Source organism: Gallinula chloropus, assembly GCF_964237585.1.
Source record: "Gallinula chloropus genome assembly, chromosome: 14".
In the NCBI taxonomy this organism is placed as follows: Eukaryota; Metazoa; Chordata; class Aves; order Gruiformes; family Rallidae; genus Gallinula; species Gallinula chloropus.
Genome location: NC_140099.1, coordinates 15,456,649 through 15,745,006, shown reverse-complemented (window position 1 = coordinate 15,745,006; position 288,358 = coordinate 15,456,649). Strand labels below are relative to the sequence as shown.

General features: G+C 45.0%; 1 protein-coding gene across 1 annotated transcript; it reads left to right on the top strand.

Moving 5' to 3' along the window:
• Positions 1 to 95,310: 95,310 nt before the first annotated feature.
• Positions 95,311 to 225,892, top strand: FOXN3 (forkhead box N3). The gene is made up of 7 exons (XM_084270619.1): positions 95,311 to 95,510; positions 98,363 to 98,919; positions 126,089 to 126,225; positions 156,333 to 156,397; positions 202,504 to 202,569; positions 213,395 to 213,503; positions 224,637 to 225,892. Exons 2-7 carry the CDS (start codon positions 98,377 to 98,379, stop codon positions 225,184 to 225,186), a joined length of 1,470 nt encoding a protein of 489 aa, XP_084126745.1. The 5' UTR covers positions 95,311 to 95,510; positions 98,363 to 98,376; the 3' UTR covers positions 225,187 to 225,892.
• The last annotated feature ends 62,466 nt before the right edge of the window (positions 225,893 to 288,358 follow it).

Below are 288,358 nucleotides of genomic sequence, written 5' to 3'. Positions count from 1 at the left end.
TGGACCACTGGTGTCTGAGCTGCAGTTTACGTGTTCCAAGCATTTTGTGATTACGTGTGTCTAGGAAGGGATACTATGGATAGGTACCCTTATTGCTCTCTAAAATTTGTATATGTAGGTGAATTGGTTTCCAAACCTGACAGCCTGTCTTGTTGCCTCTCAGTTGGAGCAGAGATACTAGGGACAAATGAAAGGAAGTTACTCCTGTGTTATGTATGGCTGGAACTGACCAGTCAGCCACAAACTGAGCTTCAAAGTTGTTCCAGTTGCTTTCTGGTTCCCCAGAAGCTGCTCCACAGAGGTGTGTGTTCAGACCAATACAGCGTGTTGTCACTGCTGAAGAGGGAGGCAGGGCTGGGTGTGCTGCCCCTGCTCTTCTTGGCATCCTGGTGGCGTGGTTGTTCCTGCAGTAATGTGTGCTGGAAAGCTTAAATAAGCCTTTCAGGAGCACAGGTCATGACACAGTCTTGGGGCAGTGGGGACATGACCCATGTAAGGGAGGGTAACCTGGGCTGAAAAGATGACTCTTGCATCTTTCACTGAAATAATTCCTCAATCAAGTTTAGCACAAGTGAGGGAAAAAAAGAGCGTGCTGTGCAAGATCACCTGAAGTAACTGCATCTTGCAGAGCAAAAAGTAACTCCTTGATATCCTGATGGCACATCAGGACAGCAATCCTTTAATACTTACAGAGTGTTTTTTATCTTCACAGCTTCACGAGCATTAGCTAATTAATCCTCCCGAAGCCTGAGGGAGTTACATATGTATTGTTACAAGCCACGGGCCAACAAAGGACTTCCCAGTTGCCACCATGCCTCATGCCGTGGCTACTGCTGGCATCAGCCAGGGCAGAAATTAAGATCTTACTAAAAAGCACTCTCCAGCAAGTGGCAGCTCAACGAGACTCTTCACAGTGATGTAGAAACTTGGATTCAAAATTAAGCTGGGCTACTTCTATCCATCACAGTGTAATACAGCCAGTCACAGCTAATGCCTTTTACCCAGCAGGCTGCAAGCTACAGCCCAGGGAACTGGGGCATTAGAGCCTCCAGCAATGTTGCATGGTCAAAGTCCCACCAAGCCAGTGCCAGCTCTTCCACTGCTGGAGCCAGGCTACAACCTTAAAGTTTCATTTTCACACCTCAGGGAGATGCAGAAGTAGATTCCATAGTAAAAACACACAGAAACCGAGCAGAGTTGTGTTAGCTCCGCAGAACCTGCAGCTCTGTCCTGCCTTTCGTGCTGCAGCTTCCAGAGCCATGATACTGGGGTGAAGCAACAGCCTCAGAGCATCTTGCTGCTGTGATAGAAAAAATCCTGCTCCTTCTTAGTGTAGATAAGGGCCATCTGTGCATGGCTGAAATGAGATAATATTTAGGAGCCTCCCAGGATAAAAAGGCTGCACTTTCTTTGACATCTTGTGCTGTTGAAGCTCGTGGCAGTGCTCCCTTTGAACTCGCTGTGTTTTGCAGTTTTTCCCCCTTGCATAAATTGAAGTACAATGCTGTGGTTCATAGAAACACGGCCCGTGGGGGCACCTGTAACAGTATATGTGCTGATATGAGCCAGCTGATGCTTGGACACCACAAGTCTCTGCACAGCATACCAGGAGCTTTGGCACCTATACTGCTATGTCCATCAGTCCATAAACCCCATGCTGCCCACCTTTAGAGGGTGAGTTACAGGTGGAGAACTCTTATCTCTGCAGTTACCACCACTGAGACAGAGCCTTGGGATTGTGGGGACCTGTGTGGAAAGTCCCCACAGCTGTGGTAGACATGGCTTATGGAACACAGCTAGGTGTGGCTGCAAGGCATCCGTTTTCTGCTTCACTGAAAGCCAGGCTGTGCACCCTGAAGGATGTTTGCTTTAGCCTTTTGTTAAAGACCTTCTTTAATGGTGATTCTGCTGCCACCTCAGTGAATCTCTTCTAGTGCACCTCTATCCTGTTTATGGTTTTCCTACTATCTAACCTAAATCTCTCAAATTGTCACTGCTGCAATTACATTCTCATCTGTTACTTCTCCACAATTACTTCCTGCCTAATCTATCATTTGGCATGGAAATTAATTTTTTTCCTGTGTTCAACAGCCTGGTTGTACTTAAAGGATGCCATTGTGTCCCTGTTTGGACTTTGAGTGCGTTTGAACTCCCTGGCTCGTTCAGCCTGTGCTTGCAGACTGATTTCTAGACAAACAATCTCTTCTGATCCTCCCATCTGGTATGGCCCAGTGGTTCCACATCCTCCATGGGCCTTACTGGAGATGTGACCCCGACAGTGCTGAACCAACATGCACAATTACCTGGTGTTTTAAGGTTACCCAGAGAGACATCTCTGCCTTTTGGGTGTGTCAGTGTTTACTGGGGCCCTGGGATGGGCACAGACCCATGTGTCAAGGAGGGAGAATGTTTTCCAGTGGTCCAGAAAACATTTCAATTATATGTTTACTATTGTATTTTCAATTCTTCCCTTTTCTGTTTTATCAAGTGTAGCAGTAAAGGAGACTTACCTCTATTAAAAAATCTCATCTGGTTTATTTTCCAAATTTAGGAATGCTAAAATGCAGCAGCACCAGTGATGATATCACAGCTGTAGTCAAATTTGTTCAAAAATTAACCAAGACTCCACCAAGTGAACCAAACTACTACTGTGATTCATGATAAACAGCAGAAAAGGGAATGCAGGATATTTAGTAGAAAGACCAAAGGTCACATAGAAGTCAGTATAAGACTAAATTATGTTATAACATCTTAACTTTTGCTCTTTCAGAGAGTAAATTGTAATTCAAATTGAAAGGGAAATTTTTATTATATCCTTGCTTTGGTCTGGCTGTTACCAAAGCACAAAACTTCTGCTGGAGAACCTTACTGCATTTCTGGTAGAATGTCATTGCATAGTAACTGGTCTTCATGGAAACACACTCTTCAGCTTTTATAGCTCAATCTCTGACAGTTGCATCCTTGGTAATCCACATTGGATATTCTTTTAAGCCTTGCCTTCTTGTTTCTTATTGCACTTTGACACACAGGCATTTCTGTTCACATCTCAGATAAATCTTAATATATATGTCACAAATGTCTACATAGGTGATAGATAGCCTGAAGCCAGGACCTTGTAACTTGAAAGATGTTTCTCCAGAGTCACAGAAGCTCCTAACCCACCAGAGACTGACAGATGGAGAACAGCCTGATGCATCCCAAAGATACCTCTCATCCACCCCAGTGAGGAGAGGATCATTGCTGCCAGTGCAGTTGCTGTTGGTCTCATAACTGGATCATACTGGATATGAAAGGCATATGTTTATTACATATAGGTAAAACAAGGGCCAAAAATGTAGGTTGCCAACTGTGAAAGCTGTCACTAAAGAAAAGAGCTGTAAGAGAAAAAAGGAATTCTGTGTTATCAGTGAAGATATTCCTAAACTGTTTCACCTTTTCCTAGCTCAGGAGATTTGCTTCCTCACCATCCCACCCAGTCCCAGGGCGGTGCATTGTGGGGCTTTCTTAGGGCCTCAGCTTTCCCCTTCTTGCTGCTGAGGAATCCTTACCTTGAGGGTAAAGATGAAGAGTCATTCCTCCCTTCTCTTCCTGTGAGCTAGGCTGCTTTGTGTGGTTCCTCCTGTCTGCTGGGCTTCTTGCATTAACCATGCGGTGGGAAAACTTTATAGATTGCAGCCCTTGGGAAAACTGGCATTTTACAGTCACTTTATTAGAGCTGCACTATTCATCCCACACTAAGATTTTCTTAAAGATCAGAAATGATGTGGCTGCTAGGTTAAGCCTCCATCTCTGTGTACCCACATAGTTAAATTTAGGGTGGCACTCTTAGCGAGGTCCATCAGGAGATAAAGGATAGTACACTGTTAAAGTTTCAATTACTGCATTAGGTCCATATACCAGCTGTTACAACCTTGCTAAAAAGGGGGCAGGAATCCAGCAAATTATTTTCTTAGAGTTTTATATAGCTACTTGTAACAGTGAAATTAAATGAATGCATGTGTATGTGTGTACAGTGAGATTTATTGACTCTCCTTAAAATGTATGTGCTTCAGGTCCTGCTGAAGTAGCACAGAAACAGAAGCCAGGTTTGTTTCCTCTGCATGGCTGGCTTCAGCTCTCGTGTGTTAGGATAGGTTTGGAGTACTGGCGTCAACAGGAATGAAGTGCCTTGTTCAGCTACCATTCAAGCTGCTGGATTCAAGCTACCTGGAAGTATGCACAGTAAGCAATGTAATTTATAAATACACCAAACTTCATTACCTGGGGTGGTGGAGAGGGAAGTTAAAATTTGAGCCAGTGTCCAGTCTGGCCCATGTCCACAGTGGGCAGGCACGGCAAAAACATTTCTGTCTCCAGCAGACCCTATACTGGGTTCCTGCAAGGGCTGGTGAGCTCTGGCTCGGCACTGCCGCCTCTGTGCCACATGTCACCTCCCAGTGTCACTGCATCTGCACTGACACCCTTTCGGAGAGGGCTGCAATCCTGTGATGGCTCTGCACACCTACCCTGTGGGATGTGAGATCTGTTTGGGCTCAGTGAGACTGGCAGCAGAGTCCTGCTCTGAAGGACTTTTCCCCAATGCCAATCCCACCGCCTTACAGAATCTGGATGGCTTTGCCTCCAGCATTGCCACATGCATGATTTATTTGCTTTAATATGACCAGTTCTTGCTCCTTCATATTGCACTTTACCATGTCCACTCCTCCCAGCCTTGCCTATATCTGGGCAGAGCAGTCCCAGCTCCTCTAGATTCCCCATACAGGACAGGACCTTTGGGTCTGGGAGAAGTCCTTCCCCATCTGTTCCAGCCTGAATTCCTCTTTGTTACCTGCTAGCTGAATGGTACAGAGATCAGCAGAGGCCACTCCCCAGCAGCTGCAATGGCATGGATGCTTCTCCAAGGATGAGCAATAACACTTCTGAGTTAATTTACCACAGTCTCAGAGTGCATGTGATCATCTTTTAGAAGTTTTCACCCTGCAGCTGAGTACCCTGTGATTTTATCTTCTTTAATTAATTTTTAGCTTTCCATCTTACCATGACAGTTTTGTTACCAGCCTTTGCTTTTCCAGATAAATTCAGCCTGTTTCTGTTATTCAAAGTCATCTAGGTCTTTCTGCGTGATATTCCAACCCTTTGCTTCCCTGGCAATACTTCCTAAATTTCTGCCATCAGAACATTCTATTAATAGAAACATGTCATATTTAACTATTCTATATCAATGTAACTTTCTTTCTGTAAATGCCTCTGAAGATATTGTACAAGAGCAGTCCCTGGGCAATATTTTTGGCCCTTCCTTGCACAGAAACTTCTGCCAGCGCAGTCTGTCCTTCGGTAAAGCCTGGGGTCCTGTTGCACTGGCCAGATCTCTGCCGGATGCATGGCTGTGCTGTGCATTGCATATCCTGATTTAAAAGGCAATTTCCCACATAACGCTTTTGAAAATGCTTTGTGAAAGTCCAGGTAGTTATAAAAGTGTGTTTTTCCCTCCAGAAGAATGTATTATCCAGTAAGCCCAGGTTACATTTTAATCCATTTACTTTCATGTCCTCAATTTTGATTTTATTCAGAAATTGTCTTAACAAATTGCACAGAATTGATCTCAAGCAAAAAGATGTGGGATCGTCCAAATTATTTCTCATTTTCTTTCCACAGGTGCCACCAGTGCTGTTGTCCAGGGAGCCGGTGCCCCTCAACGCTGTCATTTGGTGTCCTGGTTACTGAGCTGCATTTCTCAGAACTGGGGAGGGACACAGCCTCCTCTGATTCCTTCCTTCCCTGCCTGCACACACCACCTTACACTGACAGGTAAGGACCTTCACTTCTACTGCCCAGCCCACTTTCTCCTATTAAATTCATTGTCACTGTAATTACAGAAAACCACAGTAAATTACCCATTACCTTTAATCTTCACATCATTGCCATACCAGAGAAGTTCTGGTTTTTCCTTATTCTCCTATTATTTATATAGTTGGGAAGCAATTTGTTATTTTTACTTCCTTTCCAGTGCTTTACTCTCAGCAGTTGCCACAGTATTTCTACACTCTCTGACCTCCAAGTCAGTTTTTGTTACTGATCTCTCTCTTTTTCCATGTCTGGTAACTGTTTTGATTACTTAGTGATTAACTTTGCTTTGTTTGAAAGGGACGTGGGGCTTGTGCCAAGAGGCATGCCCTTTGTGTTGGGGTGCATGACCTGGTGGGGGGCTGTGGTTGTCCCCATCTTTTTGTCACAATGGTATTTGGAACAGGGTTGTTCTTGCTGCCTGGGGTCACAGAGAAAATCCAGAGCTCAGTACTGTCTCAGACATTTTTGAAGAACATATGTAGGACAATCCCTGCGTTTTGGGATGGTTCTGGCAACTGGGGATGTCTGATCTCCCTATAAGTAACAGCCATTTTGAAGGGATTATTCATCCTCTTAGATCTGAAGCATTTCAGAAGAAGTTGTTGTTCCCCCCCCTTAACTTACTTGAAAGTTTCTTTGATCTAAATGTCAAGCCCTTCCTAAATTGAAGTCCTTGTGTTATTTGTTCAACTTATTTTCACTAGCTGTTCCCTGGTAGTTAGTTTAATAAATAGTAGCAGGTCTATTTTTGTTTATTGTTTGATTTAAATTTAACTGAGCCAGCCCATGCCCACTCACTGCAGAATTCTTGTCTATGATTAGCTCTTGCATGATGCATACCCTGCTCACCAAAACCAGGTCTTAACCACTGCTGTGAATATAGATTCAGTGGCTCTTTGATGAAGAAATCTGAGTCTCCTGATTCACAAGCATTTAGGCTGCAATATTGCTGGCAGTGTGTGTCCTGCATTCGAGGCACGGGGCGTGATATTCCTGTGGCAGCTTCACGGAGGATGATAACCTTTCTTGATGCTGTTCCTGGGGCCATTACAGAGGCAGTAGAACCAGCCTTTACTGTCCTTCCTCCAACCTGTCTTAGCCTGAACAGATTGCCTCCCATCCATGCTGCCTTTCCTCTTTCCATTATGAACTCGTGCATCATGGCACTACAACAGTGATCTGCCACGATAATCCCTATTTCCATCTTTCCTGAACAGCATGTACCTTCCAAGGGTTTGTGAAAGACAAGCAAATGGAGAAATTTTTAGGATAGTGTTTTCCTTAGGCCTTTTGAGTACTTTAATCTACACTAGTCAAGACTAAGTAGTTCTTTAACTTTTCTTAACCTTATCTCCTGCCTTAGGCCGACAGAAATAGAGGCACATACTTTCATCTGTGCATGGAATCATGCAGAGTTTGTTACACCTTTTCTTCTTCTTGCACTGAAGTTTACTGTGAGATCCCAACAAAAATAACAATGGTAACCCTTCCTCTCTCTTTTCTTTAAAGTTTGGATTCCAGTTTAAAAGAAAAAAAAAAAGCAGTAAAGTTTTCAGTTGGAAACCTGTTTGCCTTGTATGAGGAACAGGTATTTCAGGGTCTTTATTGGGAATATATGAGCTGTACAAATACTATGCTAATGTTCACCACCCCTCTGGAGGAAAGGAGTGCTCTTAGCAGGTTTACCACATATCAACCCTGCCTGAGGCATGCCAGAGACACCAGACTCCTTGGTTTTTCTTTATCACTGTGTACTCCACTACCCCATCTATTATGAGTCACTCGTACACCTAACCTAACCTAATCATGACAAATATGTGAAGAACTAATTTGCAGTTCATAAGATGAAGTGGATTGAATAATGAAGGCACTGATGCCACTAACTTGTTTTGATTTGTATGTGTTTAGACACATTTTGAAGTCAACAGGGAAGTATATGCACCTTGCTGAGCTCAAATATTACCTGGTTATTATCTTCCTTTTTCTAATAATCAAATTCATTTGCAAGTAACCACAACCAAGCAACCCAATAACAAAAGATTTATGCCATGTCGGCAGTTGAAACAGTCATTTGATTTCCAATGGGTGTTGGTTGCCAGGTAAATCTCAACAGTGTTTCTCATCTTCAGATCTACCTCTTTCTGCAATCCTTATGATTTACCATGTCACAGAGAAGAGCCCATTACAGTTTCTGTAAGCTAGATGCTGCATTAGATAACCAAGTTTCCTAGGCCTATTAGCCATATATATTCCAGATAAATTGTTTTCCTTGTGTTATGAAGTCAAAGTAAACCTGCTAAAACAATAACACTGTATATCAATATCCTAAATTTCCTATTAAGCTCCATCTCCCTGCAGCTCCTCCAGTCGTGGGGAGACCGGGTGGAACAGCTCAAGGAAGTAATGTTTCCAACAACCTAATGCAAAACAGCACAGGGCCATATTGCAGGAATGAAGCTCATGTGTCAGGAAAGTAATGTTTTAATGAATTGAGAACTTGATGTCAGTCGTGCATTTTGGTTGCAAAAGCCTGTTGTTTATTGCAGAAGCACGTTTTGTGTAAGTTCCTTCCTGACTGAAGATGATTCCCATTGATAGACTCCTAGTCTTTGACACTGCCATCACAAATGATAATTTATAACAGCTTCAGCTCTGCTTTTTCAGTGCTGGTTTTCAAGGACTACAGCCAAAAGTAAATCTGGGACGAAGTTCACTTACTATGAATATTAATTGATGTTTATATACTGTGGTTTATTTTGTTAAGCAGTGATTTAATTCAGAACATTCAAAATGGTGCTCTATGGGTGAAAAGAAACAGCAGCCATGTGCTCAATTCATTTCAGAGATAAACCTGGTTTCATTCATTTTCTTTTATGGTGTAACCTGAAACCAAGCTCTAGTAAATGTGGCAGAACAGAGAGCCCGTGAGCCAGTGACAAGTGGTGCTTCTCTGTTCTCTGTAATTATGTAATAAAGAAAAGATGTTCAGCTTCACCTTCACGTCCTTCTCCTGCATCACTCCTCCCATGCAGTGGAGTGAACCTCTTCACTTTGCCACTTTCTTTTTATTCAGACTAATCATCTCCTTGCGGAAATACTAGTGGAAGTGAGGGTATAGCATCATCTTGATGCTGAAGAGCATTCATGGAAGATGAGTGCGTGACTCCCCAGCAGAATGAGAGGAGAATACACAGCAGAACCATATTTTAATTTCTCTGTAAGAAACCCAAGAATGGCCAAATCATTACAGAGCACTGCCTTGCTTATATTTTTCATGTTTTAGCATAAAAAGGTGCTCTCTTTTTTTCATATTTTTTAAATACAAACCCTTTTGTTTTATCAGGTTATGCTCTCAAAAGCGCTCACATCAGTTCATGGTATAAGTGATGACCCTGTGGTAGAGAGGTAGCTCAAGCAAGTCTTTTTCCTGGCACCAGCTCTTACCTCCCTGAAAACATAACCCCAAAGGCCAGTACTCCTCATTGAAGTGGGCTGAGTGTGTGTGGGAGATGCTGCTACCCCCTGCACCTGCTGCCTGTGCCGCCTTTGCAGATGGGTTGTGCTCCCCAAACAACACAGCTGGTGCTTTCCTAGCATTCACCATGGAGTGGTGTGGCAAGGGTGCTGCATAGCTGCTCTCTCCGCTGCTGGTCTCTTGTGTACTCCCAGGTGTGGCTGGCTCTCCCTCTCCTCAGCCTGCTCCACAAAGCCACCTCCTTGCTGGATCAGCAAAAAAAAAATGTTGTGTTCACACAACACAGTCTAACCACTGTCCTCCCTCCCAAGCCAAACCAAAGTGCAGCTGTCTGTCCAGCACTGCACAGGGTTCCCAAGGCATGCCAGTCAGCAGAGCCTGTTGGGTCCAGGTTTCTTCACAAGAGGGTGGAGCAGCTGCAGTCCCTGATAGCTGGTGCCCACTGAGCTGGGATGCCCCCATGCAGAGCACAGCCACTCCCTGGCCAGCCCTTTACGCCTGGCTTTTCAAAGGGGCTCTTGCTTGCTGCTGCTCTGCAGAGCCTGTGCTGCTGGCTGCCCCTACCCAGTGGGCACACCAGCCTAGTGAGACCTTTCCTTGCAATTTCCACGCATGGTATATGCTAGATAAGCCTTAAATAGATTGTACCTGCTTCAGGAAGTAGCTCAAAAGTGTAGCATACCACAGCAATGAAGAAATCCCTGGAAATCCCTGTATTCTGTTATATTAGATGGTAGGCATAATGTGAGCTGCATTCCTCCTTCGTCTTCACCCAGATTTCCTCACTGAAGTCAACTGCACCTGGACCTTTATGATTAAGAAAATAATTTGACCCAGTTAGGTGTCACAGAACAGACTTCAGTGTATTGCACAGACTCAAGAGAGAGCAGAATGTTGCCCATTGTATTTACTATCATCATGTTTGTTTTGGGAGCTAAATTATTCCTCCTAATTCTGCTAGCAGTGTAATACACTGTCTCGGTAATGGAAAGCATATGAAAGCAAGCAGATGGTGAAAGCAGAAAAAAACCCCAAGCATGTCCTGATAATGTAGTAAGCAAGTTCATTTTTTTGGCATTAGGCTTTCATAACCAAGGCATGGTGATAACAAGTACAGACACATTTTTAGAGCGCAGTTCATCAAAAAATATAGCCAGTTTCATTGCAGGGCAATGGAAGATTACTTTTTGAGACTTCTATATAGATAAAAGCTAGATGTGAATGTTGTTGAATTAGACCCATCATTTATTATTGCTAGCAGATGAGTGACAGAACAGATACCAGTCAGAGTGATTCCATCACGGCTCCTGTGATCTCTCATATCATTACAAATGTGGAGCCTTTCACCCATTGATTTGCAAATATGCAGCCATCCTGCATCTCAGAAATACCACAGGCACTTTGATATAGGTTGTTATCACAGTGGGCAGTATTGGAAATTCAAAATATTTTATTTTGCTTTATAAGGATGGAGCCTCCAGTTTGAAATTTTGAAGTTTGGGGCTGGGGGTGTGTGTTTGTGTGTGGGTTTTGGGTACTCAGGTTTGTGCATGTGTGTGTATCTGCAGTACATGAAGCTCTCAGCCTGATTCCAGCAGCTTTTTGCTTCTACCCATGTCCTCCATCCTTTCAGGGCAGAAGGCAGAACAGCCTCAGTGGGAAACACTTTTGCATAGCAGGCCTGAGAAAACTGATCCAGCCTTGACTCCCTGGCTGAGCAAAGTCCCTGACATATTTGGGGGAGGACACTATCCAGCCTGATGGCCTCCAAACTATATTTTCAAGTCTCCCAGGACAAAACATGGGCAGAAACAAGGCCAGATTTACCACTTATTGTTTAAGATTCTTCAAAGAATGAATAAATTAATCTTTGTTCTTATTTCCATTTGAGGCAATAAAGCCACATCTTCATCTAGCTGTAACACAGACCTTCCTTCAACTTCTATAAGTTTTGGGTTTAGATGGAGAAATGGAGGAGGAGCCACAAAAGGCACTACTGCAGCCATGAGAGTAAATGTCAGTGTACAATTGAGGGAATAAACTCAGATCTGAGCATGCCAATCTCTTCTGTGGGGAAAAGGGGTGAGGGGAGACAGCCCTATGTCTCATTAACATTTATAATAGGTCACAATGCTTTTTTTTTAATGATACAGTAATGCAGAATATGAAGTCATGCAAGGGTTTAGGGTTTTTTTTAAATATTTCATATGCATCTGGTTCATTTCTGACTTGAAGAAACAAAGGCAGAAGAGTCTTTTTGATTGCTTGATCCCTCTGAGGACCCTGTGCTTGCTGCTTCCTGAGGAAAGTTGTCTCCCTTTATCTTTTTTACTAATGGCTTGCTGATTTAACCTCCCAGGAGATAATGTTTTTTCTTCTGGATTGCTTTTAGTATCCCTGGGAGGTGGTGTGTGGCATTGTTCAGATTTCTTTGATGTCCCTGTGTCCTTTCATTACCCAGGAGGGACTTGGAGTAGGGAGGAAATGGGATTGACATTATGTCCCAGGTCCCAGCTGTTTTCCTGCTCCTCTCCCTGTGCCACCATCCTTTCCCCATGTCACTGCCCCTTGCCTGGTCTTGAGGACATGGCACAGCAGTCAGGAGACCCAAGACCACCTTTGCCATTGGCAGCCTGGGATAGGGCAAATCCTGAGCACTTCTGACACATCCTTGGGCAAAGACCAAACTGGTCAGCCAGGGAAAGACCCCAAAATGCCCAGCTCAGATCCACAAGCTGGGCTGGAGCAAGGTGGCAATGGGTTTGGCTGAAATACCTGGCAGGGAGCTGTCAGTATGTCACTTTGCTGTGTTGCCTTTCTGTAATCCGTGAATCTCTTTCAGGCCAAGAGCCTGAGGTCTCTCCTGCAGTGAAATAAAACCTTGATCCCAAAGTGTTTAGACTGAGGTCAGCAAGCCTGTTCTCAAAGCAAAGCCCTGCTCTCTGTGGGTAAATCTCACTCTTAATTTTTGCTTGATAATCCCCTGGCAAATGGCTTTAGATAGTGTCTGTATGTGACTGCTCTTTTTGGTGTGCTTCCCAGAGTGAGCCAGAACACGTGTCGTGCCCGTACACACCTCAGCACAACGCTGTGCAAGCATTAGGAGGTTCTTCTAACAACCAGGGAATGTGCTGCTTTTCACAGCTCTCCCAGGCACTCCTGGCTCATAAGCCTGGCTGCAGAGGGATGTTATCCGCTGTTCTAGGATCAGAGGAAAAGCGGGGGGAAAAAAAGGTGGGAGGCATATCTGGATATTTTAAACAGCTAATTCTGATGGAAGCAAGTCATGCAGAGGATGCTTCTCAGGTGGAAAGGCCTGAGGAGGTGTTTTTGTGGAGCCATAACACTGTTCAGAGGAGGAAGTTCAGTGAGAAGTGCAGAGAGACCCAAACATTTTGCTCCTTCCCCTCTTTGCACATCCTTGACTAATGTGTTCGGTTTCTGTGTCTGGCAAGCACAACACCAGTATATCCATAGCAATGGCCTGACAGTGTAACTCACAGTAACCAAATTAAACAGCAGCATTGTGTGTCCCTTGCACCTGCATATAACCCAGTGCAGGAGCAGTATTTGTCCCAGTGATGTCCCATCCTCGTTAGGGATGTGCAGTATGTGCATGGTGAAGAGCTGTTACTCTCCACAACAGTCAGTGCCTCCAGAGCTGGGCAGCCAGGGTACTATCGCTCAGACAGAGTGCTCACATGCTCCTGAGCCACCCTGCCAGAAGTTACCTAGTCCTGGGGCTCAGAAACGTTTTTCCAGAGAATGAGATTTTTGCCATGTTTCTGGCTTTTTACCTGAATCAACCCAGCCTGCACTAGCTAACAGGCATTTTTCAGAAGGGTCTTTAGGCTGAGTCCCTCGTGTTTTGATAAGAATGTTGCTCTTATTCAAAACATTGCTTTTTCCAGAAATAGGTATTTCCAGGCAAATATAGCTGGATGCTTTTGCCTAGAGGTACTGCTTCCATCCTTGGTTACAGTCACGAGCACAGATGTTGCTGTAGTCTGTCCTCCCAGCAAGCGAATCATAGAATGGTCGGGGTTGGCAGGGACCCCAAGGATCATAGAGCTCCAACCCCCTGCCACAGGCAGGGCCCAGCCTCCAGGAATGATCTAGACAAGGTGGCCCAGGGCCCCATCCAATCTGGCCTTGAACACGTCCAGGGACAGGGCATCCACCACCTCTCTGGGCAGCCTGTTCCAGCCCCTCACCACTCTCTCTGTAAAGAACTTCCCCCTAATATCTAATCTAAACCTTCCTTCCTTTAGCTTTAATCCATTCCCCCCTTGCCCTGCCATTGTCTACCCTTTTGAAAAGTTGATTCCCCTCCTGTTTGTATGCTCCCTTCAGGTACTGGGAGGCTGCAATGAGGTCCCCCCACAGCCTTCTCTTCTCCAGGCTGAACAAGCCCAGCTCCTTCAACCTCTCTTCGTACGGAAGGTGCTCCAGCCCTCTGATCATCTTCATGGCTCCTCTGACCCCTGACAACCACTTTTTCTGAAGGAGAAGCAAGAAGGGAAGCAGTGCCAGGTGATGGAGGATTGCATGGCTGGGAAACATGCTTGCAGGCAACAGATAATGTGCATCTTGGTTGAAAGATCATGTAAGTCTAATTCCAACTTCAGCAGGCACACAACAGTCCCACTGATTTACATCAAACCCCCTCTTGTCCCTGATGTTAGCACCAGCTCCACAGCCCTGCCCCGCTGCACCAAGCTACACTCTGCAGAGACCTTTTCTGCACCACAGTCAGGAAATTCCCAGTTACAGTTCCCACAACAACTTGTAGACCAGGTATACTGAATGAATAGCGTAAATTGCAGCTCTGAAGTTATGTCCACAGGTATTTCTTAGCAGGTGTGTGAGGGCCCCCACTGTCGAGGTGGTTGGGAGGTGCTGCCTGCAGCCTCCTGCTCCTGCAAAACCCAGGCACGGCTGAAGGGTGGGCTTTGGGGGTAAAACCTTTTGGCGGCTGGTGCCAGGCATCGGGTGTTCCAGGGTAGCTGTGGAGTTTCTGGTGACCTGAGGCTATAATTCTGTGATGACCCACACTGTAGCTAGAGCTGGTGAGCAGCGGGTGTCTGCTGAACACCGCAGCATCGCGGGCTAATTGGCATCCTCGCACAACGCTGTATCTTCTGCTCTATTTACCACACTTAACTGGCCTTCGTTGCTGCAGTAGCTGAGGGCTTCTCACTTGTTAACGTGTTTATCTGTGCAGTGGCTCTGTGAAGTAGGGAAGAACTGTTACTCCACTTCATAGGGAGGGATTGGAACAATGAGAAACCAAGCATCCACCCCAAGGTCTCAGAGAGTCTGCAGCAGAGTCTGGGCCTTCCAAGTCTAAGGTTCCTAACCTCATTTTCTGGTAGCAACAGAACAGGTTACAGAATCAAAATTTCACAGGTAAAAAAATGCCAGTACCTGCTGGCTGATATCCACAGGCTGTGACCTCACATTACTGCCAGCATATGTATTTTTCTCTGTTATTTCAAATATTTTATGATAGCATTGTCTTGTCTGGGCTAAACAACAGTCACACTTCTTCTTGAGAGTCATACTCAGCACGGGAAAACATTGCCACATTTTACTATTCCCAGTGTTTGGGCCCAGATGCAGAGGTGTGGATGCTCTGCAGTCAGGGACACCTCTGTCCTTCTGCCACCCCAGCCTGTGCTCTTTGTGTGCTTCATCCCCCAGCTCTGTGGTGTGGAAGAGCTGTGTGGCCTCACTGGCATATATCAATTGAAGAAAAGAGAAAAAAAAGGCCCCATGTTCCATGCTGACCCACTGTAAGGATCCAAGCTGCAATGCTCCTGCTTCTGGATATGCCATTTCTTAAAGCAAGCAGCAGTTCAGATCTCCAGTTCTGTTTTGGTCCTGTTCCTTTGACATCTGTCATCAAACTTAGAAGTTAACCATGGCTCTGTATTACAATGGTGCCATAATTAAGAATGATTGTAGATAGTTGCTAGGTGATTGCTAAGAAAAGGATCAAAGGGAATTGTTTAAAGGAACACCTATAAGCAAACTGTCCTGGAGCACTAAGAACACCTAATGCGCACAGAGCCAGTTTGGCAGTGAAAACTCAAAGTCCAGGCATCCATGACTGGACTGTCATCATGATAATACTAGAAACCACACCCACAGGTCAAGAAAACCCTTCCCCATGCAGGCACAGGCGAGGAAGATGACCCAGCAGTTACTGTAATTACATGTAAATTGCAAGCCATTGTACCTGGGAGTGTATTACCTGGTAACATTTGTGTATAAATACAATTAAAGTGCTGGCTTTGGGTGTGCTTGATTTGTGGAAATCCACCAAGCACCAGGCCTGGATAACAGCAATACCTCCCCCTGAATACCTTTACAGAAACCCAGGTCTTACTGAAAGAACTCTCCATTCAGGTTTTGGCACATGAAGAATGTGGCATTGGCCTCACAGCCCTAAAAGGAACAAATCTCTCTTTACCTTGATGGTCACTTAGAAATGAAAAGCAGTGGCCACATCAGTTACTTGAGAGAGGCTAAAAGACATTCTGCTCCACACCCTGTACCAATCAGCCAGGTAGTGTCAAAGCCCTTACCGGTTCCAGGCGGCTGTTCGGGCACATTTGTAAAGAGCTTTGGGAACTCTGCAGGGAGAGACATTTAGGTATCAGGTATCTGTAGCAGCATGTCACGTTGAATTCAGCTGGGGAAGAGCTGGCTCTGTTTTTGCAGCATTGGTTGAGTATTCAACTCCCAGATATATTAAGACTCCATGTGTGATCGGGTCTCTTTGTGCCTTCATGCCTCACCTGTAAAATGGAGACAATAATCTTTCTCTGAGTGCATAAATGTTGAGAGGTAGGACATTATTGGTGCTGAGACCATCACCATGCAAGTAACCTGCAGCTTGTAATTCTGCAATAGCCATGGATGTTCATTTGTGTTTGTATTTGGCAGAATATTGAATTAACCAGATCAACACCTTGATTCTAGAGGAAAATGCCTGGAGACTCAGACCAGACCCAGACAGCCAGGTGTTGCTGCACTTCATGGGGTGCAGTGTCCGAGTCTGGGCTCAAATGTATATTGCACAGGTAATCCCAGCTTAATTTATAAAAGCCCAAACCTCAACATGAACTCCAACACTGACTTACTTGAAACCTGAATCTGGATTTGGCTGCCCTTTTTTGTAGCTTGGTATTTTTTTTGTCTCAAAATCACTCTGTTGTCTGCTCCAGCCTACTCCCAAGCTAGAGATTTATTTCTACAGGAGGCAGGGAAACATATTATGCTGCCAAACTACTTCTCATTTTTTCCAGAATTACAAATCAGGGGATGGTCAGTAGGTCTTGAGATTTCCATCCTACAATCTAAACCAGATGGGCTGCCCTTGCAGCATAAATGCTTAAACAACGGAAGAAAAAATGGCAGAAAAAGTTCTGTTTTCTCATTAACTGCATCATTATGACTTAGGGTTTTTAATGAGATGCACATAAAGCTAGTTTGCAAGATAATTGATCTCTGTCGTTGCTTCATCCCATTAAAATGTGGGAGTTTGGTATTCTCAGGTGCAAGAAGGTGCCCATGGAATAATACAGAGGCTGCACTTAATAGAAACAGGAAGCTCTCTGCCTGCAGAAGGAGAGGCTCTCTCAGCAAAGCTCATGGTAAATGAATCCAAACATACAAACAATTAAACATGATCCAGCAAAGCCATGCTGCTGCTATCAGCCCAGGTGACATTAATAGGTCAGAACACACATTTCGGCAAATGAGAGGGAGATTTTGAGGAAATCTGTTGCCAGGTTTCTCCATTCCTGTCATGGCAGAACAGACAAAAGTTTCCTGTCTTCTCACCATACAACACTCCAGTCCTACTGCTTGTGTCGGGTTTGGGAGCTCATACCTGTGAGGTTTCCTTCTTGAGAAAGACAAGGTGGAGTTACAAAGCCCAACAGCTCTCTTCAACATAACGGGGCTGTGAAGGGAGCCCATGGACCCTGGGGCATGAGTGCAATGGAAGTTGTCACACACAGTGAGAGAGCATTTAACCAGAATCAAATCTGCAGACAAAAATGATGACCCCACAAGCCCTATGCTGTACTTTTTTGTCTGTTGCCACCATACTGTTTACGTGCACTTCATTTTGATACAGGTATCAGGGTTTTTTTTAATGCCTGAGAATATCAAACGTGTAGCTGTCATACTGGACTAACAGGATAGTAGTAAAAATCTCTCCTGTTCGTTTACTCTTTACATACATGAAAGACAAGACATTGTCAGAAGCAGAGGAAAAAAGAGACCCAAAGAATCAGGTGCCATTCATCTCTAAACTCGAAAGCTGGTGAAATAACTAAAATGCTGGAGAAAAGTATCTGCTATAATTAAAATGTCTGATTGGTGAAAGCTCCAGGGAAGACTAGTATATAATCTGTTGGGAGTCTTGCTAGAAACATTGCTGGAAAGAGCCAGATCTGGGAAATGCAAAACCACCAGATGAAGTTACTTGGGAATTTCAAAATGCAGGCTTGCAGGACAAGCACTTAGCTTCAGCAGCACACAGCAAGTTAGCACAACACCAGAGCAGACCCAGAGCTGCTTCTCTGCGGCTCTGGGCACCAGGAGAGCTAACATTACCATTGTTTGCCCAAGCTGGGTCTTGGGAAGCTGCCAGGCACAGCTGTCACACCAGGTATAGCCCCAAATTTTGACAAATACCAAAGTAACAGAGATAAAGAGATTAATGGTCTGAATTCTGTAAAGCCTTTGACACTGTTCTCCACAGCATCCTCCTGGAGAAACTAGCCACTCATGGATTAGATGGGTACACTCTTCACTGGGTTAAAAACTGGCTGGATGGCCAGGCCCAAAGAGTTGGGATGAATGGAGTTAAAATCCAGCTGGCAGCAGGTCACAAGTGGTGTTCCCCAGGGCTCAGTGCTGGGGCTAGTCCTCTTTAACATCTTTATTTATGATCCAAGTGCACCCTTGGTAAGTTTGCGGATGACACCGAATTATGTGGGAGTGTGGATCTGCTGGAAGGCAGGAAGGCTCTGCAGAGGGACCTGGACAGGCTGGATTGATGGGCAGAGGCCAACTTTATGGGGTTCAACAAGGCCAAGTGCTGGGTCGTGCACTTTGGTCACAATAACCCCAGGCATTGTTACTGGCTTGGGGAAGAGTGGCTGGAGAGCTGCCTGGAGGAAAAGGACCTGGGGGTGTTAGTGGATAGCCATCTGAACATGAGCAGGCAGTGTGCCCAGGTAGTCAAGAAGGCCAACAGCATCCTGGCCTGTATCAGGAATGATGTGACCAGCAGGAGTAGGGAAGTGATTGTTCCATTGTACTCAGCTCTGGTGAGGCTGCACCTTGAGTACTGTGTCCAGTTTTGGGCCCCTCACTACAAGAAGGACGTTGAGATGCTGGAGCGTGTCCAGAGAAGGGCAAGGAAGCTGGGGAAGGGTTTGGAGCACAAGTCCTGTGAGGAACAGCTGAGGGAACTGGGGCTTTTTAGTCTTAAGAAAAGGAGGCTGAGGTGAGACCTTATTGCTCTTTACAACTTCCTGCAAGGAGGGTGTAGAGAGGTGGGGGTTGGTCTCTTCTCTTAGGTAACAAGCAATGGGAGGAGAAGAAATGGTTTCAATTTGCACCAAGGGAGATTTAGCTTAGATATCAGGAAGAATTTCTTTACTGAAAGGGTAGTCAGGTATTGGAACAGGCTGCCAGGGAAGTGGTGGAGTCACCATCCCTGGAGGTATTTAAAAGGCGTGTAGATGTTGTGCTTGGGGACATGGTCTAGAGGTGAATTAGGCAGGGTTAGGCTGTGGTTGGACTCTGTGATCTTAAAGGTCTCTTCCAACCTAAGTGATATTCTACGATTTTCACTCTTTTAACTTTATGCATGTGCTGCTCTACCCAGGTTGCTGGAGCCCAAAGCCTCTGTGGTGGGTTTGGGCATGGGCCATCTGGATTCACTGAGCTGGCAAAGAGCTCTGGGAGATCTGTCAGGGCAGCTGCAGGAGCCACTTGCAGCAGCATGGCAGCAGGTTCCATGTTCTCCTCAGCCACAGCAAACTGGGATGCTCTACATGGTTAATCCATTTCTACGTTACATAAAGTAGCTTTGCTCAAGCCACATAAGAAGGTGGTCTGGGAGAAGCTGGGTTATCTTTTGCTGGAGGGGACTGGTGCTGTGACACAGGGTGTGATGGTTGCTCAGCAGTGTCATTTTGAGGGGGGCAAAGAGTTACACTGGAGAACAAAGTCCTAACCCCCCCACCACCAACTAGGTGCAGGAAAGGGCATCTGCCTGTGCTTGGCAGCATGGTGGGATGGCAGCCTGTAGAAGGGATGGGAAGAAGTAGGAGAGCAAGGGGCATGGTAGGGAAAGGCCTGGGCAGGTGGTGATGTGAATGAGGAGGCAGAGTGAATATCCCTTACTCTCAGGCTAGACCCAGAATAGCCAGAGAAACTGACTGAATGTTAGTGGTTGCAACCAAAGTAACACCTGTAACTACTGTGTAAATTCCAGGATAATTGATCAAAGAAATGACAAGAAAAGGAAAACTAGATTTACAAAACCCACACGGCTTCACTAGGGGCAAATGGTGCCTGACAAATCTGGTAGCATTCTATGATGGGGTTACAGCACTGGTGGGCAAGGGAAGAGTGACTGATGTCATCTACCTGGACTTGTGCAAAGCATTTGACACTGTCCTGCATGACATCCTTATAGCAGCCACCTAATTCCTAAAGTGGGCTTACAGGAAAGCTGAGGAGGAACCCTTTACAAGGGCATGTAGCGACAGGATAAGGGGTAATGGGTTTGGACTAAAGGAAGGTAGATGAGAGATAAGGAAGAAATTCTTCACTACAGGGGTGGTGAGGCACTGGAGAAGCTGCGGACATCCCCTCTCTGGAAGTATTCAAGGCCAGGTTGGATGAGGCTTTGGGCAATTTGGTCTAGTGGAGGGTGTCCCTGCCCCATGGCAGGGGGGGTTGTATGTGCATGATCTTTGAGCTCCTTTCCAACCTAAACCGTTCTGTGATTCTCTGAAATACCTCTGACTGCCATACTTCCCAGTGATTCACCCCCTCAGACAGACAGGTAGGACTGAGTTTCACAGTACCAGAACAGCTTCATAAACATTTTTTGGTCGTTTTACATTATTCTACAATCTGTCTCTGAATAGCCATCAGACTCTTTTCCACTGGCCATAAAGCATATGCTGTCTTGGATCCTAGTTGCATGAGTTTAACAGATAACCTTCTTCTTATTTTCTGCATTCAGTCTTTCAGCATTTCTGCCACTGACGATCCTCTTCTGCAGCTTGAAGTCGAAAAATCTTTGTGGCAGATTTGGCATTGCCTGTAATAATTTATGAATGTGATGTGTTGACATGTTTACTGTGTGCATACATTGAGCTACTTCAATAGCTGGATTGTCAAGATGTGTGCCCAGGAGAGTGAAGATGGATCCAGGCATACATTTTTGAGGAAACACTTGGGAAACAAAGCAAGCGCCCTTCGCTGTGATGTTTTGGCTGGCCCCTCATAGGCTCACTGGAGAAATTTCCTTGGAAAGCAAGACATGAAAAATCCCTGAGTATTTAGAGAGGACCATTTAAAGAGGTCCTTGAGAGCAAGACTCCAAAAGGGGTCAAAGTGCTCAGATCTGGAGATGTTTAATTTAGTAGACATTGGCAAGCCTGCAAGATAAAGTGGGTATGAAATATTTTTAAACCAAAAATCATTCTGACAGTTAAATGGCTTGTCTGTCTTAAAAATGCTCTTTGGGTAACTCAGGAAAGCGGAAGGTCTCTGTTATCATCCACATGTGTGAGCTTGGAGAAAGCTTAGAACACTGGAGCATGTTCTAAGTGTGTGAGAATTAGCTTATCCCATCCTTGAGCTAAAACCTCAAGGCCTGACATAAGCAAAGGGTACAAAGACCACTAACAGCCAGAGATACAGCAGTAACCATAACAACACCATCATCTTTCTTTTAAGTCCTCACACGTAATTCTACTAATGACTTTTATTAAACATTTAAGCCTTAGCATTCAAGTGATTCATATTTGTTACAAAAAAACCATCCCATTAACACAAAGTACAAGCTGAAACAAAGTTAATGAGCCCTAATACTTGCAGGATAATTCAAAGTTGATGGGTGATATTAACAAAAATAAAATAAGGAAGAGTGGAAAAAATCCAGTTTCATTGTCCACCGGAGATCCTGAGTTTTATCCTTTTGGTTCATAAAACCAAATCTATTGCTCAAGTGACTCTTACACTGTTATTAGAGTAGTACAGGAACACATATATGTGCATAATTAAGTACCCCTGCGTGACCATAAAGGGTCTGCCTGGCTGTCCGTGGGGAATGCGAGTGGGACTGGATTCATAGCACAGAAGAGGGAATGTCGTTTCCATAATCCCCCTGCATTTCACTGCTTTGTCTGGGGCTCAGCCCTGCGTGGGGCAGTGGTTGGCTGTACACACAGCCCCGGGAGCAGGAGTGTTTTGGAGCCGTGTGCCCTCTACATCTGTCAGGCAACTGACCTGCATAGGTGAGTATTCACTCTCTGAAAAATCTTAAGCCTGACTCAAGTCAGGCACACAAGGAGCTGAGGCAGTAGGCACATTAGGTATATCTGAAAAGGTAGATGGCTGTTTTCTTTAAATTTGCCTTCTGGTTTTGCGCTGTCAGATACGAATGGCAAATCTGTAAGTGGAAAAGAGTCACTGCTACCTTCCTGCCCTTAGAACGTGTGATCTGGCTCAAAGCACTGGCATCTTTGCCTTTGTGTTCAAACGAGGAGGCAAAGCATGTTCAAGAAACAAAAAGGGTAAACAGCACAGCTATGAAATGCCTTTTTGGACATGATGAGTGGGCATTTGTACGGTGACCAGTTTCCTTCCAATGTTATAATCATTTTACGTGGATCCTGTGCCTGCCCTGGGAGCTCCCCAGCCATCCCAGTCTCTCATTAAATGCTCTTGGAAGTGAAGAAAGGGAATGGGTAACAACACAGCAAGACTTGTGGACGAGGGCACACTCAGGAGCACTGTGCACATCCCCTGCAACACCTCCTAACTCCACTCCTAGGTAAATAATCACATGGTGCTACAACAAGTCCTTGAAGAGACATGAGAGGGGTTATTATAGCAGGACCTACAGCTGCCCTGGAGATACAGTCAAGGTCCTTTTGAGCTGCCTCACCCGTGGGGCTGGAGCTGTTCCCAAGAGGGATGGATCCCTGTGGCAAAGTGCCTTATCATCTGTCTGTCCCTGGAGCAAGCACCACGTTGTGTCAGCAGTAAGGAGGAGGTGGCAGCTAGTTTTTTTCTTGAGGTAGGAGAAGAGTCACTTGTGTCCTGGGGCTGCTCCAGGGGCTGAAAACTCTGGCCAAGAGGCCCAGAAATAACCCAGGAGCCGCCAGCTGGAAAGGCCGGAATGACAGACTCTCAAAGAAAGCAAGGCTTAACGTAAAAACCTGAAGGAAAACTAGACAAAATGGACTGATGTGGACATGTGAAAACATTTCACAGCATAAATTCTGCCCCCTTTGGAGAGAGGTAAGAATTTCGTCTCCATTTATTTCATCCGGCAGATGCGGATAAGGAAGCAGCCCTCTCCATGGGAGAGTTAACATTGCTAAGATTGATACAGAGAGACAAGGTGCACTTGGAGACACAGGAAAAATGCATCTCTCAGAAAGTTCCCACTATTAATATTTTTCCCTTGCGTATGTGGGTCTTCTAAAACACTCTTTTCTTTAGGAAAGATCTAAATGAGGAAGAGGTGGGAAGTAGAGCTACAAAGCATGTAAGAAAGCCTAAAATACATGAGTGGGAGGAAGAAGGAAGAAATGAAAGACTAATGCAGCTTGCATCACTGGGAGCAAACAACAGAAGAAGGGAAATGCACGTACTTGTGGCTAAATTTTGCAGGAACTTAGGCTGAGGTTTAAAACTGCTGCGGTTAGCACAGAGCAGGCACAGAGTGATTCAGATGACCTGATCAAAGGACAAAGAAATGTTACCACTGATTCATTAGGAAAATTACCTGACTTAGAGTTAATGGGCAAGCAGAGGAAAAAATGCCTTCTTTATGGTGTTGATATGGAGTAACACTACAAAGGGCAATCAGCAACCATAGTGTCTACTGTGACGATGCAATTTGGGGATTCCTTCAGTGGGGCCAGGATTTGGCCCTTTGTGGAGACCCCTGTTGGCACGTGTGAGGTTTCCTTGTGTGGCGAAGCTGCCAACAGATATTTCCATTTTTAAAAGCAATTAATAGATGTGCTCAGGGTCCCCAGATCTAGCTGCATTGATAAGTTGAGACCAAAGGCTCAGTTACTATTGGGGTGTTTTCATTAAAACCAAATCAGATGTTTCCACTTCAAGAGCATCTCCAGTGGCTGCCGCTCCAATGGCTACCCATCTGAACTAGAAAACAAGCCTAGGAAAGGATCCCTGTGTTGGATTTATTCCACACCACCTATTTTTTTTGTCAGGACTTTGCTGTCAAGGCATTCAGCAGGCAGTGCTGACCTCTCCTGCAGCAGTCTTAGGCGTATTGCAGAGTGGTCAGTAGAAAACTTTCAACCAAACTGAACAAGGGACCCAAGTGTATTACACAAAGAACCCTGTGAGATGGGAATGCCTCCGTCTCCATGTCACCAAGGCCACCTATAAATGGAAAACTGTAACTTTGCTCAGGAAACCCCAGGGTTTTATATTCACATTGGAATGAACTGAGCCCATCCATCCAGTGAAGATGTGAGCATCAGGGAATCAACAGGAGGTTATGGCCATCTGCACAGACGAGCGGTGCCCAGGGATACAGCTAGGACCAAGGTGGGGGCGGGGAGAAGTTTCATGCCAGCAATTTTTACGAATGAAAGGACCGAGCTGCTACTTCAACCTATACTGGCTTTTCAAAATCCATCCTGAGACAGCAAGAAAAAAGGGCAGAGCAGCGTTTCCATTCCCTTCTAACCAGTAAGGCTGTAGTTGATACAGATACAGATAAACAAGCTGTTTTATTTTTCCCAAATCTTCCCATGAAGATACAGAGTTGCTACTTTATATATACTGTTGACCTCCGAAGGCTGCAATACCCTGATGCACAATCTGGGTTTCTCGGTGTCATTCCCACATCAAAGTGCATTGGGTCCGGGGTTGGGAGCCCTGTGCAGCTGAGCTGTGGAGCTCGGGCAGACAGGAAAAAGGGTTGGCAGGACACAGCTCTCATTCTGCCTTCTGCCCAGACTCAGTGTCAAGGAAGGGATGTATCCCCCTGGGGTGAAAAAAAAAAATCATCTCATCCCATCCCAGACCTGTCATTCCCACATTATGGCAAAATAAATCTAAAGGGATAAATCTAGGCTTTGCCTATAATCACTGTAGCTATCGTGTGCAGCTTGAGTTGTCACTCTATAGGGTTGGTTGGAGAAAGGTAAATTTACAGTGAGTAATTAAATGCCCTTTACAGGCCCGACAGTTCCCCAGGCGTGTGGCAGTGCTGATGGCACCAGCTCCGACTCCCTACCAGCCCTTGTGCTCACAGATGGGTCCCAGTTCAGTCCAGCCCAGAGCACCCTCTGACCTGCTTCCACGGGAGCAAGGCAGGAGAGGCAGCAGGAGGTGGTTGGGATGAGGGTTGCCAAGGGGTAAAGGAGCGGGGCGGAGGAGCACCCTTGGCACTGCAAGCTGGCCTGGAATAGGGGCAGTTTTCTTGCTCTGTTTTCAGCTGTGAAGAATAAGGAGATGCCAAGCCTCGGCTGGAGCTGCCGGCCAGTAGGACAGTAACAAAAATAACAGTTTTAGTTCTGCTTGTCTCAGTTTTCGGTATGCAGAAGTCCGGCTCCAGCAGCACGAAGGTGATGGCCAGGGAAGGCAGCCAACGGCGTGCAGGCTGTCACCAGGGGGTCGTGTCCCTCCCGGGCGGCGGGACGCCGGGAGAGCCGGGCAGGGTGGGCGCCCCTGTGAGAGGGAGGGCCCGAGAGGGGCTTCCCCTGCGGGGCAGGGAAAGGGAAAGGAAAAGGGAAAGGTAGGACCTGCCATCCGCCGCCTTCCCTCGGCCCCGGGGCAGAAGCGTCCCCACGCACCCGCGGGAGAGCACCCCCCACCCCGGGGAGCAGCGCCCCTCATTCCGCCCCCCCGCTCCCGAAGTTTCCTTCGGGAAGGCCTCGCCCGGCCGCCCGCCGCCAGCTCCGGGGGGCGGCCCGGCGGGGCGGGGCGGGGCGGCGGGCGGCGCTAGGGCCCGGCGGGGCGCGGCGCCGCCGCCGGGGGTGGGGGGGCGGCAGGCGGCGGCGCGGGCTGCGGCTGCCTCCCGCCGCGGGGCGCGGAGCGGGGCCGGCCGCGGGGAGCAGCCACCCCCGCGGCGGCGGCGGGAGCTGAGAGCCGCGGACAGGAGGTAACGGCCGCGGCGGTGGCGTTTCGCGGTGTCATTGGGAGCGTGTGCGGGCGGGCGGGTACCGGCCAGCCAGTCCCCGCGGCGGTCGGCACCCCGTCCCTGCCGGGGCAGGGAGCCCCGGCCAAACTTTTGGGGCCCGCCGGCCGCCGCGGGCTGACAGCGGCGCCGCCCCGGGGGCCGTGGCGGGGAGTTAGTCGGGGTTGCCCCGCGCCGGCCGCCCTCGTCCTGCCGCCGAGCCCCGCCGGGCGCGCAGCCCCGCCGCGCTGGGGACGCGGAGGGCGGCGTGGAGGCGGCATGCGGGGGCGGCCGGCGGGGAAGGGCCGCCTGGGGCGCGCAGGGGAAGCGTGCGGGGCGGCCGCCGGGCCGCATCCAGGGCGCGCTTTGCCCTAACAGCGCCGGCTCCGCGGGGGCTCCTGTACGTGGCCGCGGCGGGAGGGAGGGCGGGCGGGACGCGGCGGCTGCAGCCCCGGCCGGGCCCCGGCGGGCGCTGGCGGGGCAGCGGCTCAGGCGGCGGAGGGGAGGGGGTGTGGGGGCAGTCACCCCCCAGTCTGTCTTTTGTTCCTGCGTGCCGCTGGCTGTGAGATCCGTGCCCGGGAAGGAGCCGCTCGGTACTTCCCGGGCTCCGCGTGTCTGCACGCCCGCCTGAAGGGCATCCTTTGGTAGGGCTGGTCTTGTCGGAGCCGCCGGGAAAAGGTATTGCCTGTTTCCACCTCAGCTCCCCTTTGCTTGCGGTTGGCCAGCGCCGACTCCCAACTTACCGGGACTCGGGGTGCATTAATCTCTTCCCCGTGCGTGCGCTGCCCCTGCACCCCGAGAAGGGCTCCCCCGTGCACCTGCCAGCTGCGCCGCGGGCCGTTCTCATCTCTGCCGCCGGAGATGTGTCCGCGGAAGCCCATTTGCGCGGCAACTGCTCTCACAGCCCAGTTCTCTGAAACTTTAATTGCGGCAGGCGGTGTTCTGCTGGGCAGCCGCTTACGTCAGAGCAGACCGTTACTCCGGTGGGATAACGGCGGCTCTCAGGCGATGATGGTTCGTCAGGCAGGGAGGGCTTGCGCTGTTTCACGGGATGAATCAGGCAAACAGAAACGAGCCAACAATGAAAGTGAGTTTGTGTGGTTTTTAAAAAAATCCGACGTGGTGACGTCTGGTGGGGGCAGCGAACCCCCGGCTCTCTCCGGCGTAGCCCACGTAGCAGCCGGTAAACAACATGGACTGTGACCGCCGAAAATGTAAGGCCTTGCAGCCCTGGCTGCCGAAGCGTTACGTGTCATTAAAGTAGCTCTTGGAGGAGAGGGACTGTCCCAGGAGCTGTAAAATCTATAAACACTTTTCTGATTGGTTTAAAAATTTAGACACAGGAAGCGGATGGTATCTAATAACAGACAAGTGGAGACACTGTTGTCATGGAAACTGAGAAGACTACCCCCCCCCCCCCAGTTATTTAAAAAAAAAGGAAGAAAAAGAAAAAGAAAAAAAAGTCTGCATATCATCAGAAATGCTTGCAGACCGCCCTGGCTGCTGCTGCCTTTCCCACAGCATCTGTTGAAATCTGAGAACGTGCCTGTCAAATCAAGGTCATTTTACAATAAAACCCCACACCGCTGCCTCCCGTCTTTCCTCTCTGGATGTTGTCCTGCACTTTCCACCCAAGGAGGAGTTTGGGAGATGCAGCCCTCCTGCCCCGTGCCCGATGGGCTGCCCTCCCTGCGGCCGGCATGCTGCCCCGGCCGGGGACAGGTGGCTGGTGTGGGGAGGAAAGGCCCCAACCAGAAGGGCCAAGCGGTGTCAATAAACCCACAAACAGTAGTGAGGGGTGACTTTAACCCTCCCACCCCCAAAAAAACCCCAACCCCCCCACCAAAAATATATATCAAATGCCCAGGACATGTTTCTTTCAATGGGAGTCTACAGACCTAGGAGAGAAACCCGTGACTGGTTAGATCTCCCACTGTTCCTCCTCGTTAAAACATTATATTAAAATGGAATGATTTGGACTTGAATATTAAGGCCGATTCACAGCTCTGCCTCACCTGCAAACCCCCCCCCAAAAAAAAAAAAACACCAGGCAAATGAATCTGGGAAACCCTGTGCAATTGCTTTTAATAATAATAAAAAAAAAATCACCATTTGGTTAGAGTGTGCTGTTTGAGGACAAAAGCAGAGATATGAGAATAAAATATACTTCATTACTGATGAATGCAGTGTGAGAAAATCAGACTATTATTGTGGGAAATTGAAGTTTTACTTTGCTGGACTATTGGAAGTTTATTGTGTGTGAAAGGAGAGTGCTATTTTGCTTTTGGAGCAGGAGAGAAGTATTTCACAGCAAACTCAGGAGAAAGCTTTTAATGGTTTTGCCTGTTTTCTTGGGCAGCAGCTGTTGATTTCAGATGTTTGTGGTGAAGATGTCTTGAGTATTCGCCGTATTTCCTCTGAAGCATTTAATTTTGCTTTTCCCTGTAATCTTCATTTTGCAATTGTCCTGGTTTTGGCTGGGATAGAGTTAATTTTTTTGCTAGTAGGGGTGTAGTGCTGTGTTTTAGATTTAGTATGAGAGTGATGTTGATAACACACTGATGTTTTGGTTGTTGCTAGGCAATGTTTATACTAAGTCAAGGACTTTTCAGCCTCTCATACTGCCCTGCCATCAAAGAGGCATGAGCCTTCTGCAGGAGATGCACAAGGGAGAGGGCACAGCCAGCACAGCTGACCCCAACTGGCCAAAGGGATATTCCATAGCATATGATGTCATGCCCAGTATATACTTGGCGGGAGCTGGCTGGGGGTTTAGATTGTGGCTTGGAAACCATATGGGCATCAGCGGTGTGCAGGTGATGAACAATTCAGTGATGCTCCACTTGGTTTGTATATTTATTAATATCATTACTGTTTTCCTTTTCTGTAATATTAAACTGCCTTTATCTCCACCCAGGACTTTTATCCATTTTTTTCACCCCTCTTCCCCCATCCCACTGGGAGGGAGGAGCGAGTGAATGGCTGTGTGGTTGGTTTAGCTGCAGCCGGGTTATGTCACAACATCAGTGACCAAGCTGAGAATAAGAACTTGAGTGCTTCCTCCACTGCATAAATCATCACTTTGAAACCTTAAATGACCAGTTTGACCTCTGGGACTCATGGCTTGTGTATTTTGCTTTTTGCATTATTATTTCTTAAGAAAACCAGAGATTGGGAACAGGTAAATCCTGCTGGGTGCTGAGGTAGAAGTGCTCAGCGCCCTCTCCACCCACACCTTTGGATCTTGCCATCTGAAAAACTCGAGGCCTGGCTTTAAAATCTGGCTGTGGGCTGAGCAGCCTAAAGGATGTGAAAGAGAGAGAGGCTGTTTCTTCCACTCAAGGGGTCCCAGTCAGCTGCAGGGCTGGGATGGCACTGGAATGCAGGAGCTGGGACCCCCTTTCTGCTGTGAGCGGGCAGGCAGCAGGGAAAGGAGTCGGGCAGTTGTGTGATTAGCTTGTGCCTAATTAGCCAGATGCTCCCTTTACTTGCTGTGGAGTTCAAATGGAGAAAGTTGGGCTTGGTAGCGAAAGTGTGCTTGCTTCTAGAAGGGAATTTCCTGTTGTCGGGAGCACCCTTATCTGCAGGAAGGTTCACTGGCAGGAAGTGTGTCAGTTACTTGTTTTTACACGGTGAAGGAAATGAGCTGGATTAGGTAGTTTCTAGATTTACCCTTCATCATCCTCCTGTATGTGCTACTGGATTTATTTCTAATGGGTTTATTTTTGTAAAAGTTTTGTGATGTCAGTCATTCCCAAGAGAAATGCAAGAAGTTAAATGTTTGTGTTGTCTTGCCATTTTTTGCTGTTATTTAATAAATAAGTGAATGAATCCACCTACCGACCTCTCTGGGCCACATCTGAAAACTATGCTGTTTGCAATTAATATCTTTTGAGCCTCATTAATGATTTGAATATTCAGTGTGGATATTCAGGCTTTTTTTCTTCCTCCCACCCCCCTCAGAATGAAAGATCAAAAAATGCACCAGTTATTTTACTAATAGTCCTTACACTTCTGAGCTGCCTTTCATCACGGATCATAAATCACTTTACAGAAATTCATTCTTTAATAGCCATAGCAATATGAGCATAGGGAGGCAAAACCCAGCGTTTCACATGGGCCGCCCAAAGTTGTGAGGCCAATTAGGAAGAGACCTGGGAGTCAAATTCGTTGGCCCTTAATTAGCAATTGCTAATGGAGTAAAACTTTGGAAATGCCTCTGCCTTTCCTGAGAATCTCATGCCAACACGCAGATGCAGTGTGTGTGTATATGGGATGTAGGGTTGGGGGTGAGAATATAAGCATCGGTTCCAGAACGTGCCAGTTGTTTCCTGGTCCCCATCCAGCCTGGCGTGGGTGGGATGCCAGGTTGGAGGTCTGTAAGGTTAGATACAGCTTTGGACAAAGGTCCAGACTAAAGGCAAGGGCTGGGGTTTAGGTCACTAGCGAGCAGGGAAGTTCAGGGAAGTGAACATTATTTCTCAGATGTTGGCTTACCACGTAGTATTTATGGTGTTGAGTTGAACTTTCACAGAGGGTTTTGAGGAGGAAACGTGGAAAAGTTACATAAACTTGTAAGAAGCTGCCTGGCATGCCGAGCGGCTTCAAGGAGTGAGTTTTGGCGTAGGAGATGTCTTGGTGTTAAGGGCCAGTCCTGGCATGAGAGGCTGCCAGGGCTGTCCAGCTGGGCTGGAATGGGACTGTCTGGGCTGGTATTGGAATTTGCCAGTTCATGACTTCAGACATAACACAGTGCAGTACAACTTTGGCCATGATTTTGAAATATTTCTAATGAAACCGCATTTGGCTTGTTACCTGCTCTCGTGGCCAAGCCAAAGTAGAACTGTAACAAGAATAGGGGAAAAAAAAATCTCCAGCAAAACAGCATTTCATTTCAATGTAAAAATTACGACTTGTGTTTTTTCAGAAGTTATCAGCTGTTTCTGGGAAACCAGCTTGAAGCTGTGGAAGGCGAGGCAGCTTTTGGGAAGTGACTCTCTTCTGGTCTTTGGAAATCCCACTCCATTTAAGGTGCCCCATGTTCAGTTGCTAAGCATCAGGACAACTCAAACCCGCTGTAACTTCACTGTAACACTTTTTAGGTGCCTTTATCAGACTTTGGACTTGGTCTGGGCTGAAGCTGGCTGTCTAGTCCAAAGTTTGCACCTTGGCTGCCTGTGTAGCCTAGGAAGCAGTGAGGCTCCCTGTGCCCTAGTTGTCCCACCGTGGGGACAGGCACAAATCGGTGGGATAGCCCTGCTCTAGAGGCAGCTTGTGGGAGTGATCTGGGGAATGGCTACAACTAGCCACAGGCTGGGCACACAACTTCCAGCTGCTTCAAGTTGTGCAGGACCACTCTCACGTTAGCCCAGGCACTGGTAGCTGCTTGCTTGCTGGCAGTCAGTTTTTCCTCACCTCTCTTGGGATGGAACAGACATAACACGTTATGCTCTTTCAGAACTCCCCTTAAACTCATCTATTCCATGTCTGTAGAAATTGGCCAGTGGTGGGAGTGGGGAAAGATCTGGTGAGCTGTTTGATTCCATAGTTTTTTCCAGCATTAGCAGGGATTTGCATCAATGCTAGCCAGTATAATCAAGTTTCCAACGTTGGATGTTTTTACCTTTTACTGAAAATAGGGTGAAACCAAATAAGAATGGGTATCATTTGAGAACCAGGGTGGTTTTGGTCCTCACTGGCTTCTCCCTTTGCCCACTTCCCACATGCCAAGCTGTGGTGGGACCCTGCCTGTGAACTCCGCTTGCTCCGGCTGAGTGTGAGGGTTCCCCAGGGGGAGCCTGGTTGCGAAGCGCTTACCTACCACCTACTTGCTGATGCAGCCCACTCACGACGTCTGGGCATACTTATTGTTGTTGCAAGGAGAATACACCAGACTTGCTAACAGACGGGGCTTTACAGACACGGCAACTCAAGCTAGATTCTGGAAAGCGTTTCTGAGAGTGGCAGCTTTATTGGAAATTGCTTGTTAATGCAGCACGGCAAAGCTGTTGCTCTTTTTAGTGTCGCTCTCTGCAAGCCCTGTGCCCGCCCTGCTGAACTGAGCAGCAGGCTGGCGTATCCTGTGACCCTCTCTCCTGTCTCAGGCTTGCCAGGCCCCCAGCTCCAGCTCCCAGCAGCTCTGTGGCTCCCTGGTACAGAGCTGCTTTTTGTTTTTCCTCTTGGGCTTTGTAGAGGGACCAACCTTTTTGCTGGATGAAGTTGGCCTCCATCACAGCAAGCAGATGCAAACGCTGCAGTGCAACGCGTCCATGGAGAGCTGTGCTTGGGGTTACTCCCCTCCCTAAAATCTCTTTGGCCCGGCTTGCTGTGAAAAGGAGCCAGAGGCATTAGAGGGGTTATGAGAGGTTGTTAGAGATGGGAGGAAACTGAAGGCCTGACCCATCCATATTTAACTGAATTAAATCTCATTTTACCCCCAACTCTAGCTTGTTTTGATCTGGGTTTTACAGTAGATCATTTGTAGAAGCTATCCAATTAATATGTTAATTTTAACACCAGATTTTGTAAAGCTTTTTTTGTTAGAGGTGGAGAAGGGATCCAAATGTTTTGATCCTATTTTTATCGTTATCTTCACTGAGTTTTTCTCACTCTGTGCTTTGCGGAGAGGAGTGAAATTTTAATAATTCACTAATATACTTTCACTTCATTAACATTTTATCATTCTGGCACTGTGCATATGGTGAACTCCTTAGTACTCTCATTAAGGGCCTGATCCTGCCCTCACACTCTCACATCCCTCCAGGTGTGGAAAACCCTAAACATAGGTGCTATTCTGCCTCTTGGAAAGAGCTTTTCTCTTTTTCCAGTAGACAGTAAACCGAACAAAACATGGGAGTTTTTGTTGTGTGTTCTTTTACAAAAGGAGATGTTTGTACAAATATAGCAGGGTTGGTGAGGTCAGACCCAAGAACTCCACAGCCATTACAGGACTTAACAGTGTTGTCTAGAGAGTGTGAAGACACAAGGTGTTATTGTGGTATCATTTGCATCATTTTACACTGTGGCATGTTTGGTTTAACCAGAGATTTATACTGGTATTAAAATGGTTATGAAACTTTCAGCCCCCTTCCCTGGGATAGTGCAGTACTTAGTATTAGGATGGCACAAATAACAGGTAACACCTCATATAATCTTGGTGATTAAGTATATAAGTTTGCAGGTGTGTGCCCATGTTGTATTAAACAGTGTCTTTTTAATTGTGTCCTCATCTGAAATTGGGTGTTGAACTTCATGATGACTCTCCCATCCTTTTTTTTTTTTTCAAAGCATAAAATAAGCCTCTGAGTTAGTGTGTGATTTGTTACTGCTAATTACATACTGTTAGCACAGCAATCATGTCAGATGTATTCAGAAGGCATAGGAAGCCAGGCACAGCCAAGGGGTAGACAGTGAGTGGGTTCAGGAGGCTTGAGCGTGGAAAGGAAACTTCTGGATTGTGGGCGGCAAAGAACTAAGGGAGAGGTAAGAATTTCTGGAGGTCATGTGTGTTGAAAAGAGTGTGGCTGTTGGGAGACTGGAGGACAAGAGATCATGGTTATAAATACAGGAGATGTTGAGGGACCTGGCTGAGGGTTTTTACTTGTCAAATAGAATGTATTTGCTTTTAGAGGCACCAGGACAGAAACTCATCTCTTCTAAATTGGTATAATGCCATTGGAGTTAGTGGAATTACACTGATTTTCACCAGCTGATGGTCTGTCCAGTGGTATTACCAGAAGAGCGAAGATGTGAAGGATGGGGGAACTGGAAGAGGTTATAGGCCTGAGCAACAGGGAGGGTGGAAGCTTGTTCAGAAGTGATAGAGAGGCTGGGCAAGTGAAGAAGGATCAAAAGGTCCATTGCAGCTATATTGAATTTGATTTGATGACGAAATCCCCACCAAGGGATGTTAGCAAGGCAGGCTGAGAGATGGGCTTGGTTGGAGAGCAGAGTTGGCAACAGAAAGTATGTTTCCCATTGTCATGGTAGCAACTGGTGTGCAAATGAGTAAGATCATGCATGGGGTGAAAAAAAAAACCCCGAGACTGAGGCCACAGGAGGAGCTGGGGGAGAGGATGTGGAAGTGCAGAGCTGGACCAGGACAGGGAGGGTCAGACGACAGTGTCTTGTGAAACCAAGGTGGGACAACTTCAGTCTGGCAGGAGGAATAGAAAAAACTTACCAAATATTATGTAAGGTTGAAAAGGGGAGTGATACTGACTTCTTTAGAGACATGAGCTGTGAATAATCTCTACTACAATTAGTAAACTCTGAAAAGCTGAGCTATAAATACGGTACATCTTAACTGGTATGTCTGATGGTTTTTCTCCTTCTGTCTTCTGTTTTTGCAAAGTAGTCTTGTGTAGTGGTGCAGCAGACCTTCCTGTCCTGGGGGTGGCTATGGCAGCATCCCTGGTTGACACCGTGCTGCATGGTGCTGCCGTGGCTGCTCTGTTCAGAGCTCTGTGCCTCGCTTTTCCGGGGAGTGGGGTGGCCATGTCAGCCCCTCTTAACCCTGGGGACCTCCAGCTAGGTGATGTGCCCACTGCAGTCAGGGTCCCAGGGGAGACCTTGCAGTGAGGTTATTGCTCAGGAAATTTGGACAAGTACCTGAAAGTTACAGGGTTTTGATTAAATATACAGGTATTGTAGGTGTGGTTCTCATACCCTAATTACTGGGCCCCATGTTGGGGATTGGGAACCACCGTGGATGGTCTCCCCTCTGATCTGTGACATCTGATGGGGGCAGGGCTGGGGTGTGATGAAGAAGGTCTGGGGAAAATATTGCAGCTTCGGTTTGTTTTGTGAAAAATGAGGTACAACATAGAAATTGGGCATGTGTGTCAGGATGGTGTGCCCTTGTTCACAAGCAGGTCTCATTACTGGAGCACCTGCAGCCCATTTACAGTCTTGGGGCACGCTGCAGCAGCTGGAAATGGCCTGACTAGAACTGAGAGTGGCTTAATTGTGCTTAGACAAGAAAAAAGAAAACAAAACACACACACACACACACACACACCCAACATCCAAAGGGTGTTCTAAAAATTCTTCTGACTCTGTGAGCTAGCATGCCATTTCTGATGGGTGGGGACATTCCTGTTCCTCACTGGTGTCTGATGATCTCTCTGTCCAGCACCTTGAGGCAGCCAGTCTGGGTTGGAAAGTCACTGTCTTTATAAACAGAAAACAGTTTGGCTTTCCAAGTGGAATGATTTCTTTTTTTACAAGGGGCTTGTGTCCCCTCTGGGTCCCATGCAGCTTTTGGGACATGAGGGCCTGCATGAGGCCAGGTGACAGCCTTGCTCTGGTTCTTCATGGGCCAGCATTGAGGCCATGCATCCTCGGAAGTCACCCTCACTGATGAAGAGTGTGGCTGTAGGATCGGGCTGCCTACTCGTTCATCCCCCTACCATCAGGTTGGACAGTTGTACAGAGGCATTGAAGAGATGCAGTGGATGAGGAAAGGGCCAGCCATGCATATATAGGCCTTGAGACCCTTATTGAGGTGATAATTCCACAGTGCCATTAGCAAAGGCTTTTTTATCCACCCTCTCCCCCCATGTTATCTGCAAGAAACAGCAGCCCAATGATAAGAATAGTGTCAGTCTTGCCTACTTGTCCCCTCTGCCTGAGAGGGTCAGGTCCCAGGCCTGTGGATGCTGCCTGCTCCCTGCGTGATCTGTGCTCAGTTAATTTGAATCATGCTGCCTCCCTTCTTGCTTTTCTTGTGCAAAGTGTTTTCTGTTCAAATGAGGATGCCTGTTCACCGTGTCACGGGGACAGTTCAGGAATTGCTTTGAAATCTGGAGCAGGATTATTTTCTTTTTGCCTTGTAGTAATTTTCATTCTGAGTTTGTGGTCAATCTCTTACTACTATTAGCTACTGCTAATTGTGGGGGCCTAAGAGGTGGGACCACAGAGCCGGATGTGTTCCCAAGCACCCTGCTCTGTCATAGTGTGGAAAAAAGATTTTCTTCCTGACCCCAAAAACCTACAGTCAAAATAAGGTATTTGGAGCAAAAATTACTCCAGTATAGAAGTGCCTACACCAATAGAATTATTGATCCTGCTTTCATACTTCACATGCTTTATTTAAGTTCCTGTCACCTGCTAATAAAACATGAACATTGGGGAAATTTGGAGGGTATGCACAGTATTAATGGCGTTTCTTGAGCAGCTGCTGCTGGCCTGCTTACCTTCAGTGGATTTCTTACTGTCAAAACCACTTTTAGCACATGAATGAATGGTCAGGAAACCACCTAAATATTGATTAATACAGACAGAAACTGCCCTCCCATTTCTTGCTTATTCCGAATAACAATGACGAAGTCAGGCAGCAGGATTCAGCCCATGGGCTGTTGGGAAGAGCTTGTTTTATGTCAAAAGGAGAGCTTTGTTTTGATGTAGGCTGGCCAGTAGCAGTGCCGGGAATGAAACTTCTGTTTCCAGATGTAAGAGACAGGAGGTTCAGCCCAGGAACAGCATTCGTAGGCGAGGAAGGGCCTTGACTTCTACAAGTATTGAAGCAGTGTGGCCTGTTGGAAAATCTAGCCAGTTGTTTCTTCTGGTGCCAACACGGGCACAAACAGTGGCAAAAATTGACGCTTATCCTTTTTCGTGCCAAAATCTATCGACTCTGATTGTCTTAGCTGACATCAGTGAAGATTTTGCCTGAGCAAAACAGCTTGGTATTTGATCACTTCAATGGCTGATGTTTAAACATCGCCTTCGTGTATTCGTGAGGGGCTCTCATGGGACATAGTGGTGGTTGCATCTGATTTTATGGATGTGGGATTTGATGTTCCATTTCCATAATTGATACACTGATGGTCATTATTAATTTGTATTCCAGTGGTAGGTAAACAGTGTTAATACTTGGGTCTTCCCCAGACATCCTTGCTCTTCATTGACGCCAAAGGTGATTTATGTGAGTATTCCCACTTTGGCAGTGTGAGTGATGCACATACATCTCTTTGAAGCCAGCAGATGAGAAGACCTCTTTATACACAGATATGCTGCAACATAGATTTATGTTGCTGTAACTGGTAAATCTGTATCTTGTTATGATCAACATGCAATCCATTACTTGTTTGCACAAAATTCAGCACTTGACCAACCAATGAAGCAAGGAGCGGAGAGCTTAACAGCCCCCTGGGCACAATGTGTTGGCTTTTTCTGACTTGCAGACCCTCAGGCTGATCTCAAAGTCTTCTGACTATGGGAGCAAGTGAAGATGGGCTGTCAATGCCTGATGTCTGATGACTGAGCCCAGTTAGCAGCTTTTCCCTGGGTTAGTGTACTCATTGTGTCTCTTTCTTGGGCACTTTACAGAACTGCAAGAAGCCAGTTGTTTTAAAATTTGAGTTTAATTGGGCAAACTTATTAAGGGGGTGACAGACAGATAGATGTGGACAGCAGGATGACTGAAACCTTCTTTAATAGTCAGTAAAGCTAACCTTCTACAATGCCTAAGTAGCAGCCTAAAGAACTGCTTTGCCTGCAACCTGCAGGTGGGAAACATAGTTAGATTACAGAAATGCATGTAATGAGTTTATTACAATGTGTTAATTACCACTGCTAATAGTTATCCTTCGTTTTTAAAGCAACTTCCTGCAAAATAAAAAAAAAAAGAAACATACATTTTCACCATCTTTGTCAGTCAGAAGTCCTGTTGCACTTCTATGTTGTGGTATAAAGTCAGGCAACTCCACTGAAGTCAGAGGTGGGTAGCTGGGGAGAAGTGAGATGCTTTTTTTTACTAGAGAGCTTTAATGCAACATTGTTTTATTTCTGCACATTAAAGTTAATAAGACAGCAAGTGTATTTTGAAGTTAGGTCTTTCTAGGATCTCTATGTTAAATAACTGCAAACAAACTTTATAGTCACTCTATAGGCCCTTATGATATATCATTTTGAGCTGCCTTCTATCTATTACGTTTTATCTGCCTGCAAAATCCATTTCTAATTCTGGCCATATCTCCTTTGCGATCACTTGCCAGAAATCTATTCCCAGGATTCTCCTTATTTTAGTGAAATATCTCTGCTTCAGCACCTTTCCCAAGGTGGCTGATCTAATCACAGCACTATCAGTTATCACTTCTCATTTCCTTTACTAGCTCTGTCAAATGCAATGCACAGCCTAACAAAGTGACATTCAAATACTACCAGTGACCAGAGCTATTTCCCTCTCTTTTACTCTGCAAAACTGGAATTGTATGTGGGTTCTTAAACACGTGCCCTTTGCTCCAGGAACGTGGCTTGTGAAGCACACTCTGAGAAGAGTTAATATTAAGCAGATGAAATAGCTACCTCTTTATTTGTCACAGGTAAGTTCCTTTATAATGACCATCTGGATGTTGAACACCCCATCCATGACCTCTTTTTCTCAGGTAGAGGAGAGCGAAGCTTCCTTCCTGCCTACTGGCAGGAGAGCCCTACCTTGCTGTCAAAGAAATTAAATTTGTCACCTTGCTGTTCCTAGCCTCCATTCCTGTCTGTTTATATGCACATGTTTCTCTGTTAAACGTGAGTGTGACTGCATGCAAAGGTCCGTGTGTACCAACCAGGGTGCTTGTGTTTCTCAAGGAAGGAGTCACCTGTGTAGTGGGATCCTCTGTTAAGGTTAAATGTGGTTTCTATGGACACAGGTCCAGCAATAGCATCTTTTTTCCTTGGGTGACAAACCTCTTAGTGTTATCTTAGATTGCTATCACAGACTAATACTTGTTTTAATAAGTCTGTGGCTGACTACTCCATCCGCTCTGGAAGATAAAGTTATCCACGTGTGTCCTCGCAGCCCTTCCTGCTTTGCACCATTTAACACATGCTGTCACGAGCCCTGCTTTGCAGCAGTCTCATTTCTCTGTTGGCTTTTGCAAGGGCTGAAGTCTAAATCTTGATTATTTTTTCTTGGAGAAAGCAGGGAGTAGGCTCTCACCAGACTGGCCAGGAGCTTGGGGAGAGCCCTCACCATGCACCTGTCCTGGCTCCAGAGCACCCTGAAGCACAGCACTTGCATGGTGCTGGGAGTTTGCTGTGAGCAGCACAGTTCTGGATTTCTTCAGAAGTCCTACAACCTGTTTTTTCTTGTGTTTTGTTTTTTCTTTTCCCCATTCTTTGAATCAAATAAACCTGTCTTGCACTCTACAGCAGATCAACAAGCAGACTTTCTCTGTAGCCTGTTATAGAAGGCTGCAGAATTGAGTTTGTTTCAGACAGTGAGAGGAAAAATTAGGAAAACAGGTTCTAAGCTGACAAAAAGAACTAGTCTGGTTTGTTGATTATGGCCCACGGTACAATGCAAGCCAGGTGCTCTGCATTTCAGTTCCTTGGCACATATTTCAATGAGCCTTGTCACAGCCTGGCAGCTTCCAGGGCAAGGTGTTGGCGGTCCCTCACAGCTGTCCCTCGGACGCTGTTCTCTGGTTGGCTGCGGAGGTGCAGACTGGGGAACATCTGCCCTGACAGGGGATGGCAGACTGAGATTCCCCCTGTCCTTAAATGGTAATTTCCAGTACAGCAAACTAATGAGGATGGTGTCAAAAGGCTTAAAATACTCCTCATTGCTGCATTCTTTTCTAGCTGTTTCTTCGCTGTAGGAAGGTAGAAAAATCTGTGTTAAAATAATAATTAAATGCTGACAGTACTAAATTTCCACCCAGCATGAGCTGGCAGCAGTTGCAAACCAAAATATTAGGTCTTTAAAGGAAAAAAAAAAACCCCAACCTGATTAAATACCTCTGTATGTTTTTCTGATTAGCTATTCTTAAAAAGAGCATGTGGCTGTAATAGAAGGGTGTACTTGACAGCAGCAATTGCTTTTTTGGGGAAAGGTAAAATACTCAAGTTGTAATGTGTATATGTGTGTGTTTGAAAGGATTTCTTGCTGATCTTAGCTATGGGGATTTATATCTTACTAATCAAGCGTTTTTAAACGCCACCATGAAATCTCCCTGCCAGGAAATATGAGAAATCCCCTCAATAGTACATTTCTGGAAAGAACAGTTAACAGTGACTAATGTGCTCGGGGTTTTGTTTTGGTCTCTTTTTTCCTCTTCTCTGGCTAGACAGAGCTGATCTCGCACTCGAGAGTTGAGCAGCCATGGTGGACCTTGCTGTAGCAATGATGATGGGGGGGTGGTCTGCAGTGTATGTCTCGCAGATGTGCAGTTAAAAGGGTCTCTGCCCCAAAGAGCTTGCTGTGGTGGGGAGGACCTTAAGCAGGGGGAGAGGGAGTGGTGTGGGGAACAAAGACCCCTGTTCTCCCCATGCCCACTCATGGCCAGTGCTCCCTGCTCTCAGAGGCAGGCTGACACTGGCTCTGTTGACTGTATTTTATTAAAGCACTGTTGGCTGAGGAGACTGCAAAGTAAAAACTGTCATAAGGTGCACTTACAGGCTGCCACGTTTTACTACCTGTTTCTTCCTTTGATGTGCTGTACCATATATTTGCTCCAGTGTGCTCCATAGCAGTGTTTTAGGGTCTGATGCCTACAGCATGAATATGCCTGGAGCAGGTTGTCTTTTAGACATGTTGCTGTAGCGAGGAGGGGAAGAGCTGATGCTGGTGGGGACTTGAGCCACTGCAGGAGGGTTGTGGTTGCCACTGGCCCCATAGGAAGCCCAGGAGTTTAAGAGGGTTCAGTGGGCTAACGAGCATTCCCTCTCTGAGAGCCGGGAGTGTCTCTGAACGCTGTGTGACCTCTGTGGCCAGAACATACTTCCCAAGCCTGTGCTGAGTATGGAAGGACGTATCAGGGCAACTGATGGTTTGTGGTGTATTATGGGACCAGCCCTGCAAGCCACCACAGGGTTGTCCTTCTCTCTCCTCCTTCTGGCCCTTCCTTCCACACTTACATTTGAGAAACCAAGGAAGCAGAGGGGTTATGAGAGAGGTTTTGTAAATTAGTTCGAACTATTTTGTTTGAAGATTTGGTGTAGGGTAATGCAAACTTTTGTTTTGTTAATATACTCCTGTCTGCACCCAAAAGTGTCTCATGAACAGTGATCTCATAAACATCATTTCTGCTTCCTGAAAGACATAGGGAAGGGTTCATCTGAAGGGATTTGCAGGAGGCTCAGCATCACGTGCTTACAAATTCACTCAGCACTTTTACTGGACTCTGTTAAGGGTGACTGGGATATTCAGCTTTTCCCTGGGAGCTGTGTAAGTTACATAAATTTTTTTTTCTGCACTATGGATTCCAGAAAGCAATTTCTTAGGAAGAGTGGTTCCAGTTTAATCTCCAGATTATCTGCTGTTTCTTTTTCCCCTCAAGATAAAGCAGCTGAATAATGAGCTAACCCTAAATCAGGCAGAGCAGGGAATGGAGTCTGGGCATATGTATAGGGAGCCAGATTGAGGAGTACTGCTTTAGGTTGCAGCGTTTCAGCTCTAGAGTCTGAGTACATCAGTTGGAGGTAAGTGCAGCTGCTCCAGTGAGCCTGGTCATGGCCCAGGAGTTGGATTCTGAGACCCCCTGGAAACACCCCAGGCTTGGAAAGCAGAGAAAAAGGCATGTTTCTGCAACTGTTCAGTGGTGATCTTTTTTTCCCCAATTAAATGCAATGACCAAGAGAAAATTTTGGCCTGTATTTCTCTCTTGTACAAAGATGTGCCAAGCAAAGAAGAGATGGCGTCAGGGGTCTGCCTGTGGTTGTCTGAGTCTCTGCCTGTGTCCATCCTGGCCCTGTTCGGAGGCAGTGACCTGCTCTTGCTGATGGCTGCTGGCTTGGCTGCCCTGTCACAGTGCCGCAGGGTGGGTCCCCATGCCATATGCCCTGGCCAGTACATCCCTCTACAGTGTCCCATGGGGGAGCTCAAGTCCCTCAGCATGGGGACCCTTCTGCTAAGCCTCCGTGGCAGAAAGTGGCTCTGAGAGCCTGGCCCTCCTATCTCCAAGTCCATTGGGTCCTTATAGTACAAGTACTGGGTTGAGACAAATGATTTCTCCGCTGACATTTCTGTACTTGACCCTATAAAGTGCAAGTTAGCCAAGCCGTTCCAGGCCATTAATCTCCAATTGCACTTGTCAGGTATTATATTCATTAATCCAGGGCCAAACAGTGGTTTAGTTGTCAGCATAGACCATGGTAAAATTCTTTTCTTGGCTCCTGGTTTGTGCCGGGTCAGTATCTGGGTAGTGGTGTTTGCAGTCACATAGACAGATGGCCTTGATTTCGCCAGTGGCTGCCCCAAAGCTGGGGCTCAGCATTAGTTCATCCAGAAGACGTGATTTCAGAACCACCCCCTCTTCCTGTGCTCGGGTGGCTGGTTTGGTGAGAGCTGGCTGCTGCTCACGTACCTGCAAGGGGGGCTGCCCGCTATTAGGTCTCCTGTGTTGTTCACCATGTAGCCCAGGATACCTAATGTGCTGGTCACAGAGGGCTCTTGACCAGCCAGGCTGCTTTTTCACCCCGTGACCTCTGTGGGCATGGTTGGGATGGAGGTGGGTTGTGTTATTTCAGTACGCGTTCACACACTGAGTTTATTGCCTCCTCTTGCAGAGGAGGAACACTCCAGGCATCCTGTGGCAGAAATTCCCCTTATTCTTGGACACTGCCCAAGGGTTACTCATCACAACAATAATTGCTAAAAAATAACGATGCCGAGTACCGAGACGTGCCGTGCTTTGATATGCCAAGCTGTGATGATTGTGTGTAGAGGGGCATCCTTTTGTGGCTTGAATTGCTATAAAAGGCTTCAGTAGCCTTTCCCTGGCAAACTGCTGGTACCCATAGTTGGGGGTTTGTCTGAGCAGGTTTTGCAAGCTCTGTGCCGCTGTACACATATCGATCTGACGCTGCTCCTGAGGTGAAAACTGTTTATGTTTTAATACATTAAGTTCTGCTCGCACTGTTCTGTATGGAAGTCTTGTTTTGAAAGTATAAGAAAAACAAGAAGGAAGAATGTTGAGATGTTTTAACACAGCAGAAAGCATTTTCTTCCTACACAGTGCCATTTCAGAGAGGGAACAGCTTCTCCTCCAGTTCTGTTTTGGTTTAGGTCTCTCTCTTCTGAGATTTAAACATATGCTTCTATGGGTTCCTCAGCTGGTGTGTGTGTGTTGACACAGTATAGCTCCTGACATCATGCGCTTTCTGCGTTTGCACCTGATGTTTTTGCTGTGTGTCTCTAAGCTTAGCAGGCTCCTCAGGTCCTTTAACAAAACTGAAACATGGGGGATTTGGGGTTTGGGTTTTTTTCTGAGAAAAACATTACATAATTGCCAGCAGGGAAAAGAAAATATGAGGAAGTTGCTTTTTATCCTGACATCTATGGGATTTCTTACTACCCATGGATGATTGCCCTTGTGCAGCAGATGGGGACTGTGATGCTCCAGGTGGCTGCATATCACCTGGCAGTCTGTGGCACACCTGGAGCATAATCCAGATGTGCTGGGTGTCTATGGAGTGTTGTCACTGCAAGGCTTGCCCTTCTCTTGGGAAGCTGCTGGAGGCAGTCCACACTGGTGATGTGAGCAGCATGCTCTGGCTTTGTAGCTGGTGCTGCTTCAGATCTGGGACAAAGCAGGCGTTTCCAGAAGTGGGTGGGTAAAGCTGGAGCACGTATCTATTGAAGATTTGTCTGTCCATGTAAGCAGCTGTGATCACTCGCAAACCATCCCTCTCCTCAGCAGAAACAGAAGGGAACATGTTTTGGAGCTGTTGGGGCTGCTGTGCCTGGCCATAGGAGATTTTGCTTTCAGATTTGATTTGTTGGTAGGATTTTGTCCTAGCTGAAATAGCATTTGAGGAGATACAGTAGCAACTTTAACCTCTGTTCAGGCCATCTTCAGAGTTGATGTTGATTATCAGAGGCTGGGATAAAATCTTGGTTCTATTGAAAGATCTCAGTGACTCTAGGATTCTGAGATCATCTATGGTAGGTTGACCTCATCACCTCTGCTAGATACTCCAAAAGAGACTCTGGAAGGCCACAGGAACATAGTTCTCTAATTTTTGTTTTCTTAATTGCTCCTGTTTTCTTTTTTGCTTTCCCCCAAATCAAGCATTATTATGTTTTCATCCTATGTCTCACGCCTGCATTCTTCAGCTAATGAAGGAAAGGAAATGGTCACGCTCTGATTTTGGTCTTTAAAAAGCAAAAGCATCTTGATTTTATTATGTTTTTGGACAGGCTGTAAGGGATAAAGTCAAATTTGTCTGAGGATAAATGTATACTGTCATACTGAGTGCAGAGTGATTTGGAAGTAAGTTTTGGGGTTTTCCTGTAAAAAGTGAAGGCCCCAAATGAGCTGAAGTAATTTTTAATGCTGTGCTTGAGACTTTTTTCCCCTCAGTTCTTCAGTTCTGTGCAGAAGATCCAGTTTGTGAAACTGTTGAATAATGCCTCAATTGTATAGTCTGGGTGTAAGACTTGAGCTGCTGCTAGGACCACTCTCAAACTTAAGTCCTTTAGGCTGATGTAGGTGACTTCCTGCCATAAACACCACCCAGTTTATATTTTATGTGGCTTGACTTCATTACAAAACTCCCAGTCATTCACCTGCCTGCCTGTGATTTGTGTGTGCATTGTTCAAAGGAACATCCATCGCCCCTTTTTTGCCGGCCTACACCACACCAACTTGGCGCTCAAGACCTGCCCTCCTGCCGCAGCTGTTCCCACTGTTAGGGTGAGGCAGTCGCAGGGGATTCCCATCCCCGGGATCCTCCATGACTGGGATGTGAGGGCTGCTGCTGGCTTTGGGTTTGGCAGCTCATTGTAAAGCTGGAGGTGCCAGTTTCGCTTTCCACAGGGATATTCCTTTTCTTTTTGCTTCTCCCAGGCAAGCTAAGCAAAAATTGTTGGAGCCTGCTCCTATCTGTGGCTCCTATCTGTCGTCATGCTGAGGGCAGACATCCTCCCCTCTTCCGAAATACGGGAGATTTCCAGTTAATTGTCTGGAAATGGGGGAGGGGGCAGGATTTTTTCCTGCGGCCTTCTTGTTACTCTCTCATCTGCAGCTGCTTATTGTTTTCCGTTAACTGTTCATACTTGAAGTCTTCTAAGCCTTGAAGATTTCTGAGAAATGGATTGATACTGTGAACCCTTGAAGAATGAGATTAGACGAGGTGGAGCTGGCTTTGACTGCCACTTTGGTCTGTGATGCTATCTGGGCTCTCTTCACCGCAGCACAGATGAAAGCCTATGTTTATTCCCAAAATAAACAATAACCTGATGCTCACCTGAGCTTAGCTATTTACTTGAAGGAAGAATGTTTCCTTAGAAAGTAGAAGGCTATTAGAAAATTTGTGTTGGGCACTTTAATTGCAGCATGTGATGAATCCTTTGAAGTTTCATTACCTATTATATACTTGATTCAAAAGTTGCCTTTTGTAATAGCTGGAGGTTTTTTATTTGCCTGAGAATATTAACATTTCTGTTTCAAGCTTTGAAAGAGCAAACTTTCTGAGCATGATTATGAACATTAGGTTAATGCATAATCCCCACTCAGAGGTTCTCCTAGATTTCCATGTGTTTGTTTAGAGGCTGTTCAAAGGTGCTTAACTTTAATTGCCATTATGTGAGCACACAGAAATAAGGACCCAAGAGTCTTATCAATTATTCTGTTCACAAATTCATTTTTAGATCTTCTAAGTTGGATTTACATTGAGGTTACTGGGAGGTGTAAAAGTTTTCATCTTAAATGGGGAGGAGGTTCTGTTGCCTCTCTATTTGAATGGTCAGTGGTTATGCCTTTTTTTCTCTTTATGTCTGAGGATTAATTTGTTTTCTGTGACATTGTTTCTTGCAGGTATTTTACCTGCCTTGCATGTGCACATGCAAACTTTTAGCTGCTGACATGGAAATCATAATAGAGGTCTGCTTAGAAATGGCATGAATGACTGAGGTTCTGTGGCTTTTAGTGAGCTATAAGATCTTAAATACCTGAGTTGGAATGGAAAAAGGACTTCACCTTTTAGCAGGCTTTGGAAAAAATTGCTTAGAGGGCTAGAACCGGGACAGCATAACTGAGAGATAACTGGACCTGCATCTTCCACCATCTGAGAGAGAACTTTTGGTAGCTACAGTTTCTGCTTCAGCATCTTATCTAAAGATTCATGAAGTCTACAGGGGAATTTAGAGTGAGTAATTGTTGAGTAAGAAACTGGAAATGTGTTTCTAGAATGCAGGAAAGAACTGGTGTGTGGGGAAGAGCTCTCCAGTGCAACCTGCCCAATACCAGAAGGTCACAATAAGATTGAGAGGAAAAAAAACCCTACTTTGTGCATTACACTGCCAAGCAGCACAGAACATATATTTTTATGTGGTTGTATTGTAGAATCAAGAATTGATTTCTAGAGATGATAGAGAAATACCCTGTAGTTAATCCTATGTGTAACCCAAATTCTGAACAGCGTGGTGTGGTTATCCTCATCAGCTTCCTTCGCCTGCCTTGTCGGCCTGAGTGTCTTGTCCTTGAAGTTACCAGGTTCTGCCCAGCTCCTTGCCGGTACCTGCCCAGAGCCTTGTGCTTTCTGCTCGGCACAGTGTTCACCCCACTGGCACAGTTGATAATCTCCAATCCCAGTCAGCCTTCAGGTCATTCTCCACTTTGGCTTTTCTTTTTAGTTTTTCCCATCCTTTTTTAAATAACGTTTTTAAATTCAGGGGTAATTCAAATGTTTTACATTTCAGTGGGGGTTTTTACATTCAATATTTTTAGTTGAAATTCTCCCCCTTTCTAACAAAACACCTGGTGTGTGTTTGGTGGAAGAAGGTTGGTTTTCAGTACGAAATTTCAGTTAGAATAAAACTTCTCATTTGCAAAAAACTGGATGATCTGGTTTCTGGGTTGCAAGCCCCGTGTGCCTTTCCAGGGTATCATGAAAAACAGTCACCACCAGATTTTCAGAGTTCTCCGGGAAAAGCAAGCGCAGTTTGTCGTGAATCCTGGTTAATTTATTCCCCATTCCACAAACGTTATCCCCTACCAGTCCAAAGGCTGTCATTAGGCTGCTGTCATTAACCATCTGTTTAGCATGTAAAACTCCTCGGGGCAGGGATCCTATCTTTGCTTTGTACTGTGTAAAGCTGAGCCTGTAGCTGACACTTGAGAAACAATTAATGATAATGCAGCTCAGTAGGATACTCGGATACCAAGCTAATAAGAGTGGTATAAATGCCTGGCTGGATGGGATTAGAGGGAACTTCAGTGTCCCAGTGGTGCGTCTCCAGCAGGTGAAGGGAAATAGTCTTAAAACATCATCTGACAAGGAGCAGTGAAAAAATACATGGCGTTTCTGAAAGGTGGGAAGGAGTCAGCGATGCAGGAGAACCCCAGTTTCAGCATGTATCTGTGTTTGGCTTTATTATAATTATTAATATTTTTCTCTACCATAGACTAAGGGATAATTTCAGAGCATTAATCTCATTAGTGCCTGCGTTTTCCTTTGCATGGTCTTCTGCACGCATTACCAGTTGACGCTGTATGGTATTTTCCTTTGTGTCTTAATGATCCCTGTGTGTTGGGGTGGGGGTGGGGGGGGGGGAGAGAGGGAGAGGAGCGCAGTAGATTTTCATCTTATGTTAATCCATCAAAATCAAGTTAGTTGCGAGTGATGGAGGAGGCGCGTGTGCGCACAGACGTCAGCGCCCAGCCGAAAGCTTGCCAGTTGCCCAGCAACCTTCCCGGAGGAAGATGGATGTCCTGCCACCCGCTCCGCTTTTAGCTGAGCCACAATATATTCCCGGTACCGCATCCTCTGCACACGCAGGGGATGGGCGTGTGGGCTCAGCCGGTGGGGAATGCCGAGTCCCTCAGTAGTTGGCTCTTGTGCCAGGGCAGGATAAAACGCGTTTCACACCGTCCTCAATAAAACTGTTAATTCGGTTGACTTCATCACGTAGGTTTGGGAGCCGGCATTGAGAGCTCCTTCACATCACTGGCATTGCTCTACCCCCTCCCTCGGGCTCTTAAAGCCACATTCCCAGCATCATTTCTCCTTCCTTTTTAGAAAGGCCCTTATCTGTAATAACATATAAAACGGTCGGCTGTAGGAGCTCAGCAGATGCTGTGCGTGTCACTGACCTGTCACTCTTTGATGCTTTCTTTAGTTGGGGAATTAGGCTCAGCCAGGGCAGGGTCTGATCTCTGCTTGGGCTGTACTCCCCTGTCCCGTGGTTGCCCGGCATTTGGGCTCCTGGTCGCACACACAGTGGGGCAGGCACCATCGGGATGCAACCTGGGAAGCCTCTGGAGAAATGAAAGAGCCATTTCTGTCAGAGAGTGTTGTGTAATGCCAACATTTTGAAGCTAAACAGGACCTGACAGTGTCTCTTTAAATTTATGGATTATTTAATTACTCTAGGATACAGTTATTCACTATTTGGATTTCTTTAGGAGATGTGCCAATCTTGCACTCTAGAATGACTATAAAATTCTTGCACATTTACAATTGTTGGAACTAAATCATGCTGAGAAGTCCACACAAAATCCTACCTGTGTAATCACAGATATCTTTAATGGCCTGGCTCTGGTGCCTTTATTTATGTTGACAAGCTCTTTAGTGAGGGTTTGATTCAGGAAAGCAGCTATGAATGTACTTGACTTTAAATCTTTTAATAGTCCCATAGAAGCTAATGAACCTCTTGGCAGGTTGAAACCTGGCTGTGAGCTTTGCTGGATCTGGACCTGTGTGAGTGGCATCATTGGGCCAGCAGGACCTGGGAGCCTGGGGGAGAAAGCAGTGGCCACGTTAGCTCAGGTGCCATCAGATTGGGTTCCTTGATGACTGCAAATTAGGGTGCAGAAACACAAAAGAAATATCAGGGGAAGAACCAGCTATCCTAAAGGGAAAAAAAAACATGCAGCCACACAGTGCAGCCCCTTAAGCTGAGATAAATCTGCCCCAACCCAAGAAACATTGCTCCAGTTTCATTTGTGTTCCTCCCTCCATCACCCCAGCAGGAACAGCTGTTTGTGGGCACGCAGCTGCTCTAAAGCTCTTCCTCCCATCCCTGTCCTGGAGTGACTCCATCCGTGTGCTTGTGATGGTCTCAGCGCGATGATATTTGTGTTAGCAAGCAAGGGAAACCTGCAGCAGCAGTGAGCTGCATGTGGAACGGTTCAGCATGGCTCTTGCTTACGCTGTGCTTATGTATATGGCAGTTACGTGCCATTTCAAATGTGCTTTCTGGTGGCAAGCTATTTATCGGCTGACTATTGAACTTGATACGTCCTAAAGCATATGGTGTGTCCTGACTGAAAAGCTGCTGTTCTGTCTCCTTGTTCTTCCACTTTACACAGATTCTTTACTATTTTTGTTGAAATCCTTCAGTGGTAGAATGATACCTTCCATCGCCTGAACGGCGGAGGTTTGTGGAGTGACAGTGCTGTTGGTTGTACCTGGGACAGCGGAGGTTTGTGGAGTGACAGTGCTGTTGGTTGTACCTGGGCTGGTCCTGAAATGGCCGTACTGGGGGTGGCAGAGAAAAGTACCTGGAAGCAGAGCATCAGATGCCTGAAATTTACAAGGAGGAATGTGTCCAGAATGTAGGTGTGTTTATTTCTTGGGAAACAAGGAAGGAGGATGAAAAATTAACACTAGGACTACCAGTTGGGTAACAGCAAAAGGCTACTACTACATAGTAAGGTTTTAATTGAATGAGTTATGGGTTATTAGTGAGAAACATTACTTACAACAGAAAGTTTATCAAAGAACAAGTGGTCTCGCTCCTGTCCCAGTCTGAGCACCGCTCTTGCTGTATGCACCCTTTATTATGGGAGTCTGGCATCTGGTTCTCCCTTCAGCTGACCCCAGCAAGGGCGGGTCCCTTTCCTTTTGACAGAGATAGTGGTTTGCTGCTCGTGGGTTCCCATTTCAGGCAAAGGTCAAAGAAAGACTTCCCTTCCCATGGTTAGATTAACTTTCTTCCCTCCCTCCTTCACTGAGGAGTCAGGTGGAAATGTGCTGTAAGCCGCATACAGTAAAGAGTGTCAGTTGGGGTCTGCTCCTCTGGCATTGTAAGGCCTCCTGATGAGCCTGCTTCTGACCTACGAGCCTGCCGTTACTTCGTGCTGTACAGACACAAACAATAAAGGATTTTTTCCCACCTTAAAGGGCTTATGTTCTAAGAAAATACCCCGTAGGATGTGCAGGTTAACTGTTAGGAGTGTCCATTATGGATGGAGGAAGTGTTTCAGCCCTGCCCCTGTGTGGCGGGGCTCACCTGGCCAGCATGGTGCTGATGTCCTATGTGCTGCAGGCACCCCTCCTCCGTGGCCAGCAGAGAGAAATGAGTGCTCTGGGTGTGAATCACCCCTGACCAAGGTATGCTTCTGATCTGGGCCGGGTGATTGTCTCCATGAATGCCACTCCATCACTCTTCTGGAGCTCCGATGACCAGTGTGGATGTAGGCAGAGGTCAGCACTTCACAGCATCCTAGACTATGTGATACAGGTGACAGATGTAACGCCCAACCAGGCCCAAAGAGTGGCTTCACTTAACTGGCATATCTAGAGCTTGATCACTGCTTTCCCTTAGGATGAGGAGGAATCAAGGTCACCCAGTGCCATCCAGGGTGGTGTCCTAGAGAAGCATGGAGGAAGGGTAGGGAAGCCAGGTACTCGATCACAAAGAGCTACTAAAGCAGCAACAAGAATATCTTCTCGTATTTGAGACCATTTAATCTTTTTGAATGACTAATATAATATTTATAATATTATAGTAGCTGTAATAACTTGCTTAAAAATTAAAAATAGTTAATGGGTGAAGTGGAATGAGCGTGTTTAATGCTTCTCACTGAATTGCTGCTGTACCTCCTGCTAGAAAAGTTTTATTTAAATGCATAGTTTTCTTCCATTTTGAGAACACTGATGGGAGCAAGCACACTAGCTCTGTATCCCCTTCTGGATGCACACCAGGCTGAGAGCATTTATAAGCTCCCTGTCTGGTACGTGTCCTGGCGAGCTGGAGCACCACCTCCTACCATCAGATGAACTGTCCTTAGGCAGAGGAGGGCATTTCAGCAAAATGTATTGATCTGGCTGGTGCCTTTTTGTGGTGCAATACTTGGTCTTTTGTAGTAGGTGAATTTTATGTATTATTTTATGTATTATTGGATAAGATTCCCTTAATTCCTGGGAAGTTGGCCCCAGGCTCAGACCAGCTCCCAGCAGGGTGCAGTTTCCTGCAGTGCTTTCCCCATGCGGTTGAAAGCTCTGCTGTGGGTAAGACCCAAACTGCCAAACACAGCCCTTGGTTGGGCACTGTTGGAGATACTGTAGAGAGCTTGGACCTGTCTCATGGGGAACTTGATCAGGACACAATGCTGGTTTGGATTTGATGTAGTTGGGTAGTATATAACTTACCAGACAGCCACATCTCGCAGAGGTGTACCCCAAGGCATTTTGTGTAAACAGTGGTTGTCTTCATAGCACTGAAGGTTTTGTGCCTGGGTGGGTTGCAGGGATGTTAATTGGGAGGTGATAAAGCATGAGTAAAGCAGCAAGGTCATCATCTACACGGATGAGGTGGAGACGCCTAACAGGAATTGGTAGTGTTTTGCCACTCATAAACTTTGCTGTGGGATGGTTTAGTCTTGGTGTGAACTGAAGCCTGACTACGAGATGGGTTGACTGATGGAGATGGGGTAGGGAGCAAGGGAGGGAATATATTAAAAATAAGGGACGTGCTCAGAGGCAGCAGACTCCTCAGTGTGCTGTCCTTTTCCTGCTGAACTCAGCTTTGCCTTCTTGTATCTTTGGCCTGTTGGTCTTTGTCAGTGGACAAACCCCACTGCACGTGGTGAAGGGAGGTGGAGTTGTGTGTCGGCACTTCAGTCCGTCAGCACGGTGAAGCGAGGTGCCTTGTAACATTTTCTGATGACTGGGGCTGGCCAACTTTTAGTCAAAAATCCTAAAAGGGGTTGATGCAGAAGATGTTTTGTCTGCTTCTGTTCACTCCTTACAACTCCTGGAAATTCACAATGAGTGAGCGTGCAGGAGAGGAAGATCCCAGGTAACTGCAGGCAGCTTAGCCTGGCATCAATCCCGGGCAAAAGAATAGAGGAACTGAGAGAGGATTTAGAGAATTAAAGGTAGGGAATATAATTAATGCCATTCAACATTCTTTTTTGGAGGATATGTCTTGTCAAACAAACTTGATTTATCTGATGAGATTGCAAGTTTGGGGGATAACTGTGTAGATATAATATACTGAAACTTCTGTAAGGCGTTTGATTTTATTCCACATGACATTATGATTAAAATATTAGTACCATATACTTGCACTGAAGCACATGTTAAATGTATTAAGAAGCAGGTAACTGACAGATTTCAAAAAGTAGTTGTCAATAGGGAATCATCACTGAATGGGAACATTTTTAATGTAACTCTGCAGGGATCAGTCAGAGCCCCCATGCTATTCATCATTTTTGGCAGTGATCTAGAAGTAAATATAAAATTATTTCTGATAAAATTTGTGGGTGGCACAAAGATTGATGAAGTGAGAACGAGGGCAGTAGGATACAGTGCTCTCAGTCAGTTGGTTAATTGTCCCTACTGAAACAAAATTCCTTCAAATTTAATTAAACAAGAAAGTTTTCATGCATCTGGAGAGGAGTGCAGCGCTGAGCTGTTGCCCAGCCTGGAAAGCAGGTGGTTTATGAGAACCCTCTCAGTCTGCTGGCCTCTCTGGTCATTTCTGGCAGCCTGCTGTTAGACTTTAAAAAGGCAGATATGAAAGAAAAAAATGGCTTAATTGCTGTGAAACTTTACTTTTCACACTGGCATCCCAGCATGTGTATTTTAAAATCTGTAGAGGGAAAAGTGGGGATCAGTCAGACCCAAGCAAGGTGAGCACTGGGGCGAACCAACCAGCAGCAACGTGTCTCACAGAGAAGTCCATCTCAGAGTCAGCTATGGCTCAGCCAGCCATCTGGGACCCTCAGCTGCACAGCTACTATGCAGCTGAGATGGTGAAGGTAGAATTGCCCACAATGAGACTGATGAGAGCTTCAGGTCCAAACAATGAAGAGCATCAGGCCATGGTCTGCCCTTCCATGTACGGCACTGCTGCTTAGTGTGTGCACGCACACCGTTTCTCCAGCAGCATTTGCAGAATGGGGAGCCATTCATAAACACACCAGCTTACAGTGTCGCTTTCCAGCCAGAAGGTTTCCCTAAGCTCAAAGAAAACAGTGTATCTTACTAAATAAATGATTAGACGTCAATGATTTTCTGCCTTCTAGAGCAGAGTTATTTGGAAGCATGAAAGGAAATTGCTGCGGCAGTATAAAACCACTGCCCTTTGCACTTGCGTCTTTCCCACAGAGTAATCCTTCATTCATTGTTTACTTAATGAGAAAAGAAAGAGGTTAATTTATAAAACCAAATAAAAAACAGACAGAAGACTTTATTTGTGGAAGAAAAAACTGAATTAAGTGAGTAGTCTATCCATTAACACTGCTAATTGTGCCGTGCTCCACCGAGGAAAGCAAGCAGGTCTGCTAGCGTTTGGCTCCTGATGGCGTCATCCACAGCCCCTCTCCTGCACTCAGTGGCAAGTTTCCCAAAAAGTTTTCTTACTTGGTGAATTAATTTCTGTTCCCAGTTTGTGACAGGCTCAGCCTCTCAAGGGTTTCTTAAATTTAATAGATAGATAGATATAGGAATAATTGGCAGAGCTGATCTTGCTGGTGAATGCTGCTGTTGGAATCGTTTTCAAATTCTCATGCACATCCGCAGAGAGTTGCTGCAAGGAAGAGAAAGAGGGACTCCTTAATTCATTTTCCCTGCTCCAGAGAAGTCTATCGTGCCCTCGTTACAGTTTCGTGGTTTCTAGGCTATTTCTGTTGACTAAAGGATTTGGCAGAGGCTGGAATGAAACCCAAGCCGGGGGGAAAGTTTTGCATTTCACCCAAGTCTCCCATGGTAGCTGCTCAGCTTTGCTAGTCAGTGCAAGTCTGAAATCCCCACCATCCTGATGGAGTAGAGAAGGTTAATGGGGAGGGGAGCATGGTAGCTGTGCTGTGGTCTAGATGAGAGAGGGTTACCTCTGCATGGATTATGGCTACTTGATGCTGAGGCTGGCTGCTGTATCTCCCTCTTTCTTGAGACAGGCTATGGAGAAGCAAGGCAGGGGGCCTGGGCAAGTGTGGATCATGGCTTGGAGGGGGTAGTTAGTTCATAAAGACATCTTAAGAGTAGTTCTTAAAGACACCTAAGAATAGCATTTTATTCTCTTTGGGAAGCTGAGGATTACTGTGAAGTGTAGATAAGGAAAAACATATCTAGGAGGAAGCAAACAGAATTGTTTTGCTGGAATTCCCTACGATGGTTTACGAGATCTTGTGCTGGAAAAAACGCTTTCTTCTGGGCTGTGACTAAAGGAAGTACATAAACAAAAGTTCATCTGTTCACTGTGCATTACCGGTTTCCCAGTGAATTCTGAGGCTTCATGGTCTGTTTTTACCTGGTGGGGCATGAGGGCTTTGAAGTCCCAGCTGCTGCCCTGCTGAAGAGACCTAGGGAGAGGGTTTTTTCCTCACTAACTTAACAACTTTGTCAGCCAGTCCTAAACCTTGGGTTTTGGATTGTCATAGCAAGAATTAAATGCTAATTGAGAAAACAGTTGGTAAAAATTTAATCCAAACTAGTACCACAGAGCATGCACAGATTTTAATGTGAAACACCTTCCCCCCAACCCAACCTGGATCTAAAGACTGGTTTTCCCGTCCTTGTATCAGACACATTTATCGCTCTTGAATTTGAATTGTAATTATTTTAATTTCTGACATGATAAAATCGAACTTCTTACCTTTAAAGACTAGTTGTTTCTATATTTATGTATTTTATGTTGTATATATGCCTTGGTTTAACCCCAGCCAGCAGCAGCATGCTCACTTTCTCCTGGTGGGATGAGGGAGAATAGGAAGAGTGAAAGTGAGAGGACTTGTGGGCTGAGATAAAGACAGTTTAATAAGTAAAACAAAAGCTGCATAACAAAAGAGCAAAGTAAGACAAGGAATTCATTCCTTGTCATGCTAACCATGATGCCATATGGTCTGGGATACCCCTTTGCTCAGTCGGGGTCAGCCATCCTGGCTGTGTCCCCTCCCAGCTCCTCGTGCACCCCCAGCCTCCTTGCTGTGAGGCGGGGTGAGAGGCAGCCAAGGCCTTGGCTCCCTGTAAGCACTGCTGAGCAGCAACGAAAACATCCCGGTGTTATCAGTGGTGTTTGGGTCACAACCCCAAAACACAGCCCCATACTGGCTACTATGAAGAAAATGAACTATATCCCAGTCAAGACCAACACACTCTATATTATATATGTGTCTTTATGAATCTAAACTAATATATGTGTATTATGACTACATATATATATGAGAGGGTATGCAGTGGTCCTCTGACAGCTTATGGCTCGCAGCGTTGTGCGCAGTCGTTGGAAAATGGATTTCTTGCAATGCAGTTGGCTCTCTGTTAAGTATTCAAAGAACATTATGATTATTGCCCTGAGTGAGTATCTTTTAAATGCTCAGTGGAAGAAGTTGCAGACGTGTTTGTTAGGACATGTATTTGTCTGTAACCTGTTCAATACATCACCTATTTGTGTGCCAGCTGGCCTCCCTTCCAAAGTGTGCTATTGAGGAGATTTGTATTTTTTAATCATTGTGATATATTTTTATGATGTTGTCACACTTTAATGTAGATCCTGCCTTTCCATAATATCTTCTGGAAATATTTTGGAAACATAAGGCTATGCTTTTTCTGGATATATTGGCAAAATTGTTCTTGGCTTCAGTTTGGGCATGCAAGTGATCTTTGTTCCCAGTTCAGAGTTACGTAGTCGTGCTTGCCAACAGTTACATCAACACAGCAGTGTTCCTTTTGTCTGAAGGTACCTAAACTGTAATGTCTTCATGTCTGAAGTGGGTTTAGGTCCCGGACTGCTGGGCAGATGGGAGTCTGCAGCTGGAGGCAGCTTGCAGAGTGAGTGCTGGGTTTGAGGAGGTGAATCCAAGGTCCCTGTGTTTGCTGGCTTCCTTTTGTCCTCCCATGGAGCAGCCTACGGCTGGGGTTCTTCGTCTGATGATGCTGCAAGCTGCTTGCACTCCTCTTGAGGTGCAGGACGTATTGTTTACAGTGTTCGTGCTTAAACATGGGGCTGCAAGTTGGGAGGGAGGAGTCATTTTACAATATAGCCAACCTCTGTGCGTGAACATCATTTTGAAGGAGGTTTTCTGGAGCTGAACCCTCTCCTGGTCAGTGGCAGCCTCAGCTCTTGGGGGCTTCCTTCCTGCCTGCGTAGGCCTTTCCTGCTGGGGCATGGGCCACCGCTTGAGGTGGCTGGGTGAGACCTTCTGGTGAAGTCCAAATCAATGTTAGGATCTGTAAGTAATCTCCACTGGTTCCCCAGCCTGTGGGCTCAGCTGCTTTCTCCACTTGGTTTTGGTTTTCAGCTTTTCCAGCTCATTTCTGAGCGCAAAGGTGATGCATTTTTAAGTGGAAGCTGAGATTCTTGTCTGTATTGTAGTCCTGCAGAAGTCCTCCAGGACTGGGCCTTCCAGAACCAGAAGACATTTGGCTAGTAGCTGCCCCCCTTTTTCAGGTTTTCCCTTCTCACTGGAAAAGTGAAACTGGCACCTCTTGGAAAAACATCTTTTCCATCTTAAAAAGACATAACTGTGCTTTTGTGCTCATGTCCTTCAGAGCAATCTCGAAACAGGGATGAGGAACCTACCGCTGCGGTGGGCTCAGGCAAGTCCCTTCTCTTCCTTAGGCTTTTCCTGGACTCTCCTCTCCCGTGATCTTGATGGGGAAGCTGTGATGTTTGTAGATGCATTTAAAAGCAGTGCTGGTTTTCTCTTTTTTTCTTTTTTTTTTTTTGGTTTTGTTTTGTTATGCTTTTCCACTTAAATCTGGGAGAAGACCGTAGTAGGTTGGGATAGCTAAAATTGCCTGTCTGTAGTGAGTGTGGCAGGGGCTGTGGGCAGGATATCCTCGGCCCCCGCCGGCAGGGCTTGCGTCATCCTGCCACAGTGAGCAGCCGGAGCAAGAAGAGAAACCCGAGATGCACAACATGTAAATACTCCATAAATACTAGGAATTTGGCAAGGAGGCAGCAGCGGCTTCCTCTCTCCCTGAAGATACTGCCATATGCCCAGAGATGAATCCGGTTATTTCAGCAGTGTTGGCAAAACTCGATTTTGACTCCCCGCTGCTCTTGGGCTGGCGTGAGTGCTGGCCCTGTCTTCCCAGGGCTGGGGGGTGCAGGGCAGGGGGTGACACTATGGAGAGCAGGGAGAAGCACCCCATGGGACTACCAGGACCTCTGGTGATGGCAGTCAGAGCCAAGGTAGTGCACAAGCATCTGGCTCAAGAAGAAGGCAGTGCTTCCTCATGCATGCCACCCTCAAAGCTGGTTTTGGGATGCAGGGTTGGGGTCAATGCAGGGAGGTGAACATGGGAGGCAGGATGAGCTCATGCTCTCACCCCCCACCTCCTCCTTTCTGTTTTGAGATCTGATAGGATGGTGGCACAAGGTGGAATAGCCGTAGGCAAATCACTGTTATGACAGATATATTACTGCAATAAAATTATAAATTTATGGCAGTCAGAGATCTAGGCTTGTGCCTGTAACTTTTCCTCACCTCTGTGTATTGTCCTGGTCAGGTGGCATATGCACTAAACTGAGCTGTAGGAGAAAGAGATGACATTGGGTTTGCTGTGCCCTCCTGCTTAGTGCCATGGGCCTTGTCACCCCGCCCCAGTGCCTGGTGCCATGAGGGGTGCTGGAGCCCCGAAACACAACGGGGGCTTTTGGGCAGGTTTGGACAGTAAGAAACAAGCTGCTGCTACAGCACCTCCTCTGAAAGACATTATTGATCAGCCTGTGGCAAAGCCCAGGCTCATGATCTTCAATGGCAGCGCTCTTCTAGCCCCACATTACTGCGACAGATGGAAGGTGCAAACTGGGTTTTAGGTTTGGGGCTTTTTTCAGGGGTTTAATTTTTTTTTTAAAATTTCTACTCTGCAAGGAGAGGACATATTTCAGAGGGTGGAAATGTCAGGGGCAAAAATTTGCGTCCAGCTCTTGGCTCCACTCTTCTGTACATGGCTCTTCTCTCTCCATACCATCTGTCTGTTGAAATTAATGCTTTAATAACCTCTGCAGGGTAGCACTGCTATTTATTTATTCCAATGTTTAAATTCCTTTTCGACTTTCAGGATTAAGCTGGAGTACCCAGGCATCCTCATGGACTGTGAAAATCCCCAAGCTGGAGTGTCACAGGCTCTTGAAGGGAAGGAAAATGTAGGAGAAGCTGATTTCTCCTGCCTTTCCTTTGGCTTGTTTTTCTAACTAGGGCTCCCAGGGCAGCGGAGGGGGCTAAGGCCCTAGTCCCCGTAGTGTGGCCCAAAGCAGAGGCATATTTGGTGTGCAGTGGGTCCTGATGGATCTCACTTTGCTGCTCCTCTGCTCCTGGCAACCCTTCCCCACCTGCCGTGCTCTGAAGTTCAAGTGCAGTCTCCTTAGAGTAACCCTGGAGCTGCAAGTCTTCTGACTTACACAGGGTTGGTTTTTACCTTCAGAGGCAGCCAGGACCTGAGACCACCTCAGAGCAACCTTCTTGAACAGAAGGAAAACTAGTACTGTAACCCAAATAGCAACAAGCTCTGCCACTGGAAGCATCTCCTGGTTTGAGCTCAGCATTGTCTAGATCCCACCTATACCAGCAGCATGTCCTGGGAAGCCTCTCCCTTTCCTTTAGCTTCTTGGTTGTGTTCTGTTTTCTGTCTGTGTGTGGGGTTTGTTTGGGCTTTTTTGGCTCCACTCTGGTGTGTGATGCAGCATTGCTGCGTGTTTCGTTCCGCTGCGAGCCGCTGCATCTCAAACCTCCTGGCACTTCCAGCTGATACCACCAAAGTCTCTCACCCTAAATCCGTGGCTGCAGTCTTCCTACGAGCTAGCACCCTCCTTCCCCACGTAGGCCTTCCTTTGGCCCTGCCAGCTCATGGTGGATACCACGTTTATCTGGAGACAGGCACGCTTGTTAGCCAGTAATCATCACATTAATCGCTTTGTGATAACTACTAGGTATCAAGCAGGGTTCCCGTGGATTCCCTGCTTATCCCACCGTTTGTCTGCCCTGGCACCCTGTGGGGGTCCATTTGCTGGGGAGCTCACCTCCTGCAGTCAGTTTGCATACCTGGAGATGATGCTTTCTTTCCCGTGTGTCCAGATAGAGTACATCCTTTTTATTTTGCATCCTGGAGCTTTTAATTACTCTCAACAAGTCCCTTTCACACTTTGAAAATCCTGTAGCAATTTCAATTTGAATTGCTTTCTCTGAGGCTTCTGTTTAGATGAGTGCACCTGCTCTGCGGTCCCGGTGGTAATTGGGCTGTAATAGTTATGATCCTTTAAATGCACTTAAGGTACCACGAGCTTTAAGAATTGATAACGATGCAATCTGGCATCTCAGCACCAGTTTTGTCTTGTCTCCGAGCTGAGCATTTTGGGTTTAATTGTATTGTTTTGCCACTTGTGGAGATTACAAATATTTGCACGTTGCAGAACTTGGACATATTTAATTAAACGCTGCCCTGCGCTCACATGCCCGTCCCACAGGTCTGGGTCCTGGGCTGCTCCTCAGTTCCCTTTCTGCCAAACCCCGCTGAGTTCAGCGGGAGTTTTGCCAGAACAAAGCTCTAAAAAATAAGCCTGGATCATTTGAATGGCCATGCTCATTTGTGCACCAACCCAGGGTCACATTAAAAGGATATTAGGCAAAAAATATTAAAAAAGCCTACTTCTCTTGTCCTTGCCCAGAGCAAACCTTTATCCTGGGACTGGTCCAGCAGGTCAAAGATGGAGTTTCCTCTGGTTCCTGTGTTACCTAGGTTTTAGTGTTGTGGATACCAAGACTAGATTAAAGCTTTTAATGTTCTCTGCTGCCCTAATTCCCCTCTAAGGAGAGCGGGCAGAGAAAGAAAAGAGAAAGATGTCTCTCTCAGGCGTGTCTCAGTACAGTAGCAAGAGGTGTGCAGCCTGTAGTCCGCTGCTGCACTCAGAATATAAAATTTCCAAAATTACAAGTTGCGAGTGTGATAATGAACTGAAAGTAAATACGGTTCAGTTTGCTGTGAATCATTCTTCGGGGGTTTAATTGGGCTCGGATGAGCTGGCATTGTTGCAGGGCAAGAACAGAGTTGTTTGAGAATTAGACAGACATCGTTGCTCGACAGGCTAGGGCTGCAGCATCCGAGTGGCTCTGGGGAACCTTGTGCTCAAAGATGCTTCCCAGGACGGATCAAGGTAAGTCTTGGGGTGGGGAAGGAGCCAGCAGATCCCACAAGCCCCTGAGATCTGAGAATTCACCTGCTGGTACTGGAGACCATCTGCGCAGTTTGAATCGCAATTAGATGAACACCATGAGGTGAGGTTGCTGCTGTGAGATGGAAGGCTTTTCTTTACCCTCACAGCCCTCCAGGCCCTTCTGGCAGGGAAAAGGGGCCATGAAACGATAGTAGTGGGAACCATTACAATGGGATGTTATGGCAAATGAAAACAAGCCTTTTGTGTTCCTCTTTCTAGGAGGAATTTAAGATCCCAAAGCAGGACCAATGGCTCAGATAACTCATTACATCCAGGCAAGGACAGTACTTTCCTGAGGAGTTTGGTGCACTGTGGGATGGAGAGCTGGGATGGTACCCTAGCTAGGATAGCACTGGGGAGTGTACAGAGGACTCGAATGTATGAACTGTCCTGTAATGGGCAGAGAGAGTAGTTGCCTGTCGCCCTTTTTAAAGCCACGATCGTGATTATGGGATGAGATTCTTAACCTGCTTCAAGGAGATTTATGTAAGCAATTCCCACTAATACCAGTGGGAATTACTCAGAGCTATACAAGTGCATCACGATAAGAAATGTGCTTTGGCAGTTCACTGTTAATATTTGAGATGTCTTCTCCAAGTCAAGTGGGCAGAAACTAGTGATATTTTATTTTGAGAAAAAAATAATCTGTTGCTTTGATCTTTTGAGGGCTTATAGGAGGGTGAAACATTCCCCCTTGCAGGTCTCAGAAATAAGGAATTTCTTAATGATAACTGTTAACTGGCATGTTACCTGTAGTCATGATCATGACTGTAGATGGTTAGCTGCTGTCTGTTGGTTACTGATGGGCCTAGCTCTATTTTTGGGTGCTGCTGACCCTCTCCATCCCAGGGCTTGAGTCCCATCTGTCTGTCACCATGGGACCGGAAAGGTTGGTCTCAGTCTGCTTGTAGTTACATCCTGTAATAAAATGGGATGGGGAGACTGCATGCAGAAAAAGAAAAGCATAACCAAAATCAGAACTTGTGATTTCAGTCTAGCAAAATGTCTCAAAGAGCTTGCTGCTTTTGAAGTGGCCATTGAAGTGGGTAGAAAGGACTGTGTATTTGTGTGAGGTACAGGGAGAGGCAGACGTTGACCTCTGTTTGATGTTTCTGAGTTGGTTGTTACTCCTCTGTTCGGTTTGTGTCAGTAACAAGCTTTCAAGTTGGTTTCTTCAAATTTTGGCTTTCTCTTTTTTTTTTTTTTTGGCTAAAGTTGGCATGAAGTTTGACTCTTAAAATCTGTGTCCCAGCAGCAAGTGTTATTTTGGATACGGGCCCTGTCCTGTATGGTACCGTATACCAAATACATCCACTCAGCCTTCATCCCTGGTTCACCTTCCTGTGGGCAGCAGGGCTCGGGCTGGGCCTGTTGGCAGTGCGCTGCTGCAGCGCTTGCCCAGTCCCCCCCTAACACCTCTGGCTAATTGCTGCCACACTGTTTCAACTGATTTTCTTGACTATTCTTAGCATTACTTACATTTTTTTAAATGGAAGCCCGTTTCATTTAAATGCAAGTAAGTAACACTTGCTGTTCCTGACAGCTGTTGACAGTTCAGCAGCAATGCAGGACGTGGTGATGGTATCCTAGCAGTGCCACTGTTGGCCCAAAAGTGGGGTCAGTACCTGGTGTGCAGGATGCTAACACACACACAGAGCAGAGGGATTTGATTTATTCCGTGCCTGCGCAGAGATGGGTGCAGACCTAGCCCGCTACACATAGAATTTACAACATACTTATCTTGCTGCAGGATTAGAAAAACCCACCTAAATTTACCATAGTTGCTTAGTAATTACTGCATCACCTAGTATTGGTCAAGCAGATTCAGATTAGCACACGTGCTCCTTGAAGGTGTGGAGAGGTCATTTGCATTGTCCTTTAATTGTGTGGGCGGTCTCAATCTCCTCCTGCCACCTTTACCTTCCCCCATTTTTTGTTGCTGTCAGGCCTCTCTGGCAGCACCCCAGCTGCTGGGGCAGGATGTCTCCTCTTTATCAGCCTTTCAGCTTTTCTTCAAGGATGCAAGCAAAGCAAGCTTCTTACCAGTCCTCCTTCAAAAGCAGGGTTGTTAGGAAAGCAAGTTAGTACATTCAGCCCTAAACTAAACAGTGTCTAAGCACTAACCCCAAAGCATTTTTGTCCCTGTGAAAATTCTACTTTATCACCACTGGCTTGAAAGAAACCTCACCAAAGCAGATCTTGAGTCTTGCCTGTCTTATTGCAGACGAGAAATGCCCAAACTAACCTTTATAACAGCACATTGTGGCTGACAGTCTGTCTCAAAGCCCAAGGTCCCCCACTGGGAAGGTCCTTGTTTGTGGCTATGCAAGTTGAACTTCATCAGTTTTCACAATAAACTGATGAGGTAGAAGTTGGTGCTATGGGTGGCTTGGTGCAAACCTTGAAATGTGAAGGGCCTTAGAGATCATCAGCTGTTACAGGAAAGATGCTGAGGATGGTGGTGTGTGCCCTCAGAGTACACTCCAAGTTGTGAGTGTAGTGGGGAGCTAGAGGACAGTCATGGTGTGTATTTCAGTTTTTCCTGTCCCAGTGCATATATATGTCTTACCACCCCTGTGCGGGGCAGGTACTCTGGTAAGAGGGTTTGGCATTACAATGGTATGTGCTGTTTTTAACACTTAACAGGGAGAACAGAGTACCTGATAAGGATTTCATCCTGCTACCTCTGTAGGCAGATACCAAACAGGATTTATATTTCGCTGTCTGAGGATTACATCCTTTCTTTCACTTTCTTTTGCATTGCAACTCAGAGTGTTTTAACCGCATAGAAATTACTGTAAGGAGCTAAAGAACATAGTCATGTAGTAGTTGCAGAGTAAGATCAGCAGATAATAAGATATTGGGAACCATGGACCTAGGAAGGTCTGGTTACCTGCTTAATACAAATATGGTACTGGACATTAAAAAGTAGAAATTCTTGAGTGTTCACTGCTTTCCTGATGTTAAAAAGCAGTTAGACAAACATGAAACCATGTGAGGGTACATGTCTCCCCTGTCCTGCTACGCAGCAACAGTTACACAGTATTGTACCAAAAATTCCCCAAACACCCTACCACTGTTACCATCTCTGCTGCTTGACAGCTACTGGCACCAGCTGGGAGCACCAGGCTACTAAGGCCAGCCCAGCTTTTAGGCTGCTGTTGTGGTTACACTGACCAATGCTGAGCCCGGCTGCAGGATGGGTAGGGCCGCAGAAGCCTGCCTGAAGCACAGCTCCCTCCTCAGTGCAGGTGTGGGTGGAGGTGGAAGCTGGGGACAGCTGTGAGCACTGGGAAGCGAATCCAGGGGTGGGCAGCCAGGTCGTTCAAAAGGGAAAAAGATATTTTTGTTCCAGCAGCTAAAACCCTTTTATATTTTGGTTTCTCTTAGCAGCTATTTATCCAAAACATTTGGGAGAAAAGCTGTCTCTTTATTAAATATTTAACACCCTTGCGTTCAGCTGTGGGCTGAGAAAGCTCCCAATCCACATGTGAGTCACCAAGAACTCCTCTGACAAAACCAGAGGAAGTCCAGATTGGAGACCACTACAGGAAGAAAAAAAAGATGCGTTTTTCTGCTTTGGAAAAAGCCCAGAATGGTTCATATCTCTCATATATCATAAAACAGGCACAGCAGCCACTGCCATGTACGTAGATGAGGACTTGTGGAGCCCCAGGCTTGAAGTGGAAGAGATCTCAGTGTGCTAAGTAGCATGTAACATGTGCCCTGTAGCGGGTCTGTTACTCAACACTGTTTGGACATGTATACGGCCGTGTCGGGGATGACAAGACATAGATTACCATTTCCCATAGTAGTTTGTTCCATTGTTCATTAGTAAATCATTGCTATTTTGAATCTCAGTCTGCTTAGTTTTCATCTCCAGCCATTGGCTGACACCGATCTCTTTCTGCAGAGCAAGGAGGTCTGTGTTTTGAAGGTGCCCCGCTCTCTCAAGACGACAGCCTGGGACTCATCTTCAGAGAGTGGGAATGCAGGCCCCTGCAAAAACAGCATATGGTAGCAAATCAAGTAATAAACCAGAGAACAAAAAGGGTATGGCTGAAGTTCAAGCTATTCCAGCACTGCTGGTGGTGACTAGTATTGTGCATCGTGTATTTCTACTGAAATGATAGGAACTGAGTGAGGAAAATTAAGATGAAACTTTTTTGGTGCATTTCTCCCTTTGACCAAATGATTTTTCAACATCCAAATGAGTTATCTGCTGCAGAGAGAGTGGTAATCTCTGTCCCTTAGCCAGTTACAAAGACATCTCCAGCAGTGGTTTTGCACCTCTTAGCACTGTGGACAACTTAAAAATATTTCCTGGTGATGTGGGCTCCTTGTATAGCAAACATACACCTACTGAGAAGAGGATTACTGCTCCTTATTGCTATTTGCAGATACTTTAAATGTGGTTTGCAGTATTTTTGCGGGTAAGAAAACACTGGTCTGTGATGCAGGTAGTTTCTGTGCCTTCTGAGATCACTTCTACAGGGAAGACATAGATGTAAACCACTTTTTAAGGCTATGTATGTGTTCTAAGTACTTTTAAGCACCTTACTGTAGCTGATGGGCTGTATATCAGCTTGTGGTAATGTGAAAGTAAGATCCCTTTTTTCCCAGATGTTGAGCTTAGAAATACAAGGCCACTTTTTTTCTGGAGCTGGCCTGTGCCATCCTCCTCTTTCTGGGAGATGAGAATGAGAGTGTCGAAAGTAAGTTTGAACGCAGAAGACTGAAAGCAGTCAGTCTGCCCCCCACTTTGAGGGGCGTTCTGCAGATACCCAGAGGTGAGAAGGTCAGGTGACAGTTTGTACCAGCACCATGGAAAATGTTACAGCTCCTTGTTGCAGCATGCTTGCTGCTCAAATGTGCTGCAACATGTTACCTGGATGAATGTGTGTGTAAGGACTCTGTACCACGAGGAGCTGGTGTGGCCATCCATCCCCTTGCTCCTGAGCTGGCTGGCGGAGCTGGCAACCTCATTCCCTATCCATTGCTCACATTGCCTACCACCACAATTGCCAGCCTCTTTGATGAAAGGCAGGATCGTGTATCGGACTGTTGAGCATTAGGGATAAGGGATTAGATTTGCAGTGTAATCTTGCAGTAACATTCCTCTTGATCCAGAGGCGGTGCTTTCGGAAAGAGCTCTTTTCTCTCTGACATGGTGGTGGCCTGCTAAGGGACGACTATATTCCACCTTCATTTGGAGACAGTAAGGCTGCCACTGACCTGATGTTTGTGAAGGTCACAGCTGCACCAGGCAAAATTAGTTCTGTGCAGGACAGTTAAGTAGATTGGATTTTCTCAGTTGTAGCTGATTTGCTTTCATCTGGGTCCCTCTTGCAAAGCCATTTAAAGTCCATTCTCCCCTGCCCCCCCACAGCCCGGCTATGGGAAAAGACTGAAAAGGGGAGATTTCTGCCTGGGCTCTGATTCTGCTTGAAGACTTATTCTCACATCTTTCCAGGAAAGTGTTCAAGGCTGAGGCAGGCTTCACAGTTGCTCTGGAGTCTCAGACTCTATTTCACCCCATCACAAACATTGTTGGGCCTGTAGGGATGGTCATCTCCTGTGCCAGTTGATGGTAGCTTTAGATCAGGGACCCTGTGGGGACCATTCTGCAGAGTCCTGGTAATAGCAGTGCAGATCTGGCTGAGCCCCTTTCCAGTCCAGTTCTTTTGGGGTTTTTTTTCCTTCTTGTGATTAAATGTCCCTGCACATTTTGGAGCCTGATGGAGCCAGGTAATTTGGGTCAAAAGCAGGCAAAACCCAAAGCAAAAATCAGAAAGAAGACTTCTGCTGAAGTCAGTTGAGTATCACGTTTGGCCAGTTAAGTCTGACCACTAGGAAACATGTCAGGTACCCATCTGCCCTGGCAAAACACGGCATATGATGTATGATTGTGTGTGAGAAGTCTGTTCATTGTGAGCATGGTGAAACACGAGGCAAAGTGATGTCTACTCGAATGCAATTTACTTCAGTGACTTTGCCAGGGGGTTGTAATTAGGGTAGAGCTTTCCCTGCTGCCCCAGGTTGTAAAGCAGTGACTGATGGAAAAAGCCTCTTGTTTTCCATGTGTCCTGCAAAGCAGGGAAGGTCCCTTTCATTGTATGTTGTGGTGAAACCTGAAGTCTGCGGCAGTCACTGCCTGGTGAGTTTGGGAAGCAGTACTGGAGGCTGTGGCTGAGAACTGATGTGGGCAGCTATGGGACACCAGTGATGGACTGTGTGATCCCAGTTCAGCTCTGTGGCACAAACAGGGAAAATTCATAGGGAGACTTGCTCAAGGGCCTGGGTGTGTGGCTTGGGAAGCAAATATTTCCTTCTTTGCAAAGTCACCTTCAGCCTTTATGAAAAATCCATGCTGCCTGGGACTATGTGGAAAAAGTGGAGATGGCTGTGATTGAGGTAGAGGAGAGCTGCTGTGTGCTATGTTCCCTCCTTCCCAAAACGTGCCTAGGGGAGCAGAGAGCAGGTCTGTCCCCAGGTCCCCTTGTGCCAAGCAGGTCCTCTTCACTTGGTGGCACTGGTCAGCTGTATTAACACCCAACCCAACTGGCTCTGGGATCTGGCATGCTGCAGGCTGTCCCATGACCGATGCTGCCATGTGTAGTGTTGCAAAGGAGAAGCACCAGGTTATATATGCAGCCAAATCAAGACTTGTGGATTCTTTTCTAAAAGCTTTGGTAACTATCATTTTCCCATACCACACTGAAAACACACAATAACCCTGGTTTATCTTTGGCATTTTCTATTGCTTTTTATTGGCATCTCCCTTAATGTTATGATAGTGTGCCCTATACTGGATTACAGGTGTAAATACTGGGCTTTTAGTCAGAATGCGTTTGGGAGAGGTGTTAGTGACTGTCAAGGGGTCAGTGTATGGCATGTGAGCATGCAGTTGTTGGAAATGTCAGCATCCTTTGTGTCTCCGCTCCATGAGGGTTTTAGGTTTTTCATTTAGACAGTATTATATTAGGGATATGAAGTATTTGACAGTTCTTTTATGTTTACTCTTTTAATGTCAAAATGTGTCACATCTGGTATTAATTGGTGGAAAATTATGGCTCTAATTTGCCAATTTGATTGTCTGGGAAAATTGAAAAGAGGGTAACATAATAAATGAATGCCTATTAATCTTTTAAATTTGTCTGTTTACCACCAGCTACTATCTGCTAAAATGGCTTGTTACGTGCTGCTGTAAACAGCTTTTTGGAAGTACTGGTGTTCATGGAGAGGAATTCCTACCTGGGAGGGCTGTGGCAGATGTGCTTTGGACTTCCTAAGGGGAGGATGTGGCCTGGAGAAGTCCTGGGGCCTGTGATGGCTGAGACACCCACCTCTGAGACAGTGCCTCCTCCAGGCTGTCCTCTCCTCCGGGGGTGGGAGGAGGCTGGTGTTATGTAGTAACCCCAAGGTGTTGATGGCACATTGTCCCTGTTCCCAAGTTCCTGTCCTCTGCTGTGCTGGATGCAGGGATGGAGGAGCAGCCTGCTGGGAACACGGCCTTTGCTCTCCTCCTTCCCTTCACCTGCGGCTGTCTTCTCCACATGGGTTTCTTTCCTAGTCCAGGGCATAGGCTACTGCTTTGTGGCTCTCCAACATAAATATTTGTCCACTGTAATTGTTTTAATCATTATTAATGAACATCAGTTACTTCCAAACAGGACTCTCCAAAACCCCTGTTTTTTTCAGGCTTGCCAACAGAGGAGCACAGGCAAAAGAAATCAGGTTGTTCTTCCTGAGGTTGCAAATGAAAAAGTTTGTCTCTCAGGCAGCATGTGGATCAAACCCAGATCTGCCGATGCGCTCTGGTGAGGCACTGTCACTCCATCCTGACAGCCCCAGCTCTAATGAGACAGGTCGCCGCTGCCTTCCCCACCAGCACGCGGGCGAAGCAAAGGAAGCCGGTGGCGGTACACTTACTTGGGTAGCGTATGTGCGTGGTGACAAGCCTGGTAGCTTTTCTATCAAAAGACACCCGTGTGTTTGTGAAAGTAGATGTTTGGAGGATCAAATACCAGGTGCTTATTTTAGTAGCAGAAAGCCCTGAAACATGCCAAGTCTGGAATAAGCTGATTCTAAAATCTGACATACTCTGTGTGATTATTCCAGTATGCGCCATCTGTCAGTAGCATATCCAAATATTTATGTATTTTGATTATTGTAACTGTTACAAGGATACTGAAGCTCATAAATAATTTCATTTTCACCGATGGCTTTATTACACTTTCATGTTTTGATAATGGTGTTTCACGTGTGCCCATTGAGGCTGTGACAGAAGGAACAGAGTCCCAGCGTGGCTATGAAGTGACACCCTTCACACAAAAAGCTTGTGGCTGGGGGATGCTTGAGCCTGTGTTCCCTCCAAGCCTGCACCAGCTCCCACTCACTTCATCTCCTTGGGCTTCAGACTGCGCTGCACTTTCATTCAACTCCAGCCCGCCTTGTCAAGTGACTGCGCTTAGATTGGCAAATGATATAATGTGACTAATTATGTTTAATGCAGATAATGTCTTATAATCAAAATAAAGAGTGGATTGCAAACAGATCCTTAAAGGGCACCAGGCACAAAATTGAAACCGTATTTATTACCAATAACATCACTGAAGTGCTAACAGCTGCTCAGCTCCGGCAAGTGCAGCCCCTTTGCAGAGTTTTCCAGAAGAAGGGCTAAGTGCATCGGAAGCGCATTATTGCTGATAATAGTAATTAGTTCAGTAGAGCTCAAAATGTTTTGTAAAATATTATTATCCCAATTTTGCAACTCTGCAAACCCCAGCTCAGAGAAACAGCTTCTTCAGCTTGGAGGAGTTGCTGCCGGCAGTGGGGGTGGGTGGCCCTGGCCCCGCAGCGCAGAGCCGCTGCCCCTCTTGTTGGACCACATTGCTCTCTCCAGCTGACTCCAAAGCAGAAGGGATGTCCCCTCTGTATCTGCCTTGGTTTTCACCAGCGTTAGCGAAGAGGCTTCGGTAGACGGGGAAGTGCACTGATGTGAGAGCAGATTTGGGTGTTGCATTTTTGAAACACCATTGTTAAGCTAAAAAAGGAAACCGCAAACTGTAAATGTTGATGAAGCTCCTCTGGAAGGGACTCTTATTTTGCTGCGTACATTTGTTTTCTCGTGCTTACTAAAGGGATAAAGTGCAATCTAGGTTTCAGAGAGAGATGGCTGATTAATCTGTCTGCCAGGTACATATGGAAATAAATTAGCAAATGGTGCATCTGGGATTAAACTACTGCAGAGATGATAAATTATTGCCATCTTCCATGGCTGTATTACTGAAGCTTCACTGGGTTCCCAGTACTCAGTTACTTGCTATTCACACGGTATCACCATGGCTGTGGAATGGAAAGCTTCTGCATTTGAAGCAATTTTCTATGATATGCTAGTTTGAGAACAGATCTGGTCAGACCTATAAAGATATGCAGTATACTCAGATTAAGTATAAATGAAGAGATTTGATTGAGTCCTTCTGCCCTGCATGAATTTTTGTTGGTTTCTGAGGGCAGGAGTGCTTGGTAAGGGGAAAGGCAAGGACCGGCAAGAGCTTTTTCCATTATCAGCAGTCACCCCCAAACCCTTATCCCAAATAGCAGGGAGTTATCTGTGCTAGCACAAGTTGTGAGGGCTCGGAAGTGAGCATCCTCGAGCCTGACCCTCTCCCACACCCTCGGCTTGACTCAGATGTGGCTCCAGATTGCACAACAGCAGTTTATCTCCAAGATCAAGACTTAAGATGAAACACTGCTGGGGCAGGTGGCATTTGCATCGGATGCTGATGCAGGCTTCTCAGCCATGTCTCTGTTTCTGCTGCATTTTTCATGTCTGTTTAAAGGGATGTGTAGCTGATGGCTGCCAGACATACTGACAATGCCTACAACATGCAAGCGGGGTAAGTGTAGCAGCAGACATGTGATATGCCACGATTCTGGAGAAGGGAAGAGCCACGTAGAAGTTCTCACTGAGAACTTCAGCATTATGATATTTAGCAAGATTATGTCTGTGCCCACAGAGCTTGTTGGGAGCTCTCTGTGGATTGTCCACTTTCATTTTCTTTCCCATCGATGTACTTGGGTTTCATTTCAAAAGAAACGGGCAGCTGCACACGTGGTAGGAAAAGCGGTAGCTGTACGTGCCTGGGCTACACAAAGGTGATCTGTGATAACAGTGCAGAGTAACAAAAGTTCTTGTTCTGGTTTCCTTATTTCCTGAGGCCTTTACTTGGGCTCTTAACACTTGCTCTGGGGTCGCCCTTCCCTAGAAGGGAGTTGAGGGAATAAAGCAACTCTGAGAATGGTCACGGAGAAGTTGAGGAGGAGACAAGTGGGAGCAGCATTTGGCACAGAGATGAATCAAAGATCAAGTTTTGTTTAACATGCCCTGTGTTGAAAAGCTTGTATTTTAGCTTGAGAGCATATTGAAGGAGGAGCTCGGCTTGTCCTACAGCAGGTCTGCAGCGTGTAGCAGCTGTGGTGCAGAGGGGCCGGATCCCGTGGCTCACTGGCAAGCTGTGGGAGTGGGGCACCATTGCTGGAAGAGCTCTAGCCGGGCATGGAGAGCCAACATCTCCACATCTACCCCCTGGCCCTGCCTGGCCCTGCCAGGTCTCTTGAAATAGGTTTCTGTGCAGGAATCTCTGCTGGGGACGGTTCCTGCAGAGTGGCCCTGGGGTGCTGGGTGAAGAGGTGTGGGATAGGATGCTTGTAGAGCTGGGACCTGCTGGCACTGGTTGTCCTTCAGCTTCCAGGGGTGTCACTGGCGAGCGGATGCGGTCCTGTCACCAGGCACAGCCAGCCATGGGACGGGTCACTGTGTGTTCAAGGCTTGGCAAGCAGTGAGATCTGGGCTAGAGGGACAGTTACTGGGTGACTGTGCCCTCTGGTTTTATTCTCTTGAGTCACTCGTTGCGGTCCATGAGTCAAGCACAATTAGGATGTATGCATTTGTAATTGAATAATGCAAACGAGAACAACACGTTCCATTACATGGGTGGGTGTGGGGCTCTAAGTCTGAGCTAGCAAGGATTAGCTCTGTTCCATTAATCCAAACAGAAATATTTACTAGAAATAGATCTATCTTCCAATGGCTTTATTTGCAGATTTTGGGTACCAACAACAGTTTGCTGGTAATACAGTCACGTCAAGCAGCAAGTGGGACTTACTGTTGTTCTTGGCCTTTCCTACCAAGTGTTTGGAGCAGAATGTGGAGTGAGTCAAAGGAAGCACCGGCTGATGGATGAACAGATTGAGGCACAGTCATCTATTCTACTGCACACTTCCAGGGAAAGCCCTGCAAATTAGATGCTTGGTTTTTAAATGTACAGAGAAAACTAAAGAAATTACATTACAAATGAAAAATTAGATGGAAGTGCCTATTCCTGTCTCATAAACAGTTCAGAAATAACTCCCTCTAAAATATTCTGCTTTAAGCACGCATTTAATTTGTGCTCTGGGAGCAAAATAAAGTTGCTAAGATAAAACATTCTAATAGTGATTTATGTAAATTTATTTGAACAAAGCTATGATGTAGTTGCCTATAGCAAATTGTTTGGAATGTGAAATGGTATTTACGAGCTGCCTCTCTCTATATGAATACAATAGATGATAGGAGATGCTTCATAAAGAAAACATAATTGTACATTCAAAATGGACTCTGATGCCATGTTTAGTAAGCAGGGAAGCCAGTTGAACAGATTGCTGAGTGTCTGATAAAATAATCTCCAGCTCGATTCTTCCTGGGCTATTTATAGCGTGTGTTTAATTTAAATTTTAGCTGTGTGCCACAGATGACCGAAACAATCCTACCACGGCCACGTATGAGTTGTGTGCCTCACGTTGCGCACACGCAACAATCTCAGGTTGCTTTGCAGGCAGAAAAGCAGGCTCTGTATCCTCAAAATCCGGAGGGAAAGAGGAAAGCAATTGTAGTCCCCAGCTGCTATGGGCATATGGGGCCAAATGTATCCTGCCTGTTGAAGGTTATGGAGTTCCGCCAGGGATGACTTTGATCCTGTATGTCTAGCAAAGTGGAACCAATATGTCAATATAAGACATCCTGCTACTTCTGATGTTCTCCCAATAAAACAACATCATTCAAAGTGGCTCGAATTTCCCAAGCGTGCGAGTCACAAACCTGAGCAAGGGGGATGTTTCAGGAGTGTTCTGGTTCTGGCTACATTGATGCTGAAGCGGTGAACCACAAAGTGGCTCTTTCCTCAATGAGGGCTTGAGCCTGGGAGTCGCTGGTATGAGCGAGACTGCGTCAGCCCTGGGTACGCAAGACCAAGGGCCATTTGAAGCATGTTAAGAAGACACTGCAGGACAAAGCACTGTTTCTGCATTCAGGTAATGCAAAGCGTGTTTCACTTGGAAAGCTTTTTTCAGACCAGGAATGAGAATGCCGCATAGAAATCATAGGGTCATTTACTGTATTTTCTTTGGCATACTAAGGCATCTCTAGATACCTGGTGATGGGATGAGTCACAAAGTTTTCATTCAGCTCCAGCCATTTACAAGTTTAAGAGACATCTGAATCCCTTGCTTTGAACAGGGCTGATTTTCTAGTCTGCTACTCTCTTGGGGACATAAGGCACTTGTAAAGGAAATTCAGGTGAGCGCCGTGTGAAGAAACGCGCAACTGGCTGTTGTACAAGAGCTGAAAAGCCTTTGTGTGCAAAATTGTGCCTGTGGGAATCCTAGAGGGATTGAAGTGAAAGAGTGCTCTGTCATCTGATGAGGGTTCCAGCGATGCTTGTGCAGTTAGTTCCTCGTGGTTTATTCTGGACTGGCACTAAGTGCCCGGAGTTGAATAGCTATGGCTGCTGCTCAGGACTTCACTGGTGGCGACATGAGGCTCTGTCCAGCTCTGGACCAGCGTGTTAAAGGCAATAATGAACAGAAAGTGACTCGTGTCTGCCTCATGCTTAAAGGCTGTTCCTTCAGGCCCTTGGTGTTTATCTGGGTGAGGATAGGAAAATCGTAGAGTGTCCATGTGACCAACCTGCAAGTGAGAATCTCTGACCGCACTGCTGTTCGTTTCCAGTGTGAAAGGCAGAGCTTGGTATGCTGCTCCATAGCATAGCTGACAAGATCTTACAGAAAATGATCCCGGGAGCTGATTGCAGAGTTTAAAATTTAACCACAGGCATTTATAATCAAATGACTTTGTGCCCGGTCAGTAAGTAGTGCCTTACAGAGAGGATTTGGAATGGCTGTGGACAGATCCACTCCAGTCTTTATAGAGCGTGTAGGCACTGTTATTCCAGAATGAAGAGGTAGAAGGATACAGTAGACCTGCCACACAAGCAGCAACTGGAAGATCATCTATTTTGCTCTATTTATTCCTTTGTGACCACTCTCTTCTGCCCGGGGCTTTCTCATCCGTACACTGCATTACTTGTGGACTGCCAGGCCAAATCTCCAAAGACATCTGAGAAAGCCTGACAGGTTCACTTTTGAATCTTGATCAATGCTGCTCTGCCCTCCACGTCAGAGTTAGCTGCACAGGCAGTACCCCTGGGAGGATGGGGTGAAGCCACATGTGCCTTTAGTTTTGCTCTGTGGGAAGCCATTCCTTTGCCACGGCAGATCATACCCAGGGAGATGACCAAGATGGCACATCTTCCTTTGGGACCGTCAGGACTTGGTTAATTTAAACAGCTCACCTATTTAAGGTGCTGGGCTGTAGCTAACCTGGTCTATTATGTGTAATGAACTAAACTGGGACATGTTGATCACTTGAGGGTGCTACAGCTGCAAACAGGGTTTCAGAGGAAGCTCTTGATGTGCCAGTGGTGAGCGTAGCTCAGGCATCTTCAAGCTGAGATAAAAGCTTTGTTTGCTTAACAGGATCGAATTTTCCTCAAAGAAATAATTGAAACAATAGGAGAATTACCCAAACCTGTGCTGAGCATTAGCAGATGAGCTGTTTTGAAATCGATCCATTTGGAAAGGAAATAATGTGCAGATTGGTCAAGGTAATGATGGTATTGGATGATAAAGTAGACGCAGGGGTGGAGAAAGCTTGTGAGGGATATAGTGTCACCTAAAAGCTTTGCAGAAGTGCTTTTATTACCCTGAATCAGCTTGGCTTTGCACTGACACTTAGCTGTTTGCAAAAGAATTATACCTGCTTCTGAGATAAATACATCTGACAGGGAACTTTTAACCCCTCCTTCGCAGGCCCCTTCTGGGTAGTAGCCATGGAGAACAAGATGCCTTCAATTTTTCTGAATACAGAGTTAGACAAAATGGGGTGCAAAACTATGGTACATAATTTTCTAGCGAGCAGAACGCTTCAGGAAAATTACAGTCATTATTGAATGTAATGAAACCTGACAAATGAGAGTTTCATAGGCCCTCCTTGAGATTAGCGTGATCCATTAAACATGCTCTCTGACTGCTAAATGGCATTGTCCCATTTCACCATAAGAACTTGAGAAATTCTGAGGTAACTCTGGCTAACAGCTGATTGAAAGCACCCAATCAAGAGCTCTTTAAAGTAAGAGGAGGAATTATCCTGATTAACATTATTTCCAAGAAGGTATTCTCTGAGTAGGCTGTAAATTGTGTTAGAAGCATTTGGGTATTGCAGGGAGGACCAAATTTGACACTGAAGTGGCCACAAAGTAATGTACGGAGTGGAGTGATCAAGGGAAGAACATTTTGTTGATTGTGGTGGGAAAATTGAATTACTTTCAGTTGCACAGCTTTTCAGAACATGCACATTAAAGTGAGTGATACCCTTTTTAAAAGAAGAGCAAGCAAATATGAAGAGCAGTGAAGCCCCCTTCCCAACTCCTTTTTGCCTCATGATTTACATCTCCAGAGTGTTTTCACAGGGAACAGCATGGTGCTCTGCTCATGAATACCTTATCCATTATGTTAAGACATCCCAGTGATGCAAACTAAATCAATACAATAGTATTCCTTAAAATGATTGCTTTTACCTTGACTGATTGTGCATTAAAAGCAACCTTTAAATGATGGCCATTAGCACCTGAGACCTGGTCACTGGTGCTGAGGGAGCTGACGGGAGATAATTGGCGAAGGATCCGTGTGCTAGTGAAGAGTTGGTGCAATCCTTCTGACTTTCACAACAGAGCCTTCAAACAGGGAGTCACTGGTAGGGGGCAGAGGGTCTTTATCCTACAGAACAGGTAACACATGGATATACTCCAGTGCCTCTGGTCCTTCAGGGCGCTAAGACCACCTTACACAAATTTTGTAGGCATATATAAGTGAAGGAGAGAGCGCTGTGGCTGTAGGTAAGAATAGTGGCATTCTAGCAACTGAGCTTCTCCCTTAGTAAACTGTCTAAAACTCCAAATCCCACATCTAAAAATGGTGTGTAGCCTATGTGCACCGGATTGATGCAACTGCAATTTAGTTCTGCTCATTCCATGTCTTGGTCTCACCCATCTCCTGTCCCATGTCCCAGTTCGGGAGGTGCTGTACCCTGCTAGGCACAGGCTGCAGTGTCTTTGTGAAGCTTCCAGTGCAACGATGCACATCACTGAAATGCAATAAAAATTAAAATCTGGAATAATGGCAGGCATTAATAGATATTTCTGTAGTTCCAAGGCAAAGATTTACATGAAATTCTAAATGTTAAATTAGAAGGACCACATGACTGCAGTTTAATGGTGGGAGCTGTCTAGTCTGTCATCTCATCTCCTGAGATCCTCAATGACTAAAGCTGATGCAGCAGATTGATTTGGGGTATTTTTCTAGGATCACTTCTTTAAAAATGTCTCAGTTCATGGTGCTGTTGGTGGTGTTTCAGACAGAGCAGTGGGCACTGGTATAGTGGTAGAGTGCCATCAGGGCATATAAAGAAGAGCTGAAGCAAAAAGCATTGAAAGGTTGGAAAAGAAAACAAGCACTTTAAATACAAATGAGATTCCCATAATCTTACCTCTACATGGAAGAAGGGGTCTGTCAGCATGGCTGACGTGCTGCACAGCAGACCGTGGTGGACATGAACATAGCCCCAAAGAAGTGAAGTTTATTTCCCCACAGTCCATCTGCTTGTAAGCTTTTATGGTGCCCATCCTTGGCATACCTGAGCTGTATTTGACATTGCTCAGGGCTGGCAGCTCATGCCTGCTATCAAGAGCAGATCTTTAAGGAAGATCTCTGTATGTTATGATGTAGCGTATACATAAAAATATTTACAGCAGCTGCTTACATCTATCCTCTTCTGAAAGATAAAGCCCTTGAGTGCACACTGAATGCCTGTTACCTTCTCATCTCCCTGACATTCATTATAAACCAAGAAGCCAAGTTTTTTAAAAGCTATTTAGATGTTTTGTGCTGTAACTTTCTCTAATAGATATATTCCTATTGATTGCAACGAAGCACACAGAGTAGAACAGAACAGATCAATTGAAAAGTAAAGTTAAGACAGCAAGTACACTTCTTTTCCACTTACCTTAATGGAAACAGTTACGGCTGGATCTATCCCAGGTGTAATGCTGCTGAAGTCAATGGAGTTGTACTGGCGATGAATTTGGCTCCTAGTGTTTTGTTTTGACCTTTTCAGAAGGTTGCTCTGCAGGAGTGAAACTATTAAACACAGCCAGTGATACCTTGAGTCGAAATATAGAAAAGGCAAAGCTAGAGCCCTGAGCACCTTCTTCAATACGGAGGAAGCCTGACTTTTATAGAGTGGGGCTGAAAGAATTGATTCCAGATAAGCGCTAAACTTAGTTTCAGGTTTCCCTGGTGAATAAGAATCCCAGGTTGGCCTGAGATTTGGACACCTTGGCATTCATGCACATCTCTCTGGATGGAGCTGTGTCATCTTTCTGTGCATCTGTGCATCAGGACAGCTCTGAGTTGGGCGTCAGGTACACTATTCATACACAGAAACCAACTGAACATACTAACCGTTGAAGCATCTAGAAATTGGTTGGCAGTGCTCTGTGTGATGATCTTTGTTAGCAGGTCATTTCTGATTTCAGTAGATGATACAGGTTCTTCATGTAGGCAGGGAACAGCACTCTTTTTCCACAGCCAGGCCACCCCTGCCCTTTCCTTCATGAGTCCCTTCCCTTCTCCTGTTCTTCCTCCCCAGGAAAGCTCATCCCTAGATGTGTTTAAGAAATTGTTGGCACCAAAGTGACATTTGCAGTCTGCCAGTCTGCTCATCCAGTGTTCTGCTGTCCTCATCCCTCATGTCCTCAGCACCAGCAAGCTCTCTGGGGGCAAAGTCAGATCCCACATTGTCTGGCTCAAACCGACCAGGGCCTCCCCTTCTCCTTATCTACTTGTATAGTAAATACAGTGACTTACAACAATTACTGATTCTTCTGGTGGGAGAGAGAGGACAAGTACATCTAAAAGATTGCCTGAGTCACTTGCACCTACTTATTATCCTGCATGTGTAGGTGAGGTGAGAGGATTTCAACACTGACGACTCAGAATAAGAATGTTCACATTAAAAAAGTTTGGTTTGTACTGTTGCTCACTGTTTTCCTTGCTGAATTTTGTTGAGGTTCTTTAAAGTCAAGTACAACCTGAGATTCCTTGTTTGCCTTTATCCTTGCAGCTTTAATTGCTCTACTGAGTGAGGCTGAAGTCCCTGTCCCAACAGAGGTCTCAGGGCTGGAGGCCGTGGAGCAGTCTCCGGCAGCAAGAGCTTGCTTGCTTTTGTAGAGCCTGCTGCACTATGTTTACTAGTTTCTTCTGAAGTGTTATCATAAATAATTAAAGCTAAACTGTGCTTGTTAAATAAATGAGGAATGCACATGTTCAGATGCATTATCTATGCTTTAATTGCACTCATTTGTTGAGGCCGTCCTCCAGTGAGGAGGCAGGAGCCTTCTGCCTGGGTGGAGGGCTGCAGGAGCTGCAGGACCTGGGCTGAAGTCCTGGCGCTCACTCGTTTGCCCAAGAATTTTTAAACAAGCACAGTGGTGAATGTCACCCGTTGAGGTGAGATGATGTTGCAGGAGGGATCTGTGCACTATGAGCTGGGGAGCTGCTTTGCTAGGGGGGTTGGACCCCATGAGCTCTCGAGGTCCCTTCCAACCCCTGTGATTCTATGAGGCAGGTGCTGTCCTTTCACGACAGGCTTTAAGACCGTGAAGAAACTATTTCATGGGGTGAAACCTCTGCAGAGAGAGTTTCTTAGAGCCGGGCGGATGTTCAGCATGTGCAGGACAGCCAGGTGAAGCCTGGTGTCTCCCATGTTCGTGCTGACGGCTTTGCAGAGCACGCAGCCCCCGTTAGCACCCCCTGGGCTGGGCTGTGGGGCTCCCCAATGTGCCTCCTGTGCTGCTCCCTGCACGTGGATCTCTGCGCGTCTAAATTTCTCCTGCAGTCTTCTCTCCCCTGCAGCTGTAGGGACACGGGGCCCCTTGGGCTTCACCAATCTGGAGGCCCTAGCATCCCTTTCAGAAAGTGAACCGACTTCATCTTAAAACTGGTTTTAAAACTAATTGCTGCACAGAGTCTCAGAGCCATCCTGATTAGTGATTTAAAACTTCTGGACTCAGTAACTCTATCTTCATTAGGAAGATCTGTTTTTATAATAATTGACTCTAAAGAGGACCTGGGGGATTATTACGAGATGGCATTCATTATCAGTAAAAATACCATGAAGAAATTTCCTAGACAAATATTGATGTTCTGGATGATGTTAATTTTTTTTTTCCACAAGGAAACAGAATTTTATTTAAAAAGCATAATTATCTTAATAATTATCTTGAAAGCTAAATTGGATTTTAAGGCTTACTCTGTGATTTAAGGCTTGGTCAGTGATTTCTAGGTGGTTGATACCTGCAGAGCTGAGCAGCTGGGAGAGGCTAAGGCTGGTTATTTGGGGGGCAGGGGGGGAACCAAACCAAACCAAAAACAACAGAAAAATAAAAAAAAGGATGAAAAGGAAGTAAAGTAGCTTCACTCGTAACAAAAGGCTTCAGTAGGATGCGACTCAGTGGTGGCAGGAGCAGGGTTGGTAGGTGAAGGTGTAGTAAGGCTGCCCTGGCTCAGGGAGAGATGGATGGGGCAAGATGATGAGCAAGAGGAACTGCTGGCTGCTACCTTTCTGGAGGTTTTCTGACTTTACAGAAACCAGATTTGATGCAGATCAAAAGCAAGAACAATACACTGATACAAGGCAGCTGTAAGATCAGAGCCAGGTGTCCGTCTCTACGGTCACCAAAGGAACAGAGGTATCCCTAGATACTTCTCTCGGCATCTAAAATTGTTTTTATTCAAAGACTTTTGTCTTTATAGAAGATGTGATTATAGAGCAAGAGGGAATTAACAGATTTGCTTTTTTTCTGTACTTCAGCTTTGCCTTCTTGATGTTGATTTTGGTTATTGTGGCTTCTGAGGCTGTTTTTATTTAATGTTTATTTCTTGACAGTGCCTGTGAATGGTCTGGAATCTCATGTCCGAGGCCACAGAAAATAATGTTTCAGTGAAAAGGAGTGGGAGAGTGAATTTTCTCAGAGGAGATAAGTTTCGGAATGGTTGTTTGTTTCTGCATCTAGAAGAAAGGAAATGAATATTCCTTATGGCAGCTGAGAGAGGGTCATGAGGAAAAGGAAGCCATTATTAATTAATCATCAATTATTATTTTAATATTTATGTAGCACTGTGTGACTGGTGCCCCACAGGGAAAGAGGATCATCTCTCTGCTTGAGGAGCCTACGTTCTAAATTTAACCATGGCGAGGGCTGCTCATGGCAGATGATGTGTTTTCATCATTCCCTGCTCTGCCTCAGCTTTTCAGCGGAATCCCATTTTAATTCCCCATCCCCAACAGAGGGGAGCCTGCACTGAGCAGGAATGGCAAGATCAGATGCTATAAGAGCACAATCAATGCAGTAAACAGAGCGGCAGGATTACAGGTCTGATCTTGGAGTTAGATCTTGCAACCCTTACCCAGAATTGCAGTAATGTAAATAAAACTTTCCCAAGAACAATGAGTGTGGGATTTGGTGCCAGTTTGGAAAGACCTGCCTTTCCTGGGCCCTCAGACTGGCATCCAAGTGAAGTTGGTATGGGGGTTGTTGGGTTTTTTTGTTCCAGGTCTTTAAATTGACACACTTAAAGATGAGACCCGGCCTGCATGGGACCGGTGGCAGCAATCCTGGGATGTTCCTCTTTTGGATGCTTGCCCTGACCTTACCTCTCGCTGAGGTCCCACTCCTGTTTCTGTGCTTTGAAGCAGTTGTTTCTAGATGCTGTGCCTGTAGCTGGTGCTACGCTGAGCTGGCAGCAGTCAGCAGGGTAACAAACTCTGATGGATGTCTTCTGTTAGAACCCATATATATTTAGTTCCTGGTAATTAGCTGATACATCACAAGGGGTGTGTTGTAAGGAGGTGGTTCCACAAAACGTCAGCTCTTCGATTCGGAGAATACGTGTATGTGTCAGCCCACTTCAAGGGGAGAGGGTTTAAAAGGGCAACTGAAAATACGTAATACTGAGAGAAACCAACGTTGATGTAAAGTACCGAGCACTGTCAAAGCATGGTGTAGTGGCTAGAACAGAAAATGGGAGTCAAAACAGTCTAGGGTCTATTTTTGGCTCCAGCATATCTGTACCAAAGTCAAATTAATTGGAGCTAAATACAGAAATCTCTCCCTATATAGCATTTTTGATCCACTTTCAGAACTCTCTATCAGGGATGTGCTATTCTGTTTTTCTAGAGAATGATCTAAAAGCATGGAAGGAAGTCTCTATTTTGTATTAATGTATGCAGGATTTTTTCATAAGCATCTGAGTTAGCATCAGGTATACGGTTTCTGTGCTGTGAGGGATGAATCTGTGGAAATCTACAGCTATTGCTGGATGCCAGTCTTGATCAGAAATCTGTGGCCTTTACTGAAATTTTGGATAGATGTTTTCCCCTGTCAGATGACCTATTTAAATAGAAGAAATGCTGTGTAACAGTCTTAGAGAAGTGTCTGGGCAGAGAATCCCTCTTCTGCAGCCTAGAGCCTGGGATAAAACTGACGATTTTTCATTTATTAGTACATTTTCCTTGATTTAAACAAAAAATATTTTGAATGTGACTTCTGTTTGTTGAAAAGGATTCTTTAAAAATTCAAACCCATCTGTTGTCTCCAGGGGCATGCCTGTGCAGCTCCCTGGTGCTCTCTGAAGGTATCCCAGTGAACTCCAGAGGAGCTCTTGAAGTTCAGTCACCCGGACTGAGTTTATCTTGGTGCTGGTGTGGGGACATTGCTTACAGGTCATGCTGTAGTTTGGCTGGCCCTACAATGGGCTGTGCAGGGGAGAGCAGATACGTCCTTAGAGATTACCACAGGAGAGGATGTTGTGATTGCCCTTGGTTTTAACTAGCTGCAGATCTAGATGCTTACTTATCCGTGCTCCCAAAGAGTGGAGGCTTGCTAATAGTTGTCGAGAAGAGATGATCTAAGCATGTGGGAAGTGGACTCTGCAGAGATGGGATCTGGCAGCAGTTTCATCCTCTGGACTGTCTCAGGCCTCCATCGTGTTGAGTGTGCTCTCAGTCTGCACAGAGCTGGGCACATCCCTTTTGGGGACTGGTGCCTCCTAGGAGTAGGACCTAACCAGGACTTGCAAGCTGCAGTCCTGAAATAATTCACAAAAGAAGCTCTGTAATAGGGTACGTTACCATCTGGGTTAGTTAAAAATTCAAAGTTGAGCTATCAGAGGAGAGGGAGACACCAATTTGGTTGTCTGTGTTGCCATCTTCCCCCAGCCATGGAGCAGGATGGGTGCAGGACTAACAGCAGCCACAGATGGTGTGTCCATACTGGTTTGTGTCATGGTTGATGGCCAGATATACCCAGGATCATGCTCATTTCTCTGCAGGATGTTACCTGCAGGCAAGACAGGTATTTTCTAAGATGAATATCCTGGTATAACTACCCTCCCCTCTCAGGTGTGCTGTGTGGATGGGCAGAGGCAGGCAAGGCTTTCTGATGACACATTTGAAAGTACCTGAAGGCGGTAGCAATGCTAACTTCACTGAAAGTCAATTAAAAGTCAGTGAGACTTGGGGTCTTAAATCTTTCCAGCGCTTTTCTTACAAGTTACCATCAGCACTTGAAAATCTAATCTATTGGCTGTGCCTCCACTGCACCATCCATCCGAGGATCTCTAATCAAAGCTGTAAATATCTATATACCTGTAATACCTTATATTGACTGGAGTTTTGGGATGCTTACTGTATGAGTATATTGATTTAGGTTAATGAGAAAAATAACCCAGTCAGTAATAAGAGCTGGTGGTAAAGCTCTTCTCCAGGAGCGTGATTCGGCCGGGTGACAGGGGGTGTGACATCCTGCGGGCAGGGGCCAGCAGGTTGGCGCCAGTGGCTTGTGTGGCCAGTGGCTTGTGTGGCCAGTGGCTTGTGTGGCCAGCCCTTCCCTTGCTGCGTCCAGAGGGAGTCCAAGGGAGGCTCTCTGAGGGGACAGCAAAGTCTCCTCAGAAGCTTGTAAGTGAGCTGAAGCCATGTTACTGTCGGGTGACACCAGACACACGACTTTGCTCTTCTTTATCTGGCTGTGAGGCAACAACTTGGATTTAAAGGGGCTGTTGTTACTGCTGTCACAAGCCTCCGACAGAACTCTGTCAGAGTCCTCGCAGTTTGTTGGATAAACAGGGCTCGTGCTCAGGGTGCTGCCTCATGGGGCTGCCTCCCATGGTGGGACCAGCCAGGGACTGTGCCCTGGGAAGGGGAGCAGTGCCTCACACCCGAGGAGGGTGCAATGAGAACAGCAGAGGCGTTGCTAACTGCAGCATGCTCCGCCTGTGTCCCGTGCTCATGGAGAAAAACATCCGTAGGTTATCCCCATCCAGCAGCTGGCAGGGATCTGTACCATTCTGCCTGAAGCCATTCTGTAGACTGCAGGGAAAAATATTAGTGATCCACAGGATAAGCCAGGCTCACTGACATGGATGTGACGTTAGCCTTGGCTGCAAGACTGGGAGCAGCAGAATTTGTAACCGGAGTATGTTTTTCCTGGTCAAGCTCCTTGGGATATTAACTCACTTTTTTTTAACTCAGTCTCTTGTCCTTCTGGTTTATAAAGCAAAGGAGGTTTTTTGCCCAGTTAATTTCCTGAAGCACAGTGTCTTGCTTTCTTGTTTTACATAAAGCTCCTGCTCTATTTTTGAATAACATAATGAGTGAAAAATGGCTTTATCCATCCTGGTGGCAGGACAGCAATTTGTTACGCTGCCAGCTGGAGGACCTGCATCAGAAACAAATTTGGGTTCCCAGGCTCTGTGCCAGAAGAGCCGAGACATATTTTTGAGGTGAGGTACTTGGAGTCCAGGGGGAAATTGTTGACTGAACTGAGCTGCTTTCAAAAACATCCTGCCAGCTGAGCCACAAACACTGCTGTCTTTGCCTCAACATGGACAGGTCCCCTGCCCTGCACTGTGCGTGGCAGTCAGGAAGTGCTCCCAGGAGCCAGAAGTGCAGGTGAGGAATTCAAGATACTGGGAGCAGAAACTTAAGTTCCTGCATGTATGTTCACCCTTTTTTATCAGGGGTTATTACTGCATTGATCCAGGCACCAGGAGGTCATGTGTAACGATTAGCACAGGTTGTTGGAGGGGGACTTTGCCCTTTTCACATGGAGCCAGAGCTGAAACTTGAGTTGAAGATGCTGCAAGGCCATTGCTTCCCACATCACCGTCCTGGACTCGGTCTAGCCCCGTGCACTCCTAGAAAGCACTCTCTCTCTGTCCCTTCCCTATAGCCATTCCCGCCATGCTTCATGGTCCTTCCTCATCTCCCAGACCATTCCCATCTTGGCCATGCTCCTGCTGTCTTAGGCGAGTGCCAGGCGTAAGCCGGAGGCTGTGACTTGTACTGGAGCACCCCCAAGAAGTTTAACTCTGAAGCTGCAGCTTTTTAAAAGGGCTGAACCTGTACGGAGCCAGATCCGTTACAGCTTGTGTCTGTGTGAGGCGGCATCTTCCAGCTGCTGTTCCCTCCATGGATAAAGATATCGTCAGCTGGAATGATCTGCTTCCACATTTTGTATGGACATATTAAGTGCTTGGAAAAGCTCCAGGTACTTCAAGTGAGACTATAAAGGGAAAACTACAGAGTGAGACTACAAGGGAAAGCATGCTGTTAGGACCATTTTATTGAGAAATAACACCCTTTTCTCTTAGCTGGGAGGACACAGGATTGATAATTAAGACTGTATGATTAGATGGTCATTGATAGGTGTGTTTACGTATTAAGTTTTATTGGTTATGTTTACCTGTAGTCACTTCTGTGAATGAAAGATGGAATTAAGTGCATTACTAGCACTGTCTGAGCAGTAAAAAGGCACTGTAAAATCAAGAGAAGCCTACAAAGACATGAGTCACGTGTCCTAGATATACAATAATTATCATAATACAAGAAATAGGGGTTGCAGTAAAGCTACCCAGTGACAGGTTTAAAGCAAAGGAGGACATTTTTTCACATCGTTAGTAGTTGAAGCGTGGAACTCCTTGCTACAGGCTGTTGTTGATGCTGAAGCTTACATGAACCTATTTTAGACAAGTTGATGGAAGAAAAGCATCTTGGGCTTATAGCATAACAGCATCTAATTGCATCTTTAGCCAAAGCTTTTGGGCAGCAGGTCTCTGTAAACATGGAAGAATGCTGTGGAGCATCACTGTGCATTTGCCCTGCTCCTCAGGACGTGGGCATGAGGAGCTTTGGTCTATCCATCTTCTTCAACTCTTCCAGTAAAGGCTAAATGGAATTATGTGACAGGGACTTAAAAGAAGAAGTAAAGGCAGAGGGTTGGATGTTGATTTAGTTACCACTGGAGTAAATCCAAGGGTGCAATCAAATAGCCCATGAGAGACAGAGTGCACTGGGGTACCTGGGAGCAGCTTCAGCTCACCTCCCTCAGGGCTCTGCAGGCACCAGTGCTGGACTTCCCACTCAACAGGGCAAGCCCAGGCATAAATTTCCATCTGGCCACTTTCAAGATCTTATTCCATCTGCCTGACCTATGAAAGAAGAAACCCTGCTCAACTAGAACCTGTTAACCTCAGAAGGGACCCCTTCTGGGTACCTAACAATTGAAATCCCAGTCTTGAAGAGACCTGAGCACGTACTTCCATGGTGTGCATGTGCACACACACATCCCTGCATGCAGGTGCTTGCTCACTCACGGAGATCGGGTGCTTGACAGTGGCTATTCTGCAAGTCCAGATAAGTTAGTAGATGCCAAGTCAGAGTGTACATGTGTGCTAGGAGAATCATGCAGAAAATCCAGTATAAGTATGCAGTTCTCCTCCAAATCCAGTGGTGCACACCTAAGTGACCAATTTTGCCTAAATGTCCCCCTTTCCTTGTTGTCTCTTGAACTTTGCTGATAAGCATTTGAGGTGGATTGACCCAGGCTGGATGCCAGGTGCCCAAAGCTGCTTTATCACTCCCCTCAGCTGGAAGGGGGAGACAAAATATAACAAAAGGCTCATGGGTCGAGATAAGGGCAGGGAGAGATCACTCACCAATTAGTCATATGGGCAAAACAGACTCAACTTGAGTAAATTAATTTAATTTATTATCAATAAAATCCAAGTAGGGTAATGAGAAATAAACCCCAAATCCTAAAACACCTTGCCCTCACTCCTTCCTTCTTCCCATACTCAAATTTACTCCAAATTTCTCTCCCTCATTCCTTCAGCAGCACAGTGGGATGGGGAATGGGGATGCGGTCAGTTCATCACACGTTGTCTCTGCCAGTCCTTCCTCCTTGGGGTGAGGTCTCCTGCTCCAGCATGGGGTCACTCCCACAGGAGAGAGTCTTCCATGGACTTCTCCAACATGAGTCCTTCCCACAGAGTGCAGACCTTCAGGACAGGACTGCTCCAGTGTGGGTCCCTCACAGGGTCTCAAGTCCTCCCAGCAAGCCTGATCCAGTGTGGTCCCCTCTCTCCACAGGCTGCAGGTCCTGCCAAGAGCCTTCTCCAGCACAGGCTTCCCACAGAGTTACAGCTGCCTTTGGGCATCCACCTGTTGCACTGAGGGGTCCTCCATGAGCTGCAGGTGCAGGGTGGACAATGCTACTCATGGCACCCTCAAACAGATTAGTGGCATCGACCAACCAGCCAAGAGATTCACCGTGGGTCGCAGCTAAGGGTTGGCTTTGTTGCACGTAGCTGAAAGCCGTCAGCTTGTTTGCTCTTCCTCCCCCAGATTTGGCATTCCTCTGATTTTGCAGCCAACTGTAGGCTGGCTTTATTTGGACCAAATCATGCCTTGGGGCAAAACTGACATCACTGCTGGGCCTCATTAGGGAAATGAGGAGCAGGGTGTGGGGAGCCCGCTGCAGGAAGCGCCTCCGTTCAGTTTCCCACCGCTGAACTGGGAGGTGAACTCCGCTCACCAGACAGGTTAGTGGGGTCCACCTGTGATGGGTTTCAAAGCAGCCCTTTGTCAACACCCTTCAGCTACAAGGCTCAGGAATCTCGTCAGGTGGAGAGCTTTTGATAAGTTAAGACTTGCATGCTGTGTGGTGTAGGCTGCTCTGTTGCCGTCTTGTGTTTGTTGGGGGATTTGTGGGTTGTTTTTTTTTTAAATCCTCATTTTGAGGAGCGGTGGTAACAGGGTAACAGGGTTCCTCTGTGTTTCTGGAAATGCAGATTCATGGATGTAAATAAATGAAGACTAATCACAAAGTTTTTGATAGGTGGTAAAGTTCTTTTCTTACAAGTAGTGCAGAAGTTCCTACTCTGCCCAGTGACAGAGCTTCCAGCTTGGAGGAAAGAGAGTGATGAGTGGAAATTGCAGTGATTATTTCATTTGCTGACTTCCTTTGCTAGTGTCATCGCCCCCCCTCCCCTTTTTTCCTTGCGTTTAGATATTGGTATGATGTTGCCTGATGTCTCCCATGCTTTACCTTGTTTTATACCTTACACAGCAACTGGACTTTAGCTGTGCAATGCCTGGTTTTCCCTTTTATCAAGTTGTTCCCGACCTTTGGAGTCGGGTTGTGTAACCAGAGGTGCGAGTAACGTTTCTCCACTGAAGACCAGACACATGCCATTTCAGACAGCGCCTTTAACGTCACTTTGTTGTTGCTGGTTCAACGTGCAACCAGTTTCTAAAGTTAACTGGTAAATATTGCCAGGGGTTTATCTTCCAGAGGAAAGTACTGTTTGGAGAGAGGCAGTGCTTGCTCCTCCCACCCCAGCAGCAGACACCACCGCTCGCGCCACTACCGTTGAACTATAACCTGACTCTTGTTTCAGGCTAAACAGGCTCACAGTGGTGTTCTTAGAAGTGAGCTGTTTCTAGAGTCTCTGAAGCTTCTTTGCTGCAGCACCCAGAAAAATTATAGTGTGTTTTTTAAGGAAGTCCTCTGTTTTCATTTGGGCACGAGTCGTAGGTGTTCACAGAAGTACTGATGAGCACTGGCTCTGGAAAGGAGCTGCTTCTCATTAAACATGCATGTGCCGTTGTCTTCTTACTTCTTTAGACCTGGCCTTCATTTTGAGGTCAGACTTTAATTTCTGAAGAATATAATTTAAAGCTATTTATAGCACTTTGTGATTACCTGCAGCTACTAATGAAAAAGACTTGGCGATGGAGAAGTAAATACGTAGCAGCTGCTTTAACTCTACTAGAGGTAGTAAAAAAGGTGGCCTAAACGTTGGAGCAAGTTTAACAAGGGGGCAGAAGCGCCTGTTTGATTGCAGAAAGTTTTACAGGAGGCTCCGCATCCATCCCTGTATTTAAAGTTTACTTTGCCATTTGTTGTGAGTGGGGTCAGTGCTGTAGTGAATAATTTATAGGCAGCATGAATGAGCTCATTAGTCACCTTTTCAGAGCTTAAGTGAGTTTTGTGGTTGTCATTACATGGGCCTTCTGTTCAGCGGCAGGGCTAAAGGACGGCTTGGCAGCTGTCTGGCTTGTGGCAGGACAGCCTGTCTCCTTCCAGCCTCCACTGCCCTTTTCTTCCACTGACCCCCCACCTCTGCTGCCCAGTGCAGGCCCAGATGTTTGATTTGATACTGTGTTGTTTGCATGTTGTATTTATTTCTTCCACTACGGACAAAAATAGAGAAGGCTGTGTGACAAGTGGTGTGGAGTAAGCAAGCCCCCCTACCTGCGAAAAGCGACCAAAGTGGCTTTTCTCCTTAAACATACTTCAGAATTTCGTTACAGCCATAGCAAGGTTTTGTCCTTGAAGTGCTTATGGAAGCTCTAAGCTGTGCTAGAAATAGCTGGACACCGGAAGGAGGCATGACTACCAGTGTTTACAGGACTTCAGATGTAAAGAAAACAACATTCCCAAGGGCATTTCGGAGTGCTGTGTGACACCAAGGCCCACTCCGTCCATGTGAGAAACCTGTGGAATGAGAAATTTGCCTGCAAGACAGCTGTGAGGTGTCAGATGCACTGTACTTCCCAGATCACTTTTAACTGGTTACCTGTTGCCAAAGACTGGAGCAGTGCCAGAAGACCTGTCATAAATCAATGCCCTAATGGGTAAGTCAGCCCATGGTCATAACAAACTTTTGTCACCATGGAGAAGTCAAAAGCCACCTCACAGTACATGAATGTGGCAGCCTGGAGGGGGTTCTCTGGCCATAGCTGGCAACAGAAGTTGCTGCTGGGACGTGGGTAAATTAGTTGTGCTTTTTTTCTGTGCCAGCTTTCCTCCTTCCATCCCAAATCTCACTTACCCACTCTGCCTGGTGGCTGCTCTCTGGTTCAGCCATGAAGCCCTCCTCACCTCTGGCTGTGGAGGGGAGCACAGGACAGCGCAGAAGCTTTCTGCAGATGCTACTGACTCTTTGTAGTCTTTCCATTGCAGTTTTTCATTGCTTTCCATTCCTTGCTCCCTGATGTGTTTGGTAGGCTGGTATGTAGTGCTAAAGCCACACCAAGGATGAAAATCGGCTTAATCATTTTATGATGTTTCACTTGTTTCCCCAAACCTGCAGTCCACTTGGCATCCCTTCACAGACACACTTGTAGGTCAGTTGTCTCATGCTTCATTGCTGCATCACCTCACACAGGCTGTCATAGCTGTCCCTGTTGCCTCGGGCTGGGAATCAGGACCCACGTCTCACCGGATTTCCTCCAGGAGCAGCGTTCAAGGAACGCACCGGAAGAGTAGCGCGGAGTGGTGAGCAAAAGAAAGCATCCTGCGGAATATCCTGTGCTGCAAAGGGCTGGAAAGCCAGCTGGGACCTCAGTACAGTTGTGCCTTGCGAATCCACCTGGCACAAGCAGAATGGTCAGAGGAGAAACACTGTCTACTCACAAGCCTAGTGACAGCAAATGGTCTGTAGTGTCAGGTCTCCTCGAGAGTCTCACTCGATGAGATGTGAGCACTGACTTTGCTACCTGTGAGGTCCTGTTGCAACTTAATTTTGTGTGCGAAACAAACAGCTTGTATTCAGGAAAGGTGAGGCAGGATTTGAGATGTTGTCCAGAAAGAACGCGGTCTTGGGTTTAGAAGCTGAATTTGGCAAATACAGTTTGGGAACCTCATAAAAAGAGCTTGGCTCTTCGTTATCATTTTCCCCTAAACTTGTGATCTTCTGTGAAGTGTTTGCTGCTGCTTTTCCTCCACCTTGCTTTTAAGAATACAGTTGATTTCTGGTTCTGCTGATTACTCCTAAGTTTGACTGCAGCTGCCAAATGGCAAATACTAATGCTGAGATAACTCCAGGCCACATTTTGTGGTATTACACCTGTACAACAGATAGAGGAGTCCATGTACCAAAGCCTACAAAGCAGTTCTTTTTTCTTAGTCTCTTCAAAAACTGCAGCAGCACCTGAAATACTGGTTTGTACTGCAGTTGATGTACTGGCTGTGTTAGGTTCAGTGTGATTTCAGACCAGTACAGCCATCACAGCAGAAGACTCCAGTAAAGGTATGTTTATCCAGGCAACATTTTGCTTCCCACTGGCTGGGCTACTAAAATAAGCTACACTGGCAGAAGCTGCCCTTTTACCAGTATAAGCTAGGTTTGTGCTTGGGTGCTCATATGTTGGTATTACACCTGTACAACAGATAGAGGAGTACACTGGGAGAGCCTCTCTCACGTGGACCTGTTAATAAATGTATGTAGGACAAAGTAGCGTGCATGATACTCTCCTCCCACCATGCTCCTGTACGGAAACACACTTGCTGGTAGCTTGTCAGCTGTATATAATTTTAGTGCTAAGTATACTCATTTTCTTAGAAGCAGCAAGAAAGTGTTACTACAATAACATTGTAAATGTGCATGCATTATTTTATAATGGAACTATTTCATGAAAACTCTGGATTTTATCACAAGAAATTAATTATATTTTAGTCCGTGGAACTGAAATGCTGTAGGTACCTTTGTTTGTTGGCACTTGTGACAAAGCTTCACATTGGTGCTCCTTCTCTCACCAATTCTGTTCTGTTTCTGTTGGGTTTTGCCAGCAAATGAGGACTTAAAGAATAATTAAATGAAAGGTTGGGGAAATGCTTTGTAAATCTGATTCCATGGTCTCAAGTGAACAAGCAAAAGATAGATCTCCTGTCAGTAAGCTGGGGTGAGCCGGGCCTTCACTGCGTGCGCAGCTTGTATCTTCAGCTGGTGCTTAGTGTGGGAGAAGGATGCTGGTAGAAGACACGGGGCAGGAAGGGAGGGCACGACTGGGCACAGGGCAGCTGTGGGGCAAGAGCTGCTCTTTGTCACGGGAGGGAGGCACTGCTGGTCAGCCGGTTCAGCTCGCTGTGTTACCTCTGTTCGAGGCAGAGCCGCTGGCTGTTGGGGGGGAAATTCAGATATGGCTTTTTCCCTGCCCCAAAAGTGGGCATAGTGCAAACAGCACAACCCGGCCAGTCTGCTGTGGTTAAAAGCAAAGAAGCGTTGATGCTGCAGGTTCTGTATGAGGGACTGGAGAAGAACACTGGGAACAGGGGTTGCAATAGAGGGAATGAGCAACACGTACTGTATTCACGATTTAGTTTTCAGTAGTGCCTGAATGTGTTCGGCATGCTTCTGCTCTGTACAAGATGAAATCCATTGCCTCAGAGAAAACAAGTTTAGAAATGGCAAGACTGATGGGGGACGTCAGTCATTCTTCATGGGGGAAGAATGGGAACAAACTGAGATGGCCAGTGCACAGCGTTAGAGCCTGAGGTGTGTCCCACTGTGAAAGTCTGGTCACTGATCACAGGGGGCAGCAGCCCTGTCCGCTTTGGTCTTTGCAAGGTGCCTGGCACATCAGGACCCTTTCAGAACCGGGATGCGTTTGACAGAACTTGGGGTACAGCTGCATCTTCAATTATTAATCCTAATGGGCAAGTTTAGTTGACAAACTTGCAGCAGACCCCAGGGAAGAAATGTGACTCTGATGTGTAGAGAGAATAAACACTGACAAGGATGCCAGTCAATGAGGACATTATAATTGGAGATCAGGTTAGGAACAGGGGCCTCAAGGTGAGGATAAGAAGTCCAGGTCTGTGTAATGGCGGGACTGGTGGGGTAAATATTTAGCAAGGTCATGTGGCATGGTCGTAATACTAGCAAACTAAGATGTCCCCAGCAAAGATGGAGATGGGAGGGGGAAGATGAGAGTTGGAGGGCTGATAAAGAGCCCGTGACCCTTGTTGTGCTCGTTTTGCAATAAGGGCTTGTGGGAGGTTATCGGGGATTCCAAGCTAGAGAAGGATAAGAGATAAAGGAGTATAGGGAGATGGCTGGAAATCCTCATTAAATAAGATACTGCAACATCTGCAGTTGGTATTCTGAAATCTGAGCGGAAAGATTAGACTGTTGTATATTAGCCCACAAGGCTAAAGTGCAGCTCTGCACTGTTGGTACTTCTGATTGCCCTTCGGGAGGGCAAATACTTCGCTCTTGGTGTACAGTTTTCATCTGTCAGTGTTGCAGATCTTTTGCTAAAGAAGTTAACTGTGGAATCGTAGAATTAGTGTTATTCCTGTCTTAGAAACAGGGAAATTGACACCCTAATAAATTTGGTGGCTTGCATAAGATTACAGTGAGTTACTTCATAGCCATAGGTCGGATATTCTGATACTGCTCAAGTCTCTAAGCCAGCTGTTAATGATCTCTCAGTGGTGCTGTATGAGACTATATTCTCCTTTCTTGTAAGTTGTATTAAGTGTTCCAGCAGCGAGGCAGAAGCAGCTGGGGACAGTCTTCCCAAGGAGCAAGGTACCAGTGTTCACCTCCACCGCTGGTGTTCCTCTGCTCTGCAGGTCAGCAGCTGCAGTTGCTGCTGAGCTCCAGGGTGAGCGGAAGCCAGCGAGAGGCTGCCCAGCACTGCCGCCCCTTGCGGGGTGTCTCGGTGGGCAGCCCTGTCTGACCCACCGTGCAGCCTGTACTCTGCTCTCCTGGGCCTCTGCATCACCCACTGCTGGCCCTTGCACTCCGTCACGATGGCGTTTTCCACCTACATGGCAAACGTCTCCCAGAGGCCCTTCGCTGTAATCCACAGTGTGTGCTCCAGGGAAATGCCTACCCACCAGGGAGAAGGTATAAATCTCTGGAACTCATTCCACCAATATCAGTGGGGGATTTTGCCACTAATTTTGAACAGAAGTGAGCTGTGTACCTGAAGAGGGAGGATGCCTACATAATGTATTCCAGGCGTAATATTCTTTGCGTGCAACCCTATATCTCACGAGGCTTCCCCCTCCTCACTTCAGAAATACTTCTCCTTAGCTGAATTCTTCTTGGTGTTCCTTCTAAGACACTTGACTTTTACAAGTGGTGATAAATGGGATAGATCTCCTTGCTTGTTGATTCACTCAGAAAAATGTCTGAAGCATTTGGACTAAATTCAGGTGGGTGGAGTTTTGACTTGGTAATTTACTTTGGGTTTGAAACCCAAGGGCCATGAGATAAGAACTGTGTAAACTAATGGTCTGCTGATTGTTGGAGTGTTAGGGCTGGTGGAGACACAGGGCAGCAGGGCTGGTTACCACCAGTTAAGGATGATACTTGCTGCCTGATAGGTATTCTTCCCATTCTTCCTGAAAACATGTAAGAATGTGAAACAGCGCTTCACTGGGCAGGGGAGGGAGAGCTGTCGGCAAAAGGAGGTCTTAGCGAGTTATGACAGGAATTTCTAGTTAGAATCAACGAAACCCTTTTCAGCCCTGCACTTTGAGAATAAGCCAGTTGCCACTCTTGCCTAAAAAGTGTCAGAGAGATTGAGAGGTAGCCTGTGCCTTGGGAAATGACCAGGTACTGCCGCAGACATGCAGGAGATAGTGTGATGAACCTGGTCCAGGGGGATAATATTGTCTGTGTGGGCCAGCACAGAATTCCTGCAAGGTCCTGAGACAGCTGTCCTAACTTTCCTAAGTAAAACGGCTAAAATGCTTTTCTTCTTGGCTTAGGGATAATTTCTGTGTCTGGGTTTGCATTGGAAAGGATCTACCAACAAACACACTTGTATTTCTAACTCCGGTTGCTTGTAAATTTCTGCAGCAGACCTTTTCTATACTGGAAGGAAAATGAATTTTGAAGTATGCTAGAACTGCAAGCCTTGTTTAGCCAGAGTGGAAAATCCTTTATTTTTGTGGATCAGCTACGAGACAATGCCACAGAATCACAGATTCACAGAACTGTAGGGGTTGGAAGGAACCTCCAGAGCTCATCTGGTCCAACCCCCTGCCAAAGCAGCTCCCTAGGACAGGTCGCACAGGTCGGCGTCCAGACGGGTCTCAGAGATGGAGACTCCACCACTTCCCTGGGCAGCCTGTCCCAGGGCTCCCTCACCCTCACTGGGGAAAAGTTCTTCCCCATGTTGGTGCAGAACTTCCTGTGCTCCAACTTGAGGCCATTGCCCCTTAACTATCCCGCACTGGTTTTGCAGGTGGACAGCCATACCTTGATTCTGTGCTGCGAATCACTGAACCTGCTTGAGATGAAGCACACAGCGTACAGGAGAGACTGTACGTCCAACTAGCCTTGTCTAGACTGGGAACATTCTTGTTTTTAAATCAAGTTAACTCCCTCTGGCTAAGTTAGCTGATGGTTAAGTTGTTTGGGGTTTTTTTTACTCAAGTTAATACTAGTTATGTCAGAGTATGGTAGCAGGGGAGAAAACGGACCATGCCTCCTAATTAAACCAGGCTGTATTTTAATGCGGATTTCCTTAGAGTGAAGAAATTAACCGGGTGGGTTTTTTTGGTGGGGTTTTTTTTTCGCCTCGGTAGTCATTGCAGGTGTCTGCAACACGGTTCTTCACTGCACGGTGTGAAGACGGACCCTCAGCAGAGGCCGTATGTTCGGGACGCACCGAGCCAGCCGCAGAGCCCCCCTGCAGTATCCCCCTTGCCGCTGCCCACAGCTCCCCTGCCCGGCCCGGCGCGCTGCAGGACCTGGCTCCTGCACACACCGGGAGGATGGGGGGGTTTGAAACTGCCTGACAGACTCTGTAATACCGGGGGCTCTGCTCCGAGCGGTGCGCCGGCGCTGGGCTTGCAGGTTTCGCCCTGCTCGGCCGGAGTTAATTGCCTGCTGAGAGGCGTGCGGGCCGGAGCCTGGTGTGCCGGTGTTGGGAACGTGTCCCCCCGCCCCGTTCCTCCTTGGGGGAAGGGGAGGCCGGAGCAAGGCTCTGGTGTCCTGATCTTGGGACCTTTGGTGTCCTGATCTTGGGACCTCTGGTGCGCGGCGGTGCCGCCGGCGCCGACCGCGCGGTTGGCTGTAGCTCAGCCGGGGTCGGTCCGGCCGGGCCTCCTGTCACCAGCGGCCGTCGCGCCATGGGCAGGGGCAGAGACTCGTACAAGTGGGAGCGGCGCTGCCGCCGGTGAGGACCGGCAGCGCCGCCAGCTCTCTCCACGCCGGGGACTTCTCCCCGGGCGCTTCCCGCCTCCCTCCCGACCCCGAACACCCGCCCACCCCAGGCAAACGCCGCCGGCCCGGCGCGACCCCGACGCCGCTAGGCCCGCGGCGCCGGCCCGCCTCCGAGGCGACCCCGCGCCACGCCGCCGGGCGGGGGCCGGCGGGCCGGGGCGGGCGCCCCCGCGGGAGGCCGCGGCCGGCGGCGGCGAGGGCCCCTGGAGGGTCCCCGCGGCCTGCCGCGAGGAGCGCCGCCCGCGCCGCCGCCCTCCCCCACCGCCGGCGGCCCTCCCTTCCGCGGCTTCTCCCGTCTCGGCTGGCCCAGCCCACGTTTTCCCTCTCTCCCCTCCCTCCCTGGTCATGTGTCGCCTTTTTTGTTTGCAGTGGAAACAATTTCTCGCTCTTCGGCTCGCACCGAGGCGGACCGCTGCCCGTCGGGAGCGCGGGGCGGGCGGGGGGCGGGCGGCGGCCGGGCCCCATGCTGGCGGAGGTGCCCCCTGCGCCGGGACCCCCGCGGCACCCTCGGGGCTCGGGCTGAGGCGGGGGGCGCGCGATGCCCGGCTCCGTCAGATGAAAGTTTGCGCCGCAGCCATGAGGGGACGGCGGTGAAACCACCGCGCCCCCCGCCCCCCCGCCAGGTAAGTTGTTGGTTGTTGTTGTTGTTGTTGTTCGCGGGGGGGTTGCGCAAGGCGCTGGCGGGCCCGCCCGGGGGGCGGCGCGGTCCCGCCCGGCCCGGCCCGGCCCGACTCCGCGCCGCAACTTGGCCGGGAGTTGGTGCGCGGCCGCGCCGCGCGCGCCGCCGCGTCCTCGCCGAGCCCGGCCGGCCGACCGAGCCGCGGGGCCGCCCCCGGCCCGAGGGGGTCCCGCCGGGGGCTTCCGGGAACCGCTCGGGCAGGGACTTCGGGACGGGCTCCCGCGCGCACGTATGCACAGCGAGGAGGCTCGGAGAGGCGCCGCGCGGCGGGCCGCGAGCGGCGGGGCGGGAGCGGGGAGAAGTTGCCTTCCCGGCGCGGCGGGGCCAGCGAGGGCCGTGACATCTGGCCGGCATTGGAGGTATGCGCGCCGCCGGCCGCCCGCGCCCGCCCAGCCGGAGCAGTCCCAGTCTCCTAGCAACGCCATTGATTGGCTGCGGCGGCGGCCAATGGGCGCCCGGCCCCCGCCTTCCCTGTGGCCCCCCCCCCCGCCGCCCCCCCCCCGTGCGACAAGTACGGTGGGATGGCTGCGCCGGGGGGCCGGCCCGGTGCGCCTCCCTCCGCCGGGCGCTCCCTCCCGCCGCGGGTGCGGCGGCGCACGGCGCGGAGTTGCCCCCTCGGGCGGGCGGCTGCGTAGCTCTCCGGTGGGGCACCGGCAGTTGGCGGCGGATTAAAAATGTTCGCCCAACTGCGGGCTCTCATGTGACCGGCGCTCCTTTGTCTGGCGGCGGGGCGCCGCGGCAGCCGCCGAGGGCCTCCTCACCCCCCCCCCCCACCCCACTCCCCCCGGGTACTGCCAGGGCCGGGCCCCGCCGCCGGAGGAAGGGGGCAGCCCCCGGCACCCCTCCCGCCCGCGGCGGCCCCGCTGGGAACCGCTCTCCAGCCGGGCTCCGCCGGTTCTCTCTGCAGGCGCCGGTGGCCGGTCGGAGTGGACTCCCCGGGGCCCGCGGTCGCCCCCGGCACCCGTGAGAACCGCTGCGGGGAGAGGGGGGGGGGGAAAGGAAAGGCAGAGAAGGGTGGTATGATACAGCCCTTTGGGAGGATGCTGGCAAATAAGCAAATTAAACAGAAAGAGAGCAGCGTGTTGTCATAGCAACAGCGCAATTAAATTACTTTACTGTCAGCCATCATACAATTTTCCTGTTTGGAAGCTCATGGGACGTAACTTCCATTTGGAGTCGGAGTTGGGCGTGCGGTGTAGGCAGGCGACGCCGGTGCCCCTGGACGCCGGCGGTGCTTGTGTCTGATACTCGTGTTTACCTTCTGGCTGTGCTGGATGCCGCTTTGAAAGCTAGGAAGTGGGACCTACGTAAGTTTGGCCTCCTGGTGTTTGTATCTGCCTCGGTATTTTTTCCTCTTCCAGACGCTTGTGTCAAACCACACACGGTTGCTGTGCGTGTGGGGTGATGGTGCCTGTCAACGGGCTTCTGCGCAGGAAAGTTCCGTGTGCCGCTTTCCGTAGCGGCTGCCTTGGTGTAAAGTGTTCACAGGAAGAGCCAAGGAGCTTTCTCACCTTTGTCCTTTTGTAACAGATTAAAATACTGTCTACCCTTTTCCAGAATGGCTATCTTGCTCTTTTTTTTCTTCTTTCCCCTGCAGACACATGGTTTATCCTGCTGTTACCTGTAGGCTTTTTTCCTTTTGTTTTCACTATCGACTGTGTGACTTCAGGGGACTGCTGAGGGTACATTTTAGATGCAGGGAATTATTTTGCTCTTCAGCATTCCTGTAAGAAGTTTTGTCGGTTTTAAATCACTTCATTATTCTTTCTAGTTTTTATTTCACTGCTGTTCACACATCGAGACCTAAATCCTGGCAGCTTTTTGCTGTATGGAGAAGCTGAGGGACTCTGTCTCCTTCTGAAGTAAAGTGATCAGGCTCTTGTTTGCTACTCTTGAGTTGAGCGGGAGTCCAACCTCACCCAGCTGCTGAAGGGCTCTGGTCCTCCCAAATATTAAGGCTCACAGGTATCCCTACCCCAGGGCCTGCTGGTGCAACACCCTCGGCAGTTCATCCCTCCTCTCCCAGGCCACTGTTGAGCATCATGACAGTCTGTCTGACTGTTCTCTGCCATGTTTGAAATACAGTTCAGCTTATGTTAAAATCTCCTCTGTTTACATACATTTTTTAAGTGCTCTATTCCTCTGGAGGTTGTTTCCCCATGTCTTGGCTCTGGTCCCAAAACTACCGTGCGTCGCTTTCCCTCCTCCCTTCTCCCACCCTTGCTGGTTTTGAAGTTCTCCTGTCATTTCTGAGTTCTGTTGCAGCTGTGACTGTAGTCAGATTGGATGCTTGTCTGCCTCAGCCTTTAACCAGAGTGATTTTAATCACGGTGCTGTTGTATTGTCCTCAAAACTGAAACAGCTGAACTTAATCTGAAGCAACTGGCCATAAGCCCTTCTATTTTTTAAAGATTTTTTATTTTCTAATTTTTTTTCTTTAGTTTGCATGCTTATTAAAGTGATACAATGGGAGTATTCAAGGGTTTGGTACACACAGTCATTGTTAAAGGGACATGTCTTTGGGGTTTCCTGTGTGGGGCTTCACATTCATGCAGAACTGAGGTGTGTCACGACTACTGTCTATCGGCTGAAATTTCTTCCCTTGTCCTGACTTGAGATGATTTTCCTCAACAGTTGTTGGGGGGTGTTTATGGGAATCTGACACTTTTTATACAGATGGCAAAAGGCCGAATGATCAGTTAGCGCATAAGGTTTTGACAGCTTTTCCCTATCTTTTTATGAGCTAACTTTTCTCTCTTGTTTCTTTCTCCCCTTCCTTTGGATTTGCTCTCCCAGGAGTCGCTGTCTAAATGGGTCCAGTCATGCCTCCCAGTAAGAAGCCAGAGGGCTCAGGAATTAGTGTTCCCAGCGGATTGAGCCAACGTTACCAAGATAGCGATTTATCAAAGGCACTTCACGATGACGAGGACCTAGATTTCTCTTTGCCTGCCATCAGATTAGATAAAGGGGCCATGGAAGATGAAGAACTAACAAATTTGAACTGGTTACACGAGAGCAAGAACTTGCTGAAGAGCTTTGGGGACTCGGTGTTGCGGAGCGTTAGCCCCGTTCAGGACATTGGTGATGACACGCCGCCGTCTCCTGCCCACTCTGACATGCCCTACGATGCCAAGCAGAACCCCAACTGCAAACCTCCTTACTCTTTTAGCTGCCTCATATTTATGGCCATCGAGGACTCGCCAACCAAAAGACTGCCTGTAAAGGATATATACAACTGGATCTTGGAACACTTTCCGTATTTTGCAAACGCACCCACTGGATGGAAAAATTCTGTGAGACATAATCTATCCTTGAATAAGTGTTTTAAGAAAGTGGACAAAGACAGAAGTCAGGTAAGTTTGGAACTGTGGAAACCCATCTGGCTCTGAAAATATTCACCTGCTAATCCCAGAACAACGTGTCTGTGGCAGTGAAGTGCTGCATATGCAGTGCTGTCCCTGGTAACATGCATAGTTCATTACATTCAGAGACGGCATTTCTTTAGCATGGCTCATTCTGATTTTATTAAATTCATTGTCTAGACATCTGTAAAAGTACTTGGGGTGTGTATGTGTTTTTTCTTTTTTCCCCCAGCTGGTGTCTTCATGCATAGTGGTTAAATATTGTTTTTAGTTATCATGCTGTGGTAATGGTTTCCAGCTATACTAGATGAATGTAATCATGTTATAAATAGGCTGCTTGCTGTTCTTGGTTTATACAAATGTATAGTGAGAGGGTATGCCTTCTGTAAGAGTCCATTGCTTTTTTCCCAGTCTGTGTTGTAATCTGAAAGAAACCCAAAAAACAAACCTTTCCTTTCTTTTAAACAAACAAATAGTTCTGAATTTTTGGTCAGGAAGCTTCACTCCATTCCAAGCAGGTTTTTGAGAAAGTCTACCAAGAGAGAGTAGATAGGGCTAGCACCAGCGGTGAAAGTTACCATTCACCGACATCTCAGTCCTCCTCTCCCTGGGCTTGTGCAGCTCCTGCAACCAGCACAGCAGCAGAAGCCCAGGGAGCACGTTTTTGGTTTTGTATCTGTTGCTGTCATCTGGTTTCACTGCTGAATCCTCAGCGGCGTCTGCGGGAAGAGGCTGTGTGCGAGGGAATGGGGAAGCGAGGCGGGCGGCGGGGGCCGTCCTTCGCACAGCCTTCTCCTGCGTCAGCCTGCCTGGGAGCAGGGATCAGTTTCCCAGGGGGACTGACTCGAGACGCAGCGGTCTCCATGAATCTTTGGCAAAGTACGAGCACGCTGATAAAAATATCAGCTTGCAGAGTAATTTCTCAGGCCTTCTGTGAAATAAATAGCAGGTAAAAGCCACATCACTCACCGTCTGTCCCCAGAATTGGCTGAAGATCAGAAAGTGGACACTTTCATCTGGCAGAAACAATAGATGCACACAGCTTTTGTGTTTCAGTGAAGTAAATGCTGTAATTGTCTCGTAACTGGTTACCCTGAAACTAGACTTCTGTTGGTGGTGCTGTTCTCCCTATTTTGGGCGCGATTTAACTTTAAATGCCTTGGAATAGGAGCTCAAGTAACTCTTTAAAAGAGTTGTACATTACCCTAAAATAGCAATTTTTCAGTTTAGATTCCTTTCTTTGGAGCTTTCTTTTTTTAAACAATGGACTCTCTTATTCTATCTCTCACCCCCACCCCCTTTATCTTTTTTAAAAAGTCATTCCCCAGAATCCACTGTCCTCATACTGGTGGTCACTCACTATATATTGGATTATAAGTATAATGACAAATTATAAACTAGTTGCTGTGAATGATGCTATATGAGATTAAAAAACCTGTTTCTCAACTGGATCTTGTTTTGTGTAAACCACAGTCTTAAATTCTTGTTTGGAAGTGAGACTATAGTAACCCATACCACGCCAGGCTTTTATGATCCTGTCCCAGACCACAGAAGCCTTCACACAGTACACTTTAAGAACCCCACGGAACACTGTAACCAGCAAGGCATGTGTTTAACATTGCCATTTGTGTTTTGTTCCGTCTTTCTTCCTCTGTTTACCAGTAGACTATTTAAATTACAGCTTCCTTCCTATGAGGAACTTGTCTTCATGTCTTTCTGTCAGATATCCGGCAGTCTGCTGAGCACGTTATGAACAATATACCACGATGTGCTGCATCCACATGGGGAAGTGGCAGAGCACAATGCATGAGTAGTCACCTACATCTCCAATCCATGATTGGAGCCATGGTTACATAGCTAGACAACAAGGTGTGGTGGGAGGCCTTGCCTGTGTGAATAATGAGGTGGGGCTTTATTCGTTCTTGGAAAAACCCAGGTTATGAGAGACTTTCTGCCATTTCCTGGAGATGCTAGTAACTGCAGGGTAGCTGGCATTAAGGTGAATGAGATGAGACTCTCAGACACAAAATGCACCAAGGCAGGTCATTTAAATCCCCTGCTGGGTTTGTCTCCTGTCCTGGCCAAGGGGCAGACAGAGTCCCCAGCACAGAATTGGCGCTTGGTCAGGTTGCTGAATCAGGTGCTTTGACAGCTAATTGTGGACTTGGAAAGCAGTAAACTTCAGCTGCTGGCTTTGGAAATACCTTTGTGTGTGTGCACATGCACACTCCGTTGATACAAGTACCTTGCAGCCAGCCTCTGTTCAGAAGGGAAGTATCCATCAAAAGGGTCGTCCGATTTTGGGCTGGGGCCTGGGGAAGGAGGGACTCCCCTCTATAAGGACCCATTTTATGCCATGTCTTCCTCTGTGCAGCTGGATTCTGCAAATTGCAGGTTTGGAGTCTGCCTATCTTACTGCTTTTATGTGTGTGGGAAAAAAAAGCATTTAGCAAACGACATGTTAGAAAATGCTAACAAGATATGCTCCAAAACATGTGCAGTGTGGGGGGAAGGAGTTAATCAGTGCTGGGAATTGCAGGCATTTGCTGGCTGATGTGCGTTGACACATTGTGAAAAGCTAGAAGCTTTTCCTCTCATAGTTGTGCTTTCCAGTGTTTGTGCAGCCTTTTCAGTAATCGCTTTTCTAAAAAAAGTTCTGCTGAACACTTAATTCTTTTTTGAATTCCCTCTGCATAGTAGTTTCCTCAATCTTGGGTTCCACTGATTTATATTCATGGGGCTAAATATGTATTTAATAGTATGCAGCTTTTTCTGCCTGCATATGAATGCTTGCATTTCCTGATGAGAGATCCTTGCAACAGAGTTTTTTGAGAAAAAGACAGACTTCCAGGCTGCATCCCTTTAGTTTTTGACTTGCCCTGTCCTGGTGCTTTCAGGTCTGGCGTGTAATGCCAGGAAAAGGCATTTTTCCCCTCGGATTTGTTTGTGCACTGCTGCTATTCCACTTGAGCTGCAGTGCCACCAGGCTTACCTGGCAGGCCCACAGAGTGACTATTCCTATCGCTTCGCGATGAGACCGATCCCCTGGATTGAGACAGAGAGCCGGGCTGAAGAAGGGAAAGTGCTGAGCCCTTGATTGTACAAACCTCTCTGCATTGAGCTCAGCAGTTTAATAATAGTTGGCCAGAGTATGAAGTGTCACATGATGGGGGCAGATGAGGAGTTCCCTGGCTTTGTTTATACTGCTGGACCTGTGAATTCAGTCATTCAGATTAATCCTATTGTGAACATACAGATCTAAATGTCCTCTGGTGTGTGTCCCATTTAGTACAGCCCGTTAGCCCATGACTTCCCTGACTTCCCTACCATCTGGTCCTTGGCTATAGAGAGGAATTTTTCTTGTATATGTGTCTCCATAGCAACGAGTTTGCAGTTGATATGGAAAGTAAGCAGTTGCCCTAGCAACGGAGTTACTGATGTGGCAGCTTCTCTGCTCGCAGGGAAAAGGGCTAAGCTAGTTCAGATGCATTATGTAGGTTTGCTGTAATTATAGCTGTGCCCACTAGTGCTGCTCTAGCTAAGGGTCTGCTCAAAAATTTTGTTACAAGCTTCTGGGTTTCTTGTTGTTGTTTTGTTTTTCCCCTTGAAGATTTATTTTACTCGTGTTGGGATTCCTGCGTTGAACAAAGGTCGGTAGGATTGTATTTTCAGGGCATGCCATATGTCTGTGCCTTTTATGAATGCAAACTTTCTCAATCGTGATTATCAAACGAGTGGATGAGGGGAAAGGATGTTTGACCTCCTTGGCTTCTCTGCAATTTTTTTGTCTCAGTGAACAGCCCACAGCTGTGGAAGCTGGGGCTCTCGTCCTGGGTTTCTTTCTGTTACTCTGCCGCCTTTTCCTTGGTTTGTGCTTCTTTGGGCATCCATCCTATCAAGAGGGTTCCTCTTTGTGTCTGCTCTGTGTTGTCTGAGATAGGGAAACACACACGTGCTCCTGGCTGTGTGCACGCTGAAGATACTCAAGTCTCTTAAAGGTTTGTTTGGCACTGGTGCTGAGGGATGTCTTAATAAAAATGTAACGAGGGTAAGGGATCTGTTTATGGGGACAGGAGAAGAAAATGCTCCTCGCTTGATGTGGAAGTTATTCTTAGAAGTACGTGGTCCATAACTGGGTCATGGAGATCCAGCCAGGCTCCTCCTCCGTCTGGAGCGGGCTCTGAGATCTGAGGGCTCCCGAGTGGTCCTTGAGCTCTGCGAGAGCCAGCGTCTCACTTGTCCTCATCTAATGAACTGCCTCTCTCTGCCAGGGCACCTGAGGAGCTGAGGGGGAGCCTTTAGGCACAGCAGACTTTTTAGGAGTCCTTTCTGCCCACGTCTTTCCTCTGATGTGATAATGTCTGGGCTTTTGACAGGTAAAACCCTGCAGAAGGATAAGCACTAGCTGCTGTGAGAGGAAAAGGAGCCTGCTTGTTCTTCCTTAGAATTTCCTAATCCAATCTGCATATAGACAAAGGCAGGGAACCAGGGATCTTGTCCTCCTGCTTTTAACGTTATTATTCTAGATCTCCTGTGAAAGCTCAGTGGCACTCCGGGGATAGAAATGATCTCCTCCATTTTTAGTATTGTTACCACCTGGACTGACCCAAATAAGGCAGGCATCAGAAATTCATTGTGTTTATAACATCTGGTGGAGCTAAACAGTAAAAAACAAAACCAAACATCACTTCCCACCCCACCCCCCCACCAAAAAAAACCCCTCAGATTCATATTAAAGACTTCAGATGATGTTGACTCTGTGAATAATAAAATGTCCTAAATAAGCAGGTCCAAATGTTAATTTCCCAAATTGATAAACGGAGATGTTGTGTGTTTAAACTGGAATTCATTTGGGTTTACTTGAAATCTATTTTTATACCCCAGACTGTCATACAGAAAAGCTCTCTAGTATCAGAAGTTTTCTCCTCAAATTGGTATTTAGAGAAATGACAGAAGAGTTGTAAAAGCCTCTGGAACCATACAGTAATATGGGGTTTCCAGATATCAGACGAATTATGGAGAGCTTTTCTTGAACTCTCAGTTCTGTTTTTGAAGTGCAAACCCAAGAAATTATACAGAATATTTAAATAATAGATTTCCTAAAGCTGTGCATGGAAGTAACATGCTTCCATTTCACCAGCTTCCAGCTGGTTGACTTCATCAGAGCTCACTCTGCAGTGGAGTCTGCCTGTATTAACTGGTTTAGAGCTGTACAAAGCATGATCAGTTCTTTTTCAAGTAATGAAGGAGATCATTGCTGGCAGTATCTGAGAGTCCTCTGAACCTTATATCTAAGGTATTTTATGTTATCTAGCTCTTGGTTAAGATAGCCCATGGGCAGGCGTCCTGCTGAGTAACTGCTGTGTTAGTTGCACATTGACAGGCTATTGACCTACCAGAGGGGATGGGCTGCTCAGGTTAAATAAACTGGTGTAACTGGCCGTGGCTGTGCTCCTGACCCAAACAAACCTGGTACAAACCGTGTTAAGCAACACTGAAGGAGCCCAGACAGGAGATGAGCGAGCTGCTCTCTACCCATCGGGCTTGGGCTGTGGTGGGGTAGATGAGTGTGTTTTTCAGCACCTCCCTTGCTCTTGGTTGGCTGCTCCAGTGCTTTCCTGGCACATGAGGCTTTGCATTTCTGTTTCTGGTCAGAGATCTGATGTGGCTGGGTTTTTATCTTTCCCTCTTTTTTTTTTTAGTTCTTGAGCTGCTCCTCAGCTTAACTCCCTGATAGAGGTCACAACGCAGGCCAACACACAGCTGTGCCAACGAGACAGAGGGAGTAGAGATGCTGGGAAGGCTGGGTGGTACCTCTTGTTGGGGATGCCTAGGAGGCAAAGCATTCCTGGTGGAAGAAGGGCCTGAGAATGGCTGTCAGCTGCAGGGAGGGTCTGTGCAGTACTGCTTGGTGGGATAATAGATGTGGTCCCTAACCAGAGGTAAAGGCTAGGGTGACAAAAGGGATGTAAACACAGTGGGAGACTTTCTTCTGGAGACATTGTTTTTGTTGTCCCCCAGGAGATTTCATTCAGTTTCCCCCTAGGAGCAGGACTCTGCCGTTTGTTGTTCAAATGGCCTGTGCTAGCAAGTCTTTGTGGTGTTTCACTGCTGATGCAAAGTGATCAAAGTCTGGGTTGCCACCAACAGGCATGGTCCCTGCCCAGTCTGGCTGCCTGTCCCTTTTGCTGGGAGGATTAAGCTGAATCCCGGGCTACCCTGCCAGCCCCTCTCCAGCGTATCCTGGCACGCCTGTTGCCCTGCAGAGTGGGCTGAAAACTACTGGTGTTTGTTTTCATTTGGGTCATTTTTCAGTGGGCTAATTTAGTTGTATTCATTTTCAGCTCCCTGCCTGGCTCATGGTCACTGTGGTCAGAGGAGCACCAGAGCAGCACTGGCCGTGGGCTCTGCTCTGTTTAATCTGGCATGAAACCATCCCCACAGCGCTCAGCCAGCTCAGAGCTGAACCATCGGCCCTAGGAGAAGACGGGGAAGGGAAGGGACAAGGGATGCCCTTACCTTTGAGAGTACAGGCTGCACCTAAATGACAGGGGCTGCTTGTATGTTCAGTCAGACATGTGCTGGATGTTGGGTTGGGCCCGTGTAACATGGGTGAGATGGTCCCAAGGAAACCACACAGGTGTGTATGTGCACACGTGTGTGTTTTCTCATCTTCTCAAGGTTTGTTTCTTTCTGTTGCCCAAAGGTCTTAATATTGCCAGTAGAGGTGGCTCTGGGTGGAGCTGTGCTGTGGATACTCTGAAAAGCTGTTATGGAAGAAGGGATGATGTCCATAAAATAATTTGTCAAGCTTCTTTGTACTGCTGTCTTTACCACCATCAGTTTCTTCCTGATTGTCAGATTGTTAACAGTGTTACTGCCAGCAAAGTAACACGGGTCCTGGGCATGCACTCTGATTTGAGCACAGGAGGCCCAAATGATGGGGCTGGAGTGTGTATGTGCACAGGGACGCTTTATGTGTCTGTTACTGAGCGCTGGCCCCAGGGGGATCACCATGAAACTCCTGTGGGGGTAGGCAAGACGTGCACCCGAGCACCGGGCTCTCGATGGCAGCTGTGCTACCTCTGGCTGTGGCTCAGCATCGGAGACGGACTGGGCTTGCTGGTCTGGCCAAACATGCACTCTTCTGTCTTGCACTTAAGTTCTTCAACAAAAGTCAAATAATTTGTCTTAATTGCAAAATATGAGTCCCTTAGACATCCTCCTTCCTTTCCTAAAGGACAAGTGAAGTGTTCTACGTACTGAAAGAGCACAGTAAGTTGTGCTGTGCATCTTCTTTTCCTGGGTGAAGACCTTGTGAAAAAGCATTTAAAAGACTTGATTGTAATTCAGCACTGAAAATAATTGAGGAGTTGAAAATACTCTTCAGGCAGCTTGAAGTAACGTTTGAGTTGCTGGAGCAGCTTCCTCTTCTTCCTCTGGTTTCAGGCAGCTGTGGTGTCCCACTCGCTGGCCCAGGCAGCTGGAACCGTGGCTCGTTCATGCCACAGCTCCTTGTTTCGGGTAAAGCCATTGGAATGACCGGCCCGGTGGGGCCCGAGAAGGAATCTCCCTGCTGCTCATACCTGCTCCTTCTGTGCTAATTTGTACTAACTGCTGTATCTTCATCATAAATCTGGTGAAAACAAGGAAACGGTCCAGGGTGACACAGGTTGGAATCCTTATGAAAGGGAGACCAGGTGTGATTCTTCATTTTTAGTTTGTTGGTATTTGTGTGGTCAGCAAAGTCCAGTGTAGAAGTACTTGACTTATGTCATTTCAAGACTGGGCAGACCATTGCTAGATGAGGTGGTGGCACCAGCACTGTATGTAGCTGTAGCAAGGCAGTAAGTTAGGATGCAGTTAGTCTTGTGAACACAGATATGCTTAAAAAAAGACCCAAACCAAACACATGGCTGCCTCTGGTTAAGTTTTGGTTGGTAAGAATCTAAGGAAGGACTGTGCTGCTTGCTTACATGTATTTTTTAAGCTAATAAATTTTTTTATCTCTTAAGTATTCACTTGTGTATTTTGATTCATAATTTGGTATTTTGAACCAGTACAAGTGTCGTATTTAACCTGGCAAGCAGCTAAAACAACCACACAGTTGTTCTCATTCCCTGACCTTCCCGTCCCCAGTGGGATGGGGAAAGGAATTGAAAAGATAAAAGGCATAACTCCTGGGTTGAGATAAAGACAGTTTCATAGGACAGAAGAGAGTAGTTGTGGTGGTGATGGTGATGATGATAAAAGCCTATACAAAACAAGCGATGCACAGCACAGTTGAGTAGTAGCACCTGGCTTGATGTGATTCAGCATTTTAAGTTTTGGGTTCAAGGAAAAAAATCTCTTTAATTTGGTACCTGACATCTGTGACTTGATCTCATTCCCAGTTAGTTTCAGTCCCTCGCTCAGCCATTCCCTACCTGCTGTGGTGTCCCAGAGCTGGCCTGAACTGGAAAATTATTGCAGGTAGACTGGAGGAGGGAAGAGATGCCAGAATTGTCAGGCAGTGCTTCATTAACAAGCAGCAGAGAAACCTCCATTCAGGTGCACTTATGAGTCCCTCTCCTTGGCACTTGTGCTCTGACACCTTTAAAGGTAAAATGGATCCTGTACTTCTGCTTGAATGCTTATACCAGTCTTGTATCTTAGCTTTTCTGACTTAATTCCTGTGTGAGTTTTGTGTGGTTTGGAGGAATTCAGGCACAGAGGCAATGCTGTACATTCTCTTTAATTGTGGAGATAAAGGCGGCTCTTCGGAGGGAGCAGAAATGCTGTTGCTGTTGGACAGTGGCTGGATGTGGGTGGGTGACTGTTGGGACACTTGCTGTTCAGCAGTCTGGCTCGCCTGGCACTAACTGCCCTTGTAGTTGAGGGCAAGGACCACCTTCCCCAGCTGTGCTGCTTTTAGGGAGAACGTCCTCAAATGTTTCCCCTTTGAGAAAAACTAGTGTCCAGGACGGGAGTTCACAGTGATTCCCACCTTTAGGTGCACAAGGGAATGCCCTGGCTCTGCCATGCTTGGGATTCCTCCATTTCCTCCCAGTCAGGAGGCTGGAGCTGCCTGGTGGTTGAGATACTGCACCCACACCATACTCCCCATCGCCACTGTGCCCGCTCATTTAGTGCAGATTATTACCATGTCAATGAAACTGTGGTTATCTTTTCTGGAGAGTAAGCATGTTTTTAACAGTCTGGATGCTGACAAGATTTATCTACTTGCTGGCAACTCAACTGGCTTCCACAAGTTCTCAATTTCTTGCAGTTTTAAGTGGTGTCAGACTCATGAGTGATAGAGGTCATGTAAGATAAGCAGCAGTAGGGAGGAAGAAGGGGAGTGACCTTCCTACTTTGGCGTGGTTTGTTACTCCTGAACTTTTGGTAAGTCACTATTGGCCCTTCTCATCCTGGAATGTTACTTGTTTTCTTCTGTTCTCCCACCAGTTTGGACTCCTGACTTCAGAGGAGCTGCTTTTGATTTACTCTTGAGTAAACAACAGTGGAATTGGGACTGAGGGCTGTGGAAAGTAGCAGTTGTGGCCATAAATGATGTCTCTGGATCTTACTCAGTTATCCAAATTGGTAATTTTGGAGACAGTACATTTTAATTTGTTAGTTATGTTCTTCAAATTCCATTCTGGGTGTTATGGAAACTTTGTCCTGGGAACTGATATAGGAATTTATGAAAGGGCTCATTCCAAGGATCTTAAATATGAGTGGGTTTTTCCTTGCTAGAGTAGGAAAGACACCAAATTGCTACCCTCAGCCAGTGACTTAAGGTACCAAAACACTATCTGTGGCATGCTGAATTGCTATATTTCGTTGCAGCAGTGAATGATAGCAATTTACCACTAGCTGAGTACTATCAGGATTTTGAAATGCTGGTGTAACTTGCTGAAAGACGACTGTTGGTAAGCAGAGGAGTGAATGGACCTCTCCATGGGGAAGTCTCAATGGCACAGAAAAGTGTACATGGCAGTCTGTGGAGCAGGAACCTACTGATGGGATTTTGCATATGAGAGTCTAGTTGAATGCTGAATTCACACCCATTCAAGCTATGAGCAGAAAATTAAGCTCTGCTTTAGAGCTGTGCTGATGAGATCCCATGGCTGCCTACTGTGGGAGGTTACTCACTGAGATGAAGCGACTGTTGTAAATGTTTTTCTGAGTTTGCAGTTGGAAAAAAATGCATAGAGCGTCACAGGGGCTGTGGGGGTTAATGCAATGCTAGGGTTAGGCTCTGGGCTACCTTATCTCAAGCTCCAATTTACATGTTTTTATCTCCTTTCCTCACCCTTAAGGGTGGAGAGTGGTAGCATGCCTCTCCTCAGGTTATTTATGTTCCAGTAAAAATAGGGGAATTGTTCATTAAATGCTCTGGTTTTAGATTGGGGGGGGAGGAGAGTAAACATCACCATTAAGGTGAAGTGATACAGAACACAATAAAGGTAGCAGTTCTGCAGCTGGACCTGTTTTCTTTAAATTGTTGAGGAGAAAAAAAAATAGTTCTTGCATGGTTCCTGTTTGGGAATAAAGCCCTTGCTGGGTGTTGGCAAGATTCTCCTCAGTGCCACTGCCTTGCTGTGGCCTCCAGCCCCAGAGTAACACTGAAGGCCTGCCCTTCCAGAGGTGCTCACTGCTCCCAGGAACACTCAGAGAAGGCTTCTGGAGAGGAACCTGTGACATGTTTAAGCACTGCATGCTGCCTGCTCAGATGGAGCTACAGCTGCACTTAGACTTTGAGAGGAAACGGTGCAGAGCTCCTGGGTCACAGGGTGTTTAGTTCTGCAGGAATCCCCTCCAGAGATTATTTACAAATTTAACTGGGACTAATGATGTGATTCTTGCATAATTCCACCCTTCCTGAAGTACTTCAGGACTTTAGATGCATAGTGTTGAGTGGTCTGTTGGCTTAAGCTGCATGGCTGAGGTGGGAGGAGACGCGTGGTGCGCGTGGGAAGTGCAGGTATCCAGCCTTTAACTGGGAGAGGTGGGAACTTGGGTCAGGATGTGGCCGAGGTGGCTGGGAATCAAACAAATGCAGCCACTTTCAGTGTAGTGTGGTTGGTTTTGAGGCAGTCAGATGAACTTGTCCAAAATGGTGGTTTTTTCCTGTTGTGTCAGTGAATGCATTTATTCTTACACAGTTACCTTGTTGCACTAATTCACTTGGATTTTCTCTCTCCTGCCCCCTTCTCTAAAGAGGAATGTTTTCCTCGTGAATCCTCAGGGTTAAATATACAGCCCTTGCTGTTGTAAAAGAGGGTAGATTTGTTGCTTACAATTCTGTATCAAGTTCTAATACTTTCTAGACTTTTGGCTGCACGGCAGAGGAAGAGGAAAGAAGCTGTCATGGAGACAGATTGCACAGAAGACTCAGTATGATGCTAGCTCCCAGCTATTGAGACAAATGGGCTTTTATCGTTCAAGGCTGCACCTCCTTTTCTGCTTAAATGTATTTATATTTGTCTCTCTCTCTGTGTATCTGTGTGTATGTATACAAATACCTGTTATATATGAAAAGCAATACATAGTCACATTGGTTTTTAGATCATCCAAACACTTTTAAGGTAAAATGGAAGCAAATAGCAGTATGGATCTGGATTGCTACACAAAGCTTTCTGTCTGCTCACATCTCAGCGCTGCGGAAACAAGACGCTGTCGTAGGGGTCTGTCTCTGCAAAACTTCCTCAGGACACACATGTTCTGTTGCCAAAACTGGTTACCAATTAGTCTGAACAGATAGCTCTAAATTAAGAGCCCAACAAACCTGAGCAGTCTCTCTTGTTCTTTCCAAAACAAACCAGCACTTCAAATTTAGTTACACACCTCCACTTTGACTAGTTTTTTGGGGGGGAGTTGCTAAAACACCTGTAAGACATTGCTGCCTGCTGAGCAACGCTTCTTTTGTTTGGAGGATTGAAGTTCCCTGTTCTTGGCTTAGCAAGTCCACTTTGATGTGTCATTTGCTGTTGGCTTTTAGAGCTGAGTAATTTTGAATTTGGAAAAGCACAAATGTAATTATGACCCTTTCCATTAAGAGACAAGCTTTTCTGTCGTTCTTGCTTGAGAATAAATACAAAGTTTTCATTTAGAAAGCTTTGATTTTAATTTTTAGTATTGAAAATGTAGGGAAGCTCTTGCTTTCTCATCCCATTCTTCTGCTGACTAGGAAAAAAAAATAGGAAAATGTCCTGCCCCCCAGCTAAAATACTTGTGTTGGTTTAGTTTCAAAGTAAATATGCTTAAGACCTGACCACTTTTGCTAATTACCATCTGCTCCTACACCAGCACTTGAGTCCCACTCACCCTTCAGTGTCTAGTATGCCAAAGCCACGTTTGGCTGGGCTTGAGCTGATGGGACAAGAGCCTGTGTTGTAATTACGGTGGAATTACCCACGTGTGTGCCACATCGACTTTCATTTATTTCCCTTGCAGTTCATAAAACAGGGTTCACAAACTTGTTGGGTTTGCACTCTGAATCTTTATTTCAGGCACGCATTAACAAGGGGAAGAATTTGCTTCATCAGTAAACTGTTGTGTTTTTTCCTGTTTTGACTATCTGTCGATTCCTGTTGTTTGGCATCAGGCTAAACAATAACACAGTTCCAGAGCTGGTTTAAATGGCTTTTCAATCCACGCCGCGTGTCGCCTCGGCCTTCTCGCACTGTGTACAGAGACAGGCTTTTGTTTGGAACCAGGGGGGATTCTGTAATTGCCCAAATAAATTCTCTGTGCTTGCATTGCCTGGCTGTTAAGTTAGACTAGGTAATGTTAGTGTCTGGGTGGGGGTGTGTGCAGTAATATGGATGGATATGATACAGATGGGGGGGCTATTGATGTGGAGATTTGGGGCTTAGAAGTTATGAAATTGGCTTAAAAGTAGTGTTGTCGTTTAATGGGGGAGGGGATGGGCACCTTATTTTAGAGCCTTTTAAGATCTGTGCAGGCTCTCTTACAGAAGTGAAGGCAGCTGGAAACATTTTGGGTAGGTTCCCTCGCTCCCCCCACCCCCATGATTTCATACTGTCTCATGACTTTCTAATCAAAACACCTAGGATCCCAACATGCTAAAAATACTGAGAATCAGCAATATTAAAGCCAGATTTGGGAGTTTATGATAAAGCTGTAATCTGTCAAGTTTCTTTCAGAGTCTTTTCATGGTGGTGTGTTTAGTATTGCCCTGGAGAGTCTTTTGCAAGGAAAATGCAGCAATTACAGAAATCCTCTTTTGTACAGTGCAGATGTCAGCGTTTGTGGTCACTGGCTGTGACTGTGAAGAGAAGGAGGACCCTTTGGAGGATGCCAGATGCTGGGTGTTTGGGAGCTGGTATATCTGGCTTCCTTTTGTGGGGCAAGCAGCGGTGGATTTTCACACCACTGGCATGCTCAAGGGCCACTTACTGTTTTTCAGCAGCACTTGGTACATGATGCAGCTCTCAGAGGTAAGATCGCTGCTGTCAAAAGTTTTTTATCATCAGTAGGATGAATGGAGTCAATTATAAGGTGCCCCTTCCTCCTTGCTCAGGCTTTGGATAGAGCCTTCAGCAGTTTGGACCTCATTTTCTAGCTGTGCGTTTTTCTCTGCCAGGGAGCCTGTACGTTATTTTTGGTTGCTTTTCACAGTCAGGTATTTCCGTTTGCTATTTTTGTGGGGTTTTTTTTTCCCCTTCTTAGTTCTTTTCTTACTTGCATCATCTAGAAATGGAACCATTTATAAACGTCTATCTGAGGCACACGTGGCAGGGGCGAAGTGCTTTAAATCATTGTTGCACTGTGCTGAAAGTCTATTTGCATTTTGGAAAAGAAAAAAAGTTGCAACCTTTTTTGAAGCAAGGTTTTAATTTGTAAAGCTTCTGCTATTTTTGGTGTGTCAAGTACGAAAGCTTCCTGTGTGAAACCGATAGAGGAGAAGATCACAGGAGACCTGGAGCAGTGACTCAGGTCACAGCAGGCCTGTTTGCATGGCACCTGTGTCATCAAAATAGCCTTGCTTTGCCATCCTTAAATGAGATTTTCTTTGCCTTTAGATCTGTTCAAAGCCATATTTGATCATGAATAATTTGGAGGGAAACAATTTTCCATCCTTCTGAGGATATTGTGCATCTCCTCTTCCTTGTTACTTCCAAACTCTTCACAACTTCAACTTCTAATGTTGGGCAAGTTGTCAATTTTCATTACTCGAGCATGCTCAGAAATAGCTGTTCCCTGTTTCCTTCCACTTCAGGCGTGTTAAACCAGATAAATTCATACACTGATGTTTAATCACTGAGCACTAATCATCCTTGTGTAATATTGATCAGCAGCCTTTTTGTGTATGTTGATCAGGATGAGTAATAGCTTGCTAGTAAACCCTGAGGAGCAGGAGATGAAGACAAGTGAGTTAGCCCAGTGTAGAAGTTGACCCAGCTTTTCTAATTTCCAGAGGTTTCTAGACTCCATCAAACACTGTTGTGTTCTGTTTTCCCCCCTGCCTACTCCAAAATCCCTCTTAAGTTAAAGCCAAGCAGAAACCCTTCCTTTCTGGAGATGGTGTGTCTTTTGACAAGTGCCCCAGTCCCTCTTCTCAGGGCTGCTGGCACTGCTGGCGTTGTCTGCGGTCTCATTTTCTCCAGGAGCCGCCATTCCTCCCTCTCCCAGCGCGCTGGAAGCACACATAGGCTTCCCCACAGCCCTGTTCTGTGGGGGCTGCCTGTGAACACCCCGCTTGAAAACCACTGCTTGTGAGGGAATTCAGTTACAAAGAGACCGGGGAAAACCCGTGTAGGCAGGGCTGGGGTGTGTGGGTTGAAAGCCTCACCCCCCCTCCTTCCTCCCACTCTTTCCTTACTGGGTAAGAGACGCGGCCTGTGCCTGCGCCCGCCGTTGTGAATAACCTCCTTTCTGCTCGCAGCGCCCGGTGCTCACATCCTGTTTGCTGTCAGCTCAGCCAGAGCAGCGCCCCGAAGAGCGGCAGTTGTATGTGCTGGGTTTGTTTCAGGGAGTTTGCAGGCTCTGCTGCTGCCTCCGTCACGTGCCCCCTGTGAATCTGAGGAAACCCGCTTTTCCTTTCCTCCCTGGATGAAATAGCAGAATGGCTGTGGGATTTGGAAGCGCATCTGGAAAAGTGAAGTGGACTTGAAAGAGAGGAAGAGTCTATATTGAGTCAGGATCCTTAAGTATTCAGACTTTGATTAATGCTCTGCTACTGCAGAACTGGTCTGCCCAGGAAATAACATGAATAAACCTGTGTGTATCCCAGTCTTGCCAAACTGTAGGTTTTGATCAGGGACTTGCTAGCTTCCTTGGAAAAAAAAATAGATTTAAATATTCCTTTAAAATTATTATTTAAATTCATGCACACCAGTGAGTCTACGTCTTATTTCTCTAATGTAATCACTTTGCCATGTTTAATAAACTATCTGCACAATTTCAAATCTGTTTTACTGGTGGAGGTGCTCAGGGAAGCTTAAATACAGTATTAATTATCCACTCTAACATATGCTTGATTGAGTGGCTCGTGCTGCAGAAGTTCCTCATGCCAAGCTTTGTTGCATCTGCTGCTTTTACCGCTCTACCAGTTGCAGCCTGTGGAGCCATGCTTGTAAAAAAAAACCCAAAAAAATCCCATGGCAACAAACAAAAGTTAAAATTGTTAATTGTGTTTTTGAGGGGCTGTGTGGAGAAAAAAAACCAGGGGGATTCTTACAGTTTTAATGAATCTGACTCTCAGTAAAGTTTTGAAGGCTGAGCAACTTCATATCTTCTTACTGTTTTTAGATGCCTCTGCTTCTACAGCACTTAAAACAGAAGGAAATGTGAACTCGTCCCAATTAATTGATCCCATGATGAGAAGTTCCTGTATTGTTTCTTTTAACTTACTCCACCTTGAGGATGACTTGGATGAGACCCAGCTGCTTTCTCCCCCTCCCACCTGCTGAGGGCAGTTTCTGACCTACTTTCCCCTCTTTGGCCTTCGCTGTTAGGATGCTGAACCCCTTGGGCTCTGCACAGGCTGCTGCTGTCCACCTGAGGGGCAGGCAGGGGTCTGGATTTGTTGACATGCCAGGTCAAGGTGTCTCCTGTTTGCATTTGCTGCAGTGCTGTAGCCCTGCCAGTCCCCTGCTACCGGTGGGCTGGAGCATCTTGCCAGCTGCAGCAGGAAGAGTCTTTACGCTTTGTGTGCTATGGGGCAGCTGCCAGAGCAAACCACAGTTCCACCTAGGACTGGGAGAAGGTGTGTTTTAGTGGCCTGTGACATGGTAGTGGGTGGAGGCAGGCGGGCTGCTTAGCAGGCCGCTCCCTGTCTCTGCCTGGGTACGTAGCGCCCTTGCAATCTGGAGGGCAGAGCCTCCCCACGCTGGAAGGCTTTGATGCAGTCGAGCTGTGTTTCTGCCTTTCCCAGGATGGCTTTCATGGCCATAGCTCTCCAGAAGGCATAGGAAGATATTAGTGCCAAAGGTGGTGTGGCTTCCTTCTACAGCTGGACCTGGCCAGGGCTTGCTGTTCCCCATCTGGCCATGAGCCGCTCTCAATGGTGTGGCTCTCAGGTGGGGTTTCTTGCCTGGTTTGTATTACAATAAAACCAGATGCCAAATCCCACGGGGTGAGGAAAGCCCTCTCCTGCCAGTGCTGGCATTTTAGTCCCATTGGGCTGCTGGGTGTCGGTCGGAGAGAGGGAGTGTGCTGACTGGAGCCACTGGGCTCTGACCTCTCTCCAGGAGGCTGGTTTGCTCTGGGAGCTAAACTGGTCCTGCCCTGGTTCTCCTCCATTGCAGAGCCATTGGTCTTACTGATTCAGGAGGCATTTCTCCAGAGCCTTGTACCAGTATCTTGTGCCCGTACCTGGCACCTGGGACGAAGGAGGATTGGTGTGGGCTACTTGAGGGGTGTTCTGTTTTGTTTGGCTTTCTTCAGTTTCATTCAGCCACAAGAGAGAAAGAGAAACTACTATTAAAAATAAGTATCTCTGAACTTAGTGTAAAAATGGGCCACAAGCAGAGTAGAGAGTGCATATATAAGTGGCAGAAATAACCTGCGTGTTGATAGATGTGTGGTAACACTGAGGTCTCTGCTGGAGGGGGATGGTTTTTCTTCAGTGTGTGCCTGCTGCAGGTGATGGGGTTCTGTGGAGGCTGCTGAGCAGGGCTGGGGACAGAGCACAGCTTTATTTCCCTAAAGAGCCCAGGGATATGTGGAAACCCCGCTTCCAGGCAGCCTTTCAGATCATTTATCAAAGTGCTTGTTTTCCTCCCTCAATTCATCGTGCAAACCAATATTAAATACTAAGCAAGGAAAAACCCTACATTAAATAAACAGTTATAGGGGGAAATGGTGCAAATCCATTAGCTTTTGTCAGGTCTTCCTTATTTCTATTTTTATTTGTCACTGCTAATGGATTTAGTGCAACCTACTCCCTCCCACCCATCTCTGGTAGCTGTTAACCCCTTCCCCTGGAAATTCACTCACTGCCTTATTTCATCATTAATACACTAGTAGGCAAAAAATGACCTGCAAACCTTTAGCACAGATACATGTGTTGAATAATTTTTTTAATATCTGTTGGGTGAAGGGTTGTGTTTTAAAATTGGTCCTAGATTTTCATATAGGATGTAACTATGTATTTGTAAGAAAGGCAATTTGTGTCTTTTCCAGTTGTGTAATCTAGATAATGTGAAGAGTATCTGCTGACCGGCGGGTATTTAAATTAGCGCCCCTCTGACAGGGAATTAGCACATCCCACTAAGTGAGCTATTGGTCTGGAGTCTCAGGAATTCTTTTTCTTTTTTCTTTTGCTTTTGACTTTATGGGTGACCTTGAGCACTTAACTTCTTTTTTATTCCTTTGTTTCTGTGTCTCTTCAATTTTCTTTTCAATAGAGCAGGGATAATTATGCTTTCCGTGTATACACAGAAATTCTATAGGCTGAAACAGCATTATTAATGCTACTTGCTACCTAATCTCCCTCAAGTATGCCGTGTGACAGCCCGTCAGGCTGACAGGCTCGTCTTCTGGGCTCTCCTGCCTTCCCAGCCCAGTCTCCCTGCGTCTGTTTGATCTTGCACTTTGTTCCTCCCTAGCAGTGTCACAGCCTGTCTTCTTCAGCACCCAGACTTCGCCTAGCCTGGGGAGGCTTTGGGGGACGTGGTGGGTTGCTAGGCACTAGCGTGGAACAACATACTACTGCTTTATGTATAGGAGCGAGGCGTTGTGAGGGCAGTTAATGACCCTGCTTTCTTCAGTTGGCTGCAGGATTTCCAGATGGCAGTCTAATAGCTTTATAAGGTGGTTTGCATATAAACTCAACTAGGAGGTAGGTATTTAACAGGCTAAATGTGAATCTTGGAGTTGGCTGACATAATGCAACACCTCCTGTGCCTGTTGGAGGAGTCATTTCATGAGGAGAGGAAGCTAATGTGGTGTAGCAGATCTGCTGCAGGCTGCAGGCACTAATATGTGGGATTGCTTGCGCTGGTGGGCATGCAGGTGCAGGAGGAGAAGTGGACCACCTGTGTCCATTTGGTGGTGGGTCACTGGGGTTGAAATAACAGTAGAGAATCGTTTCCAGACCCGGTGTTGAAGTGCCACTTGTGAGATCAGGAGCCTGGACTCTGGGAACATGCCTTGGCTTGGTGGTCTTTGGTGGCAGCTCGGACTTGCTGGGTGTCTGGGTCATGCACCAGAAGACACTTCTGACTTACCTGTACTTGTGAGCCCAAAAATTCCTTCACGTGGATAAAACCTGAACTGTCTGTTGCTGTGACATGTCACTCTCCTCAGGGCAGGCAGACAACACCTGTGGCTCTACTTGTGAGGTGCTCTCTGGCCTTTGTGTGGGCTCAGCCTCAGAGGGAACCGCTGAAGGGAGCAGGGCCCTCAGCAGAAAATGGGCTCTTCACTCTGGCAGCACATACAAATCCAAAGGGACAAAGAAAACTTCTCTTATGGCTTCTGCTGCTGAGACTTGAACTCCTTTAATGTTGGAGACCACTGGACAGTGTAGGTTTTGTGTTTTCTTGTGCTGCAGGATCTTACAGCGACCTCTTGTCTGTGAAAAGGTGGGGTTTTTTTGGTGGTGGAATACCACAGCCTTGCTTTTTCTCCAGCTGTTACTTCACAGTGCTGAGCTGGTCTCTTTATTCCCATTAGTTGTTTGCATGCTTGGCTTCCCATTTGTTTTGGGGGTTTTGCTTGATTTTTTCAAGGCTGAGTAGTCCTTTTCCACATGAATGTCTTTTCTCATTCTCAGTGAAGTTACTTAATCACCAAATCTCTCCAGTCAGAAAGATGGTGCCCATTTTGCAACTGGGAGGACACCAGAGGCATTGAGGTGGTTAATAGCATGGTGTGGGGCAGGATCAGGTCACTTCTCTGAAGGCAGACCAGGGGCTGAGGAGGCTGATGGCTGCATTGGTGTCTGGGGTAGCTCATCGAGCAGGTGGGCTAAAACATTGAGAGATGAGCATGAAAGCAGAGACTGGGGGTTGTGTGATTTGAACTAATGGATGTTTTTACTTGGAGCAAAGTAAGATATAAAAAGCCCCAACCTTTTGTTTTCTTGAGAAAAGATGGTGATTTCTTGCTGCAGCTGGTTTACTTGGGTTGAACTCCAGCAAGCCTTTCCCTCAGACTCTTAATTTCATGCGTTAAATGAGCCTATATTCATGGACATGTCATTGTGTTTTAGCTAATCTGAGATCTCTGTCAGTTTTGTGCTTGAGCTGAGCTGGGACTGCTGGATTACTGAAGAAAAGAGTTGAAAGCCTGCAGTAGTGGGTGTGAGGGTTGTGTTATGCTACCTGCAGATGCTGCTTCAGTTTCTCTTGGTGTGAAGCTGTCACATAACATTGCCAAACTTTCCCCGGAAGGGCAGGGGAAGGTTCTAACTCTTTTGAGTTCATAGGTAAGGGAGATTTTGTGTGAGTTGCTTAAAACTAAATGCTTACCCTGCAGTTGTTACTGTCATTAAATTGCTGTTAAAGTCTATAGTGCAGTTATTTAAAACTGACCGCGTAGAATTTCACTGCTCTGTGCTGGAAATGTTGGAAGAGGACAAAGAAAATCTACCCTTAAACTGCATGAACAGTTATTTGTAATTTTTATATGAGATTACAGTGGATCTAAGGAATGTGTTTTATAATAATAGCAGTCATTGGCAGTGGCTTTGCTTTTCTTTCTTAAAGAATTCCTTAGCAGCTGTATTTTTATTTTTTTAAGCCAGCTGACCTCAGATGATTCAGTGCTCTGTTTGTGTCTTTCTGCAAATTACTTCAGTCCTTTAAAAAAGCACCACCAGCCTCATCTGCAAGGTACAGAGCTGCTAAAGAGGATAACGGTTTACTATTATCTGTGACCACTCATAAATGCTATTTAAAGCTGAAAGACCAACATAGTTGAGCAGAGCAAGCAACACTGTGTCTATCCTTATAACTTGAAATACTAATGAGTAAACTAGTTGTAAACAGACCAACTTCAGCGTCTTAATCTGAAATCTTCCTTAGTGTTTGCCAGCTAAATAGTTTAAAATTTGTTATGTAGTATATATATAGTTATATATATAGTGTCTTTCCCCAGTGTTGATACTGATAAGCTAATTATGCCTCTCATAAATGAAGGAACTACAGTTCTGAGATGGTCTTATTTTAGCAGTGATGCCCTTCATTTAGAGACAGGCAATGCTACCAAGGGATGGGTAGTACACTCTTCTCAGCATCGCTGTCTGCAAGTGAATAGAATAGCACAGAGCTGGCCTTTGAGTAGTGTTCTTGGTTACACAAGTTCTCTTTGGACATTGGAAAGCCTCTCTGCCCTTGCTGTTGCAGTGTTGATTCAATAGGGCGTCAGTGGTTGCAGTAGTCCTGCAATTTCTAATCTCAGTGAATTTTGTAACCATGAGCTGCTCGCTTCTCACAGCACCTCCAGGATGTTTGCAGCCTTTAAAGGGTAGGGGCATGTTTAGTGAGGGATGTGTAATCTGTGTTGTATTGCAGGATGGTTTTTAAGTCACTTGGCAGGTGTCTCTGCATAGTGCAAGAATGTTATTTAAGCAAGTCATTCTTTCCTGAGGAGGATTTTGGAGTGCCTATTGTGTTCCTCTTGGTGCGTTTCAGAGCTGAAGGCAAGATGTCATGAAGTGCCACACAGAGTATTTTACTTCCCTTCCTGCTGCCTCTCTGTCTGCTCACACAAATCCTTCACTTCCCTTATGAAAAGATTTATGTTATTTTCTTCCTAAGGTGAGAAGAGAGGAACTTTGTTTAGGAGGAATTTTTTATGTTAGTTTGTTGTCCTTGGGAACCGAAAAGAAACCTGTTTTAGTTGAGGTTTCCAGAGCTGCTGTGTCTGGTGCTGAGTCCTAATACCCTGCTCATTTCCTGGGCAAACGTGTCCCTCGTGCCTGTTCTCGGGAGCTCGTACAGGTCCTTGCTGCCTGACAGCCCTGGGTGTGCTCTCACCACCCTGACAGGTCTCACGCTCTGGTGTGAGCAGTCAGCAGTGGTTCCAGAGACACTGCCTGATGACTTCATGCCACCTCATTAGATGGGGTGCAGGCATAAAAGCTGAGAAATGCTGTTCTCACATGTACCCTATGCACTGAAATCTATTTCTGGTCCAGAACCATTACTTTTTCAGATTCTAGCCCTGGTTTGTTTCTCAAACAATTGTTTTAAATTCTGTGGTGACATCACGGATATTTCTACCATCTCAATTCTGTTTGATGCTGTAGAAACACTTCTGTGCTCACGTGGCACGCTTGGGCACCTGTGGAAGCTGTATGGCATTCCTGTAGATAAATTAGGTGGCTAATCTGTGTGCAGGGTTTGCTTCCAGCTTGCCACCTGCAGGGTAACTGGGCATGGTGAGCTCAGGATAGATACTTCTTTAGGGTAAGAACCTTTCAATACCCAGTAATCTCTCCACTATTACTTGCAAAGGAATCATTTGCTATAACAATGGTAGGTTTCCTCCATGAGAGCAAACCCTTAGATCACTAATGGTGAGTACTGACACCCAAAGGTTCTTCATCAACAGAAGATGTCCTTAGTGTTATTCACAGGTCCTGTGATAATGACTGCAACAATTTGCACTGAGCCAGCCAGGGACTGGGAAGTCACAGTGGTGTGATTTTAAGCTTTGATAGCCTGGGTCTGCAGATGCTAGCTGGAAATGTCCTTTTTTCATAGGAGATTTCTGCTTTTTCTGCTTGTTTTTACAGTTCCCAAAGCACCCCTTTAACCAAGATGGCATAGCTCTCAGAGATGGTGTGTGTCTATACCTCTTCAGCCTGTGTAGCTGCTGTGGGCCTCATTCATATTGCTGAAAGTTTCAATTTGCAGCCGTCTGCCCCTGGCCAGTCACAAACACCCCTGTGGTTTGGCAGGGGGGAGATCTTTTCAGTGGGGAGCAGTTGGGTTGTTTTGGTTTTGTTTGCTTGTTAAAAGTGGCAAGGTCCTTAACTCAGAGTTCAGCTTCATTCTCATCTCACCTGTTGCCTGGGTGCCTGTACAGACCTGTGTGGTCACTCATGCATTCAGGGGTCTCTTGAGGAGTTCTGCTCCCAGCTTCCCCCAGCCCTTGTGTGTCCCTTCCCAGCATCTTCCTGTCTCTGGTCTTGCCTGCCTGGTGCTCCTGGTCTTTCCCTCGGGCCCATGTCTGTCCTCCTCTCTGCCAGCTCACTCCAGCTCTCCATGTGTGCCTGCTCTCTGCCAGGCTGATTTTGGGGTTCCTCTTCAGAGCTGCCTTGTGTCTGGACAGAGTGGTTTTCCTTTCTTGGTGTGCTGTTCCAAGAGCTGCATTGGGGTGCCGCCACGGCTTCTGCTGTGGGAGGGAACTCCTGTTCCCCTCCCTGGCTCCCTGCATCCATACCCTGCTTTGCAGCAGTACTGGGTGCTCATCAGACCCTTTGTGTGAGCCAGCTTAATGAGTTTAAATGACATAAAATTATGCCAGTAAAGTAGTTTTCTTGAAGGAAAATGGCTGAAATGGGCTTGTGGAAGAAGGGATGGGCACAAGTAAGAGGGCAGGGAAGCTGCTGCAGCAGCTCAGATTCCTCGATCCACTACATCCACTTTGGGGCATGTAGGGGTCTGTTCCCTCAGGGACACTCCTGGTGGTGGTGATGCTGCTGTGAGAGGTGTGGGGACCTTGGTTTCAGCACCGTCCCACACAGCTTCCAAGTGAACATGTAACCGGAGCCTCAGAAGGTGCAGTTAGCGGTTGCCAGCGTCCCTCTGAGCCCGCATGCTGTGCAGCCTCTCTACCTGCTGTCTTCCCAAAGCTTTATTTTGGGCAGACTGTTTGGCAATGAAAAGAACAACTCTGGAAAAAAGTTGTGTTCCTAACACATTTCAAGTCTGTGCTAAAATAACCAGGGAACAAAATTCCTCAAATAAACATTTGCAGGAATTTTTATATACACAGGGTGAGCGTTTTTCCCAACCATTGGTCTTGGAAAGATCTCAACACACCTTTTTTTCACAGTGCTTTGGCAGCTGGTAGGTGAGAAGCAGGGCCAGGCAGCTGGCTGCAAGGTATATGGAGGCAGCATCGTAGTAATGAGGAGTTTCAGGAGTAGATAATGCTGTTACCCTCAACTGCAGCCACCGAAAGGGTAACAAGCCAGCATTTCATTGTTTAATTTTTTTTCTGAACTTCTTTTCAGTTCTGCAGGAAGACAACTAAACATTTTTTGTTTGGATTCTAATAGGCAGTTCAAGATAGGATTTTAAAACTTTTTTATGCAGTCAACTGGGAGAAAAACCCAATGGGACACTGAGTGTATCATGCACCTTTTCATGGCAATGCACTGGATTTTAATTGTTTGGGGGGGAGTCAAAAGAGCAAGTGAATTAATAAGCTGTGATTTAGTACCCAACATCCTTATACGATCTACATAGATATTAAGTGACAGGCAAGGGCATAGCAATTTTTAAATAAAAGAAAAAAAATCAGGAATATTTAAAAGCATTCAGTCATAACCTTTTATAGGGTAACTTCAATGCATTGCTTTCCCACACTATTAGCACCTCTGAAATAGTTTACCTGCAACCATAGCCTACTCTTGGACAAGGTAAAGGTGACTTGTAGTAACACTCCCTTATTTTTTTGTGATCTTACACATAAAAGCATCAGCAGTAACCTGTGATGGGCAGAGGTGAGGGAGGGAGGTGGCTGTTCCTGGCCCTGGGAGGATGCTGTGTGTCGGGAGCACTCCTGTGGGGAGATGGTCAGGGGGCTGGTATCCACTCCTGTGTCACTTGTTGCCTGGGAGACAAATGTAATCCAGAGATTCCTCCCCCGCCCCCCTCCCCCAACTTCCTTGCTGTTTTTTTGATTGGAGCCACTATTGACTTTTGGCTTGGAGGAGGTAGTGAAGCAGCACGCCAAGTGTCATAAGATGGAAATTAATCACTAACCGATGGGTCTGAGTTCCAATGATTTCCTTTCCTGTGATTGCTCTGTATATAGGGAGACTAATGGCACATCTAAACAGACAGTTAACAAAGCTCTTCACACCTCCAACAGTCAAGAAGGATCCTTAGCCAGATGACACTTCAGTTTTCTCTTATTTCTGCTGTCTTGTGTGATTGTAGAAAAAGGAAAGTGACCCTTTTAAAACAGGAACTTTGCATGGCTGGAGAGCCTTAGATCGTATTCAGTTTTGCCTCTAAATTATAAATCAGCTCAGTTGCAGTGAAAATACGACAAATCTGCCTTCCCAGTGTTTCCTTTAACAAGGAATGTAATTCTTCTCAATACTTTTTGTGTGAGAGAGTTTCTGTTTTTCAGTGAGATTATTTTTGGCTTTTGCAGGAATAATATACACAAGCCAAACAAATTTAGTTTAACAGTAATGACGGGTTTTGAAGTTACTCTTCAGTGGTGACTTCATCTTGTAAGGCCCTCAGCTTGAACTAACTCTGATGGGTTTTGGGGGAGTTATCTCTTCCAGGTAGATGGAAAGCCTGTCTTGGAAGTAAATGAAAAAAAGAGAGAAGTTTGGAAACAATATGTTGTGTTCCAGCAAGTACAAATAAGGTAGATGGTATTTAAGTGTAGCTTTTTTTTTAATGTTTATCCCATGCTGTAAGGAGTGAGGAATCCAGCAAAAGTTTTCTCCTGAAAAATGTTCCTAATTTTGCATGTTGCTCGCTTAAAAGGAAATTTTATGTTCTTCTTGCTTTGGCTCTTGGATGGAGCATGGAAGTGGAATTTGAGAGGTTTGGATTCTATTTTTGACTCTGTCCTTTGCCTAAAAAGTCACTCAGTAGTCTGATCATGTCAAGTCTCTGGCTCATTGTCCCATATTTAAAAGAGGGCTAAACATAACAGCCTCCTTTGTGCAAACCGGTATGAGAAGTGAGGCGTGCAGCTCTCACCATGGACACCAGCACTGGATCTCTCAGTCATCTTCTGTAGAGCTTTACTGAGATGGAAGCCCAAGAGTCTTACTTGATCACTCTCTACTGCCCCTTGAATCCTGGGGCTTTCTAGCTGTGCAGGGGCCCTGCTTCACCTGGAGAGCTCCCCTGAGGCCATTCAGCGGCCTTCTGATAAAGGGAGCCCTTGGAGGGCAAGAGAGAGAGATGGGCTTGACCCCTCCCATTCTGAAGGGGCTTGACCCCATGGTTGTGGTTCCACCACAGCAGCATACAGAGGGTTCCTTCTTCACCCTCTCTGGCAGATGTGCTTGTTTCAGAAAGACAGTGGTTGCAGCTCCTGCGGGGGTTGTGCCAGGGCCTCTCTTTCAAGCCAGGTCTTGACTTGATGCTTTGAACTCAGAAGATGGTCCCACATGGCCACCCAGTGATTTTGGGGAAGATTTTTCTTGGTGGTGGGGAATTTAGTGTAGATCTGCCATCTGTAAGCTCAGGAGGAGGTCTTGTAAGCACTTCACACATTGTACTCTGTATCCTATCTTAGCTGCCTGAGAAGCAGAGGAATTCTTAAGAGTTGGTAGGATTCCACAAAGATGTTAAGTTTGTGAAAGGAAATGTGTCCAGTTTTTGTTTTCTTTGTGGCTTTAGAAAATCATATCCCACATTTGGTCTGATCTTTTGCCTCTTTGTTTTTGTTGCTTGACACATGAAACCAAGAGCATTGCTCCCCTGATAGAAGTCGGAATTGAGGAAAGGGATGACCCTGGGTTGAAAAGCAGCTAGAGGCAGTACTGCAGCCTTCCCAGCCTGTCCCAGTAGACATAAACATTTACCAAAAATCTTACTATAAAGCCTTCCACTGGAGTTCAGTTGGTAATTGGGATTGGTGTTTGTTCTTACGTATGCTGCTCCTGAGCTATCATTTTGTCTGCTTTCATAGTGGAGATGAGGGAAAGTTGTTTTTCTGTTTGTTTGAAAACTCACACAGAACAATTCAAAGTATCTGCCCCCTGACCTCTGATGGGATTGAGACAAGAGCTGAAATTGCTCTGCTCGTAACTGCAGAATAAGTACTAAATTTTACTGTAGTCTTCACATTACAGGTGACTGCATGAGCTGCTGTGTGTGTCCAGAAAGGGTAATTACAGTAACTGTTGTTTTAACCGATCCCAATTTCACAACACCCTTACATGGTTTAAATTCTGATTATACTGTGGAGGTTTTTTGTTGGTTGGTTTGGGGATTTGGGGTATTTTTTTCCCTTGGGGGGAAAAAAAAAAAGATGATTAATTTCCTCTTACAGTATAATAGCACTGATGTCATGTGGGTTGAAGGATTAAGTCCTTTTATTTTTAAACCAGTTGCTAGTGTGTTTGAACCCCTCCTTTTTAGCCCTATTTCTTGTTGGTGTAACAGCTGAAGGAAAAGAAATTGCTTTCAAAAAGAACCTACTTTGAAGAAAAGTTTCCATTTAACAGTAACTGTAGCTTCTTAATTTTGCAATATGGGGTGATGGGGAAATTGCCACGTTTTATTAAATCATAGTAACTACTAATGAGGGGGAGGGGGGAGGGGAGCAACAAAACATTCATTCCCACTTTTTCCCCCCCAGAAGTGTGGCTTAAACCGTACAGTTGCAATACATTATTAATGGCGCAATGATCTCTGGCAAGCAAACTATGTTCACTTCTTTCAGACAAAAAAAACCCACTGCATTTCCTGACAAATAACTGCTAAATAAACAAGGCTATGCCATTAGATCAAATATTTGATTTTTTTAATTCTTTTTTCCTTTGCAGAGTATTGGAAAGGGGTCCTTGTGGTGTATAGACCCAGAATATAGACAAAATCTTATTCAGGCTTTGAAAAAGACACCCTATCACCCATATTCGCATGTGTTCAATACACCTCCCACATCTCCTCAGGCATATCAAAGGTAAGAACTAGATGCATTTTACAACTCTAAATGTTTTCATCCAGTGTTGCGTATGAATCTTGGGTAAGATGTGACATGTAATTAAGCTGTGCAGTTTGGAAATGTGCTAGGGAAGCAGGCTGGGGAGCGCTGGCCTGGCCTTGCTCGGTGTGGACCCCTTGCCTGCCCGTGTCCCCTTACCTGCCCGTGTCCCCCTGCGCGGCAGCAGCACTGAGTCCCCTGAGCAGAGCTTGCGGTCCTCGTCCCGCCTGAGCCACCGAGCCTTCTGGCTAAAGGGCACCTGAAACAGAGAGCTCCGAAATGCCTGCTTATCCCCTTCGCAGGAGGTGGAAGCAGGGCTCGGTGTTTCCCCTTACGCGTGCTATGGGGCCCGTGTTGCCTGTGCAACAGTCAGGTCTCCGTGTGAGCGCTGAGCCCAGGTGATTTCAGCAGCCTTTGTTGTAGTTACCTGCTGCCTAGGTGAGTGCCTGCCCTCCGGGGCATCCCAGAGGGGTGCGGGGAGAGCAGTAGCCGTTCGTCTGCCTTCCCTCGGTGAAACAGGCGTGGAGAGAGTTTGTGTATTTGTTTTGCATTTGGGTTTGGTCTGGTCGTTGCTTGTGACTAACCTTAGCGAGGGGACAGAGGTAACAGGCAGCTGCCATCCACCAGGCAGGGAAGCAGGCAGCGGGTTCCGACACAGCTGCTCTCTCCTGGCTGCCGCTACACAGATTGCTTTCTTCCCTTGTCCGAAATGTGGCGGCACATCCCGCGCTGCGCCCGGGCCAGAACTGCTCACGGCCAGCGCTGTAGCGCTCCCCACCAAATTAGGGCAGCCGCAGCAGGGATCGGCAGCATCGCCAGCGCTGAGGATAGCTCCCGTGGGGTCTGGGGTTGGGGTTTTGGGGGGAAATACTGTTTTTTTCCGGGGCGGTTCCGGCCCGAGTGTTGAGGCGCGGGGGGGAGGGCGAGGGACGCGGGGCTGGCGCGGGAGAGGCCGCCGCCCGCCCTTCCCGCCCGACGAGCGTGATGGTCGCCATAGCAACGCGGGCGTCTCCCTGGCAACGCGTAGCCCAGACCGGTGCCGTTGCATCACGGGGCCGCGCGGCGCTGCCTGCCGAAAGGAGCGGCCGTTGGGGGCTCTGCCGCGCGCCGTTGCCGTGGTAACGGGTAATCCCGCGCAGCGGCCGCCGCCGCCGCTCCGAAACCCCGGCGTTCCCGCGGGTCGGGACCCCGCTCCGGGCGCCGGGCGCCGCGGCGGAGGGCGGAGTCGCGGGCCCTGGGCTTGGAAACGAGCGGCCGAGGGGGCTCAGCCCGCAGCGGGCGGTGGCGGGGTCGCGCGGCGCTCCGGCCTGGGTGTCCCGGGGAGCCCCACAGAAATACCGTCCTCAGCCCCGCCCTCGGGAGGGGTTTTCTCGCTCCTACTTTCCCCTGCTGCCAGCGGTCCCGCCGCTCTTGTGCTGGGCAGGGGACGGATACATGATTTGAATAACGGCATTAGTACTGTAATTGGAATGTTTCAACGCGGCTTGTTACCGCAGCCTCACTTATCATTTCTGTGGCCTCTCAAAGAATATTTTAATTACGCCCACAGATATTTATTCAGAGCTTCCTCTATCCAGTGAAAGTGTAATGCACGTCTGACACACAAACGGAGGGGGTTTGATCCCTTCTAATCCCTGCAAGCAAAAGCATCCAGCCAACGCACGCAGTTGAAAGCAGACGGGTCTCCAGGTTTGTTAGGTGTAGAGTCGCTGGTGACTGACTGGGTCGGGTTTGCCAGAACCGCTGTGCAGTGTGCTGCAGATGTTGCCTGCGGGAGCTCGCAGGGAGCTTTCCCAGGTTAGGCTGGAGGAGGTGATGCGGCAGTGCTGGTGTGAGTGCTCCTGGCAGGGGTGAGCCCTTAAGAGATGCCCTGGCTGGGTGCTGGGTGTCAGGGAGCCTGCCCTGGGGCGTCTGCCCTGCGTTCTGCACAGCTGCCTGCCCGCTGCTCCCCTGTCCTCGCTGCGTGCAGTGAAGCTCGCCTGCAGAGCCGCAGACCTCAAGCAGAAGTCATGCTGCCCTCTTCTAATGGGGTGGGTGGCCAGAACCTCTCGGCCCGCTTCCGTTTTTGTCAAGGAGAGGTGTACTGGTCCAAGCCAAATAGCAGCGGATTTGATAAAGCATCCTGAAAGACTGCCTGCTCTCTCCAGTGCCCCGCTGTAGCTGGGCGAGTGGCAGAGCTGTTTTCTGAGCCAGTGAGGGGAGGGTGCTGCCGAAACACCCGCAACTCCCAGAACCGACAGGGAAACTTCCTCTCCTTGGAAACCGTGGGATGTCAGAGCTGCTGCTGCACTGCTTCTGCTGCCAAGTGCTTTCAAGCCTTTCTTGTAATGACTGCATCATAAAACAAAGAGCTTGCGTGACTGCAGGAGCAAGTGCCTCGCAAATAGAGGCCCAAAGGAGGACAGGTTTTACATGAAGAATTTGTGGTGCTGCTGTTATTTTTAGTTAGGTATCTTTCAGCAGTTCTGCTGTCAAATAGAACTTAATCTTGTGGTCCTCTAAAACATTTATTCATTCATCTGTTAATGCCTGGCGAAACCCCAACACAGGGCTGGTCTGGGCCATCAGTGCCTGTTGAATTAATTGAATTATGCACTGGCAGTTCCGTGGCAAAATAATTTTTTGGAATGTATTTCTGATCTGTTCAGAAGGAGTTGAACGTATCCCCGTGCCTTTGACAAAGCAGTAATCCCATACGTACATGATTGCTTTCTCATGTGTACAGAGACTTTGGTAACGGGTAGAAAATGTAAATCCACTCTGCCATGGTTGGATCTCCAGAGCAATACATCGTCATAGTAACAGATTCCTCAGGAAATTTTTGATGGTGAAGATAATACATCTAGAAAAAGTCCTCGGGTGGCAGAGGTTTTCCTGTCCGTCTGTCTTACATAACTGAAACCCACAACTAAGAGAAACAATGTCACTAGATATTCTTGAAATATGTCTGGAATCAGATAATTCACCAGTATTACTCCTGCCTCTAGGAACAGGATTAATTGGGGGAATTACGACCTTTGTAAGGATCAGTCAGTGCCATTCCACAGGAGGAAATTGACCTCTTGTCTTTATTAGATGTTTTGAAAGAATAAGGACACACAGATGAGTCACATGTTCTGTTTAGTACCTGCACAAGCGGTTTAGGGGTGAATTGGGCACAGAGTGGAGGTGTGTATTGTAAAAACGTCCCAAGCAAGGTGATCACAGAACAGACAAATCCTTTTCTGAGCAGAGTTAATTGCATCTGATAATGTGTCTTCACAACTTCACTAGAGCATCCTGGATAACCATAACTCCTTTCTGAAGGAGTTTTATGATGTGAACCCACACATTTGGATAGCTGAGTCAGTATTAGACTGGCATCTTTTGAGATAAGGCGTATGACTCAAAGCAGGAGGTTTGGATTACATTGGGCTCCATGTGTAGAAGACAGTCGTTTTCAGGGGAAAAAACCCAACATTGTAGTGTTTGTACATTAGAAGGAACTTCATACTACAGTTACAATCGAGGGTGAAGATTTGTCTATAAGCTGCAAGGAAAATAAAAATGTAGTAATGTGAATGATTTAATTTGGATTGGATGTGTATTCTTAAAAATTAATACTTGTTCCAAACAAACAGCCCCCCTTGGATATTTATCTGGTTCTTCTAATTAAGGCATGTATCTTGTAATTTAAGATGAATTTCAGTGATGAACTAGCACTGATACACACAGTTAAAAAGAAAAACCTCTCTCCTTGGTGTGGAAAAACCGGTGCTTTAATATATTTCTTTTTCAACATTTACAATTGTGTCGGCAACAGCAGCCTTGAAATGTATTTACAGGCACAAACGTGGTTAAGTAACTATGTAAGTGACTGCCCTGATATTTTATCTATATGTTTTATTTCCACATTTCTGACTCTAACTGAACTGTAGGTGGGATCTTACAGTAGTACTTCAAGGTGATCCTGAAATGGATTTTTTGTTTCTCTGTCTGTATTACACAGGGCTAGTTCTCGTTGTGCTTCTGCTGAAAATGTCATGTTTCACAGATGGATAAAAAACATTTGAAGATTTGAGTGACCACCTAGGAGTGTGTTGTCTAGATTCCTGTACAGACTTGTGGAGCATTATTGTACCGCTTTTCATTTTTCTAGTGGGTTTTGCTAACTGTAGTTTCTTAAGCCAGCAGCAAATATTGACACATCTGTCCAGTGCTGCCATATAACTGATGAAATAACAAACGTGCCTGAGATAGAAACTGCAGAGAGGTTTCTTTCTCGTGCTGCCCCAGCCTGCCTGTGTTGTTGGTGTGCTCCTTCCCATTGGAAGTGCTCCTTGGGTGAGTGTGGTGGTTCAGCCCTAGCCAGCAGCTAGGCACTGCACAGTGCATACAAGCAGTGTAACTCCACATGCCTCCCCCACTACCCCATTCCTTCCTTCTTCCCCCAGCTTTCTATGCTGACCGTGATGCCAGATGATCTGGGATACCCCTTTGCTCAGTCGGGGTCAGCCATCCTGGCTGTGTCCCCTCCCAGCTCCTCATGCACCCCCGGCCTCGTCGCTGTGGGGCGGGGTGAGAGGCAGCCAAGGCCTTGGCTCCCTGTAAGCACTGCTGAGCAGCAACGAAAACATCCCGGTGTTATCAGTGGTGTTTGGGTCACAAACCCAAAACACAGCCCCATACTGGCTACTATGAAGCAAATTAACTATATCCCAGCTGAAACCACATCACACTTGGCTGATGTGTTCTGCTTCAGGAAGGTTTGAGACCCCTGTGCTCATCTATGAGGAAGATGCCTCCGCTGGCGTACATCATTCCATTTGAGCTGGGCTAGCCTGTAGAGAGGGCTTGAGCCTCACAGGGCTGAATCCAACAGGAAAACGTGTAGCAAAAACTCAACTGCAGGGCAGTTTCAGGGATACGAAACAGATGAGTGTTCCCTGCTGAGAATGGCTGCTGTGGATCAGCTGCTTAGGAAACCAGGGCTATTGGAGCAACTCCTTCCAATATTTGCGGATTTTGCCTTTGATGTCACAAGTTTTGCTCTTTTGCAGTTGTTTATTGAAGCTAAACCTGCATCAGAGTCAGTATGTTGCAGGTTATCGTTTTGGACAATGTATAAGCACTCTTTTTGTCCACATATTTCATGTGTGGAGATCAGAAATTCTCTTCTGTGACGGTTTGGTGAAGCTGGTGAAACACTCCTCCCATTCACTGAGAACTTGAAAACGCTGAAAGATACTCCAGGGTGTGTCCCTGCAAGGAGAGACTTAGAAAAGAAATTAATTGGTCTTTGCAGTCTAGAAACACGGATTTAGTTCTGTATTATGTTTTTGCTTTTGCTAGGAAATAAAGCTGGCCATAGAGCAGTCTAATATTCATTTCTGTGCATGTTACAGCCCCTTTATCAAGATGGATCTAAATTATTTTGCATCCTGGATAGAGGCAGAGTCAGTTTTCTTCTCTTGGTGTGGTGTTCAGGCAGAGTCTCTGGGGAGTTTTGTTTTGCTGGTTTTGTAGTTCAGAGGGATCAAAGTTCTTCCAAACTGCACCCTCTTAACACCATTGACAGACCTTTATTTGAAGAGTATCTATACTTTGGGGTTAGGCAGCTCTATTTCTGGTCTATGGCAAGTTAAGGAGCATTGATGCTGCTTGATGCCAGGTAGGAACAGCAAAGAAAAAGGAACTTTTCCTTGAGTGGGTGACTGTAATGCTGTCAGTGCATAAATATTTGCAGACTTGCCAAGCCAGGGCTTGTTTTCTAATATATTCCTACTGGCTCTCTAGCCAGTAGACGTCTGTGCTATGGGGAGTATCCCATTGAGCACAGTTTCAGAAAACAGATCAGCTCTTATCTTTTAAGAGGAATATTTTTGTGGCTTATATTGTGAGGGAGGCAGAGGGGATGGAGATAAATTGGGAAAGATAGCAGCAGACCCTGGAAAGAGGAAGAAGAGCAGAAAGTCTGAGTCCATCCTCTTTCACACAACAGTTTCAAGCATCCTTTCTGCAGCACAGGTAACCCTGTAATTGCATCTTCATTCCTCTCAAAATTCGCTACCTGTTTCTGAGCCTTCTCACATGAGATGGTTTTCAATTCTCTCTCATCCGTGCCCCTGAAACAGTACAAATAGTACATTTGTTAAATAGATAAAGAATTGTCTCTTTGAGTCTTTGTTTTGACTGCGTGTTTGCAGACCTTTGGTAAAGAGCTGTAAGGCACCGTTCGTGGCCTGTGGTGTTTCTGGAGAGCAGGGCAAACACTACCTCCTTGCTTTATGTTGTGGTTATTCACAGCCCTGTTTGTTGAACAGTCTTCCCAGTTACTTGGCTTTTTAGGCTTTTTTTTTTTTCTTTCCCCATGCCTTCTGTAAATAAAACCAGCCTTACTCCAAAGATAGCTTGGAGTGGAACCATAGATATCTCCGCTTCAGTTCATGGGAAAAGGGAAGTCTAGGGATGTGTTTTGAAATTTTTGCTAGTTTGTTTGTGAAGACCTCTCTTGCTGTGGGTATTTTGCTATGAAAACTGTGGGAGTAGCCTCGCTGTGCCAGAGCTGTGAATTGCTGACTGCAGACACTGGGAAGCACGTGGGTGCCATGCTTCTGAGATGGTCTTCTGCATCTCCCCATTTCCTCCCTTGGCTGTCTACAGCATGTGTGGCTCTGCAGTGAGGATATGGGCTGGGTGGCCTAGCAAGAAACGGGGACCTTGGGGCACACCTCTCTGCCTGCTTGGTGGTGTTTGGTCTGTCCCTCACCCTCCGTCCCATTAACAGCCCTTGCATCACTGCTACAGCGGCGGCAGTTCGGGGCACGAGGAGGGCCGTGTAGTGCCGCCCGGCAGCAGTTCACCGAAAGTTTAGTAGCTGAAAATTAAGACTCAGGAACAAGTGTTTGTGTGATGAACGGTGGCTGACACAAGTATCTTGTTTGTTAACCATACAGCATTACAGCAGTGGAAATATCTGACTTCTGCATTTGAAAACAGATTCATGAAGTTTGGGAAACCGCAAGAAGTATCACAGTGTGTCATATCTTACAGCTGTCAGAGTCAGGAATGGTTCTTTTCTTTATAGAACTCCAGTTAAATTGATGATTTTTTTTCTTTTAGATTTTTTTCTCTATTAGTTAGTGGACTTATTTTCCTTTGGTTCCTGTAGTAAAAAAGATTGACTGGGAAAGTCCCTTTATTTGCAGTTCTGTTGCAAGACCAACATTCTTAGGACAGTTTCTAATGTCATATTAATGGTAATACACTTTCTGAGAATAAAAAAAAAGTTACTGTAATTTCAGAATCTTTCAAACACTAGGGAAGAGACGACTTTACTGTAACAATGACACGTATGATTTTCAGGCATTTTGCACTTTAACTCTTAATTATTTATTTCATGTTTGTTTAGATTCTAACGTACATAGACTGTGTTAAAAAATTGCAGCTCTGTCTTAAACAAAACCCTCTGTGGATCTTTTATGCTTTTGCCTAGCATTTGAATGTATACTGGGGAATAGAGAACATGCTTAAAGCATGAGGGGGCTGCTGCAGTTTGTGAAACTCACAGTATTTGTCTAAGCAGTTTGTTCCGTGTGTAGTAAATTGCTGGTTCTGCACATGAGTTCAGTGGCTTGGCTAAGGGTAGAGGCCAAGTAGACTTGCTTGGCAAACCATCATCATCTTGGGACTTCCAGTTGAGTCCAAGAGCTGGAGGAGCTGGCTGCAAGTGACCTGGCTTTTCCCCAGGCCATAACAGAAGGTGACAACAATACCATAAAAACTCTGGGTGTCCACAGAGAAAAGTCCTGGGAAATGAGCATGGCCAGTGAGAATTAATTCCTTGTTTCTCTGCACAGCATTAGTGAGAGGGTCTTGGTTTTTTGCTGTTCATGGTGTGGAAATCCTGGCAAGGAGGGTCCAGGTGATTGAGGTGGCCCATCTGGCCTTTGATAAAAAACTGAACTAGGTGGTAGACCCTCAGCCTGGGCTGTGGGCCAGCTGGCAGTGGATTGGAAGATCTTGAGCTTCAGGGGAAGGTGAACTGATCTTCAGACCTCACAGACCAGCTGGTCTTTGTCCCAAACCAAATCCTCTCTAGTGCCCTTACCTCTCAGTCACAGAGGACACCTGTGCACTAAGCCAGGCTTGTCGCAGTGGTGCTACCAATTATTTTACACATGCAGTTAAAAGTCTGGTTGCATTTCATACCTGTGGTAGGTGTCCACTAGGTCAGGTAATCCCTGTCTGTGTGTCTGACCCAGTATTTCTTCAAGTATCGAACAGTCTTTCTGCAAATGATTATTTAAAAAGCACAGGTGGCCAAAACATGTAGAGCTTTCCACTGTCGTATTGTGGTGCCAGTGGCCTCAGGTCTTCGGGTGAAAGGCAGTTCCCCTTGAAAGCTATATCTTTAGAAAGTATTTATTCTCAGATAAAAATCTCCAAGCCAGTTTCATTGGGTTAGGCTTATTTTGAATCTCTCCCCTTTTCTGGGATACATACAGTACCCCATCAAATAGATAGGTACACTGTATGATAACGTAGAACTGTTCTATATAGTTCAGTATGTCTTCTGGAGAAGGCAGGGGGTTTAATTTTTTGTTAGAAGAAAGTTAGTTTTGGGATAACTTTGTTAGTATTTGAATGCTTGTGTTGTGATTTATTTTTTTCTTCATCATCATTGTCAGTTATGACTTCACTTCTGATGTCATAAAACCTCAGCTCAGGGCTGAAGTTGCCACATGCAGGTCATGATTACTGACCATGTTTTTTATGGCTTTCATAACTCCCATCGTCACTATGATACCTGGATTTCTGTTGTAACCACTTTTTAATGTGTTTGAATCTGTCCTCAGGTGGTATGGTCTTACTGCATAAGTGATATTCCTCCTATTTTGATGGAATTGACATTTGTACAATTAAAACTACTTTGCTAGAGTTGTTTCCTTTCACAGGAACCTCTGTAGCTCAGAGGAGTAAAAACTGTGAGTGGACTTAGGTGATACAAAATGTCTCATAGAGCACAGTGGCTTTTTACAAACTGAAACATTTTTACAGTTGAGTTTTGAATTTTGACTTGGAAAATTCAAGCTGCTTGTTTCATCAGGATGAAGTACTTCTATAAAAACTGGGGTGTTTTTGGAGGAGGTGGGAGGTCCCTACTAGAGAAATTTAAGTTTCTGTCCTCCCCTTCATAGCTGTCTGGGGCTTGGCTCAGGGCAGAAGTTTCTCTACAAAGGGAAAGAGAGACAGTCTGCCTCACATGTTCACCTGTTTGTCCCAAAATGAAAAGACAGGAGGTGAGAGCTCTGGCTCTCTGCCTACCTGGTGTGTTTTATGCTACTGTGGCCTGGTAAAATGCTCCTTCCCCTTTCCCTTGTGAAACAGAAGTGCTCAGCACTTACACTTCTTGTTCTTTTTCAGTAAAGCCATGAGGAAACTCTTATATTTAATTATCTATAGTCTATTTTTACACAGATGCTGTGACTTAGTTTTGGTAACCCCACTGTTGTTTAAAGAAAATAAGTGAATTTGGTACATCTAAACATAAATAAGAATTAAGGGGTTGTCTTTTAGATAGATATCAAGAAACTCTTGCTGGGTTTCATTCTGTTCCAGGTGGCCCCAAAGGCAGTGTGAATGCGTGGGATGCTTGCTGGTGGCATTTGTTCTGTTTCTGAATTATGAAACTGTTTGTAAAACACAGCATTTGCTGCTTTTTTCTTTTTCTTCTTTTTTTTTGTGTCTTTTTCCCCCTACTGTTTAAAAAGGGGGACATGAAGGTTAGGCCTGTGTAAATGAGTGGAACTTGCTACCAAAGGAAAATGCGGAGGCTAAGGATTAGGCCCCGAAAAGGTGGAGTTCTCTTTAGCTACCACATCCAGAGCTAATACAGATGCATCAGGAAGAGGATACTACACTTAGATGGATTTTTACGTGCCTCCAGTGTTTCAAGCTCTCATGGACTGTTGGTAGCAAGCACAGATTTACTGTGCTGTGCTGCTCTTCCAGTTTCTGTGAAACTGCCGTGCCTGGCCTTGGGTCGTGGAAACCCTGGGCCCAACAGGCAGGTGGCTTCATCCAGTTTGGCGGTTTTCTTGTTGCCGTACTTTTGATAAGATTCTTGTGAGTCTGAGGCTTTTTTCCCCTGTGGCTGCATGTTGTTTTAGTGATAAACGTGCAAACCTCTGGGGATTTCAGTGTGCAGGTATATGTAGATGCAGTGTGCTTTTTATGTCAAGAGACAGACCGGCTGCCAGGGAAGCTGCTCTCTTTTGCACTCAGAAACAGAATGTACTGTTTTAGTGCAGGTGACCTATTTTCATTACAAAAGAGTAAATACAGCAACAGTGATCGGAGACTTGCTTGAGACAGCTAGTCTGAAGGGGGGGTTGTATAAGCAGTTTGACTAGCAGACACATTAGAGAAGTTCGTGTTGTTGATGAATTTGTGGGTACCAGGAGAGGAGCATTGGTAAGGTGCAGCCTGGCTCTGCTGCTTGGGGTGAAGTTGCTCGAGTTGTCACGTAGACAGGTGTATCTGTTTAGACCTCCATGTTTCAAGGTAGTTTTTTCCTTTGTGAAAGGGGAATGGCTGAAGAGCCTGGCCATCTCAGACCTGAGTGTGGATCAGAGTTTTCTCTAAACGATCCTTCTTTTCATCCTGACTCATTTCTGCTTTGTTGGCAATCTCCTCCTGTTAATTGCCAGAACTCTCTCTCTGGGCTCACATGTATGCTTCAGTTATGTACAGTAATTTTTCATTGCTCTGCTCTCAGCCAGTGGGTCTTGCTAACACAAATGTAAATGTATTTCTTTCTTGGCTTGCTGCAGCATGCGTACACTTGTTAAATTTTCTTTTCATTAGCTCATATGACATATTTTTGATGTTAGAATCTAGTAGTACATTTGTGAAGGTGGAATAACTGTAGTTTACTATTCTGCCCTTTTCAAAGGTAGCAGTCAGTGTCCAGCCGTTATACAGCTTGTGGTTTTTTCGCATTTGGTGCCTATGGCCTTATATGCCTGACTGCTGGTGCTGGTTGTTCTCTGTACGGCAGTTCTTGACCTCACTGATGGGTTCTCTGTGTTGTCTGCCTGAATAATATAAATATTGCAGAGCTCTGTGCCTCTCGCTGCTTTTTTTTCCTGTAACTATTTTTATAAGGATTCCATTTCCAAAAGAAATTCTGCTCAACACAGACTTGATGGAAAACTTCCTAAGGTTAGTTTGAAGAACTGAAATGCTTGAAGCAGACTCTTTTTCTAACACTTGGACTTCAGTGTTTAGAAGTCTTTATAATTCTGGGGGTTAGTGTTGTGTAAGTGTGGTGGTTGTGTTTTTTTAGAAACCATGTGAAATCTGGAAAAATTAATTGTAAAGTAATGCAGACACCGAGGACTGAGTTATTAAGAATATAATGAGACTTGTAAATGTCCATGCAGCATTGGGAATTTGTAACTGCTGGGAGTGATGGATGTAGGCTTCAGTAAAAATATATGGGAAAAAATGTAAATTCTGCAAAATCAGGGTTATTTGTGTGTCATTAATTTTTATGTTTAATCCAGGTTAGCAGATGGAGAAAAAAATGTAAACTGAGTTACTTTTAATTATGTAACTTTCCTGAAAATACCTTTTTCTTCCAGGCAGCTGTCTGATTGATAGCAAAACTTAAAACAGCTCCCCAAGTACTTAAGATCTCTATTAATTGGAGTTCCTCCTCTATATGAAAAATTGTTCTCCTGTTAACTGTTTTGCATATGAAAGATGAAGATGACCATTTTTCTCATGAGATTAAAGAAATAAAACAATTAATTAGAATGAAATTAAATAATTTTCAAAACTTAATGGAATTAATAACAAAGAAAGCTGCCCAAGTAACCAGCTTTTATTTTGTTAGTTGCAAATATAACATAATACAAAAGGAAAGACTTTATACAAGCATATTTATTCCATGATAGCTTAAGAGCCACAGTCAGCTATATTGCTAAAGTGATGTAGATCTTCTGGTTATGAAGTATATTTGCTGCTTTTGTCTTCAGATGTAGAAACAGACTTGCTCACATTTGGGGAAAAAAAAAAGAGAATGGAAATTTGTGTTGGAAGTGCTGGAGCTGTTTTTTTTTTTTCTCTCCCTGAGGATATTAACCATTAACCCCCTGCTTTCAAAACAGGAGGAACATTACACTATTGAGCTCTGTATTTTGTAATGATACAAAGCAAGAGCTTTAGTAGTTCAGTTTGTGTTGAGTGGCACTGCCAAAACCAGCCAATCAAGAAGTGTGGTTTTGCCTATTTCTGTGCCTTTTTGCCATCCTCAGTTTGCTCCGGTGGGTCTGACGTGCCCCAGAAAAGAGTGACTGCCACACGCAGGTGGTACTCTCAGGCACTACAGCTAAAAACCCCCACTAGCAGCTGAACCTCCCCCAAACTAACAGAAGAAACTTCTCAGGAGCTGTTTGATTTGCTGTTGAGTTTGCCCCTTGGCTAGTGCAAGGCAAGAAAAGCATGCTTGGGCTGTAACTGAACCACAGCAGGCTCCAGCTAGGCCTCAGCCAGCTGCCTGAGGATCCTGGGAGCAGTGTCTTCTGATGGCTGAGCAGAGGGCTGGTTTTTTTTCCTTCTTTTCGTGTTTTCATTATTTTTCCTTTACAAAGTAATTTTAAGATGCTTTTGCTACTGTAGTATAACAGCAAACTGTCCTCCCGTTTGTGGTAGTGAAGACATTTATGTAGCTGCACTGTAAATGGGATCCTGGTGATCTATTTTTTTAAGGGATTGTGACTTGTCAAGGAGGGATGAGGGCTTTCCTATCATAGAAAATATCACTGAGACTGGTTGGATGGTCACAGTGCCATGCTAGTAACATTGTGGTGTGTCTGGCTCTCAAAGCAGAGTTTCTGCAGAGAAGACTGGAGGCATCATCGTGCTTAGTGTTGACATAGGTCTATTCTGGCAGGTGAGTGCTACAGATGTGCTTTAATGGTTTCCTGATTGTCAAACCTCTGTTCTCAAGTCATACTATAGAAAAGTCTTCTGCTGCCAAGTAAAGCAACGGTTAGGGAAAGAGATGCTGCACCTCAACCTCATAATTCCTCAGTCTTCATGAGCTTGGTGAGGGTGATTTGCATGGCACAGTTCGGCAATGTGCTGCATCTCTCAGTCTGTGCTCAGACAGAGCAGCCGGAATAGCACAGGGGTTCAGACCACACCAAAGTGGCAAATGCTCCCTGGAGAGTGCAACCTCAAAGCAGGGGAGTGACTACAGGAACTGATTTTCCCTTGCTGTCTCCTGATTTTCAGTTTTCAAACTCTAAGTTTGCTTTAATGCTGTAAACAAGTTAACAGTATCCCTCTGTGAGTGCAGGTGCTTGGTTTTCACAGGGATGTTTCTCTGGCTCTTTTGTATTGCTGTTGGGAACAGACTTTGACACTTGGATGGAAAACTTGACATTTTAATAACATGTGAGGAGAACACAAGTACACAGAGTGGCTTATCTTTCCTTGGTCACTGACCAGGCACAAATAATGAACTTATTAGACTGAATTAATCTCTTAAAGGAAATTGTTTGAAATCCATCTAGTAGACTACTGAAAAGCAGACTCAATAAAATCCTAGAAAATTGACTGTAAGAAGGAGTTTCTGTTGGCAGAAAGCTGAATTGGATGACCTGAGGAGAGTCCTCGCTCTGAAATTTCTGACGCAAAGGCAAACAGAAAAAAGCAGTGGATCCTGAGCACAAGGTTTGCAGACTGCCTTTTCAAGAGACGGAGAATTTAGATGCACTTGTTCCAACTAATGTTCTCTAATGTGATTCCCTCCGTGAGGTATCACACCATGGGTGGCTTCAGTGCGGTGGGGGAACCTAACGTTCAGGGGATGTTAATATGCACAAAGTTAAGCATACTTCTCACCCATCTTAATTCAGAAGTCGCTGATACACTGCCTGATCTCAGGCTATGGTGCAAATGAAGAAAAATCATCAGTAATTTCAGCTGTGTTCAAACCTTCTATTGATTTCTGTGACCGCAGATAAATGACACATTCTGACTGCGTGGCTCTTGTGGACCCACACTATTTCTAGATGGTATTTGCATTAACAGACTGTGCTTTTTTTCTCCAGTGATAGTCAGATGCTGGCAGAGCCTGTCAGAGAGTATGCCTTTTTACAGAGAAAAAATGCCTTTGCGCTAGCAGTGTGTTCCCAAAATCTAGTGAGACCTCCTGTCTTGTGTGCTGGCTTCTGCAGAAGTCTCAGCACCAGACAGCCCATGTCTTATTGATGCTCCACAGGAAGAGTCAGTCTTTGAGGACTGAGAGTGAGAGGAGTAGTATCTTTCTCCGGTTTTGATGCCTAATGTGTTCTTCATAGCATACCTGCTTCCAGATGCCTCAAGGTGTGCCGTGGTGAATGAGGGTGTGGATACAGACATGATTGCATTTAAGCTACAAAGCACTCTGTGGGCGTACAGTGGAAGCAATGTATGTCTCATTAGATTGAGTTCCTTGTGTTTGTCCCTCAGCTTCAAGACAATAGAAGACACTGTACGACATCTAAGTGTCAGGACTTTATGTTGACTCTCGAGGATGCAGTCTTACACACCTGAAAAACCTTTTTAAGCTTTTGGCGTATTTTTCCTGAATCAAAGCTCAAGATTAGTGTTAGGTTTGCTGGAGACAAACATCCATTGGAAATAGCTTTTTCTGTGGTTTTGTTTTAATGTACTCGCTAGGTTGAAGTTTCCAATTACAGAGAAACTAATTTTGCTTCCAAGCCTGGCTGGGAAGTGGTCAACACTGATAGTCCCTTGGTAAGAGAAGTCATTGTTCCTTTTTGGCACTACCTGCAAATACAGTCATTAGCTGAAAAGTAGCAGCCTTTCTTAAATCTCCTCTGCTCGCTGTTCTTCAGGGAACTGTATTCTGGAGTATTTCATAAAGAAAGGCTGTCCTTTCACCGCACCAGCTCCATCTCGTCACATCGATGCATTCCTCATAGACAGACAGCAGCACTACTGCAGTGCGGGAGGTGTGCTGTCCTCCCTTCCCTCCTTCCTGCTGCCAGTGAAGCTCTGGAAATGCCGACCCTGCCTGTGCTGCCCTGTGTGCCAGGCTGGCGGGGCTCAGCCCGGGCACAGGGCCCTGCGCACGGCCCAGCCCTCCACGTGCCCGGCCTGCAGATCGCCCGCCAACGTGTGGAGCTCCATGAGCAACAGTGAAGCGATTCTTTGGCTCCGCGAAATCTTGCTGCTCATGCTGTGCAATTTAAAGACAAAATGCTTCCTGCTAATTATTAACAGTTACTCTGTAGGAACAGACTCATTATAGGGGCGCTGAACCCTAGCCCGCCATCCTTTTCAGCACCTGAACAATGTGAGAGGGAGGGGGAAGAAACTGAGAAAGAAACTCGAGTGCTGGCACCAATTAGTCCTGAGATTAGTCCTGAAAGAGGATTGCAATTTCAAGGCCAAAAAGAGTAGGGAGTGGGTAAAAGGATTTGAAATGAGATTATGGGACCTAAAAGCGCCTTTCTTTTGTTAGGGAAATAATTCAGCAGTTTTGCTCAAGCCAGTGAGACAATCCAGTTTAGTGGCTGAAGTAGGAGATGTGTGTCCTGTTGCGTTTTAAGGTTCTTTAACTAAGTTGATCCCCAGTTGCATTTGTTAGTGCTTCCTGTGAAATCAAAGTGTTTTCAACAAACAAACAAAAACAGGGAGGAAAGCTACTGCCTCATCAAAAGGCCTGTTGTTCTTCAGGAAGCTTATTTGTAGTCTTTAAAAGGGAAGCCAAGGAAAGGAGGCAAATTGAACTCCGTTTTTTCTTTGGGAAAGCTTTTTTCCTGGAGGTTACTGTGAGAGCCGCACCAGTGTCACCCTTTCTCCACTCATCCTACAGATGAGTTTCAGCACCGATTTATTGTTTGCTGGCCTGCTCAGAGATGCAAAGCAGGCAGTTCCTGAGATTCCTTTTAACCTCAGCTAAAAGCACCATCTCCTGTCTGTGTATGTTATTCCCTGAGAGGGAAGTAGGCACCGAGCCTTGCTGCCCTGTTGAAGAGACCACGATAAACACTCATAACAGTAAGCCTTGTCTGGGGCTGAAGGCTGGAGCTCACTTGGAGGCAGCAGCAGAAGAAGGCCTCCCTCCTTCATTCCCAAAGGAGAATTTCAAAAGGGAGAATTGCAGAAGGGAGTTACAGATGTTGCGGATTTAATAGGAAGCACTTCGGTTGAGTATGGCTCACAACTGCAAGACTGCATGCAATGGCAGATTAACTTTGTCTGCCTTTCCCAAGAGGGAAGCTGTTTCTCTTGTGGTGGCATAGACTCAGAAAGGTGTGGAGGGATCATAAATGTAGCCAATGCCAGGTTTTTTTCCTTTACTTTTTCAGTGGAATGTCTTGGTGTGAAACATCTATGTAGTCAGGCTCAAAACCCCTGCTTTTGGTTTATTATGCCCACAAATTTCGAGGAGTTTCTTGACTAGTAGTGATGACTTCTGCCATGGTCTTGATTTCCCTGGATTTCACACAAGCCCTTGTTAAATCTGCTTTCATAGGCACATTCTTACAGTTGGCTTCCAGCATGGCATGGAGAGGTCAGTTGGCATTATCTTGCTATTCAGGCTCATGTAACATGAATAATGGGCAAGATTGGGTTGTACGTGGATTATAATGTTTGAGAAGACCTCTCTTAATGGAGGGGACCTTTGTTCTCTGGAAAAAAAAAAAACATTAAAATAGGACATTCTGTGCTCTGATCTTGGAGCTGAGCAAGCTGTTCTCTTTGGACTTGTTTATAAACATGTTTCGTTTCCCATCCAAAGCACTTCTTAAATGCTAAATTCCTGTCCATTTTGGTTTTTATTCCATTATGCTGCTCTCTTACAGTCTTGTGAACCTGACCTGCTGCTTTCCGTCCTTCAAAACCTGTTCTAGAGTCCCTCCAAGAAAAGGAATGAAAGACCATGAACCCACCAGTAGAGTTTCCACACAAACAAGGAGAAGATTGGTGAAGAAAGGCAGGCTCTTGTCCTGTCTAAATGGCTTAACAAAGCATTAGTTGTGAAGCTGTCCCAGGAGATGCTAAAGGCTCTACAAAATAGCCATAAACTTTATGAAGTAGAATAATGACAATAATAAAAGCCAAAAGGGATTCAGCAAACGGGATAATGTGGGGAGGAGATACTTTAGTCAGGGGTTGGCAATGAAAACAGAACAGCAAGTCCTCTTTGTAGGTCAGCAGAAATGGTGTGAAAGGGTTAAAGAGTGCACCGAGGTGACAATTCTGCTGCACTTCATGTCGTGTTCCTCTGTGATGTAAAATTGAGGCCCTGGGATTTCTAAAATGTTGGTTGAGGAAGTTCTGGTTGAGCTGAGCACCACAGGTGGCATTTGCTGCACCCAGCAGCCACCCAGGCTGGTTCGGTGCTGCTTTCCGGCCTGCGCCTCTTTCAGCCCTTTGCGCGTTGGCGGGAAGACTCAGCGATGCACTGTGCATGACACTGAGAAAGAGAGACTTGTCTGTCAGTGAAACCGTGACCGTGAGAACTAACTGGAATGGTTTGCCAAAGTTGTTTGTTTCGTTCCACGCCTCCCCCCCACCCCCCGTGATTTGTCAGAATTAACATGTGAAGAAAATATTTCTGCTTAATTGGTTGTAGTGAAGGGATGCGCCGTGATAGTAAACGGATGTGCTGTAAATTAATTGCCTCTTTAATGTTTAAAAGGTTATGTCCCGTTCATTTTATGACTGATTAGTATCATTTCACTAGAATGAGCAAGCTTGAGGTCATCTGATGTTTGAAAAGTGTAGTTTGTTACTTTCTGTGATTTGCTGCTTTAGAGGGCACAAATGCTATCTGGGGATGTCAGGGTGTCAGCGTCTCTTTCTAAACACCAGTGAACCATAATTAATTGTTTCCTGTAATCTAACTCATTGATTTTCTATATTTGAGGTGATCCAAGGAACAGCTTTACTCCAGGGATTAATTACAGAGAGAGAGTGAGAGTGCACATACACTCATGAGCATACTTTTGCTAGTTAATACTAATGAGGATTTTTTGCAACCACATGGCAGACACTGATTCAACTGGAAGGAGAATTACACAGTATCAGTGGGATAACCATGCCCATCCTTAGCTAGGAGCTCCTTTTTGTGCCTGGAAAGTTTGTGCTTTTCATTAGAGAAACACCTCTAGTTTTGCCCACCAGCAAACAGACCTCCCAGAGCCTCTTGGTTCATTGAGGAGAGAGCTTGCGGTCTCCTCCACTGGCTGTTAAACCAGAGCTGCTCAGCAAGGGGCACGCAGGATTGCTGGAGTGTCACGTTTGGTTTCATTCTTTAACTTCCTGGAGCTTTATCAAGAGAGAGTGAATGGCCTAGACTCTCCCTCTAGGCTTTGTGTTTTGACACAAACTCCTGTTCATACACACTGCAAAAAGACAGTAAGTAGACTGAGAGATTTGCAACTTTGGTGATTTTTTTTCATGTTCATAATAATATATTTTTCATTCTTCCACATATGAAATTGCAGCAGATAAAGCAGAGGTGTAGAAACCAATATCTCATTGCAAAAGCAATTGCCTGCCCATCTTTCTTTCCTCTTACAACCTTTATTTCTACACCTCTGCTTTCTGATGAGAATGCCAGAGTGCAGAGCAGTGTTTAAGCCCCGTCTTGCTGAGTCACATCCACTTTCTGTACAAACAACTGAGGAGAAGGAGCAAATGGAGGGAAACAGAGACCAGACTGTGGGTTCTGCCAGGGAACCCACAATTTTTGAAACAACAATGTTGTAAGACAGTTTCTGGAAAAATATTTTCCTCCTTGGTAGAGATGCAGCTTCATCTATCATATGAAGAATCACTGGCTTAAAGGTAGAGGGGTGAGTTCTTGCTGTAAATTTTGTGAAGGTCAGCTTTTCTTTGTCTTAGAGAGTTCCTTCATTCATGCAGGTAATACAGAAACTTGAGAAAATTATTAGAATAGTGTTAGTATTCTCAACAGGCTGAACAGCTGTTTGGAGAGGTAAGGATTAGGGATAAAAATGCACACTGAATTTTATTTCCCATTACAGGTTGGGGGTTTATTTTTCTGCTAAGATGAAAGTGGCTAAAGATAATTTAAAAATGAGTTGAAATGAAGTTCTCCAAGTATTTGTTTACAGTTAGATTTGCAGAACGTGTGAAATTCATTATTTCCTAGCTCTGCTTTGAAAACATGAAGTAGAAGGTCTCAGGAGTTGGGTGCTGCGGTTAGTGCTACGGTAGCGTGCTCTTGTTCTGGAGACCAGAGAAGTAAGATCACATATGGCTCCCAACCACAGTTCAGTGGGGCTGCTTCCTTTTGGCAGAGGCTGTGGAGGGGTAAGAGAGTTCTGCGGTGTAAATACCTGTGAGGTTGTGTCTGTTCTGCCCCTTGAATTTGAGGCTTTGTTGAGTTGAAGACTTTTTTTGTCTTCTCCTGACTGGATTGGGCTGATAGGATAGAATTTAGTCAGACTTGTGCCATTTGCTTTAAATTTTCTGTACAGTGGAGGGCATAGTACAATTCTGCTTTTAATTTCCTCTGCATCCAGCCAGAGACACTTGGGACCTGTCTGGGACAAGCTCTGAACTCTTGTAGGTACAGCTAACGTTGATGAGGAGCCCTTGTATGGCAGCAGTGTGGGATGTCAGCAAGGGCCTGGAGTGGGGAGATGGGGCATGGGGGGCTGGCCCTGCTCTCCTGATTTACTGGGTCCTTTGGGGGTACACAGCTACCTCTGTGTGTATGTTTTCCTTTCTGTGGATGGAAATGGTACCTCTGTAGCTCTCCAGGTGGGAGGATTGATCTAGGTGATGTCTCAACAGCGCTTCTGAATGCAAAAAATCCTAGATTCTGTTCCCTCTTTCGTTACATCCGTAGGCCCAGACTGCAAGGTGAAACAGCACGGTGTTAGGTGCTGTAGTTTGGTGTGTCTTCCCCTGTCCCTCCCCCATCCCCAAAAGACAGCTCTGAGTGCTCCCAACTGAATGTCAGTGAAAACTGACAAATTTTGATACTAAATTTTTATGCCCTAGCAGTTTATTTCTAAAAATATATCTCCTAAGGATAACTTGGTATTTATGCATTGAACTCTTGTGTTGGTGATAGAAGCACCCACAGACTGTCTGTCATTCATCATTTTAGCACATCACAGTCTGTGCAGTGTCATCCCCAGGCTCTGATCATCGTGGGGAATAAGAGTGTGGCCACTGAATGCACGATTCGTGGAGTAGATGCGCACGAAGAGGTAGAATCTAACTGGGGCTTTCCAAATACATGAGTACTTGACTTCTGATGCTGTTATTACCATCGTGTTTTCTGCTTTTACGTAACTTTCTGACATGTGCATCCAGCACTTTGGTGTATGGCCCAGTGACTGCAAATCTCTGCGTGCTCCTCTGCGGCAGAGCTGCGGAGCCTGTAAGCACATTAAGCTTCCCAAGGAAAAATACCCTCAGCATCTGGGAGAGGTTAAATGTTCCAGGGGAGAGGTTAAACATTCGTTTTGTTCTCTGCTTCTGTAATTCCAGAAGCCAGATTAGTTCTGAATCATCTGAACCACATTCATTCAAGATTAATGAGAAAGACCAAGTATGGAAAATTTCAGCTGGTAAGCACCTTGGCTTTGAGCAAGTGGTGGAGGGGGAGTTCAGACTCACAGCAGCCTGTGGGTCATGCTTAGTTTTGAGTTTCCTGAGGTCTTAAATTGGTGAAATGGGGACTCCCACCATATTGGATAAACAGGAATTTCAGCAAGGGACATGGAAGCGTTTTCAGGGGACATGTAAATATCTCCCCTTCCTTTTTCCCATCTCTGTCGGTTCCATGGGAGATCATATCTTCCCTGTTGCATGTGCACATGGTCATAACTTTGTGCAGGTTCAGGGTACAAGGGTGTCTTTAACAAGTGGCGCATTGTCACTAACTGGTGACAAGCTGTTCTAGCAGAGGTGTGCGTATTGTTAATGGAGTGACAGGCCATGGTTAAGCTGTGGTTACAAAGGTGAGTGGGAGTCTCATGTAAAAAGTATCTATAAAATCCAGGCAGGTCTACCAGCAATGCTATTTGAATTTCTGCAGAAATGATAAATTGATAATCCAGGACTAGAATAACAGAAGCCAATTGGATGACCTTGAGCTTCTAAAAAATTTAATCAGTTCCAATGTGGGAGAAACGCTTTGTTTAATAGAGCCTTCCAGTATTGTGCCTGGGTGGCAGCTCTGCAGTTTCACTGTGGTTCAGTTGCACAGGTGGTTGGCATGGAAGTGCTCAGGATCCCCTTGCTTGTGTCATAGCTATTACTGTCAGGACAGACCCTTCACATCAATTTGAGAATGAAGGTGAGCTTAGATCCAGGCCATATCTAGGACTAACTTTCTGCAGTCTGAGATTGAAGACTTCTTTTCCTCTGGTGCAATTCTGTTCAAGTAAAAACAAAACAGAAACGGAAACAAACTTCTTTCACCCCCTCCCTTGTTTTGCAGCGAATGAAGGCTGTCATCAGGAACTGGAGTGCTCTATTTCGGGTTTCGTAGAGCAAAAGAAAACCAAACTTCTCACTGGCCAGGTCAGCATTTGATGCAGCTGAGGTGCAAAAGAGGCCAGTAGTTGTCCATAAATGGGATCTTCTCTTCATCTGGGCTTTGGGGGATTGACTTGCAGTGCCTGCATGAGCTGGTACAGGCACACTCCATAGCACATGAGCAAGTTCAGATAACTCTGAAGTTTCCCCAGCCTGACGACCACCAGTTTTTCATCCATCGATAGATAATCTAGGAACCATTTAATAGCAGTTGTGAAATAAGGAGAAGCAGCACTACAGCATGTGAAGTAACCTGCAGTGTTTTCCCTTACTTCAAAATAAGGAAAGCGGGAACAAATGACAGCCTGTGCTCTAGAAGTGAGCTGTGTTGTTCCTTCTTTAACTACATGCACTTCAAAAGACTATTCCCTCACCTATTGTGTTGTTACTTTTTTTTTTTTATTCCTCCCAGAGATACATAAAGTGTGTCAGTAAGAACTTACTCCTGGTTTTAACAGAAAACGAAGAAAAATAAAACTGAAGACAGGAAGGATGAAATGATTTGCCTGAAGTCACTGTGTGATTCAGTGCTAAATGCAGAATTAGAGTTGGAGGCTGGTAGCTGGCATCTCCCATATCCCAATAGAGACAAGACTTTTTTCATTTAAAAAACTACATGGGACTGTTGTCTTGCCATGAATCTTCAAATATACCTGGACTTTTTCCTATTTTAGTATTCATCCCAATACATATTCAGCTCTCAGCAAAGACCAAATTTCTGCCTGAAGGCTACAGAGTCTCACCAGGGGGACAAGAAGACTTCATATGTAATGTCATCAGTGAGAGGGGTCTTTGGAGCACCACAGCGGGGTCACTGATGTGCTCCAAAAGACCCATGACCGTGCTTTTCTTGAAATTAGGAAGTATTCTTTTTATTCCTAATTCTGGAAATTTGAAAAGCTTTTTAAAAATCCTAATTGTTTTTGTTCTTTCTGTTGGGTTTTTTTGTTTGTTTTTCTGTTGTATTTTTTTGCTCCCTGGTATAGAAAAGACAGGGATCTCCTGGAGAGAGTCCAGAGGAGGCTACAGAGATGATGAAGGGCCTGGAGCATCTCCCCTGTGAGGAAAGGCTGAGGGAGCTGGGACTGTTCAGCCTGGAGAAAAGAAGACTAAGGGGGGACCTTATTAATGTTTATAAATATCTGAAGCATGGGATGTAGGGGGAAATGGCCAGCCCCTTTTCAGTGTCTGTGGAGACAGGACAAAGGGCAGTGGCTGCAAGTTGGAGCACAGGAAGTTCCACACCAACATGGGGAAGAACTTTTCCCCAGTGAGGGTGAGGGAGCCCTGGGACAGGCTGCCCAGGGGGTGTGGAGTCTCCTTCTCTGGAGAGACTCCAGCCCCGTCCTGTGCAATATGAGCTGGGGAGCTGCTCTGGCAGGGGGGTTGGACCCGATGATCTCTGGAGGTCCCTTCCAAGCCCTATGATTCTGTGATTCTATGATTCTTTTTCCTTAATTACCTACTTATAAGTGTAGACAGTGGCAGGAGAATGGCCTTGGCTGCTTGGAGAATGCAAAGATTTGGCCAACTTTCCACATGATCCGTCAAAAAGTAACATTAAATTTTACTTGCAGGTGTTTCATTCTTGAATAGCTTTCCTGAGCAACTTTTCTTTAGTCTTTAACAAAAATTCAGATGTAACCCCTCTGGCAGTAGTGTCATATAGAAAACTCATTTAGAGTGCGTGAGGGATCGAAATTTTATTATTCGCTCGCAAATGTGTTAGACACCCCGGAGAGAGTCGGAGAGACTCCAGCTAGAAGCTTGAAGTCTCGATCCCACGTGTGGCAGTAAGTGAGAGATACTGAGAGACAGTAAAAGAGGGAATTGCAGAGGGAAGAGAAGCATTACCAGAATTACGTCAGCCTTCATAAATTAAAAATTAGTATTGTGGATTCCTAAATCTTTTTAAGAATAATGTTTTGTCAGTTACGGAATATTCGAGAAGATGGAGTAATGGGTTTATGTATTTAAAATCTCTGATCAGTTTTTGTAAATCAGGAAATACCTTAGTACATACCTTCCAGGTATTTTTTACGTATTGCCATTAGCCCAGGTTAGTAGAGGTTCTTTCCCTTTGATGGGAGAGGAAGCATGCGTGCCTGTTGCTAGGTGATGGCTAATTGTGATATTAACTGCCAGCAAGCTGCTGACAGGGGTTATAAATTTCTTTTCCTTGTTAACAAAACACATGTGTTAGAGGTGTGGTGGTATCTAAATGCTTCTGTGTTGCTCAAAATTTATAATGGGAGTGATGAATTCTTCAATAGAGGCACGTGTAAAGCATTAACCCTTCTTTGCAGCGCAGTAGTCTCGTTAGCCACCCTCCAGTAATGGCATTGAAGTTGAGTGTAGAAAATGGAGCTGGTGTATGGTAGCAGAAGGATCTGAGCTCTCCAGTGCAACCAGCAAAGAACTGACAAGTGTTAGAGGAGCCCTCGACCAGAATGAGATGCCCTCTGTCCTGTGTTCACTCTGCAAGCTCGTGGCAGTGTGGTGTGGACTCTGCAGACTGCATCTGTGCAGGTGGGAGCTGGGGGGCTGCTCGCTGCCATAGGTGAGACTGTTTCTCATGCCTGGCACAGAGTGTCTGCCACCAGGAAGTACTGTTTATCTGCCAGCATCGAGGGATGCTCCATTCCCACAAGAGTATACTTAAGCTTTTTTCTGAGCTGTCAGCCCATCCTAAATTTACTTCCCAAGGACAGTAAAAATTACAATCTTCCATCTTAGGTAGACGTCCATTTATGTACCTGATGGGAGCAGTCTGGGTCCAGCTTGCATCGGGAGCTGAATATACTTGTAAAGAGCGTCATTCTCTGCTGCCACTTGGTGCAGAGGTTTCATGGGCTCCAGCCAGATAAAGGCACCAACAACTATCGTTACTTCAGCACTCTGAACGTAAGAATAACTGTGGTTTGGTTGCTTTTCAGAAACTTCCAGAGGTGGCTTTCTATACCAGCAAGATGCTCCACTGGTTACTCTTTGACAGAATGGTTTGCTGTTTCTAGGTTTGGTGTCCTTGACCTTTCCTTCAGTTCACTCTTTGCCAGAGGCATAGATGAGACTTACAGTCCAGTATGAATGGTTGGTAATGGAGTACCTACAGCATGGGTACAGCAATGCCTTCAGTCCCTTCAGCTGCCCCCTGCAGAATTTTCAAGAACATTACTGTCCTGATACCTGCTGTCAGCCTCAGGCAAAGGGCAGTGATCACAGTGGATTGGGTGCTGTCCCATCCACTTCATCTGCATTACTGGGAACTTAACTGCCTTTGTTGGGAGAAGAGTCTTATTTCTTCTTGCCACACCTTTCTGCAAAATTCATGGGCTGAGCTGGATGTAAAGGTGCTTCAGTCAGTCATCCTTGCTTGTGCCCATCAGCTTTGCTGCTGGTAAGGGCTAGAGAAGGGATTCTCTGTGCTACTGCCTGCAGTTTGTAGTCTGGCAGCCATTAGCCTTCTCCAGGCTCTCTGTAGGATACCCAGGCTTGTTGGCTTACATGGTTCATCTCTCTACTCCTTACCCAGCTGTCCTGCCGCCTACTCCCAGCTTTCTTGAGGGTGTACTTTGGCATCAGCTGTGCCCCAGCAGCACAGCCCTCAGGCTCTTGGCTATCGTGGGCCAAGGGATGTGTGGAACATCTTCCCCATCTGCCCACGGAGCCTTCCTCCTTCTTGGTAATGGCTGTCAACTTCAACGGCCTTTGAAGTGTGTGTTCAGGAAGGGATGCTGGCTTGCTTGTTTGTTTACCCCCCACCTCCCCCCTTGCTTTCTTGTGTCCTCCTGCTTACCATCACCCTCTGGACGCACATGGTAACACAGTCATTGGCCTGTATTTATTGCCTTTCTTCTGTGTTTTCATCATCCCTTAATTGTGGCGTGTAGTCCCACACAATTGAATTTGTTTTGAATTTTTAGTTGTTTGGGGTTTTAAAATCTATTAATCAGGCCTCTCTGACAAAGAGGCCTGCGGGATTTTTTGGCATAGTTGTGAAATACTGCAACTGTGAGAGAGAATTCATGCCCTGGCTTTTTTTTAGCACTTGGCTTTAAGAACTGCAGCCTCCTTGCTCTAATGTGAATTCCAGAAGACAAAGGATTTATATTTCCTTTTCTAAGTCTCTCAAAGCCTGTGTAGCTTTTAAAGATTTTTTTTATAAATGTGTGGCATACATTTTGGTAGAAGTAATTGATTGTGGGGAGGGGGAAGGGAGAGCTCAGGGCTAGTTATTGCTTCTGTATGCCCTGGGAGCTCCTGGTTGGGCTGGCTGGCTGCCACAAACCCTTGCTGGCTGGCCAGCCAGCCTTCATGTCGGCCTGGTTTCCAGCACAAGCAGTGTCCAAATCAACACATTCCCATGAAATGTTTTAGATTTCAGCAAAGCAACATTTTCCTATGGAAAAGCCTTCCCTCAGAAAAAACCCAGCTAGCCCCGGTCAGGCGGCTTCCCGAGCCTGGGGCCCTGCAGCACGACAAACTTTCCTACTGCTTGTGTTATCAGAGGCAAAAAAAGTTCATTGCTTGGCTTGAGTGGAAATTGAGTTGCACTTTTTGTTAATAGTGAATCCCCAGGAAAGGTTGGGTTTGATCAGGGGTGGCTCCCAGCTCCAGTTCCCTCATTTGATGGGAGCGGATGCTCACGGGTTAAACACCGTGTCTTGCCAGTGCTCCCAGCTGCTGGGTCTCAGCCAGCCTGTGAATGCTTCATTTGCCTCTGTGCCGGTGCACGGGTGCCACAGTGACCCTGACTGCGCTTCAGAGAGAGGTGGGTCCTGCCCTAGAAGGCTGTAAACTTGCACCCACAGACCCTGTTGTACCCTGTTGCTACAAATCCTGTTGCAACCCGGATACCCCTTTGGCTGAGAGTCTGCTTGAACCGATAGTATGTTCTGCAAATCAAACCACCAGTCCTTGACCCGCAGCTCTTGGTGTTCCACTTGTCATCTTACCCATAAAGTGGACCCAATTCATGTTTATTAAAGATGCTGGTTTGAAATCTCAGCTCTTTATGATTGACCCTTGTTCGTCTCCCGGCCACCACCCAGTGCTGATGGGAACGCTGCTGAGCATTCAGTTGGTCCGAGCCTGTGTGTAGCAGGGCCATCAGGCCACAAGTTTCTCTGCACTGACACAACTAGTTCCAACTAGTTGTTGCTTTTCTTCTAGTAAGAAAATGCTGTGTGGGGTGTTGTTAGAAATTAAATACTACTTCAATGTGTTTAGTTGGTAAGTTTGAGGGAAAACTGTTGTCAATAATGCTAATTGCACAAATGATAATCTTACAGGATGTACTAATTACAGAAGGACATTCTAAAACCAGATTTTGTATCTTTGTTTTGACAAAATACAAAGTATTATGCTGTTACGTCCATAGGAGAACCAGCCACTCTTCTCCAGTAGCTTACAGACTACACTGAGGAAACTATTTGTTCAAAAAGCAACTGGGATGGACCAAACGTTGGGGTTTTTTTATAGATGGTCTTTAGAAGAATTAACTTCTTCAAATGGTTTCTCAATGTGGAACAAGGAGGAAGCGGCTTTTGAGCACTTTAAAGTGAGAGATAGCATAAATCTGTAATTTTTCAACTTGAAATATGTTTTATTAATTAATGCCATCTGAGACTTCACGTGCAAAAGTTTGGGAACAGAAAGAAATTTATCCAATGCAGATCAGGCACAGCTAAACTTCAGCACAGCCTGCAAACACAGAAGTTTGTTGTTTGAAAGGCTTGACCGGTCGCTGTGGTACATTATTTACATGCTTGAATTCTTTAGCTTCCTTCCCTGGGAAGGCACAGTTAATTTTCTCAGTTCATGTGGGTTTGTGCTGAATCGGATGGAGGTTTTTATGAGAGCCTTGGGCCTTTTTTCAAGTTGGAAAATAAGATAAATCACTATGACTTTGTTTCTCTAGTGGAGACATTTTGTCTATTGAAATATATACGCTTTTCCCTCTCTTTTCTTTAACCCTCTTCTACCCACGTGCTGGGAAACAGCACCCTGGCACTAAAGTTTTACTATGCCGTCATTTCAGAATTTCAACATTTGGGGGGGGGGGGAGAAGGGCTTTAGAAAGCCATACTGTGATTTTTGATTTTTGTGGCAAATGTGTGCAGTACGAAGACTACACTATGGGTTGCCACTTGTAGCTTGAGGGGTCTTGTCCCAGAGATTATCCTGGACTCAGAGCCGCTGTAAAGCTGTGAGCCCGTCCGATGGGAGTGTGAATGCCCTCAACAGCTCTTGACCTTCGTGTGAGTTGAGGAGCTGCACTTGAAGAGCTGGCGCTTGCTATAAGGAATGCAAACAATTGGCTGTATTAAGCCCTGTGAAGTGAGCGTGCGTATTCAGATGAGTGCATGCCCCAGCGCACTCCAGCACTGATGAATGTAGACCTACTTAACTCCTTTCTGGTCATTTTACTCGTGTGCTCTCTCCCTCAACTCCCCTTTTTGTTCAGGGGTATTGAAGGCTTTTACTACTCCTGTAATTGGTTCGGATCCTTCTACAGTCTGTATTTTAACACGGTGAAGTTTTTATATGCTAGCACAAGAGCCTCCGCAGAGCAGCTGTGAAAGCTGTGTGTTTTATATATGGTGTTTTATCTGAACTGTGCTGATGCTGCTGGTGTAACAGGCAACATCTGGTTTCCACTGCAATACATTTTGTGTAGCGGTAGTTGACTGAAGAGAAGACAGAAGTAACTTTGAAGAGAAATGGTGTGTGGGGCTTGATTCGTAATTTGCATCCAAAGAGGAAGGTGGATTACCTTGAAAAGGCAGTGTGTCTTACCATAATCTTCCTGAAGGATATTTAGTCCCTTGCTTTTAATTTGTGCTCAGATTGCACATGGCATAGGGCAATTATTTATGTACTGATAGCATAGTTTAATGTTACTAATTTAAATAAGCTTTTATTAAGTTTTTTTAATAATTAAAATACTTAATAAAATAAAAGCTTAGTATATTGAAATAGCTATGATTGTCTTCAAGCTTTAGAGGACTTTGAAACCTATTTCCTGACTATGGGAGAGACCCCCCAGCAAGCCATGTCTTCCTCCTGCCTTGACAACTCTACAACAGCTCTTTTCTGTGTTTTAGTTACCTCCCATCAGTACTGTCATTTTTAAAACACTTGTGCTGGAGCCCTAGGAGTTCACTCATCCCATCCTACAGGTAGTGCCTCTCCCGTAGAGGCCTCCCACGCAGCAAGAGCAGCAGCAATGGCACTCTTCCTCAGGGCAGCACTGCATGTGGATTTCCTGGGGAGAAATGGGGGAGCAAGCTGTGCCTTAGTGGAGGGGGTGGGGGGCACACCCGGCCAACAGTCATCTGCACTGTTGAGAAGACAGCAAGGTTGCCTTTTACGCCTGTGAAGTTTGGTCCTTCTGCTCCCAGATGTGGCTGCGGGTCAGCTGCCTTCAGGGGGAGAGCTGTTGTGGGGCGGTGGTGTCAGTGCAGCCACACTCCAGTGCCTCTGCCAGAGAGAGGACTGTGGGCAGCAGTCAGGCGCTTCCTCACAGCCTCCCCTCTTCTCCAGCGTGCTGCACTGTGGGTTGTTGGAGTGGGTGCTCCAAAGTCCCATTGCGGGCAGCGCCATGAGGCTGCTCCAAGGAGATGAAGAAAACCAGGTTTAGCAGATCATACCAATGTTCCCTCCTCTTCCTCCTCTCCCTCCTCTTCCTCCTCCTTTGCTGTTATTGAACCCATTCTTTGTCTTCAGCTGCAATGACCTCAGAGGCCATTACATTTGGGAAGTGAATGAGGGACCTGGCGGTGGCCCAGGTTGAGGGAAGGGATTTGGTTCAGGTGGGCACTTGTGGCTGCCAGGTGCCCAAGGGCCCACCACGGCCACCATCGTGCCACCATGGGGTCTTGTGGGAGCTGCCGTGGTCGCCAAGCAGGCGCGCACAGCAGAGACCAGGCTGCATTAATGCTGGAGCTCGCACACATCTCATTGAGCTGCTGATGCGGCGAGGTGAGGTGCCCTCTGCGTGTGAGGGGATTTGGTGGGCAAAGTGCTCTGGTGGAAGCACAGAAACCACCGTGTGTCCAGCCAAGGCTTTCCCTGGGTGATGTGTTAGCTGGGGTACCAGGTTGTTAGGGCTGAGTAAAAGCTGTGAAGCATTTGGGCTTTCCAGAGGGCTGTGGGAAAAGGCGTGTGTGTTGCTGTAGGGAGAATTCAGTAAATATTTTTGATACTGATTTGTTGGGGGTTTTTATTATCTGTTCCAAATGCCTTTTTTCTCTCTTTCAGTAAGAGTGTGGGTGGATGCTTTGCTAAAGAGGTTTTTCCTGGTGAAGAGAATTGTGAATCTTGAATCAAATTAACCTATTTTTAACATGAAATTTTAGACCTTTGCTTGAAGCACAAATGCCATGATGTAATGTTAGCTTTAAAAACAAAATGGAATTAATGCAAATAGTAACTTATGAGTGTTTAATGTAAATGAGATTTTCTTTACACTTATTTCTTATTACCTTTAGCACATCAGGTCCACCCATTTGGCCAGGAAGCACCTTTTTCAAGAGAAATGGAGCCCTTCTACAAGGTAGGTGATGGATACTACATCTTGGAGTAACTGTTCTACTTAATAAATACCTCTTGCAAATTGCACAGCTTTTGTAATATTCACTGGGCAAGAAGTAACCAATTGTTTTTTGTTTCCTTTAACCTGTCTCCTTTATTGCGCATCTGGTGCCTTGAAAATGACGATTTCCTACATACAGTGAGTGTAGTCTATAAAAGTTGCTGCTTTTTCTCTTTCCTCAGGTTATTAATTTGCCTACTGTAAAACATGGCAAAGGGTGGCTTTCTTTTTCTCTCCTTTGTATGTTTAAAGAGGGCCCAGCAGGAAATGTTCCAGGTACACAGCTTTTAGCTTTGTGAATGAAGCAAGGTTGTTCTTTGAGAGAGATCCTTTCTTTTACTGCCTAATTGTGCTGATAGCACAATGTGCCTGAAGGGAGGTAGAGGTGGTGCTGTGGGGGAAACAGTGGCAGAGTATTTGTCTCAAGAAACCTACTGTGTTTAAGGACTCTTATGTTCACAGAGGAATGTTAAATATCATATTTCCACTGGGTGGACAATGTAAAGAGAAGCTATATAACAGCAGTTTTGATAGGTGAAGATTTTCAGACAGTTTTACCAGATTTAAAACAAAAATCATTGTTGACTGCTCAGGGTGTGTGTATTTCTGCCATTGGGTACACCAAGCTACCATCGCTCTGCATGGCCATGTCTTGGAAACACCAGGGGCTGTTTTCCCCAGCTGGATACATTTCTCTGTGGTGCAAAAGTAACTTACACTGTTTAGGATGATTGTATGGTCCTTGCAAGTATTTGTCCATGAAGTGTTGTAGTTTTGTGTTCATTCTGTTGGGCCAAGGGTTTTCTGGCCTTCTTTCCAGCAGAAAATGCTGTACCATGTTGTTCAGAACATTTACCTGGATCGCCTAGGATGGAGCCTTACTCACAACTAGGCTTACAAGCAAGTTATGGGTGGGCAGAACTGCTCACTTTCCACACTCCAAAGTAATCCAGCATTTGTAGTTTATCCAAGAATACTTTTCAACGAGGTCCTTGTACCTGTGTACATCGTTCTGTTATCTAATATCTATGCTGAGATGTGTTCAAACAAATTTTAAATACATAACAGAGTTCAGATTATTTCTTAACACTAGGAGATGGTATAAATTGTAGAGGTTGGCAGATTTTGGCTTTGAGCTTGATAGGACAGATTGCTACCTTTGCAGTCCTTCCTGGTGGAAGTAACTGGGATTTTTAAAATGTATTTTTTAAGGAAGAAACCCCAAACTGTTGTGAGAGGTATGCTTGATTTGTTTCCAGTTGTTCAATAATTCCAGCTTTAAATGTGTACCTGCACATACACACTCTTTGTAATTTGAGCTCATAAACTGTAAATTACTCTGTCAAGTCTGTATGGCACAAATGTTTTATCTCTTATGATGCAAGATATACAGGAATTAGTAACAACTGTTCTGTAGTCCTTTCTACCTCAGTTGCTGCTTAAAGCCTTACCCCAAAAAAGAAGAGTATGCTGGTCTCTACCTCTTCTCTGCCTTCCTCTACCTTCCAAATTGGGGAAAAAAATCCTAAAGGCCAAAAACATTCCAGCATATTAAAAGAAATACGGAAAAAGAGAGATGACTGCCATTTCAAGCAACTTAACAAAGCTTAACAGACCTTTAACAGAGTTGGCATTCCATGTTGCCATTTCAAGTGGAAAATGCAGGCAATTTGACCTCTCATATGCATAATACGACTGAGGTTGGAAGGATGAGAAATGTGAAGGAAAACCTCATTAAAGTAGTTTTTTAACAGTTCCTGGGTTTAATTTTAAAAGAAGAAAATAACTCAGCCACACCTTTCTTTCTGTCCATCTTTCATTTTTCCCTACAACGAGCTCTTTCACATACAGGCTTCAGCAGGTTGCATGGAAACAGTGCAGCCACCTCTTTGCCGCTTCTGACTTTTTCCACAAGCCCTCTGTAGAGGAATGGTAGCAGGTGCAGGAGGTGTGAGATGAGAGAATAGAGAGCTTTGTCAAGTCCTCCTTCCTTACATGACCATCTTAAGACTCTTTTCCCAGTGTTAATATCCAGCTTAATGCAAAGAGGAAAATGAAAAATTGGCTTGGTTATCGGTTTCAAGTTATAGCAGTGCCTTTTGGTTGGCAAAGGTTTAGGTAACAAAGGGATTTTATATTACTTGATAAATGTTTTGCTGCATTTGGAAAGAATGTTCAGTGTGTTTTTCAGACAATAATACAGAATAATTCTGAAATTTTAGTAAATGTGATGTTCATGTGCACTTGTCACACCTCATTTCTTCTGAGTTGTTAAGGAAAATGTGCTTTTTCTGGTCTGGGGAATGAAGAGAAAAAATTCTGCAATGTAAGTAGTACTCTCTTTAGCCAAGACAGACTTGCAGACGCTCCTGGTTTCCATTCATTTTATACCTGAACTATTTGGCAAAGTAATCTTACCCATTGTAAAGCATTTAACTTAGTTCTCCATAGAAAGTTACTGAGAAACCAGTTAGTTATCTGTCTACCTCAAAATAGCAAAGGAAGAGAAAGGGAAGCTAAAACTCATTGTAGCTATTCTGTGTCCTTAATGTCTTTAACATGAGCAGGGTTATTTGTTCCTTTCTGGTTGTCTTCGTTTGTACTTTGTGAAAAATTTCTAATTAAAAAACATAATATGTATATATATGCCATTTTCTTTTCACCTATAATTCTATTAGATTGGAGATGGCTACCTCAGGTTATTTTGTGATGATCATGATACAGTTATTCCTAGCATTGAGGCTAATCAAAACAAATGAACAATAAAATTACTTCATATGTTGTCATCTGCTGAAGTGCTTTTGGAAATGCTGAGCTCCTTCTGCTTGGTGAGGATTGCTCCTTTGTGTTCTTTGCTCTTCTGCTGAAGCCCCACGTAGGGCTTAATGTGAGTAGGACTTTCAGCCTTACCAGACTCTGATAACCTTCTCTCAAAAGTTATTTTTATGTCTCTGAAGATCGCTGTGTTGCAGCCTTCAGGATTCCCAGATAAAACAGGGATTTGTTCCTACTGTTTTACTTTTTTTATCAGTTTTTGTAGCTGGTTGTTGTACCCACTGTGGTTTTGTTTCACATCACCGCTTAGTTGTTTTAAAGCTGCTGTACCGAGAGCCTTTGTTACCACTGTTCTTCCTGTTCTCACTTGTCATAACACATCCATTTTTATTTAATAAAATGTATAGCAGAGAAAAATCTGTGTGATGGAAAAGATTTAGACATACTCTGAACTCTTGGGAAACTTGTGCAGGGTGAGATAGATGGGGACATAACCACATAACCTTCAAGGCCTTGAAACTACTGCATCATGTTCAGATACAGGTCAGTTTTGTTGCCTCTGCTCTGGCCTTGGGTATTAATCTTTCGTCAGCGACTTGAGGATGCAGTTGCTCACAGATCAGTGGTAATAATACAACTATTTTGTTTCCAATGTATCTAACATTCTCCCTAAATAAACTAAAAATACATTGTGACAGTAAGTTTTAGCAGCAGTTGTGTAAATCCCAGCTGCTGAGTGCCCCCTGTAACGGGGCTGTGGAGGGGTTTTAGTTCTGTTTCCTAAAGATCAATTTTCATTTTGAGGAAGAAAAAGTACTGAACCTGTGCTCTCTCTTTGTCTCAGTTGCCCTCACACTTTCAGAACTGAAATGCAACATATTCCTCTATCTCCTTATATTGAATTTGTCATGCCCTGAGTTGCAAAGAAGCACATGTAGAAGGTGCTTGTGGGTGTTAATTGCAGCTGGCATGGAATTCAGACTGCATGGCTTTCCTTCGAAGCAGTGGTTCTCTTTTAATTAGAGTGGGAAAAAAGACTGGCAAAACCCCCTCACATTTGCGGAACACAGGAAGGGAGGAGTGAGGAATCGTGTGTGGCCTCTGGTTGCTCTTGGCTGAGGGAGCCTGAGAAAGGGGGGATTGCTTTCCCCAGACCTCACAAACCACTTTGCTCTCTCTCTGCCATCAGCTGCAGGGAACAGGCATCTCCATGCTCCAGAACAGAGCAATCGATAGGCTGGTTACCTGGGGAGTGGCTCAGCAGCTTCTCGTCTGGAAAAGCATTTTGTGAAACTCATCTCTGACGAATGCTTTCAGCAGCCCCTCTATGATCTGCTGTGGTCCAGCTGCCATGGCTGTAGTTGGCACTGCCTGTGAGGAACTCTGGGAGGAAAGAGTTAGAAGACTTTGTCTCCATAGGATCAGGTGTCACCAAAACTGGCAGGAGACAATGAATCCGCAGTTGGTTGCAGAGTACACATGGAAACTCTAGGCACTGTTGATGCAGGCAAGAGATCAACCCTTGATGCCCTCGATGTAAGATGGTAGCTTTCATGGTTTAGTGTGCTGACATCTGATGCTTGACCATAACGTGAGACTTCAAGGAAACTGCCAAAGCACACAGATCACTTTACTCTTAGATTAAAACGGGAATTTGAGAGAGCAAGAAAAAAAAACCCAGCATTTTTTGCTTTGGGGTTTTAATTCCTTCAGTTTCTGCTCTATGAAATGAGGATAATAATAGTGCTTCTTGTGGCCCAGAGCTGTCAGTCTGTAGAATGTTCGCTCTGTCATATTCCAGTGCTCCACTAATGGGAGAACTTTAAACAGGGGTAACCTAACTGTGCAAAGCAACGGTGCTGTTCGTTAGCTTTTTCATGGAAGGGTATTTTGAGTTATCTTCATCAGAAGAGCGCCAAACGTTTTGACTTCACCTTGTTTTCTCTTCAGATTTTGCTTCTCTGAGCTCCTGTTCCACTCTCTTTGAAACTGCAGTGACAGTCTTTGCCTTTGGACAACCTATTGAACTAAGAGCAATGCTACTATCTCTCCTTGTTAACAGTAAATCACTTTTCAGTCACATTGCATTATTATTTAAATCATCTTCTCCCCTCCACCCCCCTTCACATGAAGGGTACCTGACAATCTTGTCAGGAGTTTCTTTTCAGGAAGAAGATCCATGTGGTGCTTCCGTAGAGACCGAATATTTGAATAATTTATTTATTATCAGCATTCATTGTGTTTGCAGTGGTATTACTGAAGAAGTAGAACTAAGTCAGAGGGGTTGTGCAGCATGTCCCTAAGGGAGTAATTTGAGCAGCAGAGCTCTCCTTTGTTTGGGAAGGTGGGTAAAAAGCCCTAGTGGGGCTGCTGGGGTCCGTAGGGTGCTGGTAGGGGCTGGTGTTTGAGAGGATTTTAAAATGGCCCTAACACCCAATCCCAGTGAGAACGTTTTGCAGTGATCCACACAGCATTGGTCACTTTGGGGTGTGACATTTGAAGCTCCGTGTTCTGCATAGGACATTTGTTTATAGGGCACTGTGCATTAGCTGTGCAGCATGTACAGAGGCTTTTCATTCCTGTTTCTCTAGTTGGGTGTGTAGATGATGGCAGAAGCTGGTACTTTGTTAAGTGTTCACGTGTGGTCCTGTTAACGTTGACGTGACAGCCCTTGGTAAGGCTGTGCGACAGCTGGATGGTTATAGTCCCCGTGATGGAAACGTCTGAGCTACCTTTGGCCTATAAAGTTGAGAAGGAAGAAAAACCAAGCTGAGGCAAACATGTCCCACTGACAGTAGATCACATTGCAAAGTACACAAAGATAAGTTGAATTCCTACTGTGTTTGAACTCAGTGACTTATGTTTTAGTTCTGCTTAGGTGTTTGCTGTCTTTACAGATAACTTTGCTTGTTCTGTAACAGTCTCACTGTCCCATTTATGGCTGCAATACAGTTAACTTCCTTTCTACTAGCTGGTACAGTGCTGTGCTTTGGCTTTAGCATGAGAATAATGTTGATAACACAGTGATGTTTTTAGTTGTTGCTAGGTAGTTGTAGTATTTACATTAAGTCAAGGACTTCTCAGCTTCTCACACCCTGCCAGGTGAACAAGGAGCCTGGGAGAGCAGAGCCCAGACTGGCCAGAGGGATGTTCCATGTCACAGAATGTATGGTTTATAACTACATGTATAACTGGGGAAGCCAGGAGATGGGGTTGCTGCTCAGAAGTATACTGGGCTTTGTGTGTACACACTTTCTGTGTGTGTAGTTGTTCTCTTCCTCTGTTACCCTGTTGAAGTGTCTTTATCTCAACCCATTAGGTTTTTCCATTCTCTTCCCATCCCACTGGGGAAAGGAGTAAGCAGGTGGCTTTGTGATTCTTAGTTACCAGCTGGGGTTAAACCTTCAAACATTGCAGTGAACGCCTCCCTGCTCCTAGCCTGGCCATCATCAAGGGAGCCACAGTCCCTTCAGAAGTAAACCTGTGCTGCCATTGGCTTATCCATGACCTCATGCTTTGAGATGCTCCAGCGTGACCTCATGCACAGGCAGAGATGCTTGGAGGTGTACCTGCTGCAGCATGGACTTATCCTTGGGCCACAGTCCCGTCAGGAGTGTACCTGCTGTGACACAGACATTACAGGCCACAGACGCTTTGGGGTGTACCTGCTCTGGTGTGGACTTACAGCCGAAGAAGCTCTGTGTGCCCTACTCCCACAGGTCACAGTCCCCTTCACTGAAATTCACACTGGAGTTCCAGCCTGCCCAGTACAACAGCACAGAAACAGCAGTGATGCTGTGGCCATCAGTCAGCCCAGGCGCATCACCACTGCTGCTACCAAGATGTTCCCGAGCACAGCACAGTACGAGGCTCAGCAGGGCAGCACGACAGGAGCGGCAAAAGCAAGAGGCAGCCACTAACGAGGAGAAGACTAATATACAGTAAGGCAAGCAAGCCCCGTGGCAAGCACAGGAGCTTGCCAGTTAATACCTAACCAGCAATTACAGCTGTAAATTCAATCTAACACATTCCAATCAAATCTGTCATTGTCTTGAAATCTTCACACCCCATGTTGGGCACCAAAGAGGACAACTGTTGTAGTCTAACTGCAGCCAGCAACGAAGCACTGCACAGCCACTTCTCTTTTCTCCCTTGGCAGGATGGGGGAGGGAATCAGAGGAGTAAAAGTGAGAAAACTCGTGGGTTGAGATAGAAACAGTTCATCAGGTAAAGCATAAGCTGCACACACAAGCAAAGCAAGACAAGGAATTCATTCCCCACTCCCCATGGGCAGGCAGGTGTTCAGCTATCTCCAGGAAAGCAGGGCTCCGTCACACGTAATAGTTACTTGGGAAGACAAATGCTACCACACTGAACATCCCCCCCTTTCCTTTTTCTCCTTCTCCCCCCTGCCAACTTTCTGTGCTGATCATGATGCCAGATGGTCTGGAATACCCCTTTGGTCAGTCCAGGTCAGCTGTCCTGGCTGTGACCTCTACCAGCTCCTCGTGCACCCCCAGCCTCCTTGCTGTGGGGCGGGGTGAGAGGCAGCCAAGGCCTTGGCTCCGTGTAAGCACTGCTGAGCAGCAACGAAAACATCCCGGTGTTATCAGTGGTGTTTGGGTCACAAACCCAAAACACAGCCCAGTACTAGGTACTATGAAGCAAATTAACTCTATCCCAGCCTGAACTAGCACACCCACGTAGTGACTAAAATTACTGCTTCTGAGTGACTCAAGATGAAGTTTACTGACTTTGTTTATTTTCCTTGGTGACTGGAGGGTGTGAGTGCTGCAAAGCAAGTCCTGCCGGGGTGCAAATCTCGGGCAGACGTGAGGATATGGCTGTTTGACCTGTTTTACCTTCAGTGTCAACTGCTGTGTTGAGCAGCACTTCGCAGTACACACTGAAGGCAGAAACAGCTGCTGCTGCAGGGCCTGGCTGCCACGATAACGAGTGCAGTGTAGGACAGGACAAGGAGGCATGGAGAAGGGGTGAGGACCTACATGGTCCTTGCCCAGAGTTCAGTGCGGAGGGAGTTCAGTAGAACAGGCAGTGTTGCTCTCAGGTTGCTGCTGAATGGTTTCAGATAACACTCTTAGCTGTCCAGGTTGGTTCTGTAGGTGGCGTGTCTGTGACGTTGTCATTTGAACACTGGAATCTACTTCCTTTATGTGGCTAGTTGCTGATCTCAGCTTTTTTAGGACAACTGTTTTCTGTGACTGACCATTCCATAGGCATCAGGACAGGTGCTTCTGTGCAGAGACATGTCCCTCTCCCTCCACAAACACGGGATTTACTTACAAACAGGACACTGACCATACCACCGTCTGGTTTCAGTTGGGTGAAGGGAGATATGGACTAGATGCAGCAAGAGAAATGGCAAGTTCCTGTTCAGTGGTGGTCTCCTTTACCAGGACTGCCATACATCCAGGATGTCTCCAATGTTTTCTTTCCCCACCCCCCACTCCGGACCTATAGTCTGCTCAGAGCATGGGTGTCCCATGCCTGTGCACAGGGTTTCTAGATGCCTGGCAGCGTTGTGGGAGCATCTCCTAAGGGGCTGTCAGGTAGCTGGGGAGTCCTGGACGTGATCACTGCAGATACAGAGACAAATCTGGCAGCAGTCAGCATCAGACCTTTGCTGTAGGTGGAATTTGGGGCCTGGCCAGCTCTGGCTAGGCTGGGGCTTGGGGTAGGAAGTTTCAGTGGCCCGTGACAGGGCTGCAGTGTACCCTCGGTTAGATGCCGTTGTACAACAGCAGTTCTCTGAACGAGTCACGGTTAGAAAGCAGTGGTGAAATTTGTACAGTGACTTGGAAAATGGTAGAGTATGCAAAGATTTATTTTCCATAACTGTGAAATTATTGTGATTATTGCTATCGAAATCTCTGGGATGATGAGCTGGAGCATATGCTCTGTGCTGAGAGCCCGTGACTGTTTGGCATTCCTAAAATGTGAAGGTGGCTGATACTAGAAGTAATCTTGGCTTTCATAACCGTAAAGTCTGTTTGAGAACACAGCTACAAGAGAGGCATAAGCCTGTGTTTTACATGGAGATCACTAAAATAAGAATAATGCTGCAGTTGTGTTGCTATGAGCAGTTTTGGTGATGTGCAGATTGCTATGAGCAAGGGAGAGCTGTTGTCAAGATGGGCTGTTCCTTGACTTCATGTCAGGTTTCTTCATGCAGACCTATATTGGGACAATTAAAGCAGAAGCTCTGGGAATCTTTTAAGATGTTCTCTTGCTCTGACCTGCTTGTGTGATGGGCAGTTACACATTTTTGGATCTTTGGGGAAACCAAAGCTTCATAACTAATAAACAGAAGAAAATTATGGGAATAACAGTGATGGTGATCAAGTCCAAGTGTTGTTCGTGCCTTGTGTTTTTGTATGCTGCCTGTGTTGATGTTGTTCATGGTTAATAATGGCAATAATTTTTCTCTTTAACATTCTAAGAATTTCTCCCTGCTTGTCAGAGCAGATCTCTGTGCTGATGGTTAAAGACTGGTAAGTTCTTGTTCTACAAAATGGCATTTATTAAACATCTAGAAGAAATGGTGAATTAATGGAAATGGTGTATGACTAAGAGAGCTTCGTTTTATTTGAACAGTTGAGAAAAGTAGAGGCTATCTTAAATTGGAAGAGTGGTCAGTGGTGTGCACACTTCACTGCTGTGCTTTAATTAAGCTAAATGTGAAAAAAATCTGTTGGTTTCAGATCCTGGAATAACCTTACCACCAGAAATTCCTCAGTTGTACACTTGAGAGCCTGCGGAGCTCTGGGGTGGTCAAGTTTGTTCTTACAACTGTGAATGCATCACTTGATTTTTCTGCAGTTTACAATGGACTCAAAACTGAACTGGGACTTTATGAGAGAAGGAGGCAGGACTTTTTTTCTTATTGATACAGTATGTTCAGAAACCCCCAAACCAAAGCTAGGGTTCCTTTTAGGGGTAAGCAGTGCTTTATACTACTGTTTTGAAGCTACTTGAAGTACACCTGCCGAGGCAGTAGACTGTGAACATGAACATACAATATACAGCACTTCTTCCTTGTATCCCTTCCCCTTTGTAAAGGAAAGATAAGTTGCATCTGGATCCTGAAGGATGACCTTCTAAAAACCAGTCCTTTCTAATCAGCAGAATTGGACATTCTCTCATTTTCTTACAAAGGTGGGCTTCAGGAAGAGTCCAGAAGACTTTAGACGGGTAAATTAATTTAGCCTCTCTTTGATGTACTTAATACTAACCATAAATTACCAAAGAAAACATGACTTTTCTTTAAATTAATTTAGGACCACCTCCATCAATTCAGAAATACTATTATGGGATCCTTGGCTTCAACTTACATGTTATTTCTCTTAGGTTACTTTCTCTTTCTGGGTCAAAGTCCCACAGTGGTTGCAATTGCATATTGTAATGGTAATAAATTCTTTGTCTTCTGACAGTATCTATTTCTGTGTCTAGCCCATCATACTGCTTTCTAGTGCAAGAGAAGGATAAGGTGAAATTGAAATTCATCACAGAGTGATGGGAGATTCCAGTAGTGAGTTTTACATACATGCATAATTGGAGTGAAGATACCTGAAGAACACTGCCTGCATAGTTTTCGTTTTCATACTGCTGCAGTACATCCCTGTTTGGCAGGCTTTAAGCATTATTTATTTTGTGTGAAATGACGATATTTTTATTTCTTTGTTTTGTTGGGTTGCAGAGTCTGCAGAGTCAGTCTCTGAAGGTGTTCTGTTTCGTTTTTACTTTTTGGCTTTTCTAGACAGTTGCCTTGAACTGTGAGTGTGACTTAGCTGGGTTGCAGTCATCTTGCACAAGTACACCTGTTTGTAGCCTTCCTGTGCAAACGAAGCCAGTATAGTATATGTGAGAAGCCTGAAACGTGTGAACTGATACCTCTGCAAGGGTTTGCAACACCCAGCACAGAGTATGGCACTGGTGCTTGTTCTTAGTGCTTCAGACAGTATTAATCACCGAGGAGGCGGCCTGCGTCCGACGTGAGTGCTCAGAACGCAGTTCCGCTGCTCTGCAAAGGCAGGAGAAGCAGATTGGTGCCATCTATTCAAGTTGATACTCAAAATACCCAGCAAACCCTTAATTTCTCTTTACCATCTGTTGAGCAGCTTAATCCTCAGAGGCAGAAAGTCAGGACAGAACCTAGAGAGCACACTGTACTGTGAGGTCACGACTCCCTGGCTTTCCTGTTCAGTCACGATGGGGAGAGCAGAGCTCCCAATTTCTTCTGGCAAACAGGATCCAAATTTACAGGAAGATTTCTGAAATGAATCCTTCTAAATTTTGTTCCTATGATCAGCAGTTGCTCTCTTGCCAGACTGGCAAATGCATATAGGTCAGGGACATCACGATTTATTTTGTAAACATTTGATGATTTGACTGCTATCTTTAGAGATGCCCCCTCTGTCTGTGCGTAGATGTTTCTTCTTGAAGAGTAACTCATTAAACTCTTCCAGGTAGCCCTTAGGTTCCACTTCTGGGAGTATGATGAGCAAAGATTATAAAACAAACATCTCTGAGGTTTTCCCTGATATTTTACTTTCTCTGTGATTAACTGCAGTTGCAAATCTTAAATACGTATTTTTGCAGGAGGAGGAAAATGAAATGTAAAGGTCCAGATGAGATTTGTTAGTACACAAGACCACTGAACCGCTGTTCAGCAATCCAGAGATGAAGTAAGATACTTTATGATGAGGTAGTGAACTAGCAGTCTAAAGGCATTTCTTAGTTCTTGGAGTTTATCTGAACAAATCAAGATGTTGTGCCAGTACTTAGAGTGGAATAATAATCTTTTCCTCTGAAGATAAATTTAAAATAATAACAAGGAAAAAACGTGTGTTAGAACAGGTCTGTTACATGAAGACAGATTCTGAAGTATACAGTTCCTCTAAATGTTTTCTTCAGCTAGTAAACCTGTTTTATAAGCTGAAATTCTTTTCCAGATAATATCCTAGGGGAGTGTGCTCTGTAAGCTGACAGGAGGAGGGACAGCTTTATAGACCCAAGACAATATGCAAAGAATCTGAAAACTGCTTCTTGGAACAGCCCATATGTAACCTGCAATTTGGGGCACACCCAAGTGTTGCAGCGGCTGGCCAAGGGTCCTGGGAGAGGAGAGGAGCTGCAAGCTTCAGCAGTTCGTGCTGGCTGCCTGCAGTGGTTGGAGAATGACTGGCTGTGGTTTTGTTTTGAACTCCCAACTCCCATGAGCAACCGTTTCTGTAAATGTGTAGCCCCTCTGCCACGCTTTGCACACGTTTCAGGTCCTTGTACACATATTACTTCACAGGTAATTTGATGGAATGTTCTTATCAAGAGGCATGAGGAGCGTGAATCACTGCGTGGCAGCTGTAATTAGCATCGCGAGCCTCCACGTGTGTGTGTGTGTGTGTGTGTGTGTGTGTGTGTGTGTGTGTGTTAGTTAAACCAGCCACCTGTGCTCCTGCTGGGGACCGCCTGCTCTGCTCCAGTGCAGCACCCAACACACTGGAGGCATTGTCTTACTACAGGTGGCTTCCTCAACACCTTGGCTTTCCCAGATTCTTCATTGAGGTTGTTTCTTCAGTACCTGTAACCCAAAATCAGGGAGGGAAATGCTGTTGAATTTACGTAGGAAGCCACTGAGCTGAAGTCTGTAGAAGTTTTTCCTTGCAGGCGTGGTGTTTGGTTATTCAGAACCCAAAAAAAAAGCCTGTGTGGTAAGTATCTCCAGGTATTCAGACTGCATGCAAAATAATAAATGAGGGCTTCCCCGTTGTCCTTACTGGTAGGAAAGCAAGGGTTGCCTTTGGCTAGGAGACCAGCCACTTAGGGTGACGTGGCAGAGACCTGTGGTCAGCCCTCCTTGGGGAACATGGTCATCCTCATCTGCCTGGTGCCCAGAGGCCTCTGCAAAGGGCAGAGCGAGGTGGCCTCTATAAAAGGAACAGTCTCTCCGTGTGATCCCTGTGCGAGCACCTACTCTTTTGAACAGAGGCAGTTCGAAAAGTAACGTTCAGACCTGCGAAAGGAAGAGGCAGGTGATGAGGACTAGTTGGGGTGGGTGATGGTTACTATTAAAGATGCCTTCAGAAGTGCCCTATTGCATCTGACTCACCTGTCTCAAAATTTGGATGTACATTTTTCTCTGCTTGGATTCTGTGAGCTGGCGAGGAACAGTTTTACATCAAATACTGAGTTTCCCAAATGACTCATGATTTAGCTAATGCTCATGAATTCAGGACAAATGCTGAAGTCTGGGAAGGTTTTGACATGCTGTTCTTGTTATATACCAATAACAAAGATTTGTCCCAGCTTTTGCTGCACTGCTTTATGGTGGTGGTTTCACAAGTTGTATTTCTTCTACACTTGCTGAACCCTGTCAGGCTGCTGTTCTGCCATAATATATGTCACTGACAAAGCTGACTGTCAGTTAACGTTAATTAGCTATTGGTAGTGATTTGTCTACTGCAGGTAGAGAATAGGCTGGGTGTTGCCCCAGTGTCTGTACCAGCAGCTGGAGCTGCACAGAGGCGTGCAGCTCTGTCCATACCGCTTTCGCATAAGCAAGTACAGGGTCTGTCATTTCCTGCAGTATTTTCTCTATTTAAAGTCCTCTAATCGCAGAGCACTCAAATGAAGCTGTTCAGGCACTTTGGAATTGGAGAGAATGCCTTGGAGAAACTCTCCCACTGCAGCTGAATGAATGGTAACCAGGGCCAGAATTTGGTGGGAATGAGGAGCTGAGAAACCTGGCAGAGGTTCAGAATGCAGGGGTGGGGTGGCTGGGGAGCATTACCTTCTCTAAATGGTAATTTCTATTCTGTATGTTAATTAAAACACATAGTGTACAAACGAGCATTTAGGAAGTCTTCTGGAGTATTTTTTCCTAAGGGGATGTTTTGGAGGTAAATTGTGAGTTGTACATGCCTGCTCAGTTCAGCCTCTAAGCTGTACTGAAGCGCAGCCCAAATTGTATGTCCCCTTTCAGCAACAGGGTTTTATTTATGTTGATAGTTTTGGGGGAGCTGTTTTGTTCTTAGTAACCCATTTTGGGTATCCTCATTCTCTCAGGGAAGGACTAAAACCATGTCTGACAAATCAGTGGAGATTGATGGTGTGAGGTGGAGGAATCCGTTTCAGGAATATAGGCAGGAGTCACCAGCTTTAAAAGAAAACTTTTGATAGCAGTTAAGAAGTTTTACTTAAATCTTACTGATTCTTCTTCATGAAGACTCCTCAAACAAACTTACCCAGGAGCCAGTTTGGATTAATTAAACCTGTAATAGGTGGGTCTGATTGTGTGTTTCTGGTAAGTGTAGAAACAAGGTTCCCATTTAGTAATCAGAAAATGTTTACATGGGAGGCATGTTTTTCATTATCTTGTCAGTTTTGCTTTCTTTTCTGTCTTACTGTGCATTCATGACTCTGATTTGTATGCATCCTTGGTTCTGTGTAACATCCCGTATTCTGCGTCTCGGGTGGAATGATCTCAGGCACCGTCAGAGGTGGGTACCGCTGGTATTTTATCTGCTACTTTGCCTTTTTACAGAACATGGGCACATACTGCCTCAAAAACACCACCAGCCAGTTCCTCTGCACAATACTTACCACTTGAAAGGCTGTACAATTTCTGCAGTTCTTAGTGACTGCGATGACGTCAGGTGTAACAAATGAGTGACAATGAAAGGCAGGTAACAGTCTGCTGCTGGGTTTAGAGGTGGGGATTTTCTTTTTTAAACTTCTCACAGAGGTACAAATACTTCCTGCCCTGGGAAAAAGAAGTAACAAATGCCTGCGGGGAATTAAAAGGGATTTGGAAATGAAATGCAACCCTGTGCCCCAAATATGAAATTGCATGTGGTTTGCCTGGACATTTCAGTAAATCCACTGTCCTAATCTAATCCAAATAATTAGATTTTGGATTAAGGTAGGCTATAGTTATCAAACCCAGAACAGGTAGAGATAATTTTTGTCCAGTCTGGACCCTCTCTTATTATGCCAAGGTTATTTTTCCTATTTATAAACCTCTGTATCTTTCCCCTCAGTGATTAATCTACAGGCAGAGTGCAAAAGTTATTAAGACTAGAAACAGACAAAAAGATAAATGCTGACCTTTCTAATTGGCTCTTGAAACCTGAAATATTTACCGCTCAGAGGATTAATAATGTTTGTGGAATTATTTGTCATCCAAACTAAGTATTTCTTGCTTCTTCATGAAGCCGTGCTAACCTCAGATAAATAAATATCTGCTGGTGCCTCCACATAATGGATTTTTTGACATCGCTGTAGGAAGAAATCTTACTTCCAAGCTATTCACAATAAACTTCAGTAGCCAAGCACACTTTACTGTTGGTTCCCTCACTTGCTTTGCTGAGTGCGATCATGGCTGGAAATGAATGGTTCGCTTCTTTATCTGAAGTCTTTGGCACTGGGAATCAAGACTTAATCATTCCCTGCATTGATGGGTAGCAGAGCATAACGGCTCCCTCAGAGCTGACAGGGTGGTATTTTGTTCTTTGCTCGTGTTCTCTGGAGTCAGTGGAAAAGGCTATAAAACCTGTGATTCTTTGCTCCACTATGGATTAGGGGTTTTCAAGCATAACTCTGAGATTTTTTTCTCTCTGTTAGTACTGAAGCTGAGATGTACCCTAGAAAGCGTAATGATGTCGCCACCGAGAAAGTGCTTGTTTGTACTGCGTCCTGCAAGCTAGCTGGGATTAACTATTTGCATTGCACTGTGTTATGGGGAGTTTTATTAGCAGAGGATAACAACTTCAGCATTTCACTGCCCAATCTGTAGTCTCTTCTCACAATAAGAACTCAGTAAATGTGATGAAATGGATTGTCTTTGTTGGAGTGTTGGTCTGTTAAAAGTGACTGTGAAAAGGAGAGAAGGCCAGAAAGTACTATACTTCTACAAAGGGGGGAAAAAGAAGGCAAACATAAAAACACCATAAGACCTGTCCTGTGGCTTTCTTGCTGTGATAAATGTAGTGGGTTCCAGGGACTTCTGAAAGTGAGTCTTTAAAACCGCCCTGACACAACGAAAGTGCAAACACTGAGCTAATCTTGAAGAGCAAGTAGAATCACGTTGTATTTGACTTGAAAAGGAATGGTAAACTGTCCTGCTGGGCTGCTGATGGATAAATGAACGTTGATGTTTCAGAATAAAAGCCCATGTAAATTCTGTCTTACGTGTTATGTAACAGCTGAGGGGTTTAGGAGAATTATGACGTAAAAGCCTGATGCTTATTTAATAAACTGATCATTAATTACAGTTCAACAATTTACTTCTGGAGTGAAATGAAGAGTAGCTTGGCAGCTCTTTTCATTTTAATTGCAGCATCTGTTGCAAGCCTCAGTTCCTCTTCCCTGACAGAGTATCTTGCTGCATTCATGCCTTATGCATATTACTGGCAGTGTTTCACATAGCAAAATAGCACAGTTTATTTTGGGGAGGTGATATGTGCCCACTTGATGAAACACCAGTTTGCTCGGGACGAACAGCAGGAGCAAATTGTTGATCCACTCTGGCTGGTTCTGAACAGAGCTTCCTAGCTGCACAGTTCTTTCCTCTTCTCCACCTCCCCCATTTCCTCTACCACTTCCAGTTAAATCATGTAGTTGTAGAGGAAAGCACATGTGATTGTACCAGCGTTATTAAAAGATGATTTTGTAGGTCATTGATGATTAAATTTGCTCAGGAACTCTGATATGGCTGGTGGCTAGATCCAGCAGGAGCTAGCAACATCTCCAGTCAAAAGCTTTAAACACGGTGCCAACTGCTTAAAGTTTGGGACCACCTCTCAGTTGCACATCTGAATCTGCCATGTGCTGTGGCGGCCACTTCAAGTTTCGAGTTGTTGCTCTGAAGTGAGAAGCAGGTTTGCACCCACAAAACATTTGAACTTCTGAATTGCCGCCGGTGCTGCAGCAGCCACTGAGGCAATCAAGAGGGAAGGATGGGCTTTTTGTACGTACGCTTCCCAAGGCATGGATGTCCTGTCCTGGAAGGGCAATTGTGGAAACAGATGATACTTGTAGAGAAGGAAGAGTTAGTACCTGAGCTGCTAGATAAAAAAATAGGCAATATCCCAAAACACTACATGGGAGATCAAGTTAAAAGGAAGGTCGGTATTATCCTATTGAACCAAAACCAGGGCATCTTATGACTCGAGTTCTTCCTGAAAATCTTTATTATTCCAAGAATAATTGACCCCAAACTTTGCAGTGAAGAACTGACCTTCTTCTTGTCCACAGGTATGAATAAGAATTTACATTTCCTCAGAGGTTAAACAAATTCAAGATAATGATGCCCCAGGTTTGATGATAATTCCTGCAGTCATTTATTTTCTCCAGTGGCCATTAGCGGAATAAAAGCCAAGAGGTTCCTCGTGCTTGAGCCTGCAGTGCTCACAGCAAGTAGTGCAGAGTGTTGGTAAGAGTGGTCTTGGGAAAATTTTTACCATTTCTTTTTAGGTGGAAAATCTGATACACACACACACACACACACCCCCCTTAGCCTTTTGATGGTGTTGATTTGCTTAGGTTTTGGGGAAGTCCTGGTTTCCCACAGACACATAAGTAACGAGAAGTTTGCTCTAGATTTGCACTGCGTGTATTTACTAGAGTTAATGGAGACAAGAGTGTTTCAGTGTTGCCTTTTCTACATAGAAATTTTAATTGTTTTCCTTCTTCTATAAGGGAGCTTAAGGCAGCAGTGTATCAGCTGATACAGCAGAACAAAAGTGCTCAGGTACAGTCAATGAACAGTAGTGATAAAGCCACTTCTTGGCTGCCCACGTGTAGATTTTTGGTACCAACCTGCGTAACTGGTACACATGGTGTGGTTTGATTGCCAGTGGACTAATCTGTGGGTGACAGAAACACCAGCAGTGATGTTTAGCTATGTCACTTGAAGAACCAGTTGTTCAGCCCCTGGAAGGCTGCTGAGTTACGGAGGCTTTCACCAAAGGATTGCAGGGTGCGAGTGTTGTCAGTGAAGGAAAGGTAAAGAAAACTTTACCATAAAGGCTGAGAGTTTGCTGTGGGAGTTGGTGGTGACAAGTCGCTTTCATGTAGCTGTAGTTTGAAGAGGCAAAAAAGAGCTCATTACAAAACACCAGCATAAATTGGGGGCTTTAAGCTTAATTAGGGCATACATGTTGTAAAATGAATTTCGTGGGGGAAAAGTTTCCACCTTATTTTTAATTATATTTGTATGACTTTTTATACAGTAATTACATGTTTTACTTTGAACATCAAGTTATATTGGGAAGTAAATGGTACAGGCTGAGTCTGAATTTTAAGTGTGAGCAATGTTTAAAAAGCAATTAACGCAGAGAGGTGCACTGAGTGATAAATGGGGGAGGAGGCAAGCAATTGAAAGTGAAATGATCTTGCTATAACAGTTTAATGTTCCAGAGATGTGGTAGGGAAGCGACTGGTTCAGCTCCTGACTTTCTGCTGGGCTTTTGCCCAAGGCAAATCCTGTGGCAGCGCAGCATTTGTATGCGAGGCTTCAGCTGGCAGCTTCGACTCTCCCAGTGGCTTTACTTTGCCCACAGTATTGACGAGTCTTTAATTACATATACATCTTCTACTGAATATAATATAGTCTTAATTATAAAAAGATTAGGTTTTATTGTGGTTTTGGAAGAGGTGAAAGAAGCGAGATTGCTGTCCATCTGACTCTTCCTCCTAGCGACCCGCGGAACTTTGCGTGCCCCTCTGAGAGCTGTGCTGGGGCACTGTTCACAAGGGAACAGGCTGAAGCTGAAGAGGTTGCAGCAGTACTGTCATGTCAGCTCAGGGGCCCTTTGACTACTCATCACCTTAAAATATTTTCTTTGTATGCAGTTCTGTGCACCCAGCCAGTTGAACTGACTGCCAGACCCAGACGACACGTGTACAGTAGGAGGAGAACAGCCCCCTGTGGCTTTTATTTAGTTGGATCTTTCCAGCAAGCATCCTTCCTTCCAGAAACAACAGAAACTGTGAAGAAAATCTGGGGAGATGCAATGAGTGATGAGTCATTCCTCCAGTTCAGTTTCTGTATTTAAAATGCCCATTTTGTCTGTAACCTAAAACTCTTCCCAAATGTTGGGCCAGTTTTAATCCTTTCTTTTGTTCAGGGAAGAGGGTGATTTACCAAAGGTTAGGGGGATTGTGTTCGTAGAATGTACTGAGTTGGAAGGGACCCATAAGGATCATCGAATCAGACTCCTGGCCCTGATTCAATTTGCCAGAAGAAATAAAGTAACTGAAGTTTCTGTGCTGTTTTGAAAACTTATTTCGTGAAAGACCTTCCAGATCTTTAAGCTTCTGACTCTCACAGGTGCAGTGGAAATTATTTAATATGCAAAGCAGCAATATTTTTAAATAGAAGTAACTTTTTTAAGCGTCCTTGCAATATATTTAAAAGTATTTATTTGGAAGTAACTCAGAGCACTTTCTTTCTGGATGGGTTGTGTTATATTTTCTACAAGAAACAGAGAGGTGTAGCTGTACCTCCTGAGCACTGATCTTGGGCGAATTTTGTGATGATGAGGGTTTGTTCATGTGGTTTAACAGGTAAATTCTCCTCACAAGAACACAGTGTACCACCAAAAAATGTTTTGGCTGACACATTTCCATTAGTAATCATACCTTCGCCCCTGTTTTCATCTGAAAGTGATGTGTACGTGTCCCTGGCCAGCAGTGAGGCAGGATCCTGCTGCTCAGGGACACACAATGGTAAGTGAAAGCTGCCTTGGGGAGACCCCAGCAGCATATGCCAATGATACCTGGGCAGGACGTTGGAAATGGTGAGTGTGTTAGGGTATTATCTAACCTTATTAAAACTGGAAAATGACTTAGTGTTGTTACTGCTGAACAAATTCATGGTTGTGTAGATGAAACTGCCTTATGGAGAGAAATTGCCGCTGTTAAATGAGAACACAGTGATAGTATCAGTGCTAAGCAGGACTGTAGCTATAGTTTAGATCACACCAGTGATGCAAATATTTTCATGGGAAGGAGTGTTTATTCCGACACACTACTGCACATCTTGCCCATGTTTGTGTGGTTTGTTGGCTCTTTGCTGTCCCTCGACAAAAGCTGCTCCAGACCAGTCCCTCTATGGCTGAAAATGAAGCACAAGCCTGGATTTCAGGTTCCAGCTGTCACCAAGGAGGGCAGAAAATCAATGCTGCCAGTGGCAAGGCACCGAACGACCAAGGGGAATAAATCTGACTCAAAGGCTCAGAAAAGGAGGTTGCAAAGATTCCCTGTGCCATTAGTTACAGTGGGTTTTATTAAGGAACAAAGACTCCACATATATTTATAACCAGTTGCTTATATACCGTAGGCCGCTTCTATTTTCAGTAATATGCAAATACATTGTGAGTTGGAATTTCTTTGCTATAATTAATTTAAAATACAGGCATGAAAGAATAGGGTTTGGGGTGGGTTTTTTTCCCTCCAAGTCTTTGTTTCTTGAAAAATGGTTTCTATCAAATATGTTTAGAAATGTTTTGTTTTATACTGCCAGTTTGAAGTGCAGATCAAGTCAGCACTGCAGCAGCCCCCGTGTATAGCTGTATGAAGAACATCTTTTTGTAAATATCAGTCAATACATCTCAGAGTGTTTTATGGAACGTAACATAAAAGGCACGTTCCTTGCCAAAACTTCCTTTGTGCTGGGCTTCTCTTTAATGTAATTTCCATCAGTTAAAGAATAAAGAGAGCATGTTTTGGGGCCCGTTTTGCTTGGCAGTGCACAAAGGAAAAGAAGGTTGGGGCGGGGGGGGTGAGAGTATTATTTCTCAGCTACTTCACACAAAGAAATACTGTACTGCTTTCAGAAATCTTTTAGTACAAATGCCTCCTGTCACAGGCGATCAGTGTTATGCCATCCTGACACAGCTGTACAGCGTACTGCAGTGTGTTAGAAGGTTGTTGTCCTGGCCTCAGTACAGGAGGGCTGGAACCAGGCGAGACCCCTAGGTCTGATTTTCCATACTCACGTGGGTGCTAATTGCAGAGCAAGAATTGTTTCAGCAGGAATCTCCTCTGGAACGGTGCTGTCTGTGCAGTGCACTTCAAGGATGAGACTTAGTGCACAGGCCTGGCGCGGAGCTGCTTGGAGAGGGGCAGGCTCAGAGGGACGAGGGTGTCTGCGTCCCTTTAGGTCTGTGCAGTCATGCATGCCGCCTTACAGGAAGGAGTAAGAGACATCACTTGTGTGGAACTGATGTTGCCTTCTGATTGTGCCAGCATGTCTCTGTCACAGCCCTAATAGTTTAGAATCTGTTTTGGTTGATCTTTTCCTAGCTTTCCTAACTTGGATCTAACAACTTGGTTGAATGCTCCATCTTAAAATGAATCCAAACAACATGGGATGTCTGGGTCTTCTGGGGACTCAGTATCTCAAGCCTTTATATCCATAGCAGTAGATGTCCCACCAGTGCATTATCCCATCCTGAAAAGTGAGACCCCAGTACACTGAGTGTGCGGTAGCGTTTTCTGCAGGCAGGAGTGTTTTCTGATGGTTCTCTGTACAGAGAGCCAAGATTTGGCTGGTGAAAAAGAGAAGAACCCTCACATTGGAGGGATGGGGAGGGAAGGAGCCAGAGAGCTGTGCCTTGCCTCACATGGGCAGCGCTGCTGGCAAAGGGGGAATGGCCATGGCGGTCAGCCATCAGCTGGGATCGGCAGCTGCCTACAGACGTCGCGAGGAGAGACTGCTGCGTGCTTGGCATGCACTGAAGTTGTTCTGCTGTCATAGCCCTGTGCAGGGAAAAGGCAGGAGGTAGAGCTGAAGTTCCCCATGGTTGTTAGCATAAACATATGCACGTGGACGTGCTTCATGCTTGTTAAACTTGTATCCCTGTTGCCCTCTTTCAAATGATCTGTGTAATACTGAAAATGAGATAACAGTAAATAGAGAGTGCAGCCTGCTTTGCAACTGTCAATAAACAAATGTCTCCATTTTATGTTGTGCACACACATTTGGTTATCAGATGTTTCCTGCAGTCCTGATGCTTGATGCTCTTTGTATGTGCCTCCTTCTGGGACCAGCGTAGGAATTTTCTTGCCTAATTGCAATCTTGCTCTACTTAAACTAGTTCAGTAACGACGAGAGTAACTGTTACTTCGTTAATATGTAAGAAGAAAGTAAGATACCACTCCCTTTACTTTTTGCTGGTCACAAGTGCTTTGAAAGTAGGTGACTTTATTCCCACGCTTAAAATTTGAATATACCATCTTTTCTATGCTCAAAACATCAAACTTCCTCATTAGTGGGCTTACTGTGAGAACATCCTCTGGATCTGGCTCTTTGACTTAAAAAAGCAACTGAACATTTTGTCGAACTTACTTGTGTTATACTGAATTCCATCAGATTTTGTTGGCGTCTTTATGGTTTTCAATTTTCATGAAAGTGCTTTGTGTAAAATTTAGTTTTGAGAGGTAGCTTCTTGATGTTGGTTTAATATAGCAGCCTGTTCTGGTTGTAGAGAGCGTGTTCTTGTACTGGGAGGAGAGAATGTATGGAGATTGCAGAGGGGAAAAAAGTCCTGTCTGCATTTCTTCATGTTTGGGGTTTTTCGTTCAGCTCTAATTCATTGCTTTTTACCAAGTGGGAGCCATTCAGCTTCCAACTCTGGTTTTGTTTTTTCTGTTCTTCAAGTTGAGGAATCACATCAATATTTCTGATCCTAATGCAGTTTGAAACAGAATTGGCATATTTCTTTGCTAGTATATTCTAGCAAAATTGCCTAGGCACTGCATGATGAGAACAACTAATTTTGCCTCTGGGTATCCATTTATTCACTGAGGGGGAGAATCCTGATGTGCAAACGAAAGGCACTCTGCGTAAACTGTTTTCTTTTTTAGTCTTTTAGTCTAGTGTTTCCCTTCTATTTTGTTTATCACAGGCCTTTACACATAGTCTGCTGAACAGTTCCCTTCGACAGTTTCGGAGGTTTTCCAGGTTCTTTTGGGTGCTTACCCTTGCATTCCCCTTTGAAAGAATCCTCTCTCCTTCTATAGATAATTTTGCAGCTTTGCTCCAAACGTGAAGTCACAGATTGTGTACCTGAAAGTGGACTGTAGCTTTGTGTTTAGCATGAGTTAGGTGTGAACTTCGTTTGCCTTTAAACACGGTTCCATGCTTTACTCTGACAGTAGAGGCACGCTGGCTGTCTCGGTGCCGGTACACGGCGTTCTTTATATTTGCTGTTGGTGTGGATGTAGGCTACTGTGAACACAGTAGGAAGAAAGGGTTTTATCGATATTTATATAAGGTGTGTGGTTTATTTTTCCCCACTGGATGAGTTATTAAATAATAACCGCTATAGCTCAGTGTTACAACTAGGTAAGTTTATAAAAGTACTCACATCACGTGAAGGGCTAGGGGGGTTTTTTTGCCTAAACTGTTGCATGGAGAGTACTGTTCAGTATATATAACATGTTAGGCTGTGGCAGTGACAAATGGGTTCTCTAGGTGGAAAGAGAGAGATTTATGACACTCTGGTGACATGTATATAATTAGTTCTGGGGAAGCGAGAGAGAGTTACGGTTTGTGGTGAGCTATGTATTAAAATAGGTTCACATTATTTCCTTAAACAGATGCAGAAAGCTTTAACCAGGTTGAAGTAGTCCTGGTAGAGCCTTTGTCCTTGACTTGGGTAGAGCAACCTGCGTTCTGAGGGCTGAAGGGGATGACAGGACCAAGTTACCTTGTCGTGGCACAGGGAACGGATGATATGCTCGTGCATATCATACAGCCCTAGTTTTGGTGTGCCTCAAGCTTTGGTTCAGATGTTGGGGGCTGTGGGAACCTTCTGCTTTCTGAGGCTGCTCCGCATAGGCTGGGTCTGGCTCTGCTGCCGGCTGGAAGCTCTGTGAGGAGGAGGCGTGTTTCCAAGTTGGTTGGCATCCACTTAAAAGGCGAGGTAAACGCTGAAAAAACAAAGGTTGCCTCCTGCCTGGCTGACCGAAATGAGGCCAGTTGGGTATTTCAGTCAAACAAAACACCTCCCTCAGAGTGATTTAAAGCACAGTCTGCAGCCGACCGTGCAGGGTGAGGGAGAGGTTTGTGGTGAGCAGATTATTTCATCCAGGATCTGCAAGTGTCATGGTCTCTCGCTCTTTTCTGTGTTGCTTTGTTTTTGTCTTTAAGGAAGGCGGCTTTTAAGAGTGGCACGGCGTTTCCTGTCCTGCCGGGGTGATGGGATGCCGTCCTCTGTGGTGTGTGGACCGCTGCCGGTTGCCATGGCAATAGAAAGCCTCCCCAGCCGAGGACAGAGCCGCTCCACCGCGATGTCTTTGCTGGGAAATGGCTACAGCGGCTGAGATGTCTCATCCAGCTGGGGAGCGGGGTTGCCTCTGAGCACCTCGTCAGGGATTGAAATGTGCTGCCCCTACCTGATGCTATTGTAGAACACAGGGTGAGGTTTATTTTTAGACTGAAAGGATATTATAGCATATTGAGACACATCTGGTCTTGTGTGGAAAAGCAGAGGGTTCTGGTGTCCTGTGTCCCTTCTGCCTAGAGGAATGCTTTCCCCTCGCCTGCTCCCACGCGGGAGCGCGGGCGCCGTGTCGGACTTTATAGACAGATCGATCCAATCCTGTATTTAGTCATCTCTCTCTTGCTTGCTAAGTTACATTTCAGTACTCCATGAGCAAGTATAACGACAATTCTTATGTAAGCCACTTTAATTGAGTTTGTCGACTTTAATATCCCATCCTGATCTCATTTGCTGCTCTTCACTGACTTGAGCAGAGTCATTTCTAAAGCACAAGAGGGTAAGGGAGCTTCACATCCGAAATGCCTGAGTGCTGTGGTGAGGGAGGGCAGCTGGGAGCGGTCCCTTGCATGATGCTGTTTTCAGGATCTGCCCTTTCTGTCGGAGAATAATCCCGGTCCTCACGTGATGCAAATATCCATTGGTTAGAAGGAAAACTGATAGCTGTTTATGTCTACAGACAAAACGCGTCCTAGTTTCAAAGCTGTTGTGTTCCCTCCCTCACTCTCACTGCACACATAGGAATTTCATATAATTAAGTTTGTAGACCGTGGCCTGTATTTTTATAACTCTTTTTTTACCTCATCTAGCCTGCTGTGGGTGCTGCCACAATATAAAAAGCAAACGATGAAAGGAATCTTCAGTAGGGTGTGTTTGAAAAGCTTTTATAATAGTTTATTTTAAATCCTTGCCTCTGTGTGGGCAAAATGTAATTAAAGCAAGAGCTGCATTGCAAATGATGCTAATCCTGAAAATACATTAAGTATATATCATCAAAGTTTTTATTTCTGAAAGCTCTAATTTTGTAAAAATACTGGAAAGCAATGGAAATGGAAGCCTGGTTACATTGTAAATAGTGCAAAAGTATTTTACTAACTGTAGTACTAATGAGCAGAACATTTTTTTTTTTCCTTTAATTTTTTTAAATGGCATTAGTATTCCAAACAGCAAAGTCCCTGGCTGGAGAATTGTAGAAATGATGATTGCTCATTAGCAAATAGAATACAGATGTTCTGTTCATTTTGCCTGAGTGCTTCACATAAACACCTTGGGGAGTGACTGGCACAGAGTACAAAACTTGATAGCATAACAGTGTGCTAAACACTTTGGGGCTGGCAACAGAAGCAGAAGCATACCATGTAATTTTGTAAAATTTCATGTAATTTTTAATCATTTGTAGTGTTTGTGTAACGTGAGAACCTTTGTGTGGGAAGTGCGGGGGATGTGAGTCTCTATAGGGCTGTAATCAACACCAGAAGGTAGAGTTGGGTCAGCTTTGTGGAGGGGTATTCGTATCTTTTTGGTCAGCTTTCTACCCTCAGTTTACAAAGGAGCAAACTTCCATTTCCCTCCAGATCTGTGAATCTTGTATCAGGTGTGTAGTTTTGATATTTGCCTTACCAGCTGCCTAGAATATCTCGGGCCTTAGGAGGTGGTGTCTTTTTGGTTCGTTATTCATACATCTTCAGGTGGTCTTGCCAGGTAAGAAATCTATTGTTCCTCCTCCCCACTTCTTCCATTCCTCCATCCTCTCCCTACAACAATAATCCCCTTTTTAAATTATTTTCAATCATGTAACAGGCATGACTATTTCAAACACCAGTAAGGACTGGATTAGTCAGGCACCGTTTGGGACTTTGCTAGCTGTGTGTTAGTGACTGTGGGGTTCTACATCCCCGCATGATGATGCTGAATTCATAGTTCTCTGTCAGTTCCCGTGGTGCCTATGGAGCAGCTGAAAGGGGAGATGCCCCTTCTCTGTTGGAGGAGCCCAGCGAGTTAAGACTCTGTCCCCTGAGCTCTTGGACTCTGCTCCTTGCTCCTTTATAAGAATCACAGAATTGCAGGGGTTGGAAGGGACCTCGAGAGCTCATCAGGTCCAACCCCCCTGCCAAAGCAGCTCCCCAGCTCATATTGCACAGGGAGGCTTCCAGACAGGGCTGGAATCTCTCCAGAGATGGAGACTCCACACCCCCTGGGCAGCCTGTCCCAGGGCTCCCTCACCCTCACTGGGGAAAAGTTCTTCCCCATGTTGGTGCAGAACGTCCTGTGCTCCAACTTGCAGCCATTGCCCCTTGTCCTGTCCCCACAGACACTGAAAAGGGGCTGGCCATTTCCCCCTGCATCCCATACTTCAGATATTTATAAACATTCATAAGGTCCCCCCTTAGTCTTCTAAGAGAGAGAGAGAGAGAAGAGAGTGAGTGTGCCCTTTCAGTGAAGGCGCAGGGATTGTTTGGTTTTTAAAAGCCACGCAAGAAATGCTCAGTCTCACTCCTGCAGATGGGTTAACTTTCAAAGGAAGGGGATTCCTCGCTGAGATAGTACTCTGGCCTCTTGCCGTCCTGCGTGTTGTACTTGTTTAGTTGCCAGGGCCAGGCTGGGGAGAAGCTGAATCAACTTCCAAAGTTTCAAAATGTGTTTATGCAATTAAAGAGTATGTTGATTCCAGTGGGTTCTTTTGGTAATTTTATTTCTTTTTAATGCAGAGTAACCAGTCTGCAAATTACTGCCATAAAGTCACAGAGCTGTAAGGTTGGGCTTCCAAGCAGGACTTGTTCCAAACTGCCCCTGAACTACTGTATGCCAGAGACGATTGCCTGCTGGAGCTGCTGTGCAAAAGTATTAAGCAGCATTGCATCCTTGGCAAGCAATTGTTAAAAAATGTTTCTGTGGGGTTTTTTAGACCTTTCAAAGTAGCTTTATCTTTTCTACCTTAGTGGAAAAGTCTTAAAAGTATTAAACAGCACTGGGAATTGGTGAGACAAATGAGAAGATGGCATTGGGCAGCCAGAGAGCTGGTTACAACCTCAGGGTTTGTTGGTTCTGAGTTCCCACCTCCCTTTTAAGCTAATACTCAAAACTAACTGGAAGTTAGTAACATCAGTTTGTCCTGCTGAGTTGAAAACAACCTAAATGTAAAAAACCCATAGTAGGTATCAAAGTTAAACCACTTCAAGAGGTGGAATCAAATTAAAGGGAGTGGAAATAAGTTGGATCAGCATGAAGTGACTCTGTTTGTAAAGAGTGCTTTGCATTTCTATATCTTTTCACAGCCATAATTGAGAGAAGAATATCGGCAACTTGACTTACAAAGCTGCTGTTTGCTTCCTCCTTTTGCCCTAAAGCAAACAAAGTAGGCAGGCTCCCAATTTGGAATCTATTGAATGAACCCAAATCACTTATGTGCTGTTCAGTTGTCCTGGTAGCAAGGCAAATAGATGTGAAAAGATTAGCCAAACAAAAAGGGAAAAACCTTGGCCCTGTTGTAAGGATTTGGAAACCCAGTTAGTAGTTCATCAGTTGTTGAGGCTGTGGGATAAAGGCCTGTAGGAAAATGCAAAGCTGGAAGTGACATGACTTACTGGGAGATGTGTAAGAATGGGGGATTCTTGGAAAAGAGGTTTAAGTTTTACTGGCATCTCTTCCTTTCTTTCCTGTTTCTGTCTCCCTGCAGCTTCAGTATGTATCGAAAAGCGCATTAACAAATAGCAAGGGTGTGAAGGAAAGCATGCTAAAGAAGAAAATTAATTATTACATTACCTTAATGACTGAGACACTACTGTGTTTTGCAAATAAGATATATCTGAGAGAGGTGTTAGTGAGGACATTAGGTATCCTATTCAGTCGCATTAAAAAATAAGAGAAAATGTAGACTTTGTGACAACCGCAGCAATTATTATCATAGCATCATAGAGTATCCCAAGGTGAAAGGGACCCATAAGGCTCATCAGGTCCAACTCCTGGCTCCCCACAGGACCAGCCAAGTCAGAGCATGTGACTGAGTGCATCGTCCAGACACTCTTGAACTCAGTCAAGCTCAGTGCTGTGACCATTTCCCTGGGGAGCCTGTTCCAGGGCCCGACCCCCCTCTCAGTAAAGAACCTCTTGATATCCAACCTAAACCTCCCCTGTTGCAGCTTCTTACCGTTCCCTCAGGTTCTATCACTGGTCACCAAAGAGAGGAGATGGACACCTGCCCCCTTTGTGCCCTCCCTACCTCCCCCGCCATCATCAAGCCTTATACTGCAATGAGGTCTCTCCTCCTAAGTCTTCCCCTCCAGACCCTTCACCATCCTTGTTCCCATCCTCTGGACACACTCCAATATTTTTGTGTCCCTCTTGTACTGTGGCACCCAAAACTGCTCACAGTGCTCAAGGTGAGGCTGCAGCAGCGCAGGGTGGAGCGGGACAATCACCCCCTGGCCCAGCTGGCAATGCCCTGCTTGATGCACCTCAGGATACGGTTGCTTCTCCCGGCTGCCTGGGCACACTGCTGGCTCATGTTTAACTTTCTTTCATGGGGGTCAACAAAGACCCCCAAATCTCTCTCAGCATGGCTGGCCTGCAGCATCTGACCCCCCAGTCTGTATGTGCAGACAGGGTTGCCTCTTCCCAGGTGCAGAATCCAGCACTTGCCCTTGTTAAACTCCACGCTGTTGGTGATTGCCCAGTTCTCTGATCTGGCCAGGTCTCTCTGTAAGGTTCCTCCACCCTCAGCAGAGTCACCCACTCCTCCCAGTTTGGTGTCATATGCAGATTTACTTAGGACACCCTGTAGTCCTGAGTCCAGATTGTTTATGAAAATGTGAAAAATAACTGGACCAAAAATGGAGGCATGGGGAACCCCACTAGTGACTGGCTGCAGGTCCAACACTACCTTTCACTGTCATGCTCTGGGCCTGACCCTTCAGCCAGTTGCACACCCAACACATCATGGCTCAACTGAGACATGTGGTGAGAGACAGTCTTTGCCCCAGAAAGCTCACAGAGTGAGTGCACCGGCCAGGCAGCCCATGCAAAGGGAAGAAATAAATTTCATTCATTTAGAAGGGAGGGTGAAACACATGACCTGAAATGGAAATAGGATGTGGATTTGAGGCTGTGCCACTCCCAGGGTTTTCCTGGCACAGAGTTGCTGGACATAGGTGTAAGTGAAGGAGGACTGTTCCCATGTGTCTTAATCCAGTGTCCAGCCTGAACTGCGGGCCCAGGGTTTAACAGAGCGAGTCCACTGAACCTTTGGACTCCCATCACTGCCTGGAGGTCTGATGTCTTTTACTTTGAAATTGATAAATGGAGTGGTAGGGAATTGTTACAGTGATATGAATTATTCCCACTGTTATTAAATAATAAACATGACCACAGCGACCTACTCCCTCTCCAGACCGGATTCTTTCTGTGGCTTAATCTTGGTAATGGAACTTTGTATTTGAACTGCATAATGACACAGGTGAGCTGCAGGCTGCTGAAGGAAGGGGCAGCAAAAGGACGTTGGTAGATTGATACTGTATCATGTGTATCCTGAAGTCAGGTAGTAAAAAGCCTTGGGAAATTATATTTCTTAAGTAATGCAGTCAGAACTGCACTTAAACGGAGAAGATTGCTCTGTATTTGCTAGCTCTGTTTACTGCTTTTTCTGATGTGCCGAAATAGGAAAAACAGGTATTTGGAAACTTCAGGGTCTGGAAAATGGAGTTCTGGACCAGAATCTGTACAGTTACTTTTGGGAATCAAACAGCAAAATGAGTGAGCTTGATTTTGCTGCGCAGCAGATGCCAGGATTATATGATGTGGAAGGAATTTTTTACTTTTAAACCCTTTCAGTGTGATGAAATGCAGGGGAGAGGAAGGAGGGGCTGACATAAGTGCCCTCGTTTTTTTTAACCTCTTCTGTGCTCTGAATCCAGAGATACCAGTTGATTCATGCAAGCACAGCCCATCCGTGTAGGTGGACTCTACCAAAACAGTAATTAAACATAGTGTATGTTTCTGGACTAGAGCTGAAAGGGAAGAAAAAATAGTACTATTTATTCTGTGGTTTAAAGTCATGCTGCTATAAACAGAAAATAGAGCAAACGAGAACAGAGTTCACATGAAAACTGATGAAGAGTACAGTGTGTCTTTTTTTGGTATTTATGTATTATTTAAAACAAGTTTAGCAGACTATAAAGCATTTGGATTATAGTCAGCTTGTAAGTGTGTTCTGCTACATTGTGCAGCATCTCAAAATAAATGGGACCAGCAGTTGTTTACAAAAGCTAAAGGCTTTCAAGACCAGCTCATGGGAGGAGCAGATGGTATTTGGTCATTGTGTTGTGGTCCCGCAGTCCACGCGATGCCATGTTGGGCTGATTCAGGGACATCCATTTGCAGAGACATCCCAGTGAGCTGCTTCATTGAGAGAAGAAACGTTTGAATGAACTTTTTTGCCTGTTGCGCTGTGTTTAGTAAATGCCGTTGACTGCTGTTATATTGAAAGAAAATGACAGGAGTATATTGGAGCCTTTATTAGAATAAACCGGTGTCCTTTGCCAGTGATGATCTTTCCATTCGCTGTGACGAGGTGAAGACACCCTGCAGGTCAGGTTTGGCCCCAGGACCCCACACAGCGCTGTGGCAGCGGCCTGCACTGTGGCAGCGGCCTGCGGTGGGCCTGGTGAGCGGGCAGCCCCAACGTGCTTCAGTCAGGCACAGGCCGCTTCATGCTGCAAGCTGCAAAGCGTTCCCGCTCCCCCCCCTCCTCTCCTTCCCACAGGTCCCTGTGTCAGGGACAGGCACTATGTTGGGACACTAAAATGTTTCATTTGGACAGGAGGGATGTGTTTTCTTGGTTAATTTAAAGGTGGTCAAAATACTTCCATGCCAAAGGGAGAGAAGGGCCAGGGTGAGCTACGCTAATGCAGAGGCAGCCGTGAAGCCGCAGGTGACAAGATCTGAAGCCGCAGGTGACAAGATCTTTGCAGTGTTTCCCTTTTAGGCGCTAATATGACTTAATATTCAAAACCTGTTGAACCTGTTGGCAAGAACAGAGCCCTGGATACTCGTTGCAGCCGGTTTGTTTGTTGCTACCAACTGCATTTCAATTGCCTAGTGATAGTGTTTGTTTTCTTGGAATTTGCTTTCTGGTGCAAGGTTTCAGCAGTGGCTCCTGACCACAGCCCTGCAAAGGCAGAGTTGCCGGGGGCCAAGGTACAGCGGGGCTGTGGGCACCCCACAGGAGGACGGGGTGGAGGAGGAATGTTGTGGCTTCAAACGTGGGAAACAGGGGAGCAAAAAACTGCAGTGGCTTCCTACTGCCACTGGCAGGCACGGTTGGCGTTAAACCCGTTGCTTTTATAAGAACAAGCTGACCTACTTATTAACGCATTGTATTTCAGTGTTGAGCTGCAGCTGGCTGTCCCAGAGGGGTTGTGTTTCCGACCATGCCACAACGCGGGCCCCAGCCCTGTCCCAGCCTTGCTGGGGGTCTTGTGCAGGGAGTGTTGGGGCACCTGTTTAGTGTGGAGGTGCCCTGGTACCACAGCCATGGGCACCATGTGCTGAGCCCTGTGGAGAAAGGGAAGAAGCCTGCTGGAAGGACAGACATATGCCAAAGGACATATACAGGGCAACAGGAAGAAGGGAAAATCTGAGAGCACTGATGTTTTAAGTATTACAAAGAGCTGTGACCAAAATATGGTTTTCATTGTGTTTTGTAGGGTGAAGAGGGGCAAGCCACTTACTGGCAATAGCCATGGGTATGCTTAGGGTATCTGAAAGGAAACCTGTTCTGCCAGCTCATGAAATTCAGAGGTGTTTGTAGTCAGCTGCTCTTCTCTTTACATTTGTAAAGTGAGGTAAGGGTTGCTTTGATAAGAACACAAACAAAGGAGCAAATTTGGAGAAGACTAAACATCTGTGCAGGGTCAGTGCACTGGGTCAGTCTAGTTTACTCTAGATGTGGTCAGCTGGTGGCACTGTGGTGATGTAAGATTTGTGCATCTTGTCTCTTGAAGATGATCCCACCAGCCAAGATGGGAGCAGTCCTGCAGCTCCCCCAGCCAGGGCTTTGATCTGTTTTAGACAATCCAGATTTCTATGAGCAAACAATGAATGTGTGGTGGCAGAGAAGAAGGGACAGCACTAGGAAATGTGCCCCTTCTGTGAACAGACTTGCTTCTGGTTCTGCTCTGGGGGCCTTTCAGTTTTTCAGAGCTTTAGAAGAACATTTGGCTATGCCAGTGAGACATATCTCCTCCATCCATCTGCAATTGTGGACTTAGGTCCTCTCTGTTGGCCTGGTGGCATAACGTGGCTTTCCAGTAAACATGGGTTTGCTGCTCTGACAGAACTCTTCAGCTGATTTTAAAGAAAATTTTCTGCTGTGTAGTATAGAGGCTGTTATGAATGTGTCTGTTTCGTTTCCAGCCCAGAAAGCCAACATAGGTGTACAAATAGTTAAAGCTTTCTAAGACATTTCCTCATGTTTTGCCCCCTGTAAAGCTGTGACCTCCTTCAGTAATTACAGTGCAATGTAGCCTTAACTTTGAGGACCACGGAAAGTGGACTGATACACTCAGCCAGAAAGTTAGCACAGGTTTTGCTGCAAAATTAGTTTTTCCACCTTTCATGCTTTTTCTCCAATACCTTGTGCAGTGCATGCATATCTTTCTCTGACATATGCATGTATATACCCTTAGTCAAACTACTTAATCTAAAAGTTTTGAAAGAAAAGTGAGAATTTCTGTGTTTAAATTCCTGAGAGGTACTTTAACATCGTAATGATAGAGCTGTGAGGTTACCCAGAGATACAAAATGACAGACATCATAGTTAATACTCATCAGCATCCTTAGCAACCTCAAAGCAGTCCCATCAGTAAAAAGCCTAAGCAAGCTGTGCTGCATTATCATGATTGAGGGCCAGATCAGATTTGATGCTGCTGGCTGACATGAGAGGAGTAGAAAATGAAGTTTTCCTACTTCTAAAAACAACTTTATAAATAAGAGCTTTGTAACATTTCAAATACATCCTCACACTTCTGTTAAAATACCTGGTAATGACAACCTCAAACATGTTTCCTGATACTGCCTTGAAGCTAAAAGGAAGGGAGCAGCTTACATTCATCCCTGATAGAGGAAGATGTAGCTCAGTGCTCTCCCAGCACGAAGAGTTTGGGAGTTTATGAATTCCAGGCCCTTCCCAGCCAACATCAAGTCTAGCGACATTGATTTTTAATCAAGCGTAATTACCACTGTTAGTCTCCTCTGAAACAAGTGAGTGATACAGCTGTTCTCCAGGCATTTTAAGGCTTTACATTGTTGTCCATAACTGTACTGGTGTTGTACCTTTTAGCACTTGGTTTTCTGCACTAAGGAGTCCTGTAATGACCAGGTCTCTTAATTTTACTGGAATTTCACTGACTTTTTTGCATAAAATAGAAATATTTCTGATGGTGTGTTCCACTGGGAGCACTCCAGTGGAATTTGTGACTTTTATAACAAAGGCTCTACAAAGACTGTAACACGTGCCATTAGCATGTGTGCTGCACTGGATGAAATGTTGCACCAGCTCTGTGAACACTCATTTCTAAGTTGGGGCATCAGGTGTGCGTAGGGGAGGGGAAAGGACCCCTGTAAGGTTTTCAGTACAATGCCTGGCTGCCTGCAAGACAGCTGTTTGCCTATAAATTATGGCATTAAAATGGAAAACCAACAGGAGCTTCTTTTTCTCTTGGCGGATGCTTTTCCGGAGGCTTCCTGCCCTTTGAGATTTTCCTACCCCCCTCTGGAGGCAGGGAGGGAAGTCTTCAACAGGCACTGAGGAGCTGAGAAACTCCTCATCTTCTGGCCACAAAGGGTGGTGAGATGAGTCGGAAGGGCTTCTGCATGGCGGAGGGGAGCTGTCGGCTTGACCCTCCCATGAGAGGGCAGGTGATCGTTAAAGATCAGTGCGCAGAGAGGCAGCGATGGGCAGGGGGGGCAGGACAAATGTGTTCTCTCCATTTTGTTTTATTGTAATCGATCTGATTACCAAACATCATTAAGATTTGTTTCCCCAGACAGCCAGTGCTTTGCTCTTATGGACACACAGGTCTGATGCACAGATCATGCTGGTAAATTGAATTTGAGCTGGCAGAGTTAGTATGAACCATTTGCTGCCCGTACTTGAAGCAGAACTCTCTGAAAGGCTGGAGAGATGCCTGTGTGCAGCACTGACAAGGATTACAGGATCTCCTGGTTAAAATCAATAAACCAGCTCTCAGTAGAGTTTGTTGAAATTTTGGACTACAGAAAGAAAGGCAGAGCATTCTTGCTGTTCAGCTGTAAACAGAAAATTGACAAGACGACTTCATACTTAGTAAAAGCAAGCCCTCTCTCTCTTCCTGGCCGCTTTTTTATATGTTTCCCACTTGCCTGGAGTGGGGGGACACAGAGCAGGGACATGGCTGCTGGGCACCGAGAGCTTTGTTGGAGACCCGCCAGGCAAATGTGATCTAGCACCTTTTAAAAGGCAGTTTCCTCTCCAGCCTCGCTGTGTGCCCATGAGAATGGCACAAAACACACTTGTGATCCTTGTTAATGAGAGCAGTGGTTTTTTACCAAGCTGTCCTGAGTTATAGTTAAGCTGCCCAGCTGTTCCAGTCTGGTCTCTGCCCCGCAGGACGCTGGGACTGCGATCCTCCCCACAGGGACTGCTCCTTCTCTGGCTTGTATACACATGTAAGTGCTTTCCTGGATTACAGCCACAGCTCTCACAACTGTTTTGATAAAGCTTGGGGTTGGTTTTTTTTCTCTTCCCCCCTCTTTTTTTTTTTTTTTTTTTATTTTTTTAATGTCCAGCAGCTTCTTTTAGGCACAGCCTGTGCACGTGGTCAGGGAGTGTCCCTGTTCACTGCGGAAGGAGAAGGGGATGAGAGCCTCTTACCTTGCCCGCTCTGTTTTGTGGAGTAAATCCACTTCACACCAGTTGAGGATCTAGAAGAGTTTGCAAGGGAATTCTGGTTGTATTCTGCCCATTCCTTACTCCTCCAGTCATCTTGCCTGTCAGCTAACAGCGATTCAGAGTCCGAGTTTGAACAGGATCACTCATAGCAAATCAGAGGTTGGCAGAAGTGGAATTGTGTGTATCCCCTTGTTCTTTCTTAATTAAAACATGAGAGTTAATACTAAGTAAAAGGTTGTTTTCAAGTGTTTGGATAAAACAGAGCTACAGGATACCAGTTTGGCACTTAAAACCATCCAAGGGCCCTGTGAATGCAACTTTGCTGCAGAGCCTTTGCCTTCGTGCTCACTCTCTAGAGACACAAGTTCTCTCACCACATTTTGGTTCACGGCATTTCATATATCTGATTTTGATATGTTTTAGTGAAAAATCCCTGCAAAGCCAATATAGAAGTTATACATTTGGTACTGTATAGCACAGATGGTACTAAATTGTTGCATTAGCAAGTGTTTACTGGAAGAGGTGTGTATGCAACTGAACTCAAGGAAAATATAAGTAACAGCAAATTTAGTATTTTTTTCACATTTGCAACATATCTTCTACAAAATCTCTTATATGAAGCATTGTAGGAAGAAACAAACAAATAAAAACCCTAATAAGTAGGATGTGATGTTTAATCTAAACAAAATGTGTTGCAGTTGTATTTTAAATAAATCCTATTATTACATATGCTATTTAGCCAAGTTAAAGCTCCTACCCAAGGCTGACTAATTTCACTCTTAAAGTCTTTTCAGTGTTCAGGCAGCTTATCTCCACTGCCTTGCTTTTAGCAGGAGCTTTCACTAAAAATGGCCAATATGGTCTCAGAATATTGATTGTTGTAAGTAGACAGTAATTCTGCTACTCGATTGGTTATCTTGTAGATATCTGCAGTGGGAATGTCAAGCTTTTCAAAGGCTGTCTTTGTTTTCATATTTCATAATAATCTTCAAAGATGACATTGCTTCCTGCACTGCCTTACCATTGGCCTCTGTCTCATCCCTCAGCTTCCTTGGGAAGCTCCCCAGAAAAAAGAATTAACAGTCAAAAGCCTGAAACGCTGGACTCCCACTCTTACATAGTTTCTTTTATTTGAAAATAAAAGTTTAGAAGGAATACTGCAGAAGACTGGAAGCAGTTTCATCAGGTGATGGCAGTGTTGCCTGGGCTGTCGTCCTTCCTCCATTGATTTCCTTCTGAGAAGCAGAAGAGCAGCTTGTTCCAGCCAAGTTGAACATCACTCCCTGTGGAGAGCGCTCAGCCATCGTCATCCACAGACCTGAGCCAGTCTTCAGCATCTCCATGTACGGGCTGGGTCTGGCTCACAGGAGTGCAGAATAACGATGGTCAAGTGCTGTGATGGAAACTAGGCTTCAGTCTGCTTCGGTTTGTTTGGGTAAGCTGGTGTCCAGTCCTGTTGGTCTTTGATGCAAAAGGTTGGCAAGGGGGAAAGAGCTGCCCCAGAAGGGATTTCCAGTGTGTTTAATAACAGGCTTTCAAAACTCGTAATTTGATTTATTAGTTCATTATTGATTCATGCTAGTGACTGTTAGTCGGTCTCCATCTTAGGAAGAAGGGAACTAAATGATAGACTTTGTTTTTTCTTTATAAGATGCCTGTCTGTCTTGGACATAATTCTACAAGCAGAAAGTAATCTCTTGTCTTAGGTGTGACTTTAATCGAGAATTAGCACCAAGGCACCTCCATTTATTCACTGTCTCTCCTAGGGAAAAAAGACCTGATCTAGAACCAGAAGGCAAGCGTGGGCTGGCTGTGGGCTCTGGAGTGGACCTCCAGCAGCCCATGTGCCTGCCTGTCTGCATACCTGCTAATTGGTTGTGCTTATGCTGTGTTTTTTAACATACTTCTGGTGGCAATGATTGCTGTGTGTCTACATCCACACCTTGAAGCCCATCACACATCAGAGTAGGAACTGTTGGGCTTGGAGCCAATTTTCCCAGCCTTTCCTATGTTCACAAAGAAGCCCCTGTGCACAGACCTCCCTAAAATGTGGGCCACTGTCTTTCTCTGATTCTCCCAGTCCCCAGCATATGAGGTGCTGCCAGCTGGCACCTCTCTGCACCTTCCTGTCTGGATCTGCCCTGCTGTCCTACAGTGAAAAGCAGAAGAGAGGAAGCAAGAATCTGGACAGAAGTTTATATGCAGGCAGGGGAGTGCAACAGGAGAGGGTGAGGCCACTTGCAAGCCAGGTCTTGCACGGCTTACTCACTGGCTTTCCTTCACAGTCCCATGGTTCAAGTGCTGCCAGAGTAGCCTTTGGCCAAGTCCTCTGCTTTATACCGGGAGTCTTGCTTACGTGCTTAAGGCTTCTGCCACAGAGCTCAGGCCAGCTGCGTGTGACAGCTGTGAGATTACATCACCACTCCACACTGCATGTGGTGTGAGACTCCAGCTCTTCTCCACTCTCCTCCAAGTGCAGATAGGCACTGAGCTTCAGGCATCCCGCCTGACTTCAGCAGCTCAGGGCACATCACGTGCTGGAAGCTGAAAGGTGTCTTTCAGCATCCGTAGCACTCTGCCTGTAAGCGTTTTGCAGGTTGCCTTTGTCATGTAGTGGTGTGAGGTCTGGTCGTGGAGTGTCAGACAACATCGTGGTGCTTCTGCAGGTTTCTGTAGATAAGCCTCTCTGCAAATAGGCTTTACATGCATGGTTTCTTCATGACTCTGGTTTTGTGCTCTTTCCCACTCTGCCATAGAGTTTTGCAGAGACCTTCCCTAGGGAAGCACAGTTTGGAAGGCAGCTTCTGAAGAGTCCCTTTCCCTGAGTCACACTGTCAGCAGCAGCGCTGCTCACATTCAAATGTAATTTATTCCAGGTCCTGTTAGAAGAGTTTTCCCAAAATACCATTGCTCTGCTGCTCAGAAGTGTTCTGGTTACCGTTCTGTCTTGAGCCAATGTTGCTTTACTCAAACTGTCTTTAAACTTAACAGTTCTATGTGCTTCCCCCCTGCATCCCATGGTCCACCTCAGTGTATTGACAGTCTTTCTTTTCTGTCTTTGTTTTGCTTAGCCAAGCTCTCTCTGTTTTCTCTTCTGAAGTAATTTTCTATGTCAGTTCAGTTGTCCAGCTCATTTTTTTTAGCTTTTTTTGGGGGGGGTTGTTTTTTTTGTTTCGGGTTGGGTTTGTTTCGGGGGGGGGAGCAGGGTGGGAGGGATGTTTTGGGGTTTTTTTTCCCCAAAGAATGAGTCTTTCCTACTTTTCTCAGGATACAAGTCGGAGTGAGCTCTTCACACTATGACTTGCAGAAGCTGCTCCCTCTCCCATGCTGAGGGCTGGACCTCCTCAGCCCAGGCTGTTTCACAGAGGTTCCAGAGGAACCATTTAGTTGATCAGAACTTGCTCTTTGCAAATCATAGATCTTAAACAAAATCAGGCTTGCAGTTACCCTTCCAGTTAATCTAAACTGAATCGCTTCGTGGTCCCCTCTTCCAAAGTCATCCTCATTACTTAGATAAAGAGCAGAAAAGAATCCAATCTTGTTCCTTCCTTCAGCAAAATGGATAAAGAAGCTCATCAGCTGTCACATCCAGGAATAAGTGGCCTTACCATGGTTAATAGTATTTGTTCTCCAGTCTGTGAAGTTGACTGTGAAGTTAGTCTCCTGTGTTGACATAATTCCCTTTTCTTTAATGATGCACAGATCTATCTGGATCCATACCTGGTGCAAAACATCAAGAACAGTCCCTGTTTCTCTCTCAGAAGTCTTCTTTGACCATCTTTCCACAGCATTTCCAAACATTTTCTGTTTTATCCTGTTTCTGCTGTGATTATTGCATGACAGTACCCATATAAGCCCCGTATTTCTTTCTCTGCAAAAGCACAGACCTTTTGACACCTGTTTCAGTAATAATTGCCGTTCCACTCTGTTTGTGAATTTTCCTGTAATAACACTAGTTCCTTGAATTCCTCTTTTATTCTGTCAGTCTGCCTGCGTTATTAGCACTCAGTATTTTAGCTGCTGGTTTTTTCATTCATCTTTTCTGCTCTTGTTTTTGGCTTTGGAGTGCATTTGGCTCCCTAGCTAGACTATATACAGTCCTTTCTCTGGCCGTGTCACGTGCCTAACCCCTTTTCTCATCATTAGTAGCTTTTTTTTCCCTTCAAATCGCTGAAATACCTTTCTCACTGCTGTTTTTCATGTTCATCTGATGTTTTCCACATTGCTTTCTGTGGAATTTATGTTTGTCTCAAGCCCTCACTTGCCAGATTCGTGCTGTGAGTTATGCCATGGTGGTTCCAGTAGTTGGGATGTTTGGGTGAAGCCCTCCTGAAGACTCATCGTACGTTGAAAGTAGCTGAAAGCCACCTGCAGAAACAGTGGCTGAGAGATGGGGGGGCACTGTAGGCATTTCTCCAAAGTTCCCTTGGGCTATGTGAGATGCATTGGTTCTTTTCCATGCCCTCCGCTTGCTAGACTGGTAAGACATAACTCACTTCTCAAGGTCTGGATATAGTGTGAGGAGGAAACAAGTGCTTACACCACACACTTGTATGGGACAGTAAGATACAGCTTATTTGGTCTTAAATGGTCAGAGTTCTTGTAGAGGTTTTCTCCTGCCAGCCATCTTCCCACTTTGCTGGAAGAAAAGCCTATTTTCAGCAGCAGGGTCATGATTTGAGCTCGAGCAATGATGACCTCCATGTCCCAGCTAGAGGTCACACACATGTGCATAGAAGGGGTGAAGAATGTGTTGGTGTATCCTTTGGTCAAAAAAAGATAATGTGTGTTACCTGTAAGGCCACGAGGAGATACAGCCCTCATAATCCCACCTTCTACTGTAGAAGCTGAGCCTACAGTAGTCAGTTAAGTCAGTTAAGAAATTCCTGATCACAAATTAGGTAAGTACATGATGGAACAGCCGATTGTTTCTTCCCCTGTGCTGGGCTCACTGGCCTGTGTTTCTCAGGCTGATGTTTCCTGTTCAGAACTACAAGCTGCACAGACTGGATGGAGTCAAACAAGACTTTGCTGTTACCTTTGTGATGGGGAAATTTTATTTTCAAATCCTTCAGCGCTGAGAGTTTGTTTGCCAACAAAATTAAGTTTGCCATTAATGTACAGCAAAAGGAAAAGTTATTTTAAAGATAATGGAACAAATGCCAAGCAAGTATCTCTGCCCTGTTTTTAAGCAGAGAATGTATTATAGTATGTCATTTTTATGTATAAGTTGTATATCTCATCTCTCTTCAGTCATCTGTTCTGAAAAGATTTTTATCTTTTATCTGTGTTGTGAGTCAGTCTTTTAACAGTTAATTGATCTTAATCCTTACTACTGAGATGAAAAGTTAGAGGATGATATGTTTTGGTTTCATACAGCTTTGCAAATGACAGATGAACCTCTTGAGTCTGGGCATGTGGAAGATCTTCTGTAACTCTTGCTCCTACCTTTTTATTAAAGCTAGTATTTTAACAAGAATGCATATTGTAACTGCTTGTTTATACAGTTTTTCAGCTGATGAAATGGTATTGTTAGAGAATGGAAATTGTATGTGTAGCTTCTTGATAGAAATTTAACAAACAGAGGAGCAGGAAGAAGGTTTTGGTTACAAATGTTCTGTATTTCTTGCAGATGAGAGCTGTCAGAATAATGTGTGCCATAGCTGACGTGGCAGTGCCAGCAATTAACTTAAAAACAGGAAAAAGCAGTGGTTCGTTTAGACCCGAACCTTTCTTCTGTGTCTCATACTAGATCCTTCCTAAGGACTGGGAGAACCACTGTGACTGCCAGACCCGTTTTGTATTGCTAGTGAAATTGCTTCCTCCTGGCCTCTATTCTATAGCTTCCAGAATTCTCATTCTTGGTCTTTCGTGCCCTGTCGTTGAGGTATGAATATAATTTCTTGTTTCTTCCCAAGATGGTTGTAAATCCTGTTGGTTTACTGTACACTTCCACAAGTATCCTGTTTATTTTAAGAGCTCTACTCAACCTTGTTTAAATGTTTCAGAAGTGGACTCAGTGGCATCCTACGCTAAGGAGTCTGACAGTACTTACAGTTCTCTTTAGGTATTTCTTTCAGTCATGCACATTGCAGTTTGATTTTCACACCGTTGCTCTTTTTCTGTCATCAGGCAAAATAAATTAGAAGTAGAAAAGCCAAAAAAAAAAAAAAACCCAAACAAACAAAACAGGGGAAAAAAGCCTTGACTCTACTAATTATTTTCTATCTCTTTGACCTAATGTGACTCGTGCCATGGTTAACTGTCATGATGTGGGGAGGGAAAAGGAACATCTCTTAACAGACAAGTTAAATAGGGGCAAGCTGCTATTTGCTCTGTTGCAGTTTAGTAAGCCTGAAGGTAAGAGGTAGAAGACACAGAGTGTTGCTTTTGCAACATTTTCCTGATTCTGAAAATTGGAAATATCAAAGAATCAAATCACAAAACACGAGTAGGAATGGGCTGTGCTAGGAACAGGGGCAGAGATTAAAAAGGCTGATGTTGTAGAAGAGGAATAAACTGGACTTCAGAGTGCAGTGGCAATAAGTTATATGCATTCCATCTACAGTAGAGCATTTGAATGAAAAAAGCAGTGCATAATGCTGAGAAAGAAGTAGGAGGGGCAACAACTAGCATAGTAAATGGTGAAGTGAAATTCCTTACAAGAGTAGTTCTATTTTAAATGCAGTAACTTTAAATTAAAAGAAGATCTTATAAATTCCTTCCTGATGAGATAACATGGCAATAGCTGTAGTGTACAGATGGTGCATTTTATTTACTAACTTTTTTTTACGTCAGTTGGCAGTAACATTTTAGTAGTACCTAAATATGCATCTTAAGTGCCTCTCTGTAGGCATCTGTGCTGGAAAATTCAGGCCATGGTTGCTTTGAACTGCTTCAACTGCTGTTTTCTTTAAAACCTTATAGTATGGCTGTAAAAATAAATATCCTCTAGCAAAATCAAGAGGGACTGTGTTACTCTAATTTTTATTACGATTTAGTTGGAAGGGAATGGATTTGAAGCATTCAGTGAAAACAGATCAAAGTTTGAAATGAAAATATCAAAATAGTATGAATGAGTATAAAACACTTCCTCTATGAAATTAACTCAGATCAGACATCACAGCATGATAAAAGGACAGCTGTCACATCCGTCTTTCTCAGGTACCTGTTTGGTTTTTATTACTTTTTGTCCATTCTAGAATAAACGGTCTGCTACCCCAGGGTTATCTGCATTGCTGAATGTTTGCATGTAATCTCATGCCAAGGTATTTCATGCCTACTGTGTCGCCGCTTCCACGTGCCTGTGCAGGACGGGTTCTGATCTGTACAGGTAACGTGCAGAGCAGAGCTTGGCTCAAAGCACATCTTGACAATGTGCATAATCCCACAGAGTGATAAATCATAGGTTAGTTCCTCAGAGAAAGAACTAGATGCTCTTTACCAATTTGGTGCTTACTTTTGAACACTTGGCTGAGCAGGGCCTTGAATCCAAAATGCAGTAAACAGACGTGCCATAAGGTTTGTGACTTACTTGTATCACCTTCCTGGAATGAAGTTCTGTCTTTGAAAGCAGTGCTGGCAAAAGCCACAGTAGGCTCTCACTGCAAGGGAAGTACTGCAGCTGTGGTGGCTTTGAACTGCGTTGGGAAGTAAGCCTTTGTGCCCCGCAAGGTCCTGTTAACTGCCTGAGGTTTCTTCGAGGCTTTTTCTGATACCCCAATTAGTCACATGGTGAATGAGGAACCAAGCACTGAAACACCAGAATGTAGCATAAAGCACCCTCTGCAGAGACAGCAGTTGTCTGGTGGAGACAACTGTGACTGCTGGCAATTTTTGTCACTGTTTTTTGTCACTCTCTGATGATGCCTCTTTGAAACTTTGTCATATTTGTCCTTTTTCATACAACACCCACAGTCCTTCCTTTCCTTTGCTGTTCCTTACTTTCTTCTTGCTCTGGGAAAGTTGGGCATCTTCTCCTTCCCACTAGGAAAAAATGAGCTTCCAGTTCATGTACGCATTCTATTCACCACTTTAATTAGCGAAAAGACACCAGAATGCATTCATTTAAATACTTAATTTTCTAAACTCTGAAACTTCGTATGTAGTTATTTTTAACCTGGTTTCCTAGGGAAGGATGTTCCTGCAATCATTTTTCACTAACCACCCACTGTTAATAACTTCAGGAGCCCTTGTGTTGATCACAGACTCGAGGCAGGGCAGAGATGTTATGAAATCCAAGGCTGGCAGGCAGGTGGAAGGGAGACAATCCAGTTCCCAGGCTGGTCGGGCTGCCACGTGAGGCCAGCCCTTACTGGTAAAAGGGAGAGCATCCGCACAGAAGAGACTTCTGGAAGACACCAGCTGTGGGGTGTCAGGGGACAGGGCCATCAGCATGTGGTCACCCACCGGTGGGTACCAGGAGTCTAAGTCTAAGCAAGAAACGTCAGTCCAAGCAAAGGCACCCTTCATTCGCCTGCCTTCACTGCAGCTCCTCGTGACTTCTTCTTGATATCCATCTCAGGAGAACACCTCCAAACAGCTACCGTAATCGCTGTGCCAGAACAAGCTGGCCTTTCGATGTGTCCTCAGACATTGCTTCTGCACCTCTTTGTGTGGTCTCTGACTGCTGGCCCTCAGCCTTTGTCCTTGTGCACCAAGTCCCTCCTTTTTCTTTTCTCTCTGCAGAAGGCTAACCGGAAGCACCCTGGGTGCATGTCTTCAACCCTCTTACTTCTGCCAAGACATTATGGTATAGCTGTCCAGTTTCCTCAAGAATGTATCAATAGATACAGAGCTAGATACCACTGCAGGTGTGGGTGGGCTTGTAATCGTGGTTGTGCTTTGGAAAATAGCTGCTGTGGATGCGGTTGCATCTTGCAAACAACTGATGTTAGGGCCCTGAAGTCTTTACAGGAACACAGGGGTACCATTAGTAGTACCTAAGATGAGCTGGTTGCATCAATTTTCTCTCAAAGCAAAGAGTTTGTTTGACAAACAAAACCCAAAGTCATTAGGGAATGTGTTTTTTTTCTGGTTGTGTCCTGTTACTCTTTCAGGGGTAAAATGTGTGGCACGCTATAGTGCTACCCAGTGGTGGGGCCTTCCCTACAGTAAAACAAAACACAGTTTAGGAATGGCCTAACTTCAGTGCTGAGGTTCACTGTCTGATACAGTAAATTCAACTTCTAACAATCTTCTGCTTCTATGGTATGAAAGAGATGGAAGAATTCTGGTTTGGTTTGGCTTTATTTCTCAGGCTTCTTTGCTTTTTGTCTTGCTTTTTCCCATCGGATAGCTTAGCCCTCTTCGGTGTGACTAACGGGAAGCTCGGTCTGCGCGGGCTGTGTGGCCTGTGGACCCGGGCCTGCACCGTGGCACGTCTTTGGGAGCGAAGCTGCTGGGAAATGGCACTTTCAGCACAGATGCTTGCAGCAGGAATACTGCTTTTGATTGTATCTTCAGGCCTGAGGATGAACATGAGTTGGTAAAGCTGCTTTTCTCGGTAGTCTGCTGGTGACTGTTGGGAAAGGATACTCTGACCTGTCCAGGAGACAGACAGGCGCCTGCTTTCCAGGACCAGGGCATCTTTGACAGGAATTCAGCCTGCTGCTGCTTCAACTTTGGTTGTACACTTGCTGCGACACTGTTGCTCTGTTTAAAGTTTCAGCAATTAATAGTAATCGAGTAGCCAAATTGGAAGTTTGTTTCCAGTTACTGACAGGAAAATAGTACACAGTTAAACTAATGTAAAATCATCCTTTTTTATTATTATTGTTAAATATCAATCAAATTAATTTCTGATTTGCTTAAGCAGAGAAGTGAAATCCTCTCTACATCATTTGTGATGTTAATAAATTGCAGGACGTTACACCACCTTGCGTTCCTGGAACTAGGTTTGGAATATAGAGAGGTACAGTAGACATATATTTTTAACAGCAAAAAGTAATTTTCTGACATAATAGCCAAAATCAAGTGCCATGAAGCTATTAGCAGTAAATTGAATTTTTGGGTGTGTAATTTTGTATAAATACTGACAAGCTGACAAAAAAAAAAAAGGAAGAAAACCCAAACACCACACGGGTACTCATTAGTCATTCAGTTTAGCAGCGCAGAGGCAGCAGTCAGCCAGGGTGTGCGTTTGTCTGTCTGCTTCAATTGCACACTTCATTTATTTGGACATGGCATAGGCGGCTTTCTCTGTCACACGGCATCACCGCACCATTAGCAAGTTGCGCCGCAGGGCAGCTGGGACGCTTTGCTGGGGCAGATGTTCTTTTCAGCTTATTCAGTGGCCGTTCTGGGGTTGTTTACTGTTGTCATAGCTACCTACATTGCCATAGCAGCCGAGCTGCTGTGTGTGAAGCAAGTGAATATAGTTATAAAAGGATCATATTTTGTTCTGTCTCTATAACTTACCATCTGTCAACCGACTGTTTGTGATGGATTCAGAAACCAGTTTAAGACTAGCAGCAGCCAGCCAATGATTTTTGCTTATATTAAAGTGACAATGGATGAGGATGCAAATAAGTTGGTGCTTCAATGAAATGCTAGCTTCTCCCCCCCTCCCCACTCCCCCTTAACTGTAGTGGTTTGGCTTCCAACACTTTCTCGAACATCGCTGAAATCCTTATCGACAAATCAGAATGACCGAGTGCCATCTTCTGTGCTTGCTCAGGTGTAGGTGTCCCTACGCTTTCCCACTCTGCTGTCAGCTCACCCCTCTATGTTGCTTCCAAATTGTGATGTCGCACCTGCTTTCACAGATCCTTTGTAATGAAATCTAAACGCTCTGCACAGAATTAAATAGCGAATTCAGGAGGCTAACAGTGAAGATACCGTGCTCCCACGAGCATGGTTGGGTGACGTTGGTCACTGCACCCTGCTTAATAGTAGCAATGGGATCACATGGAAGTTTGGGGGTAAATTCAATGTCTGATCATCAAGCCCTCTGAATAATGAACCTTTTCACTGCAGAGATTTGGTTGAACCTAGAGTTTAGCAACGGGGGCAAGAGGATTAGCCCAGTTGTAAATAATGTATTTATTGGTTGATTTTTCCAGATCCTGACATTGATGCTGCCACTGCCATGATGCTTTTGAATACTCCCCCTGAGATACAAGCAGGTTGTGAGTAGATATTTCTATAGCATATAGCAACATAGACGTGTAAAGTTAATATTCTCTTTTATTAAGTATACAGCGTACCAGATAAAAAGAAGGATTTAATGAAGAAATATAACTTCCCTTGTAGACCCTTACACTTCCTTGACCCTTAAATGAGTATAATTTTGTGGTTCATATTACATTCTTTGTTACATGAATAATAGTCATCCATGATTTCTAATGTAGAAGAGGGGTTATTGTTATTCATGACATACACGTAATTGAGTAACATACTATTATCCATACTGATAGAAAGACCTGGGGCAACAGCCAGGAGAAAGGCAGAGAGAGAAAGAGAGCAAGAGCGCGAAGGGTACACAGCATATGGTTTTGTTTTCATTTTGTTTTGATTTGACTCCCATCGTGTGAGTTACCACAGCCATCTGGATACTTTCCATTCGCTTGGGCACTCTTTCAACTCCTTCCCTGCACACATCCTGCCCCTTTTGCTTTCTTGTTCTGTCTGATGCAAGGCAGCCGTCGGGCTCTGGGGAGCAAGGAAAGGTCTCATTTCCTGCCAATACCGTCCTCCTTGTTCTGTGACCAGACCGGGGTTCTGGTGCTGTGTGTTAACAGTGCACCAAAGGGGCCTTGGCCCACACTGTGCTGGGCTTTGTGAACAGGGCAGGAATCAGCCTGCCCCACAGAGCTTGTGGGGAAGGTATTAGAGGAATCCATAGAGGAATACAGCTGCACAGAAGCAGGGAGTACAAGAAAACAAACATATCTTTGGTCAGCAAGCACAGTAGCAATGCCAAGTGACAGGCAGCTCTAAAAAAAATAAAGGCAGAAGTTAAAATAGAAGCCGTTATCAAGCCTGTCTAGCATCGCTGCTATTGTTCTAGCTCGGGCAACCAAATCCAAATTCCAGGGGAAGCCTTGATTTGCACTTTGATACTCTGCCTGGGGAAGAGAGTCAATTACCATCAAAGCATTTCCTGCGCAGCTAGGAAAGCTATTGTCAGGCTGCTTTGTGACCCTGCCAGAGAAATGCCTCTTGAGCAGCTCCTCACCAGGGAGAGTGCAATGCACCAAGAAACTGCCTGTTCTGGAAAGAGAGAAGAGTGGTCCTTGTCCTCCTCTCCTAACCTGCCTTCAGGGGCTGTGCGTGGTAAAAGGGCAAGCAATCCCAGCTCCCTGTAGGCAGGGAAAAAAGACTTTTTTCTGGGAAGAGAAGGTTTATCGTTGGGCATAGTGGGAAGAATGAAATGAGAGATCTTCAAAGGATCAGAAATCTAAAGAAGCTAGATTTGTGTTTGCAGAGAAAAGAAAAAAAGAAAAAGAAGTTGGGGTAGAATGAGAGTGCAGGGTTAAAAAGGTGTGCAGGACAGGGAAGGAGCCGGAAAGCAGTATGTGCATGGGAGAGGACAGGGAAAACACAGAATAATCTGAACTCCAGGAGGAACTCAAGAGCAGAAGATTGCAGACAAGAAGGGGAGGAGATCCATAGTAAGCTGCAGATTTTTGTCATGTGCACGTTTGCCAGCATTGCAGGTGTTTGTATGGAAGGGATATGGAGACTTGGGCACTGTCATTTCATAGAGGTTATAGCTTGCAGGTTAGTAAATGCTTTCCTGCTATTTTAGTTTGAAGAGGCTGCTCTGAGGAAGGAAATTCTAGCTTTCTACGAGTTTGATGTATCTCTCTCCCCATGTCATCTTCAGAGTGGGCTGTTTTGTCAAGACATTAAAAGTGAGGAGGAGACCAAAGCAGAAAGATTGCTCCTCATTCACATTGCTCCTTCCTTGTCATCTGCAAGTACCAAGGCCTTCCCTTAAACTGGAGTGCAGGGTTTGCTCAGAAGTTCATAAATCCTTCAAAACATTGGGTAGAATTGACTGGTGCCAGGAGGAAAGGACAGAACTTTCTATCATAACCTCAGAGGTCCTTTGAATTGGAAAGGAGAAATATTTCTCCTACCTCTGCATGTGTGAATCGATGCCTGAGGAAGTGCATCAGCCTGTCCTATGGATTGCTGTTGGGTCTCGCTTATCTACCATGTTAGGAGGATCTCAGGCACCTAAAAGCAAATTAATTACTGCTGCACATTAAGAAACAATGGCATAAAAAATCACATTTAAAATTAGTTTTCAAATAAAAGGCAATTGGGCTATAAAATTTTCATCACAATGCTGAGCATCATCCAGAAGCTCACAGTTCATTCTCTGCTCTGTCAGTGCCTACAGTGGTGTGTAAATCAAGCTGTGAATGATCAGGGCAGTAAGCTGGTACTGTTTGATGCCATGAAGATTTAGAGTTCTGTTCATTGTATCAGACTGTGGTGTCAAGCACGTGTTGAATCCATCAGGGCTGTGAAATGCCCCATCTTCCCAGGATAAGATTTGAAGAGGGAGCGATGTAGTTTACAGGTGTTAATCGCTGACTGAAAACACCCTTTTGGTCTGAGAGCCTGTCTCCAAGTGTGCCAGTTCCTTCCACGGCAGAGATGGTCAGATAGAGGCAGAACCTGAGTGTCCTTTCATGGTGTAACTACTTGATAAGTCAGAAGGGTTAAAAGTCCTGTCTATTAAGGCCTTTGCTTGTCCTATATACATTTCACCGTCATTGTGAAATGTGGACACCTCCAGATTGTGAAACAGTCTGGATCCACACTTATGTGGATGGTTACATATGTTGGCTTTTGACTTTGAAGGCATCTTCTTGGATTAAAAACTACCTTTCAGGCAGGATAAAAATCCATGCTTGTCTAGGCAGTGTGGGTGCTAAAAGCATCTTTAGGATCAAGTTAGCTACAGCCAGCATTCAAAGTCTTACTAAAATTTATTCTTCTAATATAGTCTATCAGAAGGGAATCCCATCTCAGTGACATAGAAAATCCAGAGTAAGCTATTCCTGCTTTATAACAGATTGATTAATTGATTAATGATTTTAAATTCCATATCCATGTATGAAACACTGCTAACAAACACACATGAATTCTGAAATAAGCTTTTGCTTTTATATGAAAACTTTAAATTGTGTCCAAGCTGGCACAAACATTGCTTACCCTTTATCCCAATTACAAGGGGCTGTAGTTTTCACACACAAACACACAAAAAAAGGCATAATAAAAGAGTGAAACGCTGTTATTCAGATTGTTTTCTGTTTGTGCAGACCTTACTTTGTAGACTGATGAAATTGATGGTTCACATAGTCACTAAAGGTTGGAAATAATGCAATTATAGTTGGGCCGTTGACATCAGAAATTTCTAAAATATTAACACTTCATGGTATTTTCACAGACCAAATACTTCTAGATTGTAACTAAAGGCAAAAGTTCACCATAGCCTGGTCTGTGCAAGACTACTGAAACATAGAGTCCAGCTGGCACCAAGAATATAGCAATGTGGTGTGCTAACAAAGGGTGTGTGGGAGCATCACTTTAATACCTATTTGCTTCGGTGTGTGGGAGTCCTTGTATTTCCTCAAGTGTTGTACGGTTTGTGTTGGAAAAGAAAAAGCCACTGAAACACCTGCTTTCTTCAGTAGAAGCTATCACAAGTCATGAATACTTTGGGGTTTATTAGTAGCCAGTACATAGATACTAATTCCAAAAGGATTGCACTGGAAGCCCGATTCTCACCTGCAAGGGATGGGTACTGGCAGAGTCATCTTGGGCAGGCTGGTCAGATTCTGGGCCAGTTTACCCTTTTCTTCACAGAGAGGGCGGGGGAAAGGGAGGTGGTGGACAAATGGAAAGGCTCAGTTTAGAAGCCATGGCTCAGTGAACCCATGGATTAGTTTGTACAACTGTTAAAATTTTCAATACTTCAGTTCTTAGCAGTGTCTCAAGTCAGTGTTTTGCCAGCTGTCGCTCAGGTGTGGCACCCCCAGCTCCTAGGAGGGCAGTGCCTTGGGCACGTCGTTGCGCCTCGCCAAACCAGTGTGCTCTGCCACTGGTAACATGGAGAATGGTTTTGGTGGTTTTGCAGTGTGTGTTTTGACTCCTGAGGTTCAGGTCACGCTGAGCGTTGTAAGGAGCAATGCCTTTGTGTTTGTATGGGTGAGGTCGTTCTGAACTTGGAACTGTTCTTCAGGAGGCACCAGTGAGAAGGGAGTGTGTGCAGGGTATTGCTGCTAGTGAAGCAATGCTGTGGTCAGGGTGACTGCACTGGAAATCTTGATTTAATTCAAGAAGCTTAATTCAGAGTTATTATACTGGAAATCTTGATTTAATTCAAGAACCTCCTGACTCAGCGATTCTACACATAGCTTTGAATTCAGGGGTTGTCCTTTGCCTGTTGCTGTATAATTTGTGAATTGCACACAAATACAAGTGCATTGCTCAAGCTGGAGTGTAATGCTGCAAACCGACAGTGGTGGAAATCAGGAAGCTGAGAGCCTTCTCAGCTCTGAAGGTCCAGCTGCTGTTTTTCATACTGCTCACCCAGGTCAGCCAGAAAGTGGTGGCCTTTGGGAGACTTTGCACCATGGGTTATGTGGGTGGTTCCTTACAGGAGCCTGAAGCGCTGTGGTGAAGATGTTTGGGAAGACAGGAGCAATGGGCTTTTGCTGGGTGCTTCATAAAAAGCAGGCTCTCTAAGGGGTAGGTAACAACATCTCTCTGGTTTGGAAGTATTTATTAATCTTTGTCTCAAAGCATATAAAACCCAGAGTAGATGCATATATTTTAGATTTGGTAGGAGAAGAAGGAATTCCCTTAAGAGATCTACTAACACAGTACTGCTGTACTTTCAAAGCTAATGCAAGTGGGTTGTATATAGGGAAGATACATTGACAGGAGCCAAGAGAAAAAATTGAAAGAATTGCATTAATAACAAGGCAGAAATCCTCCCAATAGGATCATAGAGAACCTGCTGTTTTCTTGGGACAGTTTTATTGTATGTGAAACTTGGTAACTGTAATGCTCCGTGTGTACTGCCTGCAGACAAGTCTCTTATTACACAGCTTTATATCAGAAAATGATAAATCACTGACAGTAAAATGTTTCACAAAGCTATTTTTGATGACAATTCCATATCAAAGTGAAAATTGGGAAAAGGCAATTTCTTAGGGTTGAAACTTTCCATTCCAGTTGCTGGGATTTTTGGGGAATGGCATCCTCAGTTGCTATTAATCATTTATTTTTCTTTTTACACTTAAGTGTTTCAGTATTGTCATTAAAGTGAGGAAGTAGAATTGGAAAGAAAACTTACCTTAATGAAATACTTTCTACGTCTTTCTCCCTGCTCCTCATATTTTGATTTAGCAGCATGGTTTGGTTTACTTTGTTGTTGAGCCATTCCAGCACCAGTAAAATGAAGAATTGCTACTCATGGTTTTCTACTTACACAAAAAATAACTCGGAAGATTGAATTATTTTTACTAAATGTCCTTAGACAAGGTATGAGTCTGATAGGATTATCAGGATACACTTCTCCCAGCTCAAGCTTTTGTTTAGAGTAAATGGCTTGTGGATACATCCTTGATTTGCAGTTTGTTAGGACTATGGACTATGGGATTTAAGAACTGTAAAATTGCCCTTGAGCAATAAAATAGAAGTTAGGCAGATGGCATCAAATTTATGCCTGGGATAAGAGAGTTGAAGTGAATAAAGTTACATGTTTGTCAGATAACATTTGCTTTTGGTAACTTCTGATGTCCCATCAATTATATATCATTAGCAATTCACTGTTTTCACTTACATAGCCTGAGATAAAGTATTCTGCTAAGCACTGTTCTGGAAGAGAGATGGGCAGAAAAAAGCTGAAGCTGACAGATATTAGCAGAAACTCAGTATCTCTTGTCTATAATGATTTCTTCTGTGCTACACAAGACGGGTCAGGGAAGAGAGGCCTGAGATAAATGCATGTGCCACATGATGATGGAAGAGGCAGAGAACCAGTCTGTCCCTACAAGGTACCTTCACACTCTTAATAGTCCACTTCTTTGAAGTTTGTTTTCAATAAATACCATTCAGTCCTACACAGTAGTCTAAATATTGTGTATAATGAAGTGTGTGTTTGTCTTCCAAGTGACAAAAAGAAGATGTTTGTTACCTCTTTGTAATATCCTTGATTTACAAATCACTCTCAGTGCTGATACTTCATTTCACTTTCATGTGCCAACATTAACCAAGAAGCTTGTTTCCTAATTTAGTGAGCTGCTGGGGTGTCAGTGTGTCTGATGGTTCTGTCCATTGAGCATTTCCTTCTCCTTTTCCATGTCAATTTTACCAACTTGCTGTATCCTATGTTAGACAATCAAATCTTCAGGGAGGGACCCAGTCTGACATGGGTTTGACTGTTGTGAACATCTTGGATGCTGTTGTTAGCTCGGGTAGCTGGGGGAAGTTTGCTTCACCTACACACACAGGTGCAAGTAAGAGATTATGGATGTGATCTGTTGAGGGTTGAGATGAAAGAAGTCCACATTTTGGGATATTCTACTCAGGTAGTGTGCACGTAAGACCATGCTTTGAATTAAAATAGTCCTGCTGTGGAGTGATCACGGGGCATGCTACTTATTCCCCACCTCTAGAGGTTGAGTACCTGAACGTACTGTTTTGGTGGCTTCAGATTATGGTATGTTCTCCTAGAAGGCATTCGTTTTATTGTCTGTTAAACCATAATGTGAAAGTTTGCTACAGAAGACAGATTATTTTCCTCCTTGGAGAATTTCAGAGATGCAGTCTTGAGTTTTGACGTTGGACGCATTGCTTGTCTCCATGGTTAGCTGGTGGGGACGTGAAATGCCAGCACAGTCTACTCAAGTTGTGGAATTCCACCAGAGCAGCATAAGACCCCAAAATTATTTCCCCCTTCATGGAGCAAATTAGGGGTAGATTTAAAACCAGTACACGGTTTAGCTCTACTCCAGTGGAATTATTTACTGTGTTTAAGCTTCCTGAGAGCAGACTGAGATGCAGTGCCCTCTTGAAAACATAGCAGTGCTGAAAGGTGAATAATGATTTTGTTGGTTTAGACACTTTGTGTTTCACTAGGAGCATTTTGTGAAGGTGGAAGCCTTTGTGGAAGAGATGCACAGATCTTTTTGCATTGTTTTCTTGAGCTGCATTTCTCAGACATAAACGTCTCTCGGCACTTGCACAGAAAAGGTGTAAATTACATTTCACACTTCTGCCTGGGAATTGGAAAGCATGTAACCTGCCTGTACTGTTGGCTAAAGAAGCATTAGAAAAAAGGGAGCCTGGACTGTAAGGTGTTAGTCCAGACTGGCACTGATTGATGATATGGCTTAGAGTAAATTATCTTACCTCCACACCTTGAATCTTCAATCTGAAATATAAATACCTCACCTCAAAGTAAGGGTTTGAACCGTAATTAAAGCTTGTAAGGCATAAATGTATCTTTGGAATAAAAGCACCGTGTATTTTCCAGTAAATAATCCACAAACCTTCAAAAGTACCAACATGTGGAAATAATTCCTTGGATAACAAGTAACCATCTTCATACAGCCTGCCCAAAGGCAGGGAGAGTGTCTGGGTACCAGGGACAATCTATTGGCAGTTTATAGACAAAGAATATTATTTTTTAAAAAATAATTACTGTCCTTTTGTGAAGGATGAGTATCGATGCTTTAAATGCTGTAAGTAGAGATGCATGAGCAATAGAGATCAGTCTTACAGTGGCACTTTTTTATGTGGATAACTATTAATTAATACCTTCTACTGTTGATTTATATTGATCCTACTTTTCATTTTATGTTTAGAATGTTGCAGAAACAAATTTACTAGCAAGTTGTGGTGGTTTGGCACTAGTTCACTGAAAGGATGCACTGCATTGTCTAGTGTCCACGTTCAGTTGATCCCTTCCATGCGTGTCTGTCTGCATAACTGAGCTAGTGATGTCGTGGTATCGCTGTGTCATAATTCAGGGAGTTTTGGGAAACAAAGATAGGTAGCAATAACACTGCCATTGCAAGCTAAAACAGTTACTGAATTCTGAGTGGTGATTTCAGTATACAGAGGCTATGGTGAACTTCAGAGAATGGTTAGAATCCCAGAGTCGTAGTTCCAGCCTCTGACTGCACGAATAGTCCTACTGTTGTGGATCAGCCTTGCAGTGAGTGGTGGCATTCTGGACAGACCAGAGTTTCATAGGCAGGAGTAGGTACTGAGTTGCCTCCTTGGGGATATTTTCAGAGGACAGCAAACCTCTTTTTTTTTCTTAAGCCATTGTTATTTCCTGAAGACCAGATGAGGAGAATATCTGTCTGTGTGTACGTGTAAGCTGTGAGACTTGGCAGTCTGTTTTATATATATAAGAGGGCTGGGAAAAAGGGAACTAGAAGAAGGGAAAAAAGAAAAGCCTTGAGAAAATATTCTTGGAGAAGTACTGGGAAAGGGAACAGAATCTTTTAAAGAAGCCATGGAATTTGTCAATAAGGCAGAAGGAGATGGTGAAGGGATAAGATAAGCATCAGCAAACTCTGCCAATAGAGCAGGATAATTAGGTAACCATGGAGAGAAGAGTTTGGGCATCAAGGAGCCCAGTGCTCCTTTTTCACAATAGGTCTTTCAGTTTGCTTTGAAGTTCTATATGTATATATATTTAGGCAACATCTGTAGCCAACTAATACATGGCTCTGTGTGTAAGCATAAATGTTTCAATTCGCTAGGAAACTCTGTGGCTTGTAGCAGTATTAGGAGAAAATTCTCAGATCTTTTTTTGGTCAAAACTCCTTGGGTTTGGTTGGTTGTTTTGTTTTTTTTAATGGGACTTAGCAAATTAAGAGCAGCTATACTGTGTAGTGTGGTACAAAATCTGTCCTTCTCAAAAGCCTGTTGCAAAAACCGTGCCTATTGGAAATGATGTCATTTCATCGATCTTTTGATATTCAGCAGGTTTATCTGTTGCTTCGAATTCACCTGTTAAGTGTGCATTTTAGGTTAGCCATATCCTTGAGCAGACAGCTTTTGTTTCATTTATTTTGGCCATCTTAAGGTCATGCTGTTGAAATGAATATAGTAAGAAAGTCAGATTTTGGCGTTTTCAGCAAGATAACATCCCTCTACAGTATCTAGAAACCCAAGCATCGGAGCATTGAAAGCCTGATAGTGTCCCCTGAGTCAAACAGATTGGATCGATTTCACATAATCTAGTGCTGGAAGAAAAAGTGCACAAAGCAGTGAAGTATAAATAGCAGAAAGCAATTTTAAAATTATTTTGGTCATTGAAAGATGACCCCAGTCGTTATAAAGTAGGTTCTGTAATTTTAGCCATTTGAGGCTGTACTTAAGCACCTAAATATAAACGACCTATTCTTCTGAGGTGTTGAAAAGCAAGGGTGGGTGTAACACAGTGACAGGATTTGATTAGGGGGTGATGTGCTCTCACCAGCAGGAGAAAGAAGATTATTTTCCCAGAACTAATCTCTGTGGTTTGGAGTTGAAGCAAGGTGAGCATCAGGATAGCAGGAAGGGAGGTGTGAATCTGGTTTGGTGTTGATAGGAAGTTGAAAGAATTTTGAAATATTTTTGGGTGTGAGCATTGAAACTGGGCATGTAAAGTGTATGTGTTGGTTTTTGGGCTGAATGATTCTTCTGGCGTCCCTGTGACTTTGTTTAAAAATAAAATTCTGTAGGTGTATATACAGTGATATGGTTTACATTTATCTTCAGTGTATTTATATAATATCTGTATATTTTAAAATAATACATCCAGAGTAGTAATCATCAGCCTCTCTTTGGACATTCCCCCTCTGGGGAAATGATGACTTACAGTAAGGAAAAAGTGAGCAAACTGGCTCTCTGGGGATGTTAAAGAAGCACGATTGGATTGAGGCTGTTCCTGTTCCAACCTAGAGGGACATAATAGGGAGCTGGGCAAACAGGTGGCATTATGCCTAAGTCCCTGGTAAGCGCCTAGGGTAAGAACTGTGTTCAGATGTCCTGCACCCAGCAACAGAGGAGGAGCGTGCTGAGGACTGGCAGAGGAGAGATTTCTTCTTTCGGTGGTGCCTTGGTGGTGCTTGTGCTGCTGTTCCTCCAGCGAGAGCCCTGGCTACGCTGGGCTGCGCCGCGCACAGAGACACGCCTGGGTCGAAGAGAAGTACTCGTCTGGTTGGCCAGAGCTGCAGGTTTCGATGGGCAGCCGAGTCCAAAGGCCCGGGTGCAGTCTGTGATGGGCAGTGGCCAGTACCTGTGCTGTCGGTGTCAGTGGCATCAGCGCGTCGTGCTGGCTGGGGGATGCTCGGCTGCGACCCGGCTGAGTGCTGGAGGAGCATGGCTGCTGTCAGGCAAGGTGACACAGAGGTCATCAGTGGCAAGGGAGAGGAGCTAATTAGTGGTATGGAGCTAATGCCTTTTCATTCTCTTCTCCTTGCTTTCCCGGTGAATCCAGGTTTGCAGTATTTTATTTCACAGGAGACAGAAGCCGGGAGATTGCGGATCAGACAGTAAGCTGGGAAGACAGAAAGCTGTGCTCTTGCTTAGATTCTGCTTATCTGCAAAGGGCCCTTGTTTCTTATTGTGGACAAAATAGTTACATCCGTGCTCATAGCTGGTCCTGACTCCATGCACATGCATTCCCAGCAGAACTGTGATGATGAAGCAAAAGTGGTTCAGTTGTACAAGGAATGAGCTGCAGCAGCTGGGTCAGGCAACCACTGGTTGCTGTTACTTTTTTGGCTGTGGAAATAGCAATGGAAATAGCAATGGAAATAGCATGGTATTCACAGGAGTTGAGGCTGAGATGTTCAAGGTAAGCGGTGTGCTACACGAGCCTCTCAGTCCATTGGAAAGTTGAAGTTCCACGTTTTACTCCTACGTTTTTCTGACTTTCCCTTTAAAAGAAAAAATGTTCTTTTTTTTTCGTATCTTTTTCAGTTCCTCCAGGAGTGATACAAAATGGAGCTCGAGTTCTGAGTAGAGGAATATTTCCTGGAGCCAGGCCATTGCCAATCAACCCTATAGGAAGTATGGCTGTTGCAGTAAGGTAAGAGTGGCTTATGGCGGGATCTTTATGAAATAACTCAGGATTTTGCAGAGAATGTAAAAGTATATGTAAGCTCTGGTCTAGAAATGCTTTGCTGTTAGCTAATATTTCTGTAGTTCTAAATTAAATAAGACTCTGCTACCTTAAATTCTTTGCATATGTCATGGCATATCTGTCTGTTGCACACTCTGGTGTCCTGGTTTCGGCTGGGGCAGAGCTATTTTTCTTCCTAGCAGCTAGTACAGTGCTGTGTTTTGCATTTAGGAGGAGAATAATGTTGATAACACACTGATACTTTAGTCATTGCCAAGCAGTCAGGAACTTTTCAGCTTCTCATACTGCCCTGCCAACGAAAAGGCAGGACTTGTCCAAAACTCTGGGAGGGGACAGAGGCAGAACTGCTGACCCAAACTGTCCGCAGAGATACTCCATATCATATGATGTCATGCTCAGCATGTAACTGGGGGGTTGGCCAGGAGGTGGTGGGGCTCAGAAACGAGCTAGCATTGGCTCTGGGTGGTGAGCATTTGTGTGTGCATCACTTGTTTTGTATATTCTTTCATGGCTGTTGCTGCTGTTATCTTCCTTCACTGGCCTATGAAAATGTGTTTATCTCGACCCACGAGTTTTACCTTATCAACTCTCTCCCCCATCCCACTCGGGGGTGGTGAGTGAGTGTAAGGCTGTGTGGTTGTTTCAGCTGCCTGCCGGGTTAAACCACAACACTGGTTTGTAAAAAGCAGTTTTATTTTCACTAGCGAATTGTAGGCAGCTTATGGTGAGAACCTCCTACAGTGAACTGTTTTTCTAAGTGCAAAAGCTTTTTCCTGCTCTTCTCTCCCTCTCCTCCCTCCCTCCCCTTTTCCTAAAGACCTTTTCCTGGATGAAATACTGGTGAGAAGAATATCAATAATATTAAAGCAAATTTTGAAAGATATCTAAACACGTAGCTGTCATTTTGTTATTAACTTAGGTCTTTGTGAGGCAGTTTCTTGCACTACAGTTTTTATTTCAAGGTTACAGGGAAACGTTCAAGGGTAAAATGTTGTTTGGAGATAGTCACCTTTCTCAGAAAGCAGGGCAGTAAGAGACATCTAGTGATGGCAGTAAGAACTGTGGTTCAGTGGTGTGCTTCACTTCAAGCAGCGATGGTTTATTGGTGGAAGAGCAGCTTGCCTCAGGTTGCCACAGGGCTGAATTTGGTGCTGCCAGTGCCCAGCTCTTTCAGAACTCCCAGGATCTGCAAAAGCTGTTTCGGCGCCAGCGGTTGGGTGTTCTGGGTGGGGTTTCATAATGAGCCCTGACCCCGCTTTGCTGGGCTGTCCCAGTTACACCCTCTGATCTCAGTAAATGGCTGCAAGGCAGTGAAATAATAGTGTCATGATGGCTACTTATTCCATTAGTTACTCAAATTTTTTTTTGCCCATTTGCTCTGTTTTTAATTGCTTTTCAGAACCAACATCTAGCCCTTTGGGTGCACTATTTCCATCCGGTAAATGGTGGGGCAGGGACAGAGAGACCCTGTGGCATGCACATACTCTTAATGTGTAGAATGCATAGAGGGAAAGACACTAATTGGAATAAAATCCGTGGTTTTTGATGGGCATCTGTTTCAGCTGGTTTCCATGTTTGCTTCACTGAAGGGATGCAACCCTGAGGGTCATCTTCCAGAAGTCTGCAGAGTTCCTCTCCATCCAGCTTTACCAAGTCTGGCCTTGCTACCAGTGCTAGTAACTATCCTCAGTAGCCTCCCCACTGAATTTAGCCTGGACTTGCATTCTGCTCCAGTGGGGACTGCAGAGCTGTGAGGCTGCTGGATCACTAGTTATCTATCACTTCTATGGTGTCCAACCTAAACAGAGGATGTAGTGGTCTGAATATTCTCTCATGAGTTTATCTGCATTTCCTGCTTAGATCTGTTTCACAGTCGGGGTTGACTGAAGGAGGAAATAGAACTGTTTTTTTTCTTTCAGCCCACTTGAAAACTTTGTCTGTGTAGGCAGCCTCAAATTGTGGTGCTTTAATGCTGTGTATAGTTACACTTTGTACATTTTCTGAGCACTTCTCATGTTTTTTTCCCAGCAGATAGAACAAAATCTTTACGAGCTACCTGCTAATGTGGATTTGGGAAATTTTATTCCTCCATTGCTTATGTTCTTTTTCCTCTGTGTTAGAGAAAAGGCTTTATAATTAGTTAATGCAGCCATTTCTAATTCTTTTTGTTCTCTTCTCCGGCCTTAGGCAGTGTTAGAAATAGCTTACTATGAATGTGTTCCTGGCCTGCATGATGTCTGCTCATATTTAAGGGCTCCTGCAGTATCCCCTCTTCTAAGTCTTCAAAAAGAGGGAGGGGTTGGGGGGGAAGAGGCTTTGAACACTTTTGAGAAGTTAGGGGACTCTCTGCAACAGAGCACCTTCAAGGGCCAGTTTTGTCTTGGATCTCTCAGGGATGGTGAGATTCAGAATCGATTTAGGAAGGTCGATCTGGACACACAGTGCCTCTTAAAACCTCATCTGGTCCTCTCAAAGATGTTACTGTGTGCTGTAGAAATGACACCCTGTTTCTTGATACTTACCCCTCTCCTCAGATTCACAGGGCTAAGTAGGAAATGTTCTGTTGGGCTTTCATGGCATCTCATGAGAACACCTTCTGCTTATCCCATGCAGCAGGGGCAGTTTACCACAGCATCTGTGCTGCCACCTTCCCTTGCAGAGGGAAGGAGGAGTACTCCTCACACAGAGCTGTTCCTACACAGAGGATGATGCTCCACAGGCTCACAGGGGATGCTTTTTTACCTGTTCAGGTGCAGGAAAGTTGATTCCCACCTCCAGCTTTCACCAGGAGGGATGTCTGCTAAGCAGCCATGGGAGGTGGTGCAGTCCATTGTTATGTGCAGAAATTATGTGCCTCTGCCTATATATTGAGAAGCTAGACAGTGTCTTTCAAGAAGTTCTTACTCATATGTATATTTTCTTGAGAACAGTTCCTTTAGTACTCTAAGTGAAAGACCTGAAACCACCTTAAAAAGTTGGTTTCATCATTCATATAGAGGACTGCTAGTATTTTCTTGGTAGTGGATCCTTGCATAATAAATTAAACCTCTTAGCTGGTTTCCCTTAGTTACCCTAGGAAGGAGTATGGGTCTTCTGTAAGCTATTGGTCTTCTGTTGGCACTTCCATGCTGTCTCAGCTGTTGATTTCATTTCGTGTTTATCTCCTCAATATCTTAATGGTCTTTGGGTTCTCTGTGCCCCAGACTGCGTGGGAATAGCTTGCAGTGTGCTGTCCTGTTGGATGGCAGACTGCCACTAGTGTCGGAGCAGTTCGGTCTTGGGTTAAATTTGCAGTTGTAATTAGGTGGAGTGTTTTGACTAATTTGTTATTCAGAAAGAATGCCAAAACCATAGCATTGGACTAAGATGATGAAATCTGTGATTGCTGATGTCTTAGCTCCCATCAGAACTATGCTGTTGCTCTTCAACAGTGTGATGTAAAGTCTTCGCGTGCTTCGTTCCTGCACAGGGTATTGATGTGTTGCTGTTCCTGTGTAATTACATCTAATTATTTTTATATATAAAGTACGATTGAATTAAGTAGTTTGGATTGAAAAACCCTACTGAAACATATTTAAGAAACATAACAAACCCACCGCTTGCCTAGAATAAAGAGTAGCAATCGAGGACAGCATCGTTATGTTGTAGTGTATTTGGCTTAAATTGCACAAATAGGCCTTTCGTTCCAAACTAATCTACAAATGGAAAAGGCATCCCACACTATTATTACTTCGAGAATCATCCTCTGGTGTTAAATCTCCACAGCAGAGCGTAATTGGATGTGTTTTGACAGTAGCTTTTTATTTACTTTATTCACACCACTTTTAGTTTGTTTACCATCCATATTTTCCATGTTGTGGCTGACAAGTCTAAGACCCACCCAGAGACAGCAGGGGAGAGTAACGCTTCAAAGCTGCACAGCGTGTAGCATGTTTCTAACATGAGATCCATCATATATATTTTTGGCAGACCACATCCCCATGCAAGCTCCCTGAGAGAATCTAAAAGCAAATGCAGTGATAGCCTGGATATGTAGAAAAGCAAATACTGACTTACACAGGTATTAAACGAAAGCAAGCAAAGCCAGTAGTGCCTCACATGCAGCAAGGAGTTGGTTGCACTTTGAGGGTGAGAGCTCTTGCTCTTACTGTGTACATCTATTGGAAAATACTTTTTACATCTTTAGTTAGGAGGAATTTCACATCCACCTGAGCTGGCATAGTCTCTGTCAAAGTGTCCAATTCCTCTGCCAGTGTGTATCTTGGCATGCTGCAAGAAGCTCTGTCATAGATACTGACTTTACCCCAGAGAAAGGTGTTACCGTGACACCAGCCCTTTGAACAGCACAGGCCTGGTGGCTCAGAAAATACTGGGGCTGTTTGAGTGATGGTTTTGGTACATTCAGCAGGCAGCCTCCACTATGATGTTTGTAATTTTCTTCAGTTACCTGTTGTGCAGGAGGGGTGTGTGTCTGTGACCACATCCTGCTGCAGCGCAGGAGACCTGCTGGGCCTCAGCCTCACCTGCCTGATGCGGGCAAATCCGCCGCAGGGAGTCTCACGAGCTGTGTGGCATGGGCCTTGATCTTTGGTCCAGGATATCCTACAAAAGATGTTTTACAAAATAACCATGGTAATTTTTATGTATTAGGTCTTTTTTTTTTCTTTTTTCCTTTTTTTCCCTCTGCCCCAAATGTTCTCTGCTACTGAACAGCATTCGCATGGGCTCCCAGGGAAGCTCTGGTCTCCACTGCATTTTGTACTGTGTAGGCTGTGCTTCCCCAGTTATTTTTGCCCAGAATAAGGTGCTGTTAAGCCCTGGCCAGAGAGGCTGAGTGGTCTATTGAGTAGTCCATTCTGATGGGCAAGCCAAATGAAAACCCCATCCCCAGACACTAGCCAGAAAATGTGCCTGGGATGGAGGTGAAAAAGAGAGAAGAAGAATTCACAGCCACCTTGGTGGGAAACCTTCAGGAGCAAATGAAACTTCTAGGATTTAGTAAGAGCAGAGCGAGTCCCAGTAAAGGTGCACTGGCTGGATTTGCCATTCTGTTTGCTGTTGATGCATTAGAAATGCCAGGGTGGAGGGCAGCGTAGACTTTATTGCTTAACTGCCTTTTTAGCTCATATTTCACCAGAATGAATCCAAGCTATTGCTTAAGGCTGGTTGAAAACTTGTATAAACTTCTTTATATGCCCCTTATGCCTGGGTAGTAAGTTAAATGACTTTTGGTAGTGTTTGTTAGAAATATTTTAATTTTTTTTTAAATTATTTCAGGTTAAAAATTAAAATGTATGAGGTTTCCACACTTTTTTATTTAAACCTTTCTCACCAAACATTTTCAGCTTCGCAAGGAATTTCACTAATATCTGTAAATTACAAACACAAGCTTCCCAGGGAATTTCCCAAAGTGAAAATTGTTTTCCATTCAAGTTTCCAAGACTAAAATGCTTTTTCTTCCTAAGGAAAGCAAGTGCATCCACACTGGCAGAGCTACTGTTCTTCCTTTATTTTGAAAAAAATTTATAAAAACCAACAAAACACCCCAAAATGCAACAAGAACAAACTTTACCTACTTCATCATGAATAGACTTTAAAATATCTGTTCTTCTTCTGCTATAAATGCCACAGTTCCTTGGGCAGTTCCTGATCATTGGGGTGTGACAAGAATGAGTCTTGTGCCTAACTTTATTCAAAGATGGAAGATTGTTATTTATGGTTATTTTCACTTCAAATTTATAAGACAATTGCTAGATTATTCCTCAGGCCTAGCTTCCATTCTGGTGACTACATTTCTCATGCTGCCTTTATTTTTTGCTTATTTTTCCCTCCCTTGAAGCAGCCATTCAATCAAGTGATTAACTAATCGAATCATAAGTAGCATGTGCAACACAGATGCCAAAGCATAAGTAAAGTTACAGAATCACAGAATTACAGGGGTTGGAAGGGACCTCCAGAGATCATCAGGTCCAACCCCCCTGCCAGAGCAGCTCCCTAGGACAGGTCACACAGGTCAGCGTCCAGATGGGTCTGGAATCTCTCCAGAGAAGGAGACTCCACACCCCCTGGGCAGCCTGTCCCAGGGCTCCCTCACCCTCACTGGGGAAAAGTTCTTCCCCATGTTGGTGTGGAACGTCCTGTGCTCCAACTTGCAGCCATTGCCCCTTGTCCTGTCCCCACAGACACTGAAAAGGGGCTGCCCATTTCCCCCTGCATCCCATACTTTAGATATTTATAAACATTAATAAGGTTCCCCCCTTAGTCTTCTTTTCTCCAGGCTGAACAGTCCCAGCTCTCTCAGCCTTTCCTCACAGGGGAGATGCTCCAGGCCCTTCATCATCTTTGTAGCCTCCTCTGGACTCTCTCCAGGAGATCCCTGTCTTTTTTATCCCAGGGAGTCCAGAACTGGACACAATACTCCAGGTGGGGCCTGACCAGGGCAGAGTAGAGAGGGAGGATCACCTCCTGTGACCTGCTGGCAACACTCTTCCTGATGCACCCCAGGATCCCATTGGCCCTCTTAGCCACCAGTGCACACTGCTGGCTCATAGCCGACCTGTCATCCACCAGGACCCCCAAGTTACATACTTACATTGTCCATGAGTGATTATTTTTGCTTAGGCAGAAGCACTAGTAGGGACTTCTTTTATGAATTCTTAATTATATATTTTTAATGTTCTTGCTTGTGACTGTCATGGTCAGCTTAATGAAGCCAAATCATCCTTGTTGCATTGCATTCCCCTTCCCACCTGTACCAGGTGAGTTGAGGTATCCTTGGGAGTGGAAGGGATCCTTCAGTGACTAGGGCTGTGTTTGTCTTAACTTCAGATCTGCTGTTGATACGAAGAACTCTTTCTGCTGACAGTTTGTGTCTCATTACTGTGGGTTTTTGCATACAGTTACATTGTAAGGTCCCTTTGTAAGAGCTTCTCTTGGTAGTGTCACCAACTTCTTGTTGACTTTTAAATCAATAAACCCTGATAGAACCTCATCATACAGCAAGTGAGTACCACTTACTTTTCATACGCTTGCTGACTCTCCTCTGCCAGTCTGTAGTGGGTTTGAGTAACCATTCATCTACCTGTAGCTAAAAGTTCTGACTGTCTCAAAATGTCATTTTTTTTCTTCAGCAACCCTAGACCCTGTCAAAATCCACAAACCCAACTTACTGTACTTCATGTCTCTTAACCGGGTGTTTCCAATTACTTACCAAAAATATCACCTGTGTGTATACAATATCTGTAACCCAGAGGGGGCAGAGGAAGATTAGGTGGTATTTAAATTCCTTGTTCATCAAAGGAAATACCTGTCTCTGGTGAGGAATACAGTAAGTATTTTTCAGCAAAACTTTTTGCCATTTTGCAAACAGAATGTGATTACCTATCATTCTTCTTAAAGCTGGTAGAGAAATTTAAGGAAGATACACCTCCCTTTGGTAAAATCCCTGAGATCCTTTTGGTTCATCCTGGGGAAGACTGCTTTGAAAGGCAGAGGCACTAACACTGGGCAAAGGACACTATCTCCTTACTGACCTGAGATGCAACTGCTGCGAGTTCCATCCGGCTTCTGACACCACTGGTGGCAGGACGCCTGTCCATTAACAATGGGAATGGAGTTGGGTGTTGAAAAGTCCAGATTACTGTTGCAGTTCTTGAGGGTTTTGTCATGGTGCTGTAGTAGAAATTAAATATCTTTAGAACCTGTGCGTGATGCTCATGTCTATATAACTACAGTTGAGGTCCCTCAGACAAATAAAATGGACCACATAAGTAGGATGAAAAGCTTCAGAGACTCTCCCATGGACTTCCCTGCAAGGGTAACCACTGTTTTAAAACATGTGAAGATACATAAGTGTCTCGAAATTCCAAAATAAAGTTCTGAACAAGAAAAAGGGGGGAAAAAGTAAGGTATTACTTAAGATAAATTTCCCCCTGGTGTAACTGTAAGCATAGAATTCTTAAATACCATTTCTTCCTCTCTGTAATTTAAAAATAATCCAAACAGCAGAGCAAGCACTTGTTTTAAAAATCTATTATTAATTCAGTAACAAAGTTAGAGTTACAACCAGAACTGTGAACGAAAATAGATTCAGCTGGCCAAAATATATCCCCTGAAACCCAGGGGAGTTCTTTGCACTGATGATCTAGATTGAGCTAAGTAGATGACATACTCATTTCTTAGGGAGTATGACTATAAAAGCAATAAAAAGCTCTCGAATGTCTCAGAAGCATGTGTGGAATATGAATGGCTTAGATATTAGTTTATTCAACTCATTAATCTACTAATATCAATTACAAGTAATTCTTCGTATCTTATGTTTGAGCTACTTTATATCAAGTTACAAATCACTCATTTACTTCCAGGCTACATGATTTTGATCTTGTGAATATCCTGAAATACTCTGCCTGTGTATCACATTTTCATTTCTGCGGATATCCTTTGCTAATTCTCTCCTTGACCTGCTTTCTCTTCCTTTTTTATTTCCCCAAGCAGAACTGGTTGGAAGTCTTTCAAAATGTAAGTGAAAATCAAAGATTTTTCTGAGATACAAATGCTGTCCATTTCCTGACCAGTTCTACCATAGTCTTTTGAAGTGTACTGGTATTTCCTTTCCTCCTTTTTCTTTTTTTTTAGTGATTTCTTTTTCTCACCTTTCTGTAGTCCTGGTTTTCTGTCATCATCCCTCTTCACAGTCACTCCCTGTGGGTTGCTAACCCCATAGTACACCTTCCCCCAGGGCTGCTTCTGTAATCTCTGGGCCTTTCCCTCTATTTTTATGCTGGTTTTGAAGAGATTGGGAGCTGGAGTACGTCCCATGGGCAGAGCTTTTGAATCCAAATTCCAGTCCCTTTATGTAAAAGCAAACACTAGACACTCAAGAGGGGGCACATCAGGGATGTCTTTTGGGCGCTGGTTGCTCTGCTCCGTGGCACTGTAGCTTTCCCTTTATTGATAGGCCCTAAGTGCAAGCAGATCTAATACCAGGGAAATGGGCATCTGGATTCACATCCTGCCTGTTGGAAGCCATGTTCACTAGCAGCCTAGTCAGTAGGAAATCCCCTTTGATGCCCACCTATTGTGTCCTGTGTTTGTTTCCTTGGAAAAAGAATTTACTGCTATTTTTTAATGGGAAATTAGTGGCGTGTGATTTTTATTGAGCCACATTGCTCTGACTATTAGCTGCCTGATAAAATCAAGTAACTTTAATTTTATGCTAATTTATGATAATTTTTAACATCTTTAAATGTAAATTTACCCTAAAAATGAAGAATCTGTCACTTAAAATGCATCACATGCTTCCTTGTAATGACTGATCTTAAGGAGTTGGTTATAAATTCACCTTACAACCAGTTTAGTATGGATGATTTCTTCTCTTAAGCATTTGGCATCCTCTAATGACAACCCCTGCAGTGGCAAACCATCACAGAGTAAATGCAGCTGGCTTGCTGCACAATCATGAATGACATTGCATTTAGTTATTAATAATTGAAGGAGCTTTGTGTATTCCTTCTGGGTTCTGTATATAATTTATGGATCATAAAGCTACTCAAAAATCTAGGGGAAAATAATTTTGTTGAGCAAAAGAGGTTGGCAAGAGGCTTTCTTTGCTAATAACTGGGCCTTCTATTATATACATTTCTTTGAAAAAAACGTCATAAATAAGAACATTTGGAATGACTGATTAATCTGCTACCTTCTAGCATTGTCCTGCCACCAGGTCTCAACAGCCTGTTTCTTATTTCAGCAAGCTCTATGGCCAAGAGCAGTTAGATGAATAGGAACTGTGGAATTATATACCAGTCGTATTTTCCACCTTTGAGAAATGGATAATACTCTGCTGTTTCTTCTATAAAGAAACCAGATGTGAGGTCCATTCCCTGAAACCCAAAGCGCTTTCCTGTTTTCTAAGTAGAAGAGCAGTAATACTCAGGACTTGCCACTGTGCCATTCCTCTTTGTTCAGTGCATGTGTTTAAGGAGAGATTTTAATCCCACACTGCTGTGAGTGTGCAAAAGCACCGCAGTGATGGCACGAAGATGGCAAGAGTAGATTTTAAAGCAGTTTTAATCACGTGCTGGTATAAATAATTGTGCTTGTTTGGTTTTTGTTTTTCTTGACTGATGGAGGGGTTCCAGGCTGGGGACCTGGAGCATGGCAATGATGATGCCTTTGCTCAATGGTGGGCATCCTCCTCACCTTTTTTTCAGAAGGAATTAAGCACTACATGGAGTCAGTCCCTTCATTAACAGGCTGGGAAGCATAGCAGCCTGTATTGTAGAGTCAGTGACGATGCCCTAATACTTCCCAGCATAGAAAGGAACATTGTTAGCTTTTTTACATGTTATGCTGCAGTAGGTCCTGCCAAGTGCCATAAAATCAAAGGAGAAGATGACAACTTTTAGAGCAAGAACCAGGTAGCTTTTTCCTACTGTTTGTTTTTAAACACATTTTAATATTTTGTTGGCAGCTAATGGCTTAAGATTGTATTACTTTTAAAATTACTCATAAGCCGATCACAATCAGGAATGTGACTGGACCTGTTACTCTGTTGGGTAGAGTCCTAGATAGAAACTGTGCTACTTCCAGGTGCAACAACTCCTCCCCTTGGTGTGCTAGAGCTGGAGAAGAGATGAGGCGAAGAAGTTCTCCAGGAAGCCAGTGTCTCTTCTCACATATTCCGCAGTACTGTTTTATAGGGAAACGGGGAGAGGATATTTATGCCACTCATCAGAGTTTATTTAAGATCCAGTAGATAAAATAACGGGGTTTTTCCCTTTTTCCTTTTTTTGGAAGTGTAAACTATTAGTTGAAGCATGAATCAGGACTGTTCAGACATCATTGATTTGTAACCATCCCCTGCTGGCTCCTGCCTCTTGTGCCATTTCGTGTCTTTGGGCTTGTTTTATGTGTGGAGTTCAATCCACAAACAGTTTGAGTCAGGCTTTGAAACCAGTTTGCATGAACGTTGCTTCAATAGTCATCGTTTTAGATTATCTGTCAGTTGGCTTTATCATCTTTTGCACTGGAGCAGGACCACATTTCTGTGGTTTCTAAGACTGCTTCGATTTGTTTCTACAGGAATGGAATAACAAACTGCCGGATGCGGACAGAAAGCGAACAGTCCTGTGGCTCTCCAGTTGTTAGCGGTGACCCGAAGGAGGATCACAACTACAGCAGTGCCAAATCTTCCAACCACAGGAGCACATCACCTGCCAGTGACTCCGTTTCCTCTTCCTCTGCTGACGACCAGTATGAATTTGCAACTAAAGGTAGCCAAGACAGCAGTGAAGGAAGTGAAGTTAGCTTCCAGAGCCACGAGAGCCATAGTGAAACAGAAGAGGAGGACAAAAAGCAAAATCGGAAGGAGACCAAGGATTCTTTAGCTGACAGTGGGTATGCATCCCAGCACAAGAAAAGGCAACATTTAATGAAGGCAAAAAGAGTTCCAAGTGACACACTGCCTCTTAAAAAGAGACGTACAGAAAAGCCCCCTGAGAGTGACGATGAGGAGATGAAAGAAGCAGCAGGATCGCTACTCCATTTAGCAGGAATTCGATCCTGTTTGAACAACATCACCAATCGGACGGCAAAGGGGCAGAAAGAGCAAAAGGAAACCACAAAAAATTAGAACAAATCGATGATTTGTTTGAACTTACAAAGTTTTGTTTCAGCACGTCAGGTGAATTCTAATGATTTGTGGCAATATCAGCAATTTTTTCCTTTTTGTTTTTCTTTCTGTTTGGTTTTGTTCTGTTTCTTTGTTTTTTCCTTTTTTTTTTCTTTTTTTTTGTTTTGGACCCTTAAGATTTTTATTTTTAAAGGAGATTGAAGCCATAGAACTCATACTGACACTCAGCTAATTTACAAAAGATTTTCATATACCTGAAGACAAAAAGTTAACAAAAAAAAGCCAAAATCACCATTGCTTTCTCCAGCTTGTCCAAAATGCATGGTTGAACACGCAGTGACATCGGCATTGATGTGATGGGAGTAAAATTGGGCACTTGGAAATCCCTCTTACATTAGAAGAGCTGTGCATAATTTAGTGATCGTTCAGGCCTGGCCCTTAGGAGTTGTTTTTAATGGCCTTATGATTGGGTTAGAAGCGAATGTGAATAAAGAGGTTTGGGGGGAAGAGGAGGCACGTACTTCCCAACACCAAACTGAGAACCATCTAGTGGCGCTCGGATGCGTTGTGCCGTAGGAGTCTTTGGACAGCCACTGGTGCCAACCGCGACGCACCTTCAGTGCTCCACATACCACCTGTGGCTTATAATGGGAACACTGATAACCCCCAGTTTGGGGAAATTCCAACCATGTATGCAATGGGTTCCAGTGAAACAACAAGAAGGAATGGGGGAGGGGGGGGAAGGGGCAGCACGCCTAGTAGCATCATGAATCATGGAATTCTGTCTTCTATATTAAATTAAAATAATGTTCAAAAAGCCATAAGCCCGAAGATTGGCACTGCGTGCAAAAAACAACAGTGATAGGGAAAAACAAGCTATGTCTTCTAAACTGCCTGAGTGAAAAGCAATCAAGTCTAAGAAATTACAGTAGATATTAAGGAAGGAAATACATCAGAATCTTTTTCTGTGGATCAAATCCTTGATCTAACCGGGGAAACAAAGCTACAAAACCTGCCATTAGTAGTATTCTGTATTTTTTTAAAAGAAAAAAGCCTATTGGTGAACAGTAAATTCAGAAGTTCAACAACAGAGCTCCTACGCTGCCCTCAGAAATGGGTGTGCAGTCACCGTCAGTCAGGATTCATCTGTGCAAAAACAACAACAGGTTTCCACATCCAACCAGTGTAGCCAGCAGAAGAAATTTGATCCACATTGCATGGATTCCTTTTGGGAGGGGGGGAAATACAAAAAGCAAACAATTTTTTTTATTCAAAGATGACAAAGTTCTTGTAAGGTAAATAATGTATTTAGCATGAAGCATGAATTATTTTCATATAAATATAGAAAATAGAGAAAAAGGCTATGCCTCTAATTTTTAAGCCCTTAGGCTTAGAGTTTTTTTGGGTTTTATTTTTTTGTTTCTTTTGTTTTGTTTTAGTTTTGGTTCTTTTTTGTTGTTGTTGGGGTTTTTTTGAAGCAGGTGTTTAAGGTTTAACCTTCTTCAGGGACAAACACTGACTGTTGGGGAACTTACTCTGCAATATTAAAAAAATCTTCATGCTCTGGTAGGGCTTGGATGGTTGAATTATACTGCCTTGTCTGCACATTCAGCCCCCCTCTCCCTACTTCTGTTTAAAAAAAGAAAAAAAAAGAAAAAAAAAAGTAAAAGTGTGTCCTTTCTTCGTCTGTACATGTGTAACATGACGCAATAATCTGAGGGCAAATTTAGTAGTGAGTGTGTATGACAGAATCAAGAGAATAATGGGAGGTTAATTGAGGAAAACTCTCTGATTTGATTCAGGAATAAGTAGACAAGAAAATAGCTTTGCTAATTTGCCATGAGAAAATGAAGTTAGTGAAGAGCCTCACTGAGGTGTCCAGAGAAGAACCAGTGTTACAGAGAGCGTGATTCAGGTACAGTGCTACTCTCCTGGTAATGACGACTATTAGAGATCCCTACAGCAGAGGGAAGCTGTGAAATAAGTAAGACAGTCTCTCTCACCTGGATTCATGAATTTGGCATGAAAAGTTGTGCACTTAGAATATCCTAGAGGCAAGAGGAAAATCCCAGGACCCAACCCCTCAACGGAGTAAAATGGTCTGTTTCTTAAAAAGAATATAGGTTTATATTTATCCCTGACAACATTTCAGGCAGCCGCTTCGCCAAGACGGATCTAGTTTCTGAAGAGCAGGTTTGACTTCCCACTCAGTGCACTGAAAGCTGCATTTGGAGATGCCCGTGGCACGTGCTCCATGAGGAGATGGAAGGACTGAAGGGCGGGCTGGTCTGGACCTGTTCTGTGCTCCGCAAGTATTTTGTGATGTAAAAAGAGCAGGGACACACTGGGGGCAGCACAGCAAAGCTGTGCTTCTCCTGTCTCACCCAGCGTGTCCTGGGAGGCAGGAGCTGCCTGACGGCTGCCAGAGCCCAGAGCAGCTGCCAGCCATGCGGGTGCGGAAGGAGAGAGCCAAGGATGGTGCGAGGAACGGCTCTCTGCTCCCCTCAGTTCACTGGATGCATGCAGGGTGTTGGGAGTACATGGATACTAACTTTTGCTGGCTGTCTGCAGCCCTTAAGATAAAGTTGGGGAAAGCAGGGAAGACCGATCCCTTGGCCAGGTAGCACAGAGATGAATGAGCCATAGCTTTTTTCTTGTGTGATTGGATTGGGATAATCGGCTTCTTCCCAGGCATGTTTCTTCCCAGTTCTGTGCTTCCTACAGTCCGAGTCTGCAGGCAGTGAACCATGCACCCCCTGCATCAGAAAACCTGGTCCTTCCATCTTTTTAGGCCTTTGGGCAGAGTAATTTGAAATACAAAATACTACAGCATCAGTTTGCCACCACCTCTGTTCGTTAATGTGTAGTTGTGCAAGCCTGGGAGTGGTTCAGTATGTGTGAAAAAGCAACACTGAGAAGTCAAATTCAGCGGCAGAGATTGCACTGAAACCGTGGCCCAGCCACCTCTGTCCTCCAGGGAAAGTGGTGCAGGTGTGTGCTGGTGGCCAGGTTCTGTCCACGGTCAGGACACTAAACCCAGAGCAGCTTCACTGATTGCAGTGTGTCAGTACAAATGAGACCAGTATCTGCTGAACAACACGTACCATTCATTAATGTGGACTCTTGGTGGCTAAATATATAATTACCACTAGTATTAATCACTTTAGAAAACAGTCATTTTGCATAAGTAATTAGGCAGGTTATCTTTATATATATATCTATCTATATAATCTATCTAAGACTTCAACAACTCCTTTATATACTTTCCAGTAAACCTAAAATGTTGGCAAGCATCTATTTTCATGTAAAATTTGTTGCTCCTAGTCTGGTCTGCTGAGGAGGTGGTGTTACTCGGTAGGGGTTTGCAGAGGTATGTTCAGGAGCCAGCAGTTTGGCTGAGGGCTAATGCCATCAACAGATGATTTCTGGAGTTTAAAAACGACTTGTCCATACCGACCCTTACTCTGACTGGTGAGAAGGGCGTCATTTGGATTTGTGTAAAGTATTTAGGAGTCACCTTTTCAACCATTTTTGTGCCTGGCTGCTAGTGGCAGCTTTGTCAGAACTGGTTCTACTCCATGAGAGAAGTTCTCTTTTTGTTTAATAAGAATTGAGACGGATTTGTTTTCAAATAAAGTATCAGGTCAGCTTTTCGATCCAGTTGTCTCGACTGTGAGTCATGCCAAAACGGAGCGGTACTTGCACTGTATTAGGAGCTCTCTCACTTTGCCAGACATGAGGTGGTTTGTGTTTTCCTTACTAAGCCATTTTGGGGTGAGAAGCTGTGGAATCTCTTAACTTTCAGTTTTCCTCACTCTATCAGTATTGCCAAATCAGCGTTTCTGCAAGACAGGTGGGGGTGGGGGAATCCCCACGGCGGTCAGCAGGCGTTCAGTGGCACCAGTTGTCAGGGTCGCTGGACTGGGTGACGGGTTCCTTTGGAATATGCCTTTTGCAGCAAGAAGCTCTTGCAGGCCAGAGCCAGTGTCACGAGCGGGTTTCACGGGCCCCTGCGGGGAGGTGAAGCCTGCAGGCCGCGCTTGCGTTCTGCAAGCCCTTGGAAGTCCTGCTGCATTTTCATGCAGATTTTGCCTGCATTTAAAAATTCAGGCGCAGGTCTTGGACAGCTTTACTGTCACACCCCGTAGCTGTGTCTGCAAGCACTCTGGTTCTGATATTCTGGCAAAACCAGCAGTAGTTCTACCGAGACCACGGGGGTTCGCAGCTGAAAAGCCTGATGTGGGAGCGAGGGGGCATGGCACGCAGGACGAGAGAGCTGTCCTGGGACTGTGTTCTCTTCTCACTGGCAACTCAGATGAGGTCCGTATTCTGGCTCCCCTTTTACCTTAAAGGGAGAAGGGAATCCCAGAGGAGGTGCATCAGCTCCCAGTGTTCAACTGAATTACTGTCTACCTTTGGAAAAGGTGCAGAGAAGCTCGGGGGGCTGCATTCTTCACTGGAGTGAGGTAGAGTTACATCAACATCTTTAGCAGAGAACAAATCCAAAATTCTACACCGAATGGCACCAGGGATAAAGTGACCAAAACAACACTTTGTCCTATTTTCTTGGTAGCCACGATTGATGTTCACTGAGATTTCGGCTCCCAAATCATCTCAAGATGGAGACAGGCGCAGTCTGGGGTTTTCTAGAACCTGAAAGGTGTCTGATTGCCTTCGCAGTCAGTGGAGCTATGGACACCCAGGGGCTCCTGGAAATCTTTACTGTTTCACTATGATTATTATTATTACCATTTTTCCTTGAATCTGGCCCTAGGTGTTTTTGCAAACGTTGCTCTCCCGTGCTCCAGGATCAGAACAAAACTGTCCAGAGAATGCATTTCCAATTTCAGATGCAATGCAATTTACTTCACTTGATGGAGAATGCAAAGCCAGCTCCTTCAGGTATGTCACTCCTGCCTGAATAGCTCATTGGCATATTTTATAGGAAATACTTTGAAATGTTTTCTTGACTTTGCCACCAAAAGAGCATTTGACCATATGTCCTCCTGATTGTAACAGAAAATGTGTTGACCGTCTGACCAGTTAAGTTTTAGTAGTGTTCTTCACAGCCCTCCAGTAATATATCAAACACTGTTATGCACATAATGCAGCACTGTGATCTAATTTAAATAATACTTTTTTATTATTTATACTACTCTATGTAATATACATCAACACTTTGCTATATAACCTAAGTGATAACCCTCTTCTTAGTTATCTGCCAAACTTTGAACTTCTGTTTGGTTTATATTGCAGTTAGCACAGTTACCAAGTTGTAATGATGTCTTTTCCTTTGAAATGGGATGTGTAAGTCAAACTATACATTTTGTGTGTTTCTGTTTTGAGCTGGAGTTTATAAGGATTTACAGACAACATTCGGTGTTCTGTATAAATCTGCATACATTTGTGAATTCATCTGTTAATCCCCTTTTATTTAGAAAGTATTAATTGATGGTGGTTTATTAGGGGGGGTTATTTTTGCATTTTTATTTTAGTACTGGTTATTCTTGAATTAAGCAGAGACTTGTCAGCTGGGTTGCTTTATCTTTGATCATGTACATGACCTTATAATTCTTCCACAGTTCAGCAAACAAGTACTAGCTTCACTGACCAAAAAAAAAAAGTCTCAACCTAATGTGTCTATGGTGCTGTATTTTGCTGGTGTACATTTAAAACCAGAAATGACTTAAAAGTCACTTTTGAGTTGTTCTAATAAGTAGCCGTTCCTGGTTTGGGGAGTTTGGGTTTTGTTTTGTTTTAGCATTGAAACAAGGTATATTTATCTGAAACTATATAATGGGTTTTCTACTGTATTACATTTCCTTTCGCAGAGAGGGGGAAATCAGCCTGATGTCCCCTCCTTTCGCAGCCAAGGGAAGGGGGGTCTGTTTCACCTTTTGATTTTCAGTTGATTTCGTTGGGCTTTGGATCAGGCCAGCAGTTCTGAGAGCTCATCCTCTGAGGGTGTAAGGGATAAATGGTAACTTGTGCTGGCACTCAGTGCTAGAAGGGATTTTACTGGGTGCTGAAACGGCGTGCTGGGTTCTGGGTTGGCTGATGGTCTAGAAATGGATATTTTTCTCATTTGTTTACTCTGGCCTGAAATCCCAAGACTTTCTTTTTTTCATTCAGATGACGTTGAACTTGAGTACACTTTTAAGTTGCTAGAGCATTGTACATTTCCTGAGTATGTGTGTGGGACAACAATTGAAAGTCATACCTGTATCTGATAACCAGTTCCATGCCTGCATCATTCACACTCACTACTTAAAACTGCCATGATGTAAAATGTTGGGGGGAATGATTTGTGTGTGTATGAAAAGCATTATGGACTTGTACATTTTTTTTATACTCTGATCTGTAATTTCTGAAATATTTTGTTTTACAGAAAAAAAGTGATAAAGCAATCAAAAGACCAAGAGATTTAGTATCAATGCTTAAGGGTCACAGGACCTTAACTGGCCAATAAGTTAATTTAGTACAGTGATAAGCCAATTTTTTTTTCCTGTACTTGGCGTCTGAAACTGCCAATTTCATCAATATTAAAATACGAACTGTGATGGGGAATGAACAGTGATGTTAAGTTGTATTTGTGTTTACCTAAATGAGCAGTCCGAAGGCAAGTGCAATCAGCTGATCTTTAGGAAATATGAAAGTGTTGATTTAGAGGCATACTTGCATTTTACATTTTCTTGATGTGTAATCATATTGCCAAAGACAAACTATTTCATCAATTATTATTGTAAATAACACTTTCCCAAAACCTACCATAAAGTTTCTGTGATGTATTGTCTTCCAGTTGCAATAAAAATTACTGAGTTGCATCAATTGAACAATTGTAGTTGTGTGAATATTGGCTTCCAGATATGCCCAGGTATTAAGGAGGAACAACAGTTATTATATTTTTTTACAAATGAATCCCTTCATTATTAAATGTTTCCAGCCCCCATGGGATGTTACCTGTATCTTTACTGCAGTAGGTACCAGCTTGTGTTAATTTGCTGTCCTGTGCAAATGGCTAGACATGCTAAATTGCTGGTAAGTTAGGGCCCCATCTTCCTTTCTCATCAGTTTTGCCACCTGGAAACAAGGCTGGGAATTGCTTGATTTGTTTGTTGGGTTTTCTTTTTTTTCAATTAGCAACAATCAGAAGGCATTCAGTAATGAGAGATGTCATACAACATCTTGAAAAACATGGCTTTCTAATCTTTGTGTGAGCCCTCCACAGCCTTTATTCTGGTTTCAGCAGCAGCAGGACACTCAGTTCTTCTGGTCATGTTTCTCCTCTACCTTGAGCATGAAGGGACTGTTTGCTGGAGGAAATCATTTAGAGCCCAGAGCTTCAAAGCTGGTTGCCTCAGCTGACTCTTATCTGTAACCATCTAGGAGGTGTCCTGCTTGGAGCCTCCCCTGGTCACCTTGGGCTGCTGCAGGAGTCAGTAATGCTCTCTGTTCACCGGCGCTCAGAACTTGCCCAGTGCCGGAGTGCACAGACCCAGCGATCCAGCCTACGCCTAGAGTTGAAGCAGAAGTCACCTCTCCACAGAGGGAATCAGAGGGCATAGAAATGCTGCAGTTGCCTCACAGCTGTCTCCAGTTAAGCTGAATAGTAAAATCTTGCAGATAACTCCGCAAACACTGCGGTTTGAAAGTGTTCTGTGAACAGCCCTGTGTACCTGTAGATCAAACTGTTAAAAGGATTGGGAAGGAAAAGGCACCCCTGTTCTTCTGGCAAACTAAAGTCCCCCACGCCTGGTCTGAGGTGTGGCTGAAGCAGGGAGGAATGGTTTCTGGGCTGTGTAATGACCACGTATGGCTGCTGAAGCTGGAACTCCAGCTGACCTGGAGCTGTAAGTGTCCCACTCACTTGTCTCAGCACCATCCTGAACAACTGGCACTAGGGACTACCACAGTCAGGATCTGGGAGACAAGATGGATGTAAACAGGTCCTGGGCAGAGTGGGGCAGAAGAAAAAGTGTCCATGAAACACACAAAAGAGCATAATGATGCCCAGCCCCAGTATCTAACCAGGCAATTGGTACTTCAGTGTGTTGTCTGAAAAAGTTTCAGTGTCCACTGCTGCTGGGATGGAACAGGGGAGAGAGAAAAACCCCAAACCCTCAGGCAAGGAGACATGAGAGTAGACTAGTGAGAAGGAAAAGACACATTCTGGACCGTCTTTCTTTAATGTTTGAATCCCCCCCCTCCCATCTGTTGCCAGTTAAGTAAGTATAATGCAGCATGGTGTGTGGATGGATCTGTAGCGACGTGTAGAGAGGAGCAGGGAGACCTGCAGATTCTCCACAGAAAACACTGTAGCCTGTAGCAGGCATCCCAAGAGACTGGTCTTGGGCTTGTTCCAGCATGGGGCATGACCTGAGGCCCCTACACCCTTCATGCCTGGCAGGCTGTTTGAGGTATGTTGTATCCCAGTTGTACTACAGGCTTTTTGTGCAGCTTTGCAATTTGCCTTTCAAGGGCAAAAGAGTCTCAAGTTGCAAGTTTTATTTCATTGCCAATTAATACAGAGTTCTGATCACTCATTTGGGTATATAGAAAGGATGCAAACAACCAACCACTTATATAAACATCCTCTCCAGCCTCGATGCCCTTATTTCCCTCGCAGGTGAGGATCAGTTTGTCGAAATGCCTCTGGCAAGCTGTTTGGCAGTGTGAACACCTGAAGTGATTTATGTACTGGCTCTTCTGCTGCTCTTTGGCTCTTGCTGTTTGTCCTGCTGCTTTGGGAATACCTAGTTCCTCTGCTGCTCTTCTTCAGGGGTATCTCTGCTCCAGCATGAGTGGCCCACAGGCTGCAGTCCCTCAGGTGTGTCCCTTTTCCCTACTCCTTTTGACCTCAAGTGGGTCTCCAGCAGCCCAGCTCCATTCACTGGTTCCCTCATTAAACACACCTGAGGTGGAGTACCCACCATTCCTCAGAGAACCCAGCCGGTTCCTCCTTGCTGTTGACTTCAGCTGGAACCGGCTGTGACCAGCTCAGGGTGGCTCTGGGCTGGCCTCCACATGGACAGTGCTACCAGCCCCAGACCAAAATCTGGTCTCTCCTGGCCACTGTGCACCTCAATCCCTCAGCACCTCAGCAGCTGTAAATGGCAGTGGTGTTTGGCCTGCTCAGGGTCTGCATTGGCCCTGAGAAAGCCAGGGGCCATTGGCCATGGCCATGATCTGGGATGGAGCCCTGAGGTTACAGGGGCAGAGTGAGAGCTCCAGCCTACCTCAAGGCCCAGGCGCCCACCCCGACAGGGGCACCCACCCCGGGGCAGCTGCCTCTGAACTCCCAGTCCCTTCCATATCTCCTCTTCAGTAGCCCCCAGGTAAAGTGTGATGGGTTGGCTCCTGCTCCACCTCACCATGTAGGGATCGACGTGGTTGTGTGTGGTTGGACAAGTGTGTAACACGGGGCACAACTGCACTATGAGCTTTCACATGGCAGATTTTGGCCACAGCGGCCTGAACAGCCCGGGTAGCACAGGGAGGGTTCTTCCCACTGAGGCTGCAGAGCTACCGCGCGTCCCCACCCGGATGGCCCTGCGCTCTCCTTGCCTGACGTTCAGCAGCTGTGTGGCCAGAGGAGCAAGACAGACCTCACCTGGCCAGGGCACTCCAGGGAAACCATCTGGGCTGGCCTGCCTGCAGGAACAGGTATGTAACGGGTGTCCTGCACAAAATGGGGACACACAAAATGCCTACGTCTGTGCGGCCTCCACGGCAAACTCCTTTCTTTAAATAACGTGTTATTTGTGGGTGCCCCTGTAAGGATGCTGCATTTGACCCTTCTGCTCACGTACACATGCTGTCTGGTGAAGCTGCCTAGAAAGAAAGAAGAGAATGTAAATAATGACTATAGGCTTTGTTCTATGTCCTCCAGATCCTCTGTACCGTAACAATGGTTTCTGTGACGTCTGCTTCCTAAAGAAACATCGTAAAGAAATAAATCTTCATCCTTAACGCAGTGGGATGCTTTGACTGGGCACATTCATTCCACACAAGATAATTAAAGAGTTTTTAAACTTCACTGTAAAATAGAGATGATTAACAATGGTGAGAAACTGTGGAAAACACTCCATGGCAAACATCTGTCAGTATTAATAACAAACATACACTCTGCTTTTAATCTTACGCTGTTTGACATAATTTTGATTGCCTATAAATCTGCAGGTTTTGTTTATATTTCTATTTGCATTAGGATTGGTTGCTGCTTTATATTTGATCAGCAGCGCTGCTATCCACCATGGTGTAAGAAATCAAATAATGACTGTGTATGTACAGCAATCGGAGCATTGCAGTGCAGGAGACTGTAAACACAGAATTTGAAAATCTCTGCTTATCACCATAAGCGATGTTCTCTCTGGGTCTTTAATGACAATCAATTTCTAGAGGGTTTTTTTTCTATTGCCCAAGTAACTGTCATTGACAACAGCAGCATCTTTTCTGGTAGCTTGGTCCCAAAATACCTTCCTGCTGCTGAGACACAACTTCTCCTGCTCTGTTGTTTGTTTGCAGTCAGTTAGACAATACACAAAGATAGAGACGGCTTATTTCTTCTCCTGTTTTTTTAGATGAATGTTTGTATATCAACTAATAGGAGGAAACTACTTTTGCTAGGTGCACCTTGGGAGTCAGGAGCAGAGCACTGGGGACACCCTGTAACTCAGCTGCGTATTCTGGGATGACGCAGCACATTCCTCCTGAGCCGACATCTCCGTGTGGATGCTCCCAGTCTTAAAAAAACAAATGGCTTATTGGCAAAATGTAATAGAAAAAGTACAGTGAGTTAGAATGACAACGAAGAGGTTGACATGGATGCTTTGCCCTTAATTAGGAGCAGCAAATAGAGAGCCTTTTAAAATAATACTGCCTCCTCTCATTCCTTTGCAGCTTCGTTTTTGCATCTTTAAAGCAGCCTGTGATGCAGGGACCTGATTTTAATCATCATCTTACATAATCTCTGCAATCATAGTAAAGAGCAGTGCTGTGCAGTGATTTTAAAAATAGCTTTATTCTGCTATCGGCATACTAATTAATACACTTGCTTATTCCAACCTAGTTCATTCACCGTCTCAGTTACAGAAGCCACGCTACCTGGGGTGTAATCAAATACAACTGGCTTTGCGTATTGGAGTGTTGGAAGCAGCAGATCGTCAATCAGGAGTAGAGACCTGACTCCTGTTCTGGTGGCCACCGCCTGCTCTCTGCTCCCGGCGCAGCGGTGGGAGGAGCCGTGCCCGCGGTGAGATCCAGCTGGGGATCCACCATGCGAGAAAAGATAGGAAATGGTTTTGGGGAATGTTGCCTACGAGGCTGCAGCAGCCTGAAGTCAGCCATTTTGAACTGCTGAGCTCTGCAAGCAAGGTAGGGGGAGGGAAGGGAAAGGAAAACTGCTGGCTGAGAGGGGGAAAGGGTGATGGTATAGGGGGGTTTCCTTGTGCTGCCCGGGGCATCCAGGAGCTGCAGGGAAAGGCCTGGGGAGAAGCCCTCTCATAAGTTGAGTGCTCGGCACCAGATGTGGGAAGCCAACGTGGCTTTGTCTCCACTAGCCCTTTTGTTTCTGTGGGACTTCTCCCTCACCACTTTTCAAAGCATCTTGCCTGTTCCACAGCGTTGCAGTGGCCTGTTCTGTGCCACCTGCTGCCACCGTCCCGGCAGTGTGGCTGCCTCTGCTCACCTGGGGCCCAGCTGCCTTGTGTGACTTTCTCACCCAGGCACCAAGTTAAATGACATTGAAAAGCTGCCCGGAGGGCTTCCCTGCGCCTGGGTTAGGCTAGATGCTGTTACCTCCAGTGGGCTGGATGGATGCTGATGAATGTGAGTGAGAGCAAAATCACAGCCTTGAAATTATTCCACTTGTTAAATGACTTGGAAGAGACTCATCAAACAATTCCCGGGTACCACGTCAGGATGCATCTCTGCTGCTGAAAAGTCACATTTCTGTCCTCCTTTCTTCTTCACTATCCCATTTTGCTTTGTTTCAGGTAACTGAACCATTCCCTAGGTGGCTGCCTGCAACACAGAACCTGGGTGCTAAGGACTTTTTGTCATTTTTTTATCTCTGTTCTTACAGCTGTTTGCGAAGAGGATCCATCTGACTACCCTGGGTCTGACCTCTTAGACAGGTCTCACCTTATGCAGGCATTGGGTTTGCTTTAGTGAGCTGGGGTGTAAACAATGTGAAAACAGGGGGCTGCTTAAATTTGGTGAACAAGAAGCCTAATAGCCTGGGCATTTAGCACTCCCACGCAGACGGTAGCTGTTTGCTTGCCCTGCTGCTTTACCACTCCCTTCAAATGAGGCTGCAGTAAAATTAATAGTCTGTGACAATGTATCTGACTGGAAGCAAATCAGTCACCTCCGTCACACTGGCAATATCATCTCCATTGACAGTAGCGTTTACAGTGACTGGAGGGATCATCCAGGGACCCTGGTCTGTAGGAAAAGTCACTGCTCAAGAAGCAAGGACAGGGCACGGCCAAGGAGCCACGAGTGTCTGGGCCTCAAAGCCTACACTGGGTGGCCTGTTTTAGGGTTAAGTAGCTGTGGGGGAAAGAAAAGAAAAAAAGAAAATGATTAATTCTTTCCAAAAGGTGAGAGGGCTTTTTTTTTTTGGTTTGGTTGGGTTTTTTAAGCAATTTCTCTTGAAAACACCAAGTAATAACTTGTGCCTGGCTGTGTTTGCAAGGTAGAATTAGAATCATTTCTGGTTCAGGGTTCAGGGGCAGAAGAAAAGATTATTTGCTCAAAGGCAGGCACAGCTCAGATGCCTGCGAGTGCCTCCAGTTGTTTATTCATGCAGATTGTAAATGCCACTAAAATACATGAGCACTCACCATGAGGACAACTGTCTGATGCTTATAAAAATAAAAGACAAACATATTTCGTTCCAGAAAGAATACATGTTACTATAAAATACAGATTTTGAGACAAAATGAGAAGCTTGAAAGTGGCTGCCAGAGGAAGGGCTGGGCTGCCAGGAGGATTAACCCCTCAGAAGTTTTTCACTGGGGCATGGCCAGGGTTTGTCAAATGAGACTTAGTGTACTCCCTGTGTCAATGTTAGGGTTAGGAGGGAGGAAATCCTGGAGCCCCAGCAGGAGTGCAGCTGCAAAGGGGCTGCTGAAGGGAAGGGATATGTACCCCAAGACAGAAATGTTTCATGGGAGCCAGGGCTGGGATTTTTGGGGTGAAGTCTCAGCTGAGGTAGGGAGATGGACAGAGCCTGGAGCTGCAGTGTGAGCAAGGATGCAAAGAGGCTGCCAAAGGAAGGCGTAATCAGGTAAGAGCATCCTTCCTCAACATCTTTTTCATCTGGGCCAGGGTGCTTTGTTTGCATCTCCTTACCAGTGAGTCTTACTGAAGAAATGCTTTCTGCATCAGCCTTGTCACTGCAAAGCAGGGTGGCACCACCTGGGCTGTTTTCTAAGCAAACACCTGCACTGAGACAATTCACCCGATGCTGTGCTCCACGTTTTCAGCATGGATGCTCCAGAGGGTGGCTCTGCCATGCTGCAGGGGTGGGTGTGCCACAGCAAAATCCTTTTTACGTATAAAAGTGGCCTAGCATGCACATTTCAGCCTCCTTGTGAGCTTTTCCTGCACACAAAGTGTTTAGTATCATGACATGAGCAAACACAAGCTCCAAACAGAGGTTCTCACTAAAATAAAAAAGCAAATTTGTGTCTTGCACAATCAGACACAGAGCACTGATAGACATTAATTGCCCTGACCAGCCTGATCTGGGGCTCATCAACCCAGGAGCCCCAATTCAGGTCAGCCCTGGGTGGTCAGCCCTGGGCAGTCAGCCTTTGCCCAAGCTATGTGGTAAGAGTACCAGCCTCCAAATCATCTATGGCTATGCCTGTTCCTGGCCATGGAACCTGTGACCCCATACCCTGTCCAGCAGACTCACTATCCCACTTGATCCCAGACCTGCTTGTCACTGTGAATCTTCCCAGCAATCGCTGGTTTGTACCTAACCCTGGTGACCATCACTCTGACCAGCTGATTGGCTTCCCAGCTTGATTTTGGAGCTCACTCATAAGCACAAAGTTGCCTGATACAATCTATATTCTTGGTTGAACCTGGACAGTGTCTCCTGGCTAGTGCCCCACTCACCTTTGTGAGGTACTGTGGGGCTGGGCCCTGGCTGGAGAGGTCCCTGTCTCTTAGGAAGCAGCTTGGCTTCATGGCTCACTGGCACCAACATGGAGTCAGAGCTCACGGTGTCCCTGAAGAGCCACCGGACTCCGGCATTGCAGCTGGGGCAGGCTGTGCCACGAAGCCAGCGCAGGATTTGCTCCTCTGATCTATTCAGTAGGCTGGAAAATATAACTAATTCATTTAAATTGCTACTGCAAAAAAGTTGTCTCAATGTCTAATCAAGTCCAATTAGAAATCTAAATGGCTTATGTTTTCCATGGGGATACAAACAGCCGCCTTGTTTCCACTCACCCATGTGGATGCTGAAGCCGCATTCCCGTCAGCCCCGCAGGTGAACCTCACGTGTGCACGGCTTCTGCCAGAGGTGCAGAGCTGCTGCCCAGCTGAGACTGGGCAAGCTCTGGTGTCTGCTGGACCGAGGAGCTCAGCCACCCCTTGCCAAACTGCTCCCCGTGTAAGCGAGGCGTCCCTTAGCCGAAGGGGCCGCTGACTTCACCTGCACCCACATAGAACAGTTGCTGCCTTTGCTAAAGAAAGCAAAGCACTTTGTGGGTGTTCTTTGATTTGGCTTGGCCCTCTACTTTCCCCTGCCCCAATCCTCACTTGAGGGAAATTTTATACATGAACAACCAAGTAGGTGCAACTAACATTAGATGGAAAGCGAGGAGGGAAGAGGAACAAAACTAGACCTGTGCTTTCACCCACTCCCTGCTGTACTTGCTGGGTATTTGTGTTCTCTGGTGAGGAGAAAACGAATTTTGTGATTATTGCATTTTGAGCTTTTCTCAGCTGTGATCTAACAGTCAGGGTAAACTTTGCTTTGTTTCAGTACAAATAATTGGCTTTTTGTCAGTACTGACCCATGGCTACAGTGTTAGCAATCCCATCTGAGATGCTGCCATGGTGGTAACTAAACCATCTGAAGCTGGTGGCAAAACTTGAAGTGGCTGAAGATCAGGGTTGTCCCTCCACTAATGCATGTCTGTAGGTCCATCTATTTACATTCAGTAATTTTTTACAATGTTAAACTAATAGAAGAGTCAGTTACTTCCTTTCCAAGCCCGTCATTTTCTTGTCATTTCCCTGCTCCCTTTCCCTTTACACCAGCTGCTCTGTACAACTGCTGCAAGTGATCTCTGCAGTCGGGCACACACAGACACAGGGCAGTGAATTTGCCTCTCTCCCCCATGAACGTTATCTCGTTCTGCTCTAAAGGACCATCATCTGGGTGGGGTACCACAGATCCAATTAAATATGCTTCTGTATCAACACTGCTCCTAAGCAAAATATATTGATTGGTGAAGCTTTGGACCTACTTTAATCAAGTAATCTAAACAGGGCTTAAGCTTCAAAAGCCTGGTGATGCTCCTAGCTTCAAAGCTTTTACTTACACTGAATTAATTTATCCTGGATGTTCTAATGCTCCCAGCCACCCTATGGATTATAATGTTAGAGGTCGCAATCATGGCTCTGATAATATTCCCTACGCTTAGACTGTATTGATCAGGTAGAGGCAGACAGGGGAGCGGGGAACACAAGGAGAAAACAAAAGGCTTTGATTTGGAGCAGGGGGTGAATCTGTTCACCCCTGTAGCAGGCTGCTGGGAGGGAATATCAGAAGGTGTTAACAGTTGTTTTTTTCTTGACAGAAGATTTATTCTGACACAGACTGAGAGTCAAACGCTTATTTCCAGATTCATTCTTGCATAATATTGTCGATCTATAATGTCATAATTCCTCAGCTAAAGGACGACTGGCTTGGATTTCACCTGCAGAAGCTAGCGCAGCATTGCTGTACATCAGTACCAGATACAGTGTTGGTCTCAGCTCCACTCTGGGAAATGGTTTTCTCCTGTCCAAGTGAGAGCTAGAGGCCACTGCGTGTAGCCACCTGATGCTAACTTACACACAGTCATCCCACAGCTGGTTCATGCTCAAGAAACAGACCTGGCAGCATTAGGTAAACAGTTGGACTTGATGATTTTATGGGCCTTTTCCAACCTAAATGGTCCTGTGACTCTAAGAACATTCTCATCCTTATGAACCACACGTTCACATTCTGTAAGAACTACAAAGGCACTTCCAGACACCCTAGCTCACACACTGAACACCTGGGTGAGCACAGGGAAAGGTCTAACCTGGTGTGCAGCGTTGTCTGAAGGTGCTGTTGAGTCTGATACAGTTTGACCTTCATTAGCGAGAAGCGAAACGTGAGCTGCTCAAACAAGGCTGAGTGCACCCACTCCAGTGCTGCCGCAGGGTCCCTCAGGGCTGCGGGCACACAAGCCAGTGGTGCCCAGCAGTTTTACTGGGAGCACTCAGAGCTGGCATCCTTTGTGTCTGGTCTCCTGGCAGAGGCCCTGGATAGTCCACTCTGGCAGAGTACTGTGTGGTGAAGCCTGCAGAACACTGTTATTGTCCATCAGTGGTGGGGGGCAGAAACCTCTCCAGATAACTCCCCGACGTATCTTCAGTGGCCTTGCCTTCAGCCCTGCCTGTCTTCCAGAGATTATGATGAAAACAGCCTACTGGTGAATGATTTGGAAGAAAGCAAAGATAACTTTCATGTTGTTATTAGGTAGCCAGGTAGAAGCTCATGCTATTTTCAATACGGACTGTCTCCTGCTTTATGAAACTCAAAGCCTATGAAGCGATTTCACACAGAGAGCTCTGATTACTACAGCAATAATTTCTCCTAACAGCCTTTCAAAAACTTACTAATAGAAAAAATATCAGTTCAAACTGTCTTCCCATCACACAGAAAATATCAATGTTCACAGTGTGAACTTTAAAATCCCATCTGATTAGTTAATGCCAACAATTATTAGTGTACTGTCAATTTAAATTTCCACTGTCCCCCAGTGATCTCGGTCTCCACACACCGTGCAGTGCACACCACTCAAACTGTCCTGTGCTGCATGGCCAGGGACAGTGTTCTGTCCTGCTGGTAGCCAGGAAAGAGGAAATTCTGGCACGTTTTCCATGCTGGGCTCCCACCTTGCTGCTTGCTACCAGTAAGACAGCGTCTTTAGGGCTACAGAAAGTGGCTTCAAGAAGGGAGCAGAGAAGTGACAGCAGGAAGAGTGCCACTTGGGTTTGCTTCTGACACTCTTGTTCCATAAACCTCTGGGCACACTCAGGCAGCAACGTTTCTATTTCCATCGTGGCAGAGACAACCAGTGACTCCCATGAGGAAAGACACAAGAAGGACCTGAAAGGGCAACCGTGGTCTAGGTAAGGCATTGATAGTGCCACTCCTAGTGTCTGGAGGGCATCAGGGCTTCTAGACCATTTCTTTCCTCTAGTCTGCTAGTGTCAGGAACTGTATTCCTCCAAGGGGAGGCTAGGCAGCCTCTGGCATTTTGGCATTCCTTCCCTCAGCCCTAATGAATCACAGCCTGCTTTGGGTTGGCAGGGACCTGGCCTGGTTCTGGCCAGACCAGAGTTAACCCCCCTCCCCCCCCCCCTCCCCAAGCAGCCAGCACAGGTGAGCTGAGTTATCCCAGGCTGTTTTCCACATCACCTGACATCACTCCCCCATAAAAGGGGCTGGTCGGGGAGGGGTGGGCCCCTGGGATAGTTTGGGTGTGGCTGGGCTGTTGGGTTGGTGCAGTGCTCAGTGCTGTAGTCTCATCAGGTTGGTACTCTGTGTTGTTACTGGGTGTGTGTGAATTCTGGCACGGGGCTCTGCTGTTCCTCTTTTGTGTGCTATCAGTAACTGTCCTTATCCCAACCCAGGGGGCTCTGTCTGTTTTCCTCTCTGAGGGAGGGGTGAGTGGTGAGCTGTGCTCAGCTACTTCTGGGGTCTGAACCACCCCAGGGCCTCAAAGATCATCTAGTTCCAAACCCCTGCTATGGGCAGGAATATCTCCCACTAAGCCAGGTTGCTCAAACCTCCATCCAACCTGTCCTAATTAAGCTTAAACAATATTATAATACTACTTAAATTCTTACTGACTACATTGTAGCCAACCTAAGCTTTCCCCTTTTTGCACTTAGGTTTCAGAATGTGTTGAATTACTCCATGGCTGCTGATTTTTGAAGCAGGGTTAATATGGACTGGAGCTGCCAAAGCCATGAATGAGGGGATTGCACCAGCCCCTGCTTCCCTTGAAGTTCTCCTAACCTATAGTCTGAGATCTCTTAAGAGAGACCAAGACATTTAGACAGCTGCATCCCAGCAGAAGGGAGGGATTGAATTCTAGCTCTGCAGGTGCTGGAGAAAGCTGAGGGCACTCAGTCCAGATGATTAGTTTTGCTTAAGCTCATGTTACACAGCCTCAGTCCTAAATAAATGTGGACTTCTTGCACGTGGCTGACTTTGTGGCACAGTACAGGGATTTTTTTTCTATTTTATTTCCAAAGCCCTTGGAAACTGTATATAGAAAGTAGACAGCTGGACTCCTGATTTCTCTCTCCCTGCCTCCCTCTTCCCCCCCCAGCAGTAATCCCTCTCCATGCTGCTCGCAGGAGAAAATGAGTCTGTACCTCCTGTGCTGTGCTGCCAGGCCACTTTACGTAAGCATCCCTCTCTGGTCTCCATCGCAGGACAGTGTGTCCTGTTGGAGCCAGTTGTTGTCTTTAATCTCTGAATGTAAACACCCAGATTACATGCTGTTCTGTCACCAGTGTTCAGTGGATAACTGAAGAGTTGTCATATCTGTGCTGCTTTCCCTGGGCTGTGCTGATCACTGTCCTACCAAGCACATGGCACCAGATCACTTGCCATATGGATAAGCCTTCTTTTCCCCTCTCTTCCCAAGGCTTTGATACCTTGGGCTGCTCTATTCAACCCTCTAGGTGAAGTTTTAGCATCATCCTCTTACTCAGGAACAGGAGGCCATTGCCATGGGCAGGCTGGGCTTTCTGCAGCTGTGGTCACGTTTGGGAGTCTCCCCTCTGCCCTTAGTTTTCCACTGTTTGGCCATCATGGTGGTTCCCCTGGAGTTGTCAGGGGTCAGAAAAGAGGTCTGAATTGAATTCCAGCTCTTACTAAAGTATTCTGTGGTCTGATTGCACCAAAGAGCTTAATGACAATGCAACCAGGCTGCCAGAAATGTTTGTCTTGGACAATTCCCCACCCCCAGCTTTGTCTCATTCTGCAGGTGGAGCTGCCTTTAGGACAGGAGATGGAATTATATAGCTTGACGTTCATCAACAGCTGGACTCCATGGATGCTCTCACTGCTAGGGGTAGGTATGGATACAGGTGGAGGAATTCAAGCTGCAACCTGCTGTTTCTGCAGAATCCCCTTTCCTGTAGATATTGTGGTTTGCTGCAGGTTTCTGTCCTGGGTGATTAGCAGCTGCCTACAGTGTGCATCAGAGCCCGTGTTCTGTGATTTTCTTTGTGGTGTGCAGTAAGGGCTTGAGACAAGTACCAGAGAAGATCAAGGGTCCTTATATTGAGGAGGAAATGGGAGTTTTCTAAGAGGTTGTGAAGCTTTCCAAGTGTCTGATCGCTCATTTTATATTCATGTGCTGCTTCAAGCAGAGGGTGGCAAGGGGAAGGGAAACACCAGGGTTCATTCAGTCATTCATTTAATACATATAGGGAAAGGGTAGACAAAATTGTCTGCTTCCTTTGCTTCATGTTTTCTCATTTGACCTTTATCTCTGTTGGGAGATGAAGAGTGGTGACACAGTGTCAGCTGAGCTGGCTGCTCTGATCAAACAGAATTTAGGGTGCTTAAATTTGTGAATTTGGGCATCTTCTCCAGCTGAGGAATGGAAACCTGAAATGGTGCTGTGAGGAAAAGACCACAAATAGGAGTTGGAGCTCATATCAGCATTGCATGAGCCTAGAAAGTTACCAGAGCTGAGGAGGTATTGCGGTTTTGTGAGGCTGTGCTGCTGAGATGGTTTCTTTAAGCAGCAGTTACAGTTTTCTGCCAGCCTAAACTATAAACAATGAGCAATTCAAGGCCAGAGTCGTGGCCCAAGAGATAGTGAAGCGCCTCTGAGAATCACACACAGGAGAAAACAACCCGGGAGCGGCTGCATTTTGCCACCGGAGAAGGAGCGAGAAGATGTAACGAGCTGTGCAGACACCAAGGCTGGGAAAGGGCGGGGGAGGAGGTGGCCCAGGTGCTGGAGAGAAAGATGCCCCTGCAGCCCCTGGAGAAACCCACGGAAAAGGCCCAGACCCCACCTGCAGCCCGTGGAGGGGCTCCACACTGGGTGGAGCAGGTGGAGACATAGAGGAGATGCTGTGACCCTACGTTGGAACAGCCCCTGCCAGCACTTGCAGCCATGAGGAGAATCAGAGACACAGAGATGAGAGGGGGATATTTGCGCCGGAACAGGTTTGCTGGGGGGAGCCTTGGAACCCCGTGGAGGACTGGGACTGAGAGACACTGTGATAGAGAGATAAAGCCCTGGGGAAAGGATTCACGATGGAGAAGTTCATGGAGGACTGTCTCCCATGGGTGGGACCCCACGGTGCAGCAGGGGGAGGGTTTGGAATGAATGCCCCCACCCCCTGGCTGAGAAGGAAACCATCTTGCAAGGGACTGACTGAAGCCCCATCTCCCAGTCCCTGCCCCCCTGTGCTGCAAGTGGGGGGAAGAAGGGAGCGAAATCATGACTAGAGTGAAGTCTGCTAAGAAGGGAGCAAGGGGGGGAGGTTAGAGATGTTTTAAGATCTGAAAGAGGAAAACAGCTCATGAAGTAACTGAGAACCCCATCTTCCCCAGTCCCTGCCCCCCCGTACTGCGAGCGGGGGGAAGAAGGGAACAAAATCCTGACTGAAGTCTGCTAAGAAGGGAGCGGTGGGGAGAAAGTGTTTTAAGATCTGGTTGTGTTTAAGATCTGGTCACGCTCCTGACTCTGGTTTTACTGATCTTTGTAGTGTAGTGTAATAAATTAGGTAGTTTCTCTCTTCTTCACTTTGGGTTGAGTCTGTTTTGCCCATGTCATTACTGAGTGATCTCTCCCTGTCCTTATTTTGACCCCTGAGCCTCTTAATATATATTTTCTCCCCTGTCCAACTAAGGAGGGGAGTAATAGACTGACTTTGGTGGGCGTCTGGCCTCCAGCCAGGGCTAAACCACCACAGGAGGTTGAAATAAAGAATGACTTACAGCCAGTTAACTGCATTTATTATATAGGTTTCTATGGAATCACCAATCTACATTGGTCACACCAGAGAAAATTTCCTAATATAACCAAACCCGGAGCGACAGAGCAGGCTGCATTCCAGGCTGTGTATGAAATTGCTGTTCACTTTCCAATTCTTTGTCTTTCTCTCATTTCCTCTCTCTCTCTCATTTCTTTTTTCCTTCCTTCGTGCAGAGAAGAGAAATGATTGCTAATGAATTGCAAGCATGGGGTATGGAAAGATCAGTTAATATGGCCCAAGTATTCAGTAATACAAATACATTAAAGTGATCAAGCAATGAATGAAAATTGACCCAAAGAGCAGGTTCCACTGAGAAAACATGTGAGAATGTAAATTAATGTGACTTGATGAAACTTGAAATGTCATAACACAGCAGGGCATGCAACACATCAGAGGAAATGTGAAAATTATACTTTTTCCTGAAATCATAGTTTTCAAAAATAAGTGGCTTTTAAATTCTTCTAAAAATATAATAAAGGAATTAGTGTCAAGAAAAAGGTTATTGTTTATCAGATGGCAGGCTCAGTCCACAGTGGCTTTTCACAAATACCTTCTTCTCTTCCTCCGTCTATGCAGTGGGAAAAGGAAAAGAAAAATCCTGAGGTCTTTCTGTTTGTTTGGTTCCCTCTTCTTAACTTTGCACAAATTAATTTTTAAAGTTGTTTGGAGGGTAAATAGCATGCTAATCTACTGCTTTTTTTGCCTTTTGACCATCTGCTTTCATCCAGAATTTCTAATGCTTAGAAACAAGTAAACGGAACAAGAGGAAAGGTCACTTGAAATTAGTCTGTCTTCTAATAAAACTTTACAGGGTGGGATAAAAGCACTGGGAGACAGAGTTAAATAGTTTCCAAATAGAAAATGTCACATTATTCTCCCCTATCCCATGTTTCTGTATTTGGTGATGGCATGACTGGCCCATGTGTTGGGAAAGTCTGTCTTTATCTCATGAGAGATGTCAGACTTTTCTGCTGGCCTCCACGCTGGGCTGGGGAAGGGTTCCTCCCCTACACAGCACCATGCAGCTGGCAGGTAGTACAAGAATAGGCCCCGTTGCATCTGGCAGAGAGGGATTTCTGTAGGAAGTGGGAGTGTAGGTATGCAGAGCAAAAGGAGAAATTGCTGTACACCCCAACATTGTTAGTTTGGTTGTCTGACTACAGTGACCATGTGTGGAAAAGGGAGCTTCAGCCTCTTCCTCTAGTGCTGAGTGTTCTGTGGAATATGGTGTGCTGGACTCTGGCTGAAGATGGGTGGAGTGTGTCCTAACTATCCCTGTGCCAACCACCACCTCTCTGCACTGCTCCAGCTCAGATGCTTTCCTCAGAATATTTATCAAGTTTTTATTTCCCCAGTCTCCCTGTCCCTCCTTCTCTCAACTGAATGTGTGTATAGGAAGGATTAACCAAAGCCTATGTCCAGGTATGGAAATACTTTTATTTCACAGAAGAAAGCATCTAGTAAGCAGGATGGTCTGAGTTACATGGGGACACCTGAGCACAAGGTATTCTTGATAGGACCCAGACCTGTTTCTTTGCCTGTAGAACTGAATGAAGGTGGGATTGTTCTGTCCAAAGAGAAAGTTGGTGGGCTCGAGGGTCAAGAAGCCTGTTCATACGCGAAAGCAAAAATAGAGAAAAACTCATGCAACTGCAAGAGGTATAAAACAGACTGGAAAGATGAAATACAGAGGGTCAGTGAAGATATTGATGGCTAATTGAATAGGACAGTGCCTAATGTTGTTGTCTTATTCTTGTATAATAGATAATAGCGATTTCAGGTGATGTTGTGATAATGACCAGAAATGTAATTCCTGGTTTAGTTTTTAAGGGAATGCAGGAAGCTGGCTCTAAAGGGGTGGTGGGAAGAAACAAAGAAATAGGATGTGTTGGCACTCAGTGTGCTGAGAAACGTTGTGAATGCAGCTTGCATAGCTTTGCATTGGTGCACATAAACAGGGCATGAAGCTGGTCAGTCCACTTTGGTCAGTCAGCAGGAGAAGTAGAAAGAGTCAATGAAAGAGAGTTGCAAATCTTCTATGGCTCAGCCCAGGCAGCTGTTTTTTTCTTATTTTAATTTATATCCTGAAACACGAGGCCACTGTAAAGCAAATGACCAGCAACACAATAGTTTTGCCATCCTGAACAAAAGCACAGTCTTTCAGAAAAATTCAACACTTTCACTAAAGGAAAAGATATTACAGATTCCAATTTGTTTTTTAATGTGACTAAGCAAGTGATAAATGGGAAATTATTGAATAGCTATTTTTTTCTGAATGTTTTTTTGGCATGGCTTGTGTCTAGCTTCTCCAGTTGGGTTATGGTGTAAATTAAAGTTATTTTTCTTGGTAAGGTTTGTTACATATTTATATGTCTACAATTCACATAGGAAGTGGGGACTGGGGAATGAGACCCTGAATAGTCCTATGCCTTCTATTAATTATCAGCTAAAGCATATAGAAAAGCCTTCCACTCATATTAGAAATAAATCTTGAGTATCAATGAAAAATATGATTATTTAGTGCTGTCTGGCTACGAACCAATTATGGATGGTGTATTTATTTTAAACATAAGATGCACACTAGAGATCTCCAGGACAAAAATGAGCTGAACTTGGCTGAGCAGTGAATGGGAAAAATAATGATCCGTGTTATGTGTCTTGTGTACTTGGGACTACAGATGAGGGATTAAAAAAATTAAGGCCATGGCTATTTACCCTGCATGGCACAGACTGCTGAGTGTTGGCACACAGCAGATAAACATTGCTGTTTATCCATGATTTCAGTGTATGTTCTTTACCACAAAAGGATGGCACGAGGTGTGAGTGTAGGGCACATCAGAACCAAAGGCCAGCTTTGTCCCTCAAACTGAACTCCTCTACGTGCCAGCTAATGTGTGTGGGGGGGTCATCCATGGGCATGTAGAAATTGAGGTGGGTAGGAGGAGAAACTCTTTTCCAAAGGAGATGGCTGTTGAAGATGGTTTCTAGCTCTTGAAGAACTGGTAGCACAATATGAAGCAAAACCATAAATTAGATCCCCATCCACTTACTTGGTAGAGATAAGCTAAAGAAGCCAGTTTGCTTTTGCATATGATATCTCCAAGATCCTTTTTGTGTACTTATTTATGTGTATCAATGCTGAAGATGATCAAAATTCCCTGTTGCAACCCACCTTTGACCCAATACATTGTTGTATTACTCTCTCCATCCTCCGTTGCGTGAGTTTAGACAGGACTTTTGAAATACCTTGCCTGTGTTACCTGGAAGGAGTCAGTGGCCTGCAGTAAACCTCTTCTGCTCAGAAAACCAGGGGACTGCACACAGAGCTTAGTCTTCCTGTGTTCTAAATAAACCGTACAAATGACCTTTCCCCAGTGGTAGGTAGACTTTTGCTGCTGGAAGTTACTTCTAAGGCAGTTTTATGTCTTGTCAGTTTGTCTGTATTTACACTGCAGCCCCACCTGCCTATTGGCATTTGAGCCCTAAGAGTGCTTTGCTGCCCATTTTGGTTTTCTTCCTGGTGGGATGAGATATTTGGGGGGGGCGGGGGGGGGGGAAGAGTTACTCTTCTTAGGACACTTTCAGAAGGTTTATTTCTGGCTAGTTTCCCATAGCTGGGCCCTTTCACTTCCCTGCTACTTGTACTCTGGTTTTGGGTGGCAGCCTTTGTTTATTGCTTGGAACTGACGATGACAGAGGAAGAGACATTAACATCCTGCAGTGCAAACCAGCTTTTAAGAAATTAACTCATTTCATTAGTAGCAACCGGGAACCACGAGTAGAAACCAAGCATCTGGGTGAGAGCTGAAGAGGATGAGCCATTAGGGAAAATCTGTGCCAGGAGTACAAATGCTAGCCTACAGCATCATCCACAGTGATGCCCGTACTACTGGGATCACTGGTAAGGACCCGATATTTGAAAGATATTTAACCAGGCTAAATAAGATCCAGTCACAGCAACCAACTAGCTGTATGTTGCTGAAGTCCTGGGATTGGTTTCAAGTAAATCTTGGAAACCAAAAGCACTGCAAAACAAAAACCAGAAGGGGTTAAAGTATTTTATGGTTTCTTATTAGAAAGTGTGACATTATAATAGTTTTTGTTTGTTGCACAACAATTGGCACTTTTATTCATAAAAGCAAATACCTTTTGCAAAGAGACCAATACAGTTACAGGATTTATGCAATCATGTTAAAAATTATTTATCCAGATGATACAGAACTTAGTGAAGAGCTGACCCCGTAATCCCTGAGGATATTGGTTTCACTGGGATCAGGATTTCACTCTCATTTCTTAGTCACTGACATACTCTGGTAAAATCGTTAATTATTGTATCTGATAACCCCATGCTACACTGACATGCAATTTTCTAGCTCGTAGGCAGCAGTCACAGCAGGACAAAGGATTCGCTATTTTTAAGCAAAACAAAGTGAAAATATTTTCATGGCCTTTGGATATTGCAGTAGCCCTTAAAGAGCTTAGTGGTGATACAGTTGGAATTAAGGTGGAAGTCTCGGGTGATATACTTGTGGTGCTTGATGCTTGCTGTCATGAGCATGTTTGGTTGTCTTCCTTCTCAGTGAGTCTGTAAGCCCCTTGTACAAATCACTGAGGTCCTGTAGCATGGCACTGGGGAATCTCTGTCTAAATGAATATGTAAAACTCATTCCTTAAAACCAACAAAATGAAAGGAGGAGATTTAAGCTTTAAATCTTTTTAAAATAGCCCCCTTGTTTTTACTGTCACCTCCCTGGAAAGTAATGAATGGAACAGATAAGTGGTTATGAATTGTAGGAATAAACATGGGTGAAGGTCAGGCTATTTTTTTTTTCCTCAGGAGCCTGGGCTGGTGTCCATCAGGCAAAATTGTTGAGTACTAGCTTATATCATCAGAAAACACCATGCTCCCACTACAATCTGTACAAAATGGGATGGAGTTAAACTGCTTTATTTATCATTCTCCAGCCATCTCATCCCCTGCCACTGCTTTATTTCCTTGTACTATGCCCCCTTACCATGCTTTATTTGCTAGCCCCTGCTGTCAACAGCAGCGGCGACCTGTCCGTGCCAGACCAGATCTTCTTGTGGCAGTATTATACCTACCACAAAAGGCCCTTCTTGTTTCTACCTACTGCCTGCTCTTTTTTCTTTCAACTTAAATATTCCTCCCATATATGATTTCCACCACTGATGTTTGCATGCCTTTGCTGAGCTGCTGCTTCTTAGCACACAGAAACATCTTTTTCTTCTGCATTGGGGGTCAGCAGTGGGTTTGGGGTTCCTCGTAGCAGCAGCTACTGAGTGCTATTATAGTCAGATGAGGTAAGAGATATCACCTATGCTTCCTCTGCATCCACTTCAACAGGATACAGATCACCTGGATCATATTAGCCATCATCTTGTGAAATCCTAAAGGATTTTAAAGTGGAACTAGACTCCCACATTTAAACACCTAAATGGCTCTCCAGTTGTGGTCAGCCAGCTTCTTTCTCCAAAATTCCATGGTATCATTTGTTACCAGATCTCATAACTTTGCTGTACCTGGTATTGTTCACAAACATGCAATGCACAGTATCTTAGTGGTAGAAATTCTCATTGCTCACATGAAGTAATGGAAGCTGCTAAAGCAACTATGCTGTTTATTATGCCAGTCCCATGACATGACCTGCTGTTCTAATGCGTGCATCTCCTTACACCTACAGACTTCTTGTGCATGTGTGTTCAGAGCAAAATCCTTGGAATAAGGATGGTTTTCTCAGCACAGAGCTGTACTCCAAGGTGTAAGGGAAAATTGTCAGTGCCCAAAGGGCTGTCCAATTATACTAGTCAATTTTCAGCTTACCTATTTGTCTCTGTGACTTGCTTAACCATTCTGTACTATTCTGTTTGGAGATTATATTATCCATTTTGAACTCAATGCCACTGTTCACATTGCCTTGAATGGAAGGTGGCCTGGATTTCAACTGGATGTATAAATTGCCTGTAATTACACACACAATAACCTGTTGACAGTCTTCCAAATTCTTCCATTCTTTCCAGAGTAAGTTGTGACGTACCTTATCAAGAGGAGAGTAACAAATTGTATCAGATCTGGCCAAACTTTTAAAATAAAATGTTGGATTTGAGATCAAGTATCATATCCTTATTTTAAATAGTGAATGTAGATGTTACACAGATATAGATTTTCATAACTCTTGCATATATTATCATATCCAAGTTACTATTTATATTAACAAATAGTTTTTACTCCAACACCTGTTCATATGTGGTGTATTTGATCCTGTGCCTCTATATATATATTGTGTGTTTATTAGCAGGAACTTGGGGACTAGTTTATTTGTAAGTGGTATTGATAAGGCAAGCTAGAAGCAAATAAATTATCTTTACTGAAGGACAGTAAAACCATACTGCTGCACCACAAAAGTCTGTACTCCCCATATACCACAGGGAGATTGCTTTTGGGTATTTCCAGATTCTTCCACTACATCCCTCCACCTCTCATGGAGGCAGGCTTTCTTCTTTAACCTTTACATGCAGAATCATAACAATTGTCCTCCTCTGTTCCCCCACATCCCCCCCACTCCAGCCTACCTGTGGCTACGAGTGTCACAGAAACAAAAAGTGCTGTTTATCCATTTGGAGAAAGGAGACATCTTTGATTAGTTGGAATCTCTTGTCTCTAGCTTGTAAGGTCTTTGAGGAATGGCCTGTCACTCGTTATATGTGTACGGCATTTAGCACGGGGGGCTGCCCCACTGGAGGCCCGGCAGTGGTACTGCAATACAAATGTGGCTCTGCAGGTTTGTGGTAAAATGATGAAGTGCACGGCTGTGCAGCATCATTTATCACACAGCCTTCACTCCAGCAAACAAAGCATGGAATATAATAATTTCTAAAGATGTATATTAGTAAAGTTGTATATTAGTTTTTCTTCCTTTTTGTCTTCTTTAGGGGGGAAACACTGTGGTAAATTGCAACTAAGAGTTGGCACCATTAGAAAACAGGGCTGCAGAAGAAGTATTATTTTGAAATACTAAAATGCTTAAGAAAGCTTCATTAGAGGAGGCTGAAAAACACTTGATGATAATCTGCCCCCAGTCAAGGAAGAGTAAGGTGATGCTGATAAAGTAACATTCAAAACTTGAGCATTTCTCTGTGGCAGTAGGATTTTTAATTAATAAGCTTTCCAAGTGTGCTACAATTTATATCTGCATTTGGCATTTAGTCATTGCAGATAGTAAACTGTATTTAGTAATCTTGCCTATTCCTCATGCATCTCTTGACAGACAGGCAGGAGCTGTACATCTGCCTGAAGCCAACAAGGACCTCTCACACGTGACAAAAACCTATCATCATAACCAGACCAACAGAAACCATCTCCCACAGTCAGTGGTCCTGTGATAGCAATGCACAGGAGAACTAGAAAGGGTGGGAAAGGGAGAGGGAGAGCTCAATAGGAAAGAGTCTGCAGGATAGACTGGGATGGGGAAGGCATGTCTGAGACCTCTGGGAAGGCACAGGGATAAACGAGGCCGTTTCCCACAGACCTGAACCTGCAAATAGCCTTTGTCTCTCACTACATCTGTCTCCCACAGGGAGAAGTCTGGCATCTCATCTCCTGGGTCACTGGGAAGGAGGGGGCTTGCCAATGCATGTGTGACTGGGAGCTCCCAGGTCCTCCTCACACCCACCACTTACCCTGCTGCTAAGTGCAATATGCTTTGCTGTTACCTAGCCCTAATTTGTTAAATCGTTATAAAGAACTTTATCGCTACAAAGAAAAGCTTCAACTGCAGAGTTGAAAGGCTTGTTCCAAATGTGAATATTCCACATGAAAGAAATTCTCTTGTTTCAAATCATTTGCATTTCCCTTACATGTTATTGATCTGATTGAACAGTTCCCAGATCAAAGGCAGGCTGGTAAATGAGCAGCCAAGGTGGCGATATGCGAAGTGGACAGCTGTTAAGAGAGCAGCTTAAATAATTGCTCAAGAATTTATTGGGCAACATGATTAATGATTATGGAAATATGATGACATGATACCAAAGAGTAGTGTGCAGTGATTGATGAGGAAGTTGGATAAGGCCAAGCTTAGGTGCCAGAGTATGGGAAACAGAAACATAGCTTGCAATCACAGTGTACGTGGTGCTTTGTTGTTAGGAAATTTTGATACTCGTTTCTGTCTTGTGATAGAAACTCAAACTGCCAAGAGTGTAGCGTTTCCTTTGTAAAAAGGAAAGGGAAAACCTCCTGCTAACAGTGCGTTGTAATAGCAGGACTGATTCAAAGAGACACCCTCAGTATTTAAAAAATAAATAAATCTTTTAAATGCCCACAAAACTTACTGGGAGCTCACGCTGCTGTTTTAATTAACACCTGAAAGAACTATACATAACACATTAAAGGTGAAAAAGATCCGTTTGTGGAACTGACAGTAGTTTGCATGCAGACAGTTTTTTTTCCCCATTTACTTTTTTGCCCTTAAATTCCAGCACCCAACAGCAGCATAACACAGGAGATGGGAAAGCAGAGGACAGAACTTCAGGCTACAGCTACTCCACGGCAAAAACACTGCAGGGTCTTGGAGTTCATTCCCTGTTGAAAGTTGATGAAATTCCTGTTCTGTGCAGGTGGGTGATGCAAACCATCCTCCTCTTTCAGAATTTCTTGTTTAAAAGCTCACAAAATGGAAGACAATATTTGAAAAATTAATGAAAAGCTATTATAAAATGTGAAACATTAGCAGACAGTTTTTGAGGTGTAATAAGGCAGTGAAATCCTCCATGTGAAACCCTGGTCGAGGAAAATGCAGTGCAGAATTGTTACTGACTTCAGTGTGGGTAGGATTCTATCCTGGGTTTTGTTCTGGTTTTGTTTGGTTGGTTTTAGTTTTAAATTATGTTTCCTATATTGAATATACTTGAATATAAATAGGAACCTACACTGTATTTCAGACACAATTTCTGTGTGCCAGAGACTTGGCTGCTGCAAGTGAGGGGACCTCATCAAAATTTTCAGTTGTGTTGCAGTAGATGACAGCTATTAGGCCCAGAGCTCTAGATCCTGCCATTAGACGGTTGTGGTATGACAACAATTGTCATAGCTTTAAAAACAGAGTGATGTGGGTAGAGCTATTTAAATGAAAACAACATTGCTCATGCTAGGCAAAGCAGACAGCTCTGGAAAGAAATATCTATATTTGAAACCTTGGAAATGTTGTTAATCTCTTCAGGGATGTGAGAACAACAGAGATGGTGTAGGATTTGAGAGAGATATCAGGAAGCCTGGTATTTTAAAACCATAATCTAGTTCGCAAGCCTCAAGAGTGAGTATTAGTGAGACTACGGTTTTGGAGAAGAGTTTTCACAACAGAAAGCAAGAGGTGGAGTTGGAGCATCTGTTGCCATTTAGGGACAGATCCATCTGTAGCCTCAGATGACTTCCTTGGTGTTATTCAGGGTGTAGGATTATCTGATGGGTCAAAATCCCCGTGTTTAGTTGCAGTCATGCTCGAATGCCCTGAAATATTGTCTCTCTTTTTAATCCATCACAAATACCATGCACCCCATCACTCTTCACCACTGGGAAGCCCATGCCTCATTTTATAGCATGCACAGGTTTCCTCATGAGAGAACACTGGGTTCTCTCTGCAGCCCTTCCGCACCAGCTGGACGTGCCACCACTGCCTGGCCATGCTGAGAGCTGGTTTGAGGCAGCTGCAAATACAGGTTTGCTACAGCATTCACATACCATGCCTGTCACTTCAGTATTTCTCGGTGTGCAGCCTCTAAGTACCATGTGGTCGGGACCGGGTCTGCCAGAGTGTTTCTGCATGCTGCAGTCTTGGTGTTAGACACAGTGACCCAGCATTTATAACCTTGCACACATCTGGAAAAAAAAAATGATAATCACTGTGTGGTTTTTTTCTGGTTCCAGAGATTTGTTCTTACTGGATTTCTTATGAATTGTGGAGTGCTGGCACTGGGTTTTTATCTAATTATATTTATAACCAGCATCAAATCTGGGCTAGCCCTGCCTGGCTTCTGCAATGAACCATGACACATTCTGTGGTGCGCTGGGATTTCCACAGTGGCGTTCTTTTAAAACAAAAACAAACAAAAGGGAAAGTTTTATATTGATTTAAGCATGATCGGGACAATCTTGTTTATTGACTTTGTCATAGCATTCGTTTTGAAATACTGTGTTGACTGTTCTTCTGATCATCTCAGTTCTTGTTATTTTTCCAACGGTGGGTTGTGCAAACCTGCCCCGTAGAAGTTTGGGAGGTGTGTTACTACCACTGAAACAGTGTATGGGTCACCTGAGGTCTTGTGCCCCAAGTTTGGGTGGACAAGCTTATGATGTTCTTGTTTCAATAAGCTCTGACCTTTCCTGCCCTCTGCCAAGACCATACATAGCTCATTTCTGGCCAGCCCAGATCTCACATCCCCTGGCAACCCCACCGGTGTTCCAGGTTCCTGGGACACATCCCGCCCCCCTCCCCCATACCCCAACGAGGCAGCCCTGCTCCTAGGTCTCCTGCAACACCTGGAGAATTGGGGAGATGGCTCTGCTGTTGCCTGTCCCCTGGACTGCTCCTGCCAGTACCTGACTGTTCGGTGACTGGGCAGCCAAAGCCATTTTTCAGCCTGCCCGTCTCCCTGGCTGTGGTTGCCCCATGAGGAGTGCCTCACACATTTAATGGGAAATTCTGTAGTTCCACTCCATTTTACATTTCTACTTGAGAATTTAATTTTTTCATTTAGTTATCTGAAAGTAGTTATTTAGCTGCAGGACAGGAATTCAGGTAAGAATGTGTGATCAAACAGTTCATCTGTGACTCTGGCTTTAAGCTCAGGTTAAACGGCTCTAGCTGTGTCTGGTTACTGAAATAAAATTATTAGTAAAAATATTAACAGGGCTAATTTGAATCAGTGTAAATGACTGATTAATGCTGTAGGCATCATGAGAACCCAGGAGCTCAGGCAAAAAATGATTTTTTTTTCCCCATGAAGTACTCTGCAAAGCTGTGCAGGGTCATTGATGGAATAGGGAGCATTTGGCACCTTCTGGAAGACCGTGAGCTTGGTAATGAAGCTGCTTTCACAGAACATGAGAGTGATTTGCAACACAGGAATCCCTAAACCATCCCCAGCTTGTGAGTGCTTGTTGGCATAATGACTCTGATAGCTTCAAACCAACTTCTGACAGAAAGGTACGCAAATCATAAACCAGCACTGCTACACTTTGCACACTTGCTGGAAACTCTACCCAAGGGCTGATGACTGACAAAGTAAATGAGTGTGAAGACTAAGGCTCAGATCCAAAGAGGAATAGGTTCAGTTCTGCCTCAGAATTGTGTCTGGTGCTGGACTCCCCCCTACATGACAGATGTGGACTTACCCAAGTGAGTCCAGCTCAGGGCCATGAAGATGACTAAGGTGTTGGAGCATCTTTCATATGAGGAAGCTAGGACAGATGGTACAGTTAAGTCTGGAGAAGAGAAGGCACAGTGGGGATCTTACCAATGCATATAAATGCCTGATGGGAAGGAATGAGGATGAGGGAACCAGACTCTTCTTAGTAGTGCCCAGTGATAGGACAAGAGACAATGGGCACATGAAATTCAATCTGAATTCAAGAATTCTTTTTTCTTTTTTTCTGTGCAAATGGTCCAACACTGGCACAGGCTGCCTAGAGAAGTTACAAGTCTCGATCTGTGGAGATATTCAAAACCCAGACTCAGTCCTGGGCAGCAGGCTCCAAAGTGACCCTGCTTGAGCAGAAGGGTTGGACTAGATGATCACAAGAGATCCCTTCAAATTTTGATATTCCATGATTCAACCCCCGTATTCAGCTGCTGCTTGAAGTCAGCTGGTACATGCCCTGTCTTCCTGTGTATGCCAGCATCCAACAACTTGAAAGTCCCTTAGCTTCCTGGTATTCATGCAGTGTTTCCAGTGGAGCACTAGGAACCCAAAGCACCTTGCTCCATCCTGTGCATGGCATTTCAAAGGTACCTATTTTCCACTTCTGCCTGTGCACAGGAGTGCTTTACTTCAGTACTGAGAAGCTTCAGAAGCCAGGTACATAGGATCACAAACACAGAGTGTAACCCTCAGGTTTCACAAATGGATTCCTTTGTTAGTCTGTTCTTGTGAAACCTGGTAAATGATCTGAGAACCAGCTACAGGGATCAGATATGTGTGCCCATCAGCAGCTGCTCCTGTTTTCTATAATGTGTAGCTGAAGAAAGAGTAAGCACTGGCATGTTATATCTGCAGTACCACAGTGGTTCTCTCTGTCAGAGAGTCCATAAAAATGCAAGTTAAATTATTTCCTCAGCTTGAGATATCCAAACCCAAACCTTTCACTGCCCCAAAGTACCAGCTATACAAAACTAGTCTATTGCAAAGTAGAAGCATTCTTTAATTTTTTTTAAAAAATTATTCCAGTGTACCTAAAATAACTCACACTTTATTGTTCCTGGTATGGAGGATGACAAACTGGCCTTAAAATCTGAAGCTTTTACTGGGGTGTACAGCCCTTATCTAAGCCCAGTTTGTCTTGTAAAGCATCTACCTCCAAGTAGCCTACAGCCATGTTACTGGGGTATTCCTGTGGTTGGCAGGAGCTGTGAGTATATATCCTAACTAGAAAGATGTGACTAAGACCTTGCAGAGCCAGGAATTAAACCACGCAGCTCTGCTAAGCGTTCCCTGTTGTGGTGGCTGTGTATGCTGCGTGCGAGGTGTGACTGCTGCTGCAGATGTTGAATCTGCAGCTGTGTGGACTCAGTTCTGGAAGGTAGAGAGTTGCAAGACAGGAGTTGCAACAGTAAATGACAAGTGCCTAAGTGTCCTTCTGGATCTTGGCTTTGGTGGCTTAATCTCCAGGATGTTTCCCCAGATCAGAGCTGAGGCACTTCAGAGGTGCCCAGTGGGAGGAGGTGGCATCACAGTGCAGTACTGCTGTATTTGCTATTTGAATAGGCTCCAGTCATTTTCGTTGTCACATCCCTGGAAATTCACTCAAGACATTTGAAGGAGAACCTCTTTCTTCCTGCACACACAAACACACACAAGCAAAATTTTTTGATGATGCTTTCAGATAAACAGTCACAGCAAAGCCTCAGCTTCATTTTATCTCCATAGATAGCTCCAGGAAAAAAAATCAGCGCTTCTGCCTGCAGCCTAAACAACTCACTTTGCTGCCAAGTGCCATCTAAAAAGAGGAACAATATAAACTAATTTCATACCTATTCAGTTCAATAATAGGTATTGTTCTAACGATACCTCTAGTGATAAGAGACAGAACAGCTTATTTGCCATTGCTAAGCAACTGTTAAATCGGTGTGCAGAATTCAGTCAGCTCTAATGGGCTGATAGGAATCAGTGTCTGAAGTTCTTGTTTGCATTCTGAAGTCAACAATAATTGTCCTTCTCTATTAACATTCATTTAAGATATTTATGGCTGCACCAGATTCAATCGGGACTCTGACTTAATGGTGTTCTGAATGGTCTGCTCTCCCTTAGAAAGAAATATTTAACCATAATGCATTAAACCACTTTAATCCACTTGTTTTGTTTTGATGTAGTGATGAAGTGGCATAGAAGGTAACACAGGGAAAAGCAGGCAAAAAGAAACGCTGTGCAGGAATAAAAGCTGATTGAATGGTACCAAGTTTCAGGCAAGAGAGTTTGAGGTATTTAGGTAGGGATCCATAAATCACAAGATGGCATTTCTGCCTGAGATGCAAAGATATCTGCAGGCCCCCTATACTTTTGGAAAGACAGAATCGAGGCAAGACAGACATAAAAGCCGCCTAAGTGCATTAAACCATGGGATTTTTTCCCAACCTTAATTCATTAGTTCAGATTTTAGTAATTTGTGTGCATGATTTAGGAGAAGGGACTTTCTGGCTCTGATAGTGCCTTAGTGAGATAAGGAACGGGCAAATGAATAAATGCAAGAAAGAAACATTGTGTGAGAGGCTCCTGCATTCATAAGCACTTCTTTTTAGCTGCAGAGTGATTTCTGTGACCTAAAATGAGAATGCATTATCATGAGAGGATGATATCACTTCAGATGCTCTGTTCCTTATCTGTAAGTAAAGACACACAAGTAAGTAATGACACATAAGCAGAGAGAATGAAGTCTTGGTGCTGCTGGGGCTGGAATTCTGTGCTTGTCCCCAACACGGCTCCATTGCTTTACGGGTGTGTACACACATGTTTAAGGCTCATGGACGTGAGCAACCCCGTCACGTTCAGCAGAACCATCACTGCTCCCTGTTAAGTAACCACTTCAGGCTCTGTTGGCACAAGCTGAGAAAATCAGCACTTTGTCAGATGGAGCCCATGCAGGTGAAACCAAGATGATTAAGGGAGTGGAACACCTTCCTTAGGAGGAAAGGCCAAGGGAGCTGGGCCTCTTCAGCTTGGAGAAGAGGAGACTGAGGGGTGACCTTATTAATGTTGATAAATATGTAAAGGATGAGAGTCAGGAGGCTGGAGCCAGGGTCTTCTCGGTGATGGCCAGTGACAGGACAAGGGGCAATGGGTGCGAGATGGAGCATAGGAAGTTCCATGTGAATATAAGGAGGAACTTTTTCACTGTGAGAGTGGCAGAGCCCTGGGACAGGCTGCCCAGAGAGGCTGTGGAGTCTCCTCCTCTGGAGACATTCAAAACCTGCCTGGATGCGTTCCTGTGTGATTTAGTCTGGGTGATCATGCTCTGTTGGGGGGTTGGACTAGATGATTTTTCGAGGTCCCTTCCAAATCCTAATGGTGTATGATTCTGTGAAATACCATTGCATTGCTTAGCTCACTGTGCCTCACGCTGTGACTTGCAAGAGCCAGGTCTTAGTGTAATGGCAGAAGAGTAAGAGCTTTGAAATAATGACTTCAGCCAGTGTCTGAGTCAGAAGGCTGGCTCATCACACCATGATATGAAAATGTGGGGGTAAAAAGTTGAGACCGTCCCTCTGTGAAGCTTATGGCAATGTCTGAGTCACCACAGGACATGAGAAAGCTGCAGGCAATGACATGCAAAGTAGGCTAGGTCTGGCTTCTCTTATATAACTCCTACGTTTGCATCTTCTCTGCTCCAGATATAAACCCAGAAAACATCAAAAAGCTGTTACTGAAAGCAGTGTTCTTATTTATTCATTTGTATGAGCCAAACATGACTTGAAAAATTAGCTATTTCCCACGCAAGCTTCAGTGCAGAACCAGGCACTTTCCCTGCCGGTACTGTTAAGACCGTTTATTTCTGGACTCATTAAAAGGCTGTTTGCACCCCCTAGTGTATAATTTGCAAGAAATCAGGTTCTCGTAACAGCCTTAGCTGAAGGAGAATGCCTAATATTAAAGTATAATCAAATCTCCCTGTTGCTATCTTAACAACTTCAAGAGAAAGGATTGTAAACTCAAAGATAATCCTAGGAGTAATCCCTCATGTCCCTGTACTCAATTGTAGGACCTGAAAACAGGTTCTACTGAGTTGGATTTTTGTCCCACTGGAAGAGACCAGGGATTTACAATAAAACAGACAATTCAAACCCAGACCTTCCTGGAACTCAGAGATGCAGGTCTAGCTTCAGCTCATTAGTCATATAATCTCTGTAGCTGTGTTTCATTGAAGGACAAGGATCTTTGAATTGGACTTTACTCCAGTTAACGGAAACTGAAAAAATAAGGGACATGCAGTTAATTGTGCTCCAAGAACTACTGCCCAGATTGTCACGGGTGAGTAGACTTTGAACTTCTGACAGTGGCCTGCATCCCACTGTTTGGAGTTAAGTCTTAAATCATCTTTGAAAAACTCTTTACAACTCTGTATTACCTTCTCATTCTCCATACGTTACTTCACTTATACCAAGTTCTGTTCATCATGTTAAACAAGGTAGAACCAGTCACTGAGATGAACCAGCGTAGCCTTGTTTGGACCCAAAGTGACAGTTCAGCTCACTGTGTCTAGCAGAAGTCTGGAACCTGAGCAACATCCAGGAGCTCCTGGAACCAAACCAAACCCAAGTTCTGGATTCTGGCTGTGAGCGTGGGGAGGGAATGGCTCATGGGTGCACTTTCTGGTGGGTCCCACATGGATTTTTGAGAGTTGGAATGTGTGACCCAAGCCTTCACAGCACACTCTGATATATGCTTTTTGCTGACTGTCACCAATGCGGTCATGGGCAGGCTCTGACCTGACCAAATTACACACATGTGTGTTCAAGAATTCCCCTGCTCATGCCTCCACTGAAAGCAGGAGTTAACCATTTCCCCTGAGGTGTCTGAAACCCAATAGCTGCAGCCTTGGCAAGCGGCTGACAATCAGAAAAATGATATCGCCACAGGAAAAAAAGTGGTCTGTTTTCATTATCCAAGCAGAATTAAATGAAAAAGCAAACAAACTGCATAAATGATGGAAATCAAATTAGATTTTCTTTACTTTCATTATCTAAGTAGCTTCTTATAACAAATGTATTCTAAAATATGAGTTTCAGCCAATGGTATTTACTATATTAAAAACAGACTGATTTTATTTACTGTACAATGCTTAATAGCTCCTCCAAGCCACTTTATTCTGTGATTTTAAATGAATTATTTGGGCTTTTTTCAAAACAAGAAACTTGGCTTCTTGACAGAATGATCCTTAATAACTCACACTGGAGATACTGCCAGGACCTGTGATGATGACTTTTGTCAGGTATTCTTTTCTTCAGGAAAAATGTAGCTGTGTGTAGAGTTCTCTTTGCCATTTGTGTAAATAAATAATGTAAAATATGAAATGCACCAGCACATCGCTGCTAAGTGTCCCCAAAGAGTTACATTTCCAGGCTTGGTAGTACCACTGTGAGATAAAAAAGGGGAACAGTCTGATGACAACACATTGTTTAGGAGTGCGTTAACGATAAGAAAATTCTACTGGCATGTGCAGATGTCTGTTTTAAAAGCAACTCTCCAGCCACATCTATCTACTTTAGAACCTGGACCAGTTATTTGCAAACTCTTTGCTCTCTTTTATTTATTCATTTTTTAATTAAAAAGCCAGATCTTTCCATACCAATTAATTTCTGGTTTAGAGCCTTTCTTTTTCACTGTCACACTAGATACCCAAAGCTGTGGTGTCTGTTACACGAAATTCCAGCTGTAAAACTATTGAAGTTTACAAAATCCTCATTGCAATTAAGATAGTGCTGGGTTCATGGGTCTCATTTTGAAGAACAAGAGAGAAAAGTGCTGTCTGGTTCCTGCTGCAGATTTCACCCTGGTGTTAACTCCTGACCACTGAGGTTGGGCTGTGATAGTATATTGCTTGGCCTTGGCCTCTAAATTGCTCAGTGGCTCATGGCTGGGGTTCCTCGTCACAGGGTGCAGAAATACTGACTATCAGGCTGAGGTTCAGATGCAGCTTGACTTGGAGATGACATCTGTTTGAAGTGAGTCGGTGGAGTTCTAATTTACAGTAGATATTGCTATTGACAGTAAGCGAGTAGGAGCAGGAGACTGCTGGAAGTTTCAACAAAAGACCCAAGTGAACACCTGAATAATGTTCCCATGCAAAACTGAGATGTTTTAGCATTTGAGAATACGGTGTTATGGGTACAGGGCCTGTTACTGGCACACAGAGCTCCTAGGTTTCAACTAGAATAGCCTCAGGACTCTAAATTAGCCACCTAAAAGCAGTGCAGAGGAAACAAGAAGAATTTTTATTACACTATAAAAAGAAGTCTTCTGTAAGCAAGCAAAATCTGCTCATCACACCTGTCATTTTTCACAGGAGGATGTCACCATAAAATGTAGGTAGAGTGATGTACTGCTTTCCTGAGGATTCAGCTGAAATCAAATGAAGGAGTGGAAGATGTGATAATCCTCCCCCCGAAATAGTGAAAATAACCCAGGTATTTGGAGATATGATACAGCTTGTGATGAAATATAAACTGAACATATAAACTGAAATGGGCCTTTGCTTTCAGGGCCCTCAAAGAGATTGTCATACTTTTCTGGGTCTTCCAATCATGCTTCCATAGGAAATGTTTCCATAGGAATGGCAGAGTGAGTTGCTTCTACTTGGTATAATACTGCAGTGTGCAAAATAAAAACTATAGGTGAAACATGTCCCTGCATTGATCTTGCAGCCAGGATTATCTGAAATCATATTCAAGGTTTTAATTGTTTCTTTCCTTTTTAAGGGAAACTGGTCCTGCTCTCTTGCTGGTGAGGTGCTGTATGTCATTCAATAATTATCCTCATCTCTTTTGCATGTCTAATAAGGTATGTGGATAATAGGGAGCTTGTTTGCAGGGAGATTTTTTTTTCCCTGCTTCAAGAAGGCTGACGGATTCGAGCCTTTGCAAAGAGTCTAATGCTCATTCAGACTTCCCAGCAGCCTCATGCAGCTATTATTCCAAGAGGCATCACCTTAAAGTCTTGGAGAGAAAGCATTACGGTTAATGTGGTTTGGCAAGTCAGTGTAATATTCACTGCATTACCCTGACATGGTTTAATGGCATGAGCAGCATGCGCCCCGTGTCAGAGAAAATTACCTGTTGACCCTTGCTGTAGCTTGATGCCTGTTCTTAACTGGATAGCTATGAAATGGTGTGGAAAGTCTTATATGAACTCGTGTGTCGTGTGTGTCCCAGCTCTGCTGCACAGGGAACTTATTTCCTATCAGCTTGCCTACTAAAAAAAGCAGCTGGCTTTTGTGTTTTCATTTACAAGAGTTTTGTTTTATACACACAATGCAGCTGCCCAGTGAGCCTTCCTCCTGGCCCACCCTCCTAATGAAAACATAATCCAATAATGGAAGTGAATACAGAAAGAATAAGAGGGGGAAATGCAAAAGGACTTTTTTGTTGTGATGGGAAACAATGGGACTGTGGCAGTTGCTTTGCAGGAAGGAGTCTTGGTCCACTCTCAACAAGTGGCACCATGAGCGCACAGGTGATCTCTATAGCTGTGAGAGAACTACATTTTACCCCTGCATGAATAGATTAATTGTGAGTGACAGCTGGAAAATTAATTTCATGTGTTTGAAAGACACTGGATGATGTAAAAATCCTCTGTTGACTCACAGGAAAAGCATGTCCTCTTCCAAGAACCTCACACCTGACCAAGGGACCAAATGTTGTAAATCTGCGGGGAAAATCAATTTGTTCCTTGGCTCGTCTTGCTCAGACTGCCAGGAAGATTCCCAGTCAGTCCCAGCCCCACTGATGGCTCTTGAAGTGCACACAGCTTCAGAGATGTGACCACACAACTTACCACTTAGAAGCTGGTTATTCCCTTACTTTGGTGGGAATTTAGGCTGCTGTTTGGGACGGCTCTTTGGAGCCTCATGTACTGACACTGCAAACACGTCTGTTTGGACTTTGTCTCCCCGTTGCCAGGAGACTTCCTGTTCAGATGCTTGCATCATGGCTCCAGCAGGAACCTTCTGCTTTGCCCAGCAGAGAAGGTTTTGCCCTGGGAAAGAGGCAGTTGGGTGCAAAGAAATGGAGAAATAAGAGATCAGGCGCTGCTGCCTCCACCCACAGCCTTGTGTCACAGGTCCTAACCCATGCGATGACCTGATGAGCTCAGGAGCAGGACCAGTCCATGATCCAAGGCATGAGCACATCTACCATGTGGCTAGATGTGATGACACTTAAGCTCAAAGCTTCTAAGAACTTGAAAGCTTTAGGCAGAGCCTCCAACACAGTAAAGGCAGGCACACCACCCACTCATGCACAGGGATGCTATTTTTGCAGCATGTTGTACTCATTAGGCATGAATGTCAGTGCTTGGAAAAGGTGGAAAACAGTAAAGAGGCAGGTCCTCAGTACCTCCCTTTGATGTCGCAGGTAACATGAAAGGCAGCCTGTGTCACTGTTCTGGTACTGTGACATTAAAAAAAAATCAAAAAAGAGAGAAATCATCAACCATAGAGGAGATCTCTGCAATTTGGCAGTGCTCCTGATTCACAAAGATACTTTTCTGGTTTCTCCCATTAGCCTGACTGCAATACGTACAGAACCAGGTTATTTATCAGCCCAGAATATTAACTTTCACAGCATTAATGTTTTGGGGGCATTAAAATGAAGAGCACTAACAGAAAAATCTTTTCAATCCTTTCATATGAAATCTCACCATTCTGAACTGACAAAAATAAATGCAGTGAACTTTCAGTGATATTGCACCATATAAAAAGGTTATTAAAAATGTATTTGAAGGACTAGCTTTGTCAATACTAATGCACTGAAGAAGCGGAGGGTTTCCCAGCTTGGGCACTGATGTACAGACTTAGTGAGAGAGTGATTATGGCAGTAATAGATTTTGGTAGCTTACGTTAGACAAGCACTTTTAGACTTCATATGCAAAGAATCTCCCTCTGTTATAAAAAGATGGGACCCTCGGTAATATTGAGGTGAAATAAGAATATGCCTTTAAAGGAACATTGCCAAGGAGATATTGGTTCAGCTCTGGAGATGTGTTTGAAAGAGGGGGAGAGACAAAATAGAGAAGTGTAGAGGAACAGACAAGCTCTGGCAGGAATGCAAATGACTTATTGGTTTATTTGTTGATCCTTATTTCCATAGTAATCAGAGAGGTTTTTAGAGATGATCTGTATGTTCCCTAAAGTGATGTGAACATAACAGCAAAGTGCCAGAGCATGAAATTTTAAAGCACTGCTAGCTCCACTTTGAGAAATAGGTCTGTTCTCTTATCTTGCATTCAGAAACCTCTGACTATACCACTTATTTTTGGACTAAATAACTGCTCGATCAAGAATCAATATTCCTACCTTGGGGTCTTGGCGCATGTCTTCCAGGACCAAATGAAAACCAATCAATCTTGTTCTGTTGCTGTAAATGAGCCTAGAGTAAAGAGCAAGGAGAGAAAAGGCCAAGCTTTCAAATCCTTACTTTCAGTCATTTAAGATAACAATAAGAGAGGTAAGGATTCATTTTTAATTATCATTGTGTTGGGGTTTTTTTAAATAATGCTGCCTTTGATGAATGCAGAAAATACTTTATTCCTCCCATTGATAACGTGCTGATATTTTCAGTTCTGTTCTCCTCACGTATCACAGCTGACACATTTCTTCTGAGGGAAGGTGAACATCTTTCACTCCAGCAGTCAGTCCCTGTTGAAGTGAGAAGGTAAGTGCCAAACCGCCTAAGCTGTGCTGCCAGCTCTCACCCAGGCTTTGTACAAGCCTGTCTTTGTGCCTCAGCTCCTAAAGAAAGTATCAGCTGCATTCTGTATGGCTTTTCTCAGTGCAGACCTGTCTGCTTTTCCCAGGTTAATTTAATCTGTTTCTAGGGACCATCTTTCTTAAAGGTGTAACGGTTTCAAATACTAAACCCAGTACATTGATCCTTGTTCAGAGAGGGACCTATTGTTTTACAGCTGGAATCTGGGGCAGCTCTTGCCCTAGGGGTGACAGATCCATTCCCATCAGGACTTAAAAACCCTTCCTTCCTTTTCTTGTTACGCCTTAGCACTGACATGCAGGTAGCAGAAGAACACAGCAGAGGCTTAAGAGAACAATGTGGTAACGTGTAACAAGGGGGGTTTTGTTGGGTTGTTTTGGTTGGGTTTTTTGAGGCAGGGTGTGTGATAACGCTTAAAATGTGTTCTGGACTTCTTGTGTGCTAACACACTTGTCTGATAACCTCTGGTGGGGGTTTCACTGCCTTTCCAAAGCTCACAGGTGGGCATGTGGCAGCTCAGGGTGGGCACAGGGGGCACACGGGAAAGCAGCAAAACAGCGAGGTCTTTCTCAAGGTAACAGGATTTGTTCCGTTTTCCAGGGTGTGACAACTAATCATGTCAATATTACGATAATGACTACTCTGTACACCGTTTGTTTTCTACAATGTTGTGAAAACGTGTGTGTTTATCTCCCGTCTGCCTCATTTCTTGGTTTGCCAGCGCCCCAGGGACCCTCCTGCGGCCTGCACGGCCCCACGCGCAGCGGCGCGCAGCGCCCTGCGCGATCGCCCGGTGCCGGCAGGTGAAGCAGGGCAGCGCCAGCTTCCCGCCGGCCGGGAGGGGCTGCCGACGGGACGCGGGCTCCTCCCGGCGGCGGCCGCGGCGCCGCTCCTCAGGACGGGCTCCTTTCCGTCGCGGCCGGAGAGGAGCCCGGCGGCCCGGCCGGACGGGTTGAGGGCGGGGTGCCCGGCGACATGGGGGTCACGGGACACCTGGCGAAGGGCGGAGTGCGAGGGCGGCGACAGGCCGTTACCGGCAGGCGGAAAGGCTTTCGAGCGGCGGCTCCATAGCTCAGTGGTTAGAGCACTGGTCTTGTAAACCAGGGGTCGCGAGTTCGATCCTCGCTGGGGCCTGCGTGCATTTTTAGCTGCCCCGCCACTGGCCTGCACCCATGAGCAAGAAGTTTCCTTTTGGGGTATTTCAGTGCCGCCGGACTAGAGTGTGTGTTCGGGCTTCGTTGGCTTGTTATGAAGGGAAAAAATCTGGAAACAAACGCTTTTGGTAAAATCTGAGTGTTAACAGTAATGTCGGTTGCTGTATTAACTCATGGCTGTGCTTTACGCTGGCAGGGGAGCTGGGGAACAATAAGCTCTTTGGGAAGCAGCGTGGGCCTGGCTGAGTAAATATTTGTACAGCTCACATCACAATTTCCCTGATGGGAGCTTTGGCAAAATGCTGTTAAGGGCTTTAAAAGGAACAAATTGCCCCTGAGTGGAGAATAAGCTGGACAGGATTATCTGGCTCTTCACAGCTTGTCAGGCAAGCTGAGCTGTTGGTTTTATTTCTGTGCTGGAGGCTGGACAGAGGAGGTGTAATAATTCTTTGCCTTTTTTCTTTTTTTGCTTTTAGGTTATAGAAAAAGCTAGAAACCTCCGCACAGATCCTCTTGAGCACCACACTTTAAAAATACGCATTCAGGTTTTTTTTCAGAAATCTAGGAAGCAAAGCATTTCGTTTCTGCCACAGCAATCATTCCTGACATCGAGCAGGGATATCAATACAGAGGCTTTGGTGAGGGGAGAGGACACCACCTGCCACGCACGTGCTGCAAGGTGCCCAAACCATGGCAGAGCTGTTGAACAGGCGGGCAGCCGCTGGAGGCTGAAGCTTGCTGTGCTGAGAAAGACACGTGGGCCGCAGGGTAGCACTGCAGCCTGTGTTACACCCTCCTGGCTGCTATCACAGCTTCTCTCCAGCCTTCTTTCTCTGCTCAGAGTAGATCAAAGCTGTGGTGATGCACGGGGCTGTACGAGTTGGTTGGAGGAGCTGACAGGCTTTTTCCCCCTTATGCCAAAAGTCACGCTACGCTATGAGGCCCAAAAAGTGTTTGAATTGGCTGTGCTCCGGGGTGCTTGCACATAATAGCTTGCTTGGCATGACTCCTTGTTTGCAGCATTACTGGGTCCCTGGGATGCCACAGATGTTCTCAAGAAGTAGTCACACGTGTGCTTACAATGGCCGTGTAGTTTGTTCTGCCTTCCGCAGGATCATCCAGCAGGGATGTGCAGGAATTGCCTCTGCAGCTGGGCCCGGCACAAGCCCAGCGTGGCCGGTGCCTGCATTGAGGGGATGGGGCTGTGACGCTTTAGCCTTGGAAGCCGCGATGCCTGACTGCTCTGTTCCCCACATCCACGAAATACCACGGGAAGAGGGCTCGGCTAGTCCCGTTTGTCGTAGAGAGATATATATATATGAGCTGCCACGGAGGCTCTTCTGAAACGCTGATAGGTTGCCACGTGCGCTGTTACAGCCGTTTGGAAGCGTGAGTGGGAGCTGAGCCTCGCCGTGTTGGCATTTAAACTGCGCTTCCATTTTAGGCCGCCCCCCGAACGGGCCCCGGGCGATCGCGGCGCTTACATAAGCGGCGGAGCGCGGCCGATGCTGCCGGAGGCCTCCAGAGGGAGAGCCAGCTCCTCGGAGCGGGCCGGCCGCGCACAGCTCCCGCTGCTCACCGCCCGGGGGAGCGGTGCTCTGCCGCAGCCGGGCCGCCGCAGCACCTGAAACCCGGGCCCGGGGCGGGCGGCGCCGCTTCTAGCGAGCGGAAAGGAGAGGAAGGCGGGGCGGGTGAAGGGTCGAGGGACCACATTCCTCCTTTCCCTTCCAAACCCAGCGGCCAGGAGCCCATCCCCTGCTAGCGCTGCAGCTGCGGGGCCGCACGGGCGCGGCCGGCCGCAGGAGGCGCTGGGGGGCGGGTGCCCGCTGCGGGGGCTCGGGGCCGAGCCCCTGGCGGCTGTGGCTGGGCTGGCGCCGCGGGGGAAGGCCCTGTGTCGCCCGCCGCCTTCAGCTCCCGTGCCGAGTTTTCTGCCCGTGTGCCTGAGTTTTCGTTTTTCAAAGGTGCTTCTTCGCAGTTGAACAGGCAGAAGAAACCTGCCGGCCGCAGGGGCTGGGAGCCCGCTGCGCCCTGGCTCAGGGCAAGCCCCCTTGGTGTGGGGGGGAAAGGCTCCATTGCCTTTCCGTGGGACCACCACGCACTGCCCAGTGGCAAGAGCCGCCGGTACCACCTCCCCTGCCCCCGGGGCACTCGTGCACACCCGAGTGGAAAGCAGGAGATGCACCCAGGCCTCTGAGCTGATTTTCCCTGCCTTCTCCATGCCCCGCGGGATTCCCTGGTCGCAGCCAAGGAGTCACCCTGAAATGTACTCCACCCAACACAAGTGATGCCATCCTCACTCTATTTCTTGCTATGAAGGAAGCTCTATTAGTAGCTGCTCTTACCGAGGATGAGAAATGTGTCAAAGTTTTGCCCCAAAACGCTGAGGTGACCTTCGCTAGCTCCAGCGATACAGCCATCGCTGATACATACCATTGGCAAATGTCTTTACAGTTTGTTTCTCCAAACTGTGGTGAGGGGCCTGGACAGTACTACCTGTTTTCATTTTGGACTGCTAGCAGAGCTCCTGAGAGTGACCACTGTGTCTGGAAAGGCAGGTACCTTGCCATCACTGCACGGTACTCTGAGCTCATCTCAGAGATATTTCTCCTTGTTGCATTTTTTTTTTCCAGGGAGTTTATACCCGTCTTGCTCACTTCAACAGCAGGAGGCCTTACGCAAGAAGAGGCTGTTTTCTTCATGAATCTACTATTTTCCTTTCCAGATAAGTAACAAAAATTGACGTATCTAAGCATAGCTTACTGCAGTGTGATATCGTTTTTGACAATGGGAACAGGAAATCAAAGACAATGACTGTGAAACTGGTTTAGCCAACAGAGGAAAAATGAAATATAAACTGTTTCAGTCTTGCACGTGCTTTAATATTGTACAGACGCTACCAAAACAACGTAAAGTTCTAAAATAAACCCAAGCAACCTCTCTCTCTCACTGATTTCCAAGCACTTTCAATATATAAGATTAATAAAAATGTTTTTGTCTGTTTATTCATAAAAGAACTAAAGCAATTCTGACTTGTGTTTCTGGACTTTCTGCAGGTACTTGACATTTATTGACCTTGGATTTGTGCCAGTTAGGTAAAGCCAAAAAATGAAAGTTGAGACTTTTTTTTTCCTCACCTGATGCAAATGCAACCATCAAGAAAGTCCTCAATGAACAGTGAAAATGTTTACCTGTAATAATCTAAGTTGTTAACAGTAAAACCAAAAGGAAGCTATCGTGCTTCTAATCAGGCTCTTCCAGGATGTTCCACACTTTGATACCTGAACACATATTTTTACAAGTTTAATGGTCCTGCTACTTTGTGTAGAGTTCCTTTTGCAGGGTGGCATTAACAATTTGCAGTTGTTCAAAGGGGAGTAGAAAGAAGTCTGAACACCACAGTCACCAGCTATAATATTGATCCAGTCTGGTATATCCTGAAGTCCGGGTTTAACCCCAGCCTGATCTCCAGACTGAGCTGTTTCCTTACCCCTTTTCTTCCTCCTCTGTCAAGAAATCTCACCCTTTGAAAAGAAAGTAATTAAAATACTTCTGTTCTAGACCAGATGCAGGCCAAACGCATCTCCAGATGAAGTGGGAGCTCAATGCATTAGGACTTTGAATGATGATGCAAGGCAGTTTTCAGAGGGGAATAACACTAGATAAATCTGTGCTTACTGGTATTCTTGGCAAAAGACCATATTTCTGAGCCAGTTAGCTATGGATGGAGGGACAACTAATGAACTCATTTGGCTTCTAGTATGAATGTTATTTACTGTGATGTTAGCATATGAATAAGGATGCTAAAAAAGAACAGGGGCTTCTTTAGTAATGAAAAAGCACAGATGAATTAAATTCTTGAGTGTTCACCAGAAAAGTAGTGTTTTAGAAAAAATGGGGTTTTGTATTTTCAGGGAATTTTTCCTAACACTTAAAGAAAAGCAAGCAAAAATGTCTTGCTGCAACTCCCCGAGATATTTAACTGTGCAATAGGCAATACTAACCTTGCTTATACTTTAATACTGGTGTCTGTCTATAGGTTTTGATGGTGCCTTAGATAAACACAATCTTTTTCCATGAGGCTTATAATCTAACAGTGGGACAACAGGTCTTGGCAGTCCAGAATCTAGGCACGATACAGTTGGTTGGAAGATAAACAGAGGAGCTGTTCCTTTGGGTCACTAAGTTACAGACTTATTTTTGGACAAGAATGCTGTTGCTTGCAATCCCCTGCTGTATCTGTGAGACTTGCTGATGACCGTGGTGCCTGTACATGTAAACAGTCTCAAATCACGATGCATGCCTTCCTGAAAGGCTGAGAATATGTCTGCTCATTCCTTTCAGAGGGCCAGTACTGTTGATTGGGTCACCACAGCAAGAACTTTAATCCATACCAAAACCCATTTGTAAGAGAAATTAATAAAGAGTAAACCCACAAGGATAAGTATTTCTCTGCATGTGGCAGCTGTATAGAGACAGCTGTCTACAATCATGCCAGTTCTCTTTTAGATTAATAAAACACAGCATCGAGGGGCCATACAGTTCATCTATGCAATAAAGAGACTATAATTTAAACATGACCACATCCTTCTGTAGGGACTTCCTCAGGACAAAGTTGTAGAGTTTCTCAGTTTAATTTACATTGAAAGTGTGTTTTTTAAAACAAAGTAAGGAAGGTGAGAGTGCTTAAATTGAAGATTCTGAAGTGTATTCCACGGGAGACATTCTTTGTGGATTAGAAATTCCTCAGCTAATGATAGTTTTTCAAGCATTGAATAATGTAATGTGTCACATTGTGTTTGGGCTTGTCATTTTAGAATTGTCTGTGTAAAAACTTGAGAAGTGCATGTTTAATTTGCATCAAGGTACTTGCCCTTACTATTTATAACTTGTTTTATTTTAGAAGCTAGGTGGAAAAAAAAATCCCCAGGAACTGACTACATTTTGAGTGTCTGCCATTCTTGCAGAAGTGGGCTTCCATGAAGACTACAGGTAGTTGGAAGAGTAAACCCAGATGATCTTCAGTATGCAAGGTTTTTGTAAATCTTGGATTTGCACAGAAACAATACTATTCGCATCCAGCTATCGTTCTGGGCAGGTTTTGTATTATAGATTGTTCATTGGTTTTTTTTGATCATCACTCAGTTAAACTGTAAATGTTTTTAGTGAATCAGAGTTTTCCTTTCTGGTGCAGAGAGCCCAGCATTGGGAAACATACCCCTCCAGTCAGTAGGCTATGAAGAAAAGGTGTGAGAAAGCTCTCCCTGCTTCTTTTATATTTTGAACAGAAGGCTCTTTTCCCACGATTTTTATATTCTTCACCTATATATAATGAGTTTCCATGGCTTGCAGATCTAGTCTCCCATGAGGCTGATGGAAACGCTGGTATATTTGGGTCTATTTTCAGTGAATAATGGCAGCTGTTATTCAGGGTAAAACTTCCAAAATTACAGTTGTGGTGCATGTGCAGCAGATCTCCAGGGCAATCAGATGTGTCTGTGCCAGCAGAGTGTTCAGTTCACCTTGCAAAGAAGGGCCATTTGTGTTTACTAGGTTTTTTTGGAGCTAGCTGGGCTGGATTTATTGGGGGGGGGGGGGGGGGAGAACAGCTTGCTCAGATGTTATAATTAACTGCTTAATAACTTCAGGCTCCTTACCAGCAAAGCAGCAGGAACAAAACTAGAAGGTGCTGGCATTATGACTGTTCTAAAATCATCTGGTCGCCCCTTGAAAACATTTCTGCTGGGTGCTGGCCTGAGTGCTGTGTCTCTGATGCCTGCTCTGTGTTCTCAGAGGGGAAAAATGTCTGGTTTGTTTTTTTCTCTTTTTTTTTTTCCCCAAAAATCAGACCATACTTCAAAGGCTCTCTGGCAACTTCTGTGTTGCCATTGATGTGATTCTCAGAAGTGATGAAATACCTGAGCGAGCTGTAACTTGTCCATGTTAGGCACCAATATGTGAGAAAATGCAGCAGTCTGGAGTTTGGGAGCTTGAAATCTGAGTCAGTGTCCAGCACTGTGGGCTGGCTTTTTCAGCCCAGACTGAGCCTCTTGTGCTTGCTGCAGCTTCTAATTTATGGCTGGTTTTTGGGAGCTTGAGCTCTCTGAGTCCAAGGCGCAGCCTGTGAGCCTGAGCTGGTTGTTCTGGGGTCATGCTTCCCACACGCTGAAGCAGTTTGTGTGTTCCAGATTTGAGCCAGGGTGAAACCCAAAATGTGGATGATAAAGCAGTTAGTGTTTGGTGGAGAGCTCGAGTCCTGTGTGAGCACAGCGACAGAGTTGTATCTGGCGACTGTGACGTGCACAACACCAATGCTGCTTGTTTAGCTTGAAAATGTCAGTCAGCCAATTAGTCCAGTGAAGCTTTTCAAAACATTGCCTGTGAGATTATTGTAATTAAAGTGGTAACACAAATCACCCACATTCCAAGTCCGGAGCAGCAGAGAAGTAATCTCAACACAGGGCTGACTCTGGACCTGATAGAAACCGTGCAGATAAACCCCTGACATTAGAAGCAGAAATGTCTAATGCCTGGTTTTCACTGTTATCTTCATCTCTCTGCCCCATTCTGCATATCTTGCTTAGCACGGCAGCATGTCTGCTCAATTCCCCTCCGGCCAGCTGATGAAAAAGCAGAGTGCTGAAGAATTACAGGTGTCCCTCATAAACTGGGGCTGTTACAGCGTAGGGCCCCATACAGCACGTACAGGCTGTGTTCCAGCTGTGCTGGGGGGATGACAGGAACTTGCTGTGCAGAGGAATTAGTGACTGCATTCAAGCACAGCAACATCAATCATGAAGAATCAATTCTTGCTCCTCCCCTCGGAGCTGCAAAGTGCCAAGGGCCCGCTGCCCTCAGACGGAGTTGATAAACACATCTGAGGAAATGTCAGGCTGGTTCAGGCAAACCTAATACTCCTAAAGCACCACTGACAGGAGCCTGTATCTCATCCAGTGATGCTGCTGTAACAGTTCAAGCCTCTGATCCAGCGTGTCTTTTATCCATTCCTCCATCCTCCCCTGGGCTTTCCACACATCCTTGCTCTCTTGGCTTCATGCTGCTTTGACCCTTCATTTGCGTTTATCTCTTACTGTTCTAATCTGCTTTTTAAAAGCCGGTCTTTAATTTCTATCTCTTTGTTGCTTTATCCCACCACAAAAGCCCTTGGATATGCTTTTTCAACACACTCCAACAGACAAGTTCAACCTTTTTTTTTAAAACAAAAATGCCCCCCGTAAAAAAGAGATTGATTTTCCTGTGGTGATTTCCTGGGGGTTTTTTTACAAGAAATTTATATACCACTGCTCCAGCATTTCCAATGTCATTTAATATTCAGCTTGGTTTTTCTGCTTCCTCAGGGGTTCAATTTCCTTTTGGCTAAGAAAGAGAATCTAGGTGAAGATGTAATGCAGCTGGACAATTAGCCACTAAAAATAGTTTGCTAAAGGTCTGGGCAATACAGAGAGCTCTATAAACATCAGATTTGCAGACGATGTGAATTCAGGCTGAGTAGTTTGCTTAATCCGTACAGCTCTGCTAAACGATTTACCAAGGCTGCATTTTAATAAACCTTCCTGAACCAACTATATCCTCCTGCCATCAGCAATCCCCAAACTTATAAATACAGTTGTCTACCATGGCAGAGTTTAAGTTAGAAATAAAATCCTAAAATAAGATTATGGTGGCACCTGTATTGTTTGTCGATAACATTTATGCCGTATTTACTTAAATCGAAAGGACATCAGCATCAGTCATGTAAGAGCAATTGAATTAAAGTCATGTATCCAAGTAGGGAAAATTAAAGCCCAATGGGACTGAGTTACTAGAATTTGAGACCTATTTCCTTCAGCTGTGCCTCTTGGTTCAGTGTATTTCTTTCAAAAGAAAGCAATGTCAATTCACTTAGACTTCATGCGCTGTGGCAGCATCCTCAGTCAGCATTTAACTTGCACCTACCTCAGAACTTTCACTGACTTCTTCCTAAGGAAACATTGGCTAAATTCTAAGTAACGATTTCAGCATTTGGTTCTCACTGATGCCGAGCCCATCAGTCTGTATGTAAAAAGTAGTATGGATAGAAGGAACTGTACTGACATTGTCAGTGGAGTTCAAGATTGAGAGCAGGAATTAACCTCAAGTTCTGCACAAGCTCTATTTTTAAGGGTAAGTTAAAAGTCACTGCTTTTGAACCTGCAACACCACAGTTGGAAGTTACTAAGCACTGTTCTAGGTGGAGTGCTCATCTTTGGTTATCACATGTCCTAAATTTCTGAGATGTGGTTTTGTCAAATCTGCAGACAACTTCTGAAATTGTTTGGATCAATAAAGATCTCAAATAAAAATTATTTAATCATTTAAACTCTTGTTACCTGGGTAAACCAAGGTAATTGTATGATTCTTAATTCATTACCTTCCCTTGCACAATCATTCCTCCTTCACTTAATAGAGTCTCAAATTTCTCTGATTTTTAGATGTGTCAAAACCCCCCCCCAAATCCCTCAGAATGTTTCTTTGCCTCCCTTTTCTGATCCTGCAGTGCGAAAGTGTGTTTTACAATGCTAGTCAGTAAGGTTTGTTCGTGAAAGAAGCATGAGAACATTTGTGACATAATAGAGTTAACACCAAAGGGTATTGTGATAGCAAGAGTGATGGTGAGAAAACAGGGAAAAGGAAACCTTGCAGACACTGAGAGATGTTTGCCCAAAATGGGTTTTGCTTTTTCCTGAGGTTTCTAAAGCAAATAGCAATGCAGTGAGCCAGCTAATGCAAAGGATGATCAGACCTATTATCTTGTTAAGGCTTACCTATTGAAAAAATTAGTGATGGGTATATTTACACTGATTGTTAGCTGCACTCTAAATTATTATATGTAATAATAAAATTCTAATTGGCCAACTAATTAGTTCAGGAGAGCTATTCAAAACACTGTGCCTGAGGTTATTTATAATTGAATTTCATACATATATGTATATCCTATATTTCAAAATTAAATCTTAGTATACCTTGGTCCATACAAAGTGGCACATGCCAGGAGCTTGCAATATTGTAGAGAGGCCCTCTTGTCCTAAAATCAATGAAAGAATTCATGAAAATTTTGGTCACAAGAGGCAGCGGGGGCTGTGTGGCCAAAAAGAAGTAAGAGCTACAGAGAAACCCAGTGAGTCTGTTGAATCCAGGGATCAGGCACACAATCACACTAGCAAATTTCTGAGCTGCAAGTCATCCCTGATGAGGTCTTAGCAGTGGCATCAACAACAGTGAACTCTGTAGTGCCTCAGGACCTGCATCTCTATCACCTTGACATTCAGTCAGTCACAGCATAGTGGAAAAAAAGCTATTCATCCCCGTTCTCTAACCTGTAATACCAACATTCACAAACTCTTTTTATATTAGCATTTATGTCACTGCTGCCAATGAATGAGGGAGAAGACATTGGAGAAGATTTCTTCGTAATGTTGGAAGTGGACAAAACCAGAGGCTTCTTTTCCCTTGCCCCCTTAACCTCTTGACTGCTTTCTAATATCTTTCCGCTGAGCTACTGACTCTTCTACTGCAGTTCCTTTCTAGCTAAGAATGGCTTTGGCTGGACCATAACTTGGTGCCACATTTTTAGACTCCTGCCATTGCTCTTCTTCCCTTCCAAGCCCCACAGAATAAATGATATTTTATGTAAAGTTGTTTTGCTAATGTAGGTGGTACTACTTTGATGGGAGATGCAGAAACAAATTTGGTGAAATGCCTTGCCATTGATTCAAAGATAATGAATAAAGGCTGTAGCTTGTACTTGTGATGAAGATTCCTCTCTTCCCTACTCTTCACCCTCAGTAATCTGAGAGCAGGCATCTAGGAAGCCAAAGATGTCATACCACTTGCTGTTTGGTGCAGGGCAGTCACCTGCCAGTACACCTTTGTCTTAATTGGCTGTTAATTACAGACATTCTTCCTTTGCACTGTTTGCTTTTGGATGGAATCTTAGCCCTTTCTTTGAGTGTCACCTGTAGACAAGCCTTTAGGTGGCTCTTGCTAATAACCTCATTTCTGTGGCACCACAAGAGCAGCAAGCAGAACCTATAGATCAGTTTCTACTTGAACTTCAATCAGATAAGGTAAGTTATAATTTAAAACCCTCCCGAGGGAGATATTAGTCTTGCACGGTCTGGTAGCTGTCCCTGACCTTGCTTATTGAAAGAAAATGACCCGCAGGAAAATTGGTAGAAAAAGAAGCATTTTAGTCACAGAATATTTAAAGACATACGTTTACTTCATGGTAAGAGTGGAATCTATTACTTGATCTCCTGTTTTTTGAAGACAAGAAAAGGAACAGCCTTATCTGCTTCTATTAGTAAAGGACTATTATATATTAATAAAGAAGCCTAGAAAAGTTTAGGAAAGATATATAAAAATATAATGGACTACATGCAGATGTTATAAAGGGCATTGGCACATGTGATCCAATCCAATGTGATCCAAATAACTATGGCAGCCTATCAGCTAAAGTTACTATAGGGGACTGCTTGTAGGCCTCAACTGCCCAGTTAATTGCTCAGTTCATATATCTTGGTTAATGAAGATAAGTAACTTAGGAGTGCAGGTAACTTATTGATACTCCCTATAGACAGGGAGTAAAAATGCAATGCAAAATAATGCATGTTCTGTATTCAAAAAATCCCTTCATTCTTCCCAGATTATATATATTATGGGTATTTAATATATAAAAAATTTAGTATTTGTAGTTAAGGACCTGAAAGTATGTCCTGGTTCTGGGCAGCCAGATTTAACCCACCTCTGGCCCCAGGCAGCCCGCCCAGGTGAGCTGAGTTAGCCCGGGCTCTTTAGCTCACCACCTGACATCACTCCCCCATAAAAGGGGCTGGTTGGGGGGGGTTGCTCCTGGGTACCTCCAGGGCAGTCTGAGTGTGACCAGGCATAGGGTGGGTCCTTGTGTTATCTTGGGTCAATAAGGTATGCTGTGCTATCACCCGGTGTGAGTGAAACTTGCCATGGGTTGTTACTGTTCCCCTTTCATAGTGATTTTGTCTGTTTCTTCTCTGGGAGTGAGTAGTGTGTGGTGCTCAGCCACTGTTTGGGGCTGAACCACCATAAGGTATCAACTCAGTCACTGTGGACTAGTATAAATATAATATTGTACAATCTGTGAGTCGGTGAATATTTTGATGAAGTTGTAGATACTTTAAATTACAAACCGTAAAGACCAGCTGGATGAATTTATACAGGCATGTGTCTTTCCCATCTGGGAAAATGTTCCCAGACGTTCACCACAGGGCCATTACAGCCAGATGGGATTTGTTTGCTGTACCTCAAGTATATGAAACAGGTATTTCTCTCTTCCTTCCTAGTGACATCCTGAAGAAGGTGCTTTTTGGGATGCCCTATGAGAAAGACATTTTTTCCACCTGCCAAAGTCCTGGGATCTTCAGGCCAGAGTGTACCAGTGAAGAGAAACTCAAGCATAACCAGATGCCATGGTGATGTAGTGCAATACTAACCAGTGTTTCCCAGGAATACTTCGGTTTATAGATAGAGGTAATAGATAGGGATAATAGAGAAATACAACTGCATTGACAGTCACTGATAATCAGGGTCACTGGAGCTCAGTTGTGACTACTCCCCTCTGCCCCTGACAGCACTGGTCACCCTGCATAGGCAAGGAACTGATTTAGTGGTGGCTGTCCCACAGAAATGTGCTAATGCTTCCAGACTGGCCTCAAGCCCCATCAGTTTGCCCTGTGATAAGTGCAGTTCCTCCTCACAGGGCTGGCTGAAGTCACCCCTCCCCATTATGGGTATGCTGAGGACAGAAGCTCCACGCTCTGAAGGATTTCAGTATTTCAAGAGCTGGCTCAATTTCAAACTGGAATGAGAATACTATTGACTGTTCTTTGAGCAGACCTTTTCCAAGCTGACAGGCTTATTTTATGGGGATATAATAGAGGCCGCATTCCCTGTGCTTGCTTGTGGAGAAGGTTGTCTGAGACTGCAACAACTTCACTAAACTGAACATCCATTTCCTTTATTATCTTTATCCACCCAAAAAGGCACGTTATTCTGAAAAGCTGAGTTCTTCACTTGGAAAGAAGTTAGCTTGCTTCAACACACTTTATGTTGATAAATACAAGCTGGCTGTTTCTTATTGTGTTTATGTCTCTAGATGCTTATACACAGATTGGTTTACATTTTGTGGCAGTATCTTTCCAGGTATTAAGCTGGCAAGTCTGCAGTTTCCCAGCTTCTCCTTTTCCCTTTCTGTGGAAAAGCCCTATAGTTGTTCTTGTCAGTCCTCTTGTGTGTCCTCAAAGTAGTTCAGATTCCTTCAATTGTTTCTTAATCTTCTAAGGAGAATTTCAGCAGGCTCTGTTATCAGGTATACATGTCTCAGCTAAATATTTGTTATCTGTTCTCTCCTAACTCTATCCAGTGCTCCAGCCCACTGAAATGTATTAAGAATCTGGGCACAGCTACCCTTTTTATGAAGGCTCAGGCACTGAGCACTTTGTGCTTTTACGTTCCTTCATGCATTCTTCCCCATTCCTGCTTAAGACCAGTGCAGTGCTCTCCATCTTTTATCCTGAATGTATTTATAAAAGCTTTTCTCACTGCCTTTTATGTCCTTTGCTGGCTGCAGCTCATTTTATGCCTCAGATTTCCTGATGTTATCTCCTAATCACTTTAAGTTATGTTCAGTGAGAGTCTGTGTTTCCATTTTTAAACAATTAATTTTTCATTTTTAGGTCATTAGCAAGCTTTTGATGTTCCTGATATTGAGCATTTATAATGCTTCTTATCTGTCCTCTGCAGAGGGGTAACTTGCTATTGTTTCAATATAGAACATTGCCATAGTCTATTCCAGAAATGTCAAAAGGGTATTTCAACACTGGCTCATTTGTTTTCCCAGTCTTCTTCTATGAAAAAGAAATCATAGCAAATCATTCCTATTTTAGAAGAATGTGGATTTTGACAGACTACATGTAAGACTTAAATAAGATTTCATCTAACTTTTTGCAGCCAACTGCTATTTTAATGATAGCATTTCAAAAATGGACAACATCCACAGGAAAAAAATTTTAAAAAGAGGAAATAAAAGTGGCCTGAATATATCTACCATGGCAAGATCAGAGAATGCTCCATTACAGCAGTGCTATTAAAGACGTACTGGCAATAGAGATCTGGCGAAGAAAGCCCTGTCCTTCTGCAGTATAAAAGTGGCTGTGGGAGATCCATATCAGGGATCAAGCATGATGCCTTAAGGCCATTTCCCTGAGGAATTCAGATCATTAGGACTGTGGTACCAGGTGGCAGAACTGTAAAGCCTTTTCTACATGCCCTAGTTATCTCTGATCATCTGCCAGGACAGGTTTATACCTGAACTGAGTACCAGACAACTTGGGGGGTTTGTTTCTAGAGGAGTGGTGAATTTTGTCGGGTGAAGAACGTCCAACTAAGAACAAATCAGTAAGTGAGAACTGTTAAAATAGTGGAAAAATGCTTTGTCAGAAACAGTAGAGCTTAGGCCTAGTAGATATGTATCTGAATTTTACATATGAATTATCTTTGGAAATCTGTCCTGCTATTCTTATTTTTTTTAACTTGAATAGACTGTAACTATAATATTAGATCCTTATTCTGCAGATTCACTCTACTGCTGAACTCAACCACAGTGATGAAGCAGTCACAGAATCTAACCCACAATGAACTCTGTCTTAATTTGGCATGCAATCATTGGCTTTCCTCTGAGTATGTGGAGCTCCACAGTCCAGATGTCCTCAGCCTCAAGAGCTTTTCTGACTCCCCAGCTAGGTTAGGGACATCCTCTCGCAGACCACCTCCATCCACACCTTCATAGATACTCTGATTAATAATTGCATTTTTCAAAGACTGCAAAAGTTTAAGTTGTGTACATCTTTGCAAAAGGTCTTTTAAATTCAAACTGTTTTGCTAGTAGATCCAGTGCATGAGACCTACAGCTCTAAGGACAGTCAGTCCATGGCCTTAAGACATCAAAACTTAAAGTGATTTTATTTGAGAGAACTTCTAATTGTAATAAGTCTTCTACAAATTAGAGCCTTTGGACTCCTTTGACCAACTCAGAAGTTTGTTTCAGGCCAATTTTTCGTGAGGTTTTTCTTCTCTCCACTTTGCCACTTCCAGTTCTCTGTGATGGTTACAGCAGATAAGCATCATCAGCAAATCAGCAGTGTTTGGCAGTCTGTCTTCATTCTCCTGCTAGAGCAGAGTTATGTTTCCATCAGTAGTTCACCAGTCTTCTCAGATTTCACAGCAGACATGAAGGCATAGTATTCAGCTCTTCTAAATGAAATATGTGATCCAGCTGTATCCAGTTGTCTTAGAAGAGCGGGCCCAGCGGTTCATTCTGTCTGGGGAGAGGTGAATGCCACTGACTCTCTCTGATGACACCATCTCAGTCCTGATGGTGACAGAAGAAGATGAAATAGGTATGTGCATTTGTGCTGTGCAGCTTGGCAGGACAGGGTGGTCTCAAGGGCATGGGGTAGGGAGTTCTGGAAAATTGTGGCAATAGAGGGAAGAGCAGGCTCAGTTAGGTTAGTTCTCCTTACAGGCTGCACACAGTCCATGAGGCTGAGCTCTTGTGATGCAGTCAGAAGTATAGAGTAACAAACATAGGTAAGGTTATAGCCATATGGAGAGTTGGTGAAGTCAGACTGAGTACATTGGCTTATACAGATAGCTCTGACTGCCAGAGGAACCCTGTATGACTGACACAAAGCAAGAGATGTTTTTTTCATGGAGAAGCAGATGTTTGATAAAGCATAAATACTTCCAAAGTCCACAATACACCTCACAAGGAATATATGTTGCTAGCATTTGTTAGAATGAACTTAACTACTGAAAATAGTTGCATGACTGAGAGCAGCCTTACTGTGACTGCACATGCTTACTGTTCACACTTACTGTGAGCAGTAAGTGTTAATGATGTCCAACTTTGGAAATTCTCAGATGAGTGTAAGTGCTGTGGCTTGTATCTCTGCAAATAGAGTAGTAGTGGAGATGTTCTCAGCTGGTCTGATGTGGCAATCAATATTCCTGGAACTATAGCAAGGCATTTCAGGACTCGTGTTATGATAGATATTGTCACTTCTGAGGGCATTTGGTTTTTATTCAGGCACTCTTCTTTCCCTCATGCTTTGCAAATGCACTTAAGGCAGGCTGACATTCGACACAGCTCATGGTCTGGTGTGTCTTAGCTCTGAATTTCAAACCAGCTGTGTCTTAGCTCACTGCTCAAAGCAGCTGATAATATCAGACTGCCTTATAGTTAAGGCCAGATGGGACTCAGCTGAGTTTCTTAGAACAGCTGGCATCTCAACTGAAATAATTCTTGCAGTGAATCAGAAAAGCTTGAAAGATCAAAATAAAAATACAGGAAGAAATCTGAAGCCTTTTTCATTGCTCTGACCAGAGTATATTTGCTTTTCTGAGCTACCTCAGATTGTTGGCCTTTTTTTATTATACTGCACCCCAACCCTACCATACGTTAAAATATTTGGCTAGTGCAGAAGATATAAAAGTTAACTCAGTGTAAGGGCTTCAGAGAGAATATCAAGGCTGCATGCTGAGAGGTTTTGTCTGATTGACAGGGTTACACAGTGTGGAAGCTAAGCTAAGTTTGGGGTTAACATGAGAGAGACGTGGGCATGAAGAGTAAGGTATTGAAGGAAAGGAAAAGGAGATTTACATGGCCTTTCAAAACAGTACATTAATGGAATCAGTAATTGTGCCTGAGTTTTGTTTTAGCTCGACATATAGGGCTTATGCTGAAGCTCATCAGAATTGTCTGGTTCTGTGAGTACTGCTCCGTCTTAAGTAATGTAAGGTCTCACTGCTTTTGATAAATTTTGCTTCTGTAGAGTGTTGACTTTGCTTGTAGTTATGCTTGCTTATTTTCTAAGAGACTTTAGCTATGGCTGCTAATACAGTTTAGTGAAATGCTGTCAATTTTTTTTAGAGGGACATAAATACTGCCTTGTGCTGACAGTAAAATACTCTTCCCAGGCTCCAAACAATCTCTGCTCTCCAGTGGCTGGGCACTTTAGGCTAATTATGGTGGTACTCTGATACCCCTGGGCTGTGACTAGAGGTTAGCAAAATAAAGACAAGGGTTTTGGACATGGTTATATTAAATATAACGTGCAGAATATGCCATGTAACAATGTTTTTAATTAAAAAATTTGGAGTATGGGTCTCCATTGGCTGTTGAGAACCAGTTGCAGAAAACATGAACAATGTGCTTTCTGTCTCTTCCTGAGTGGAGCCCATCAGTTCTCCAAAGATCTATATTGTTTATGATGGATGGAACTCCTCAAAATAAAGCCCCCTCAGGCCATGCAAGTGGTATGTAATGAAACCACAACAATTCTATTAAGCCTATATGTATTTAATTTTGTGAGTCAAAAGTACTACTTCCTTGCTCACAGATGAAAAAAATCTACTTGCACTTAAAGTACACATACTGAGTTTTAAATCTGATGTCATTGCTGCCACTCAAGTTGGTACTGGCTTCACTGTTCTCATGTGCTAAGAAACAGGAACAAGAAATAATGACTGAACTCTAAAATATCCTTCATGTTTTGTTTGTCTACCCTGTATCTCCCTAGTTATCACTAAATTTCCTAGGAAAAGATTTAAAAAAAAAAGATTACATTACTTAGAGAACCAACTCTCTAAGGATCATCTGACTTGGTCTTTTTTTTCCCTTGCTTCAGAGCTCCTAGAGCTGAATTTTTTTTTTTTTTTTTTAATTCTGTGGCTGTTTAGCTGATTAGCCTTGGTCACGTTGGAAAGCAGTGTGAGATTTTACACCACAGAGCATGTCTTCAAGTTTTTGGTTCTTTCTTATGTATAACACAAGTGGGTAAGAACTGCAGTTGAAAGGAAGGAAAATGATGAGTGTAGAATAAAAATTTGTTCTTCAGATTCTCTTCACAGCACAAGCTGAAATAATTTTGACAAAGCATTTAAAGAGACATGAAATATGAATGTGGAAAATATTTTGTCCTGAAGTTCTTCTTGACACAAATGTGAGAACAAGGAAGGTAACTTGTTCATATTTTTGAAATTCAAGGGGAGTCGGGGGGGGTGGGGTGGGGAGGGTTACTATGATTTTCCTGTCTTTTAATCAAAAATATGAAGGAAATAATGCTAAGCAAATGAAAGTGGAGGGCTTGCGTGTCCTCCTTGGTTTACATGTTGTCTGTTGTTGCAACACATCCTCTCAAACACATAAACAGTTAGTTGGGAGGAATCATTATTTTCACTGTTAAAAAGGCCCAACATTCCTCCATGTGAAGGAAATGCTGAAAAATCTCCCCCAGTGGGGACAGATAGTACCTGACATCTTGATATAATCCCTTGGTTTTATTTGCTGTGGGAAAACATTACTCCCCAGGATTCGGTCTTTCACACTTTCCTTACGTAGTTTAAATTGGAATGAAATAATTTTGTTTTCTCTTTGGAAATCAGTATAAAAAGCCTACACTATCCATATTGAAATTACAAGTATTTACCTGGTTTTTCCTGCCCTCTTTGAACGTGCATTCAGTGGACTGAAATAAGCTGTCTGGGCCTGATTCTTGTTAGGTGTCTCTAGGTAAACAAGGTCAGGTATGTTTAGCATCCAAGATATACTTACAGAAAACGTAGGATGTTGCTAAAACATTGCTAATGGTGTAATTTTTTTTTCTCTAATTGATATAGTGGTGATTGAGAATACTGAATGAAGCTAGGTGAGGTCAGCAATGGCAGGCTCCAGATAAGTACAAACTCTCTATCTCTCCTTCCCTAAGAACATCAGCTCGGTGTGTGGGCCCACTTATAATTTGTGTCATTTTGTCCAGCTTATCTCTGCTTCCCATTTTGTCAGTGGATCACAGCGTCATTTTTCCCACCATGTAATGCCTTGTGGAGTGGTGCTGTGAGCTATTAAATGGGCTGTTGCCTTCCATCTCTGTGGGAATAACATGCTGGTTAGATGAAGTTACTTCTCAGTTTCTAAAGTACACCAGAAAAAATTGGGAGTGTAAAGCGCTCAAGCATCATCAATATTTTTGCAGCTTATTGGAGTCTGGCATCTTTGATGCAATTATGTTTATTGACAAAACTGTTTCTCTGAAGTAGTCCTTGCTCTTAGTTCCAAGTTACTCAAGCAGCACTTTGTCCCAAAACTTTTTCTAGACTCTCTGGGCTTTTCCAGAGGTGTTACTTCATCAGTTTGTTCCTCTGATGCACTAATATTCTCGTTCCTCCTCACGGATTCCCCTAGTTCTCCAGCCTCTGCTAAAGCAGTATGCACACTCTGTTCTCTATAACTCCAGTTACTGACCAGAATTCTTTTGGCAGAGATGTCTGTGTGTTTTTGGTTTAAGATAGTAAATTTTCCCTTACATTTATCCCAAATGATGGCTGGCTCTTACATCTCTCATGTTTCTTGAGAGTGGTTATAGTCTATACTGTATCTTCGGGAGGAGGAAGGGGGAGAAATTTGCTACTTTTTTCTCTACTTAGATATGGCTAAACTGATTCAAGTAAGCAGTATTCTTCCTTTCCATCCACTCCCATCCCCTTTTCTCTCTCCTCCCTTGCTAACACTAGGCTTCTTCCACAGTGGTGTGTCTACTGAGTTAACATTGCAGCAGCTGTGAGCAGCTTAAGGCTGTGAAAGCACTGCAGAGCCTTCCAAATAGCCTGCACATGCACTGGCTGACCAAGTCATGATAGAGCTGGTATTTTCAATATTGTCAGCAAATACTGGACAGTGCTTCTTGGCTGGGAGAGAGTTAAAGTGTTCCCCAGCTCTATAAGCTGTAGCAAAGCCAGCTTCTGACCTGCTGCTGCTCTGAGTACAGAAGTCTTACCAATGTGAATGAAGGTTTGAAGTGTATGAGCCTAAGAAATAGTATGAAACCTTCTAGGGGAGCTTATGTATCTCTACACTAAATGAAAGTAGCCTAAAACATTTTATGAAGACCTATCTGTAGCCTATCGTCTCATCTGTATTAATATTCATCAGGAGCTGAAGCCATTTTCCTGTGAACTTTGTGCAGCCTGTTAGGGAAGCTCAGCCTCTGCAAGCTGCAGTGAAGGACTGGCCATCAAAAAGATTTAAGTTGCTTTAAATAGACTTGTAGGAACGTGAAATACTTTAATCGCCTGGCTTGCAGCAAAGCATTTGCAGTGTCTGGATTTATTTATATTCGCCTCACATCCTCTGGAGCAAGAGATAATGGCTGATAACATTTCCTTCTACCCCACTAACTTTCCGTAATTACTGTACAAAGGTTTCTGCCCATGTGCCCGGACTTAAAGCATGGTGACAGGCCTGCCTGGGCAGAACGGAGGATCTATTTACAAGAGTAAATAGGAAGTGAAGAGTCAGGATTAGATACATATTTTATGAATAAGCAATATGTGGAAAACAATTACAGTTGTGAAAGAGGAGGTGGTTCATTAAATTTTGAAGTCAAGTAATTT

Bases quoted from the DNA above. Each gene is read 5' to 3' on its own strand.
- FOXN3 (XM_084270619.1), top strand. From the start codon at position 98,377: ATGGGTCCAGTCATGCCTCCCAGTAAGAAGCCAGAGGGCTCAGGAATT. The intron at 202,570-213,394 runs GTGAGTAGATAT...TATCTTTTTCAG, and splicing joins CCCTGAGATACAAGCAGGTT to TTCCTCCAGGAGTGATACAA. The intron at 213,504-224,636 runs GTAAGAGTGGCT...TTGTTTCTACAG, and splicing joins AGTATGGCTGTTGCAGTAAG to GAATGGAATAACAAACTGCC.